This window comes from Poecile atricapillus, chromosome 7 (assembly GCF_030490865.1).
Source record: "Poecile atricapillus isolate bPoeAtr1 chromosome 7, bPoeAtr1.hap1, whole genome shotgun sequence".
In the NCBI taxonomy this organism is placed as follows: Eukaryota; Metazoa; Chordata; class Aves; order Passeriformes; family Paridae; genus Poecile; species Poecile atricapillus.
In genome coordinates this window covers 3,105,264-3,359,353 of record NC_081255.1, presented here as the reverse complement: position 1 = coordinate 3,359,353, position 254,090 = coordinate 3,105,264, and the positions used below count along the sequence as shown (strand labels likewise).

Below are 254,090 nucleotides of genomic sequence, written 5' to 3'. Positions count from 1 at the left end.
TTGAAACAGAGCTCAGACCTCCTAAAGCCCGACACTGATCTCCAGCATGTTCCTGTTTAATTTCACCAGTGTTAGTACCGATGACCTGAGGAGCATTGCAGGCTTGGGGGCTGTCAGTACTTATGCCTCTTAAAATGAGGAATCATACAGAAGCAAGGAACATTATTTTCAGCTACAAAACCAAGACTGAGCTGTGTGGTCAAGGTGCCCTGATCTGATCACTTGCCAGGCTGTGCTTTTAGTTTACATATGTGATCCCGAAGTGATCTGGAATAAACAGACATCGATAACCTGACTCAAATGTACTGCACCTACAAACTGAAGTGTAGATTTCCCAGAGTCCTGTGGCTTCTCCTGTAAAACTGCAAAGAGCATTCTGAATGTTTAAGATTTTGCAAACTGCTCTTCCACGTCATAATTTTAATGTGTAGAAAGCAGAGTGTGCATTGAATCCCTCGTGGCCAGCTCAGTAGATGTGTGAGTACCTGCAGAGCAAATTGCCATTGAACAGGACCAACATACCAGCATATGCAAATGCATATCCAGCCAAAAGAAATACAACACCAAAGCCAAAAAATTACTCTGAAATAAAAGGTTTTTTGTATGATGATGTCCTGGTGCCACAGTCCATGCACTACCATCACTTCGGGTGGCTGTCACAAAGAAATGGCACTTATCTTTCCATTTCTTCACTAAAAAGAAAATGGCAGTGAGTAAATACAGTGGGAAGGAGCTCCTGTATTTGATCCTATTTTGTTTCTCTTGAATCACATGTTTCAGACTGGAGCCTTACAGAACACCTTATGGACAGACAAGCTCAGGACTTTCCATTCAAGGAAGAGCACAAGCCCTCTCAAAAATTATGTTCCTGAATCCTCTTGACCACTGACAAATGACAGAGAGAACCTCCATCAGGAAGGAGCAGCAGATGACCTCATATGGTTTAGCAAGCAGCAGAAAGCTACCATTTTTATTTATTGGATTTGCCATTAGTATTGCACAGAATTAGATTTTCTTCACAGATTATTTTTAGGGAGATACAATGCCCAGACTTTAGAACCATTGAATTGTTTAGATGGGAAACCATCTCTGAGATCACAGAGTCCAATCATGTCACAATGAAAGTTTACAGAAGGGGCAGTAATCAGACATTCTATTGATGACTGTCTGCCTTGGGAAAAGGATATTTCAAGGCCCCTAAAAATCTGCATTATATATGCAAACACTGATTATTTAATACTGGAAAAGTGAAAAAGCATATGTAACACTTAATTACATGTAAAATCTATTATACACTGTACAACCACTTATTTGAGACCAAGAGAGAGTCCAAATGCACAGGAAAACATGAAGAGCAACCCGACTCTGATTAATCTAAAATATGTTCTCTAAAGATTTCAAGGACAGAAGGAAGCCTGAAAATGAAGAAGAGCCTACAACTCAGTTTAGTAGAACTGCTGGTTTGCTCTTTTAGCAGATTTTAATCACAAAACTGATCTATGAATGATCATAGATCATTCCAATGAACCATACAGTCAACACTGTATTAAACATTTAGTTCTTTCCAAATTATGTTCACATGTAATAACTACATTCCTGCCATAATCAAGTCCTGTGCCTGCCCTTTTTTACCAAAGCAGAATTGTTCCTCTAATATATCTGAGCACACTGTCCCTCCCACCTGCAACAAGAGAGAAGCACAAATCTACTTGTGAATGCAACTTTACACTTCTTACAGTGAAATGTTATAAAAGAAAATACTTTGAGGTCTGGAAAACTCTCAGACTGCAGATCATTGACCACTTACGGCCCAACAAGAACTGGCTGACTGTCCACAGAGTAATAAGGCAGTGGCAGAGTGATGATTTTCCCTTGGTTTCAGCTGTTGCTACAGTTGGCATGAAGATGCCTGCATGGGAAGACAAAGCACAAGATCCGTAAAGCAGCTGGAAATAAAAACCAGCTTGTCTGACTGCCCCTGCTCAGGGCCTGACAGGAGGAGAGGAGGAAACCAGAATATATATTTCCATATCCGAATATGGAAAATATTTGGGAGAGCAAAGGAAAAGGATGAAGCAATGATGTGATGCAAGAATGATCACTGACAGCTTCTGTAGGAGAGAAAGAAATCACACAGCCTGAAAGGACAAAGCCATGTATCTGAGGTGTGCATGCAGCTCACTTTCACTGGGGAAGTATGTTCGCTGGGAGATGGGAAAAAACCTACACTGCTATCTTTTTTTTTTTTTTTTTTTTATTTTAAAAAAAATAAAAATACACTCCTTGCATTACAAAAGCCATAAGTTAAATCATGGTTTCAAGAAGGTCCTTTAAATGGCAGCACCAGCTCAAGCCATTTCCACTCCTTGGTGCTTGAGTAGGCCGGGAGCCAGAACTGGTTGTGTGTTGGTTATGCAAGACACTTCCTAGTAACCATGCCTTTGTAGTCAACATTTCTACAGTATTTCCTTTTTCTGCAAAGCAATGCTACCTCAAGGGCATTACCTAACCCATAACTGAAAAAGAAAATTCCATGAGACACTGTTCATTCCATAGGAAATACAAGAATCCATCATATAGAATAAAGCCTGTCCAAAGAGACACCCCTGCAATGGATGATGCCTTTGAAGTGAGTGCGTACAAAAGAAAATAAATACTGTTCCTGTTAAGACTCTCATTGATTGTTATTCATCTGGTTTCTTTAAACCATACTAAGTTCTTGCTTTCTGTTTACAGAACATGCTCTCAGTTCAATAACTAACAAGTGCCATTGCCTACAGTTCTGGAGATTGAAACGAAAAAACAAAATCATATGCAGGTGAACCACAAAAGCTAGATAATGCAGACACTACAGAAATCCAAACACAAATCAATTTTATACTGTGTTTTTTTGACAGCCCCCTCTGACATGTAGCTTGGCTGCAGAGAGCTCTTCACCATAGACACTACAGGAGATTCACCTAGGAGTGTTCCTTTACATCGTGCACACCAAAGTTCCAGCTTCCCACTCCATTATACAGTTTGTCATGAGCTGCTTTAGAGCTGCTTAATATTCAGTGCACTGCAATCTGCTGAAGGTCCTTTATGGCACAAAGCACCTCACAGGCACTTACATTTCCAACAGTATGGGCAATGCTCTGCACATGCTGTGAGCTGATGTAGAGGGGAGCAGAAGTAAACCAGGTCTTCCATCTGCCTCATCTGAGATTAATTAACTTGGTTAAACATATTCTTTAAATGACTGAGATGCACTATCATTACACATCAGCCAGTCAGAAAAGTTGTTAGCATCAAACATTGAATTTCAATTACAAACTAACTAATCAAAGCGAACAAAATGCTACATTACACACTGTATGTCTGCTTTTTTACTCTCTGCAACCTTGGCAAGCCTCACTCCTGTGCAAAACGGAAAACACTGCTCCCCCCTCACTCTGAAAGATGTGACAGTGCAGTTGCAGCTCAGTAAAGAGCCAGACACACAAGTCCATCATAATCTGTCTTCCTGGAAACCAGAACTAAACAAAAGCCTTCAAGTAATTTCAAATATTAACCAGCTTCATTGTAAACTGCCAGAGGAAATGCATCAGAGCTCCCATACATAAAACTAAATTAATGATTCATAAGGCTGCATAATTAACTATGCTAAGTCAAAAAATTATGTAGTTAAGGAAGCACATCCAACCATCCCTGGCCCTCTGATTTCATGTGTGATTGCAATTAGATAGTCATGCACTGTTTCACAGGCTGTGCTGTCAAAAGGGACATAATCTCTGATCTGGGGGGCATATCTCCTTCAGGATCAGCAAGTCCCTGGACTCCCATTGGGAAAGCCTTCAAAGCAATCCTGCATGTAAAACCAGGGGCACATTGCTGGGAAAGTGCACCCCTGCTATGTCGTGGGGAGTAACAGCAGCAGATTGTTACTGGATTGTTACTACTAGATAGAGTAGTAACAATCTGCCTACAGAGGAGTGCAAATAGGGCCTAAGAGTCTGGGCTTAGCCCTATCCCTACTCATCTGTATCTTATCCCTACTCACTCTCTGGGCTCCTTGGAAATGACCTGCAGAAGAAGAGACTTCAGGTCCTAGAACTCGACTTTCATTTTCATGGATCACAAAACATGCAGAAACCTTTTGTAAACCATAAGTGCTTTGAGAGGTTTTCTGTTCCAGTTCCATGGCCACTTGACCTTGCAGCTTCAGAGCAATATCCTTCTCTAATATTTTGTGCTGCAGAGCTCCTCAGTTGCTCACAGTAAATACTCTCTACTGCACATTTCAGCAGCTTTGAAGGAAGAAACAACATCCTGCAGTGATCATTGAGATCACTGATCATTGTTTTCTGAGATCATTGTTTTCTGAGGCTCACAACTCAGTCAAATCAAAGCTAAAACTAAGGTTCTTCATAGTTATGGCTATTTCAATGCCAAATTTTAGCCCACAGGCCTCAGCTACTCACACTGCAGAACTGCTCAAAAGAAGGCAGCAAAAATCTTTATGAAGGGGAAAAATAGTTTTCCACTCTCCTCATATTCACACATGGATGAAATGTTTTTGCTCAAACTTTCCAAAAAGTTCACCTTTGAGCAGAGGCCAAGGGCATTATTTGAACAATTTTAAAACTCTCTGCAAAGAATAAATACTTTAATCATATAAAAAGACACTGCTCAATTAAGAATTTGACTGTGGGTAACTCTCCTGACATCAATTCCATTGTCATGGGACCTGAATCAACCTCAGTGTTTATGCAGAAATAATAAAAATTATCCCTGCCTTCTCCAACAAAAAATTATGGAAGACTGAGAACAGAAGGCTAATACACCCAGCAATCATTTCATCTGTACAAGAACACAACAGTGCCATAACAGAACATACCAAAATGGCTAAGCCAAAATATTCATGTCAGATATGAAATAAATCAAATGGCTCTCATAATGTTACTCAAAAGATTGTCCCCACTGTGTTTCAGATCTTTTTCTGCACCTAAGTCAGGTTTAATAATTAAATTTGCCATTGCACCAACATATATTGGGTTGATTTAGCACAATGCTGATTTTCTCTCATTGCTCTCGTCTCCATACACAGGCTGATTCTCCATAAGACATTTCTTACTTTCAATACAAATTTATAATTTATATTATTGGCTAATTAATACTCAGTCCTCCCTCTCCTTCCCAAATTACTTGCCATGGTTCCTGTTCTTTTTGAGCAAGCTTCAGTTTCCAGAATAAGAAATTCAACTATTTGATCGAGTTCTCAAAACTTCCCTTCTGCCCTTTTTCATTTTGATTTGATTACAGATATACTGCACATATGCCTTTTATGGCCCTGTTACAGTATGTTTAAACAGGATAAATCTCGTTGACTATAAGGATCTTCATCTCCTAATTGTGGCACAGAGTCTTTTTCACTTTTCCTCTTAAAAGGGAAGTATTTCCTCCCCTAGAAGCCTGTATCACTCCAGTATCCTTTAATCCAAGCACTCCCCAGAATACTCTGGGCTTATTAATTATATTGGAATGCCTGTTATTTAGGATACTGGGAGTATTTCCCCTTCTGTCTGGGGAGTCCCTCTGCCTGTCCCTCTGAGCAGACCTTTGCCAGTGAGGTCAGTATTTATATCTAACTAGTTCAAAGCCCAAAGACCTTGTCCCTCCCACTCACTGGGTTGAAATCAGATGGCAGCATGTCTTATGTTTGACTCACTCCCTTCATGCACACACTTAGTTTCCACAACGTGTAAATTAAGAGTTTGAATTTAAATGCTGTTCCTACAAAAAGTCCTAGTGCTTGCATTTTCTTGACCTCTAAGATTAAAATAACAGGGATTAATTAATCATAAATCCTTGTATTCTTATAGTTTATGTTATTTGCTTTTTTAATCTAAATGATCCATATTAAATTTAAGAACTACATTCCCCCCCCTTTTATTGTGGGACATGTTTCAGGATACTCAGAAGTTCCTATACCCTGATTTAAGGACCCTGCTGAATGCCTGTCATTTCAGAGAGATCTTCTGGATGCTGGAGATGGTTGCATGTCATGGTGAGAGTGGCTTCGACAATCCTTAAAGCTCTAGAGTCCCCTGACATCAGGGCAACTGAGGCACAAAATAAAAAGTGCAGGTCCAATGGAATGCCCGAGAACATAAGAACTTTAATAAGGAAAATAAAGTAGGGATGAGACCGATAAACCACACACGTATAGGGACAGGCTCCAAAGACCAGAAATCAAGGGTAAGTAACAATTTATAATGTTGGGAGTGGAACAGTCCAGGAAGATAACCTTATAGGGGAAACAGGTAACCAATAGGGGAACAGAACTTGGAATAATCAACATAATTTAATATAATAACACTAGGAGATGATGGGCAGGTCTTTCAAGCTTGCCTCAACCTAACAAATGTTTCCCAGAGCTTGAAGCTAACACCTAGGGGTTCAGGGATGAAATCTTTCTGGCCCTGGGTCCCAGCAGGCCTGGCTCCCACAGTTGCATACCATGGACTATTTTCTCAGACAGATCTTAAACAAAGCCATGAAGGTTTTTTACTAACCCAAAGTTTTTCCCAGCAGTCAGGCAACAGTAAGTCAGAATTGTTATAATGTTTTCTCCTCTTCATTGGGCTGAAACGGAAATAGTTGAAGGGAAGGGGAGCAGCAATTCATCTTATCTGTAGCTATCTTGATCTTTTTAATGCTACATTCATTCTATCTGACTTCACCAAATCCTACAAAGATTTTATAGCTCTTCTATAGACCCCAGGAGGCCCTATTAAATCAGACTCCTATTAAATCAGAAAGGTTCTCCGCAGATTGCTTTTGAGCAGGGAGGAGCCACAAACAAGAGAATTGTAAACAAATATGTAACAGATAACTCTAGAAATGGATATAGTGGTCCCTCTGCAACCACACAAAGTTTTTTTGTAACACGTACTCCTCAAACAATTAAAATTTCGCAATTTTGGGCTTTACTAACTACTGCAGCCTTGAGCACAGAAATCTCTAAATCAGAAATTTTATCTTTTGAGTGCAGTGCAATAAAATCCAGCTTTGTGGAGACTGAGGTTTGGGGGTTTGGAGTTACCTTTTTCTTTGATTGTTTTTACTTCCTCCATCTCTAAAATATCCTACAGTTACATACATGGGTCTGTACAACAGTGACTTGCCTTCTTCAATTTCCATGAATCTTCTTCAGGAGAGATTTATTCTTTCATAAGAATTTATGTTCTTTCATAATCTTAAACCTCTCCAGCAAGTTCCACCCTTGGATAATAAATTCTGTAACTGTTTGAAAACAAGACAAAGGCAGTTTTGAAGTGCAGACCGCAACACATTTACTTCTAATGTTCATGATGTTCTCTCTCTGGTGAAACACAATTGAGTAAAGTCACAACACAGATAAGGAAGAGGCTCAGTCATGTCCATAAGATGCCATGCTAGCCACACACACAGTGGCACTCTGGTTTAATGAATGAGTGCTAAACATGTTTCTGGAAGTGGCCTATTTTGCTTAGGGAGGCAAAAATGCCTTTATCAGCATAAGTCAACTCCCATTTTTTTCCCTTTCTGCTGCTGTGACTCTTGTCTTCTATCTACTGCAGACTCCAAGCTTTCCAAAGCTCACATTCCTACCCACCAGATCAGTAAAAACGCAACATTAAGACTTTCTTTTTCATTCACTTATTTAATACTCACTTTTAAGACCCCTCAAAACTCAGTCTCACTTTTTGACTCTCCTTATTTTATTTTTAAAAGCTTTTCATGTCTACTGATGCTTCTCACAGATCAATGCCTACCAGAAGCTCCCCAAGGATAAAGGCTTTGTCTTTTATATACTATCACTATACCCTTCATAATGTATTTCAAAACTATACACCCAGCTTTGAGATCCACCTTTATTCTGATACCAGAAATGCATCTGTAGTTCACAACAAGCAATATTTCCTTTACCAACAGAGGCTTAAAAAATACACAGCCCTTTTTGAGGCATATCACTAGTGATCTCAAAGTACTTGCTTTTGTTGGTATTTACCCTCATCCTTTGCCCTACATTCTTCCCCTTGTTTATTCTGCTTCTGTGCTGCCTTTTGATTTTCATGCCGTGCTCTGAGACAGACTCCTGCCCACTTGCAGATGTTCCAGGACAGGGCATAAACCCTTGTTATGACCTTTAGGCGCTGTTACAGTGCAAGGACAGATTTTACGATGGATCCCTCAAATCCAACATCCAATACTCCTGCCACCGGTGCCATGGGGATGTAGAATAATAGAGCACAACTCACTTGAACAAATGATCAACACGTATTAAAAATGCTGTGAATTTTTGGGAGCAGCACACTCCAGATAAAAAGAAATCCATCTTGTTACCTGGCAGCTACAAGTGTCATCCACCACTTCCTTGAAGTGCTGCTGGTGACTTCAGCAGATTCACTTGCTAGGGAAAGGTGACAGGATTAGACCCACAGGCTGTAAACACTTCCCTCTGGGATCACTTGGCTTTCTTATTATTGGCACATTGTGATCAGGCAGCAAAGACATTAATTTAAGGATACTCGTTTCTATTTCCAGCTCTATTACATCTATTTTTGTTTGAACTTATTTAAAGACAACATAATCAACCCAGGAACAAAAGGCAGGAAGGAGATGGAAGCCCACAATGCTCTAGACAATGGCAGGAAACAACCTGTGTTTTGACAGTTCCCCCAGTTCTCTTCCAGATGATCTTTACCAAAGAATTAGACAAAGTCCAAAAATCAAAATAAAACCCAAAACCCTGTGAAGAGGAAATCCTCTTGTATAGGTGGTAACAGAGTGGAAAATTTTAGAGAAAATTCAGGTCTAGCATCTAGCCTACTGACAACTTACTTAGCAAACTCAAACCTTATCCATTGTATTGGGATTACATACTTGTATTTCTAAGGTTTTACAGAAAGACTTCCTCAACAAAACCCAAGACCTTCAAAACTGGCAGAAGTTGAACACTTAATGAAAAATTGTAACAAAAGCTGGCACAGAAACCACTGTTTTATTCTGTGGAGATCACCTGGAAACACAGAAATAAACAGGATGGAAGACCCTCTTTTCAGGGGCATATTATAAACAGCAAATTAATTGTGCAATATGGTACTATGCTCAGGGAGATGAGCTGGATTGGAAATTGAAACCTAGAGTAGATAATTATAAAATATACATTAAAAACCATTAAGCCACACACCAAAAAGTCAAAGGAATATTAAATTCTTTCACTTTGGATTATAAGATGAACACTGAGAGATCCATGGAGGAACATTTCTGGTAAAGTTATTCAGTACTTGTCCATAACTGAATTGTCAGAACATATATATATATATGCAGTAGATAGGCAATTTTTCAGTCCTGGTGTACCCACATCTGCCTTCTGCATTACAGCAATTTTGCAACATCCTCAAAAAAATTAGCTTAAACATACAACCTTTCATCCACTAATCAGTTCTGACCTGAAGCCACCTTGCTAGAGAGGCCTATTCAAGGAAAGACTTTGGTAAAAGTGCCAGCAAGAACACAAGAAAGAGTCAAATATTACAAAATAATACAAAAGTACAAATAAAGTGGTCACCAGTGCACTGAGGAATGGAATAAACCACCCAATGCATTCCCCATCCAGCACCAGGCAGCATCAGGTCCCAGTATGTTTCAGTTATTACAGATTTATCCTGGATTAAACCTGCAACAGAAAGTGAAATGGCTCCATATTTTCCTCTTCCCCCAAATACACGTCAATCATTCTTAATGGATTGTTTTCTAAACCTTTCCTTTGCAAAGAAAAAAGAAATCAAAGAAGCCACAAACTTACTATCTTTCTTTTAAGAAAAAATTGAGAATTTAAGCTCCAGCCACGAAAGCAGCCAGCCGTGCATTCATCACCACAATGTGGCATGATGTGTCACTTGAGAATTTGGCACCCACTTAAGAAAAGGAATTCTGCTTATTTTTGTCCCACTGGTTAGTCCAAATCCAAGTGCAAAGTTGCATAACCCCTCCAATTCTGCTGGAGAAATAAGTCGGAACCAAAATCTATGGAAGAGAGGAGGAATAAAGAAAAAAATAATCCCAGCCCTCTTTTTGGGATAAGATGTTATAAATTAAGAAGCAAGAGTTCTGTTCTTACACTCCTTGGCAGGCTTCTTGCTCTTCCAAGTGGACTCTAGACTTCATATATTTCTTTCCCTCTCTCCCTTTCTGCCCCAACCCTTGATGACAGTATTTGGCAGGAATTTCTAATTAAAAAACAAAAACCAGACTGCCTCTGTGCTACCCCAGCAAACCTCTCTGGGGAAATTATGTTCTTTGATCAGCAATTCCTGTTCAGCTCAGAATGCCAGCATGAGGAAAGCAGCTGGCAGCCTCAGAACAAACCTTACAAAAAGAGAGGCTGAAACCAACAGAGAATCACTGACAAAGAAGTGCACAAGGTCTCTGGTAAGATGTTATTTCCAGTGCTCTCACAACAACACAGGACTCAGTAACAACTTGAGCCACCAGAGGCCTGGAAAAGCCAGTGGATGGTTGTGGATAATTCTGTGACTGCAATCCCAACAACTGCCATGCAGACACCTAAAGATATTGTCCAGTTTAATCTTAACACCAAGAGATTTACTCAAATTCCTTTCCACAAGCAATTCTAATAATGCAGCTATCACCAGATCTCCCAAGACTTCAAGATTATTTTGACGGACATTAATTTTTTTTCCTGAGAAACATAATATCTGTTTACAAGTGCATAGAAAGCCAAAGTTTAAGGATTACGGTCATTAAATCCTCCTAATCTCAATCAGACTGCTCCTCGAGCTTTAATTTGAAAATCCATGTATTACTTTCAATTTCCTTATGATTAAATACCAAAATCTGAGATCATAGCTGAGTTCTGGAAAAGACCCAAGAGTTAAATCTCCAGGGAAGTCAGGCAATTGGGATCAGACAGAGATATATATTTGGGTTTTTATGACAGTGATACTGGATAACACTCCAGCCTTGCATTTTCCCCTCTTTTTCAGCTTTACTCATTTTTTCCTTTTAAGAAAAGGTGATCTTTTTACTTGCCTCTCATCACTAATCAGATCTAGATAACACTAACTAACCCCTACAACAGCCCAGCTACTGAAGGTTTAGTGACAGGGGGAAGGATGAGAGAAGAGAACAGTGTTGTCCCTCCAAGGCAATTCACCTCCAATTTGAAGGTCTGGCCTTTTCCTGAGGCTGTCACCACAACACTCTCATCAATTGTATCTCCATAATAGTATGGGTCCCCTTCCTCCTCTCACACCTCCTTTTATTTAATCACCATGGATTTCCTTCCCTGTAACATTGCTTCCAGCTCTCAGCCTACTCAGTGTACAAATGGCAGATTCCTCTGGTTCAGTCTGTGGTTGAGGGATGAGGAAAGCAGTTCCTCCAACAGTATTTAGACAAGAAAGATGGAAAAAATATTCCAAAGGAATATTCAACTCATTAAATATTGATTAAAATAAAAATACCTTAATGGAATGCCCTGCATATAACATAGAGGGCATTAATGAACTTGTACCTTCATGTTTAATCAAAAGTCTGAAAAAAATATATGTACCACATCTATGTTATGATTAGTTCCAGGAGCAGCCCTCTTATCACACTATATTAGGAACAGTGAAGCAATACGACACTGACTCCCTTGGCTGCATTGTCTAAGAGAGCAAAGTTTATTACTCTTAATCTTCTTTTATACATGTTTGAGAAGGTCCGAGACCAACTCTCATTGGTCATTAAAGCAACACATCCACTATCATTGGTTAAGTGGAACACCACCCCTTGACTGAACAACACCTGCAGATTGTTGTCCTTTACCAAGGACTGTTTGGATTCTTTTGGATTCTTTCTCATGCTTTCTCAGGCCAGACTGAGAAGCCTGTGTGACTTAGTTTCACACAGGCTCTGTTTCCTGCTTACTTTTTGCATTTAGCATCCATAACCTCTCCCAGAACAATTCTATGGCTGCAAATCCTCTGCCTGTGCTAACCTGCCCTCTCTAATCTTTGTTGGTCTCTGTGCTCATGCAAGAACAGAATACACCACCCAGATCAAACACAGATATTAAATAGATACGCTGAAAAAAGAGAGTCCACAGCAAAACTTAATTACTCTCCAAGGGAGGGAGACACCAGGGACTGTGGAATCCCTTCTTAGGATATTATTGTGCTTATTGTGCTGCAGGAAAAGTATCTTATCTAGATCACTGTTTTGTCTTTTCCTGCTCAATTATTTGACAAATTGTTTTACAGTCTCCTTTGATGTATGTATTCAGGCCAGCAACAGTGCAGAGTGGGGAGAAGGGCATCTTCAAAAATTCTTAATGAAGACCAGAAGGGAATTGTCCCAGTTTATCATGTTTTCATTGTAAATAAAGGTGCTATTACAGCTGAGAGAGGAACTACACAGTCATAGCTCAAGAAGGCCATTATGGCTCTCAAATAATGGATTATGAACATATTTTTGGTTTAATCCCCCATCTTTCAACCATAAACCAGAGCAGTAAACCCTGAACCTCAGTACTCCCAGCCCATGCTGGAACTACATGATCTTAAAGGTCTAATGGAAAACAGCTCAGACTATTCAGAGTCCTCATGGAGGTATAGCTAACTTTGTTTATTTCTATCTTTTGCACACTTTTATAGGGTCCTACAGGGTTCACAGGGTTTAACAAGCTACTGTTGGTTTATACATATTGCTTTACATTCTTTTCCATGCACACAATGCCATTGTTTTTCTTGATTCTCTCTGTTCCAGGAGAGTTTCAAGGACACTGTCCTTAGAATTGTTGCCTGGATTGAAAGCTGGGTTGTGCAGACAGGCTTTTACTAAAATATCAAGTCCTTGTTCTGCTAAAATATTCTCTACAATTCCACTATTTGTTCTAGACTTCTACAGATACAGGATAACATACAGCTTAAAACAACTATTCCTATTAATACCATAAGCAAAATTTGTCCCCTTTCTAGCACAAGAGACTTCAACCATCCAGCAATGCCCCAGTTGGCTAACCAACCTCCAATGGGGTCACTATCTTCTTTCAGGGCATGTAACCCATTCTGTAGCTGTTTTAGTTGTTTGTGGATTGAAACTGCATGGTCAGTAAGGTTTAAACAGCACATACCTTTAAACTCCTCACAACCATGTCCTTGTGCCAAGAGCAAGAAATCAACTGCAGCTCCATTTTGTAATACGGCACAATGTACACTACTTATGTCAGCTGAAAGTTCACTTAACATGGTTGATGTCAAATTTAGTTCTTTCCTGGTCCAACAAGCTAGCCTTTTAAGAGTTGATAAGCCTTTAGCAGCAGCTGCTCCTGGGGTAAAAAAGGAGGCCAGCCATAGTATACCATGACCCCAAAAGTCTGGATCTTTAACATCATCACATTGTAATTCATTCAGGCTTCACTTTGACTGTTTGATGTTTTTTACTTTACCAGCTATATTCAGCAATTGGTGTAAATTTGGATGGAACAAAGTAAGTTTTCCAAAGTAACAGGGTCCTTCATGTGGGCTAGCAGGAATCCCATTCCATGCTCTGTCTCCACAGATTAAAAATACTGCATTAGGTAATCACCTTGGTAATTGTCCTGTGAGATTACACTGTGAATAAAAGGCTTTACTTTTGGTGATAGTGATTAGATGAACTATAGAGTTAACTGTAGCCCAGTGTTGCATCACTTTGTTGGCGTGGCTTGTCGTCGGGGCCCAAACATTATCCATCCACCTGAGGTATTGGTGGAGCCTAACAAGTCCAATTCTTCTGGGGACTCTATGGTAACATTGAGAACTTCAATAATTTTGGCTTGCCAACAGGCTTCAAGTTGTCTTGACATGAAGCCAGCAGTGCGATTACACTCTTGTAATACTGCCAATTGCTTGAGTTTCAATTGTGGAGTTTCATTACTAATTAAACCTTTAAATGCTTGAGGATCCCATTCAGGGACTCCTATGAGACAGGTGCGAAAAGGATCTCCAGGTGTGGCTAGGCTTAAACACATTGATTTTTGGCCAGTTAAATGTGCCAGAGTGACCCATATGTTCTGTCACTTTTGGATGTTAGTTAACAGACAGTTGGTCAGGACTATATACAACACAATTACTATGAGTAGTTTGTTCCACACAAATGACACCATACTTTCAGAATCACAGCTAATCAGGCTTTTGTAACTTGCTGAATAATTTTCTTTAAGGTTAATATAATTCAAGTTTAAATGGACTTTCGAATGTGCTCACCTTAACTCTTGAAGGGGGGATAATTAAACCTTATAATAATATCTTCTCTAAAATTATCAATAGTTTGCAAATTACAATTACCACACAAGCTAAAACTTTTTGTCTTAAACTATTCTCTAACTACTGTTAACACATGTGCTCTGGTATTCATGCAATCTAAGCATGAAAGCAATTTGTCTAAAGGGTAAAAATACAGTTACAGTTTTGCTTTTATATACAGTCAGATGGAGTCTCTATACTCTTTTAGATCTTCTACAAAATTCTTCTCACAAACAGACTATGATTTAATCTGATTCAGTCTTGGAACATTTGCTGCTCATGCAACACCAGTTGGCAGTCAATCAGTGACTGACTGAGGGCATCGATGTTCGGATTGTTCTTCACATCCTTCGTGTCTGGTTTGGTCCATTGGCTAGGCACCCACAGCAGTCCAGTATCTGTGGAAACACAACTGTATCCTCACCTGTTAAACAGCAATGGGTTTGGTCCCTCCCAGATACCTGGTTTTGGATTTTTATAATACAATTTTATTTCTGGGGTAGCTTGCATTTTTATCTGACTATTATGAATTACCACAGGGGGCTGCTCTAAATCTCCAACTAAACTGAGGAAATTTAGAGTAAATAGCACTTGTTGCAATTGAATGACAGGGTCTGATTGTTCTGGTGTTTTTTGTTTACTTAAATACTCTTTTAAGGTTCTATGGGCTCTTTCTACAATGGCTTGTCCAGTTGACACATGTAGAATTCTAGTTACGTGTTTAACTCTCCATTTTTGCAAGAACCAAGATACCCATGTTCCTACATATGCAGGCCCATTGTCTGTTTTCAGCTCTTTTGGCACTCCCATCACACCAAAGCAAGCTATTAAATGTTGGATTACATGTATGCTTCGCTCTCCCACTTGTACAGTGGCCCAAATCATTTTTGAAAAGGTATCTACTGTAACATGTACATATTTGAGGCAACCAAATTCGGGCTCATGTGTTACATCCATTTGCCAGATCTCACAGGCTTGAAGACCTCTAGGGCTAACACCTAAGCCTAGACTTGTTCCATATTGACTACATTGTGGACAGGATTTTACAATGCCTTGTGCATCTATTGAGCTGATATCAAATTGTCTCTTTAAGGCTTTTGTGGCTTGGTGAAAGAGAGCGTGACTCTCTCTTGCAGCTGCAAAAGAGTCTCTTGGTGCTGCAACAGCAGGACTGACAAGCTTATCAGCTCTTGCATTGCCTTCTCTGAGACCTAACTCAGTTTGATCACTGCAGATGTGAATGATGCAATAAGATTTTTCTCGATCTCCAATAGCTCTCTTAATTTGCAAGAATAGTTGACACAGTCGCTTATTATTCGGTGGCTTGATGAGAGCATCTTTGATACGTTGGACCACACCTACCACATATAATGAGTCTGATACAATGTTCAGCTTTCTGTCTTGCCAACGAGACAATGCCCATGAGACAGCTGTAAGTTCCAACATCTGCAGTGAGTCATGTGCATCTCCATCTATGGTATTGCTTTTCCAACTCGAACCTTCTCGCCAGGTACAGGCTGTTTTCTTCTGTCGATTTCCTGCATCAGTATATACTGTAAGGCCTTCCACTGGTTGTTGCACTATTTTGGGCTGTTGCAACCACTGTTGCTTTAAGATGATTTGTAAACGTGCTAAGTTCTGGCTGTCTGTCAGGCTATTAACATCTGAAGTGAATAACCAATCCAATGCAGTACTTGCAGTTTCAGACTTAATGCCATGTTCAGTAACTGTCTTTTTGGCTTGCTGCAGGATTTTCCAGTTGTGCTGTTCGTATCGTGGATTTTGTTGGTTATATTAAATGGGGCAAGCTATTGCTCCTGCTGCTTGCCATTCCCCTTCAAGGATTGCATCTCAAATGATGCCTGTCCATCTTTGCCTTGATTTTTGTTTCTTGATCTCTTCTTCTAGGGTAGTAGGGTTAGAGATTGAATAAGATTGTGGTGTTAACAGTGTCTCTAAAGGTGGAGCAGATGGTTCAGGACATATCATATCCTGTAGCTGCTGAACAGATTGTGCTTGCTGTCTCAGCGTTTGCTGTGGAGCTACTTTCTCTTGATGACGCTGAGCTCCACTTGTACTTAATGACTGCTCAATATGTGCTTGCAGCTGTTGCACAAGTTTTTCTATTTGTTGTTGCCACTCTAATACATCTTTTTTCGATGCATCGTTACAATTTATTGGTTCTTCTCCTGCCGGTGGTTGCCCGTATTCTGAGTGCATTGACATGTCATCGTCTGGGGGGAGACGGATGTCTTGCGGCTTTCCCCAGTGAACAGTAGATGGCAGCGAATGATAGATTTTTTCCTTGCTATCTGGGGTTCTTATTTCGGCTGACATTTGGGGCTCCGCCTGGCTGGGGCTGACGCCGTCTCCTTACGGAGACATTTCTACATCCACATTCAGTGGGGTAATTTCCGGGCTGGGCTCTGCTGGTGTGGACCTACCCGGGCCGGTACTTTCCTGAGTTTTTAAAAGTTCTGAGACCGAGCTACATTGCTTTCCTGTGAGTTCCTTTACCAGCCGAACATGACCAGCTCCAAAGAAAGCATCCAGACGGCTGATGGACGTGGCAGGAGGTAACTGCGACACGTCCTTCTTGGACCGAGCCATGGCTTGCAAGGCAGCGGCAGTGACCGTGGACTCCACTTTCATGTCTCTTAAGGTATTTATTACAACTCCCCAGATTGGACTGAATGATAGAGTGTCTTTGCTTTTCCCCGTAATGGGTTTTTCTTACAGCTGGTCTCCTATATCTTTCTATTCTTCCACTGCAAAAAGCAGTGGCGGCACCTGCAAGTGCACGTTTTCTCTAGCCCATACAACAAGTTTTCAAGGTCCTTATCCTTGACTGCTTCCCCTCATTTAATGATAATGCTTTGAAGCAGTTTTCGTGCTGCCGCAAATTCAATTTCCATGCTAGCAGCCCTGGATGGGGAAAGGGTCGCGACTCCTTCTCCCTGAGTGCCGAAGCGTACCTGCCTTCGGTCTTCTTCCCAGGCTCCTCCGTCCCCGGCTTTCCCCACCTTAGGTCCGCTTCCACATCTCTCCACTGTGTGAACCTGCCAGCCCAGCTCTGATCCACTTCCACATCTATCCGCCATGTGAACCTGCCAACCCAGCTCTGATCCACTTCCACATCTATCCGCCATGTGAACCTGCCAGCCCAGCTCTGATCCGCTTCCACATCTATCCACCATGTGAACCTGCCAGCCCAGCTCCGATCTGCTTCCACATCTATCCACCGTGTGAACCTGCCAGCCCAGCTCTGATCCACTTCCACATCTATCCACCATGCGAATCCGCTCTGCTGGCCCCGGTCTGCTTCCACGTCTGTCCGCTATGCGGACCTGCCGAGCTGGTACCATTTGCCCGCAAAGGGGTCCCTGTTTAGAGCGCCAGGTAATGGAAAACCACTCAGACTATTCACTGAGTCCTCATGGAGGTATAGTGAACGTCATTTATTTCTATCTTTTGCACACTTTTATAGGGTCCTACAGGGTTTGCGGGGCTTAACAAGCTACTGTTGGTTAATACATATTGTTTTACATTCTTTTCCATGCACACAATGCCATTGTTTTTCTTGATTCTCTCTGTCCCAGGAGAGTTTCAAGGACACTGTCCTTAGAATTGTCACCTGGATTGAAAGCTGGGTTGTGCAGACAGGCTTTTACTAAAATATCATGTCCTTGTTCTGCTAAAATATCCTCTACAAAGCTCCCTTCCAACCCAAACCATTCTGAGACTCTCTGATTACCTCCAGCAATTACTTTGTTTCCCTTAAGCCAATTTTCAGCAGAAAAATGCCAGCAGTCCCCAAGCTACAACGTGGTTACAGCTGGATTGCAGCTTCCCGAGCTGAGGCAACTTTGGTGGAACATGTGACATTTCCTAAATTCCTTCTCTATCAAGGTGGTCTGTCGCTCTATTAAGAACGGCGAGAAGAATGACACAGACTCTCTTGTGGAGTTGAACTGGAGAAGTTTCTCTCGGTTTATTACCTCAGGTCTTTTTTATAGACCGATACGTGAAAAGTACAGAAAAGAAAACTCTTATTGGCTAGTAAACTAACACATCACCATCATTGGTCAGTGGGGTTCACCACCCCTCGACCTTCTCTTGCAAGAAAACAAGGAACAGACAAACAGAACCTGCAAGGCTGTTTTCTATCTCTGAGGATTGTTTTAATTCCTCCTTATGAATTCCCAGGCCACTTTCCCAGGCAAGACAGAAAGCCATGTGGCCTGCAATTTCCACAGGCACCATGCTCCCTGCTTCACAGTTAGCATCGACTGCGGTCCTGCAGGTAGGGCTGATACAGAAATAAAGTTTCCCACCAGCTGTCTTCTTCTTAATAAGGGGGGTGGTGGTATGTGGAGGCTCCGGAGCCAAGGGCAGTAATGGTGTGGAAGGAGGCCTCTAATGCATGAAGTTAAAGCATAAATGGAAGGTTTTCCCCCATATAAGAAGAGAAGAAAAAAATATTTTTCCATAGTTCTTTGCACCGCCATTTCACTATACCCCAGTTATATGTATCCAGTTGGCCTGTTGGCCATCCCCCACCCTTTTTACCTTCTCTAGAAAGTTCTCCCTTCCCTGTTTCCCCATTGGCCCCAGTTTGCTGCAATCCTCCGCCCCTGTTATTCCATTGGTTCTCCCTCTCCCTGACCCCTCCTATGCACCACTTTACCCTGTTTCTACTGGACCCCAACCTGCAGATCCACCCCCTCAAACCCATATATAACCCCGGACCCTCCCTTGTTCCCCGTCTTTGTTTCTGGACCCCTTCAGTGTGTGGCTGTAATAAACTGAAATGCCATACAAAAACCCTTCCCAACTCTCTGCCGTTGATCATCTATCCGTGGTGTGCTTGTGTGTGTGTGAGTGTGATTGCAGCCTGCCCAGATGCTTTCCTCCTTGGAGTCACTTTTGGGAAGGTAGCATCACCTTACCATTGCACCCGACGCTACAGTGGTGGGTGTAATATATGTATATATGTATGTGTGTGTGTGTCTATTTTTTTTTTCCAGGGCTGCTGTTTTCTATTAAGAGGAACCTCACAAAGCTGTGCCATTTCCTAATTAATAATAGGATAATTATTATCTACACAGGCCTAGTGTTACTTAAAAAATAGTGCTATATTTTAGAGCAGAATTCACTTTGTGATTCAATAACATTATTAGCATACAAAAGGTCATGTAGAGTGGGACAAGTGAAATATAGAATGTTGTTGTCCAGAAAACAGTGGTTCTTTCATAGAATCATGAAATGGGTTGGAATGGACTGTCGCTAATGGATACGAAGTAGAGAGCAAGGGTCCTTAGCACACACAGCAGCCGAGGTTTATTTCAGGAGGCAAAAGCCTTTATTTTAGGGTTTTCAACCCTTTTTATAAAGTGTTCCAATATGGGTTAACCTGATTGGTACAAGGAACAACACCTCCCTTATCCCATTGGTGGGACAAGAGAAAAACACTCCCACAATATCTGAGAATTATTATTAATTATTTTGAGAAACCAAAACCTTATTTACACAACAGTCCTTGAGAGAGAAAAAGTTTCGCAAAGACTTTCCCTTGGGAACACAAATCAGCCCCTGAGAGCCTGAAACTCAGGTTCAGAAAATCATGTCCACATCTCACCCTTTTTTTCTAGAAAAAAAAGAAAAGAAAAATTAGAAAGATGCTCAGTGCCTGCTCATAGAGGGACCATTTGAGTGATCACTCTCGTCTTCTGCATCCGTGTCATCACTCAAAGGTTCCTCCACTTGATGACCTTCTTTCTGGTCATGGCCTGTGGTTTGCCTGTTGGCTCGGTTCTGCCTTTGCGATTTCAGGTCAGGATGGAGACACTTTGTAGGTACCCACTTCACTCCAGTGTCTGTGGATACACATGCATACCCACAGCCTGAAGTGGTAAGTTCAAACAGGCCTTCCCACTGCTTGGTGGTTAAGTTTTGCACCTGAACCTTTGCTCAGGGCTGATGTGTTTTGCCTGAAGCCTGGAAAGAAAGGTGATGGTTCAAGATGACAGGGTTATTTGAATTCTGCGGCACTGTAAGGTGATTTACTGTGTACAAAGCTTTTACCACTTTGCGGGGTTTCACCCTGTATTCCCCTTTTTTGCTTTTGAAGAACCTGCTTCAGAGTAGCATAAGCACGTTCAACAATGGCTTGAGCAGTTGGAGAATGCAGAATGCCGAATTTGTGTGAAACACTCCACAACTGCATAAACTGCTGCACTTTCTGTGAGGCGTATGCTGGGGCATTATCAGTCTTCACAGTAGACAGTATCCCTAACACGGCAAAAGCCTGACTCCAATGGGCAATGACATTGTGAGTTTTTTCCCCAGTGTGAGCAGCAGCCCACATTGCAGAGGAGAAAGTGTCAATAGACACATGCACGTACTTGAGCCTACCAAATTCAGCAATTTGGGTAACATCCATTTGCCAAATTTCCAAGACCTTGAGACCTCTAGGGTTTACGCCCACCGGTAAAGGCGGATCAGATGTGTGACAGTCATCACAGGAATTGACAATGTCATGAGCCTCAGTTGGAGTCAACTGAAACTGCTTTTGCAATGTTTGTGCATTTTGATGAAAGAATTCACGTGATGCTTTGGCTTGTGCTAATACATCAGGCTGAGGTGCCACCCATGCGGGGTTAGCCCACTTGTCAGCCCTGGCATTACTTTCTGCTATGAAACTCAGCAGATTGGTATAGCTTGTATCTTGCTCTTGAACTGAATTTTGAAGGGCAACTACATTTTCTTCCAGGAGGGAAGAAACTGAGTTTCCTGGATGGGTTTGTCCCCCTGCCCCTGTAAAGGAGGCATGGAGCACTGTGCGCCCTTTGTCGCAGTGGCCCCCGTCAAAAATCCATCCTGATCTGAATCCCCCAAACCGCCAGTATGTCCTGCCCCCAGAGGTTAGCAATAGCCATGGTAACATAAACCCGAACCATAGCTGACTGTCCCTCTGAATTTATGATCAGCACAGGCTGCTGGCTGATGAAACATTTGGCCATTCCACCGAACCCTCTGACAGGTGACTCTACAGGATCCAGAGGACACTGCAGAGGCCACGCAGAGAAGGCCAGGATGGTGACGTTGGCACGTGTGTCAATCAGGCCTTGCAGGTGGATCTCTGGTGGGGTGGCACCAGGGAAGCACAGGGTACAGCACATCTCAGGCCGTTTGTCAGTCAGGGTTGCAGTCCAGTGCACCTGAGGTGGTCCAGTCAATCCAAAGCAACTGTCCCCTAGACACCGGTTTGCAGCCCTGGAAAATGAAGACTTGAAAGGCACAAGTTGAGCAATGCGCATTTTCTCGGGAATGGTGAGGGGAGGATTTGGAGTGGACACCACAGCACAAATCTGCCACATATAATCTGCATCAGTAAGTCTCAGATGCACAATGATACCCTGGAGGGTGGCACCTGACCTTCCCATTAGGAGAGCACTCTTATCCTCCCGCAGGGGTCCAAAGGCATCCAAAGGAACTCTGTGCACTTTGCAAGAGTTCAAGACTACTGCTGCTGCTGTGCAGACATCAAGTCCGGCTGAGCCACGGGTGCTGGCCACAAGCCAGCTGAGCAGACCTGCATCAGCTTTGGGACCTGGGGAAAAGCTTATGTCTGAGCACGTTCCCCCGAAGCACTCAGCTTTGTGTTTCCCTGATCTGGCAAAGGCTGGCCCTTAGCATCAAACCTTGCTGTGCAAGCCTCTGCATAGTAGTTTGGCTTTCCACACCAACCACACAGAAATGAGGGAGTTTTCCCTTTCTGCTTCTGTTTCCCCTGCTTTTTGGTGGCTTGTGCTGTCACTTGTTTCTGCTGCTTACCCTTTGGCCTTTTTGATGACGCTGGTAAGGCAGCAGCCACGGCAGCCATTCTATAATCTGTACTGCCTATATTAGCACAAGCCTGAACCGTCTCTGGTAAGGATGGATCACCTGGGAGGGCCTCTATCACCCTCCTGCAGTCATCATTGGCATTGCTTCTTGCAAGCTGTTTGACCAGTAGCTTTCTCAAGTCAGGATCGTCCACCTGCTTCTCCAAGGATGCAGAGAGTTTTTCAACAAACTGTATAAAAGGTTCCTTAGCCCCTTGGACTATAGTAACGAACCTCTGTTTTGGAGCTGATAACTCTATGGTTTTAATTGGAGCAGCAATGTCTGTCTTCTGGCACTGATCCAGCATCTGTGGGTAGAAGGTAACCTGGAAATCAGGGTCAAAAATATTTCCAACCCCTGTCAACAGATGACTTCCATCCCATACCTGGGGTCGTGGTTGGACAATTGACTATTACGTCCAGCTACTTTTGTGGCCAGCTGACTCCAACTGCTTCAAAGACTTCGACAGGCTGGACAGGCTGAAGTAACACCTGAGCAAGGTACCAAATGTCATATGGTACCAGTGGCTCAGAGTTAATAACGCAGATCATCTGCATTACCTCCTGAGAACCTAGACCATGCTTTGTCACCGTGTCTCTAATGTCCATCACATTCGAATGTGATAACCTGATGCATGTTAGGCTGCCCCGTGTGAGGATTTCCCTTAACCACAGGAAAAGCCTGAAGACCTCCTTGTGAGGTCACAGCATCTCTTTGATCCTGCCCCTTAAACGTCGCAGGAGCAGAGACAGGCATCTGGCTGGAGTTTGCCTCTCCTGTACCAGATTGTCTTTCTTCCCAGAATCTGAGAACTCATGCAAATTATCTCCAGTTCCCCTAAAACGCTCAAGGAGACCCCAATCTCCCATTTGCAAAGCTTTTTCTTTGACCTCGTCCCAAAAACGTCTTGGATCTTTGGGACGCACTGTCACCTGTCACGGTGGGAGTGTGCAATGAGCACGGGAATGGGGACCCTCTCGGTGTCCTCCACTACGAGCAGACACTCGCCCCGAAGTGCCAGCATCACTGCGAGCCCCTGTTGTAAACAAGGGAGGCTCAGATGCCGCTGCTCCGACACCAGCAGCAGCCGGGGGAGTGCCCCCCGCAGCACCAGCTGCTGGATCCGGGGCAGCCCCGCCAGGGTCTGTAGCAGACCCAGCCAATCTGTCCAAGCTCTGCTCGCAGGAGGGAGGGAGCGGAGCCAACAGAGAACTGCCCCCACCCCCGCCCGGCGCTGTAGACACCAGCGCCGGAGAGCAGACGAGCTCAAAAGAGCCCCAGGACCGTCCATGCGGGCAGCACCACTCCCGCCCACCGTGGCCGCTGCAGGCCTGGGCTGGGTGCGGGGCACGGAGAAGCCTGGTTCCGAGAAAGGACCCGCGGCGGCCGCTGTGGCAGCGCCGCCTGCTCCCCCCACGGCGGGGCGGGCGCGGGGTCCATGGTGCTGCCCCAGCTCCCCTGCCCTCCATGGCAGCGGCAGTGCTGGTGCCTCTGCCCGCGCTGGGAGCGGAGCCGATCCTGCCGGCCCCGGCGGCCGTGGCCAGGCCGGCACCGCCGCTCCTGCCCGGGCCGCGCTGCTGGCCCGCTCTGCGTGACGGGGCCGTGCGGAGAGCAGCGGCGAGCCCGCTCGCATGGGACGGAGCGGGGTCGCCCCATCCCCTACAGGAGCTACATCTATTACCTGCCCAGTGGCGCCGGGCGCTGCCTGAGCAGTCGTGGTGGGACTGCCCTCCGGCCGCGCCTGGGGAGCGGAGGAGATCCCACCATTCCCAATGCCCGCGGTGTTTGGCTGCAGGAACGGAATCAGTGCAGTGACACCACAATTCATGCACACCATGGAGAGGGGTCTCAGCGGTCCTGCCGCTGCTGCCGGCGGAACAGGAGCTGCTGGTGTCCCCTCCACCACAGGGAATGCACGGGGGATGGTTTGTTCCCCTCCACCACAGGGAATGCACGGGGGATGGTTTGTTCCCCTCCACCACAGGGAATGCACGGGGGATGGTTTGTTCCCCTCCATCCCACGGTTTCCCGAGCCCCGGGCAGGGCAACCCAGCTGAGCAGGGGAGGAATGGCTTTCAAGAGTCGAACCTCCCCCTTCCCCCTCCTGCCGGTCATCCGTCCCGTGTGACACAGACAGAGGGCTTCTCACACCCCCAAGTTAGACTCGCAAAGGGGTGGGGTCGGGGAAAAAAATTCCCTCTAGGCTGTCCTGATCCGAGTCCAACGCCATCTCCCATGAGTCACACTCTAGTGGAGCGGCTTCTGGATCAGAACAGTCTCCTCCTTCAGAGCCGGACTCCGAGACCTCCCTTGATGAGGCTCCAGAGCTTGCGGTCTCTACTATAGTCGTGAATTTCTTCCATGGGAGAAGCAATTCCGCATCCTCCCCTTCGCCGGATAACACCAGTTGATACGGACAACACCAGTCACCTAAGGTCTGCCAACAACTTTTCAACAGCGCATCAGCAGCGGTTGGAAAAAAATCCATGTTCTTTCCCCCATAAATATAAAGCATTAATATCTGCTTCAGAAATGTCCAGTTCATTTTTCCAGAGAATATCTGTCCATAAGTCCAGGACGATCTCATCCTCTGGAGCTAAGACAGTGATTGGCATGCTTTCAGCTCACTGGGAAAAATTCTCCAGCAGCAAGAAAGAATGGCAGACAAAAACCCGCAGTCTGGACTGAAAAAAATCTCTTTTTTTCCTAGGGTGTCGGGGGAGAGAAGGTATTACCTCTCTCGCTGTTACTATACTCACGATGGGTGCCAGATGTCGCAAATGGACACAAAGTAGAGAGTGAGGGTCCCTAGCGCACACAGCAGCCGAGGTTTATTTCAGGAGGCAAAAGCCTTTATTTTGGGCTTTTCAACCCTTTTTATAAAGTGTTCTGATACAGGTTAACCTGATTGGTACAAGGAACAGCACCTCCCTTATCCCATTGATGGGACAAGAGAAAAACACTCTCAGAATATCTTTGTCATTATTTTGAGAAACCAAAACCTTATTTACACAACAGTCCTCGAGAGAGAAAAAGTTTCCCAAAAGACTTTCCCTTGGGAACACAAATCAGTCCGAGAGCCTGAAACTCTTTCAGGTTCAGAAAATCATGTCCACAAGGGGCATTAATGATCATCTCATTCTACCCATGTCCCCTATTCCAGGTTTCTCCAAGCCCCATCCAACCTGGCTTTGGACAATTCCAGGGATGGAAGTGATGTAGGAATGGGATATAATCACTTAGACTCACTTGTAAAGGGGAACGTGTGCAGCAGAGAAATACCTGAAAAGCATTGGCCTGGTTTTTGGTACATAAGCAGCAAGTTAAAATTATAACTCCAAAACATCCAAATATAATAAACTGTCTGAAGAAAAACATTCATTAAATCAAGCACACAGCAAGTACAACATACATACAGAAAAAAAAAAAAATAAAATCTTGCATTCACCTGTGCAGTCTGACTCCATTCAGAGGCAAAGCTGCCAGAAGCAGCTTAAATCCAAATTCCATATTGATGTAAATAAGGATCACACCTGCAGCAGCCATGGAATAGGGGCTGCCAGATCCTCAGCTCCTGGTCAGAACTTGCCCAACACAAGTGATGTATAACTCAGGTGGGTCTGGGAGTCTCCAAATGCCTGAAAATGAGATAGACAAAATATAGAGCTGCCCTACACATATTACAGGAGTTAGAGTGATTTCCCCTCCTCTCTACTGGATACATCACTGTATTCAACCATGACATAAAAGAAAAAAGTTTGCTTTCCTTCCTCTTAAAAAGGCAAATAGCAATACCCTGAAATCATATGGCTTCCAGGCAGCTTCCCAAGCACGCTGTTTTCATCAACTAAAGTAATGCCCAACAATTGCAATTGAAAGCAGATTTTCCTACACTGTAAAAAATTTATTTTATTAGAAAATATCAGGTATTAGATAATTTTATTTAGCCAACACTCATCCCTGCATAGTGAAAGAAAATGGGGTATCCAGATAGAGAAATGTGAGTTGTTTAGATGCCCAGGCTCACAGCATCCCCAGCAGCTCTGGGTGTTTCCAAACAACATCAGACTCTGCCTTCTCTTTTTCCTTGACATACAGCCAGCATTTTCCAGTTTGATGGGAATCACCAGGGAGCTTCTCTGGAAGGAGGAGATGGTAGGTGTAATTACTGCACTGGTAATCAGGATTTTCCTGGTTTACTCTGTGAACAGAGTCACAACTCCAGTGGGTTTTCTGCCAGCGTGGAAACCTCTAGCCTCATTCCTAGAGAAGGGCCCAAAAGGAGACAGGTGAAAATGAGACCAGATTTGGACTGAACATTTAGTGCAATATTCCACAAGGCTCACAGGAAAAGAGATGATGCAGAATATTTTATATATATGTGTGGTGTGTGTGTGTGTGTGACATACATATGTTATGTATGTTATATTATGCAATACAGATATGCAATATAGGAAAGGTCACTTCTCCTTCCATCTCTGAATTTTCATTTTCTTCCTCTATATTTTTGATCTGCAAACACAGACTCTTGGCAAGTTCTCTGGCTCTTTCTTAGGGAAAGAGGAAATCTGTCCAACTGTTTGACAGACAAAGCATCCTGATAACACTTTGTAATTAGTATGTAAGAATTTCTCCACCTATAATCTCTGGTGTGACCATACTCAATAGAACGGGTTTGTTTTTCTTTTAAATAATCAAAATCCTGGGTTATTTCTGTAATTCTTCCTTATGATTTTTGCTGTCCTAATTTAATTTAACCTGGTTACTGTGTCTATGGCATGTAAATGTCCTTATTTGTCATTCCCCTTACAAACTGCTTTCTGGTCTGTGGGTTTCAAGTCTATTCTTAATAGACAGAAAAGGGAAAAATACTTACTTTTAGGCATAGAGAAAGGGAAACAATCAAGATAATGAAGCCTGGGAAAATCTCTGGAAGTGAGGTGATAATTCCAATCACTTTGAGGCTAAACAAGCCACATGAGGCAGATTTGGTGGAATGATTTTGTGAAGGTCTGACTTTCACAGGAGTTCAAGCAGGAAACATTCCCAGCTCAGGACCTAAAACCTGGCTAATCTTTATGGCCCCTTGGCAGAGTGCAGAGCCCCAGGGCTCCCCTGCTCTGGAGCCAGCAGCAGCACTCCTGTAGCACGAGATGTCCCATATCATCTTGTGTTCAATGAGCTGGAGACCAGGCAGTGTGGAGGCAGGTTACACCACCACAGCACGGGTTCAAATCATCTGGATATGGTCATGAGCAGCTGTGGACAGATCTTGCTTCTTCCCTCATATCCTTTGTTTCTTATTTTTAAAACCTTAGGGCTGCACAGGAATGTCAAGTCTCCAGCTCATTATGGGACCATATGACTACCCTGGACTTTGAACTCAGATAAACTCCCTACTGAATGAAAACGTGTAAAATGCTTCCAGCAAAGACTATTTTGCACCAGACTGTACTAAGAAGTGCAACAGAATTTCAACACTTACATTTCAGAGGCACAGAAGAGAAGAACCATCCTTGTCCAGAGTGCAGCATTTTGGGGGAGGCTCCAGAGTGCCTCCCCCATACAACAGCAACAATCATATCAACCTATGGAAGCATGCTGGTTGTGGTTTAGTTTGGGGAATAAAACATCCTGATTCCATATAATGATGCATGAGCTTCTGTCTAACCAATGCACACAGTTTTGCTTCCAAAAGCAAATTTTCAGAAGTCCCAAAATCACATATTTAAATCAGTAAAATCGGGTCCAAGCTGACAATGTTGGGATAGATCAGAATTTCTGCATGCTTTTTAGCCTGGAGAGATACGAGAGTTTATCTAATATTTGGATAAAGAAAAAGAAAATCCCAGCCCTGATCATTAGGATATTTTTCCCTAGGAGCAGAATATATGGCTTGGACCCTGGCTCACCTCCTGTTTCCTTGTGGTTTTCACTGGATAAAGCATTCCTCTCCACTTCCTCCTGTGAACATTTGTACCCTGTTGTGGGGCACTAATCAGTATCTCCTGCCCTCTGCCCCAGAGAGGCATTTTAGCAAAAAGTGAATTAATTTCTAAAAGTCATAATTAGATCTTATAAGATAGAGATAGAGAGATAGAGATATAGAGATATAGAGATAGAGAGAGATAGAGATAGAGAGATAGAGATTGATAGAGACAGAGATGATAGAGATAAACATGGATCTGTTAACCCTTGTTTTGCCTTCCTAGGGATCCATGAGACACTATCTCCTGTATCAGAATGGTGGCTCATGAAGAGGGACAGCACTGGCAAAGGAGCCAAAGGGTGATGCTGCACATCCAGAAATGCACTTTGGTTGTGGGAAAACTCTTCCAATTAATCCATCCAACGGGGTGGTTTGGGATTTGACTTCCATCCTTGTAAGGGAGATTACGAAGTTGATTACGGAGATTGAAAATTTGAAGGGTTTTGATCAGGGCAAAGCTCCAACCAAAGAGAGAGGCAAGTTTCAGAGGGAGATGTAAAATTTTCAGTGCCTCTGGTGGAAAGCCTCTAGAGGCACTTAAACGGAGTTCGAGAAGCAATCTGCTCCATCCAGCAGAAAACGATGCACATCCCTGAGGTGAGACATTGCCATCATGTGGCCATTCCAACTCTGCAGGAACACCAGCAGGGACAGGAGGAATCGGAACGTTATCCCAGATTTTCAGCTTTTTCAATTGTCTTCAGCACTGAGAGCCTACACGAGAACTGGTGAGGGGGTGACATCCTCTCCTGACAACCCTCTCCAACCAAAAACACTCGTTTCCCCAGACCTGCCCTCCTTTATGCCAGGGAGAAGAAGCATTTTCTGTTTCCCAAGGCACAGCACTCAATGCCAGGGTGACATTGCACTGCACAGAATACAGCACAACTGGCCATCCAAAATGAACAGAAACACCAGAAATGCCAAATGGAACATTCCTGATGTCAGGAAGCCAGTCTTCAGGAGTAATCTGAATGAGAATAGCACAATGGCCAGGACCGGGAAGGAAATAGAGCAAATATATATGTGAACATATATGAGGACAATATACAAAAGTTAGTATAGAGTCAGGAGTGGAAAGCAAAGCAAATTAACCAAATGATGAATTTAAGGAAAAAAAAATATACTGACAGAGCGCAAAACATGGTGGAATGCAGAAGTGAGCTGTGATAAAATATGCAGATGGCAATGTTTTACAGTGGAGCAGCAACAGAATTAAACACAATCCAGGAAATATGAGGGGAAATGAGAGCAGCAACGACAAATAATTTCATGCTTGAGCCAAAAGCTGTTCATCCACACAAAATTTATGTTTGCCCTCCTCTGGCACCATGGTAAAAAGCATGATTTGGCTTACTCGCAGAATGGCCCACCACTTCCTGGAATTACAGCCTCAGGGAGGGGGACACAAACTTCCTAAGAAAGGGAAAACCTTGATGCAGAAATACAACAGGAGTTTTCTGTCCAGCTGGCACACCAGGCAGATAAACACACAAATAATTTGTAAAGAAACTCTGTTGGATGTTCCTTAGAACACCCAGATTTCAGCTATAACAATATTGTAGCAAAACTTCACTAATAAAAAAGGGCAATGGTATCACTTGAGAAATGAAACAAAATATTGACAGGCACAGACCAGCAGCTCAGCTCCCACAGTTGCCTGGCCCTGCAAAGGCAAATTCTGTTTGTGTTCCTGTTTCCCAGCAACTGGCACCTGGAAACACCTAAAAGAACCTGCCTGCTGCCACCATCTCAACTGGGGCCAAACCCCTGCACTGGGAAAGATTCTTCTGCACTGAAGTGCCCAAACCAGGGAGGAACCTTCTTCTGCACTACAGAATTTGCAAAGAAAAATTGCAAGAGCCTGTCACCCTGAAAACTCAGCTTCTGAGCTTGCTGATATAGTTTTCTAAGACTTTCCCAGGACAGTAACTGAAAACATAGAGATAGGTATACATTCCTGTTACACATCTTGTGATGGACAACTCCCATGGCCAGTGGAGTGGGAAAGTGTTATCCTGACCATCCAATCCCTGGCCATGGTCAGAAACCTATAAATCCTGGGAGGAAAAATAAACTTTCTCTTTCCTTTCACCACACCTCAAGCTGTGTCCGTGTGATCTATTCAGCGCCAGTGTCAACAAGAGCTCTAAAGTGGTAACTTAAAAAGCCGCTTAAGGAAATCAGATAAATATTTGCTATTACCCTGAGCTGGATCTGCTGACATGGTAATTACACCTTTTTAAGTTCTTTTTTTGATGGTGTTTGCATGGTTTTTTGACAGATTGAATCACTGATCACCTGTAACAATCCTGGAAAGTGTGGCTGTTTCTATTGTGCAGTTTCTCCTCTCTAGGGTAAAAGAGAAATTTTTACTCATTTTTTTTGGCAAAAAGGCTGATTTGTGAATAATGCCCCCAGGCCCCAAGAGTTTTGTTCTCTTTGTCTTCAACCAATTTTCCATATGCTGCTGCAAGTTTCAGTAGCTTTTTGAAGAGACTGTTCACTATTATTTATGTAGTGCAAAACAAAATGGAAGTTTGAATTAAAATATTACTTCTCTTTTTCATTTAGGACTGTCAGCTCTATAACACCTAAACTGGGAATTTTTAAAATACAATATGAGTACAGGAGAGAAGAGTTTTCCAAGAATTACTAACACACCAGGGCACTGTGGTAAAGACCTGCAGAGGGCAGAGGCAGACCCATGTGTGTGCCTACCACATACGGATGGGGGAAGAAGCCAGAGTCCCATATAAGTAATTCCACAGGGTCTTTGGCTTCCCACACAGACCCCCAGTGACTCTCCAAAACCTCTTCTATGAGCTGAGGATCTTCTTGAGCAGAGTCCTTCAAAAAGGCCACATCACAAACTGCAGTACCCAAGGCAAGCACCCTGAGGCTGTGCTGTTCAAGGCGCGTGCTTACCTGGGTGAAGCCACAGCCACCTGTGCCAGCACCAGCTGCATCACCTTCTACTCCAGTTTCTCACCCTGCAACGAGTGTTAACTCTGCTGCATGAGGAAAATGTTCAGCTTCCTGCTGAGGCACCTCACATCTACTTCTCTTAGCCCTATCTCTGCAGGGACAGTCCACCTGGGACCCTGAGGAACCTCTGCACCCTGTGGCCCTGGGTGATCCTGCAGAAGCTTCCAGAAGGGGCATGGCCATACATGCTCTGCCACTTTTTTTTGTGTGGCATCATAGGGGCAACCCCTCGTCACCCAGCTTGCCAGCAGGTACACAAAACTGACATCAAATTAACCTAACAGGAATTAAAACATACTTTAGAACGACCTTTCCCCAGAGAATGTAAGGGAACTCAGCTGGACAGAAGAATTTAAAGGCTTTTTCCTCTCTCAGACCAGCCTCCCAAGAGCCTTTTCAAGCCATGGAAGGCAGTCTCCTTCCTCTGATGTCTTCAAGCCAAGGAGGGCTATTCCCAGGTGCATTTCTGCCCTTTGAGAGGGAACAGCTGTATCCCAGACTCAGAAGTATAAGGCATTTAAAAGTGCCAAAGGACTAATTCAGTAGAAGTCCTCATTCTGAAGAATGAGGCACACACCTGTGCTGAGGATGGCACAGATCCATCTGGTTTTTGGTGTGAAACTGAGATCACAGATGACAAAAAAACCCCAATAAAGTCCCCTCCTGCGAAATTTAACCAATGGAATAACTGGGGGGCTCAAATAATGGATTATGAACATATTTTTGTTTTATTTCTCTACCTTAAAAGCCAGAGTAGTAAACCCTGAACCTGAGTACTCCCTGCCCACAGCAGGCAGTTGGAACTACATGACGTCTAAGGTCCCTTACAATCCAAACCGTTCTGAGACTCTCTGACAGTCTATTTACCTCCTGCAATTACTTTGTTGCCCTTAAGCCGATTTCCAGCAGAAAAATGCCAGCAGTCCCCAACCCACAACATGGTTACAGCTGGATTGCAGCTTCCCGAGCTGAGGCAACCTTGGTGGAACATGTGACATTTCCTAAATTCCTCATCTATCAAGAAGGTGTGTGGTCCTGCAGGTAGGACTGATGCAGGAATAAATTTTCCCACCAGCTGTTTTCTTCTTAACAAGGGCAGCGGTGGTGGTGTGTTTATATATGGTGTTTACATATTTATATAGATGTGTGTGTGTCTGGTTTGGTTTTTTTCCTGGGGCTGCTGTTTTCTATTAAAAGGAACCTCACAAAGCTGTGCCATTTCCTAATTAATAATAGGATAATTATTATCTACACAGGCCAAGTGTAACTTAAAGAAAAACCAAAAAGATCAGGCTGTGGCTATTTTTTAACTCTCAAGGTCACTAGGTGCTGTTGGAGTAGGGGCTCCCTGTGCGGCCTCGCAGGACACACTGTCTGACCAGGGCACTTCACTTCGATCCCACACAGGGTCCTGCCCAGCCTGGTGCTGTCCTGGGGAAGGACAGAGGGACCCAGACGAGCTCTGGAAAGTGGCTCATGGGAATCTCATGAAATTTAACAAGATTAAGTCCTGGTGCTGCACCTGGGTTGGGACAACCCCTGGGGTCAATCCTGGCTGAGGGTGAGCAGATGGAGCAGCCCTGGGTGAAGGACTTGAGGGTGCTGGTGGATGAGAGCTGGACCTGCCCCATGCCAGAAGCCCTCATGCCCTGGGCTGAGACCCCAGCTTGGGCAGCAGGGAAGGGAGGATTCTGCCCCTCTGCTCCTGTGCTCAAGTGACACCTGTTAAAAATGACTTTTAAATTTAGACAACTAAGTCAAATTAATTGATAGTATATTTTAATAAATTGGATAAATTTGATACAAAAAAAGTAAATAGCAATATAAAAAGGAATATAATTTAGTAAAATAATACAATTTAGTAAAAAAGGTACAATTTAGTAAATATATTCAGATATATATCTCTATATATGTGAATATAGTTTGCTAATGGTTAAGGATGGTTAAGGCATAAGCAAAACTGACTGGGGTACGGGGGGGGGCTTTTCACCTCACTTCATGTACAAAACAAAGTACTTTAAGCTAAACTTGTATACAGTATGTTTATACATATTTGTTAATTTTTTTGTAAGTTTTTTTTATTTCTGATTTTTCTGACTTTATGTTATTTTTTTTATGGCACATGCTTCATGTGTTGTTAGGGGGCTTTTAGGCTTCTTTTGGTGGTCTTTTGGCAAAGGCTTTTCTTTTTCTTTGTTGTCCCTTGGATCACCTCATAGGTTTGCGCATGCGTACTAAGCGTTGTGTTATGTTAGTCCATTAATTAGTCTTATATTTATTGATTTTTAGGCTCAATGCCTAAAGTCGTTCTAATTTTGTCTATCTCAAGGCCATTTTGGTCTTGAGACACCACTTATCTTTTAAACCACATTCTGTACTTTAATTTTGACGTGTAACATCTGTAAAGGGGTACATCTGCTTTGTAACACTGATTCTTGCTAGTTTATAATAATAACTTTAATAACAGTTATAATTTAGTTAGCACCAATCAATTCCATTTATTACACACCCCACCTGCAGAGCTGCCCCAGCCCTGGGGCCCAGCACGGGAAGGATGTGGAGCTGCGGGAGAGTCCAGAGGAGGCATCAGGATGATCAGAGGGATGGAGCAGCTCTGCTGGGAGGAAAGGCTGTGAGAACTGGGATTGTGCAGCCTAGAGAAGCTTTGGGGTGACCTCATTGTGGCCTTACAGTAGCTGAAGGAGCTGACGGGAATCACGAGGACATACTATTCACAAGGGCCTGGAATGACAGGACGAGCAGGAATGGCTTCAAAGGCAGTCAGAGCATGGTGACAGTAACACCAAGACTGTGACTTCAATTCCGGTATCAGCCATTTACTCAAGAATTGGATTCGATGATGCTTGTGCATCGTTTCCAACTCAGAATATCCTGTAAATCTGTGAAACTTCAAATTGAAAGAGAGTAGGTTTAGGTTGGGTATTGGGAAGAAGTTGTTCCCTGTTTGTGAGGGCCTGGCACACATTTCCCAGAGAAGCTGTGGATGCCCCACCCCTGAAGTGTCCAAGGCCGTGGGGGATGGGACTTGGAGCAACCTGGGACAGTGGAAGATGTCGCTGCCCGGGGCAGGGCTGTGGTGAGATGGGCTCTAGGGTCCCTTCCAGCTCAAGCCGTTCCAGTGTTCACTGACAGCGCTCCCGCTGCGCCGGCGCCGCTCGGGGCGTGGCTGGGCCCGGGCCGGCGGCGGCTGCGCGGGGCGGGCGCGGCCATGGCGAAGCACACGGTGTCCTCGGCGCGGTTCCGCCGGGTGGACGTGGACGAGTACGACGAGAACAAGTTCGTGGATGAGGAGGACGGGGGCGACGGGCAAGCGGGGCCCGATGAGGGCGAGGTGGACTCGTGCCTGCGGCAATATCCTGAAGGGAGCGTAGGGGGCGGAGCGGGCGCGGCCGCTGCCGGGGCGGCCTTTGAGGGGAACAGCCGCGAGCGGGCACGGCGGTGGGCGGGAAACGCTGGAAGTGGACAGGGCTGGCGGTGGGAAGGGGCTGAAGGAGAACGGGCTGGCGGGCCAAGGGAAGACTCTGAAGGCGGAAGAGGCTGGCAGGAGAAAGAGGCTGAAGGGGGAGGGGGCTGGCAGAGGGAAGAGGAAGAGGCTGAAGGGAGAAGGGGCTGGTAGCAGGAAGGCGGCCCAGCTTCCTCCCCTGTCCGCAGCAGCCGCAGAACCCCAGGGCTGCGCTCAGGGAGGTGTCCAGAGGAACGTAGACAGGGGGTGTCCTGTGCCCAAAGAGTTCCCCTTGGCCGCTAGCAGGGCTGCCTCGCCCAGCTGGCCCCTGGTCACTCTTCCCAAGGGCTGCTACTGGGCTGCTGTCTCGGTGGCTGCTAGGGCTCGATGTGCCAAGCTGAGACCTGTTCTCAAAGGCTACAGATTGCAGAAGTGATGGAGAATGGTTTCTTTTACTTGGACCCTGATTCAAGGAAAGGGTTAGGAAGTATTCAACAGTCCCAGAACTATACAGCTGCTTGTTGATGCTGCTCGTGCCTCAAATGACCTGAAAATTGCTGTCTTAGACTGTAATATCTTCTTAGCTGGTGAGGGAATCCTTGCATCGGGGTGTTTTCAGTCATGCACAAGTATTGACTGTCCTGGTATGTGATGTCCATATACTTGCTATCTGGTCCTTAACCATCTGGCACAGGGAACATGATGGCTGCACTCCAGGCAGCTTTGAAGAACCCTCCCATCAACACAAAGAACCAGGCAGTGAAGGTAGAATAGTGACTGCTTGCTCATGGATTACTCCCCAAAAATCCTTTCCTGTCTCTGTTACCTCTGTGCCACTAGTTGTACCTTGAGGAGGCGAGAAGCAGAATTTAGGGTATTCCCTCATATTGAAACATCTGTGACCACAAGTGTTTTAATCTTGTTCAAAATACTATAGCTCAAGTACCAGGTACTTTACTTTGGTGCTAGATCAGGTGTGGTTCTCCTACCAGTGCTGGTTGTGTTTTGTGTGCCCAGGTGTCACCAGGTGCCTGGTGACAGACCAGACCAGATGTGGCAGCTCACAGATGTAATCATGTGCACAGGGAACCAGGGTTGCAGTTGTCACCTCTGAGTAATGAAAGCACCAACAGTGAGCCTACAAAAAAGGAAGAATTGTTTTTTATAATATCCAATCAAAAGAAAGCTGTTGAAACTCAGGAAGTGTGAGCCTTCCCCCTGTGACAGAGTGTGGGAGTCTGCTGGGTATGTGCATTTCTGAATATCTCCAGGATGAATCCTGAATAGCTTATGATTGCAGTAGTGGGAGGAACAGGCTGATTAGATATGGGCACTGCCTAGCTGGTGAGTGCCTGCAGTCACTTCTCCCTGCCCAAGGAGAGGCCCAGGGGCATGGTTCCCTGCTGCATGGTTCCTGGCAGAGCTGTTCCCGCAGCCACAGCCCTTTCCTGAAGGGTTTTACAGAGCTCTGAGAATCAGCTATTACAAATAGGGCTGTATAGCTTTGTCCTCACATTAATGACTTGTTTCCATTAGCCCTCTATTGAAGGATTTAAGAATACTTTCAGTGGTGGAATTGTAAAGGGCAGAATGACTGAACATTAATACCTGCCTTAATTTTTTGTTGTCTTTGGAACTTAAATAATTTTACTTACAGTCATATGAGAAGTCTTGCTAAGCCAAGTGATTATGGGATATTAAATTGGGCAGGAAAACTGACATCCATAGTGTCTGTAGGGGGAAGCTGCCTGAAGTGTTTGTGTGATGGAATTATTCAAAAGTCCAGGAACCCTGAGACATTCTCTCATCCTGCCTCAGTTAGTGATGGATGAAAAGGAAGAGCTGCTTCTTGCTGATTACATGGCTAATTGCTGCTGTAAGCATGCCACACACATTCCCAGGCCTGAAATGACATCCAGATCAATGGTTATTAATGCTCAATATTAATGGCCAGTCTGCCTCCAGTGTGCCTGGGACAGCAGCTGACTGCTTGGAGAACACATGGCTTCCAGCAGTTAACTCTTCTAGGCTACCAGTGGCATTTCTTTTGATTATAATGGTTGTGTCACATTAAACACTACAGAGGTATGGAAAAGGCTCTGGTGGGAAGGGGGGCCAGACAAGCACTTGATTGTTATAATTACTTTGGAACTTGGTGGCTCTTGAGCTTCCATATGAGCATTTACTATTTAACCATAGTTAAGGGATGGAGAATTGCAAACACTAACAGAGATAACTAAAAACTTTAGAAACACTAAAGCTGGGCAAATATGTTAAACTCTTTTACATTGTTTATCCTTGGGAGAACATGTCTGTTATATTTTACTATGACAAGCTCTTCACACACAGTCCTCTTCAGAGCTGTTAAAGAGAAAAATGCTCTAATTCAGTTTTTTTGAGAGAGGAGCAGTGCTTGACTGCACCTCACATGAGGATGGCTGTGTCTGTGCCTGCCTGTTGACAGGACCGTGCTGAGAGCATCGTGCTGAAGGTGCTTATCTCCTTCAAAGCCAATGACATTGAGAAGGCAGTGCAGTCGCTGGACAAGAATGGGGTGGACCTGCTCATGAAGTACATCTACAAGGGCTTTGAGAGCCCCTCCGACAACAGCAGTGCTGTGCTGCTGCAGTGGCATGAGAAGGTGCGTGCGTGGGGACAGCTCCTGCCAGAGTTCCCAGGCCCTGAGCCTGGCAAGAACCCCCTGCCTGTCTGCTGAGACTCAAGTACCAGATTCAGGCTGTGACAAGGGTATGGCCCTGGAGGTCATAGCAGAGGTCAAGCTGCCTACTGCTGCTTCCTACTGAGGGTAAACACTCAACAGTTAAAATTTGGGTTTCTCTTAGACTGAGGCAAATGGTTTTATCCAGTGATTCAAGTAGACTGAAGGAGAATTTCCTTCCTGGAGGGAAGCAAAATTTGCAGCTTGGTTATGCAGGGAAATGAAAGCCTAATTAACGTTAAATAGGTTTCTTGTAATTGAGTATGATTATCGTACCCTGGCTGCTGGTGTTTAGTGGAGGGCAGGCATATACTCATGTGCAATATAAATGTGATCCAGGTAATTTCATAGACTCCCAGAATGGTTTGAGTTGGAAGGGACCTTAAAGCTTCTCTCATTCCTCCCCTGCCATGGGCAGGGACACCCTTTAATATCCCAGCTTGCTCCAAGCCCCATCCAACCTGGCCTTGGACAGGGACAGGGCAGCCAGAGCTTCTCTGGCAAACCTGTGCCAGGGGCACCCCACCTTCACAGGGAAGGATTTCCTCCTGATACCTAACCCTACTCCCTATCAGTTTGAAGTCCCTCCCCCTTATCCTGTCACTCCAGGCCATGTCCAAAGTCCATCTCTATGGTTCTTGTCAGCCTGTTCAGCTCCTAGAAGGGAGCTCCAGGCTGTAGCTACCCTGGCCTGGTGTTCATTGCCGTGTTTCCCTTCGCAGGCGCTGGCTGCTGGAGGAGTTGGGTCCATTGTGCGTGTTCTGACTGCGAGGAAGACAGTGTAACTCCAGCAGGGAGCTGCTGGTACAACCCCGATCCCCCTCCCAGCAAGGCCGCCCCTGGGTAGCCCTGTCCCCCAGCTTTGCCTTTGCCCTGTTGCTTCTGTCTTACCCCACCAATTATGCACATTGTGATCTCTTCTGTGGTTAAATTCTGGAAAATTATGAAGGTGGAATTTTACTTCTAACAGGAATATTTGGTACCTACCATCCTTTCAGTGATATATTCAGTGATGTAAACAATTCAGTGTTTAGGGTGATTTGCATTTGTGTGTAATCGTGGCAGATTTGGACCTGACTCTGAGCAAATGCTGAGGGACACAGGGCAATGTCTTAATTTTTTGCTAGCCAAGCATTGTTTTGAGTTAAAATCTTGATATTTGAGAAGTGGGGCAGCTATTATTAACACAGGTAACTGGACCATGTTGCCTTTGGTCAACCTCTGACCCTACAGGGTGAGTAGGAGAGAAAAAAAGCTCTTTTTCAATCCCAGTTATCATTCCAGAGAGCCAAGTATTTTCCTTAACCTGCCCAGGTTCCTTGCCATCAGTTTGATGCTGGGTCCACAGTGGGAAGGTCACAGTGAGATGGAGTTGTCCATCATGCAGTTTGGAAAGTAGAATTTAAAAGGTCAATGGTCTATTTACATTGGAGCCCAGCCTAGTGAACTCTTCTTATTTTGGGGAGCAAAGATCCTGAGGAGAAGAAGAAAAAGCAGCTTTTACACAGCAAATCATCTTTCAGCAACTGGAAAGTGATTTGTTTTTGTCAAGCACAACTAAATGGCTGCTTGAGGTAGTCTGAGAGAGATATTCTGGTATCAACACCATCCTTTCAGAGCCTCCCCTATTTTGTTTTCTGGTTGTGTAGGGTCTGTAAGGATAACCAGACAGCTCACATTCCTGTTGCATTGTGCCTCATCATGTTAGCTAGTGGGCCAGTCAAGTTCCCAAATAAAGAAGAGTATTTTAAAGAATTAGGAAAGCCCAGGACATCCCAGACCACAGATCACCATAGAAGGTTTAAGGCCAGGATTTAAATTACATGTGTTTTAATTTCACTATTTTACTACAACTCAGTTGTGTAAAACTGTTAGGGACCTTGAGAAATCTTTGCTGTTTTTTGATATCTGCTTTGTTTTTGTAATAATAATAAAGACCAGACAATAAACCATCACTGAATATTTACTCAGTGTCTGACATATGGAGACAGCAACCAGCATGGTTACCCCTAAACCATTCAGTGCCTCCCTAATTCTCTTCCTAGGATGCTTCTGCTTGCTCACTTGCTCTGCCTCCAGAAGAATGCAGGCACAACCACGGGGGGCACTGAGATCACCAAGTGGGAGACCCAGGCTTGCTACAGAAGCTATAGAAAGTGTCCATGTTTTGCCCATAGATCTGTACAGAAATTCTCTTGGTTGTGCAGTGAGGGTTCTGTCCTTACAGCTCTGCCAGGGACTGTGTTTGGTTTCTTTGGTTCTTTCCTCTTGCCTAGATTTGGGTTAAGACATCAATGAACCTAATTTTAAAAAAATAAGCTGTAATCCCAGAGAAGTGAAAAGTATTTTCCAAAGAAGTTGATGCCAAAGCAGATCAGCTGCTTCTAGATGGCATTTGTTGTCTTTTAAGCAAGGCAGACACCCTGGTTCAAGAGCAGCACGGCAGCCACACCCAGGCCACTCAGTCCTTTTGCACACAAGCATCAATGTGATGGATGGCAAAATGGCATTTATTGCTGGAGAATTTGACATTTTATAACCTAGGTCCACTGTGTTACTCCCATCTGCTTTCATCACAGCTAGGTGCTATTGGCTAATTGCAGGGGTCATTACCATACTAAAGAGGAGGGGGGGGTTACTATCTTTCCGTTACATCCCGATATCTTCCGAGCTGCCAGGCCCTGCTTCTACAGGCATTAGATAAATTAAGTGAATAAAAAGAGTGGTCTTAAGGTTCTGTAGATCCTTTGGGTGAGGCTGTGATGGATTTAGGAACATTTACAAAACATGTACATCTGTGTTTCTGTTCAGGGATGTGCTAAAACATGCATTGATGTGGGGATAGGATTTGCCAGGGCAGCCCTGCTGATAATGAGTGACAGGAAGGGAAAAAGTAAATCTAGTTTTAAAAAACAGTCTCCTCCAAATCCTGCCTTTCTTGTTTTGGTGGATGGTATGGATACCATGACAGGGCTTCAGATTCCTGTTAGGTGAAGGAAGCCTTCTATGGAGAGCCTCATGCAGGTAAGAGTGGGAAGGGTGACAGGGTTTGCAGAGCTCTGCTGCCTTCAGCTTTAGCCAGAGCGCATGGCAATGGAACCTTCTTAGTCACATCCTGCTTTTGTGCTAGCCAAGAGTCACTGCTGTCCTCATGTCCACCTCAGTGTCTGCCACTGTTTGGGAGAAGAGCCAAAGCCCCCAGGTCCTGTGCAGAGAGCTCCGACCTGCCTTTATGGGAATGAGCTGGACATGCTCCTCCACTTCTGCCCAATAAAACTCCTCACGAAAAGGGCTTCCCTTGTGTGTAATGGGGAGTTCTTTGTGCCTGAGTCAGTCTGTTTTTGACTCTTCATAAATTATAAACTTGTACACATTGTTGCTATACAAAGTCAAAATATGCACTGCACCCTATCTGGATTTTGGACATTTCTCTATTTCTGACCCACCTATTGGTAAGTTGGGTTTGCTGGATTTCATGAGTCTTCCACAGGAAATGTCACCATCTGTTACTTCCTGTTGGGTGTTACCATAGAAGAAACAAGTTTACCTACTGAGTCAGCTTGGGACAGAGAAAGGGGAACAAGAGACTCACTCTTGCTAAAAGGGCTGTGTTTACCACAGCTCGGAAATCTCACTGTTAAATTACAAATATCCAGGCAGAAGGACAGCTGCTGTGAGCATTCCAATGGGAATGGTCTCATTCCTTTCCAGCTCTCCTTGTACCAGTTTTGGGATAAACCTGACCAAGCAGTGCATCAATTCAGATGATTAAATGAACAGAAAATTACGCCTCCAATAAGGAGAGCCCTTTGCTGCTCCATAGGGTTTCTCATCCCTCACAGGAATCAGAAAAGGCATCTAGAGGGGTGTTTTTACCTTTTTACCTTAGCATCACTTCAGCTGGTTGCATCTCCTGCTTTCCTGGAGATCAGTCTTCCATGCTTCCATGAGAAGCCCAGAGGAACCAGCGGGGCTGCTGAGGGCACACATACAGCTGGAGAACCAGAGAGCCCTAGACTCAGAGTTCTGTTTGGTCCTACCTTGGATTAAAACCCCAGTCTTTGCTGACCAGGGGCTCAGGTTTCTCCATCAGCAGTACTCTGAACACCTCCCCAGCCTCCCTCCCACTGCTGGAGTTACCTAATTTGCTGGGGAAGTTTTGGTAAAGGCACAAGGGCTGAGTCTTGCTGACATACTTTAAGCTCTTACAAAAAACACACATCACATTGCTGGTAAATGGGGCAGAGGCAAAGTACTTCCAAAAAGGCTTAAAAACCATGTGTGGAGCAGGCAGCTTCAAACCTGTGAGTCAGCAGCAGGTCAGAATCCTGCTGTTGCCATGTGCCCCATACTCATCTTGGCCCTGGGTTCCCAGCAGTGCTCCAGAGCCTGTTATGCTTCATTTGCCCTAAAACACCCTGGACAGAAGTGATGCTGGGCTGAGCCCTGGGTATATGGTGGAGCATGGCCACTATCCCAGCAACCTCATCCATGGGCAGCTCCATGTGCCCTTAGAGAAACTCCACACTGGGACAACACGGTGGGGTCAGGAAGGACCAAGGGTTTCCCAGGCAGTACCTTGGGCTCTACTGCACCTCCTCACTTAGGCAGACAGGGGAGCCTGAGCCCAACTGTGCCTACCAGGAATTGTTTGCAGGGCACCAAGGGCTCAGCCCAGCACTCATCCTGGGCTTTTGCAACCTGAAATTTGACTTGATGAACCACCCAGCTGACAAAATCCTTGGCTTTTAATGTAAAAACTGGAAGATCAAAACCTGAGTAGGCGAAGAGTGGCTGCCTGAGAGGAGCAAGGATGAATCCCATGGAAACCTGCTGCGTCAGAGGCAGTCTCTGCTCCACTTCCCCATGCAGGGCTGATGATGCGAGTGAGGCCACTTCCTGCCAGGTTTGTGACAGGGGCGGGGGCAAGGCAGAAGTACAGGCAGAAGGGAGCCAGAGAGGCCGAGCTGCGCCACAAGGAAAGACAGGGAGAGGGGTGAGACCCACGACACGGGGATCCCACTTCCCACTCCCACCACGCCATGTCCCTGGTGGAGACGATCCGGCTGTGGCAAGAGGGGGTGTGTGCGGCAGACAGGAAGGAGTGGAGTGCTGCCCTGGATGCCTTCATGGCCGTCCAGAACCCCCCTGCCAAAATCTGCTTTAACATCGGCTGCATCCAGCTGGTCTTGGGAAAGCTGGCGGAGGCGGAGGAGGTAAGGGTATAGGCCCTAGGGCCACTCATCCTCTCACCTCTGGGACTTGCCCAGATACTTGAACATGGTAGGGAAGGAAGGAATTGAAAGGATCATGGTCTAAGGGATGGATTCAGGGCCTTTTAAAGTTGTGAGGAAGGTGGGACAGCCTAGGCTGCCAAACCTATTCTGTCAGTGAATCAGGTGAGGCAGCAGCAGTGATACACGGCTCATTGTTAACTCTCTCTGCGAGGTGACCATGCTGGCAGATGGCTCCAGCTCAAAAAAAACCAGGAGCCTGGTACAGGCTCTCCCCAATGCAATGCCCAGTGCTGCAGGGAGACACAGCCCACAGAGCCCAGCTCAGACCACTCGGCTGAGGCAGGACAGGTGCAACTGCTCTACACCCTGTTTTTTTTAAGGTGACCCCTTTTTTTACTCCCCTTTTGCCCCACTTGTACCTCTGCAGGTGTTCACCCGGAGCATCAGCTGTGACAAGCACCTGGCAGTGGCTTATTTCCAGCGGGGGACTGTGTTTTACCGGAGGCAAAAGTGAGTGGAAGGGTTTAAAGTTTCATTTTTGCTACTTACAGAGATGCCAGCCTTCATCTGAGGTGGCCCCAGGCAGGTTGGTGCCCCAGAGCCCAGACTGAAACCCCTCGAGATCAAACAGACTTCTACTCTTCAGCACTGCAGTCCTGGGACTAACATGAGCCTCAGAACCTCTCTCCTCCCCTGGGGTGTCTGAACCACTGCAAGAATAGAGGGGAGACCCAACTGAACTCACCAAGTGCAAGTACAGGCTTAGAGCCAGGCAGGTTGCCACAAGCTAGTGACATCTTCATCCTCTGCTCCGCAGCCACAGAAAGGCCATTGAGGATTTCAAGGAGGCGCTGGCCCAGCTGCGAGGCAACCAACTCATTGACTACAAGATCCTGGGGCTGCGCTACCAGCTCTTTGCCTGCGAGGTGAGACACGCCTGGCCACTTGTTCTGATGCCAAAGGTCTGTTCCCTAGCATGAGAAATCTAAAGAGGAGACAGCCAGCTCCTCTGTACCTTGCAAAAACTAAGCAAGTGGGTGCAGTGCCACTGCCCCACTGTCCTTTCCTTTCCTGCCATCTTGGCAGCAGTCCAGCTGCTCCAAGAGCTCTTTCCTTTGCTCCCATCCCTCCAGCAGATTCTCTGCAACATCGCACTGGTGTATGCCACAATGGAGAACTGGGAGAAGGCTGAGGAGCACCTGACCCTGGCCATAAGCATGAAAAGCGAGCCCCAGCACAACAAGATAGACAGGGCAATGGAAGCTGTCCTGGTATGGAGGAGAAGGTCTCAGCCCCACAGAGAGGGAGGGAAATCCCACTGGCAACACATCCACCTTTTAGCAGGATTAAAATGCAATAGATATTGTAGTGGGAGACACAAGTCCATGGGAAGAGCTTTGGGTCACTGGGGAGGCAGGGATGGGAAGACAGGATTCAATGGACTATACCATGGACAGCTGGGATTGGGCTGTCATGGTGGTGATCTGGCTTTATGGAGCAACCCCAAGCCCAGAGCAGAAGGGACATTCTTCGGTCCCTGCTCTCACCTCCAAAGTCTCCATGACTTCTCTGTGCTACAGAAGCAGAAGCTGTATGAGCTGGTGGCTATTCCTGCAGGGAAGCTGTTCAGGCCAAATGAGAAGCAAGTGGCTCAGTTAGAGAAGAAGGACTACCTGGGAAAGGCAATGGTAAGAAAAATCTATGCTATTTATTCAGGCCAAGCCTGTGGGCTGAGAAGAGCTTTGACTGCCTTCTCATCACCCCTCTGAGCTGCTGTCTGCTGCCTGGTAGGCAGCCAGAGACAGGGAGCTGGTCTCTGCCTCAGGGAGAGGGGAAGACATGAAGAGAGGGATGGCACACAGGGATTTCATGGGAAACAGGGAGTCTGCAAGAATACCAGAGCTAAAAGCATGTTCCTGCTGAGCATGGCCTATTTCTAGTTGGTCTCCTTAGTGAGATATGAGGAATAGTCAGCTGGAAAGATACCACTGGAGCTTCAACTCAAGCCAAGGAATTTTCAGGGGTGGGGGAAAGGAGCTATTTAACATTTGACACCCACAACCAACCTCCAGTTCTTCCACTGCTCTGAAAAGGGCTTTTCAGCTCAGATAAGCAAGCAAGCTTTTCTCCTGTGAGTGCAAAATCCAGTCACTGGGATACCATCCCTGGACTCAGATTCTGGGAAGCAGCACTCGTCCAGAAAAGGAACCAGGCACTGGGGAATCAGACAGTTGATAGCCAAAGCAGCTCCTTGAGTGCCAGACACATGCACAAAAACATGTATCAACTTTCTAAATTATATTTAAGGTTACCTGTAGGAGGTATGACATGACAGGTATTGAGCTGGACACTTTGGCTCCCTTCAACATTTCTCATTAAAACAGACAGGGAAACTTTTAAGGCTATAATGCCTCAAACCACAGAAACAGCCAGGCTAAGAGCAGAAAACTTACCACAGCTGAGCAGGAAGCTTTGGTGCCAGAGGCAGTCAGCCTATAGTCCAAGATGCTTAGACTAAAATCATAGCCCCTCCTGAGCTTAAAGCATCCCAAGGAGCTTGGCTTGGCCAACAGCAAAGGAGGAGGGTGGCCATCAGAGGTCTGAGAGAGGTCTACAGGCACCAAGTCACTATTTGTCCTTGGCTCTAGGTGGTGGCATCTGTAGTGGACAAGGACAATTTTTCAGGATTTGCTCCTCTACAGCCACAGGTAAGATTCTGTCAGGTAATGCTCAGTGCAAGATGACATGGGGTGACTGTCATCCACAGTGGGGAGCAAATAGCACCCTTACCTGAACTCTGTGCCACCGCTGTGGGGAGGAGGTGGGCGCTGCTTCCACAGATCAGCTGCTCCTCCAGCATCAAGAAGCTCATCCCAAACCCACCCAGAGCTGTGGCTGAGGTTAAGCTGATTCCCTGCACGGGGAAGTAATGGGCAGGGTGATGGCTCGCTACAGGGAGCTGTCTCTGACCCCCCCCAGAGAATTCGGTCTGCCTCACTTTGCACCCTCCTGCTCATTCCAGAACTACTTTGCATTTCCCATGCCATTTTCCAGATGTAGTGGCATCTTCCCATTCCTAAATGTGAAAAGAGATTTTCTAGATTTTTGGGAGGATATGGGGAAGCACAGCACAGCACCAATTGCACAAGATAAATTATAACCTTCTCAATGCAGACAGGTGTTGGCAATCTTAATCCTCTGTGAACTGAAATTAAAATCAGGAGTGAAAAGAGGATTGTGCCTCTGAAAACTGTATGTTGAAGAATGTGGAAACTGTTCCTTAGAAGCAGCAAGGACAGTGATAGCCCTCATGGCACTTAAAGCACATGCATTTGGATGAAGGAACAGTGTTGGGGTGAGGGCAGGCAGGGTAAAAGGCTGCAGAGCATTTCTGCAAAGCAAATAAAATCCTTTGGATTACTGGTATTTTCCTTTTTGTCTTCCTGTTGGCAGACCTCTGGTCCTCCACCCAGGCCCAAGACCCCAGAAATCCTCAGGTAAGTTGGATGAAAGGTGGATAACCCACACAAACACAACCCCATCCTGCAGTCTCACAGCTAGAGCATCCAGCTGGCACCCAGAACGCGGGGGAATGGGGAATGCAGGAATACAGAGGCAGAGGTCTGGATTCTCCCTACAATATAAAACAATAGCATCACCAACATTCCTGACCTATCCACTGCTCCCACACTCAGGGCCCTCAGAGGGCAGCCACACCGTGTCATGTACGAGTTCATTCCTGAGACCGCTGAGGAACTGCAGGTCCTGCCAGGAAACATTGTCTTTGTCCTGAAGAAAGAGAAGGACAATTGGGCTACAGTGATGTTCAATGGAAAGGTATACCAGGAGTGTGCTGGACAGGAGGGTCCATGGTTGAGGTTCTGTAGACGCAGAGGCTTGCTAACAGTAATTAAGTTTCTGACTGAAGTCTCTAATGTCCACCCTGGCTTAGGCCGCATGGTTAGTGAAATCCACCCAACCTGCAGAAACTAAAATTCAAGCCTCAGGAACCCTTCTGGATGCAGGGGAGGGTGAGGACACATCCAGTTGTGTCCTCCAGCAATGGGCTGCCTTCTTGCCAAGCAATCACTACTCATCTCTCCTCCCCCTGTAGAAAGGGATTGTCCCCTGCAACTTCCTCGAGCCTGTGGAGCTCCAGAATAAGCTGCATATCCAGGTGAGTAAACCCAGGAGGAAATAGTGTCCTGGGGAGAGCAGATCTCCACATATTTATCCAACACCTGCCTCCCACTAAAAACCATATATGTGACTCCCTCCCGCCCATTATGCTGGGATTGGTTCTTCTGGCTCATTGTCACCTTATTATGAGCTCAGAGATCTGCAAAATCCGTGTTGGTGGCATCCTAGTGGTGGTTGGCAATGCTGGGGATATAACGGATAGGAAAGTCACCCATCTGCGGTTCAAGATCCCAAACAGACTTAGGGAAAATAGCAGGTTGCACAAGGCAGCAGCACCACAGCCCCTCAGTAAGGGTGGGACTGACACTATTTTCTTCCCATGGCACAGGAAGAAACCCCTGTGGAAGCTGAAATCTCTGAGTCACCCACTTCCACTGTGCTGGAGAAGCCACGACGGCTGGCACCAGGTCAGTGTGGGGAGCTGAAGGGATGGGGAGTACAAGGTGACATCACCCACAGCAGATGGACATGCCGTGTCCTCACCCTTCAAGACCAGGGCTAGGGTTCATGTCCATCTCATTCCTAGCCTCATTTCTAGTCAAGAACTGGGAGACATTAGAGCAGGAGGCAGAGACAGCAACTGCAGTTCTGAGGATGGAGTAAAATAGTGTCTGTGGGGTCCCTGAGGAAAGCAAGTCCCTCTGTGCTCTTAATTAGCACAGTGACTAATGAGAAAAAGGGCCTGAAGATAGGAATGGGGCAAGAACCAGCCTGGAGTAAAGGATTCCTTACAGGCTTCTCATTCAAGCAGGACATCCATGATAGTTTCAGTGCTGCTGTGAGCTAAGTTAGGCTTGAAGGAGCTGTATGAAGGGGATTCCTGGCTGGTGTGACTCAGGGTCCCACATCCCAAGCTCATGTCCCCAGTAGAGCAGCCTCATAGGAGTCCATGGGTAGATTTGACACAGAAGAAGGCTGTGGCTCATGGAATTAAGGACAAACACCTCATGGACACAACAATCCCAGTGATCATCTTTATAGCACCAAAAGCCATCTCAGATCTATTAGGGGGACCATGTTCAACAGTGTAGCTCAGGCTCTTCCTGGAATGAGCACAGCTGTGTTCAAGCACTGCCAAAATGTAAATCGGAACCTCATGAATAGGCTTCCACAAAGCTGCATGAAATCACCCTGCCTGGAGGCCTGAGTTTAGCTTTACAGCCCCACTGAAGGACAGATATTGCCTTTGGTTTTCAGGGTGGACCTAGGGAGATCAGAAGAGAAAAGACACTAAACCCAGCAGCTACATGTTCATCTTTCTTGAATCCACCTATGAAAGACATCTCACCCCTCATGCTCCCATCCCTGAAAGAGGGAAGGCACAGAGCCAAAACCTCTGTTCAGTACTGAAGAACCCCTGTGGCAGATGCTGTATCCATTCAAGGGACCACTGCTGGCTCCAGGGTTGGTTGGTGTTGCTGGAGATCACGATGGGCTGCAGGTCTGAATGTGTGTTTAGACAATATTTATCCCATCTCACCTCCTGACCCACCTTTTTCCTCCTCCCCAGACTATGTTCCTGCAACTGTGGCGCAGCTAAAAGACACAGCAAAGGTAATGTCCTGAGAGCGCAGACTCCAATGTCCTGCTGGTCATACAAATCTGCATTTACCAGACTTAGGGCTGCTTTTTGGGAGTTCTACAGGCCCCAGGTGAACCCAGGGCTGTGACCAGAGCCATTGCATGATTCTAATTTTAGTCAACCTGAGGCACTTGAGAAGGGATAAATAGGAGAGAGCTTGACTGGAATACATATTCTCCTGGGTAGGGTCAACATATCAGAAAGTAGCATTGGGAAAGGAGATGGGAAAATAGGGCAATTCCAGCTCAAAAAAAAACCCAAAAAAACAACGAAGAATGAGGAGCTTGGAGGGTGGACACAGCTCTAATTTGATCACCCCAAAGCCACAATTTGGTACCAAGTCCCTAATCTATTACTGAGCTCTCTCCTGGGACAAGCCTAGGGCTGCCAAGCAGCCAATGTCCAAGCACAGCTTGGTAGGCACAATCTAACTCAGGCAACCAGTCCCTGCGCTTGCCAAGCTACACAAGGTGACATCTCATTTCCTGCCTGCAGGCGGCTGAACCAACTGTCTCCAGCCCCCATGTCCTCAAGGTGCATTACAAATTCACAGTTGCCCTGAGAGTCGATCGAGTCCTCTCCTACAGGGAGCTCCTGGAGCTGGTTTGCAAGAAGCTAGACCTGCAGCCTGAGCACATGGAGCTGAGGTGAGGCACTGCCAGTCCCAGTGAGCCAGGGCTGTGTTCCAGGGCTCCTCACCTGCATCCCCTGTACACCAGGTACAAGCCTGTGGAGGGCCAGGAGCTGGTGACTCTGAGTGCAGAGAATGTGAAGGCAGCCTGGAGCCAGAGCAAGGACAACTGCCTGACAGTCTGGTGCAATAGCACAGAGGTCAGTGACAGCTACAGGGAGTAGCTACCTTGTCATGCCTCCTGCCTTTGTTTTCCTTGCCACAAGCATGGGTTTGTGGCTTTCAACAGAAGTCAGTGACCTCATGAAAGGCAGAGGAGCAAAGAGTGAGTGGAGAGGAGAAGCAGAGCTCATCTCTCTTACCCTGGTACAGAGAAAGGAAACCAAGTGGTCATGTCCTCACCAGCTCGTTTCCTGCCTAGGGAGAGGGGTTTGTACCAGACAGCAAACCAGAGGAGTCACTGCAGGAGGCAACATCGGGGGAGACAGGAACAACCCATGTTGTAGCTCAGTACAGTTATGAAGCCACCCAACCTGAAGACCTGGAATTTCAGGCAGGAGACACAATCCTTGTTTTATCCAAAGGTAACTGTGCTCCTCCTGGGACAGGGGAGGGGAGGGTGATGTGGCAGCAGCAGAGCTCCTCCAGCTCTGCCTTGGGATTCCCATCCACATATCCCTTTTACACACACTTCTTCCAACATATTTTCGTCATTCCCATTTCCACCACAAACCTCCCAAACATCTAAGACAGGAGTTACACTTGGGCTGTGTTTAACTTATTGATAACAGTGGATTCTTTCAAGGAGAAAGATGGCCTCATTTTAGCTGCCATCCCCACAATGGGAGCACAGGCTCTCACTCTCATTCCTTCCACCTGGAACCTTTTTTCATCTACTTTTCTTGTTAAGGGTACAATCTTGCATTATTTGGTCAATATTAGTCCTTAGCGTTTCTATGGGAATTGAGGCTTAAATACAGACTAAATCTGTATTTAGAAGATCAATGAAGAATTACATATACAGGGCATGTTCCCCATCTCACTTGAGCCTCTGAGTGAAATCAAGACATCACAAATAAGTTTTAAAGGCAAAAAACCCTTATATTTTGTTGTATGTAGTTATGCCACTAATACGTGGTGGCTGGCAGGCTTTGGCAGCAGCACACAATCAGTCCCCCATCTAACCTTTGACAGGTTAGATTTTACACAATGCGATACTGATGACCCCCTCCACCCCAAAATCCTACCTTCCCCTTCATTGCTGAGCTAAGTATTTCCCAGTACCAAGCTGGTTCTTGCCTAATTTGGTTCCACCAGAGCAAAATTGCCAGAGCTCATAGGCTTTATTTAACCCAGGGTAGCAGAGGTTTTGGGGGGTTGTTTTAGGGTTTGTATGTGAACATGGGAAACAGCTGACAAAATACTTCAGATGTATCCTGAAGAGGACAGACGAAGGTCTCAGATAATTTCCTCACTCTCCACACTCACTTTGTTTCCACTCAAGGCAGTTTCCAAGCACCCTGGTCTCTATTTTGATCCAATTTCTAACCCAAATTTGGTGTTATTTCTTGTTACCTTACCACTTTGCTCTCTTTCTCATTCCTCCCTTTCCTCCACATTCCACTCCCTCCTGGGTGTAGCACAGCACTAAGTTTTATCAGCAGAAACATCATAAAATGGCGATCTCAGGCCTGTCTGCAGCACATTATGCTCCTGTGCATTCCTAGGATCATAAGACCTGTGTCAATTTTACGTTCCAGTAAATGAAGACTGGTTTGAAGGCAAATGCAAGGGGAGAACTGGCATCTTCCCATCTGCATTTGTTCAACAGCTCAACACTGGACACCCAGAGAAGTGATTTCAGAAGAGCTTGAAGTTGTGAAGAGAAACTACAAATTCAACTGTTGCCATTATGTAGTCTGCATATTAAACCATGCATCTGAAAATGGACTTTAAATGTTATTGCTACTTGTATTAAAAGCTTTGTTTTTTCTCTTACCTTTTGTGTTGTTCTTTTAAACAGGAACTTGTTAAGAAGTTGTTAACTTCTGTTAGGAATACATTCATTCCTAAATCCTGTGCTTGCCAAGGGACTTGTCATGTTCCCCCCACTCCTTAAAAAAGCTTTTTTACAGACATGCCAGAAGCTGGGAACAACCACAAGAGGGTGGTGCAACCTGCATTTACAGCACAGCCTGCAGATCCCAAAGGGGAAGTGAGTTCAGGAAGCCACCGACCAGAACACATTTGCTTCCTTAAAATATTAGTGCCGACCCCAAGATTTTAGAAGACACCACATAGCCTCACCCTGCTCCAACCCACAATTCAAATTCACAGGGACTTTAAAACTCCCACCAATAAAAACAGACACTTCCTTCAGCACTGGGACCCCTGCTTCAAAGCTATTCCTGATCAGTCAGAAGATACAGTAACTTTGAAAGACACAGCCTGGAATCCCAGAGCTTTACTCTAAAGATGCTAAGGGACGGCATCCCCACTCTGGATTCTATCACACAAGTCCAGAAAACCCCACTGCCCCATTAGCCTAAATATCACATTTATTTTTAAATAAACTTACTCTGGAGACAATAAACACCTATAAAATTTCAAAACCAGAACATCTCTGGAGTTTCCTATGATATACCTGAAAGCATAGAAACAGTAAACACCCTGGTAGGCAGGCAAGTTAGTGCCAGAAGGATCTGTGCCCTCCATTTGCACACTGCACACACTGTACCAGGATGAGTCTGCCAGTAGGGAGGAGCTTTGCAAGCTGCTCCCATCCTACATATTTAGTTCAGTATGTAAAACACACTACACAGGCAGCACAAAACCACAACCAAACTATCTGTACCAAGCCCAAGCCAGAATTGCTGTGATTTATTTATAATCAAGAGTCTTTATATTATATATGAAAGGTCTCTTTCAAATTAAAAAAAAAAAAAAAAAAAAAAAAAAAAAAATCAACTTCAAACATTCTTCTGGCTTCTACAGAAAAGTAATGTATTTTTAAAGGCCTGAAGCCAAGTCACACAGGAAATAAATGCTATACACAGACCTGGATGGAGAGAACATGGTTTAATTAAAGGCAAAGCTGATTTCGGCAGCTGCAGTTCTTGCACAGACAGACAGAAAACACAAAAAGCTTACAACACAAACCAGTTTCTGTTGGGAGCCCCTTCCCTTGCTCTTCCAGGTGCTGGAGGGCAGGCAGGGTCAGATGCATTCCCAAGGCCGGGTGCTTTTGCACAAGTGGAACGGTGCAGCTGGGACCTGGCACAGCTGGGAGTGAGATGGTGCTCCTGGTTAGCTCGTCTGGGGTGCAAGAGTCAGTGATGATGCAAACACGGGAATGTCACAGCTGCCTGGGTGCACAGCTTGGACACACACTGGAAGGGCTGGAAGGGACACACAGGGTGGGCTAGATTACCACCAAGTGGGAACTTCACTTTTTGGACTTGTTAAAGGAAATACAGCTTTGAAATGCAACACAGAACAGTGATGTTGCTAAGGTGGAGCTTGTAGGGAGCTTCTTGTACCCCTGAGGGCATTGTGCCTCCTCCACCTTCCCTTTTTGCATTCTCTGGGGCTGCCCAGACTCCAATGTCACTTCAGCTCCTGCATGTGCTTTGTTCTGCAGCTGAATTCTAGCCCAGAGATCCTGAATCATCACAAAAACCCCTACTGCTAAAAACAGCAAATGGACATTGAATCTGTTTCTGTAACTTCCCTGGGAAATCTAACAAAAACACTGTCCTTTTCTTTAACAAAACTTCCAGTCTTCCTTCCCCCTAATAAATAGCAAATAAAACGTCTTTTTCCTTTTCCCTTCTGCACCTTTTCATCTATGAACAGTACTGTGCTGTTTCTGTGTGTCCATGGGTGCCTTGGATTTGTTTCTGGCACTGAAAGCCTGGGGCTGCAGCTGGGACAGGTTTCTGCAGAGCTAACCTGTGCCTCACAGGGCGTGCGGATGCCCCATGCTATCTGGGCTGTCAGATTCACCCAGCCCTGCTGGACCCCTGATTATTTTCTGCCATGGTAATGAAACTATAAGCGTTCAGTGAAGATGGGAGGATGGAAAGAGAAAAAACAACACCAAAACAAACAAACAAACAAAAAACAACACAGAAAAAACAAACAAAAATCCAAACAAACAAACAAACAAAAAAAAACCCCACAACAACAAAAACAAAAAAAAAAACCCCAAAAAACCAAAAACAAAACAAAACACTGAAAGCTTTCTACCTACCTATTAAAATGAGTCAGGCTGTGAATGCACAGACTAGCCTGCCCTTTGTGAGGCTAGCCACTATGCTACAGTAAAATGTACAGGAATCACACATTAATTTAAAACCCCATAGCAGTTAACTCGCTTTTCAGCAGAGTGCTGCAATGCCCCATGTCACCCCTTATAGCTCAAACACCTACTGAGAGAAGGGCATTTCATGCTGGAGTCTCAAACCCACTCAAAGCCTCTGGGTGAAGCAATGCCAAGTGCCAGACTCTTTCATGAAACTCCTTGCTAGTCCAGGACACAGAGCCCCACCTCGTCACCAGCCACTGTGACCGGAGCAGCAACTGGGGCTTTCATTGCTACACACTGACTATGAAGCACATGTGTGTACAGAATTCAGTGTGATCTTACTACTGAGATAGTAATAAAGATGTTTAGGAGTAATTTCAACTACATTCTCAGTCAGCAAAGCAATCATTAATGGATTCCTATTGTATCTCCCCAAAGAGAGAAAAAGGATTGAGAAGTTCTCATTGGCTTCTCCCATCTGCCCTTTGCTCTCAGCTTTTACTTCCCATGTGGCTGGGGACATGCACAATGGAGAAGGTGAGAGGCGGTGATATTGGGTTACTGAGTGAGCCAAACAGCAGTTCCTCTCTCCCTCCGAAGGGCCCGGGGGATGGGAGAATTCCTGATGTTGTTTGCTTGCACTGCAGATGTTTTGTGCACACTCAGTGGGTTGGTGGAGCACTTACGCCCTCCTGACAGCAAGGAACAGAAGAGAGGGCTGCCACCTGCACAGGACTGTGTGTGCCAGTCCCACAGACCCAACATGCCATGGTTTATGGAGCCGTCGTTGTAAAGGTTGTCTCCTCTGCCTCAATGCGGCTGATTCATGGCGCCTTGTCCACGCTGCTGCTTCTGCTTCTGCTGCATCAACAGCTGCTCCAGGGCCGAGGGGCCAGGGTGCATCATGGAACTGGACCAGATGGACTAAAAACAAACAGTCAACACTAGTACCTCCTTGCATTACATAGCCCCTCTGCCAGATGGGAAAGCAGACACCATGTTCTATATTATCCCTCTTTATCAGTCATACCTGGCTTATCAAAAACTTAACCAGGCTTCAGAGAAGACCTTCTAAAAAGAGGCTTTTTAGAGAGAGGCTTTTTTTCCTTCTAAAAAGAACTTTATCCTCCCCCAGAACCCTCATCAAAAATTCATCCCACATTAACTATTACTAATTTTAGACTAGTCTAAATGTTAGAAAAAAGCTAATGTTAGAATTTCTTTCAATTCTGCCAGCCTGGGCTTGTTCTACAAAATCTCAAATGGACATCTTCCTGCATTGCTGATACCTCCCACAATGCCTGTGTAAGTGAATTTCCAGGAAAAACTTTGGGCATTGGGCAGTGAACTCTGATGCTTCCAACAGGCTAATGCCCATCACTTGATTGTCCAGCCTGCAGACCTGTCCCTGAGCACAGCCCCAACCAAACCCACCTTCAGGCTCTCCATAAGCACAGCTGAGGAGTCCTCCATGGTGGGAGGGCCTTGGACTGCCCAGGTACCACTGGGAGCACTGGACTGGTGCCAGCTGCTCTCCGAAGAGGATGACGTTGTTGGGAGATAGTCCAGACCAAACCCTCCCATTGCTAAAATGGCAGAAAGGCAAGTTGAAAGTGACATGGCAAAAACAGTGCAAAACAAACATCATCAGATGATGGTGTCTGACAGCTCCGTGCTAACCTGGAACCCAGCACTTGCCTGGCTTATCCGTTTTCCAGCGGTCTGTGACTCTCCGGTCTCTGTTATCTGGAGTCCCAATGGGTCCGAAGTTGGAGAAAGGAACAGAATTGTGGTTATGCGTTGGAGGGGAGCTTGGCAAGCTGCTGGGGTTGGAGGAGTGAGGAGACTGGCTGGCTGGTGTTGAATGATCTAGAGATTACAAGGGAAGAGGAAAAATGGTCAGCAGAGACAGCAGGAGCGTCCCAGTTTTGCATTTCTTAGCGCTGCTACAAATTCTGCTATCACCCAGTTTGCTATAATGCTGAAAGTCAGTTTTTATTCCCTCCATTACATAAGTGTAATGCAAATTCCTAAATTCTGAGTGAAAAATTTACAAGAACAGAATAACTGTGTTTAATGCTTACCAGAAAAACAAAACCCAGGAAACTTCATGAGGACTGACTAGGCAAAGCCAGTTTCCCCAATGTCTCTTGAAGAACTTGTCTCAAACTAAAAGAGTAACTATCCCCAAGCTTGACAAACCAATAGAAAAATTAGATTAGACCTTGAGGAGTTTGCAAGTTTACAACTTCAACTCCCAAGTCTGAGAATGTTCTACACTTATATGAGTCTTAAAAATTCAGACCAGAACCCAATAGTGAGCAAAAGAGGAGAGGGAGCATGAAGCAGGCAGAAGGGAACAAATGAAGAGGTGAAGGGAGAGGGAGTTGAAGCCATGTGAGCCAAAAAATCCTGCTAGAATAAAAGCACTTTGCAACTCCCTCCATTTCACCCACAACAGCTTTTCCTGGTTGGTTGCTAAAGTCCCACCAAACATCTCATCCAGTGCATGTGTTATTTAAAACCCACTAATTTCTTAGATTCAACTAATTCCTCTCACACTCTTCTGGATTTTTAGTGAGAATAAAATTATGACATAATAGTTATGGTTTATGCCTTTAATACAATTACTAACAAAGAAGCTGGTTTGTTTTATGTGCTTCTTAACAGTACAAAACGAATGCAACAAAACCCACTATTGTTGCATTTTCCTCCACTCTTCCCTCAGACAGTTTCTTCTTCAAATATCTGCATTATGAAATCTAGTTCCTCCTGCTTTTTCCAAAAAAAGCAACACAAAGTATATGGATATCTGAGTTAAAGCACTAGTTCCAAATGGCTGTCAGGAAACAGAGTTAAAGAGATTTCAGGATTTATCACCTTCTACAGCATTTATCCTGCTCAGTTACTTAAACTAAAATCTCACTTTTGACACTATATTAATTACACAATCCCCTTGTATTTCTGAAGACACAAAGTAAAACAGTAACCTTCAGAGACCTTGTCAAGGAAGTTTGGGGTTTTTTTTTAATTTCCAGTTACCCATAACTTGCAATTGGTTTAGAACTAACTCAAATCCTCTTAAATTGCTAGACGCAAGAAATGCCGTACCGGGATTACCTGAGCTGGCTGGAAGGGATGGAGACCATGGAGTCCCTTCGAAGAGAGAATACAGTGAAGTCTCCTGATGCGCAGCTGAAGGGGTGACTTCTGTTTTTGTGCTGGTATTCATATTTTTTCCATATACCTCATTAAACATGCTGTTGTTCGGATATCTTTCCTGAAAAAAAGCAAAAAATGTAAGAGCTTATGTGTTATACTTATTTCAAACACTGAGACTGTACAAAAAATATGAAAAAATTATAGTTCAAAATATTTCCTAATTTCTTTTTCACTTCCCAGCCCCATCTTCTTTGACCATTTAATATTAAATCCATCACAGTCTGAATCAGGACAGATTTCTCCTGGCTGGATTGCAAAGTCTTCACAAAATCTTCAGATTCCCAGTACTCAGAAAAGTTGTATCAAGACCCTGCTCAATTCTCTGGAAGAGAACAGATAATTAATTGCTCTGGAAATAAAAACCTACACACTACAGCACCCTGAGATGCACCTATTCAGTCAATTTCATGACTTCACTGTGAGCAAAGGGTTCATGAACTCCGCAAGATTCAAGAGTACATCTGCAGAGATATAGTTAAGATGAATTTGGGAAGAAAACCGATAAAGGCAAAGATTAAGCTTGATACAGAGTGAAATCACATATCCATGTTGATTTCTTTCAGGTTTCCCACAAGCTGAAGCAGCAAAAGGTGTTGGACTCTGGTTGTCACTCACCTGATTTAGAGAAAAGCCACTGAGGGACAGGAAAGATGATGACTGAGACATCAATTCTGATGGTTTTTCCAGCAGGGACTTCTTCAGAAACCAAAAAGGGGAAAAGCGCAGTTAGTGTAGGGACCAGGGGGAAAGTGTGTAATCAGAAACTGCCAAAGTGCTTTTGGTCACATTTACAATGTGTTTCGAATTTGCTCCAGCACCTTGGAGGACTGGGGAGGCGAGCTAACAAGTGCAAAAAAATCAGTAGTTTTCCTACTACCTGTAATTAATAATATATCAATCAACAAACATGACAGCTGAGAGACTCAGACAAACTCCAGTGCTAGAACAGGTTTTCAAATGCAAAGTCTAATACTCTGATACATCTAAAGGGGAGACTCCTGCCAAAAATACCTTATGGTTGTGTAAAACCTTGTACAAGTGAGAAAGCTTTGTACAAGTGAGACAGGATCCCTCCCAGTGACATGAGGACTCCTTCAGACAAGATTAGACTCTTGTATGTGGCTATGGACAGAGTATTTTTTCAGTTCTGTGAACATCTCTGCTGTAGGGACATACTTAGTAAGAGCAGCTAAGTACTTTTTAAATTAAGTGTAGTAGCCCAAGTGTCATTTAGCACTCCCTCATTTCCATTACAAATTACTTGTAGAGAAGAAGGAAAAAACCCAACCCAAATGTCTAAAAGAAAGGTTCCAAAACTCCTCCTGACTTTTTATTTCCATGTAAAGATATTATGGACCATGACCTTTTTTCCATCATCATGCCACCTCCTTCTCACACAGTTGTTATTTCCAGCATATTTCTTGTCTTTCTGTTTGATTCTTACTATGATTAAGGAGTGAAAAACAGTGTCTCTGAAAAGAGCCTATTCAGAGAAGAAATAGCTAAGTTATCACTGACAGAAACAAACAAAAAAAAAAATTACCAAGCTTGGCTGGTAGATGATGAACATCACCAAATCCAGGATCTGGATCACCAAGCCACGGAATTAGTAAAACCACAAGTAAAAACGCGTGTGAACCAAAATAAAAGTTGTAGTCTTGTTACAAATAAACCCCCTCTTGCACTGTCACCAGCTTAGCATGTCAGATGTTTTTAAATTTATTATTCAAACCACAAAAATTAGAACTAGCATCCCTCTGTCTTTAACACAGCCACAGTACCTGGAATAAGTTTACAGGATGAAAATAAAAATAAGACAAACAGCCTAATTTTCTTAGCAAGTGGTCCCTAGCTTGTTAAATTTTTCAAAGTGACAGCTCATTACTTTGAAAGCACATTTTTAAAGACAGACAAAATTCCCACTCTGAATATCCACACAGCTTGCACAGCAAAGGATTTCCTTCATTTGTCAGCAGACACAACAGTAGGAGCTTCAAAGGAAGCTGCTAAAGCCGCAGCTATTAGTTTCTTAGCAAAGTTATCTAATGAGACAGAAATGAGTGTCTGTTTTCCAACTGGCTCCTTGGGATGGCAGGTAAAATAATTGAGGAAGATATGGAACCAGAGATTTTGAGTAGTCACAAATAATTCTTTGTAACAGCTACTTATCTGAATAAGTATGATTTAATGAACATAGCAGAAAGGCATGCTGCACTTTCAGAGGTGATTAAATAATTGAACGGCTCTGAGACCTCCCCCAAGCTAGTGAACTAGGAAGGTTTTAATACAAAAAAATGTAGGAAAAGAAATCCCTCTGTGAAAAATGACTGCGTTTCTATAAAGAGAGTTATTGTGTATTTATCCAGTTAATTTCTTCCAAATCCATCTTTCTCCTTTTGCAATCTTTTCTGCATTGAATAGGTCAGCATCCCCCTGCCTCTATGGAATTTTTATAAGCAGATTATAATCATAGAATCGTATCACAGAAGTGCAGGCTTAGGTTGGAAGGGACCTTAAAACTCATCTCATTCCACCCCACTGCCCAGGGATACCTTCCACTATCCCAGGTTGCTCCAAGCCCCATCCAACCTAGCATTGGACATTTCCAGGGATGGTGCAACCACAGCTTCTCCCCATCCTCACAGGGAAGAACTTCTTCCTAGTATCTCATCGAAACCTATTCTCTGTCAGTTTGAAGCCATTCCCCCTTATCTTGTCACTACACCCTTGTTATGATGGCTCTCCACAGCCCCATCAGTGCCCTCCCTGCCCTTTATTACTAAATCCATCCAGCTGCGGAAGAGCAAGTGCAGTTAATGATGTATCATGATGTAGTCCTGTGGACTGTACTTACAAAAACCCCAGTTATTCTGATTTCTGAACAAATTAGCAGGATCCAGCCGAAAAGCTGTAGTTTTCACCCTAGCTCTAAGGTGAGGCAGGGAAGTGGACAGGAGGGATGGGGGAGAGAAAGGAATTTCATATTTCTTATAATTTCACAGAAGAAAGAGATGCCAGTTAAGAGCGAGAAGCAGCAGTATTACATCAAATACATACAAAGAGGCTTCGTCCAGGAAGAGAGGCGAGAGGCCCCAGCAGAGCTGGGTAAAGATCAGGAGGATTAGAGAAAATCAGCTCTTCCTCCTCCTCCAAGGCAGCCAGACTCTTTAACAGGTCCGGAGGAAGCAGAGGGGAGCTCTTGGGGTCCTAGTGACAGAAATGAGCACAGTGAGACAACAGAAGGCAGAAAGAACACCCAGCGCAGGAGAGAGAACAGCAAGAGGAGGGCAGAAGGCAGCATGCAGAGGGCGAGGTGAGAATGGTGCTGAGGCACAGACTGAGAGAACTTGGAGCAGAAACAACCAGTAGCCACGCGGCCAAATGCACATGGGGAGAGGATCACGCACCAAAGTGACAGCAGGGAGCTTTAATTAGCAGAGCATATGCTTCCCTTTGCTTCCATGCTACATACTAAACCTATTACCATGTGCAAGGACAACAAACAAAATCTTATAATCATTCTTCTACAGCTGACCTGTGAGTAATTTAGGTTTCAAGTAGAATTATGTTACATCTTGTTATTTTCTCTGCTTGTCAAGTTTAAATCCCATGAAATTTCTTTCCACTGGTGACAGCTGCTGACCAGCACACAGCTAACCAGCCCCCTGGGCCAGTAAAATCTGCTCAGTGCTGGTCACTGGACATATTTACTTTTTTGAAGGATGCTTAAAGCACAAGCATCACAGGCATAGCTTCTCTCTGTAGCACAATGTGCTGGCACCTTGGCAAGCTTTCCTTTTTAGGAATAAGAACAAGGCTTTGACCCTCTCTCCATCTAAAAAACACAACCTGACATCAGGGTAGGAGCAGACTCCTGTACACTGTCTGGCTTTTCTCTCGGAAGGATGAGCCAAGTGCTATCAGCTGACCTTCTCCATGTCCTGAGTGCATTTACAGAGGCACACCCAACCAGGTTTAAAAGGCCTTTGTTTAAGCCTTCTTATAAACATCACCAAAAGCACTCACAGACTCCAGGGCTGTTAATAAGTAACAGATTGGTGGGTTTATAAACAGCAACATGAAGCACAAGTACATAAACAGAAGTAAAGTATTCTATTACTGCAACTGGGAGCTAAGGAAACCATTTAGCTCTTTTAGTGTGGTGGTGTTTTCAGGAAGAACAAACAAAAAATCCAAGACAAGACCGCTGCTACCATCCTTTATTGCTCAACCTACTGCAGTCTCCGCCATTCAATTGACTATAGCAGTGTTCGGAGTTCACCTAAAGTGTAATAATCCAACTGCAATTATTTGGGTGGCTTTTATGGTTTTCATCAGTTGCCAGACAAGAATCTTCCCCAAAACTATCAGCTGCCATGTTTCTCCACCTGGCAGACACAGCGCAGAGATGGATGTCACATCCACACTGAACAAGACTTACATCTACTTGAAACCAAATCTTCAAGAGAGTGATCCTATACACAGCCTACTAAAATGGAGAATTCATTACTTTGTGCTGGAACCCCAGGTACTGATGCTCAGGTCTCTTCTAAAGTTCACATTGACCTATTTGGGACCACAGGGCATTCCTGAAACAGGGAAATGCCAAGAGTTGTCAGGAATACCAGAGCCTTAGTTTTCCCCACTTGTAGTGTGGATCTTACCTCAAAGGTCATCCTGGAGACAGCATCCTGCTCAGAGCAGAAGACTCCCTGCCGCTTCCCCCTGCGGTCCATATTCGACTGTTGGGTCATCACCCTGTTGTCAGTCATGCCATAGGAAGAGTCCCAGTAATATTCTGGCACCTTGACTTCTGAGGGGTTCTGGTTATATGGCTCCATTGGGAAAGGCTTCATTTTTTTCTCCAGAGGTTGCTGTTGCATCACAGGAGGCTGTAAAGACTGTTCAAAGAGTTTGAGAGGGTCCTGGGCCTGCAGGTAATAGGGCTGCTTTACAGACATGATCTTCCCCAGGGAGCCTTGGACTTGAGGGGGGTTCCAGAGCTGCTTCGATGAGTCTGTCTGTGGATACTGAGGCAGAGACACAGGATTTCAGCAGCAGAGAGGAACAATTCATGTTACCTGAATGCCCAACTCCATCCAAGCTGTCAGCCTAGCTCATTTGTGACAGCAAATCAGAATGTTTGTGGAATGTCTGTGTTATTCATCAAAAGCAATTTCCATAGGCATCTAATGCTTTCTAGTCAAGCTTTAAACTAACAGCCAAGTATAATCCTTACTCTATCTAGTACCTTTTAACCCAAAAGTCTAAAAACTAAACCTTTAGTAAGGTACTGAGCCAGCATTTTGCTGCCCAGAACATAAGCAGGGTCTCACCATTCGGTCCAGATTTGCCAGAAGGGAGATTTTCTCCAGCACAATGTGAGCAAAGGAACTAAGAGCTGTAAGGGAACTAACACTGCAACCAGTTAGCCAAAAGGAGAGTGCAGATGGAGGTTCACACTCAGTCCTCATCACACAAGAAAACTAGAAAGGTCTGAGACAGACATACCACGTCCATACCTTGTCTATATCAGAAACACACAGCAAACAGATGACAGAAAAGACATTCCATTCCAGTACATACCTTCCTTTCAGCTACAGCATCATATGTTCACACCCACCAAACTTCAGCTCATTTTCAAATTTGCCCAGAAGTTCACAATCAAAAAATTCTTTAATGACAATTTTGAAAGGTAATCCAGGAAGACAAATCTTGAATGTTGCCACTTATTTTTTAAATAAAGCCCAGCATGTAGCACAGGGCAAGTTTACCTGCTGGAATCCAGAGTGGTGTGGTGGGCTCTTCCCCAGGCCCTGGACAGCTTTCGTGGGGGACTGTTGCTGCTGAGCCAGAGCTTGGACCTGTAACTGGCTTGCGGACTGTGCTGCTGCCTGAGCTGGTAAAGATGAGAGGGGTTGCTGGGAAGGAGGTGGTGTTTGCTGAGGTCCCTGGGTCATTGGCCCTGGTCCAGAGGGCCGTTGCTGGCTGTAAGGAATGTGGGACTGTTTCCCACCTTGCACCTGGTTTCCTGTAGGTGAGTGAGCTGTGGGCTGGAGGAAGGTTCCTGGGACAGAAACACCACTCGGGAAGGTGTACCCCGTGCTCATGGAGAAAGCCACAGGAGGGGGGACAACATAGGCTGGAGGAGGAAATCCTGGAAAAGATGAAAAATACACCTTTAATCACAACTTGGCAGAGCATACAAGTCCCTCAGAAAGCTTTTAGTGGGGGTTTCTCTTCCTATGCTGTTCATTTAAGAAAGGAAGCACGAGTCTACACACATGCACTACAATGTCATTTCTCACCTTGGCATGTGCATGGCTGTGATCACACAAGGATTCCAAGTTTGTTTTGGAGTTTTCTTGTAATATTTCAGGCACTGATAACAGTCAACCATGGCAGTATCTAAGGGTCATATGCTTCCACATCCCAGTGTTCCCTGCCCCCCAGCCTCCATGCTTTTTTTGACCCCCCACTAACTTTTTCTTTCATTGCTCTTGGGTTTTTTATGCTTTACCCCCAAAGATTCCTCCCCTTCAAATAAATTTTCAGGGACTAAACTTCTGTAGGAACAAACAGAAGCAATCAAGACAGTAAGTGCACTACCTCCTCTCAGAAGATCACCAGTCCCTGGATCAATTTAGAGAGAAATAGAGGATAACCAAATGAATCCTCATATCTGTAAGATCAATTCCTTCCCAGCAGTTTACACTGAAAAGCCAGGTTTGGAAGGCAAGCTTTAATTCTATGTCTCACAGGACAGATTTTATGCCGACTTTGGGACAGGGAACATGCCCATCTGTCTTATAGTGGAGCTCCATGTAACTGGTGCAGGGAAGATACAGTTTCCAGTTATTCCACAAGCAAACCGGGATAGCAAGGCATGACAGGCAGACACCACAGAAAAATGGGACATGCAGTGCAGCAACAGCAGCAAGCAGGACCACACAAATTACAGCTTCAAATTGAAGCAAGAGCACCACTACATAAAAAGAGTGTTTTAAAGCAAGCAGTGTGATTGATCTTTTGCAATGGATGTTCAAACTAACTACAGGAAGAGCCTAGTATGAAGTTCCTTGATCTCACACCCACTAAACTAGAAGGCAGGTGGCAGATTTCATGACAAACCTTGACTTCAAAGCATAAGGAATCTTACTTATCTCATTTCAGTTCTGCTATGCCCCTTTTTACTATTTGATAAGATATTCAACAGGAAAATCCATGTACATTAACAGAGCCCCTACTTCCAGAGGCTGTACCAACCACGATTGCAGGATTTTCTTCAGTCAACAATAGCTGACAGTTCAAAAGAATGATGCAAATTACCTGGCCGGCTAGGAAGGGGAGGGAAGGCTCCTGGGTGATGAATAGGGATGAACTGGGAACTGCTGGCCTGACTTGGAGTCTGAGTTACAGGTGTTTTCCTGGCTTCAGATACTGGAGTCTTCCTCATCTCTGTCTGGGATTTCACCTGACGCAAAAGAAAGTATGAGGAAATTAGAACATTTTTCCTAAATTTCCACATCAACCGTATCATGTCTCAAGCCAAAAACTAAACTCTCAGATTGTCTAAGCGATTATTTTCTTTTCCCTAAGTAACTGAGAGAAGTTTGGAACACAGAGTCCTCCTCACTGACCTCAGGCAGATTACCCGGCATGTCCTCAGGCACTTCTCGCCTCACAAAAGCACTCAAGGATATTTACTCAGAAGATGCAAGGGGCTCCTCCTCTAGCATGAGAGTGAGAAGCAGACATAGTATCTCACACCATCCAAGGAACTTACCATGACGCTGCTCACCTGCAGTGTTTAAAAACAGAAAGTGCAGATGCTACTATGCTTCTCCTAGGGCACTGCTTCAACCGAAGTCATGCTACTTACCTGCAGCACCTTAAAAAACAAACACTGGCACATTCTTCCTAGGGAGTTCTCTCAGCCTAATCCATACGGTGATGCATATGCACAAGCTCCTCCACACTATGGAATTCTTTTGACCCAGAGCATACAAGACAAACAGCAGAAGTGCTTCACCTCATTCAGTTTACTGTGTAACTGCGGGGCGTTCTGTTAAAAGAGCTGCACCAGTTAAAGGCAGAGAGAAGAATGTAATGTAATGTTTACCTTATTCTGAGTCTCCCGCAGTCTGGGTCTTCCTGGGGAGGAAGACAGAGGGGAAGACTACTTTCCCTTTCTGTTCAGCTCAGCAGAACTGCCTGGAATGCAAGATGGAGCAGGCAGGAAAAAGACAGCAAGCAAGGAACCCGGGCAATACAGAAAGGGCCCAGGAGCAAACCTGACACCAAGCCTCAAATGTGAGTGAAAGAAGGGGTTGTGTCAGGGATCAAATTAAAAAAAAAATCCAAACCAAACAATAACAATAATCCCCACACCACAACTGTGTGAGGTTATTTAGACATTTAGTGCTGCTGAGTTGAAAGGAGATACAGGGCAGTTGTTTTCTGCCAAATTACAGTAGTAAAGGGATATATGCATTCAAATACTTTCCTAAGTTCTTTTTCAAATTGAATTTCCACATTTAGAAATTATGGGAGTTCTTTCTGCATTTGTAAAATTGGGAGGTTTGGGTGGATTTTTCATTTCCCAATAGAAAGTCTGGACGGAACTCTACCTCAAGGTTCTGGCTGATGCTAGACACTACGAACAATGCAGGCCCTTGCTCATGCTGCATCTCTTCACCCTCCATCACATTCAGCATATTTAAACTTACATTGTGCTGTCCCTTTTCCTTCCACAATAAGCCAAATATTTTTATAACCCCTATCAAGCACAATGCATTCTTTTATGGAAATGCTGGAGAATTCAAAGACACATTTACTGCCATGGCCTTTTAAAATGCGAGCTCTATCCATCAAAAACTCAAGTATGCTAGAACATATTTCCAGAGGATGGCTTTCAAAAGTCCCCATTGCATGATTTACAGTTACCTTTATAAAAACCTGAATCACTAAAATAGATTAATCAAGACAAATTTAAGTTCCTTCCTTGCTTCTATTTGTTATCACCTCAGAAGTGTCAATGCTACCCAATATTGACCCTCACGATAGTCCTAAATGCCCCTACAGAGTGCTTGAGGCTTGAGAGAGGCACCATTTTATCACAGGGACCTCTTAAGAGTGTGCTACATTTTGAGTTAGTCTGCATTCAACTTCCTTGGGTCCAAACATTATCCTCCCTAGAGAGCAGAGATTCAACCCAGATCACATCCTGCCTGAGCATGCAAGTTTCCCAAGTAAATACAAAGCAGGACTGATCACTTCTCTACTATATTCTTCACATTTTTGCCAAGTAGGAATTGCAGCATTTAAGCTTTTGAAGGCAATGAACTATGTAGGATATAAAGCGTGAAACTGCCAGGAGTGCCAAAGCAGAACGCACACAGCCCACCAACTGGTATGAAACCTACACTGGTTTCTCAGTGTAGGGGGAAGCAAGCCCTCCCTTTATTCTGGAGCAGGTCTGGATAAGCAAGTCCACCCAAATTATGCAAAATAAAAGGTGTTTCACTGGATTTGTTGCCATAAATACAGCTGATGGCATTAAAAAGCCAACATTAGTTTCTATTCAAGAAGAGACAAACAATAACAAACAACATCACAGCAGATTCTGCTACAGCTGAGTAAATCAAGCAAATTTCTGATAAATAAGCTATTATCCCTATCCAGAAAGCTACACATAGTCCTCAGATCTGGTTGGTTTTTATCCACCTGAAGTCCTCATTTTGCAAGAAAGGGGCACAAAGATCAAAACTGGGAGTTACACTCAGACCTGCAATGACATTCCAGATGCATTTGACAAATAAATTAGAAACTTGCTATTCTAACTCACCTACACTGGTTTTCAGATACCAGAATAGTGTTCCACAAAAATGATTGCCCCCTGGTTTCTGTAGCCTTTACAGAAACTCTTTGTACCCCAAGGTATGGTTCCCCTGCAAAACCAACTGAATAATATGCTGCCAGTTCAGACATTTAATTTCATAACCATGATGTTTAACAGCAAATCATCAGAAGGAAAACAGGGAGAATAATCCAAGGCTCCTAAACAACACAAGCTGAAAAAACTGAAAGAGATGGTTTGTCAAGCCTGGGGACAATATCCCAATTGCACAGGCCTTTGGAACAGCTGCAAAGAGGAAGAGGTACTCTGCAGACCTGCCCTGGGCAGCAGTAATGGGCTTACAAAGAGGCAAGGGACATAAAGTGCATTAGGAAATAATTTCCATTTGCAAGAACAGTGAAGAACTAACACAGTTTCTCTAGGGACATAACAGAAATCTCCACCACTATCATTGAATGGTTCCAGTCATCATCAGGGAATGACTGAGAGATACAGCCAAATTGTCCAGGTACAGATCAGATCAGTCCTGAAACATTCCACCATCATTTACTATGACTCAGTGGAAGGCAGACTAGCAAATTCAGTGTTTACTTGATATATTTCATTTGTAATGCTCAAAGAAATAGATAAAAAAAAAAGCATGCCCTTAAAAAATACAACTGGTAAAAGAGCAGCTAATGTGAAAACAAACCATTCTGGCCAAGTGCCTGAGCACAGATTGATGATTTAAGAGCATAGTGGCTTTCCTTACTTCAACAGAGACAGCTGATTATCCCCAGACTACAGAGGATCTCACTCCCCATATATACAATTTGGTGCTTTTGTGACACGTTCAGTTTGTTGAATGTGCACCAGTCAACTGAAGTGAAAATGCAGAGTACCCAGTTCCTTCACAACAGTCCCCAGAATGGCAAGAGCATGACTACAACCTAGCCACATGAACTGCACTGGTGGCCTAAATAATTTGTGGAATGGGTAGAAATGTGTTATTAAAGACATACAGCACCTCTCATTACACTCTTTCCCCCCCGCTCTCTTTTTGAGATAGCATCAAGGAAAAGCAAAGAGATCCCAAGATCACCATCACCTGGTCTTTGAGATATAAATATTTTATATTATTGAGCGTTAGCTGCATGGTCCAAAGCAAGACCTCAGCTCTACCATACTCTGCAAAAGCAGTGACTGCCCTGACACAACATGACACTGCCTCAGGAACAGTATCCCTCTCAGCTAAAGGCTTACCTGAACTGCCACATTCTGCTTTCCTGCTTCCTGCATCTTATCCAGGCCACATTTCTTGGTCTCATTCTTTCTTTTATTGTTATCCTTCTTCCCATCATTCTTATTTGCTACTATTCCTTTGCTAAAGTCCCGTCTCTCCCTCGCCATGTCCTTTGGGGGGTAGATCCGCCCTTGTTCTCTGTTCATCTCCCGGGGCTTGATATTCTCTTTGAAGGTGACCATTGGTTTTTCTCCTGCATCACAGCTGTTGCTCAGGCTTCTGCCAGAGGACAGCACTGATTTAAGTCCAGGGCTCCCATCAGCACACAGCGGCTCTGTCATGGATGTCTCCTGTAAGGCGAGACTCTCTTTGGCTTCACTAGGGTCCTCTAGTAAGAGCTCTGGGATTTCGGTCACAAACAAGAGCTTTCCTACCTCATTTTCACATTGAATCAACCTGAAAAAGACAGGAAGGAATTAAAAAGCAAGTACATCATAAACTACATTACTTATCGTAATCAGTCTGTGAAGGAATAGCATGCTGACCAACAGAACATATTATTAGTGCTGTCAGCATCTTCTGCTCACATTACAGCTAATTGCTGTGTTGACATTACAGCTAACTGCTGTGTTGAACAGAGAGAAAAATAACATTCCACCCTGGCACCTGTGTCACCTCAGCTTCCAGTAGCATGGGAAACACAAAGTACTTGCAATTACCTTGGCTGGTTATCAGCAATCCATTTGCCTGTGAAGATCAGGCGCTGCTGACGTATCCGACGTTGCTGCCCTTCTTTATCCCCTGTAATTGCCTGGTGGCCTTTGGAAAAATCCAAGTTCCTAGTATTGACACAGAAGAGGGAATATTAATTACACAATTACCCTCTGCAATATCTTATTTTTCTAGAAATATAATGTGTCAGCATTGCTCTGTTAAAAGCTGTGAACTTTTACCAGATATTATTCAAAACATGGCTGTTAAGAGATGTCCAATTCACATATGTAATTCTCATCTGGTAAGATTCATCTACATTAAAGAGGTTCAGCAGGGACATGAGCAGTATTATAACCTCAAGAATTTCTTAGGACTACACTGTCCATTGCTGTTGTTTTGAAGAGACCAATATCAATCCATACAGCAGTAAACATACATAAATAAGATATTGTAGGGAACAGGCCAATGTCTGTAGAAGCTGTGACATCAGCAAGAATGCAGGATCCTTAAACTGTAACCCACCTGAATGAGGGCCTCAGAGCCAGGAATCCTTGCAACTCAAATTCTTCTGGAAGGGGAGTTGCTGACAAAGAGACAGTAAACAGCGTAAGGAAAGTATGAAAGCATTGAGCATGGGCATCACAGCAGATACCACAGCACGGTCTCTATACATACTAAAGCCTTCTATTAACCGGTCCACCCCGCAATCTGAGGAATTCAGGAATGATAAAGCAGAGCAGTCTGCTCAGAACAAGAAAAATCATTTGCAAAGTATTCACATGAACTAGTACAAGACAACTTGGTTCCTTATTTGCTCTTCAACTGTAACTTCTCACATAAGCAGGATAAATATTGGTTTTCCCAGTTCTCTACAGCACATTTTACAAGCATCCTTACCATTATTACTGGATAGATCTTCTTCATGAGGTTGGAAACTATTTAGAAGAGAGATCAGCCAGGGCCATATGCTAAAAATTAGAAAATAGGACAACCCTAAGTGAAAACTGCAAAACATGGGATGCGTTTGCTTTACCAAAAAAACACTGAATGCTGTTACCACCACAGTTTACATTAATCCTCTGATTCCCAAGAAAAGTTTCTCACAGTGTCAGTGAAGAGACCACTTTCTTGAAAGAATTACTATGCCTAAAAAGCCAACCTAAAGTTCCCAAGGAAGCCAGCCCACAGCACAGTACTCATTATCCAGCAGGCCAGAGAGCTTGCTATGAATTTAACCAGATAAACCTAGAGCATGAGCAAGTTCTGTGAGCACCTGGCTGAAATTCATGCTTTCCAGTCCAAAGCTGATGGCTTTCAAGGCACAGTCAATGAATCAGTTTGGGCAGCAAAAACGACACAGTTGTGCAGAAGTACTTCTGCTCCATGAACAAGAACACTGTATTGTAGTGCTGGAGCATTTACCACCAAGGGAAGAGACTCTAAGTAAGAGCTGCACTGAGAAAGATCATTAAACTAGAGGGGAACTTGCAGTCCCCTGCCTTGCCCTCACAATACCAGTAACAAGCAATGACTGGAAACTCTTCCCAAAGGCCTTGGAGCAAGCAATTTTAAAATCACACTGATCACTGCATAGGTGGTTAACATTTAACTCCTACCACCAGGCTGCTTGCTCCTGTTTGCTAAAAGTTCCCACCCAAAAGTCCAAAAATCCTTCTGCTTTACTGATGGGCACCATGGAAACAACAGAAAACTACTTGAGATGCCCACTGTGCTCCGTGTAGGAGAAATTAATGTGTCCTCCTCAGCAAGGCTTTCAGCATCATCCAGCACATAGCCTGGAGAATGCACTGTGCCCCCAACAGCACTGTACACCCTCAGATGCTTTCCCATATGGCTGCAGGCACAGACAGCATGATCTTCATGATTATTCTCCACATTACACTGAGCAACATTTCCTTCCCATGACTGACAAGGAGCAAAAGAAGGAAAAATACCCCAGAGGTTTCCAATGAGGCAAGTAAAGCCAATATGTTGTCCAGAAAATGGCCTCCTTCAGAGAATTACAGAATGGTTTGGCCTGGAAGGGACCTCCCACCCTGTGCCATGGGCAGGGACACCTTCCACTACCCCAAGGTTGCTCCAAGCTCCATCCAGCCTGGCTTTGTACACTTCTAGGTATGGGCCAGCCACAGCTTCTCTGGGCAAGCCGGGCCAGGGCCTAACTGCCCTCGCAGCGAAGGATTTCTTTCCAACCAATCTAAATCTGCACTCTTTCAGCTTAAAGCCATTTACTCAATGAATTACTATGTGCATGTCCACTCTGCAGGGACTACTTGATATCAAGTAGGTATCTTGCCTATTAAAATACAGGCATAAGTCTTCCTTCAGGATGTGCGAATGGCAATTGTTATCACCATCTCAAAACCATATCTGAACTCTTTTCCTTAATCTTGCCTTTAGGAATTCTGTGGTTTAAGCTCTCAAAACTCCACGGGGTTTTTTGTTTCTTATTTAACAAACCAAAGTTACAGGCACCCCTGTTCCCCATGCATCACACTGCTTTCCTTGGAGTACCCATCTTAGGAACAATACTCATCCAGATGCATCAGTAACGGTCACTCTGATCCTAAGAAATCACCTTACAGAAACACTTTATTGAATAAAAGTAATTCAAGAAAAGTTAACAGACTATTAAAAAAAAACTGTGAGTTTTGAGCAATTTAAGCCTTAATTTATGAGATTAGTGGCAAAAGTGAAAAATCAGAGCAACAGTCCAGAACAGTAATGCTTGCACTGACATTTAAAGAGCCCCTCTACTAAACTGAATTTAATTCCTAGGTGACTACATTCCAGCATTGCCCAAGTGATGGTTTAGGGCAGGAAATTAAGGCAAGTATTCTCCTGCCACTTCCCCCAGTAATCTGAGAAATCATTATACTAGGAACACTCAGTAGTTATGCTCAAACGGGACATTATAAAATAGATCCCCCTGATTGTAAAAAACTTACAGCAAACCTATTGACAATTAAAAGAATCAATCTGCTCATGTAACCAACAAGTCTCATGTTTTGCTTCATGAACTTTTTGGCACATAAACCTTCTATCCTTTTGGTATCCATAATGATGAGTTGTATGATCACTTTTGCCACAATTTGTGGATCAACAGTAATTAGGACGGTCATTCAAGAAAATGTAACAAGAGAAAGATTAACACTCACTACCGTCTTTCATCAACCACTGCCTCCTGGAAAACACTGGGCCTAAGTTTCAGCCAGTCCATCGAAACCTTCACAGCTGGAAGAGGATATGAAGCCCCAGAGTCCTGGTAGTCATTTTGTAAAGGACACTTGCACAGAACTCCAAGAAATGACACTACAAACAGAATAAGAGGAAAAAACAAAAGAAAAAAACTCCATGATGTGGGAATGATGCTTCAATTTTGACCGAATAACCTAATCAAATATATCCACCCCATAAACCCCTATTCTAAGAGCTAGTTTTTTAGAACAAGGCAGCCCAGCTACCTCATCTTAATCAATCCACCAATAGATCACAACACAGGGTTTTAATAGTTTTTTACTATGCAGCAGAATCTTGATGTTTATATCCCTTCAACTGTCATGGCAAGTAATTTTGGTAAGTTTAAAAAATCAGGTGAGACAAGCCCAGTGCAAAAATATTCACTCACTTATTTATTAGAAATTATCAACTCAACTACCTACCTGCACTTTATTCACTTCAACCAGCACGCACACAAATGTACTGGAGCTCTGCAGGTAGGCACCCAGCCCAGACCCCTTAGGGCACAGAAGCTAGAAAGCACAGAAGCTAGAAAGACTAACCATACCAGTGTGACCATGGTGCCTTCAGAATCAACGCCAGGCTGGAATTTGGAGAAATCCAGCTATTTAGAAATTTAGGTGTTGACAAACAAGGCCAAGCTGACAACAGGCTCAGTCAGGTTAAGCAAATCAGCATTATGTGGCTAGAGTCTAAAATGCTCTGGACTCTCACTTATCTCCTGGTTGATATTACCAAAGGCAAAGAAGTAGCTGAGGTCCTGCTGACTCAACTTCAACTTCAGTCCTGTTGAATCAGAACCAGTTACATTCAAAGCAACTCCCAACTGTATGCAGCCAACTGGGGAGCAGCCCCTCAAGAGGGGTACTACTCACCGCCAAGCTGGATCCAGTTTTGTACCCAAGTTAAAATGTTCTTTCAGAACCAGGAAAATGATGCAGAATTCTGTAAAGCTTCAAACAGAGTAAGGCTGGACACAGAAATCCAGTATTAGTCAGCACTGCTGACATAAATGATCCTGCGTGACCATCATCTCTCACAACTTTCTCCCTAATGTCTATTCTCAGCACTTACCTCACAGAGCCATTAAGCTACATCATGACAGGAAATTACTAATGGATTCCACATTGAAATCAAGAGAACTACAAAAATCAATTAGCTCCCACACTTACTGAAGAGAGACAGGAGCTGTGTCCAGCAGAGCTGCTCATCCTGGCTGTAGCTATGTTGCTCTGTTTCGTTGCTGAAGTCTCGCAGGTGGTGGAGTTGGAACAGGTTGATCACAGTAATATGGACTAACTGCTGAGAGTTGAAGGCCTTCTGGAACAACAACTTCTGCAGCAAAGACACAGGGTGTATGTATTTTTAGATGGCAAAGCACATGCTTGAAAGGATTGGCAGTTGCTCCTTCACTGCTTGACTGATGTTTCTGCCCTTAGGCAACATTCATTCTGGATTTCATTTTTATATGCTGGTCATCCCTCCCAGCACGGCACTGGGCTTCCCAGGAGGACCCCACTGTTAAGCACAAGGTTTTTGCTTGTACACCAGTACAGACACACAAGAAATCAACATCCCCTTTGCATATGGTTCCCTTCCAGAGCAAATGCAACTTTGAATGTGCACTGACAGCTGCAAAGGACTGTAGATCCACTGGGTTTGTCTGCCTTTCAAAGAACCAGCATGAAGGTGACATTTTTAAAAAACACCCCAGGAAAATTTAACTACTGCATGGTTATGCATTAAAGACTAATTCCGTACCTGACTTCATGGGTCACAGAATGCCTGCTAAATGAGCAAGAGCTATTTACAAATGCCTTTCAGTAACTATGCCAGAAAAGACACCTTTCTCAGGACAGGAAAAGAGACTTCAAGGCTTTTTTTGGGGAAAAAAGGAGCTATCCTAAATTTCAGCCAATGTATCTCCAGACACAACAATCAGGGAATCAGGTGGATTAACTAGTGTAAGCATCAAGAAAAGGTTTAAGCTCCATGTTCACCCTTGGCTCTCTCTTTTAGGGCATGAACCACTGTACAGCTGACAACTCACACAGGCAGAGCTGCCAGCAGAACCACCCAGGGCCTGACTGATTGCTCCCAGCCCTCCAACTGCCCTCCTTAGCTCAAATGAGTCACAAAGTTAGACTGATTCACTACCATACAGCCAACTTCATATCCACATTCAGCTTACTAAAGCCAGAAAAGTTGCTCTCTGATAAATTAGGCTTTATGTTGCATAATATAAACAACAACAAAAAAAGTAACCTGAACAACAAAAGCAGGGTTCAATTAGCTGTTTTAACTCTCTAGATCAGTCCAGAAAATGAAGACTCTTCCACATGTCAGAACAATGCTCATAATTATTGATTATAAGCACTGTGGAAAAAGCAGTACTTGTTCAATAGCCAGAATCACATATGGAAAGAGAGATACAATTAGTTCATTTTGAAACAACAAATTGCCAGGGTGGGAGCAGCTCACATTGAAAGTTAATTCATAGCAAGTTCTGTGGTTTTTGAAATTTATTTTAAAGACAGTGTGAACCCAGCTGTAGCAGCACAATTTAAGACAAAGAAGTGTAAAAGCACACTGTAAAGAACATTTGTGATTTTTTATATTGTCAGACCACAGCCTTTCCTAATTTTGAAAAGCATCCACTGCTCCACTGAACATACCCATCCTCCCTGCTTCTTTCCACAAGTTAGGAAGCTGAAGCAGAGCAGTTTCCAAAAGGCACTTACCAGTCAACATTATGTCCTCTCTGAAACTGTACTACTTTGCATAAATACCTTACTTTTAACATCCTTTTGTTTTGATCTTTGCTGCATTGTCCAACATAAATGAGCTAGATATAAAATCAATGGGACTCCTGTATTTTCCATGGAACACATGTTCTGCCTAGTTCTACTCTGCACAGATTAAGGTTGTATGGGACACTTTTCAAGGTCAAACTGTTAACAGGAGAGGCAAGTTTTCTGAAGCAGATTAAAAGCTGCTTTAATAACCACAGGGAGTGAATGAAAGCATCCAAAAAATTAAGCTCTCAGAATTCCTCAGGCCACCAAGCCCAGACTTCACAGATGAATCAAGTCCTTTTCACAGGTATTCAAGAATCATCTAGGTTAAAGAGCAGAGAATCAACAGTGGCCACTGATTTCCCCTGTATCTCCACCAACAATAGACCATGTGTCAAATAGGAAAAATCCCTAATCTTGGCAGAAGTTACCAGAACTATCCAATGTCAGCTGCAATGCAAACCTTCCCCAACTGGCTACTTGAGCTTCCTGCATTTTATCATGTGAAAGAACGATTACTGGGCTGTAATTGCAGAACTCAGCTGTTAAAAATATTGTCAATATACTAATTAATATGTTGTTAGAACTAACCTTGAACTGTTCTTCCAGCTTTTCTCGAAGAGGGCTCAGCTTCTCCAAGCTCTTACTCAGGTACACATGGCCATGAAATTTAATAAAGGCCTTGATGAAGTCAGACACACTCCATTGAGTCTTCACCTCATCACGACTGCATTTAGAATAGAAACACCTCATTCAGTCTTTGGAATTACACACACCTGCACATAACACTACAGAATTACTCCAAAATGAGGGAGGGGAAAAAAGCTACTTTTTGTGTCGGCACATGAAGCAAAGCTACCTTTTGTGTTGGCATAATGTGCTTATTTCCTGCATTCACTAATCACAATCAGAAGCATCATAAATTCTTTGTTCCATACACTTGTGAGGATGCTCAGACTAGACAAGGGTCGAGGGATTCCTGTTTCCACTGCTAAATATGAATAACTTCCAGCAAGGCAGGTACTTTTAGAAGAAATATCTTTCAGCTTATCTGAGTGGCAATAATTTACTCTTAGTCTCACCTTTCCAGTGCTTTAGAAAGTGCTTTTTGTAGGTTAGTGGAGGCAGCTGGGAAAGGAAACTTCACAGCGATGCTTCTGCAGTAGTAGAAAATTGTGGTCAAGTGGTCTCCTTTGGAGGAAGCTAGGATAGCCAATTGATTATAAGGCTGACCTAAGAGAGAAAAAGACAAGTTATCCAACAAGTTGTCCTGGTGGAAAACATGCTAGATTTCAGAGTATGTGTTGTCACTCGGAAAGGGAGCATGAAGTCATCAGTTCTTCAACAGACAAGGCTCAGATCCATCTGCTGATCCTTTCACTCCAGCCTTGGATCTGGTACCACTTCAGTGAAAAAGCTTCTAAATTTGTGGTGCATCAGCTATTTGGGGTTTTTTTGTGTGTGTTTTTTTGGTTTTGTTTTTCTGGTTTTTTGTTTGTTTTGTTTGGGGTTTGTGTGGTTTTTCGTTTTGGGGGGTCTCTGATTTTGTTTGCTTGTTTGTTTCAGAGGGTTGAGTTTTCATTTTGTTCGGTTAGAGTGCTACTGGTTAAAAAACTGAATTACTGGTTTGAATAGCCCAGCTCAAAAGTGACTTATCCTTCTATTACCATCCCTACATTTTGGGCCACTGTAAGACAGTAGCTAAAAAGCTAGATCCCTGAACTAAAGAACTCATTAACTCCTATCAGCAACTTGAAAAATCCCATTTTAGCTACTAAACTTTATAAATTGGGATGGGAATAAACAATAAAGATAAAAACCAATGCTGGTGTAAAACAAGTTTTCATTAATTGTACTTTATAATGTATGAATGTAACAGAGTACAGCAGTAGCGAAGCCTTGGAGTAAAGCTGTGTGTTACTCTCCTTGTTTCTAAATCTGCACAAAAAGGAAGCAACACAGATCAAGCAAATAATCATTACCTAAATGATTTACTGACATGTAAGGCTTTATTGTATGGCTGTGTGGAGAATATGGGAAGGGATATTTTTATATAAAAGCCTAGGTTTTCAACTGCCACAGAAGAAAACAATACCCCAAATCTTCCTTTGGAATTATGAACTGAAAAGGTATCCCAGACTCACCATTAGAAGGGACAAGCTGAGCTGCATGTCTATAGTAAGACTCTGCCTGGCTGGTCTGATTCCTATAGCGAGCTAAGAAAACAGCAAAAAAACCCAAGTTGAGGACCAAAATTCCAATCCCCTGCAGTTACTTTCAAGAAATTTTTCAAAATTTCAAAAAGTTTCAAAAAAACTTACCTGAAGAGCATTTCACTAGTATTTCAGGAACAAGCATGAGAAGAATGTGCAATTACACCAAACAGCACCAAGATTTGACACATTCAATTCTGAGGTACCTGTTTTGCCTCAGACCTAAGACTGTCTTACGGACACAGTGCCAAGAACACCACACACAGAGAGCTAAAAAAGTATTTTTCATCCTTTTTTGCACAATCACCAACTAGATCTATTTTTAGGCTGTTCTCTGTGAAAAGAGAACTTTCTACGACACAAAGTTTTACTTAAATCAAAAAAGAAAGAAACCTGTTGAACTTAATGTAAAAAAGAAACCCCATTTATGAAAGACTGGATTTCTAACTGGTGCCCTTGTACAAAAGATGTTAGTGTTCTGGAATGGAGAAGTGTGCTAGCGTGCTGCAACAAGCTTTTGTAGTAGCTCAGCATTTCCCTGTGCCTACCAGCTAGAACATGATGAGAATGCTAGGAGACAGACTCTAGCAGATTATTAGAAAGCCAGTGATTAACTGTCTCCATGTACTAATGTGTAACACACACTAGATAAGTCTGAACAGAGTTTCTTTCCCTGCAGCAACCACCATAAGCACAATAAGCTACTAAAGAAGTAGTACTAGTAGTAAAGTAGTAGTAAAGTGTAGCACACTTGCTCCAGAAGTTGCCACGGTAGCAGATCTCTAGAAGCTGAACACAGACAGAACTTTATGTCCCAGCCCTTTCCTTCCAATACTTACCGATATCTCCCAGGTGGACAAGGCAGTGCTGGCAGATGTAGGAGCAGGAGCTGGACTGCGGCTTTACAATGGCGCTGGTGTGCGTCTGTTTATTGCTAATGATCCCCAGCTGGGAAGATTTCACACGGCACGGCAGGTCTACATTAAAAACTGTGCACAATTCCTGTAATAACTGCAAGCATGGGGCTGGGTCAGCAGCGGTTCAAGACAGGCATTGGAAAGACATAAAAGCAAGTCACAAAACTAACAGCACCACTTGGAGGTGTAGTCACCACAGATGAGCTAAATATATTTGAGGTGAAAACCCTCAAGTTACTGAAAGTGAGATTTTAAAATACATTCTCCATATGGAATTCATGGAGTTCCATTGTGTCCACTGTTCATCTGCCCTGTAAAGAAAAGCTCTGTATCCCAGACCAGTAAACAACTCAATCCTCACAATACTTAAATCACTAAAATTTATCAGTGGAGATTGAGTATGGGAGGTCTACAGATATTGTTGGGTTTTATGATTTTGCTTTGTCTTTTTGCTTTAGTATTTCAGTAAGACAGTCAAGAGGAACACAGTGGGTTTTATACCTTGATGAAGCAACACTGTTCTCTAAAAATAATAGAAAGGAACATCCCTCACCCTCCAAGGCAGTGTGTTCCAACATAAAAAACTGCACTATCCCAACTTAAACTTCAGAAAGAAGCTGGAACTTCTTTTCACAAACCATGCAAGTTTGTGAGCAACGCAAGGCAATACTAACAGTTCAGTGGCTGAGGTGTCAGTAAATATTTGTGCTAATCCAACACTGAGACTCTTTCAAGAACAAGGCATCAGCTACTTGATCAAATATTTCAAAAGCTGATTGAAAGAAAACTTCAACTCTGCCATTCTAATAAGCACTTTTGAAGTTTTTCCTAATGGACTCCAGCAAATACTCAGCAAAGTAATGGCAACCAGAGAGCAAAGAGTATTGGACTGAGTTCTAGGTTAAAAAGTGCAGTTAAGAAGTAACAGACTTTCTCCCAGCTGGGAACATGCTCAGTCTCCAAATAAAACAGATCTACAGGAGGGTTGCATTTCCAGATAAAGGCATGGAGAAAGCCCATGGCTGACAGAGACACACACTCTGTCAACAAGACGTGATGCAATGCTTTTGCTTGCTGTAGAAAGAGATTTGTGTCACACCTCTCTCCCCTTTGGGTCTGTCTTTATACAGTAAGCAAAAATCCCCAAAAGAGAATCTCACAGATGAAAGCTGGATAAAAGAGAGCAACTTGACACCTTCAAAGACACCAATTAAGAAAATTCACACTCTTGTTCAAAGATGTCACTTGTGAAGGCCTCACAGCTGGAGAATATGTACCTTGGCTGAGCCAAAGCTTTAGACTAAAAATGTGATTAACATCACAGCAAACAGAAAGATGACCCAGTCTGTAGTGTCAAACTCAGAAAGAAGTAAAATTCCCTGATCCGCTGCCAGAAAGAACAAGGCTTCTGCAAGACAAACAGTGTAGATGGCAGAATACCTGTGGAAACCATGACAGCCTGTCAAACTGTCTGCTTCCAACAAGCACCTTTCCAAAAAAAAAAGAAAAAAATGCAGAAGGGAAAAAATTGGGTAGCCAAAAGGGTACCCTAGGGTTGGCATTGCAGATGTCTGGAATCCAGCTAGGAAATTATACAGTATGAATACCTACTGTGAGTGCTATTAGCTGAGGACAGTGTAAATTAGCCATGATGAAGTTTACTCTAAACACAGAGAGGATTCAGCAACCACAATGCTGTTGAAGCAGACACCAAATGAGGGGAAAAAAGGGAAGAAAGGCAAGTTATCTTTAAGTCCATTATGATTCAATGACTCTTATTCCCCTTAATTTAAAGCTGAAATCTAATGAAATCTAATGTAGGAAAGAGTGTAGGCAAAAATATGTCAGTAAGAAATAAGTATATGAATAGGAGTAACACTCCTTCGGCAATTAACTGAAAACCTTGCAAAAGATTCTTTGCCCAAGAGCACTCAACAATATAGTTTTGCTCTAGGGGAAGAAAAGTTCCAAGAAGTGAACTAATTGTTGTCAAAAATAAAGACTTACATCTCAATGTTCATCATCAGTTTTAGGAGTCACAAGGAAGGGGCAAAGAACAAAACATTAGGTCATCACACACATCCTGTGCATCTGTGTTTTCTGCACATATTTCTGTTCCTGAATAACTTAATCCAAGAACAAACTGACTATCCTTGCTTATCCCTCACTTTACAGTGAATGAAAAGGAATGAAGGCAATGGCCCACAAACACATACATAAGAATGAGAAGCCAAATGGGAATTTTTAGAGAAATGACAGAAAAAGAACTAAGAGTACAATGCAATCATCAGTTAACTCATCTACTGAGCTTGAGGTGTTTTGTGTCATCATTTCTGCAATTTAATTACAATTAAAAGACAAAATTCCTCACCACAGGTCACTGCAGAGATAGAGTAAGTGGTTTTAAGAGGGACTGGAGAGCCAGTGAAGGCTAGACCTAATAGAGGATTCACACAGGTGGTAATTCAAGAAGGCAACAGATGCACATCGAGAAGGCAAGAGACAGACAGTGCAAAGAAGTACCATTCTACCCTTTCCTGCTGCTTCATGTTTGCTCTGAGAAGTCACAGTAGAGTATAGTAAGAAATGGACCCTTTGACCTTACCCAAAAGAGTGGGGTTTAGGCTTTAAAGCATATTCTATTATAACAAAACCTAAATTGCACCAAAACAACTACCAGATGAACAGAAATTTCAGCTCAAGATAAATCAAAAGAAAGCCCTTCATCAGCTCTACAGATATCTCCTACTGAGAACAACACAGTTAGCAAGGTGCACTGCTCAATCCAATACAGCAGCAAGCTAAGGGCATGGAACAGATTTTCCCCCCCTAAAACTGATCCTCCATCCATCCTCTACTTTGTGCAACTCACCTGTGTGTAGAAGCCACTAGCTGCCTCTAAAAACAGAGAAAGGTTCGCCTGAACTTCGCTCCGATTCGGATTTGCTCTGTTTTTCGCCTGACCCTGGAGTGTTGTGATCTGATTTTTAAAGGCATGATTCCAACTGAAAATAAAAGAAGCATTTATCTTTTTACTTTGGAAGTATCTTGTGCAGATGGCATAAGCAACAGGAAAGAACTAATTATATAGCATCAGACATGAAGAATATTCAAATTCAGACAACATTCAGATGAGAACAAAGGTAAAATATGGAATAACCACTTTTCCTCACCTCTCATATCCAGGGAAACAGATCCTGAAATATATATATATATATATATATATATATATATAGCTAACATATACCTGTATATATGTATATGGCTAACACATCATTAATATTGCTTGCAATTGTTCTAAGCAGCATAGAAGTACCTCCCTAAAACAAGATGTGGGGTACAGAAATGAGGGTTAAAAGTCATTCTGTAACTGGAAGTGTGGAGAGAACTCAGCCAGCCTACTCCTTTGGCTTCCCTCAACACTCAAAGAACCACATGCTTCTGTTAACTAAACTTATTACAACCCATGTCCACACCTCAAATAACAGGGAATAGATTCAGGGCATACAGAAAACCCAGCTGAATTTCCCAATTCGTAAGGTGCCATAAGCAACCTATTAAGTTCTCTCCTGATTATTTTTCCCTCTGCCCAGCTCTATCTCACCAGGCTTAAAACACAGCTCTTCAGCAGCTACTCAGCTCCTGTTAGACCTTGTTGCGGTGAGTATTCAGTTGCTAGCAAAATTAGAAGTTTGTGTGTTTGCTTTTCACCTTCGGGGCTCGGGCCGCCCGCGGGCCCAGCCTTCCGCCCTCGCCCCCCTCCCGCCAGGGCTGTGCTTGCCGTCCCCGCCCCGGCCCCGCGCCGCTGTGTCCCCTCCGCGCCGCCACGGGACACCCGCTCCTTTGTCGCGCCGTGTTCGGCTCTGTTTTTCCTTCGGGAAATACCCGAGCCGGTGCCACCGCCGTTCCCCGCCGTGCATTTCCGCTGTGTCCCAGGCAAAGCGGCTCAGGTAACTCTGTCTCGCCCCCCTTCCCCCCCCCCCCCCCCCCCCCCCGCAGCTCCAGCCCGTCCTTGTCCCGCCGTTGGAAATCCCCTAATTTCCCAGTTTATTAGAAAATTCCCATGTCTGTTACCGCTTATCTTAACCTGTCTGTACCTGATTTGTAAAAAGTTTGTATGCCCACGGGCTCTATTTCCTAACTTGTCCTCCTGACTTCCAACTCCCCGAGGCGTTAACCCTTTAAAAGGAGACAGTCAGACCCCTGAGCTTTGTCTTCCGACTTTACCCTTGCAGAATAAATCTGTGAATTGCAAAACGGAAGAAAGTCCTCCTCTGCTTCTTTGCCCGATCCATGGACGCGTGTTCAAAGTGGAGCTGTGAGCTCTAATCCAGGTCAGGACTCAAACAGCAGCCCAGCCAAGGACCCCTCCTTGGCACCGAGCCGGAGAGAAAACAAAAACCATCTGAGCTAGCCGGGCTCCCTGGTTCGTGTCAAGACCTTGCTTACAGCTCCAGGTGATTGCACCAGGCAAATTTCCTAATTTCTGGAAAATGCAGCCCTTCTGCCCTTCCCTGGCAGCAGAGCAGACTGGTGCTCCTTAGCTCCTCCGCCCCCATCTGGTTCTCTAAAACCCATTCTTGCATGACATGGCTGCTTCTGAACTGCCAGAGGTAAAACACTAACCTACTGAATGCTCTTCATCAGCTCTGCAATGCATTCTCATGTTTCACCCACTGCATAGCTCTCATTTTAAAGGAAATAAAACTATCATTCCATAGGATACAACTACTTTTCTGGAAGTCTCAAGGTTCCCTGCTCCCCAGCCCAGACTACATACATACACACAAATTCAATGAGGTACTTACAGGTCCTGCTCCACTTTTTTATCTAAAGCATATTCCAAATCAGTCACTAGCATTTTTTGATATAAGTCCTGTAGAGCCTGTCTGGATGTCCAGACTTCTGCTGGACCCAGCTTTGAATCTGCGCAACAAGAAAGAAAAAACACAAAACAAATACAACAAAAATTTATGGAGTTAATCTGATTTTTCACTCATTCACAAAATGAAAGAATAGAGCTCAGTGTAAGATACACACCACCAAATATCTGCTTTTGTCAGTTTCCTCAGAATAGTGAAATACAAGAACTACAGAGAGGCTGAGGACTGAGTGCTCACTGATTAACTGATGACTCTTCTACAACACCAGAACTAGATGTGAACAAAGTTTGCAGATGGCAAGTTAAAAAACAAAACAGGTAAGAGGTATGTGATTCTCCGTAAGCTGCAGAATTTCTTGCCACTGGATGAATTTACTAAAATTTCCAGTGTAGCCTGAAAATAATTAGCAGACAATAAATCCATGGAGGGATGCTAAATAGGACAGTACATGGACCCACACTTGATATTTAGAGAATACTGTGGGCAAATACTGCTGCATGCTTGCCATTTTCTATCTCTTCAGTAGTCATCTGCTCCCCATCCCAGAGGGTGAGTGCAAACACTGCTCCCTGCTATTGAGTCCAATTTCCTCTGCCTTCTACAACCACCTGAGCTGGGGCTGCAGGAACACAAGGGATGGGCCTCACCCCAGAGAAACCATCCTGACGCTGATGGTGGAGCCATTCCTGTTGGATTAGGTGAATCCAGGTGGTTTTAATATTCCTATGGGGACTACACCAGCCTACTACTTTCACTATACCAAGGTGACAAGCACAGTTGAGCAAAGGTTCATGAGGGAAGCAGGGCTGATTCATTAATAGAAACCATTTCCATTTCCCATTAATATATACAGCTTAAATCCCAGCTCACAGCATTTCTAGGGCTGCACTTTATGTTGTGCTTATTATGAACTTATTACATTCACAACACATAATAATGTTCAGATCAGCATTTCCTCACCCAGGTTCATTAAAACCACCCATATCATGGCTAATCCCAAGTGCAGAATTCCTGTGCCAGTCTGGGCAGGAGTCACAGAGAGAAGCATAGACAGGACCTTCATCGCCAAATGTTTATAACATCCAAAGTCAACTTCAAAAATATGTATTAGGTAGAGACAAAAGGGGCACAGTTGTTAAAATACTATTTATTTATTTATATACAGAGGACAAGCCTTTAACATAAGGTCACACACTTTCCAGAAAATTCTTAGGAATGATAAGCAAAAGGAACACAAAAGGAAAACAAAAACAGGAATCAAATATTAATAAGCTAGATCAACTGTATAATAAAGGCAATTACCTGTCATGTCAGCCTTCAGGACTTCTGCCTGCCTGTAAGAAAGTAATAAGACAATAAATTAGAAACAGATCAAAATAACTGAATTATGCCAAAACACTTTCATGAGATGGTGAATCTGCTTACAACTCACCCCGTGCAGAATTTGAGCTACTGTTGTTCAACAGCATGACTACTTTTATTTCATCCCATAAGAGTAGTCAACTGTTCACTTTTCCCTGCTTATGCCTCTTTCTGAACAAACTAAAAATGCTTACATTATGGTTTATATTTTAAGCTTTATGTGGCAGCAGTGTCCTGCCAACATTAGTGATAATTACCTGGGAACTTGCTATCAACTCTTAAGTTGTCACACATGAAATGCAGGAGCCAAGAGAGTCAGAGCAACATGAACTCTCATCAGTGTCTGTCAGCGCCTTAGTACAGCCCTCCTGTCCCTATGCTGGACAAGTTTTCTTAGAGAGAAGGGATAAAACTATGGCCTCCCCAATAACCTCTCTTCCTTGAACTGCATCCCTAAAGCAATGCTTTGATCAGGTTTTCAAGTAAAAAAAAAACACAGTACACACAGAAAGAATGGCAACTATAGGTGACTATCTGCAACTCCTGCACTGAGCATCCTCTGCAAATCCCCACTACTCGTGGAGGTTGGCAAATAGCTTCCCAAAAAGAGAAACACTGGGACAGGCCTCAATAAATAAACATTCCTGACTGAATGGTCAGTGTCTGGCTGGAGCAGGCAATGGAGGTGCTACATTTAAGCACTGTGTCAGCAGTACATAAAGCTTCAAGGAGCAGCACTACTGGCCTGTCTGATGCACACAATTAACCTAGGGCTGGCAGAGCAGACATGAGGCTGCCTGGTTTGGCTGGGACATGTCCCTCTGCTCTTGCTGCATTCAAGTCATGATGTAGATTTGGAGAGTGCAAGCTTTCCACACTGGACATGGAATCCTCCCAGCATATGAAATGCTCCCTTCACTTACCTCAGGAAAAAAACCCAAAAAACCCACCAAAAACCACAGATGGAAGACACATTGTGCATAACATGAAGGTCAGATGCCAGCTTGGAAAAGAATGGAGAGCCAGAAGAAAGCACCACCTAATCCCTATAGGGGATGCAGAAACCAGCATTTACTTTCTCTTGCCAATGTGAAATTGTGGTGACTGTAAATAGTTTTTCAGTTTGTTCTGGGATCTACCTACTGGCCACAAATTATAGGGAAGGTTTTGAGGTCCACATGAGAATTAAGAAGGTATCAGAATAGGATATACATTACTAGGAAGATGTAAATTGGTAGGTCCCTACACAGAATTTCTGTTTATTAAATGCAAGCATTAGCTAAAACAGCTCACCATAGCCACCTCCACCCAAGAAGCAATGGGATGCCCCAAGAGCTTTAATTGTCAAGAACAAAAGTCAAAGACAAGAACATCTTAACTGGTATCAGAAGTGAATCTGTATGTTCCTCACCTGATCCAAATTTAATGCCTTTAAGACAACTTTGTTCAGTTTATTTATTTCAAGAAGGTGTTAATATGTTTTTTTAACTCCTAAGAGCAGGGAACACTGGAAGAAGAGATAACAGAGACAAGAAATGCAAATTTTAGCTACTGTGTCAGGAGAAAGCTGAAAGCCCAAGAAACATTTCTTCCTCATCCACACAGAGGTAACAAAACGCATCTAAGTGAAGGCACCTAAGTGACGGCTCTGTGGCTGCAGCCAGCAGGATGGGAATGAACAGATCCTGCTCCCACAGAGCCAAGAAGGGACAGGAATCTCCTCTGTGTGCTGTGCCTCAGCAGCCCCTGCGCTGCTGAAGCACAAATCCAATTGGGCACAGAGCTGAGCCAGATCTGTGGCACTGGGACTTGGCAGCCAGCGATGCCACTGCTCCCAAGGAAAAGCTGACTTGCTCAGGTGCTGGAATATTGCTTTTTGAAACAGCCAGCCAAGTTCCTACAGTCTGGCTCATGCTTCAAACATCTTCCAGTGCTGTGAAGGTCTCCTCTGAGCTGAGAACACAATCTGTGCTGCCAAAGCCATGAATGCTGAGAGGCTCAGCCCCAGCAGGATATGCAGGACTGTGCCCACAAACAAGAGCCCAGAATTCTCTTACAGGCACAAAGGCTCTGCCCTTTAAAAGCCAAGAACTGCTCCTCTGGAAACTACTTGTGCAGAACTACCTTCCACCAAGTATAATCCTTAAAAGGGGAAATATAAACGTGGGGTTTTTTTTCCCCCAAAAGTTTGTCCTCACTGTTGCCTAGAGAATTCAGATGAAGAAAGTCTCAGCCTCTGTATCAGTGCAAGTGCCAAGAGACTTTTCATAAATGCACAGACCCAATCATATGACTAGACCAGAGCTTCTACCGAAAAGACTTATTTAAAAACACTTTTTTTTGGAAGACAAGACTCATGGGCTCACAGAACAAGAGACTTTAGCACCAGTCGCTTCACAGCCATAACACACACTGTCTTGTATAATTTACAAAATTGCAATAAACAATACTGAAGGGATTGTCTCTGTAATTTTTAATTATATGTATAGAAATTATTTCAGTACTTCCTAGAGGTCAAAGGAATTAGGAAAGTCGATCTAACATTAATATGCTGCTTTTCATTTCCACCTAGAAACAATTTATTTCAAATAGCTGCATTCTAAGCCAGGATAATAGGGGGCAAAACTGGGTACAAAACTTGTTCTGCATCAGTGGCAAAATATTAGGGGAGAGAGAGGGCGAGAGAGAGAGGGCGAGAGAGAGAGGGCGAGAGAGAGAGGGCGAGAGAGAGAGGGCGAGAGAGAGAGGGCGAGAGAGAGAGGGCGAGAGAGAGAGGGCGAGAGAGAGAGGGCGAGAGAGAGAGGGCGAGAGAGAGAGGGCGAGAGAGAGAGGGCGAGAGAGAGAGGGCGAGAGAGAGAGGGCGAGAGAGAGAGGGCGAGAGAGAGAGGGCGAGAGAGAGAGAGAGAGAGGTGCACTGCCCATTCCTTAAACAAACTTCACAATGGGCCTTTGCTGGTGCTCAAGGACTCCTAGCGGACACCAACTGCAGTTCACTGGTAACGACTGAGGAGTTTCTCAGTGCCAATGGTTCCTTTTATCATCCAACATTGTTAAGAAATTTTTCTGGCCATATCTTTTATTGCATCACCTCATACTGAATTTACAATAGAATTACTCATTCTATGGCAAAGAAGGTTGCCTGCTAGAAAAGCTGGTTGGGCTTCTTTACACATTGTATCATTTCAAGAATATTCTCAAGTACCTCCTTGCCCAGTTGGACTCAGCAGTTCAGTCAAGCTTCCTTAAGTTCTTTTTGGTCCAAAACCAAATAAGGACAAACCATAGTTCAAAAAATTATATATATATCAAGTATTTCCATATACCACCTTGATATATCATAATAGCTACTCTTTATCATTTCCTAACCAAATAAGTAGATTCAGCTCTGTGCTTTTGTCCAACTTTAAACTGAAATACAACAGGCTCCCGTCCAATTCAGTAAAAACATTTTATAAATAAAGGAATGTTCATTTTATTAATAAAATTGAAAAGCTTTAAAACTTTAAAATACAGTAGTCAGAACCATTTCTCCATGTTTTAAAGGTATAGGATAAATAAAAATTTAAGTCCTCACAGGAGACAAAAGAAACTTTCTTAAGAACCTGACAGTATATAAAGTTCTGTTTTGCTGGAACTCAGTGGCTACATTTAATCTGGAATGAACCACTGGACTTGGCAAAGGAAGACAAGAAAGACACATTTCATTTTTCCTCTTCCAAGTTTTTACCATTCTTGGTCAATTAAGTTTTCCCAAAGCAGAGTAAGAAAACAAGCTGTTTCCCTTAACCTGGTAAGCACTACAGTAAGAAAATCCCACACATATTGGGATGTTTCTCCTGTATATATACTTTGAAGAGTTTACCCCATCACATTGAAAGATACATCAAAAGATCATGCAGTTGCACCTACTCTTTAACATTAGAGCAAGTTTGCTTAATTTGGTGTTAAAATCGTATCAGAAAAGATCATACAACCTCTTTGGCTAACTATTCTATTCAAGTTTTCCCCTTGTTGCCATCTGGCTTCCAACTCTCTTTGCATATCACTGAACAAATGGATCTATTTTACAACTGTCCGCAAAAGAACTAATTTCTGTTCCAACATCTTCTTGAGTTCTGCTATAATTCAAAGCACTCAAATCACGAATTTTCAGTTCCGCATACACCACCTTGCATCTCTAATAGGACCATATCCATTCCACAGAAGCAGGGGTCTGCTAACAAGACATTGTTCCCCCTTCATTATCAAGCACAGACAAGCCAATAAAATTAAGCCAAACTTCTCAAAGCAGAAGTTTTGTGTTACCCAGCTAACATCCTCTGTTTCTGGAAGTCAAGCTTCACACCACACCTCTCTTTATTTTCACAGTCAGGATGTGCCAGGCATGATCTGCTGTGGCATGACAAGTTCTACAAAATACGTGGAAAACCCCAGACCTCACAAAACCAACACAGAACACAGCTGTTCCTGAAGGGGAATTCCATCCAGTTTTCCCCTAAGCATCAGTAACCCTATCGGCTCCCTCATGAAATCTCAGCAACACAATCCTCCGATAAGGAATTGAGGATTCACATGACTAAAATGGGAAATGAATCCAGGCAGCTGGGCTTATAAAAGCCATCAGATTCCAATCACATGTTCCGTGATTCTAAAAACTAAGAAACATTAAATATCCAGGAGTTTTCACTCCAAGCAAAAAATCATGCTACTGCATTTCTATTTCCTGGAGGTGTGTGCAAAAACTGTACCACAATAAAAAGCACCTGCAGCCTAATGTGCCTTAGCAGGAGGTGACTGATCCCAAGGCTCACCAAGGGCACTGCAGTAAGTTTTCATTCTTCTGAAAGGGAACAGAAAAATACTGAGAATACATAGAATAAATGCGGGAAATCTTTCATTTTGGGTTGAAAAAGATTTTTCTATACTAGCGTACTAAAAGACAAACACATTTAAATCAATAATTTCATAATTTCAGTATTTGGCAAAGCTCACACCCAGAAGGAACTTGAAATCAACAATCTGTAACTAGCATTTTAGATTTTCCTCAAAGTAACAGTTATCTTCAACAAAAGTTTATAATAGGTTTAATACTCAATGGGGTTTTTTTTTCTTTATTTTTCTGTAAGCATACTTGTGCTGATTCAGGGCAGGTGGAAGCAGTAGGAAGCACTAACAGCATGGACACTGAATATTGCACACCATATTTAGGGGAGATTGGTTGGTCGGAAGCCTCCAACCACTGTACCCAAGACATTATTCACATCTGGAGTTTAGCACTTCAGATGTGAGGAAAACTTGCTGATACAAGTGGTTGACAGTTTTTTGGAAAATAAGTACTTTAGCTTCAATTCCTAAGAGTTACCACTAACACTTGCTAAAACTGAAAGCTTTCTTTATCGTTTTTAGAGGCTTTCTGGCTACTAATCCTTTACAGCTGGTACACTTTGCTAAAGGTTGGATTCTGAAACATAACTCTGATTTCCCTGAACTGTTTTGTAGACAGTAACTGTATCTCTGTGACCTGTCAAAAGGGAATATTTTTACAGCAATCTTAGGATTGTGCATAAACCTAGATGGTTATGCCTGAATAACAGTAGTATCAAACTTGTGGGCAAACGTCATCTTTGATTTTGATTCCACCCATTCATTCAACATGACCTGAATACAACAGGCTCCAGACAACAGCTCCTGTTAACAGCCTCACACACCTTTTCCTGAAAGGGCAAATGGATGGAATCAGGATTTTACAAGGGTATATAGCATCCAACAAAGGTTTTACTTATTAATTTGTGTACAGGCTCTACCTGTTCGTGCATTGGACGTGTACTGTTAAACAGCTTTGAAGTTTTACCTCTATAGAACAAGTTCATAGTGTTCCAAACTTTCAAATGTTGCTATCTAATTTAAATGACTATAGTTTGCATAAAGTTCTGGAATCGCTTGCTTTGGCAGCTGGCAGGTTTGGGTGATGTCAGCTCTTACTGAAGGTAGCAAGAGATCTTCAGGCTGTGGGTCATGGAATTAAATGTTCCATGTGCCTTGGAAGAACACTGCTAGCACACCAATGAAAAAGAAATAAAAGAAATAGCCAATGAAAAACACCTTTAACAGAACCATCTTACTGTCAGTTTTATGTGCTTAGTAGTTTACATCTTATTGTTCCTCTTACAGGCAGCTGAAGTCAGGGGACAGCTAATTTCCTTGACCTGCAGTTTAATCAGATTATAGCTGTAGATCAAAGCCACAGAAACAAGTATTTCATCACCAGTAAAAAAAACCCCAAAACTACATTTCTGCAAGCAGATATTAAAGCAAAGCACCACCTGAATACAAACCTCCTCCACAGGGAATCCTGCTTTATTCCTTTTTTGTTCTCACCATAGCTGAGAAGGATGTTGAGAGATGGGGACACAGAACAGTTTTTCTTAATCTCATCTTCCCTCCTTCTCTACTAGAAGCAAGTCATAATAGTCATCCTCAAAAGACAACCACCAAAAGCAACTCTTTCCCAGTTTGATCAGAGCTGACAATCCTCCTCCTTGGATAAGGGTAGAAGTACCCTTGCAGTCAGCTTCATTCAAACTCATTTTCTTTGCCCAGTTTCAGGGAAGTCAGCTTCTTTGTCCCCAGATTTTAAAATTATGTGCCCCAAAGGTAAAAACACTCCTAAGGGAAGTTAATGTGTTCTTAATCTCTGATTTAATCTACAGAGAGGGAAATACAAACCTCCTACACTGCTCGGGCTTCTGACATTCCACTGCCTCCACTGGACACTCCCCTCTCCTTCTCCTTACAACCTGGAGTCAGAATGTGAGCTAAATGCCTCAGAATTAGGGTCCAGCCACTCAGGATCAGCAATATGCCTGGATCTGTTCCATAGAACTCCAAAATTTAAGCCTGAAAACTATATACCAAACAACCTGTATTTTCCAATTCAAGCAAGAATAGCTGGCAATAAATATACAGTGTTAGGACTAGCTCAGGAAAGCTCAGCTGTATTTCCACAGCAATTTTTTTAAAAATACTGACTATGCTGTTCTTTAACTCATCATATTGGCCTACTAGTTATGTGGAATTTTACTACAGCCATCAAGGATAAAAATAACCTCTGAATGGATGCTGCCCAACAAGGAAAAGCACAAAAACTCCAGTCACCTTTACCTTTTTTACCTTCCAGGACATGACAGTATAGCTCCATAGGTAACCTGACACTATTTTCAGTATAGAAAAATTCTCGTTTAGTAACAATAAGAATTTATTAGCTATAAAAAAATGCATGCTCAGAAAATAATAAACAGATACTTAATATGTGTGGCGATTCAAGACACTGCTATATTTTTGAAGGAATACTTTCAAAAGAAAATTTCTAATAGCAAACAGTAAAAAAGTAATACTTTTTTGGAATACCATTATGGAACATCCATACAGTACCGCATTTACTGCACTGGCTGACTATATGTCAGCTTTGCAGCTGACCTGGGAACAAGTGAAAGGCAAAACATTTAAGATCAAATATATAATCCATCTGTATATCCCCTCCAATCTTTACACCATCCCTTGGACAAGCAGATTTTTGAAAACTAAGGCAATCTTAAAGATACAAGTGCACAAAAACTTCAAGACTGCTCTCTAATCCTCTCAGCCATTGACAGCCCCTCTCCCTTAAAGGAAGATTGACACCAAACGAAGCTCTGCTCTCTCACTACCCACAATAAGGAGCTATGGGGAAGCACACAGAAGGATTACCAATTCTTAGGACTACAGCCCTAAGAGGAATGTGAGAGGTTTACAGCTGAACTTGCCATGGTAATTCCCACAAGGTTTTGAGACTGAGCAAGGAGAAGCAACAGAGTTATTTTCTGAACAACAACAAAAGCCCCCTGAACTATGCCCTTGTAATAAATGGATAGTGTGATGTTGGCTCTCACAAATATTTAATGTACAAGGTTAAAATAAGTTCTGTTAAGATCACATGTTTTTTTTTATATAAATTTTGTGATGCTGGAAGTTGATCTCTGACAATTGGGAAAGTCAAAGCAGGAAGGACTGCACAGACTCCAAGAGGTGGGACAAAGGAGGAGCTGGGTCAGAAGAGTGCCATGTGCACATGTGGGAAGGGTTGTCTCGCCGGGGTTGGCACCTATAAGGATTGTTACACGTGTGGGTGGTGTGCCTCTGGCTGCAGCTAAGCACCTAGCACTGTCCCTCTTTTCTTATTCAATCCCATTTTGTGGTTCAATAAACCTTATAAAATTTTAAGAAGTGAGGTGCTATTTCTCACACCCTTTTTTTCTCTTTCAAACTCACCCTGATGAAAGCATACACTATCAGGTGTCAGTGGTGATAAATGTATAGTAACAGCAGCAGTAATTTGTATTTTACAGTTCTTGACTTGGTAAAACGTTCACTTTTTAAGTGAAAGGGGGGCTGGAAACTGCAGGCAACGGATGTTAGGACAAGTGAACGTTACTTTACTTCTTTTAACAGCTTTTCCACAATGAAAACCATTTCAAGAATTATGGAAAATGCAGACATCTGAGCACTGAAATCAGTTTCAGATGGGTATCATCAAATCAGCTTCAGAAAGTTCTGCTCTTCAAGTCAGCCCTGCAGAAGCCTAATGAGGTCACGCAGCAGATACCAGCCCTCCCTGGACACTGCATGGGATATCCCAGACAAGCATAGAGAATCCATTTCAAAGGAAGGAAGTCACAATCAGTTCAGTGCCACACTTGCAATGCAGACAAAATGTGCCCTCTCACCTGCCTGCAGAGCTGGAGAACAGTGACACACATTTCCCTCTGGGAAGGCCACTACACTTTGCATCGAGAGGGCAACAACTGCAGCATCTAAATTCTGACTTTCAGTTTTACAAGTTTCCTGCTGCCTCCAACCTCTACTAACAGCATAGGATATAAAACTCATAACTCTTGCTCATTTTTGGTGTTCCCTAGAGAACCCCTTCCTCTCAATTCCTGCCTCAAATTACCCCCTGCACAGTGGCAAATGCTGACCTTTATGCTCAGTAAGGCTGGAATGACTCCACCACAGAGGAAATGATCATTTAAGAGGAGTCAGTTACTGGGAATTTGAGATACTGTCCTCATTGCTAAGCAACAGATGGATAAAGAGCAAATTCATTAGACAGTACCATCAGAGGTGACAGAAATAAAGCACAAGTAATCCCTCATACTGTGTTTATAGCAAGCTAGCTATGACAGATACAGTGGAGTTCAGTGTTTTCAACATGTGCTCTCCAAATCCTAATACAAAGATCTGTGCCCAGACAGTCAAGCCTTAAAGCAAAATTATTGATATTTAAATATTGTGGTCATTCAGTAATTGTAAAATGTTTTTTGACAATCCCATTCATTTTATGAACTCCCAATCATATGAATGTCACACAAAACACACATATATGCACAAACATGACATGCCCAAAAGTTTTAAACAGCTTTTCATTATTAAGAGGTTTGAAAGGACATCACATGGTACAGACAAGCCTTGACAAAAACACTCAAATTACATGTGGGTATGATCCTAATTTCAAGCTGCATCTTAGAAATTATTTTCAAGTCTTCATCTTGAAATTACATGCAAACCATGCTCTGAAAGCACAGCGACAGCAGAAGGCTGAACACCAGTGAGGGAGAATTAGATCCTCCATTTACAATAATTAAATGGGTATTCAGTACATCACTGTCAATCATTTACAGGAGTCTCATTAGCTGCTCCCCATTCTCTATCAGAAATACACAGGCAATACTGTTCTGAGATAAACTTACTTTCCCACTAGAGAATACTTTAATATTTTCTGGCTTAGCAACACACAACTCTCCCGCAATCCTCTGCTGTTGGTTCTCCCTCTGTTCAGGACAGGTTCATCCAGAAGGGCTGTTGACTACAATACCCAAGTCCATCACCAAAACACATGGTACTCCTGGAATATGGGAAGTGACTCTGTTCTGTGTTCAGCTGAAGGAGAAACCTATGACCAATCCAACCAGCTCAGATCTAGCAAATGTTACTAGCACAGAAGAAGGGAAGCAGACGGATACACTACTACAAGAACTGTCCTCTCCAGGAAAGGTGCAGCTTGAAGTCCTGAGGCCCATCAAACACCAACAGGTCTCGAGGAAATCCAGCCAGAGATGCAGAAGAGATGCATCTCCTTGGCCCAAGTCCAGCTGACCTATGCAGCTCTGCTCCAGCAGGCCCAAACTGCCTCCAGACAGATCTGCCACCATTGCCGCACTGAGCACTCCAAGGTACTCCCAGTTAACCAGTAACCTCTCCCATTTTGAAGACTATGCATTGGTTAGGAGCAAGCATCTGAGTAAATTTATAACTCTCAAGATTAAATCTACTTGTGAGGCCTAAATATTTTTATTTTATAAAAAACCAGTTTGATTTCAAATTTAAATCTCAATACCTAAAGACAGTCCTTTCTAGTTCTGTGTCAGAAAAGTCAACATGACATTTAGCTGACTACAAATCAGTATCTGCTTCATGAATCATATACGGAAAAATGTGGTGGTTTAGCAGACCTTTACTAAACATAAACTGTAGAAAAGAATAATGTGAATGCAGTTTTCCAGACTGCAGTCTCCCTTTCTGTAGTCAGACCAGACCTCACTACCTGCTGCAAAGGCTGAGGAAAAGGCTCTGTATCAATGGAAGACCAATCGTGAGCCTAGAAAGGAACTCAAAAGGTTATGTAGCCTTTTCACGCTACATTTTGATACATTTTATACCCAAAGCAGCATCCTGGACACCCTGACAAACCATTCCCACACTGCATTACGTCTTGCCTTCAGGAATTGCTGTAAACCTTGGGTTCACCCACCCCAGCTCCCTCCTCCCACCAAATCCTGCAGCAAAAATCAACAGCCTTGCTCAACCCATTGCTACTTTTTGAAGGTGGGGAAGGGTAGTGACTGTCCTCACTCAGAGAAGACATTTTCTGAATCTTTGAGGTATGTTAAACAAGAATGCCATCAAAAGCTTTGACATGTGACTACACAGTTACCAGTTATTAACATTTGTGTGTTTCTCAGGCTGCACAAGCCAATGCACCCCCTACATTCCACTCTGCAAACAACTATAGGCTGGATTTCATAGTCCTTTGTTTCATGTAGTATACCAGTATGTCCAAAAGAAGTTTGAAAATAGAATAATTTTGGCACTATGCTTCAGCATTTGACAATAAAGCAGAGAAACCAGGTGAATCATGCTACTTTACTACAAAATCTGAAATCTGTATGTTCAACAGCATTTCCTACTACACACAAAAAAATTCCTGCACCTGAGTCCTTAAAGGCTCAAAGATCTTCATGTCTTTTGGATCTGTCCTTCCTGAAGACAAAATATTCTTGACCCACATCACCGAATGCTCCAGCATAGCTGCTCTCAAAGAATTATTTCAGGAATTAACAAAATCAGTTATGCAGGACAGAAGATACATTTTTGTAACCATCTTTAATCAAAGAGTACAGAATTTTAACTGATCTTGAATGAGTATCCCAAATTCGTACCATGTAAAGTAATGTTACAGGCAGACACACCACTTTTTTTAGTTCTGACTTCTGACTGGCCACCTATGATGGAAGCAACCAAAATAGTCTGTAGTTGCACAAGCAGCATCAGCAAGCAGTTGACATCTTCATTAGAAACACACTGGAAATATTTTTCTGGGTACTTTCAAGCATTAGATTATTTCAGTCTTTGGTATCAAAACCAGAAAATGAGTACTTCAGCTGAAATCAGAGCAAGATACAATCCCCTACAGATGTCTTTGCCCCAAGCTTCGTATCTCCTACCATTTACCTCAAAACAAAATAAATCTCTAAATTAAATAGTCACGGTATGTTCAAGCTGGGTGGAAAACATGCCAGACATTCATGCCCTGGCAAAATCTAGCTGACATGCTCATAAATTAAGGCCTGCTGTAATAATTCAAATGCATGTCAACAATGCATATTAAGGATTTTATCACTTCTTTCCTAGTTAAAGATTTCACATATATGTTCAACATTACATCTATCAATGGTATTAAGACAAACTGAAACACCTTCTACATTTTTACTGCAAGTTTACTCTGCATATTTTAATAATTTAATTTGCAATCATTAAATAATTTAATTACAATCATTAATCAGAATATAGAAATCTAACCTTTTTCTTAAAATTGAAATAATATTGCCTTTATTTCACTAGTAACTGAAGCAGCATGTTTGAGCTCTAAGAGCTGCTACAATTTTCATGTCTTTATATACTTTTGTTGGTTCTGGGTCTTTCTTTAATACTTATAAATGTGGCTTAAATCCTTTGAACACTATTCTTACCAACAGATTGGCTTTTTCCTGAGAATATCTGGCTGGATAAAGTCTCTGTGCTCAGAAGTTTGGTCATGGCATTGTCATCAACAAGTATTTACACTACTTCAAGACAGTCAACTTCAACAGCCAGAAGTCTTGTCCTATCCTTCCTTCTCCATAGGTATAGAGGATTAGCATTTCCATTTTCAGTTATTGTTAGGCTAGTTTGGAAAATCTGCCTGAAAGAGCCCTCATAACAGCTCAAGTATACCATGAATTAAGAGCAGGAATGTCCAAAGGCCCTGCCAAAACCAGTACTGTCTGGAGAAAGAACCAAAGCTATTCGAAGGCTGTTTGGATTAAAAAAATATTATCACACAGTCACAGCTGTTAGACACATAGCAATATCCACGTTCTTTCCTCATATCATGAGGAGACCAACAAAGGACATGGCAAATCAAATACCAGGAAAATTTCACTGCAACAGACAGTAGCACAATTTACAGGACTATCATAAAAGAAAGGAAGAAAATGGTCTTCCCAACAGATTTATCAAAAATACATTCATTCTTCAAGTGTAGGGAAGTTAAGATGTGGTAAATAACATAGCACAGACGACAGGGGGGTCCAGGGGGCTCAAAACACGCAGGCCCCAAACAAACTGCCCCTTGCTGTAGCCTGACCAAATAGGAACAACTCTCAAAGCTTCATTAAATCAAGGCATCATGAAACACCAAAGTCTGAAATAAAAATGCTTAATGCCCAAAAGGTCTGTTTTTTTATTTTCCAAACAAAAAAGTAGTTTCCTTTAAGTAGGTCAAGAAATGTTCCCCTAATTATTTTGGCAGAATCAGTCTCAAGACTTTAAAGGTTCCACACTCAGAATAAATTTCTCATTTTCTAACAGCTAGAGAGTAGCTCTCAGATAATTTCGCTGTACAACAAGCAAAGCCCACAGACTCAAAATAGACAATGTTTCAGAGGAGAAAAGGGGAAGAAATAAAATAAAAATCATCTTTACCCATACCACCATTAGATGAAGCAGAAAACTGTTCAATCAAGCTGAGCACTAGAGGACAATTTCATCACCAAAAACAGTGAAATTAAAATATAAGAAATAGACTGCTGATGTATTCAGGACATCGTAAGTACTTTCACAAACATTATCCTTCTTTTCCCTGAAGATGGAAGAGAATATTAACTCCAGCAGGACTCCTAAGTACCTCAAGGGTATCTCTGATTTGAGTTTCATCAGTGAAATTCAGTCTGTCACCTACAGCTCTGTAACAGTCTCAAGAGATTCAAAGACTCATCAGCCTTCTGGTTCTTGATGATAATCCCTTGAGTGTAGAAGCCAGTGTGAATAATCCAAGAGAAGTCCGACTGGAATACAGAAAGAAGAGAAAGCAAGCCTAATGTCACTCAAAAAAGTTTATTCCACCCCAGCTCACAGGACTACATTGATCTGAACCTGCTAATTTAACTCAGAGGAATTTAAATACTCAGCTTCAGAACACTGTTTAAGCCATTCCCCCCTCATTTGGTTATCTGGGAAGTCCCCAAGTTTGCAATCAAAAGTTTGTCTTAAGTTCAAATGGGAAGAGCAGTAGCAGGCAGACAAGTCTAGAAACATGGCCCAAAAGCAGGACTAGGAGGAGGGCTGCACAAGTGGCAGGTGGTGATGATTCCAGTACAGCTGCAACGCTTCCAGCAATACCTTGTCCAATGCAACAACTCGAGTGGCTCAGCAGGCACAAATAAACCAAGCCACCAGCCCTCCACCCTGTATGGAATCATGAGAAATGATGGCCCAGAGTCCTCATGCCACTTCACAACAAACAATCTGTTATTCCTCTATGCTGTCCACAGCAGAAAGATGGAGAAATAAGATACCATATCCCTCCCTGAGCACAGGAAAACCTATGTTTTCCAGAACACCACTGAAATTTATGACCTCCCTCATAATACATTAAAAAGTACAGAATCAAAGTATGCATCTCTGCTAGTGATTTTAAGGAAAAAAAATCTGTGGGTTTGTTCCCCTCCTGCCTGACAGCAGCTGTGCAGTTTTTCCAGTAAGATGAGGACAATCCTCAGGTTCAAAGTAATGAAAGCAATAACTAATGTCCTCCCACATATATTCCTTGCAAATTATAGCTGCATTCTTTAACTGCTCTTCTACCAGCCTGCTGCTATGAGTGAATCTCTGCTGCTGTTGTGAAGATCTAACAGCAGTGATGAAGAACCCTTAAACCTCTACAATCTCCAGCAGATCCTCATCCAACGAAATCAGATCCTACAGCAAATTATCCTCTCTTCCCTCCCCAGCCACCACGTACTTGAACTGCAATTACTCCTCTTCATTCCTACACTCATTTCTGCTGGCTGAGTAGGGCAAGGAAGATGCCAAGGCATTTATCCATCAAGTCACTGTCTTCTCCCATCAACCCAACCTTTCTTTCTCCTCCAATAGGAAGCACCAAGACATCTGAGAATGCCCACAACAGCAGGGCAGCTTCAGTTTCCATATAGATTGATTTAAGCACAGCTTTAAGTTGCTTAATCTAAAAGTTTGTGATACAATTCTGTGCCCAGATCAGCTTATTTACAGGCCAAAATCACCTCACTGAACCAAACTATGGTTACTTGTTACAATTTCTTAGGATAGAAGAAACAGATTTCAGAAGTAGCCAGAATAACACAGTATACTTCACACTAATACTTAAATAAAACAGCTAATTCACCAAGAAAATGTACCTTCTTACCATGCACTGAAATGAAGAAACAGGAAAAAAAACCCTCCAACACCCTATACTCTGGGATGGGGGCAGGCTTCTCAAAATGCTTTGGTGCACTCCCTCATTAAAATTTCAGACAAGTATCACCTGGTTTTACTGCCGCAATAGAACTTTCTCCTTTCCAATAAAGATCAAGCTACATAGGAATATGCAGGTTAGAACAAGAACTAATTGCTACAGGAATCATCCCTGCCATAATAAATAAATAAATACATACATACAGCCGTAATTTTACTTACACTAACCTGCACTTCTAGGTCACTGGAACACTGTTGTACAAGTAACCTCATAGCACAGCACAAAGAAAGTGCAGTAACAGCACTCAAAATAAGCTGTGTTCTGCAGCAAGAGGAGATTCTCAGTCCAGACTGTAAAGAGGGGTATGGTTTGTTGACAGTGATACCAGGTACATTCTATAAGAATTATATTCTATTTATAGCTACAGCCACATTCTAGGAAACAGGACACTATTTACTAGGGTTCTGGGTCAGTGAGCGCCTTAATGATAACGACCTCTATCACTCCAAGCAGCAGTCCCACCCTGCTTTTAGCCATTAGTGCCTCAATCCTGCTGCACACAGCTTTACCATTTCATCAGCACATCTGTATTAACAATGAATGGGATCAGGAAACCAACTCGGACCAAACCCCACAGATAAAAAACATAACTAAAGCAGTTTCAACCTAGTGAGGTTCCCCAGTTCAGCTTACTTTAGAATTGGCCATAAATGTATGCTATCACATCAGGGTTGAGGGTGAGGGACAGGGAGAAACTTCTGTTCAAGTTTAAAAACCACCCTAAGTCCGTATGGTCAAGCTTTTGCCAAATGCTAAGCAAGTCACGTTCTCTGGTTACTGCAGCCCTCTTCTCTGGGACATATTCACCATCCTGCCAGTCCCTCCAGCAGGAAAATATGCCCAGCATCTGCTAACCTGCACAGGCACTCCCATCTCTGCTGTTACCTCCCTACGGAGGAGCATGCTCAAAGCCCAGCACAGAAACAAAGTGCTGCTTTACCCCAGTTGGGCTCTGTCTGCTTCTCTCTCACCAGTGCACTCATTTGGATCACCCAAACATGATCACCTAACCAGATAACTTTCACTAAGTTATAATGGCAGCAACCAACTTCAGCACACTTGAACAAGCCTTGTTTCCTTGGGAATCTAGGTTTGAAAAACCAAAAAGTATCACAGGTTTGACAGTGACTTTAGCACAAGTTGTCCCGGGGTGACAGGAGGATGCGCAGTAATTTGGAAGCCCATGATAGGAAAACAGGAATAAGAAATTGCTGCCCAGACACCTGAGGAGTACGGTATGCGTCTTGGGGCTCTCAGCAAGATGTCTGTCCGTCAGCAGAAAGCTCAGTGGGGAATTGCTCGATACATTTTTTACTGTGATTCTTTTTACTTCATAGGTCACCACAAAAAGCTTGTTGATCCTAAGTAAATAGTAGCCATCATCAATCTTTGCCTTTTTAAAAATCATTACTCTTACCCTCAAAGAAGAATAAGAAGTGTTGCTCATATTAAATATTGGCAGAAATTCTAGTTATCAAATGGTGGAAACATCTTGTATGGAGGAAAAAAAAAAAAAAGACAAAACTAGAAGGGAGACTCTATGTTCCCCCAAAGAAAATATCAGGTGATGTTTTGAGGTGTCTCTCCTGGAAGGCCAAAGCAGGCCCCACTACGTCTCCCGTTTAAAATTCAAGAGTAAACACCATATGAAAGTAGCATTAAGCATATCAGAAAACAAAAAGCTGGACAGAGTACTTTTCAAGACCGACTTGGTCCTGTTCAGATACCAAGACAAATCAAGAAAGCTGTGAAACAACTGGAGCAAGGCCTCCAGAGAAGTCAGAGCTGAAGCACTTGCATTTAGGACTGGAAAAGAGGCTGTGAGAGACAGGCTAGGTCAGCCTGAGGTAAGGAAGGCTCCAGGGCACTCACTGCTGCCACATGCTTCCAGGGAAGGGATTGAGAAGATGGATCCAGGTTCTCCATGTGGTGGGAGGACAAGAGACAACAGGCATTAAGTTAAAACAGGAAAGGTTCCAATGGGATGTACAGAAAATCTTTTCCAGCACGAAGACATTCAAACTGCCCCAAAAGGCTGAGATGTCTCCATCCCTGGAGGTTTTCAAGCCCTGGGCACTTGGTCTGACCCCAGAGTTGTCCCTGCTGTGAGCAGGACGCTGGACAGGAGACTCCTGAGGCCTCTCCTCCAGCCTTGTGATCTTGCCAACTCCAGGAAGCCCACTGCAGGGACACAGGCTTCTCTATTAAGAGGTTACATTCACAAACTTTTTCCTTCATATACTCTCAAGATAATTAAGTAACTAACTTAGTCTTGCTGAGACTCATTCAAACAGTATTCTGGTTGCTGTCTTGCCAGCACAGACAAGCATCATCTCTCCATCATCCTGACTAGGAATCAGTACCAGAACATGCTCACACAGAGACTGCAATTACCTCTGCTCTACCCTCCTCCTTTTAACAGTGAAGAAACACTGCAACAGATACGTCACGGGCCGGCAGACAGCAAAGGAGCAACAATGAAGAGACACAGCAGAGGCAGAAGTTAATGGAGCTACTGATGAGTCTTTGAAAAGACACCCACAATTTGAATTATTAAAGCAGCCAAACCTTTAATAAAGTTGGTTATAGCCTCATCATAAGGCTACAGAAAACTACCTACTGGTTCATCAGCACTGGAATTTCCAAGCAGTGTTCAAGCCCTGTAATTCAAGCACTTTTTATTCTACATTTGTGCTTGTGCTAAGAGCCAGCTTACCAGAGAATGTCACATTTAACTGGTAACTGAGCTCACATGTTTTTGAAATGCAATTGAGACAGGCATATGTCAAACTGCTAAACTTCTGAATCCTAGTTAACTCCATTTTGAACACATGTAAGATTGGCATTGAAGATAATTTCTCTAAAGTGAACAAATATGGACTAAAGCTCAACACTGGCTTATAAAATGGATGTGCTCTGAAGTTTCTGTGCTATTGTGTCAGAAATCCTATCAGTGATAGTTTGCTTTAAAGTAACTTCTTTTATATCTAGCAGGATACACAAAATGCCTACTTTCAAGGAGACAAGTGCCCTGTGAGATTAATTTGATTTATGGGGAGTACTTGTAGATTCCCCAAGTAGCACAAATAGCATGGATACAAATTTTCAGACAGATGCAATGAACAGATTCACCTGAACAGGGAGACTTAACAGTGCCCATTTCTTAAAATATCATTTAGGATCTTATCTCTCAAAAGAACCCCCTGAAAGGTCTACTCACCTTACCAGATGCAGTGCAAATTTTTGAGAAGTGACTCAAACAATGATTCCAGAGAGAAATGTAGGAAACTAGATGGGAAAGAATACACTCCAATACTCTTGACAGGTGACTTTGAAAAGGATAAGACTGGGAAAGCAAAAATCCCCAAAATCTATTGCAACATAGAAAGATGACTTAAAAACAGACTCTCTTGCAACTTTTCAAAGACTCAGTACATGAAGCCTGACCTTATTTGCTCTTCCTGGAAGACTTCTGTAGGAGGCTCATGTGTTCCTCAGTTCTCACAGGTTGATTAAAGGGGCACAGTTCTTCAAGGACAGCATTTTAAAATAGCTTATTCACACACATACAGAAAGCAAGAACCTAGAAGTGGAAGAGTTAAAGAAGTCCAGCTAAAAGTCCCTTCTTCCCTGCTCACCTTTTCAGTAGCTCAATTCTTGCAGAGTCATTATTTCACTAGATATTCAACCATTACATGTTCACCTTAGAAATCTGTCTCACTTCTGTCTAAAATTCAAATATACAGAAAAATGATTTCTTGCAGAAATTTTCTATCCATCCTTAGTGTTAAGACAATGAAGAACAGGAGAGACTAATTGCCTCATGTCTTCATTTGGTACAATGTTTTATGAAGCTGCCCTCTCACCTTGTTACACTTTGGTCTATTCCTTCTTCATTTTAGTCGGATTGAACCTGTCCTGCCACAGTAAAAAGGAGGACTTTGGTCTATTCCTTCTTCATTTTAGTCGGATTGAACCTGTCCTGCCACAGTAAAAAGGAGGATGCCCTATTACTTAAGACAGAGGACTAACAGAACTGGCTCTGAGAGTCTAAGGCTTTATTCCCAGTTCCCTTTATGAGCTTGGGCTGCAGTAACTTGCACCTGCATTTCTGCCCTATGCAAATCGAACAGTTCAAATGTATGTTCTGTGGCTGTAAAAAGCATTTCACAGCTTTTCAAGCAAATCTCTCCCAACCATACCTTCTACACAGAGAACAAACCTAAACGGTCTTTAGAGGCAGAAAGAAGATGATGGACTACAGAGAGCTTAAAAAGTTTAGGAGGACTGTCCTGCTGTTTTAGGACAAGAAGATTCTTGGTGACAGAGACACTGCCTGTTACACAGGCACGCTTCAGTCCTGTTGCTTTAGCACAATATAAACAAAGCAGTCAGGAAAATGCAAGAACAGCCCAGGATGAGCTGAAGTGTGGGAGGAACAAAGAGAGGAGAAACAGGTGATTCTTGCCCACAGATTGCAGGCAGGATTTCCAGCTTGGCGCAGCAAAATGCTAATGAAGAGCCTGGTGGTGCAGGAGGGTTACAGGAGCAGGGACATGTGTGACTTCAATGGTACAGTGTCCCACAATCCAAAGCAGTCAAAGGACATGTGCAGTCACAAAAAGGAACAGGGAGCCAGAGGTTACAACATTATTAAGACGCATCCTAGAATAGAAAAGCAAGTCTTTTACTGGTAGAAGATTGCTAATAAAAAAGCATTTAAGCATCTGTCATAATATAAGAGGAAAGAAAGAATGAAGTTTTATGATAGCATAGGTCTACTCACCTGGAAGAGAAAAAGGCTCATAAACTCACTATTAGATAAAACGATTACTTTTTTTTTTCTTTTTTGAAGATATAAACTTGAGGTAGGATCTGGGATAATACGAGGAAGCAGAAATAAATGACAAGACAAGGAAGAAGGGAAGAATTTGGAGAAACAGCAAGGAGAGACCAATGAAGTGTTTCAGAACTTTGTATAGAAAGTGCTTTCAAAATGTAAAATCCTCAATGAATTCACTCCTTCTAAATCCTTCCCAAGCCCTGAACTCCTCAGAAGGAATGTGCATGCCCTTTTTGCATACCTACTTCTTTTCCATGAGGTGTTCTCAAAGAGTCAGGGGTGACACAACACAATCAACCAGAACGTTTAGTACTTTACAGCTACTGAAAAGCCATTTGTAGACGCTGTTTTCCAAAACCACTAGAGAACAAGCATTTGGGTATAAGTTCACCCCAAAGCCTATCAAAGTTCTGCTCGTATCAATGTGAGCTATCTCCTGCTCTCGACTTGAGGGACGCGGGAATGGTTCTGTCTCAAAGCACAGCCCTGGCAGCCTCACTGCCCTCCCAACCCCTCAGCTGACCGTCACCAGCACCGACGGCCTGTGTCAGCCGTGACTGAGGACTTCCAGCTGATGGCGAGGGCTGAGACACGAGTCCTGCTACTCCCGTTCTCCCAGAGCACCTCCCGGGGCTGCGAGCACTGGTCCCGCTCCACAGCCGGCCTCAAACTTCGCGGTCGCTCCGCAGCGGCGGGTTACCCTTCCACTTCCTTGGGAAGCAATAGAGAATTCCGGCAGGGAAGACGGTGGACTCTCCTACCATCCCCGCAGCTCCAAGGTACCGGCGTGACCTTGCTGGGGAGCCCTGAGCCATGCGGCAGCCAAGCCCACCCGCCCGCAGGGCTCGGGAGCGCGGAGGCTGGGTCCCCCACACCGCCCCGGGCAGGGCCCGCTCACCGCCCAGCAGCCCTCATTGCCGCTGCGAGGCCTTAGGGCTCGAAGTCCGCCCGCTCCCCGCCGTCCCCGGACCGTCCGGCCGCGGCCTCGCCTGCTCGCCGCGCTACGGAGATACTCACCGGAGATACTGCGCGCACAGCAGGCTCATCCTCCGCCGCTCGCCTGCCGTCCCGCCGCGGCTCTCACAGCCCGGGCCGGCCCGCCGCCCCCGCGCCACCGCCGCCGCCACCTCCCGCCGCCGCCGCCATCTTCCCGTGCAAGGCCCGCGGGGAGGAAGGGGCGGGGTGTCTCCGCTCTGCGCACAGGTCGGGCAGGACAGTCCGCGCCCCGCCGGTCCGGCCTCTTGGTGGCCCAGGCAGCCCCGGCTTCGCTGCTCCGGCACCGGCAGCGTCTGCTCGCCGCTCTCCCGCCCCGCTGAGGTGCCGAGGCCCTCCCGCCGCGCCGGCTGCGCTTCCGGGCCGGACCCCGCCCCCGCCGGCACTTCCGGCGGCGCCACCGGCAAACCCTTCCCCCGCCCACTGCTACGGCAACCGAGGGGGCGGTGGAGCGTCCCCATGGTAACCCCGCCGCATCCCCGGACCTGCATCCGCGTCCTGACCCGCGCGAACCCGCGCAGCGACAGCAGTCTTTATCACATTTCCCCTCTCGGCCCCCTCGGAGGGGCGGCTTGCCGAGAGGCCCATGGCGCTGGCGGGAGCCCCAGTCACAGAAACACAGAACAGGGCAGGTTGGAAGGGACTACAGTGGGTCACCAGGTCCCACCTCCCTGCTCAAGCAGGGTCATCCCAGAGCACATGGCACAGGATTGTGTCCAGGCAGGTCTGGGGTATCCCCGGTGAGAAAGACTCCACACCCTCTCTCATCTCTGTTCCAGTGCTCGGTCATTGCACAGGAAAGAAGTTCATCACGTTCAGATGGAAATTCCTGGGCATCCATTCTGCCCATGGTCTCTTGTTGGGCATTGCTGGGCCCCGGGGAGCAGAGCCTGGTCCCTGTTCTGAACCCTCACTGCAAACAGGGACAGAGAGGGATGAGGGCCCCTCTCAGCTGTGTCTCCTCTCGAGGCTAAACAGCTGCAGATCCCTCAACTTTTCCTTGTGAGAGAGCTGCTTCATGCCCTTCCTCATCTGCACAGCATCCACTAGACCTGCTCCAGGAGCTCCAAGTCTCTCTTGTCCTGAGGAGCCCAGACCTGGACACAGCACTCTAGATACACCTCACTGGGGCTGAGCAGAGGGGCAGGAACACCTCTCTAACCACCAGGAATGCTCTTCCTGATGCACTCCAGGATTGTTTGCCTTCTTGGCCAATAAGGGCACACTGCTGGCTCAGGCCCTCAGTGCAAGCGTGGTAGTGGCCTTGCAATTTTGTGACAAGAAAAGTTTCAGCAGAAAAAGTGCATGTAGGCTTCGACTTCCCACACAGAATCATAGAACTGTCAGCCTTGGAAGAGGCCTTTAAGGTCATCAAGTCAGTCATGAACACTGTTGCTAAAGCACACACCAAATGAGGGGGGGGAAAGTAAGGAAACTTGTTTTTATTAAGGCCATTATCACTAACTGATTCTTATTCTTCATAATTTACAAGCTGAAGTTAACATTGCAAAGAGAATGGGAGCAAAAATACGTTGGTAAGGAATAAAGGCATGAATGGGAATCACACTCATTTTGCAATTATAGAATAGAAGCATGAAGGTTAGAAGAGACTTTTAGGATCAAGTCCAACCGTCAACCCAGCACTGCCATGTTAACCCCTACACCACTAAACACATCACCCAGTGCCACATCCAGATGCCTCTTGAACACCTCCAGAGATGGTGTCTCAATCACCTCCTTAGGCAAGAGAAGAAAATAAGAGGGAGTCACAAACCAGACCTCAGACAGAGGAAAATTTGGGATCAGATGAGCACAAGGTGGGTGCCTAATACATGTTGTCATTTGAGTCTGTAAGTGACCTGAGGACAAAATGAAAGATCATGTTTCAAAAATAAATCCCCTGCATTTTTTCAGGTTGAAAAAAGGAATGTGTTTAAGGAAATAATTTTCAGGGCCCCAAGTGTTCAAATGGGAGCCTTGCAAGGCTGCAGAATGGTTTTCCTGGTTTCAGTGCAACCAGGGCTGGGAAGCAAGCCATGGGCAAACCTCCCATGGAATCCTGTGCAGCCCCTCAGGCAGGTGCTGTAGCAGGGCCTGGGACTCAGCTCCATCCTTCCAGCCTCTCAGCTGAAGAGCAGAAGCAAACTGGTTCAGCACTGGGAAAACTGGGGCTACTCCTGCCTGCCTGGAGTCTGTCCTGTGCTAAACCAGGCTGAGTTTGTACTCTGGGATTTTATGTCCTGGGTCAATGTACAAATGCAGCTCTTAGAAAATGCATCTCTCAGGGCACATTGTCCAGGACTCTCCCCAGACCATTCACACTGTCTGTGTGATTTGGAGCTTTATCCTTCTGCTCCTGATCCAGCATGCTCAGGGCATCTTGTACCTGATTGTGGCCTTCCAGTACCTGAAGGGGCCAACAGGAAAGATGGAGAGGGGTCCTGGACAAGGGCCTGGAGTGACAGGGGGGATGGCTTCAAACTGCTAGAGCTCACCTCATTCCAACCCCCCTGCCATGGGCAGTGACACCTTCCACTATTCCATTTTGCTCCAAGTCCCATCCAGCATGGCCTGGAACACTTCTGGGGATGGGGAAGCCACAACCTCTGTGGGAAACCTGCACCAGTGTCACACCACCCTCACAGGAAAGAATTTCTTCCCCATAGCCCATCTAACATCTGTCAGCATGAATAAAGGCATTCCCCCTTGCCCTGTTGCTCCAGACCCCTGTCCAAAGTCCCTCTCCATCTTTCCAGTCAGTTCCCTTCAGCTACTGGGAGGTCACAATTAGGTCACCCCAAAACCTTCTCTTCTCCAGGTGAAGAATTCCAATTCCTGTATCTGTTCTTGATGAGCACAGTTCTCATCCAGGAGACCACAAAGCTGCCTCCCTGGAGGCATCACACTCATGCTGCGTCAGGCACAAAGAAAGAGTGGAAGCATTAACTCAGTGGCTGTCTTGTTTAGTCTTGTCTGAGTCCAACCACTTCAGAGCCGCCTCAAAAGACCAGAGAGGTTCCCATGGGGCAGAACTGACTCCTGAGTCTTGGGCAGTAGGGAACAGGCAGCCCTGGATATTTTCAAGAGAATCTGTTGGTTGAGACAATCTGGTCATTGCCAGTGCTATTGAACTTGCTTAATGCCAGTATAAGTTGCCAAGCAGAGCCACACCTAAGGGCAGCTGCATGAGGAAACCTGTGGTCCATCAGGACAACCTGTCCAGTCGCAAAGTCTCCCTTCACCTTTTCTCACTATTCTTTAATATCTTCCAGACAAAGAAGCAAAGAATGTCACAATATTTGCAGACTTTTCCTTGTTTTTAAAGCTTTTTCTTCTGGATTCTGGGGTCTTTTGCTTCCCTCTGAGTTTCTGCACTGTTGAAATAGATCTGTCCACTGGAACAGTGTGTACATGAGTTTCTCTCCCACACCTTCTCTTCTTGACTCTCAGAAGGCTCTTTCACAATTTCAGATTTGTTGTCAGATTGTCCCACATAACATTTTTGAGGGCTTGACATTGCTGCTGATTGCTCTGCTCTATTTCTTACGAAATTCTAATTCAAACCTTTTGTTGCACACAGCAAGGGGATAATTTCCTTCTATTTAAGGGGGATCCAGAAGTCAATCTCCCCTTAGTTTTGTTCCAAGAGATTTGTGATAAAAGAAAGAGATTTCTCATAGAGGTCAACTTGTATTATCGTCTTTGTTATCTACGGGTCAATAACTATAGCTTATAATTTTATTAATATCACAGCATGGGAAAGAATTTGGTCCTGTGGTAGGTTTTAGCGCTAGCTAAAATCACCAGGGTACTTAATCATTTCTTGCTGTGAGATACGGATTATGATAAGGGCAAAACAGGCTCAAAACTTAAAAGGAATAAAGAAACTTTATTAACAGGACTACCAGAATAAGAAACCAGAATAAAACCACCAGAAACCTTTCCTCCCTCTACCCAACTTTTTCCTTTCCCAACTGACAACTAGAGACAAAACCTGGGATGTTAAAACAGTACCAACTATACAACAGTCTTTTCATCAGTCCTTGTAGGGAGATGAGTTTTCTCTTGCCATGCCATGGAGACTTCTCCACAAGAAACAGTTTCCTCTTGGCTTTTCATTTCTATGAATAGCGGCCACCTGGGCAAAAATTCTGCCATTATGACATTTCCTCCCATTTTCACAGCACTCCTAGAGGTGTGTCCATGGGCTATGAAGTCATGGGGTATTATTTTAAGGATGAGTTATTCAAAGGCAAAGGTTCTCTCCATCTGTCTCTGTCATCACGTCTGGGAACAGAGGTTTTCTTCTTCTCTCCCTGGGGGCAAAGGGTCTTCATCACTCTCATCTCTCTGTCTCTCTCTGTTCAAGCATCTCATGGGATCACAGCTACTCCAATATCTGCTTGGCTTCATCAATGGATGCCTCTGCTCAGATCTACAGCTTGAACACTTCATCCCACCAATACTCTTTCATTAATTAAAGGAGATTCATTGGTCATCTCCATAGCCCTATCAAAAGAATATTTCAGCCTCATCCAGCATCTCCTTATCCCTCTTTCATCTGAGGTTTGACTCTTTCTTTTACTGACCTCGATGTTTTTATGTTGTCTCTCTACGTGTCACTCCGTCCTTTTTTTCCCTGGAGAGAGGGACATGGTCTGCAGGTCCCATCTGTGTAGTGAAAGGGTTAAATATTCCCGGGCCTGTGGATGCTCACGCGGTCTCTGCCAGGGCCTGTTTACGATGGAGGATTTTCGGTGGCTGCACTGGGGAAGGACAGCCAGGATCTCAGCAAGCAGCCTAACACTCAAAGGCAGCACGGTCGATCGCTTCCCCTCCCCCTGCCCGGCAGTTCCCGGTGAAACTCAGCCGCAGCAGAATTTCAGCTGAGCCAGGGACCGGCCTGGCCCGGCGGTGCCACTGCCAAGGGCTCGGGGAGCTCCCCGGGATGGGCTCGCCCCCATGGGAAGGGGCCCTGGCAGAACAGCACCAGAACAGGACCCGGCAGACTTCCCGGGAGGGGCCAGCACCGCAGCAGGCCGCGCGGGCCAGGCGGGCAGACGGCCCACAGTTAACTGTTCAAGGCCAGAAGCTAAGAAACAGAAGTTCCCGGGCTTGTGGTTTTTAAAAGGTGGTATTCACAGAGGTGGGCCTAATTTTCAATGATGCAAAATGCTGACAGTTCTCGGAACTGGCCAGCCATTGGCCTGTCTCAGACCCAGAGGAAGCTCCCAGCAGCTCCCAGAGAAATCACTTCCGTGAGTGTTTCCCACTTCTTTCCCTAAATGCCAAACCACCACCGGTCCTCAGAGAAGGAGGGTAGACCACAGACACTGTGAACCCATTGCAAAAACCCAGCCCTCAGCCACAATGCAGCAAAAATGCCCAGGAGTGAAGCTGCTCTGCTCTCCAGAGGGAAAGCCTTGTAATTCCAAAAGTGAATAAATTTAACGTTTTCAACTGCCTCTGTCACAGTACCAGCTCAGCATTTCACAGATCTTGGATGTGTTTATCCTCAAAACACGCTCTAAGAGGTAAGCAAAGACCACCCCCACTTAACAGATAGGGGAACAGAAGAGATTTTGTCAAGGTCATTTAAAACAACAATGGAGAGGTGGGCCGTGTGGATCCTGCTTCCATCTTCCTTCATTAACATCAACATCTTTAATTGTCCTGTGAGACTCACTGAGTCCAAAGTCTGTCCTTTGTGTGCAGATATTATGAACCTGTTTTCATGCACAGATGTGGCACTGGACAGGCCTCTGTCTCTGTGCCAAACTTCGGCTTTTATATCTTTGAGACATCACATTCTTTTGCTGCTTGGGATGAAAACCTGTGATCAAGGAAAGATGAGTGAACAACTCAACACCTGAATGATGAAACATCAAATTCTCTGCAGGTTTGGCGATTATTTTAATCTAAATGTTGTGATGTGGGAAATTAGCCCTCAACAGCATTTGAAGGAAGAAACAAAGAATGAAGATACCTAAACAATCCTAATTTTGTCCTCTATTCTTCCTGATCAGTAATTATGTTATCATAATTAAAGTGTATTTGTTGTCATCCCAGATTATCCTACTTAGATTTTGAATTGTTTGTGACAAAAGCCTCATCTTACCCTAATAATAGCCTCCTTCCCCCAAATATAGCCTGTATGCAAAACTTCAGGAATTTCAACTGAGTAGGGTTTTGTTAAGCCTTCATTATTCCCTTGCAAATATCACCCAGAAGAAAAAATTATAAAATAGGCCTCATTTCTTAGAGAAATTTCTCCCAATCCTTGTAATTTGTAAAGTAATGGATTTCCTTTTAATTTTTTGAGATTAAGTGCTGTGCATTCTGGGCAGAAGTGTCCTTTCACACTAACTAAAAGCTAACTCACTTTTGGAAGGGAGAGAGCAAGCAGCCATTCCTGGGGATCCATGCTGCGTGCCTCAGCTTCACTCCCCATCCAAGGAGCCCAGCTACAATCCTGCCAGTGCAAATCAAATCAAGCTGTAACCTCAGAAACAGAGACTTTAAATAGGCTGCCAGGCTAATTGCATCTGTGGCCAGTGTTCAGCTGGTCTTACTGAATGTGGGCAAGAGAGAAATTGGTTCCCAGACTGACCTTCCCCAGGAGATTGCCTCAAATGTCAGTCCAGTGCCCCAGGAACACTGCACAGCACTTGGGGTCAGTTCAGAGACCACAACCAGGGTGTTAAGTCCTCAACCTCGATAGATATCCAGCTTTATCTCATGGCACCCTTTGGTATCTTCTCCCAGTGCATGATGAACCAAGCTCTGAGAAGAGCTCCCCAGGCTACTCATAGATTTTCAAACCTCAGTTATAAGTCATATCTTTCACTGAAGGCTTTTCAGTCTTCCTTGTTTGAATGTCTCCTCCTACAACGGGTCATTCAAAATGGAAGATTTCTCCCTTTGAGCCAGGCTGTCCCACCCAATGTGGCCTCAGACCTGGTTGCCATGGGTTTGGCAGCTCCCTCCATCTCAACTGGGCTCCCACCATAGCTGCTGCTGCCGAGTGCTTCCATTTATTGTCCTATGCCATTCCATGAGCATGTGGTTCAGCTTGGCCTGTCTAGCCTGCCCCAATCTGCCAGTTCAGTCTGGCTTCCTTATATTTGCAAATCCTTCCCCTCCCATGGGCTAGGTTTGCAAGCCTGAGCTTTGGCAAGATAAATTCAGATTGTATCTCAAAAACTGGTGTAAATTTAAAACCTGCTTTTGTGGGAGCCAGGGGTTTTATTCCAACTGGGCCACCAAGTGATCAACTCCCTTATTCAAGATCTTTTGCTTGTTAATTCTCGAGGAAAGGCCTCTTTTTTTTTTTTTTTTCTTTTTTTTTTTCTTTTTTTTTTTTTTTTTTTCTTTTAAAGTGCATTGTTGCATTAAAAAAATTTCTTAGAGTCATAGGGCTGGCATATGTGGAGCAGAACTGAATCTGCTTCTTAGCCCTTGTCAGAAAAGGCTCCAAAATGTGCCAGGATGGATTCACAAATGGTTTAAGCCCTTTTAATTGTCCTTTCCTCTGATAAATTTGGGTTCTTTTGAAGAGTTTGCAGACTGTCAGCTTAAAAGCCTAAAGCTGGAAGATTTCTCTTCCTCCTCCCGAGCCCAAGATGAGGGACAAGGTGAGAGGCAGTGCTGGGAGAACTAAGGGTCCCCATCCCTCACCCCAGAGAACACAGCCATGATCTTCCTGCCTTCTTGCTGCATGGTCCCCTGCTCTCAGGGCCTGTCTGTGAAGATGGTGTAGAGCTGGACAAATCCATGTGCAGAAATACCCTTGGTGTGAGCCACAGGCCATGTTTAAGGTGTGCTTGACAGGTCTCAAGTCCCACTGGCAACGATTTTGCAGTGCTGATATGAGCTGCCTGTGTAGGCAGATCCCTGTGTTTCTCCATGCTGCTTTCTTCCTCAGAGAATAAACCACAGCTAATCATCCTTCTGTTCTCTCTGTGCCCTGCTGTACCAGCTCTGCAGGTGGCAGATGGCTGCTTGCCACCATGGGCTGGGTTGGACCTCAAATCTGCTGGGGGTCTTGGGGTGCTCTAGTGCTGCACAACAATCACAGGGAGGGCTGGCAGAGAGCATCTGGATCCTGCAGCTGGGGCTGTTGGCTGAACCCACATATTCAGGAAAAGCAGCAAGTAAAAGAAAATACATGCTGGGTTGGAAAACACTGAGGGGAAAAAAGGTGAAATAACCACTGCACAGCCTTGCAGGCATCACTCTTGCACCAAAACCTGCTGCCGCTCCCCAGCCAGCAGCGTTGCTAAGTGACAGATGATTTACCACATCACTCACCATCCAGCAGGCAGCAGGAAAGCCAGGGGAGAGCTACAGACAGGGCTGCCCAGATCTTATCCTCACGATGACCTGGCAGTTCTGGCCAGACCTTGACCCCACCATGGCCAGACAGTGCATAACCTATATCTGGACAAGTGATCTTGATATTTCACTGGTGTTTAAGGTGAAACCCTGGTATGAAACAAAGCAGGCAGAGCATCATCTGGATGGCAGAAGCTGTCAGGACCAGCGGGATGTGTTTGGTATCACCAGGCAGTGGGAGAACTAGGCCAAAGGCAGTTTCATTCATTTGTGCCCTCTGCAGCAGCAGCACTTAATGCTCCTACAGCTGCAGGTTGTATAAGCTGCAGAAGGGTAAACTGCCAAGATGCTTCTTCTCCTAAGGTTGTGAGTCTCTCCTTATCAGGGTAAGCTTGGAGGAGCAGCACAGGAAAAAGCCCAACACAACCCCAAAATCTAATCCCACTGAATCATCATATGTCCATACAGAGCCAGTCAGAAGATAGAGCAGGGAACAAGGGACAGAGCACACCACCTGTCTCAGCATCTCTCCCTCAACACCAGCTTAGTCCAAATTAAAAATCAGGATAGAAATATAACCCTGGAGGTTACCACACCCCTAGCCAGTGAGACAGACCACCCCTTGCTATCAGTGTTTCTCCTGAGAGTGCAGCCAGGGCCTCCACAACAAGCATTTAAGGGTTCCCTGAACAAACATATTCAGCATCGTCTTGGGTTCATTCCCTAGTGATCTTGCTCCTTCATATCACTCAGGCTGATGAATATCCCAGCACCTGGCTGAGCTGTGAGGGAAAAGGTTTTCAAGCAAAGGACTGTGAATAATTAATCTTAGCAGGACAAGGAGAAACATGGCACACTGCTAGGGTAGGGCTAAAAACCTCTGCATAAGAAGGCAGAAATGAGTGTCTAGGGAGTATCCTCTTAAGGACAGAGGAGGAAGACAGATGAAGGTAGCAAGGGAGACCTGTTGGTGGCAAATAACTCCCTGCTGAGAGGAAAGTCTGTGTGTGGGAGCCAGAGATAAGGCCAGGACAGCCATTGGGAAGGGGCTGAAGGGATCTGCATGCAGCTCCTCTTCAGTGGCTGTAAGCAGAGAGGGCTCTGCTGGCCCTTGTTCAGGTCAAGGAGCATCTTTAGTGGAGAACAGCAATGCTGCAGTCCTAAAAATGAGAAATTTAGAAAATTAGACAGTTGGGTAGTCTGGTAGTCTGCAAGTTTACCTTGCAGTAAAGGCTGGTTTTTGGTAAATGCATAGCATCTATCTGATGTTGGTCTCTTTCAGGCAATGTGTGTGTTGGGTGAAGCTGAAGTTATTTTCCCCATAGAACCCCAGGTGCTGCAGCAATATTGTGCTGGCACTGGAGGAGCTGGGATACCTATGCAGGTCCTAGGCTGGGACCACCTGAGCAGCACAGGGGAAACACACATAGCTGCCCATGAGCACTGAGTTGTGCAGATTACAAAATTGGTTAGGCTGGAAAAGACCTCTGAGGTCATCAAGTCCAATCTATGACTGATTACCACCTTGCCGACTACATCGTGGCATAAAGTGTCACATCTAGTCTTTCCTTAAACACCTCCAGGGACGGTGACTCCACTGCCTCTCTGGACAGCCCATTCCAATGTCTAATCACCCTTTCTGTGAAGAAATTTCTCCTGAAGTCTCTCCTAAGACTATGTCTCCTTGTCCTTTTGCTGTTTGCCTGGGAGAAAATACTGTGCCCCCACCTGGTTACAGCCTCCTTTCAGAGAGTTATAGGGCATAATAAGGTTATTCTTCAGCCTCCTCATGTGCAGATTAAACCTCCTGTTACATCTTCTCAGTGCTGGAGATGCCAGTGTGTCTCTGCTGCACCTCTATGAGTATGAGTGTACATAGAGCAGATGCGGCTGTGTGCCCATCTGTGTGTGTGCATGGGCACATCTGTGCCAGGGCGTGTGCCCCTCTCCATGACGCGGGGATGGATGTGTACCCGTGGGTGTGCACATGAATGTACACACACACGCGTGTGTAGGACTCCACGGAGGCCGCGCCCCGGGCCGTGCTGGAGAGGGGCGGCCCCGGCCCGGCTCCCGCAGCCGCGGCGCCACCCCCGCTCCCGCCCGGCCCCGCTCCATCCCTCCGCCCTCCTCTCTCCCGCAGCCGCACCGAGCCACAGACCGCGGTGGGGCCGGGCAGGGCCGCACCATGACCGAGACCACCAAGACCCACGTTATCCTGCTGGCCTGCGGCAGCTTCAACCCCATCACCAAGGGGCACATCCAGATGTTCGGTCAGTGTCCGCGGCAGAGGGGCGGGCCGGGGGAGAGGGGGGGAGCCCTGGGAGGGCTCCTGGGGCTGCACCCCGGGGTGGGGACGTTCGGGGAGTGTTTAGGGGCGCCGCTCCGCTATCGGGGACCGCGGCGGGGCCGGACGCTGTCCCCGGCGAGTGGTGCTGAAGGCGCCGCGGGCGGAGACCGCCCGGGCCTCCCGAACCTGTTCCCCATCCCTGGCAGCTGTCCCCAGTCCTTTAGGGCTGTCCCCCTCGGATGGCTGGGTTCCCCGCTCTGCACTCACGTTCTCGTGCTCCCGCCCCCGCAGTCTCCGGGGTTGGTCCTGGCGCTGTTTGTCCGCTGGTATTCGTCCTCGGTCTGCGAGACTGCAGCCGCTGCAGCACTTCCATTTCCTCTAGCCAGGGAGGAGATAGAGCCAAGCAGCCACAGACAGGTACAAAAGTCAACAAAAATACAGACACTTAATGGAGATATTGGAGTAGTCAACCATTAGATTGATACTAGGTCGAAGGAATGGGAAACGTTTGTGTGAGATGATGCATATTACCAAACATCCCTGTGATACGGATGCTGGGGATGCTAAAATCACTTCTACAGCCTGCTTAGGCAAGACAAGAGGGAGGGAAGGAGGGAGAGAGAAAGGGAAGTCTCCATCAAAGGCAGTCTGACATGCCATAAATACTGTTTGGGTAAAGCTCAAAATGCCTGGAAAATCCCTATGCAAACAGTGTCTCACTTGGCTGGGGAGGAGTCCTGTGAGGGTGAAATGTCCACTGCAGACCACCTTGGAGTGCAGAGACAGGATTCATTCTTTATGTCTGATAGGAGATTTAAGGCTGGGAAGCAGATACTGAAGGTTTTGTGCTACCAGTGGAGAACCATTCCTGGGGTTTCTAAAAGCTGTATATAAGTTTCTAAATACATAAACTATATAAAATAATTGAAATCAGCTTGGGGTATTTCTGCATCAGACCTTGTTTTTGTAGAACATAATGAATTGCACATCAGGTTAGAAAATTACAGTTTTCTAGATGCAAAGGATCACATTGTTATTCCATTTCATAAATGCCAACAAAATGTAGGCCTGGATATCAATATGCTGGAAATAAAAAAAAATAAAAAAAATCCTATTCCCTAAGTAAAAAGATCTTGCCAACAAGGATCAAGATGAACTATTTAAAAATAAAAACAATTCTTAAATTAAATTACAGAGACTTTATTGATGGAAGCAACCACTGATGAAAAATATTTCTGTAATTCACATTTAGTCTGATTTTGATTAAGTAACAGTAAAGATATCCATGCAGCCCATATTCAGTGGACTAACAACAAGTAACAAAATATATTTTAGAAAATAAGGATCACTGAGCTATTAGTATGCAGTGTGTGTTCTTATAGACTCTCAATAAGATTTTCTTTTTGCTCAGTATTCTTCAGTATCTTTATCAAAGATGTGAAAAGATGTGAGAGAAAATCCCTGACAGTAAAAAGTGGCCATGACCCCAAAGTGAGCAGAACAGCAATTCCTGCTGGTAATGAGTCAGTTGTGCTGCCTGGCTTGGGTTGTTTGATAAAAAGGTCTTGTTCAAAAGCAAAGTCAAACGCAAAGTCATATGTCCAGAGAGGAAGAACACATGTCAAATATAAACAAAAGGCAAATGTCTTCTGCCAAACAGCAGTGGTATCAAGGACTGTGGGGGGATTGTGCACAACCCACTGAATGCAAACTCTGTGTGGTCCTGTAAATAAAGCAGCAAATGTGATCCTTGTAGATATGAGCTGGGGAATATCAAGCAGAAGAAGAAAGGATGTATTATTTTCATGTACACCACTAGCAAACCCCTTCTCTGAGGAACAGTGACAAGAATTACATTAGTTTTGGAAGCCAGGCTTTGTGGTAGGAGACTAAGGAGGCTCAGTTTAGATCCATCCTTAAATATGTTAAGGGGCATCTTGTTCTGCCTGGGGAAGGGATATGTGATATGTGATGAAAGTGGGAAACTTTATTCAGCAGAGTAAGTACTGGTGAGATGCCAAGAGTGGATCCTGGACCACTTCAAACTACAAATCTGTTGTGTAGGTGTGAGTGAAGGTAATCAAGTAATATGAGAAAGTACCTGGGTGCCTGATGGATTCTCTGTGATATGAAGGCTGTAAATGAACACTAAGACATCTTTCAGGAAGACAGGTTTTAGCTCAAATAGGGTGGCTTGGTGTGGAAATTTTCTATGCATGCATCCTAGAGCTCCTGGAATATATAAAACTTGAGATACCTGATAGGAACAAATGAGACTTCCATGAGGAAAGGACACAGAATTTAGCTTCTAAATTCCTCATCATTTTTGTTTGAGGAACACTTCTCCCCAAGTCTAAAAGTGTAACCCTGTGAAGCCATAGGAATCTCAACCAAAATCTGTGTTACTCTTCTAGCTTTGCACTGTAGAGTCCAAAAAAACAGTAATCTATCCTGTAATTGATGCATTTCAAACAACTGAATTTGGGAAAAAAATATTGTCTTTATTCAGAAAAATATTTGGGCTTTGAGAAGCTAATATGAGGATTTTCTGCTTAACATAGAGAGACACAATTTATCTCTTTAACATACAGCACTAAGTCAAAAGGAAGTACAATATTTGCTCGCATATGTCATTGTAAACACACCATTGTATGTCAACCATCATTTTTCTTAGTGTAGATTTTGCCATGTTTTATTCAAACCAAAACCCAACTTTTTCGCATAGAATTTTTGCCTGAATAGGAGACTGGTTAATTATGTGGAAGTCTCTTCTAGTGGGGGAAAGATTCCCATTGAGTTATTCTTTCCATCAGTCATATGAATTTAAGACTCATCACTATCATTGGGATTCCAGAAAGCTGGGATTTTTCTTACAACCCCAAATCTGCAACTGCATTCCACCACTGAACTTTGTGAGTAGCTGAACTTACTTCAATAGAGCTCCCCGCTTTGTCTGCCAGTTATAATTCTGGATCACTAGGGCTCCCCAAACGAGGCTGAATCATGTCTGTGTATACAAAATGAATATCATACATATAAATTAATACTTTGCCTAAGATTTATAGCATATAACAAAAAAGTAGGTGAGACACAGTCATGTACAGCCATCCCTACCAAGGGGTTGAGGCAAACACCCACATAGTCCTGAAAACACTCCGAGTTATTTGTGGTATCAGCTGTACTTTGAGAGGTGTTCTGAATCACAAATTTCAGTTGTGAAATTTCAGTTTCACAATTCTCAAGCTTTATGTGGCTATGAGAAAAAGTTTGGGATGTTACTGTGGTAGGGTGAAAAGATGGAAGGACAGAGAGGGCAAAGGTTGTTCCCAAAGCTTGACAAAAACATTGGCGGCCTTTAACCCAAAATGAAACTCTATCTATTAGCCTAAGGAGGTATTGAGAAGATAAAGCAGATCCCAAGCAAAAAGTCTTAATAATTGAAGAAAAATAAGATTCAGAACAAAGTTCTGCATTAAAGCTACATGAAACCCCTACCAGTGTTCGATGCAGGCAGTCCACCTGCTCACCTTGGCCAACACACACCAAACCCCAATACTGATGTACAAAACACTCGCTTATGGTGAGAGACTTCTCCAGGGTCAAGCTGTTCAGGTATAAGCAGTTTATTATATGGGTAAAGAGAGGGAGAGACCCGTGTCCACCACCAGCCTCGGCGAACACGTGGTCGTGGCGGGGGAGAGTGGAATGGGGAGAGCAGAGAGGGGGGAGAAGAGAGGTTAAAGAGGAGGGAGGGAGGAATCAAGAGCAAGAGAGGCTTAGGAGTGGGGGGGAACAAGAGAGTGGGGACAGAGAGGGGGGTGTAGGGGGAGAGAGTAGGGGAGTGAGGGGGAAACATCATAGTAAGAGTAAGAGTAAGAGTAAGAGTAAGAGTAAGAGTAAGAGTAAGAGAGTGAAGTTCCTGTTACGATTCAATATATGTCTTTCTATAGTGAATATTCTAATTCCCAGTAACCAATCACTATGAGATACATCCACTAAAGAATTTACATATAGCCTATAGGAATTACTACATTACCATACAGTGTTACATTTCAAACTCTAAAAGCTTTACAAATTCCTCTCTTGCTGCTTGACCTTTGGATTCTCTATCAGCAGAAGGACATTGTTTCATCAACAGGGATTCTCCTTTAGCTGGCTAGGCTATTGTTCTTTGGATATTTATTAACTAGCACTCAGTATCCCATGACTCAAAGATCTATTTTGATTCTAGGCTTCATATTTTCAGAATCTTTTGCTAAACAATCATATTCATAAGGTTTCCCTGTTTCGTCCTCCCCAACACCCCAAGCAGTTCACTTTCATTTCTTGCCACCAATCAGTGGAGCACTGATCATGGGCCACTGCTTAACCATCCTGCCCTGCAGCCAGCTCAGGAGGGGAACCTCTGAGACCTCCCCGCGCTCGCTTTGGATCTCAGGACAAAGCACTGGGACACGCTGAGTGGCACAGACACCCAGCAGTGGGATCTACTGTCTAAAGTGTATCTTCTCCATCTTGGCTTCCTTACAGTTTGCCTCCTCCTTCCTTCCCATGCAAGCAATGCCATCCGCAGGACAAAAGCCAAGGCACCAATGTCAAAAGCAAAACCTAATCCATGCAGCTCTGCTAACACCCCAAAGCCCATGCTGGCACTCCCCCAGACAACAAGCTTGTGCTTGCTTTGACAATTAAATCACTTCCCTATATGGCCCCAGCTTTGGAAGCCCTAATACAACTGTGTCCAGAGCTTGAAAATCAAAAGGCAGCTCTGTAGAGCAAGGTAGAAAGCAAATATTTTAAATCAAAAAAATATAGTTTGTTTTGAAGATGGTCTTGGGTAAAATTCTGGGACTAAAGGCATCACCAGATGCACCAGATGAACCAGGTCAGAGGCTCCAAGTTCTCTGTCATGGTATTTCAGGGTTGGAGACAGAGCCAACAAATAGCTGGATTGGAAGGAAGGTGCTGAGAGTAGTTTCTTTGTAGGTTCTGCAGTGGAAAGGGCTTTTACTGTCCTGTGGATATGTGAGAATTGGAGGATTGTTCCGATGATTACTTCAAACTGAAATGAGGATTTTGGTGGGGTGAAATGTTATCTGGTTGATCAGTGTATTGTATTTTGATATTGATTTTTTTCTCTCTATTTTCTTTCATTCGATTGTCTTCAAATGTAGAAGAAAAGGCCCCTCTGGAATTGCCCACACCCCCTATTTTTGCATTTTACACTTTTATTTTTCTTGCCTTTTAAGGTTCTCAAATTATTCATAATCCATTATTTTCATGTGCAAACTTCTAGCTTCCTTCACAAAGCCTTGCTCATCAACCACAGTTTTATTTCTGCCCAGGTCTAAGAACAGCTTCATCTCCAGGGATTGGATGACCCTTCAGTTCCCCTTTCCACCTCTGCTTATAAGCCTGCAGAAAGCAGAGCTTCACTGGGGCCTCCCTGCTCTTGCAAAGGAAGATTTTAGCCTTCCTTCCTCCCTTCTGGATGCACAGTGCCCACAGGTCCAGAAATGTGGAGTCTGGGGTTCATAGGGATGTTCAGAGCTGGTCTCAGAGGCAGTAGGTTGAGTAACCCCCTCCCAAAAATGGGACATTAATCTGACTCAGTCACAGGTACTTGGCTTTTTTTACAACTATTTTTTGGGTACTATGAAGGCAAACAGATTATTCTAATCAAATCTGTATCATCTGCTTCTATTCAGACTGCCTCATCTCCTGTATGTAGATTTATGGGGTGATGAGTTGCTCCAGGTCAGCTTCTTTGGGAGAATAAGATTTGTGAGATGTCGTTTAGATGTGGCCCTCTCATAGGAAGTTCTGATTCCTCAGATATTATAAACCTGTTTGACTGTGGAATTTCCCCACTTACCTCATTTCAAACAGTGCCCAGGACCTGAACTTGTCACTGCCTGTAAATAGCCTGAATCCTGAAAGTCAGCAAATCTCCACTATCCTTCCCATTTTGTCTAATTAAATTTTCCTTAGGTCCTGTGTTGAAGAGAGTCAATATCCCAACCAACAGCTGGGTAAAAACCATTTCTGGTGGAAAACAATGAAAGGGGACTGCTATCAAACATAAAACCCTCTTGCTTGATTCTTAGGAAAACTTGAGCAATTAAAAATCTCAGCAGGCTGCTTTTTCATTAACCTCTGCAATACTCGTAGAGGAGCAGCAGTGAAGGCTGCTGGATCCCATAGCAAGGGATTTGAGATGAAAGGATGGAGTTGACTAAGTAAAGAGGGATGAAAAGGCAGGAGCTGAGGCAGGAGCTGAGGCTTTTGTTAATGGTGTATTGTTTTAATATCCTGAAGTTCAAGAATCACTTTTTCTTATTTTATTGAGATGACTGAACTGCAGAGCAGTTTAATGAGAGCATCACTGCCTGGGACAGAGCTGGGAGAAATGCTTGAGTAGCAGGACAGCCCTTTCCCCTTTGCTTAAATAGGAATACACTGGCAAATGTCCAGAAGCAAAATTCCTTCCCCCTCCATCTAACAAAAGCTTGTCAGGAGCTTGAGAGAGACTTTGCTCTGCTGTGTGCAACAGCAGTAAGAAATGCAGGCCCCCGTGAGGCTGCCTCCTGGTTCCATTTCATCCTCAGCTGAAATCTGAATGCATAATTAGCTGGAGGGATCGATTGAAGGAGTGGGTGGTGTAATGGGGCTCTCAGAGGACTTGTTGGACAGGGAGAGGATGGCTGAGCTCCGGCCTGGCTCTGTACAGCATTGGAGCTCAGCAGCACCATCAGAGCATAGTGGGAATGACTTGACCGGGACAGAGCCAGGACAGATATTGCTTAAAACACCCGAGGTGATGAATTGGACACAGGGAGCTGCAGCATCCCTGCTCATCCCTCTGTAACACAGCAGAGGAACTTCCACTGACATCCAAGCTGCTGAAATCACAGCAAACAGCTGAAAGGTTTTCTTGGTACAAGGGGTCTAGGAAGGTAAGTTGTGCCTAGCACCAAGTGCCCCTGGCTCGGTGTGGCAGCGACACCTGCCAGCCCAGCCCTGGTGCCATGCTGGCTGGGTCACCAACACACCTCCACGCCCAGCACTTGCCCCAAACACACTGAAACTGCAGATACTTGGGTGGTGTGCTGGGAAGACAAAGCAGCACTGGCAGGACTGCAGCACCCATGGCTCTTCTGGGGACTGTTATATATTAGTTGATGTCACTGCACCCCATACAGACTCGTTTTTCACAGCCTTTTCATCAGCTTCCTGCATCTTAAGCATCTTCTCTTCATGACCCAGAGTGAGGAGGAGTTTTCCTGAACACAAAACCGAGACTAAAGTACATCAATAACTATTCAGGAATTCTTTTAAAACATTTATAAGCTCTTAAATATTTGACAGTATTTATTACGGTCTCTGAGACATCACATTGGCTCTATGATAATGCCACCTCCCAAAGTGTGCCACGTACCTTCTTTTACTTCCACTGACTATAAACAAACCTGTCAGTGAGAAATCCAGTCCTACAACCTTATTCAAGAAAGAAACAGAGGCTCTGCTTCTATTTAAAAAACATTTGCACTCACTGTGATGCTCTCACCTCCTGCACTGTCTTCTCTAATGCTCTTTAGTGTCAACTTGTACAATGCCAAGGGTATCAATTAGCTGCATGCTGAACACCTGCAGCCCACACTTCTCACGTAACCTTGGGCAGCTCATTTAATTGTTTGAGTGGTGCAGTGGGGGAGCCACATCCTTTTGCTGCCAGGCTGCTGTGGGTTGGGTACCACAGTGATGGGGGCCAAGGGTAGAAGTGGGTCATGACTATGCTGATCTTTGTGCATCTGAGCAGCAACAGGCCCAAAATGGGTATCCTCACCTCTGCACACTTTGGTTTCCAAAATCCCTTCTGGCAGCGAGGTTGGGGGTCTGCAAGAGGTCCTTTGAGCCAAGGAATCCACCTGTGTTGAAGTGTAACACAAGTACCTCCAACCTCAACCCTAACCTCAACCTATACCTGGGACCAGGGAGCCAAAAGCATCTCTGGGAAGACCCAAAAACCTCTAAAGACTGAAAAATCAGCATAAGATAGAGACAAAGCCAGGGCGCCTCTGGATTTTGACATGAACATGCCCTCTCTGGTATTAATAAGCCCTCAATCCAAGCACTTCCATGATGCCATCAGTTCCCAGCCAAGCAAGGATAGATTTTTGGGATGCCCTGTGTGGAGAAAGTCAATAGTGCCCATCACAACCCTGAAAATAAACCAGGGCCAAGGCACAAGCTCTCATTCCACTGAAACACAGTTGTTGTTAGAAAAGGCAACCTGGCTCAGAAACACTCTTTTTGTTCTCCCTTTTAAGTATCAACTGGTTTTCTTCAGTAAGCCTGAGCCACTGGATGTATCTTGGTTATAGTAGCAGAAATTTGCTAAATCAGTATTTGGGAAAAGAGAAGCCTAGGTTCTTTGGAAATATGCATTTTCAAAAGCTGCTGTAGGGCTTGCCTCAGGAGAAGATTAACTGAGATAAGTCTGTTTCAGGGCTGAAATAGTGAGCACAGGCAGAGAAGGTCCCCATGGGGTGGGTGGAGAACCCATCTCTGAGCCAGGCAAGGAAGAACTTGCACAGCCCCTGCTACACAACAGTTTCTATTTTCACTGAAAATCCAACAGCCCCAAACTGATTTTAAGGACTTCCCTGAGGAGATGACTTCCCTGAGGAGATGACTTTTCTCTGTGGTTCATTGGCAAGGGAAAGCAGAAAATCCACTTTTCCCAGGACAAGCTGGGTTGGGGATGCTTAAACACATAACTATGCTTCTGGTGCCTTTGCTTTGTGCACAGACATGGTTCATGTTTCTTTTTGTGGAAAATGGGGTCTTGAGAATGGGTCTGCAAAGAGGGAGGTTTTTGCTGATACACAGCTGCAGTAAGGGGAATGTGACATCCCTCTGGTGTCACCTTGAGACTGAAATCTTACCATGGTTCTGTCAACCCATGCCCTCACCAGCATGCCCTGAACCTTTCTGCCTCTCTGTAGGTGGGATGTTTTCTGCCTGCACAGTCCTGGTTCAGCCAACACAGATCCCAGACAAGGTCAGCGTCTACTTTGCCAGCAAAGGCAAGCCACAGGTCACACACAGGGGTCAGCTCCATGTGAAGGCAGCCAAAGACTAGCAAAGAGCTGCTGAGCAAAGGCTCCTCATTTTTGCTAAGTGGGGAATTGAGAACCATAAATCCTCTGCTCCTGGTAGGATTGCAATCTTGCCGCGTGTCAGCCCAAAGGAGCAGCACAACACATGCCAGGACGCAAAAAGCACTGCTTTTGATGCACTACTGTCCTAGTTTAGGGCAGAACGGACAGACACCACAGTCCAGGAGCAGGATGTGGGGGAGCGATGTTTTCTTTCAACACAAATTTCACGCTTCTTCTTCCCCACTCTTTGCTCTCAGAGCCAGTCTTAAAGGTGCAGAACTTAATATATAACATAAACAAGGCTACTGGGGATACCAGTATCATAAAGTCACCCCAGGACAACTACACAGCTTGGAAATAAAAACAAACAGGGTGCTTCTACAGGGAAATTAGGGCACTGGAAAACAAATGGGGAAATCTGTTCGAGTTTTATTTCCCCTTCATTTTTTTTTTTTTAAAGGCAATGTGTGACACCATTTGCTGACTGAGATGGGGACTGGGACCTCTCCAGGGATGTACATTAAGGTGCCTGTCCTATTTTGGATGTTCTATCCATATTTTGATGAAATAATGAAACCATGGCAGAATAGTGAAAATATTGTCTTTTTCTGCTACCCTTTTGCTGTGTGACTCTGTCCATGGGCCCAGGATAACAAAAATCACTTCAAATTGGAGCAGTTTGGACTATATGGAATACCCTCTTATTTGTTTACCAAACATTTTTGCTCTGGATATTTAGACTCTCATCAAAGTTGATATACAGCCACAAAATGCCAGATATGTGCCAGATTCACACCACAAATTGATGTTGCTTTACTGTGAGTGGCATGTTACATCACCTTACACCACCTGGAGAGCCACTAGCCTCAAAAATCCCAGAGGAGAGACAGATTTCAGCCAAAGTAGCTCTGACTGTTTTCTCCCAGCTCAGTAACAGAGATGTTAACTGCCCTAGTTTGTGCTTAAATAGATCCTGACATTCAGAGGGGCATTTTACACTGAGCACTGGCAAATCCACATTTTGTCACATTTCTCCCTAAAAACAAGGAAAATACTACACTGGAAGAGAAAAACTCTCCCCCCTCAACCATGATACACATGGACAACTCTTGCTGATTTGTGGGGTGACAGTTAATGCACTAGACAGGGAAAGGTACATGACCTTTCATTTTCCACTTCAATATCACACATACAGAAAATCATCTTACCTAGAGATGCTGAATCCTTCTCCAAGGGCTTCTAAGCAAGTTGTTTCAGTGTTGTTCTGCAGAAGAGAGCTCAAAAAACGTTCTTTAGGTGAAGGCCTCTTCTTCATCCATTTTCAGAATCACAAAATTATTTGGAAGAGACAGTAAAGATTGTCTTGTTACAACTCCCTGCCGTGGGCAGAGATATCATTGCCTAGAGCAGGTTGCTCCAAGGCCCTTCCAACTACCTTATAAGAGTTTTTTTACCTCATTAGATGCTTTCCCTTACCTCTTTAGCCCAAAGACCTCTATGATACCCAGGTAGTAGCCCTGGGTGTTGAAAACCTTGTGGAGGCATTTAACATGTCCACCCACTCAGCTGCCCACACCTCAGGTGAGATCCAGCATGGTGTTGAGAATGTTTCTACTTTCCCTGCAATACCACAGTAGAGGTGTCCAAACATTAAGTTATATTGCTTCTCTGTAGAAGTGGAGAGAGTGGCAGCACTGTACTAATCACCCGTCTGACAGAAAAGTAGGTTCAGTCCCTGCCTGGAGGAGCTGGTGGCACTTCAGCTCAAGAAGCAGCTCCCTGTACTTCTCATGTTGCTCACCAGCAAGAGGCATTGCATGCTCCCTCCCACTCCATTGTAGCAGGATTAGCAGCTGCAGGAGGGAAAAGCATCTTGGCCTGGGTTGTTTTGCCATGCTTTTCCTCAGATGCTCCTCATCTCAGTTTTGGAAAACAGGTGTCTGCTAGGGAGGGCAGGAGCCTCCCTTGGAATGAAAATTTTGAAATCAAGGGGCTCTAAGGCAGAGATCTGGGGATAGGAATTACAGTTCTTTACTAGTATGTATAATGAGGCACTCAAACAACAATAACCACAGCATTAACAACAAAACAGAGCCAGGGCCCCTGTGACAGTCCTCTCGGCCAAGACTGGAAAGGATGGAGGAGAGGCTTTGTTTCACAAAGCCCTCGGGCAGTCAGTCCCGGTGCTCCTGCAGGGCTCTGAGGAACACTCAGCTGGAACAGCAGGAATGAGCTGAGATCCTGGGCTGGTGGATGAGGTGGATCAGCAGCTCCACAGCGGTGGCCGGCACTGCCACGTCCCGGCAGGACAGGGGGTGTGAGACGCACCAACAAGAAGGAGAAGAAGAAGAAGCAGCTCTGTCTCGGTGATGGTGAATTCCCTTCTCTCCGCAGCAACAGGTCCCAGTAAAGTGTGCCTCTCTGAAGCTGAAGAACCCAGCAAAACTGTCCCCACCCTCCCATTTTCTTGCCCCCCTTCCCCCATGGGCCCAGCCGGACTCTTTGTGTTTCTCGAGCACCCACCAAGTACCAGCAGTCAGGTTTTCCCCGCAACCAATGGGTAAAAATTCCACAGGTGAGTCAGAACTAAAAGGACACCTAACCTCCAACACTCCTTTTCAAGGTCTAGGACTTGGGAGCTCTTCCTCCTGGACTCCTGTGTAACTTCCCAGACCCATGCAATACTTCACTCCTAATAAAAGAGGGAAAAATAGGATGTCTTCATTTTCAGTTTCAATTTCAATTATATCAAATAGGTTGTCCTCTACAGCTTCATGGAAGAAATCCAGATTCCCTGGGACCAGCCAGGTACCCTGCCTAGGCCCCATCTAGCTGGGGCTCCAGGAAGTGTTCTGCTATTTTTAGGTCAGCTTACTGTGACTCAGTCTCCTACTTCTATTATTCTTAGTTAGTTTGTTTTAAATGCCTAGTTTCATCTTTCTGCTTGAAGCCAGGTGTGGTCAACAGATGGTAGCAGCATGAATATCGTTAGTCATCCCTTGTGTGGCTTTGAGTTGGACACTAGTGGGGACCTGAGTGGGCTGGCAGGGTCAGGTCCTGCAGAAACACCTCTCAGGGTGGCTTCCACAGCCTCCACTTCCACCACAAATCTTGAGGCACTTGCTGGCCAGCGCTTTTTCTGCATTTATGAAAAGTGGATGAAACTAATATGCAGAAACACCTGAAGCCCTTCCAATATTTGTTATTTCCACTGTTCCTGGGTACAGCTATGGACTAATGGGGTGGGGGAAATTGTAACAGGGCAATTACCTGAGAGATTAAAATCTTAATGGGATTTTTCTACCAACCAAAAGTCTCCTGGGAATCTGACTGAAATTGTCTAAGAGGCACTGATCATGAGGTAGGACAGGCTATTTGAGTCACTGGGATCTCCCCAGGCTTGCCTTGGGAAGGGTCAATCCCATGGTAAAGAATTAGTCTCCTGCTTCTTCTCAAAGAAGAGACTTCTCTTGAAGAGCAGCCAGGGCTTGCTCTAGTAGAAATGTCTCTTCTGGGAGCCCAGGGAGAGGAGATGCCAATAGTTCCCCCACCTCTAACCAAGATCTGACTGTGGGTGAAGATACTGGTTGGGACCCAGAACAAGGCTCTGGGGTAATGCCGTGGTTTTAAAGCAGTAACTAAAAAAATTACTAGAAAACTTACTTATTTCTTGCTCTGAGATATGGATTAGAACAAGAGCAAAACAGGCTTAAAACTTAAAAAGAATAAAGAAAGTTTATTAACAAAACTACAAGAATAAGAACACCAGAATAAACTTCCAGAAAACTCCTTTATCCCCCACTACCCAACCATTTCCTTGTTCACATGACAACATAGAGACAAAAAAGTTTGGAACTTTGGTGTTTAAAACAGTTCCAATTCCTGCTAGAGTCTTTCCATCAGCCTTTGTAGAGAAACAGAAGTCTTCTTCTGCTAATCTATGGAGTTTTCACAAGAAAACTATTTCTGTTATAGCTTTCTATTTTTCTGATGCCAGCTGCCCAGAAATCCTGTCATCAGATTTTTCTCCTCCCATTTCACATCACTCTGAGATGTGTATGGGTCAATGAGTCTAGGGATGTCATTTTTAAGGATGAGTTATTCAAAGGCAAAAGTTCTCTTCATCTGTCTCTGTGAGCTTCTCTGGAAACAGAAATTTTCTCTTTGCCTCTCAAGGCTTCAACTATTTGCCTCTCAATCTTCAACTATTACTTCTCCCCTCTCTGTTCCAGCACCTCACTCTATCACAATTACTCCACCTTTTGCTCCAAATCCACACTTTGAACACTCTATTCCTCCCTATATACTCTGTCATGAATTAAAGGAGTTTTTTCAGGATGCTATTGTCCATCTCCATAGCTTTAACAGAAAAATATTTCAGCTTAATTAAAGCATCTCCTTATTCTCTACCTCTTCTGAAGCTTAATTCTTTTCTTTACTGTCTCTAATAGTTTATAAAGTCTCTTTACATGTTGATTACTCTCTTTTTCTTTCTCTGGAAAAAAGGATTAATCTACAAGTTTCATCTGGGTAATGAAAAGGTTAAAATCTTGCCCAGGCTTTGTAGATGGTTCTGTGATCTCTGCCGGAGCAGCAGCTGGAGTTGTCTGTGATGGAAGATTCTTCATGGCTGCTCTGGAGAGTGTGGTCACTGTCTCAGCCCACCACAGGTCAAGAGCTTTTTCTTTCTTTACTCGGCAGTCTCTGGTGAATTCAGTCACGGCAAAAACTGCAGCTGAGCCAGGGACAGGCCTGGCCCGGCCAGAGCTCGGGGAGAAGCCCCGCAGGCCCCATCTCCCGGCCGGGAGCCGCGGCAGGCCCAGCCCAGCCCCTGCCCGGGCCGCATGGCCTGGACCATCAGGGGACGGGAATCCAGCTAAAGCTCAGTTACCTTTCACAGGCAGGAAACAAAGAGACAAAGAAATTCCCAGGCTTAGGTCTTAAGGTGGTGTTCACAGGTTGATCTCACTTTTCAATGGTTAAAACCGCTGTCAATTCTTAGAAATGGCCAGCTGTTGGCTAGGAGAAAAACTCCCATCAGCCGCCAGCAGTTTTAACTTCCTTAGGTGTTTCTTTTCATTTTCTTAAATGCCAATCTATCACAGGTAAGCAGGAGAGCTGGGCTCTGGGAGAAGGACACCTGCGATGAATACATCCCTGATTTGGCATTCAGAGGACTTTCAAAAAATATCTCTATATCTCTATATCTCTATCTATATCCATATCCATATACATCATTCAATTAGACTGAGAGTAACTGCTGGGTCCTTGCCCACACTGAGCTCTGGACCATTTAGGTCCTGCAAGTGCTGCTAGCTTAAGAATAAAGCAAAGTGTGCTGGCAAATCTAGGTCACTCTGTCCTGCAGAAGAAGGGATTTTAGACAGTGGGAAAGTGCCTCCCCTGCCCTTGGCACCTAATTGGCCATGTCCCACCTCCTGTCCAAGGATGTCAGAGGCCAAATTGCTCAAAATAAAAATGAGACCCTTGGGAAATGGTTTTGCCTTCTCCATCACCTGTGGCTGTGCAACTTCTCTGTCACAACTCTCAGGGATGTGCAATGAAGGCTGTGCAAAGCTTTCTTGCCTCCCTACTACCTTGTGTATGTTTTTGGAGAGCTGGCACAGTGTGAGCAGTCCCCAGTGGGGAGAAGGGCATAAATCAGAGGTGGTCTGTGGCTTTATTCTGTAAGAAAAAAATAAAATAGAAAAAAAGGAAGTCTTAAGGGTGCCAGTGAACCAGGTACAAAGGCAAAGAAAATACAATTTGTAATTACACCTTGAAAAATTGAACATGAGGAATATCAAAGATTTCATTAACGCAAATTTAGGTGATGGAGCAGTGCCAGAGGAGCCCAAACATTGTGACTAAATATACTCAGTGAGAACCTCCAAAAAGAAACATCTCTTAAATAAGGACTGATTCCTTATTGGGGAAGTGAGATGCTATTTTTTCATTCAAACTGGACAAAACCATCACTTTTCAGTTTTGTAGCCCTGGAGCATATCCTCTGATTGGTCTTTCTGTACCATCATCTCTTAGGAAAGCAGCAGAGATGAAAATACTTAAAGTGCATTTGCATGGCAGGCAAGCAAAGCTGGGTTAGGAAAGTGAGAGTGTGGGACCAGTGCTTGGGGTGGGTCCAAGTGTCACCCCTGTCCCTTCCCTCCCCAACACAGCAAGGCTTTTGTCATCCAGAAACTTCTTTTGTACAGGTTGAGCCCCCACCCAGCTCCCTCAGCCACTCCTGGTGCTCCAGACCCTTTCCCAGCTCTGTTCCCTTCTCTGGACACGCTACAGCAGCTCAGTGTCTCTCTCATGCCATCCTGAAGCCATGTCCCTTGTCCCAAATCCTCTGCCACCATCCCAGCAGTAAGGGCAGGTGCTCCTGTCACTGTGCCAGCCCTACCAGTGACACAGCTCCTCTCCCAACAGGATTTGATGTGTTATTTAAGAAAATGCAATGATTTTAAAGGCCTTTGTTTTGAAGTGGATAGGTGTGAAGGACTGGCTTAGCTGATGGTTGTACGAACAAGCGAGACTGCAGAGTTTCCTGACTGGCACAACCCTACAGGCAAACAATGTGCTCTTCACCAAAACCAAGTGAGAACAGACTAGTTTGGGATGTGAAAGGGTGCTCTGCAAGTCGTGGGCAAGACGGAACCAGGAGGCAGGTCTTCCCATTCCCTATGCCATACTGCTGCTTCTTAGCCTACATTTACTCAAATACTTCCCTTGCAAGGATCTACTTGTCAATAAATGTGCTATTTTTTCCATGTATATTTAAATTAAATGTGGTGTTTCTGAGGTAGACAACAAGCTCTTGGAAATGCAGATCCCAACTTAGAAAGCAGCCTCATTTTTACAGATTTTTCTAAAGATTGTACAGGTTAAAACCCGAATAAGCAGTTTTGATGGCAATACAGAACAGCAGCACCCTTCTCCTGACAACAGCAGAGCCTTCCCTGAGTGCTGCAAGGCCATCAGCAACCCCTCAGTTCCATGCCATAAGCAGTGACATCTTCCACTAGAGAAGATTACTCCAAGCCTCAGCCTACCTGGCCTTAGACATTTCCAAGGATGAGGTATCCAAAACTCTGAGCATCCTGTGCCAGTGCCTGTTTTCTGCAGAGGAAATGTTTTATTAAGGCAGGAGGTAGTGGTGGATATTTGGTGTGATCTCTTGGAAGCTGGAGCTGAGATGACATGCCAGCAGCATGGGTCACATTGCTTGAAGGTGTGGAGATGGTGCCAGGTTGTTTAAATACAGACCTTGAGATACTGGTAGCCAGGAAAAACCTTTGGCTTTTGCCACCAAGAACTCAAGGCAAATTAATACCATCAGTCATTCTTGAGAGCTTGAAGCAGAGCTTACATGCAAAGAGTTCATGTCCTCTGAAAGATGAACTTTATAAGGGGGCCATATGTGAAGATAGACAGATCAGTATTTTTAATCTTCTTTTGACAAGGAAAATCAAGTCAGGGAAAATTAAGAAACAATGAAAGGATGTGTTCATTTAAAATGCAATGTCATCGTTTTTGTTAAGGAATTTCCTTTTTATTTTAATTCTCATTTTAAATTGCATTATGACATAGAGGTAAACAGTGATCCATCCATCTTCACTTCTCCCTGCCTGTGCAAAAAAGCCAAACCCAAGCATGCTGTGTTTTGCTGCATGTGCTCTTATGGGATTTTGAGGGCAGGAAGGATAATTTTGGTGCATCCAATTCAGGCAATCAAATTTTATTCCCTGCACCAATCAAATTATTTAAGCCCACTTTTCCCTCTCTGGAGGCTTGTGTGTCCAAGGCAGAAGAGCTGGGAAGGCAGCCAGAGTGAGGATTTCAGGTGAGTCTGAGGAAGAAGCTGTATTGAGGCTGGCAAATTTCCCACAAGCTGTCACAGAGACCTGAGGCTGCTCAATGCCCTTGGGGGGGAAAAAAGGTCCATGGCAATTATATTTCCTTAATTTATTTTAACTGACAGTAATGGATAATATTCCCTAGAAGAAATTTCAAAATTTGGAGAAAAGAAAAATTTTGCCCAAGTGACTTAGAATCCTGGAATGGTTTGGGTTGAAAGGGACCTTAAGGCTCATCCTGTTCCAGCTCCTGCCACGGGAAGGGAAATGTTCCACTAACCCAGGTTGCTTCAAGCCCCATCTAACCTGGCCTTGTACACTTCCAGGGATGTGGCAACCACTGCCCCACTGGGAACACTTGCCCTTCAGGAAGGACCTCTCACCATTCCCCAGGGCAGTGCTGGACACTGAGTTCAGTGTCTGAAGGATGTGATGCAGTGACATCTTGGGATGCCTGATGGATCCTGAAATCACCACCTAAGTTTCAGAAATGCTCCTTTTATTTACAAATCAAAAATATTTTACAGATCCTTCAGTTGAAGAAAAAATTATCTTTCTAAAGGCTCGTCAATCTTATCTGCCTCTTTGCTTTTACCTTCCCTATCTTCTTTTCCTTTGCTACTGTCTCAATAGCTGGCCTCCTCAATATGTAGGAGACAAGGTGGGTTGGGCAATTTGTCACCAGCATTTTTATCCTCAAATACCACCTTTAGGAAATACCTGCCCGAAACTGAACATCTCTTAGCATAGTTGGGACATGGGTGGCACATGGTGTTGACACAGGCCAGGGAGGGGTGTAATAGCTGTGCAGCTGTGGAGGGACTGGTTGGCCCATGGCTGGTTTCTGCCATGGTGTTGCAGGGCTCAGTAGGTCCTGCTAAATTCCCCTTCACCCTTTTCCTTGTCCTCTCCCTCCAGAACGAGCCCGGGATTACCTGCACAAGACTGGACGCTTCATTGTCATTGGTGGCATTGTCTCGCCTGTGCACGACTCCTATGGGAAAACGGTGGGTCATCCCCATTTCCTCTTTCTGCCTCCTGTGTGAGATGGCATCTCTGAAATTAGGGCTGAACACTGGGCAGCACTGCCTGACCTATGGTTCCTTCACAGCCCTCTTCTGCCTGGGGCAGCTCCTGACCTTGGGAAAGTCTTGGAGAGATGGGAGAAGATAAAACCTCTTGCTCTTCACATAAACACTGCAGTGAGACCCTAAACTGAGCCAAAGTACTAGACAGCAAAGAGAAACATTCCCACCCAAAACAGTGGCCAAACAGTGGTGGTGATACCTTAAGTGAGGGTTGGTGGGGGGTTAAATTATTTCAAAGCCAACTGAGTTTTTTTGGAGGATATTGAAATTATGCAAATAAGTGACCTTTAGAGGCACTTGTCAAATTAGATGTGGTGAGCTCACTTATCTCCTGAAAGCTGGAGGAATTTCATCAAGAAACCACCCGCTCAGATTGTCCCCGTTGGAACACAGGTCTGGGAGTGGTAGTGCTGAGCAAATCTCTCCACCCAAGAACGTAGCCAGAGTTGAGCCCAACAGAGCCTCCTCCCCTCCAGCAAACAGGAGCTTAAATAAACTTCTGTGGGCTGGAAGGAATCCTTCTGGCCTGTCTCACATGAGTGAACCTGATGTTCTTCCTCAGAAAGGTTTGCAAGCCCAGGCTGACCAGAGCACAAGGCTTCATAACTGTTCTTCCTTTACCTTCTCATGCAGGGGCTAGTTTCTAGCCGGCACCGCTTGACCATGTGCCAGCTGGCTGTGCAGTCCTCCGACTGGATCAGGTGGGTGGCAGAGCTGGCACCTGCCATGGTACCAGCAGCCCCTGCCCTTTCTCTGTATCATGGGGGCAAAGTCCTGCATGCAGAGTAGAGATGCCACCAGCTGGTAGAGCTCCGGGATGAATTTTCTTCCAGCCCAAGCTTGACTAAAAGTAAGAGACCTTCCCCTCCCAGTCTGGCAGAGAACAGACAAGGAGGCTTACACTACCCCTCAAGGGAGCCCTCAAGATCTGGGAAGTCATTTGAGCCCCTCACGAAGCCTGTGGTGTCTGGGTGATACCCAAAGTCACTTAGCTCACTCCAGCCTTGTGCTGTGGCACCTTCCCTGTCCACACATGTAGCACCAGCCTGCAGACTTTCACCTTCCCAGCACTGCCGTGTAGCGTATGGTGGTTGAAGTGACCAGAAGCATCTTGGGCTGCCCTCAGAAAGAGGGTTATGACACACATAGTCACATCCAAGCCAAACAAAAGCTGGTTACTTGGGTGCCAAGCATGGAAAGATGCCCAGACACACATTCAGGTCTCCAGAGCTGATCGCTGTGTAGAGGAGCTGGAGGGAGGACGTGGTCCATGCTAGGGCTGAGGCATCAGTGATGGCTGCTCATGGCACTGCTGGCCAACCAAGTGGGGAGAAGGTAGCATGGGCAGGAGGTCGAGGCAGTGGCCATGAGCGACACTGTTGCTTTGTTGTTCTTCTGGCAGGGTTGATCCCTGGGAGTGCTACCAGGACACCTGGCAGACCACCTGCAGTGTGCTGGAGCACCACCGTGACCTGATGAAGGTGAGGCATCCCCTATGCCATGGGTGCACCAGGGTGAGGGCATGGGGAGAATGCAGGGGTGGGAGTGCACCCAATCAAAATACAACAGAGATTGACAGTGAGAAAACTTAGAGGAACACAGTGAAATCCTGACCTTGTCACAGCTGCTTTGAGGTCTGGGTCCTGGTGGTGGAAAGAAATGGAGCCCTCCAGCTGGAGCCAGCAGCCATCCTGGACCCAGGAACACCAGGAGGGCAGCAGGGCTTAAGGCAAAGTCAAAGCAAGGGTGGGCATAAACCACGTAATTACACCCCCCTTCCTCCTCCCAGAGGGAGGGAGGAGTGGATGGGCCTCCCAGTTCACCAGCTGAGCCAGAACTACTGTATGAACCTGACAGAGAGATTTTACAGGAAAATTCAGCATCTGGGAAGTCCCCAGGGAACACAACCCCAGGAGGAAAAGTTAGAGGCAGGCCTGAAAGCCAAGGAGGAAGGTGATTGCCCTTGGGTGACCTACACAGGTAGCAGAGCTGCTGGTACACTCAGATATAGGAAGAAAATTAAAGATAGGAAATGGATGAAAGAGCATTTTACAAGCTCATGGACAGCCCAGACAGGAGGCACAGGAGTAACATTAGCCAGCAGGATGTTCAGTGCATCCTGGAACTGTGGTGTTGAAGCCAGGGAGTTGTTGGTGATGCCTTCCTTCTTGTGCAGGGAGGGTGGAGGAGAAGAGGACATGTTTGCTCCTTGCTAGCCCACACAAAAAAGGTGATACCACCTTAAACACGAGTCATTTTCCACAGGGTACTGAAAGCCCCAGGCCCATTTGGTGAGGTCAGATGGGACTGGGGACCCTGAAGTGAGCTGGGATGTACCTGTCATGAAAGAAGACCTTGAACCAGGGGTGCAGAGGCTTGTTAGAGGGTCAGAAAGGTTTTGTGAGGGTGCTGGGGTGAAGACACTGTTCCAACTACATCCTTCCCTGATTACAGAGAGTGACTGGCTGCATCCTCTCCAATGTCAACACACCCTCCATCACCCCTGTGATTGGCCAGCCCCAGAATGAGTCCTCACAAAGCATCTACCAGAACAACAACATCTCCAGCAAGCCCACTGCAGGTAGGTGGCTGTGCTGTAGGGAAGAGAGGGATGACTACTTACCCACTACCTCTCAGCCAGGGCTGCCAAATATTAGAATATTAGAATAAGGTGATCCATCCATCCCCTTATTTTTGGACAGTCTTGGTGCACCAGGTCTAGGATGGGGCAGGGGTGTGGTGCAAGAGTCAGCATCCAGCACAGCAAGGGCAGAAGCCAAGAACAGCTTAAGATGGCTATGAAATCTCCCTGGACTTCAGCTCGATGATGTCTAGGCAGTGAGACCAGCAAAAGGAAAGGCTACCTGGTACCAAGGGATGAACTGGCAGAAGAGATGATGTAGTGGGATTCCCTATAAGACAGAGGGATGTGAACCATAAAGGTATTAGCTGAAACGAGGGAACATTACTTAAATCCCATTAAAATGGATATCTCGTGATTTTCTTCATGATTTTAGCTGTATAGCTGGTCCCTTCAAGACACAGGCGAGCGCTCTTGGGAGTTAAGACCGTAAGAAGAGGTGTTGGGAAATGCACAAGAGCATTTTGCAGAACCAGGGTGGCTGAAGCACTTGGATGGGTTAATTGCACAACCTCTCTCTCCCATTAATTTTCATTCTTCCCCTTTAGCAAAAATCTTGGGGAAAGTGGGAGAAAGCCTGAGCCGGATTTGCTGTGTTCGCCCACCCATGGAGAGCTTCACCTTTGTGGGTATGTAGAGGAAAGGTCCAGCATCACCTCTAGAGATCTGCTCCCCACCCTTCCTCCCTCTTCGAGGCTGAGCATCAGCACCTCTCTTTTGCTGCCCTTTCTCAGATGAAAATGCCAACTTGGGGACAGTGATGAGATATGAGGAGATTGGTGAGTACACAGCCCCTATCCACATTGCTCCCATTCCTTTGGGCCAGCACTGCATGACTTGGGAGCATCTGCATGACATCTCTGGCTGATACAGGATCATCTCAACTTGGTGCCAGCTACTGGGGCTCAGAAATGCAACAGAAACACCTCTAACTGGGCTGAGCCTAATCCTGTTGACAGACAACTGCCTGAAATAAGGGACCATGCAATGGGGACACAGCTCCCAGCACTGACACAGACCTGCCATGGTATCCTGTCCTGAGAGTCCCCTCAGGTGCCATCAAAATTGGCCTCCCATGGTGGTATCACCCCATCCCCGCATTCCCTGCAGAGCCTCACACAGCAGGAGAGATTTTGGCTGCATTACCAGCCATAGTGCTCCTTGCTCTAAAGACTTTTAAGGGTTTTAGCCCCACCAGACATCACCCAGAGCTCTGCATGGGGAGCTTGCTGGTGGTTTTGAGACTCTTTTCATGTAAAGCCTGACACTACAGTCATCTTAGCACTAACACCATGCAGAGCCTAAAGGTTTTGGCCACCTGGGAATGCCAAACAGGGAGGCATTTTCCCATGCAGCCACTTCTCACTCCTCTGGGAGTTTTATTGCTTTTGTCTGGCAGTTGTGCAAATAATCTTTATGGGCCTGTCAGAGCAGAAGACTCCTTCCCACAGCACAGTTTTCTTGCTGAGCTGCAAAGCCAACCCTCAAAGTTGGGGGAGGGAGGTGGTCCCTGCTCAGCCCCTTGTGCTCCCACCTCTGAGCTTTTCTCCTCTCTTTTCCAGAGCTTCGTATCTTGCTGCTTTGTGGCAGCGACCTGCTGGAGTCCTTCTGCATCCCTGGCCTCTGGAATGAGGCAGATGTGAGTCACCAGTGTCAGGCACCCCTCCGTGCTCCTCCTTCTCTGCTTCCCACAGCCAGTGTTCCTGGGAGTCACTAGGTCCCAGGGATGACAGGAGCTGTGCCCACCATCTCCACTGCGTCCTCCATCCCAGTCCTGACTGTCGTCTCCCCTACGCATTTCCACAGGGCTTCTACAGTCCCAAGCCCTGTAGCCTGTTTACTGTTCATGCAGAGGATGGCATCTGGGGTGGCAGGGTAGGCCCATCCTAAGGCATTTCCAAAGGCCTTGCTCCACTCCTTGTCCCTTGGAAGGAGCCAGTATCAACTAGATGCCAGCTCCAGCAGAGTGAGGTATGCAAGTAGGAAATAAGGTATTTATAGGAGTGGTCCAGATGTTAGGAATTAAACATATTATAGCCAAATCAACATCTTTCACCGTTGGCCCTTGATGGAAGAAGTCATATTTTCATGGGAAAACACCAGGTTTGGAGAGGGGCTGGGCTACTGACCCACCAGCTGCTCCTGGCAGTTGGAGCCATGCTGGCTATGAGGCCTCCCCTGGTTCCTCACTGAAATCAGTCAGTCAACACAAATCTCCCTCCTTGAACTTCTTAGCCTTCAAAAGTCAGTTACCATATCTTCAATCCTTAACTTTGAAGGCATCAAAGGTATCTCCTTTAAAGGGCTGGAAAAACTGAACTGAGCCAAGCCCTGGAGCCCAGCACAAAGGATGCAGAAATGACATCAAAGTACAGGCAGAAGATGCGTTCTGCAGCAGCACCTCCTCATGGGCTCCTACTGCCCGAATTTGGTGACACAAAGCTCTTTTGGGTGAATCTGATTTGTCTCACCTGAGAATGGTGTGAGCACTATGACTGGTCTCCATGCTTTAGCAAATTTAGCCAAACCACCTTGGAAGGACAATCCTCCCAGACCTCTGTCAGGACTAATACATTCATCCTGCTCATGAACCCTTCCAGCGAGGCAGAGGTCACATTCACCTTGGGCAACCTCTTCTACCACAAGTTCTTCTCAACAGCATCTAATAGGATTTAACCCCGTGCCTTTTATTTGATCTACTGCCAACCACTTGCCTGCCTAATTCCATGTTTCTGCCAAAGGCTGTTGACATAGCCTCAAAATCACTTGCCATCTCCCTCCAGACCATGGTCCAGCTTTCATGGGGCAGGGTGGGGCTGGCAGACAGTGGCAGGTTTTGCATGGGGTGGCTATAAAGCTCTCCACACTTTGTTTTGCTCCCAGATGGAGGTGATTGTTGGGGAGTTTGGGATCGTGGTGGTGCCCCGGGATGGAGCAGACCCTGAGCAAATCATGAACCACTCCTCCATACTGCGCAAGTACAAAGTGAGTGGGTGGATGCACCTGTGGCATGCAAAGGCTTCGAGAGGACTCACAGTTTTTCTTCTCCCAGGGGGGCACTTTTGTCATGGGACACAATGTGTCTCGGGGTCAGGCGCTCTCAGCTGACGGGTGGGATGAGCAATGGGTCACCACACAGCAGAGTGGGGAGGCTGGAGGGAAAGATATCTGCTTTCAGGCCATCCCTTCACACCTGTATTCCTATTTCCCTTGCAGAACAACATCCTGGTGGTGAAGGACGACTCAAATCACCCCATGTCAGTTGTCAGCTCCACCAAAAGCAGGTGGGTGAAGCAGGGCTACTCCCACTACAGAGTGGGGAGCAGGGTGCCCCCAGCCAGTCTCTCCATTTGCAGGGGCACCTAACCCACCCAAATGGGCTCTGACAGCTTTCTCTCTCTCCATGCCCTCAGACTGGCCCTGCAGCACGGGGACGGACATGTCGTGGATTACCTCTGCCAGCCTGTCATTGACTACATCCTCAAGAGCCAGCTCTACATCAATGCCTCTGGCTAAGTGCCCGAGATCTTGCAGCGAGACAGCCCTCATGTCCTGCCTGCCTACAGCTCTCCATCACTCTTTTCTCTCTCTCAGTCCTTGTCTCCATCTCTCTCCCCATCCCATGGCCTCCTGCCCATGTCTGCCTCTCACCCCCAGCACCAATGCTCTGTTGTGCAGCCATGTCCAGGGAACGGTTTGGTCTCTTTTTCTGGGGTACTGCCCTGCCCTGTATGCATGGGTAGGGAGGAAGGGCTGGTCAGGGAGTGACATGCTCCGTGTGCTCCAGCATGTCCCTGGGAAATGGTCCCCTTAGTCCATCTTCCCAGCATGCTCAGAGCAGGGGCTGCCTGTTCTGCATCATCTTACACAACTTCAGCTCAATAAATCTGGGTGGATTTTTTTTATTAAGTAGCTTTAGTGTGAGCCCTTTGGGCCTCTCAATACAGTGACCAACCAAACCCTGGTTGGCAGCAGGCAGTTGCAACACAACCAGCTCGGTGCCCAACAGCAGGGGAACCTCCTCAGGCCAGCCATGAGAAAACCCAGCTAACAAAATCCTCCTGTCCCTGAAAAGTCATGGAGAGGGCGTTTATGAAGGGGAGAAGAGACCTTGGTAAGCACTGCTGCCAAAGCATTATGGGGAGAATGTCATGTCTCAACTTCCCTTAGCTGCAAGAACTGAAGCCACTCCCTAGGCATGTGAAGTTGGTGTGATGTTCTACTCTTACCCAGTGTCAGAGGCATCCCACACCACCTAGAAAGGGATCTGCCATTTATGGGGACAAGAAATTGGATAGAAGAAGCAGGTGGTGAGCCAAAGCCTCTGGTGAGAGTTTGCCCCAAACCTGGACGTGTCCATGTCCATCCTCTACCTTCCAGGTCTCCATTTCTGCTCCATCCATCTTCTCCCACCACTCCCACTCTCTTCCTCTCCTTGAAGAGTTCATTAAATGCATGATAACCTCCCCCTCCCAAACCAGCCATGGCTACTTTGCACATTTCTTGGGACAAGCCAGACTCCTGCTCCTGCCTGTAATGCCCCCCGATGCCAGGGATGAACCCTAGTGGAGATGCTTACAGTAAAAGCAGGACAGGTAATGTGGTGTGGAGCAGTTATTGAAGTCTTGTGGAGAGGAGGGTTGCTGGAACAGGGCCTTGTCCTGCTGATCACCCCTAGGGCACAAGAACCCTGAACAGCTGATGGGGAAGGTCACAGCCATGAGGAAGGTTTAGCCCTCACCTTCTCTCCTTTCCTCCCTGTAACCTGGTATCACTTTGGGTAGAGTCCTTCTGCCTGTGGCTGAGAGTCCTCCACGGCCTTTCAAGGGAATATGTGACATTTATTTTGTCCCTTAAAAGCCTACAAAGGGTCACAAGTAGCTCTCAGGCAAGCTCCAAAGGTGGTACTTTGTGCTAAATTTGGTGACCTGCTGGGTGCTGCTGGCATCCCTGGAACAGCAAGCTGCTTTGGACAAACAAGGACAGCCACAGGGTCCTTGCAGCAGACAGGATTTTAAGAACACTAGTTCAAGGAGCAGAAGCACAGCCCTTCCCAGAAGGACAGAAGTGATGCAACTGACCCACACGCCAGAAGAGGTCTTTCCTTGTCAGGGATTTCCCTCTGCATGGAGAGATTTGTTTGGGAACTGTTCTACATTTGGCAGTGTCACCCCATTTGGCAGCGTCAGCTCTGGTATCTCCAGGCAGTTGAGTATGTATCCCATTGGATGAGAAGATAAGGATATGGCAAAACAGAGAAGGTGGTGAGTGTGTGTGGGGACTCTGCTCCACGGAGGCCTTCAGCCAGTCTGAGCTAGTCACCACCACCACCCCACTGAGCTCCCTTAATGGTGACACCTCATCCTGAGACACCCAGTGTATGTCAGCCACTCGCTGGACTCCTCTCTGCCTGCTGTTCTCACGTGTTCTGTTTGTCAGTTTCCCTTCCCTCTCTACCCCAACACACAAGTTATCCCAGACAGCAGCCCCCGCTCCTCGTCAGTTGTGCCCTGTGGTTCTTAGCTCCAAGCCAGAGAAACAGCAATGGGGGCAACCAGCCTCCAAAACAGAGGGACTGAACCTCCTGGGGAGCAACATCTCTGAAGTGGTAGCAAAGACAGTGGGCTTTCCCCAAGGAAAGAAAAGGGAGGGCGGAAGGGGCAGAAGGGAGGGCGGATGGGGAGGGAGGGGAGGGAGGGGAGGGAGGGGAGGGAGGAAGGGAGGAAGGGAGGAAGGGAGGAAGGGAGGAAGGGAGGAAGGGAGGAAGGGAGGAAGGGAGGAAGGGAGGAAGGGAGGAAGGGAGGAAGGGAGGAAGGGAGGAAGGGAGGAAGGGAGGAAGGGAGGAAGGGAGGAAGGGAGGAAGGGAGGAAGGGAGGAAGGAAGGAAGGAAGGAAGGAAGGAAGGAAGGAAGGAAGGAAGGAAGGAAGGAAGGAAGGAAGGAAGGAAGGAAGGAAGGAAGGAAGGAAGGAAGGAAGGAAGGAAGGAAAAAGGAAAAAGGAAAAAGGAAAAAGGAAAAAGGAAAAAGGAAAAAGGAAAAAGGAAAAAGGAAAAAGGAAAAAGGAAAAAGGAAAAAGGAAAAAGGAAAAAGGAAAAAGTGTCATGTCCAAGAGGCACCTCTGGTGCTCCCTCACTCCCTCTGGTACGCAGAAGGGGATGTGGGAATGCCATGGCCTCCTGATCCACGTGGTTGGGATGGCAAAGCTTAGCTGTGGTGGGGACGATGAGTTTGTTCTGTCCTACTGCTCTTACCTTTGTGTATCCGCTCAGTAAAACTCACAGCATGGGGGGGAGGGATGGGGGTTTGTAATGGGGCCTTCAGCTCTGGGACTGGTTTGGAAAAATGTCTCTGGGTGAGCATGGGGAGAAAATAATCATCTGTGATGATCCATGTGACTGCTGGGGAGGTGAGGATGGGGGTTTCCAGGGTGCAGGGGAAGTGTGGGAAGAAGCTTGTGGGTTTTGGTCTTTGAACCTCCACTTTTTAACAGTCAATTTGCTGAAAGTGAAATGAACTTCAAATGTTTTTGGGGGAAAGAAAATAAATAAAGGGGGAGGGAAAGGGGTTGCCCTTTCCAGCTTTCCCAAGGGAAGTTGCCATGCCACCAATTTCACCTTTGTCAAAAGTTTTGGAGTATTTTTTTTTTTTCTGTTGCTATATGAAAAAGTGGTCATTGACAAAAAAAAAAACTTTATCAGCAAAAGGTTTAAATTATGTAATAAACAAAACAAAACAGAGATGTTACTGGTGTGATTTTAAAACAGCCCTAAGACCGAGTTAGAACAAGAGAGCAAATGCCTGCACTGCTGGGATAACCCATGGCCAAATAACCCCAAATGAGGAAGCCTGAAAAAATAAAGCAGTAGGCAAGATCTAGCCAAACGTATTGATCATTTATTGACCTCCTACCTTTCAAAAAATCCAACTCATGTTAAAACAGGTCCCTAATAGCTGTCCTTATGCTGTACAACAGGAGAAAGGACACATGCCAGGGGCTAAAATACATCTCACTTAAATAAAAGTGTAAAGCAGGCATAATAGTATATCATGAAGCAAAAGCACTTTATCTACTTTATCAGATACTGCTTTATCAGAGACTTGAGAGATAAGGAGTGAGTGAATCCCCACTGTCCTTCTCCATCTGGGATCTCCTCTTTCACCACCATGCAAGGCAGAGGCTTCAGCAGAGCTTCCAGCATCTGGTGGCACTTACCTCCCCTGAAACATTTTTCCCCTGCATGGCATCTGAAGAAAGGTGGGAGCAGTGTTAGAATGCAGCTGGACCCACATGAAAGCTGCAGTGAAGGGTGAAGGGAGCACTGTGGTCTTTGGCTCATCCAAGCTCTGTTGAGATGAGCAGTGGGAAACCCCTGTGGAGAGCTACCTTAGTAGTGATGGTGGCTCCTGAGAAACATACAGAACTGTAAGGGAGGGAGGGAGGACAGGCAGCACCAAACCAGAGGTGGAGACATATTCAAGACATCTTCAATATTTTTGAACTAATGAAACCAGATTACAGGCACTGCAGCAGGATGGGATGGGGTTCTCAGGTTCTCAGGTACAAGAACCACAGCATGCCAGCACCACTCCCAGCAAGGGGAAGACTGCCAGCCTGGGAAGAGACAACCACATGAATCATCACCAGTGCCACAACTCAGAACTCATCTCCCCCAGCAGCCTCTCATGCTGCTTGCTCCCTGTCTTCTGAGCTGCTGAAGGCGAGGAAACTCCATGGAGAACAGGAGGAGGAGCTGGTGGTGGCAGTGTCAAAAGTATGGACAGAGACCCTAGTCCTTCTGTGTGTGCCATACCAGGACAGGGTATCCACAGGTGGTGGAGAACCTCTCAGTTATGAGCTTCAGGGTCTAAACTATGCAAACTCACGAAGCTGACATCTAACCCTGTGTCTCTGAGATATATTGTAGGAATGGGCTGTTCTTCAGACAGTAGCACCTTCACAAACCAGGAGTTTCCTTCCTCCCATGAGCAAGGGACGGAGAACTTTGAAAAATTAGGGACTTTCCAGGGGCATCAGGGCATTGTGAACTTCATCTGCCACACTGATCCTGAGGGTAAGGATCAGTTTGACACAACCAAACACAGACAGTTCTGCCAGATTTAGGGAAGCCCTCCTGCCTTCAGCATGGCAGGTGCTGCAGCCTTTCCAGAACTGGTTCATGGTAATTCAATGGCTTTTGTGTTATAACAGCCTGGAGGAAGATTATTCTGGATATCCTCCAGGTTCTTAATATCAGGCAGAATGTCATCAATGCTGCTCTCCAGCATGCGCACCCGGTCCTTCTGCAGTGCAGTTGTCTGCTCCAGCTCTGACATCTCCACCTTCAGCTGCTTGCTTCTGTTTTTGGCTTTCCTGAAGTTTGCCTCAAGCTGCCTCAGGCCATCCTCATCCATAGCGCCAGGCTGGTCTTTTGCACAGAAAGAAAACAAGGAATAGGAAAGCATGCATGAAGGATGAGGACTAGATCTTTCTAGATACTTCTTCTCTACCCTGCTGCCCAGCCTGTTCACAGGCAGCACATAATTAAGCTTCCCACTAAACTCCCAGAAGCCCTGACTAGACCCCAGTGGGGATCTGTCTCCATCCAAGTGGATGCAAATGCAAGTGGCATTGCAAAACCTACTCATGAGATGCAGCAGCTCTTCCAGGGCACTCAGTGTCTGCTGCACAGCTGCCCCTGCCTGGCCAGCCTTGTCATGGACCCTCTGAGTTTCCTGAGCTGTCTGAAGGAAGAAAGGCAGCATCTGTAAGGTGAAATCAAGCCTGGAAGTCAACAGGGAAGGAGGCAAGGAAAGGGAGATGGGGACCTACTTTCTCTATTACAGCAGCATCTGCCTCAACCTCCAAGAGTTTCCTCTCAAATGCATCATCTGCTTCCTTGGCCTCATGTCGCAGGGTGGCCACTGCCTTCTCCAGGGCGAGGACGCCGTCAGCCGTCTTGTTGGCTTCCCCCTTCAGCTGGGCAATCTCCTAGGTGTTGCATATAGGAAAAGGCATTTTCAGTCAGGCAGAGCACAGCCAAAATCATTCTGGGTGCACTGGAATAGGGAACTGGTAGAAAGAAGGGACCCAAAAGTATCACAAGCTGTCCTCATGTTCTCCCACCAATTGCTCCAGAGAGTTGTTTCTACGTCCATGGCTCAATCCCTCCTTCACACATCAGCAATCCCTGGGGAATTACAACACACATCTGGGAGGTGAACCCACAAAACCCCACAGAGTCTGCCAGTGACTCTGGCTGTAGGAGTGAAAAAATCCCTTTGGTTACTGAAAGGTGGCTACAGTGAGACGCCACAGAGATCCTCATGGAAGTAATGTGTCTGTAGAGATCATCTACAGCCAAACTGGTATCTGCAGGACCCACTGTAGAGAAACTTCAGCTCAAAAATCAATCCATCAGGTCCACCATGAGGTTGCTAACCATCTTGTCTTCTTCCATGTTTTTTCCCTTCCAAATCCTTTTCTGACAACAATAGCACTAGAGTCTGTCCTCACCTCTTGGATCCCCATGATGATTTCCTTCACTTCTCCTACCACACTGCTGCCTGCCTTTGACTCAGAAGCAGCTCTATCCACAATCCCTTTGGCTTGGTCTGTCTTCTCCCTGGCAGTGGTCACCATGCTGCTGATAATGGGAAGCCTCCTCATGTCATCTTTGGCTTCCCTCCTCTTGTCATCTGCTTGCAGGTTGAACTCTGGAAGAAATGCATGTGGAAATGAAGCTATACTACCTTTGTGAGTTCCCACATGGAAATGAAAAGGAAGGGTTTCTAGGACGCTACCCTTGAGGCTCTTGAGGATCTGCTCCACCTCATAGAAGGTGGCATTGCCAGCACTCATGGCTTGCAGGGCTGTGCTCCTGGCAAGGGTGGCTCGGGACAGCAGCTGTGTCAGCTTCTGCAATATACCAAGGGACAAAAAGAGTAGGTGAAGGACACGGTATGGGAGCATCACGTGGTCCCAGAGCAGTCTGGGAAGAGCTGGGCTGGAAGAGACCCAACAGTCTGTTCCCAAATTCTTGCTCTTGCCCCTTAATCAAGACTCCCATAGGCTGATCTGCCATCAGAAGCTTGTGCCGGTGCTCCTCAAGAGGCTTCAGCTATATCCTGAGCCATCTTAGCTCTAATCTTTTCAGGATCAGGTCTTCAACCTGCCATACATGGAGAAGATGTGCAGGTGAGACCCTGCACCAGCAGCTCCCTGCACACACTGAGGTCTGAAGACCAGCCCCAAGGAAGGGGCACCAGGCAGGCAGAGCTGCCTTTGACAGCTGGGCAAGGACAGTGGTGAGACCAAAGGCATCCCCCCAAGGCTGCAGCTCCTGCTGGGGATGACCCCTTGCCAGCCAACCTCTTACCATTTTCTTGCCCTCTTGCCCTTGTAGCAGCTGTTTGGCCTCCTCCTCCCAGTGCCCCATGTGGTTCTGCAGGCCCCGGTACTCGGCCAAGGAGGTGTCCACCAGGCCCAGCAGGGTACTTGTGTCCTTCTTCAGCCTTGAGGCTTCCTCCTGAAACAGAGACACAGTGGGGGCCCCAGAATCTCCCCAGTGCCCACCAGGAACCAACCAGAAGCAAAAGGGGAAAAAGGGTAGGAAGATGCCTATCTAGCGGCTCTCCAGCGGGGATGGAGCCCTGGGAAGGGCTGAACTGGTGGTAGGATAAACAGGGAGGACATCAGGAAGAGTGAAAGGGGATCTCCTGGACTGACAGGCACAAAGCCCTCACCTTAAGGGACCCGATGTCCATCTCTGTCAGGCGGGACAGGGAGCTGAGGAGCACTAGGCTGACCTGATAAGCTGTGTCTGCCTTGAAGGCCATTCCATCAGCATCAGCCTTCAGGCCTCCAGCCAGCGACTTGAGCTCCTTGTACCTGTACAGATGTGAGACTGGAGAGCCTGGTACCAGCCAAGCTGCCAGCCTTTCACCCCAGTTGACTTGTTCGCATTCTCCAAGGCCCCATGCAGATTTATCACACATAAAAAGACAATTGCAAACATTCCCTGTATCCCAGTCCCTCCAATGAGCAAGGCATCTGCTGGCTCTGTACTCCCAAAAACCTTACAGTCCAAAATCAGGGGTTGTTTCACTCAGCTGAACCCTCACAGGGGCTCCATGGTGGCTCTGCTAATTCCTGCCCTACCACTGTATGTTTTTTCCTGCACATCCCTGTTCAACTTTCTAACTTCCTGCAGGGCTGCTGTTAACATTCCACCCATGGTGTGCAAGCCCACCATGGTGGGCTCTGGAGAGGCCAAGTCTAACCAAAGGAACCACCATGGGCTTAAATTCACCCTCGGACTAAACCCAGCCCAGATTTTCAACCACATGTGGAAATCATCCCCAGAAGCCTGTTCACACATGCGGTGTTAAACCCCTTCGCCCATCCACAGGCAGGACCCCAGGAGCATTGAGGGCTGTGATGTGGGAAGCAAATGCTCCACAGAGCTGCCAACCCTCCATCTCCACTGCTAAGACATGCCAGTGAATTTCCTGCCTCCAACTGCACATTACTGCAGCTCAGATGGAGAGAGAGGGAAAGGGGCCTGGATTCTTGCCCATCCCTCTCCTCCCTCCCATCTCCACACCTGACACTCAGTCCAAGGCAGCCTGAACTCACCTCCTTTGCAGCCCTGGCAGGGAGCCCAAGGTGGCCTCTCCACCAGCGGCTGCGCGCAGCAGCTCCAGTGCCTGCCGTGCATCTTCCCGTGCCGCCTTTGCAGCTTGGTCAATGGCATTGGCTGCTTGTGTGTGGCTGCAGAGCACAGAGGAGGCTTGTCAGAAATGGCTCCCACCCAAGTTTTCTCCACCAACTTCCTTTACTCATCATTCACTGATGCTGGATCACACCCCCTTGGGAAACACAGCATGTCTGCGAAGGGGACCCATATATTGCTTCTTCCTCTTGCACCTCCCAAGGACAGAGGAGCATTGGGGAGGGCAGAAGCTCTATGTTCCAACTGGACATCCAAGGGCAAAGCTCTGATCCCAAAGATGCTTCTAAATTACATATTATTACATCCTCAAAGACAACTGAGGACAACTTTATAGGGCAGCAAAGACAGCCCAAGAGCTGCATCTTCCCCTGCTCCAGTGCTGGCAGATGTCAACCAGAACCCTCCAAAAAGGATCTTCTGGGCACCTAGCAGGATCTCAGTCCTCCTCTCCTCTCTTTTGGCTAACAGTGGCAGCACCTCACCTGTTGGCCAGTCTCAGAGCCTCCTGTGCCAGCAGCAAGAACTGATTCAAACCCCCAGGAAAGCTTGAAACAGGAACGGTCTGAGGAAGGAGGAAGGAAGAGAGGTGTGAGTGCTCTTCCCTGCTCTCCATCCAGTTTGGCAGTGAAAGAGGCAACTACAGGATATCAAACCTCCACAACCCCCAAAGGCTCCTACCAGCTCGTCTCAAGGTCCTGACTCCAAAGAAAGGACACCCAGAACACCTACATTCATTCACAAAGCAACATCTGTAATTCTTTAAATCCTTGCTTTCTCTGTTGATTTTTTTTGCAGCCCTGAGCTGGACTAGGAGCATGTCACATGGGATGCTCTTACCACCCAAAGGAGAGTAGCACCACTGCGTTCCAGGTCCAGCCTGGCTCTCTCCAGCAGCTGACGGGTCTCCTGCACCTGCCTCTCATACAGGTTCCCCAAAGACCTCAGTGTCCCCACGGCTGCCTTGATCTCATCCAAGTGACTCTGGGAGCTGGACCCTTGCCCCTTCATCCGGGCCACACGTCCTTCCAGAGACCTGCCAGAGGCTGGCGAGAAGGGAAGAGAAAGGCTGAAGAGAAACTCGTTGCTATGCAAAAAGGCCCAGGCAGCATAACCCTCTCTGATACAGCCCACTTGGCCACATCCAAGGGCAGTGGGCAGGTGGTACCTTGCAGGCTCAGGGTTTCCCTAAGGATGGTCTGCAGCATCTCCTCAGCCACCAGCATCCTCCCCTCCAGCTCTTGACTCTCGGTCCCACTGCCAGCTTGCACCTCTGACAAAAGCAGCTCCAGCTCCACCAGCTGCTGCAGATACAGCTCCACCTGCAACCACAGACCAGGCCATCAGCCAGCAGGGGTGGGAATCAGGACCACAGTCAGGACCAAGAGCAGAGACCAAAATGAAGGCTCATTTTAAGATGTGGCACAAAGGATCAGCTAAATCAGGTACAAAGCTAAGGTTTGAATTCACATTTCACTTGCATCAGGAGTAGATGCTTGAGGAAGACAGGAGAAGACACTGAGGGTGAGCAAATCACTGCAGTTCTTGCTGCTTAGTGGCCCTGGGGCTGGCACAGATGCTCACCTGCACTTTCACCTGGCCATAGCAAGCTGGGCACTCACTCTCTTCACAGCGGGGACCCTCAAAGCCAGGTTTGCAGATGCAGCTCCCGTCACTCCTGCACTTCATGGGCTCAGCACCAACTGAGTCACAGGCACAGGCTGCAGGTCACAGTGATACAGATTCAGGGGGGGCCTGGCCCCACCTCAAGCCACAGTACATCTCTCCCTGCTTTCCTCCTACCATTTAGCCCTGTGCTTTGGTTCCTGCTCACCATTCCCACTGTTCAGCATCCTCTTTCCCATGAAACCACTCCATAGTCAGTCATCAGTTTTCTTACTCATCCCCAGCTCAGACAGCACCTGGATCTCACCTCTGCATTTGTGAGCAGGGTCAGGGGCTAGGGGGTTCCCAAAGAAGCCATCCTTGCAGCGGTTGCAGTAGAAGCCAGTGGTGTTGTAGATGCACTTGAGGCACTCGCCGGTCCGGCGGTCGCAGTTGCCCACGGCATTGGGCTCCACATTGCCATTGCACTGGCACAGCTGGCAGGGCTGGGAAGCTGCTGGATCTCCAAAATAGCCATCGGCACAGTACTCACAATTGGCACCTGGGAAAGGAGAGACAAGCAGAAGTTAATGCTTGTGCCCGGGAGGCAGAGGCTGCTTGTGCCCCACAGAAATGGGGGTGTTCAGCCCCATCAGGGTTGGCACAACAGCTGGTCTGCTGTCATCACCACCACGGCCAATGGCCCACACACGCTCTCGAAAGCTGGGTGCCACAAATGACCTTCTAAAAGTTGTTTCCTATTTGTTTCTTTCCTTGTTCTTTGTTCCCCTCCCTCTCCTACCCATCCTTTCTCCATCCATGTTATATTTAGATGAGAACTTTTCCCAGAGCATGACAAGGTGTGTTTACCCAACCCTTGGTGCTCAAACACCCCACTGCAGGCAAGAGTGGCAGGGTCACAGGTAAGCTGGGCTGAGACTATGGTGCTGATCTACCCAGCTCCAAGTATGCCTGTAGAAAAAGGCAGAGCACAAACAAGAAGGGCATTACCAGCAGCTCCAGGAGGGCAGTCGTCACAGACAACCTCCTCGCTGCCCGGCCTCACAGAGCAGCCCTGGCCGAGCCTGCAGGGGCAGGTCCTGCAGCTGAATGGCTGCTGGGCATCTCGGTAGGAGCCAAAGGGGCAGCTGACACCATTGCCCACATTTTCATCTCCTGAGTAGCATTCACCTGGAGGAGCAAGGAAAGGGCTTAGGGCATTTACTCACATTCCTGGTGGGACATCCTCCACCACTCCAGCCACAGCAACACGAGCACCCATTGTCCAGCAACTTCTACAAGATTTCTTCAGGTCCTCATCATACCCATATCATGCACCACATAAAATCATGAAATGGTTAGCATTGGAAGGACTTCTTCAACTAAACCAGGTTGCTCAAGCTCTGTCCAACCTGAGGCATTGCCATGCTTAACTTTCAAATAAGAAGTCAGAACTGAAGAAATATTGCTATCTGGGTAGCAGATGTTTTTTCTCTCCAACATGCATCCAATTTGTTCCAAAGAGTTCCTACAGTGCTTCTAGGCTCTGGGTAGTTTTGTCTTGGATGGTCCCCACATTTCAAACCCAAGACACAGAATCATGATCACAGACAGAATCACAGATGAGACACAGAATCACAGAATCATTAATCCAACCTGTAGCAGATCCCCACCTTTAAAACCAGCCCGGAGCACAAAGTGACACGTCCACTCCTTCCCTGGACACCTCCAGGGATGATGACTCCACCACCTCCCTGGGCAGTCCCTTACGATATCTAATGACCCCTTCCGTGAAGAAATTTCTGTGAAGTCAGTGCTCTCGACTCCCCACAGCTGTATTCTCAGGAGACAGGCAGCTTCCCTGAATTCCCATACAGCCTACAAGCAGGGTGTCACGGTCGCTTCTCTTACCAGTGTCAGGATCACAAATTCCTCCCCCCTGGCAATTGCAGGGCACGCAGATGCTGAAGGGCCCCTGGCTGGGGGCGTTTCTGCGGTAGCCGGGGGCGCAGCTCTCGCAGAACTGGCCCCGGTACGGCGCCGGGCACTGGCAGCGCTCCACCCACGGCGCGGGGGCGCCGGGCACGGGCCGTGCCGACACCAGGGTGACATTATCGATGTAGCCGCTGCCTGCAGGGAAGGACAGCCGGTCACCTGCGGGGAGCAGCAGCTCCGCCTGAACCACTCCCACAGCCGGGACCTGCACAGGTCGCACATTCTATTGCAATGCCCATGGGCAGCCAAAGCAGTTACTATCCTGCTCAGTCTCTTTGCTATTTAATTTTGCCCCTTGGAGCACTTACTATTTTTATATTTTAATAAATTTTAGCAAAGGTGTATCCATCCAGAGACTTGTTGTCTCCGACAACTAGGAGTAGCCGACCTTGCAAGCTCTCTCTGCACTTACTGTATTCCCCAAAGGTTGCTCGGATCCAGAGGGCTGTCAGATTTCCCAGCAGCCTGCGAAATTCAAAGTGATTCAGTCTTGGGCTCCAATTGCTGCTTGGGTGCTCGTCCAGCCTGCCATGGGAGAGGGGGGAAGTGGAACTGATTTCAAAAAAATGAGATGCCTCCTCCAAAAAACACAACAGCCCTTACCCATCTCCCTCCTGGGAGCTCAAGCCTTTGGGCAATGACTTCCATGCATGCAACTGATCCGGAGCTGAGAACCCAACCCAACCTCAAGCCACATTTTCTGCTGCCCCTCTCACAAAGGAACCTTCTTATCCAGGACAGAAGCACCTGAGATGCATCTAGCCCAAACCAGGCAGCCATTTGCCACCTCCAAGGGACCATAGCTGAACACAGGACCTCTTAAACCACAACCATTCTTGCTCCCCCTGCCCCCAGCTTACCTGAATGTGTACATCTGGCTGATGCCACAGGGCAGGACCTTTCCCTGAGGCAGGAAGGGGGCACTGACTCTCAGGCCATGTCCTTCTAGGACCACATCATGTGGAGATGACTGGTGTCCCCCTCGGTCCAGGCGGTAATCAAAGGAGAGCATCTGGCCATAGCTCAGCTGCTGGTTCCCAAGGAATTTTGCTGCAAAGGGAAAACAAAAGGCTTAAAATCTTTCTCTCTTCCTAAAGGGTCAGTTCATGGGATCAGACCAAGCAAAGGGTTCACTTTGCCAGCCACTGATCCTACACCTACCAGGTGCCACAAAGTATATTGGCTCTGATCTCCTTGCTGCTATGAAGGCATCCTGGTGGCGTGGGGACCACTGGAGCTGGGCTGGGGAGCCACTTTCATGAACACCTCGCCAGCCCTCAGTACCTGGAGCACAAACAACAAGGAGCAGTCAGCATGGACAGGGAAGGTGTTTCTAGGATTCCAGTAACCATGTGGTTCCTCCAGCCCACTGAAGAGAAGGGATGGTAAACATGCCCAGGAGCCATGGGGATGTCCTGATTTGGCTTCACCTTGCTGGAAGGTAGAGGTGATGTTGTGGACACTGTGGTTGTCTGCACTGATACAAGTGACTGAGTGCCCATAGCAGAAGCAGGGGGAGCATCCTGCAGGATTTCTGGCATCCAGGTTATAGAAGTGTCGCTTGCACCTGGGAAAATGCAAGAAGGTGACAACGTTCAAGTAGTTTTCTCCTTTTACCGGCCCACACAACCATCCCTCTGATGCAATACAGCCCATCAGGGGGTTCAAGGTCATCACTGGGCTGAAATAGCAAGATGGGTGTGTGCAATGTCTTCAACCTGACCGAGGGCAGGGCTAGATTGAATACTGGGAAGAAACTGTTTTGAGAGGGTGGTGAGGGACTGGCCCAGGTTGCCCAGAGAAGCTGTAGCTGCCACATCCCTGGAAGTGTCCAAGGCCAAGTTAGATGGGGCTTGGACCAATCTGGGGTAGTGGAACGTGTCCCTGCCTGTGGTGAAATCAGAAAGTACCTTGGACTTGACTAGCATAAGAGATCTATAGTCAGAATGCCTTGGCAGGAACAAACAGAGCTTTGAAGATTGCTAGAAGATTGAATCAAGCCTGGCGACAGGGAGAAGATCAAATCAATGTTGAAATATGCATGTATGCTACTATGTTTGTATGATGTTTAACCCAATCATTGTAGTAAAAAATTACTAGCTTTCCTAGAATGCTATATAAGCTTACGTAGCCCACAGTAAATTCGGATTCTGGTCACTGAGTTAGTTGTGCCCGTCTCTTCATCGCTGATACATGCCCATGGCAGGGAGTGGAATGAGATGAGCTCTAACATCCTTTCCAACCCAAACCATCCTAAGACTTGATGAACTTCCAAGAAACCAACTGCAGAAAGAAGAAGGCTGTGCCAAGCTGTGTCCAGCATATCCTCCTGATACTCACCTCTGGCACCGCTCTCCAGTGGTGCTCTCCTTGCAGACACAGAGGCCAGATTGACAGGCTCCCATGCTGCCTGCTGGGTCACACTCACACTGCAGACTCCTGCAAAGGGACAGCAGAAACCTCTACCTGGATTTCCAGCTTGGCCTGGGAGCTCAGTGCTTCCCACTTCTATGCAAGACAGCGGATAACCTCCCAGCTACCATTACCATGCAAGAACTGGGGAAATAAACTGCATAGCCACCTTTTTCCAAAATCTGCAGCAGTGTGGGTGCCACATTGAGCCAGTGCCCATTGCTACTGCTCCAGGGCATCCGAGAGCATCAGACTCACAAGTGCAAAGTGAAGCTCCACTGAGCTTAATAAACCCTGGATGAATTTTATAGACCTTGGCTGAGCTCCACCAAGCAGCATCCCAGGATGGCGTAGGCAGGAGGCCAGGCCCAGCAGCAGGACTGCAGGCAGCCGTCTTTTGCTAACACCCTTTGCCTGCCAGCAGCCTCAAAGGAGCAATGGCAGAATGAGGTAAGGAAGAAGAAGACACACCTGAGAAAGTCAGATCAGAAACTTTTCTAAGGGTGTTTAAACAGGGCTTCATGAAGTGGTTGATTTTTGCATGTGCATCTCCTTGTGAGTGGCACCAACATGAGGCAGCCCCCACAAATGGGCAGGTTTTGTTTTACATGTTGCTTTTTGGGCATTATCTGCATAATGAAACCATCATCTCAGAGAGTGGCTAAGTTCAGACTTTGATGGTGTTGCAGGACAGAAAGCCCTGCAAGTTAGCATGGAGGTCCAACCTCCAACCACTCAAGCCCACTCTTGCCAGCATGGTTGGCTTAAGGTTGTCCATGAGATACCATGAAACCAACTCTGCCTTTGCAGGGGGTGTTTTCAGCCAGCATAGGCCCCAGGAAAGCTTTGGAGGCTGGCCCTCCTGTTGGCCACTGATGGTAGCCAGCACTCACTGCCCGCTCCTCCAGCACCCTGCCTCAGACAGGGACTCGAAGCCCAGCTGGCACCGGTCACATTTGTCCCCCATCACTCCAGGTTTGCAGCTGCACCGGCCATCGCTGTCGCACTGTGGGCTGAGGGAACCTGCAGAAAGACAGGAGGGAGAGGTTGGGATGGGTACATTCCAACCCAAATAATTCTGTGAGTTAGTGCTTATTTCAGAGGCGGGTCTTAAAACCTGTGGTCTGGTATGTAGGGGCTCAGAGTGTGACCTGCCCAGGTGCTCAGCAGGTGCCTTAAGCCTCCTTGCCCCACACAGCAGCTGTGGACGTACCCCAGGTGTGGCAGAGGCAGGGCAGGCAGCATTGCTCCCCCCGCCGTCGGAAGAAGCCATCCTTGCAGCGCTCGCAGTGGGTACCCTCTGTGTTGCCCAGGCAGCCGAGGCAGCGGTACCCGTTCCCTGTCTCTCTCAGGAGCTGCCAGTCAAAGATGCACTGCCTGGACATCCCATTGCAGTCACAATCTGGGGAGAGGAGAGCAGAGAGACATCTCAGATGATGCCTAGAGATGAAGGCACCAGCAGCAATCCTACCCTGAGGGGCAAGGAACAGGGTGCAGGTGGTGCAAACCTGTCGCTAAATGACACAAAATGATTCACACTACTACCCTCAGTGTTAGAACAAAAACTTGTGACTTTATTCTCTGACTCCAGTATTTATAGATTCTCAATGATGATCAGGGATTGGATAATTAAGTTACCACCTTCCCAATCACACAGGTCATGTGAAACGTCCATAAAAGACATTTCTTAGAAGGAATGTGTAAACAACTTATGTTTACAGGACTTTCATGGGAACTATGAAAACATTATCAGAAGGCTTAATTTTCAGGGTGACACAAACCTCCCCTTCCTGCTCTGCCAACAGTGAGCTGCTTCCCCACATCTCTGTGTTTGTCCCCATGTCTGTGTCCATCAGCCACCCCAGTGCCACTGGTGCCCACACCGTGCTCTGCATCCCCACACTGGGGAGGAATGCCCCATTTCACTGCTGAGGAGGGACAAACCCAAGCCAAGCAGCCACAATCCACACAACAGCATTGCCAGGGCTGTTCTCCATTCTTTCACAAGTTTTGCAACACAACCAGGACATTGAGTAAGTAGAGATAGTTTAAAAAAAACCCTGGTCTTGTCCTGAGAAAAGCATAGGTAATCTTACTGAAGACTTTGGGGAAAAGGGAAAATTTCCTGAGGTTATCCTTTGTTTCACCCAGCCAGGAATAAGTTGAGTAGCAAAAGCTCAACCAGGTCCCTCCACCCAGGTCTGCAGTGCAGGGTGATGAGGAGTGGTCTGTGATTCAAGGAGTTTGGCAGAAGTGTGCCAGCCAAGAGAAAGATTAACAAAAAAGGTTTGGGTAGGATTGGACAGGTCACCTCACCCCACCCTCCCTCATTGTGAAGAAAAGCTGCAGCTGCCCACACTGCTGCATGAGGGATGGCAGGAAGAACAGGCATGAGATTCTGCATTCCTCTGTACCCAAGACAGATGATCCCTCTGGACATCAGACTCAGGCATCTCACCAGATGTGCCCACTCCAACACTCCACTGCTTTGTCTGGCTGCTCTCTTGAAGCCACCTCTCACCTACTTGGCAATCCCTCAGTGGCCACTACTGGAGCATTTAATCCTGAGGACCTTTACTCCAGACAGGCTCCTCAGGATCACTGAGGAGTGCAGGCACAGCTGATAGAATGGTTGGCAAAGACAGGCAGGAGAAAGAAACATCCCAAGGGAAAAAGCCAGGTTCTCAGGCACAGAGCCTGCTGAGGAATTGCTCCAAAACACCCTGATGCTGTCATGGGAGCCTCAACCTCCCTCTAGGTAGCTCTGCTCTCTGCTGGCCTCCTGGGGACAGGAAAGGCCATGCCCAGCTACCCAACCCCTGCCCAGATCATATCTGAGAGCACAGGAGGTGCAGGAAGCCCAAAAATTGGCAGAAACCTGTTGCATGGATGCAGACAGTGCCTTGTATATTATACACACTGAGCCTTCTCCTTCCCAGCTCTCTTCTGGCACAGCTCAGCCCCAGAGTACAACGTCCCTGTCCTCTGCATATGTGATTCCTGAGACCAAGCAAAACCTCCTGCTCTCAGTGCTCACACCTGGGCACCGCCCTCTCACACACCCATCGGCAACCACATTCCAGAGGGAGTCACTCAGTAGAGCCTCTGCCAAGAGGAGAGATGACCTCATGCACCAGCAAACAGGGAGAGAGATTTTTCCAACTTTGGCAGGCACAGCCTTGCATTTTGGCTGCCAGGAGACCAAGACCAAGCTCAGGATATCTGCCACCCTAGCCTGCTGGGAGGGGACCTGTGGGCACAGAATTCCTGCCTCTAGGGTCTGGGAAAGCAACTCCAGCCTCAGAGAGAATCACTAGTGACCAAAGGGCATGGACAACACAAAGGACCAATGGAGAGCAGCAGCGTGAGACTTTCTTCAAGTACTTGTGGTCACCTTCACAGTAGAAAGATTTCACTTGGATTGATCCCATTCCCCATCCCTCTACACTCCAGCTAGATCTCGAGTTGGAAGGGACCCATAAGGATCTTTGAGTTGAACTCCACCCATGCGTCACCCTGCATCTAAGCAATCCAGAGGATTTACTGTGTTGCTAAATTACAGGCATAAGCACCATTCCCTCAGGGAATGAAAACCCTTTTTTGAGTGTTGCTCTACTGCTGCAGCATCTTAGGAAACAGCTCTCCAGCCCTGGAACAAATTCCTGTCTCGCTGATTCAAAGCCATTTAAGATGTTGTGGCAGGTTGGAGCTACCACTGCACTGGTGTGTCTGCTCCTACTCATCTCCCAGAAAACCAGGAGCTCAGGCAAGCTAATCCTTACCAAGAGCAAGGCACTGGAATTGATAATGAGGTGGAACAGGAAGGAGCTCATGGAGGATGAGGAACAACTGAAGACAGGATCACTTCTGTATCCAGGTGCCCTGAGGCTCTGCTCTGAGATCATCCATGGAAAAGAGCAGGTTCCATTGAGGAGAAGCTTTGCAGCTGGGTTTCTTCAGCGCTACATCAGGATGCAGGAGATCCGTGGCATGCATCCAGCAAGATATCATTCCCCCAGCTCCCACCCGCAGAATAAAGCATGAAAAATGCTTGATGGCTGTGCTGAGATGAATTCTCACATCAGAAGGGCTTGGAGGAGAAGGCAGGCAGCTTCTTAAACTGTCTCCTTAAATTCACAAAACCAGACAATGAGGGTGGCCCTGGGTCTGTGAGGATCTGACAGCTCTGTACACATATAAGCTCTGTACACATAAGCCAATCTGCAAAGATTCATCCTTCCATCAGAACAGAGCTTTGCATGCAATGAAGGCTCCATGTCAATACAAGCCATTTCTTGCTCTGAGCTTTTGGGACAGTGACCAACAAGGCTGTCCCATCTGCTGCTCCAAGGCTGGGTGTCCCCATTGCCCAGCTTCATAGTTTCTCATTGCAGGAAGACCTGCCTGGGGCTTCCAGGGCTCCATCAGCGGGCTAAGTTATCCACTCAAAGTCTGCTGCAGCATGAAAACACAGCTGTAATCAACCATCAGCTTTACATACACACAAAAATGGTTCAAGAGTCCCTGGGAAAGCAGTTTCTCACACACTGACAGGAAGGAGCAGAGGAAGAATCTATACCAGTATTTTAAAACTTGAATGGAATTAAGGCTGATGTAATAATTAACCCAAGTAGCATGTAAAGCAAAACAGATGTATTTTTTTTGCTTTTGAAAAAATACAAACAAAAATATTATTCAACACTTATTTCCCATTGCACCAAACTTAAAACTGATAAAATTCAACTTCAAGCCCAGAAAGCTTATTTCAGACCATCAGTACTGGAGACCAAAAAAAATTTAAATCACTCAGTATTTACAAAATACATGCAAAAACCTGATTTTGGCCAAACATACCCATCTCCAGACTATAGGCCAATGAAAGTGAAATTCGGATAACTGAATTACCACTGGGCTGAACATATTTAAATCTCCCTCCATGACAGTCTCCACTATGTGAGATTTGCATGTGAAGAGGATCCTGCTGGATTTTTAAAGCTGGGGACCGCAGAAGATTCCTGTCTCCCATACGATATGGCAGGGCTGGGCACCTTGTGAGCCCCACAGACGTGCACAAAATCCAAACAACGCCATGGTATTACAGCAAACTGGATCCTGGATGCTTCCAGGTCTTCTTCAGGCTCGGGGAAGGTTTTGGTTCCAGCAGTGATGGGCAGATCAGCCACTGCCTGGGTGACACTTGTCACCTGCATCCCACCATAAGAGCAAAGCTCTATAGCAATAGCAATAAGGCAATTAATTGCATATAAATAAGTTATTGAAAGGGGATACCAGTGACAAAACTAAGACCAACTGCTCACGGGATATTTAACCTCGGAGGAAAACTAAGAAGCACCTACAAATCCAGTATGAATCCCGAAGGCAGGAGGGGAAGAGTGCCCTAGCAGGATGCCGCGCACCCAAGCCACCTTCCAGTTACCGCCACTCTCCAGCACGGGGAGGAAGCTGCGAGCCAATCTGCCGGCGGGATCAGAGCAGGAGCAGCCGCCCCGCTCGAAGCCTCACCTTCTCCGCTGCGTGTGCTCAGGGCTGCGGGCAGCAGGAACGCGGCGAGACGGGCGACGGTCAGGAGCCAGCACTCGGCCATTTCTTGTGCCGGGGAGCACCAGGCACCCGTTCCGGTGGGGCTACACACCGGCTGCCTGGTGCCTTTTTTGTTGTGCGTTTTTTATCGGCTGCTCTACCTGAGTCACTCCCAACAGGAAGAGCGCGTGTGCCGTGGGCTGACTCACAGCAGGAGCCCAGCCCAGGGAGCGCAGACAGGCGCCTGCCCCATCGAGAGACAGGCACTGACGGGACAACAGCGTCCCAAGGACCTCCTGCATGCACCCTCTTAGGGAAATAAAATATAGCTGCAGCACCTGAAGACACCCCTCCTGCCCGTCCCGCTCGCCCAGCTCCATCCCGCCGGCCGCCGCTGCCTCCACAGGCAGGGCAGTGGTGCCGGCTGGGGAGAGCCGGGCTGTCCGGGCACGCCGGAGCCTTGCAGGAAGAAAATGAAACAGGGTGAGCTCACAGGAAGCCTGGGGAGGATGGATGGGGGCTGCCTGCTTGCAAGCCAGGTCCAGCCAGCCAACCTGCAAAAGCAGGCCTCACTTCAGGTGACTAGCAGGACTGGGGATGCAGAGACCCAAGGTCAGCTTGAATAAATGCCCAAAAAGCAGATTGATTGGGATTTACCAGATAATAATTAAGTTCAGGAAATCCCCAGACATAGAAATTAGGTGCAGGTGGAAATCATCATGTCTGCTTTTTCTCCTGAGATATAAAATGAGCTTAGATGGATCCTTGGCCTCACTTACTGTATTATTTTTATGCCAGAAGGACGAGGAGTGAAGATAGAGAGAAATGTTTGTCTGAGGTTGCTGACAGAGCCAGGCTTCACAGCCCCAGGTTCATTAACACTTTTTTCTCAAGGGTAGCTGACAAGCTACACAAGGCATGAAGGCCAGTTCCACCTTACTCCTTGCTTTTGCCTTGCAGGAGGACATGACCACTTCTAGAGGGAACAGAGAAATCTGGAGCAGGGGTTCTCCACATCCTGCACACTTCAGGACAAGAAGGACCCCAGCATATCCACCTGCCTTGTGGAAGCAGTCCATCAGAAAGGAACAGTGAAGGATGGGCCCTCATACTGTTTCACAGCAGCTTCCCTGAGACTCCTAATGTCACAAGTGATGGCAGGTGATCCAGGAGCACCTTTAAATAGAATAAAAACACCTAACAAGTTCATCCCCAGAGACACAAGTTGCCTTTTAGGTCCCCTTCTCCATTAGGGATTCAAACTCAATCCAAGGCATGAGATGCTAGTCACTTCAGGCCTGACAGACCAGAATGATTAACACTGAGCTCCTTTGAGCCTCTTACACTGCCCAACAGCCTCCAGACACTCCAGACACCTGGAGCTGAGTCACAGGGCTTTCCTCTGTGGTTCCTGGTGATCTCATAGGCACAGCCAGCCCAAACTCACCACATATCTGCACCTCCCTTTGCCAAATGTACCTGCCTCTGCTGATTGAGCCAACTCACTTCTATAAACAGGTTTCCTTTTAATTTCACTTGCTGTATCTTAACGCAGCTCACAACAAGGAACACAGTTTCCCAAATGCAACAGTGTAGTGGTGGGTTTTTGCATCTGAGATTGTTTTACCTGGTTTTCATTACTGTTTTTTTTAAGTGAGATAAAATTATTTATGGTGTTCCCACCAATTCAGCAGTTTTTAGGATCTACTCATACCTTTAAGGAGACACAATCCTTTCTGCTCTTAAGTACATCACTCATCCACAACACCTCTGCTGTGTCCTTCCCACCTGCTGACACTCCTCTGCTCAGGAAGGTTAGCTCCAGCAGCATGGTCCATTAACAGCAGTTCCCTTAGGTCTCACCCAGACCACATCCTTGGCTGACTTCCCTCTTGGAAAACCAACCCTCCCCATCAGGAAGCTTTTCCCTTATGTCTCCTCCATGTTATCTCTTTTTTCTCACTGTTGCCGCCCCACCTCTCATTCCACTTGTGCAAACAAGGCCATGACAGCTTGCTCCTCAGTCATCTCTGCTTATTGACTCAGATTACTCTCACCTTGTCATCTGCCACTATGCTTCAAGATGACCTTTGAAAAGCATATGCCATGAGACTACCAAAAATGTATTTCCTGAGGCCCTGATTTTCTAAACACATGCAATCTGGATGATTTGATCTGGAATCAGCAGCTGCCCACCACCCTCCACAGAGCAAATGTCCCACTGCAACCTGTTGCTATGGCAGCACCCTTGAGAAAAGATACTTGCACCAACATGATTAACAAAGATGTTTTACCTTTTAGAGTAAGCGGAAGTGTGAGCAAAGGGAGAAATAAAGAACCAGCTGTGCTCATCAGACACTGCAACGGAACAGTTTTATTTCACTGAAAAACCTCTGTCTTTTGTATCTGTTTCTGCAACACAAGTCCTTCTGAAGATGTTTTATGTTCATTCACAACAGAGCCAAAAAAAGCTGTTCCTGCAGGCAGACCTCAGTGGCTCACAAGTTCATCAGTCTTTGAGGATGTGGCTGTGGCAGAATTAACCACTCCAAAGCCAGTCTGAAACAACATAATAATCTAAATTTTGCTGAGGGTTGCTAGTGAAAAGTGATGGATGTGTAAAAACTCTGAAGTGACTGTTTTATTAATGTTAGCAAGGGAGAAAACCCATTTTGGTGACTTATGCCAAATGAACACCATGATGCGATGAGTCCTTGCAGCCCAGGTCAACCCTTGCAGCCCCAAGCCTCCTTCTGCAAGGGACCATCTATCTACCATGTCCTGCAGGAAGAAATCCTCTGGGATTTCCTCACAGTGTGGAAAATCAGTGGCCATGATGTGCTGGTTTCACGTGCAGCAATGGAGCCTGGACTTCAGACTCTCCTCTGACAGTTGGGTGCCCTGGGAAAAAGTCCTCATGACAGCCAGAGCCACCTGGAACAGAGATCAGGCAGCAGCTTTGCTGCAATGGGTAGAGACAGGCAGGGAGCAGGCAGGGATGATGCCGGTAGTGAGCAAGTAGGGCAGGGCAGGGCAGGGCAGCAGCAGTGGCGCAGCAAGGAGGTACTGTCATGTCTGGCCTTGCTTTGCCTGTGCACTGCCCGGACCAGCAAGGGGTGAGACAAACAGGAATGAAGGAAGAAGTCATTTCCATCCAACTGCATCCACTCTGTCACCATGCCAAGCCTCTGTGGGATTACTTTTACATGGCATTCCTGATGTTTCTGGGATGGGGGCACACTGAAGGTGTCAAGCCAGCAGCCAACTAGAAAAAATAACTAACCAGAATGTGGTCCAACATGTCATGGCTGCAGATGAGGAGTACAGGCCACTGCCAGCTCGAGGGGACAGCTGTATGACCTCCACTTCCTCAGATCCATGCAAACACAGTAGACAAGTCTCCTCCAAGCAGTTGTTCTGAGCACTTTTTAACTCATAACAGTATCTTGTCCTCCCCACAAGTGAGAGGGAACCCAGTTCAGGTCTGTCCAATCCCTCCCCATTGCCAGCTGCTTACCAGGCCCCTTGCCAGCCTCCTGTTTCTCCAGAGAGCACACGAGAGATGATGGAGTTTGAACCTGGGCAGTGAGAAGAAACACAGGGAACTGAAGGAGAATAAAGGCTACCAAGCATGGCTTGGTCACTGCTCAGCAAGGTGCCTGCCTCCTCACCCACCTTGATGTCAGGTACTGGCTACACTGAGTTGAGTATCTGAGGAAGGCATCTCTATTTGAGCACCCTGTAAACTATTATCAAGGTTCCTTGGAGCTGGGTCTGCTCCTTCCTGTAAGAGCTTTCTGAGTATCTACTTAGGTTACTCTTACCTCATCACCCTCCACTATATCCTCGAGAATTACCTCTGAAAACCACATGAAAACAAGTCTCATCCTCCTTCAAGATCATTGAGACATTTGCACAGTGCCCACAAAAAACTTCTAGAGATAAAAATCCAGAAGATAAAAAATAAAGGATACAGACTTGCTTCCTAATCTAAGCATTTCCCCTCAAAATGGTAAGAGGCTCCATGTCAACCTAAATCCCATGCAAGGTCAGAACTATCCCACCACCCAGTCAGCTCTGTGACTGCTCCCCACAATCCAGCTGAAACCTCAGCCAGATTTTACCAGCTGGGATTTGCTTCACACAAACATTGGCAAGGAACAAAAAGATGTATTTTAGAAAACAAATTAATTAGTGACAACTGAAGAATGAAAGGTTGAAAGTACACAAACTGACATGTAAAAATAAAAGGAATTTACCAGCTGAGATGGGATTAGCTCTGATGCAAGTTAATGAGACCTGTGCGTTTTCCTCTGCTGAGAAAAATAACAGAAATCCAGCTGGAGCTGTAAAACAAGTGTCAATGCAGAACAGCCTAGTTTCTTACCACTGCAATCTGTCCTTAAAAATTTGCTCAATTCAGGTCAGGCTCTGGGAGACAGGACCCAGCAACAACACAGAGCAGCCAGATTTGTGGCAGTTCCCAGTAATTTCAGCTTCTTTATTCAGGGTTTGTTTTTTTTTCTTTTCCCAGGAGCCCCATCCTTTTCTACCTGTTTAGTAAAAATGATTTTTCCCTTACAGTGCAAATAAACTCCCCCCCAGTTCCTCAGGGCTTTCCAGGAAGACAGTGCCACTCCAATAGCATCAGCACCTACAACATAGTATATTTTTAAGTCCTGGAAAACCAGCAGCTTAAAATCCATCACAGCCATGGCAGTGGAGCAGTGGACACAAAGAAAAACCATCATCCTTGTCATATGTATCCCACCACATGCATTTCTGAGTTTCTTCTCCCTTTTTCCCACACCAAACCAGGTTGTCTAAGGAGCAAGAGGTGAATCTTGCAACCAAGACACATCACCATCAATATCCTATCACCAAAAATAAAATAATACTCAACAGAATACCTAGGTATAAGGGGTTACAAATATTCAGACTTTATTATAAATAAGAAATACCGTTTTATACATAAAAACTGCAAGTGTTGCGTTTTATTCACCACCCCAGACAGCAAGACCACAGATCTGTGCTGGAGTGAAGGCACATACTGAGGAGGCCACAGTCAGGAATAAGGTGATGAAGAGATGTCATGCGTCATCCATGACACCCAGCACTCCACCAGCAGCTGTCACATCATCACATTATGTAAAGAAATAACTGGACTTATACAATGAATAATGGCTGTAATGAAGTACTGATTAACAGATTGCTTATAAAGATTTTCTTTTATTTAAAAATAAAATTCTGTTAAAAACGGCTTAAGAAAAAAAACCAAAAACCCACAAGAAAGCAGGAAACCTTAGGCCTGAGGTCAGCCAGGACATGCACACATCTTTGCATCTGTTCTTCTCACAGCCTCAGCAGAGGTGATGTGGTCACAGCTCTTCCCAGAGCACCCCAATGTCCCTGTGTGTGCAGGCACAGGGAGCCCTCCTCCAGAGGTGTTTCCAGGCAGGAGGGAAATTCCACAATCATTAAGGGAAGGGATTCAAGAGCCATGCAGACTTTGGGATACCAAATATCCTCTGTCTGCACTAAGCCTCCTGCTTTGCACAGTGATATCAAGATGCCCCCAAATGCAGCTCTCTGACCGCCTCAGCGCTGGTCTGGTCTCCCAACAGTACTACAGCTCCTCACAGCCCAGCTGCAAAACCACAGCCCCCGTTCAACTCCTGGCACAGCATCCCAGGGGACAAGTGACACAGAACTGGGTGCTGCAGGCATCATGGGGGGCAGGGCTGGCTTTGGAGACAGGGATGGAAAGCATCCACCTGACAGGCAAAGATGGGTGCTGGCGATACGATACAGGGAAGCAAGCAGGAGCCCAGGTAGAAGAAATCCCAAGTTTTAAGAGAATGATATAGAGAGAAGTGATACATGGTGCACATGCCCCAGTGGCTACAGGGGAAAGCACACAGAGGAGGCCAGGCTGTGCGACTCTGGAAATATGGCTGAGTATATTTACACACACATACACACACACGAGAGACTTCCTCACACTATAATCATGATAAAAAAAACAGAAACAAAAAAATCACATTCACACAAAAAACATAAATTTGAAATAATTAATAGCACCAGTGTGTGTCAGATAATAAGTTCTTCCCCGATACACAAACGTACAAAGTTGCATAGTGTTTAAAGATAGATATATATACTGGATCTCAGGGAAAGCGGGGAGGGATGCCAGGCTGGAGGCAAGGAAGAAGCTGCAGAGGATGCTCTTGTCTGGGAGCAAGGGGCTCCTTGCCACACCCACCCAGCACCAATGAGCACTGCCTGAGGAGGGAGCCTGCAGGGAAGCAATGTGAGTGGTGTAAAAGGCAGAGCTGGTGCCTGAGCCTGGCCTGAGGTCCCAGCACTGCAGCAGCTTTACAGTGACTGGGAGATCTGGAGGCAAAAAGAAAGGAGGGCACTAGGAAATTCCAGCTCTTCCTCCCAGCTTTGAAACAGGCAAACGCCAGAGCAATGGCAGGAGAGATAAAAATCCCACTGTCCTCCTCCAGGAAAAACATGGGAAGAAAAAAAAAAAAACCTTTCCATTTCCACTCATGTGCCCCCTTCCTTCCCCATCCAAAGACATTCAGCATGGAGGCCAGTGCAGCTGTTGGAGCTCTCTGGATGACAGCTCTCCTCTTCAGCAAGACTTGTCCTGCTTCAACAAACTCATCTGTCAGTCACATTTCAAGCCCAGAAAACCAGATCCTGTGGAAATTCAGTAGCAACAGATGGAAGTGCAGCTTGTGGCTTCCACACTCTGGCAGTCTGGACTACCCAGCAGGCAGCAGCTTTCAATCCAGATCCAAAACTTCTCCACAGAAGTGGGACTGGCGAAACCCATCACTCCACCAGTATCCCATCTTCCCAAAGAGCTCCAATCAGAGGCTGCCTTTTTCTCATAGCAATGCATCATCACAGAAAGCATTTCAGAAAGAGGCTTCAGATATTTTGTCAAAGACTACCAACACTGTTGGACTGGCCACTAAGTAATGATGAAAAAAATAAATTCACAGGGTTAGAAGTTGGGAAGAAGGATCTGAATTGAGTGCAGCTATACTGGCTATTACAGTAATACTTTGGTAGCCATCCCCTTCCTTCATAGGGGGCTTCAAAGAGCTCCAGGACTGAGGATTTTACAGTCAAAGGGAGAAAACAGGAGAGAAAGTTGTGTTAGTTTTGCCTTGCTGTATACAGCTCACATAGTTATTTCTGAACCACAGTATAAAGTCCAGAGCATCTCTCATCCTTGCACTAATCTAAGGGAAACTGTGTCTGAGGAAGGGGCAAAGGTAGAGAGCTCAGGAAAACAATCTATATAAAAAACCCCTTTGATGCCCAAAGATGGATATTTAATTAATTTGCTTCTCAAAAAAACCCAACCAACCAAAGAAACAAAAAACACCAACAAAAAACCCAAAATAAAACAAAAACAAAACAAACAAAAACCAGAAAAACCCCAAAACAAAACTAACAACAACAACAAAAAAAAACAAACCCCAAAACAAAAACCAAAACCCCAACCAAAACAAAAAAAAACCCCTTTCAACTTATCCTGATTTGAGAAGAAAACAGTGGCTGCGAGCAGCGAAGAGTTGGGGATTTGGAGACGGTAATGTGTGTTAAGGCACTCCATGGCCAAACATGGCTGAATCACCACTCACCACAGCGATTCCCCCCACCCCTAGCACGCCCTTAGGGTTTCTCAATGGACGGGGTGTTGAAACAGCCAGATGGCAAGGTTTTCCTGATGTCTTCCAGGTTGCTAATGTCCTTCAGGATGTCTTCAATGTCCCTGTTGTAGGCCTGTATCGCATCATCTTGCTTCTTGGCTTCTCTCTCAAGGAAAGACACTTTCTGGTCCAGGTCACTATCTTTCATCTGGTCTTTGGCACTGTTCAGGGTACCTTCAATTTCATTCAATTTGTTCAAGTCCACAGTCTCCAGTTGCCCTAAAATCCAGAAGCAAACAGTGAAGTGCATTAAAACCCCTTTGACATCCTGGGTGCTCGCATGGCTGAGCCCACAGCAGATCTCCATTGGGCCATCTCTGCATTAGAGACAGCATCTTAAACTGGACCAGCAATATGGGTAACATCTCTACTGCCTCAAGAAGTCTTCAGTTTTCAGAAAACCAACACAGAACATTGCCCAAGAAACTCTGAGGCTACTTAAGAAAGAAAAAAACCCAAAGTCCTTGCCAAAACTACACAAACCCCATTTCAAGAGATCAACAGATCCATCTGGTTCCTCAAACAATATTGGCCTGAAAGCCAGCGCACATCAGGAAAAACTCAAAGGCATAGAGCACATTAAAGACAGTACTACCTAGTTGATCCAGCAGGTCATTAATGACAGTGAGTAGGCTGTTCACGGAGTTCTTAGCTTTTCTTGCATTGTCTTCTGCCTCCTGGGCAGCCTGTGAGGCCTGTAGGATATAAAAAAATAAGTGAGAGCACAAAAAAGGTGTAGAGGTTACAGAACTGTTGCCTCTCTTCTGCACATAGTCACCACGTTGCTGCCTCCTCACTCCAGGATAACAATCCTGCACAAAGATCTTTATTACAGGGCTGGGAAGAAGACTGATAATCTTCAAGTGAATTGGTTTTCTGAATATTTCAGGATGAGGATCCCTGAAAACTGAGAAGGATTTTGCAGTAAAAGCCACAATGGAATCAATAGGGCTATACAGTCAGGTTTTAGTTAAAATAAAAGGAAAAGTAGCTCTCAAATTCCAGCAAGAAGCCTATGCTAATGCACTAGAACTTGTCTCCTTTTTAATCTCACTTAAAACTTGGAAGAATCGGAATACTAGCTGGACCCAGCACTGTCTTTGCAAGAGGAGAACAGGAGGAAAGCCTTCATTGCCAGGACAGCAAGGAGAATGCAGCTCCTACCCACTGCTGTCACCTGCCAGCAGCACTTACCTCGCCTGCCATCTTCATATCCTGCTCAGCACTGGCCTGCTTCCGCTTCAGCTCTTTTTCTGCATCCTGCAGCTGCTTCATCACGTCATCCACCTCCCTGGCCAGTCCTGTCACGTGAGCAAAGGTCTTGTCGGCTTCGGCTCTGGTAGCAGCAGCACTCTACAGCCAACAGATGGGAAAGGATGCACAAAGGTGGTGAAGGTGCAGAACTTCCTTCAGTCAAAACCTCTTTCTCATCAAAATGCACTGATTTCCTATCTTGCCACATTTTGCACTTGCAGTGAGGAATACAGCAGAGAGCACACAGGGCTCACCAGGAAATACTGTAACAGGAGTTCATGCAATCACACAGGAGGATCTCAGTGGGGGTGAGGTGCAGCAGACCCACCTTCTGAACGGAGCTGGCAATTTTCTCAGCATCATCTGCTCTGGCCTTGGCCTCGCGGGCATCAGCAGCAGCATTGCCCAGTGCCAGCTCTGCCTGGTGTGTCTTGTTGTTGGCCTCTGCAATGGTCTGGCTGATGGCAGGGATTTTCTTCAGCGCCTCCTCAGCTGCTGTCTTGTTATCATTCACCCGCCTGTCAAAGTCTGAGGGGGGCAAATCAGATCTTTATCACATGCTCCAGAAGAGCCTTGGGATGCTCCTTTGATCAAGCTACCCAAGGATTTGCTGCCCCGACATTGGAGGGATGAAGAGTAAACTGGGGTCAGCTCTCCTTATTGCACATCTTCTGATGCTAAATAAGGATGTTAAAAGGAAATTTCCAGTCCCTGAAAACATTTATATTTTTTCTTTAAAGTAAAACAAGCCAAAAGAACACACCCAACACCCAGGTAAGGACAATAGCAGGGCCTCTTTAACCAGAATATCATACTGCCAAGTGACTTGTCGCACTAGGACTGAAGGATTCACTCCAAGTGCATCCTCTTTACCTTTCAGATTGCTGAGAATGGTATTGGCCTCCTGTAGTGTGCCACTGCTCTTCCGAGCAGCTTCTTCAGCCAGGGCTTTTGCTGCATCTGCTCGAGCCAAGAGCTGGTCTGCAGTCTGAGGAGACATGACATGTATCAATGTATTCCCACTTTCTGAAGGACAATTGTGTAGGCGTTTGAAAAAGCACTGTTAACCTCAAACAACAGTGCCATCCAGAACAGCAGTGCCTCCTCTGGGACCAGATGAATGTAGGTACTTTGGGAATACTGTTCTGAATACAAAGTTGACATCACATCTGGCAGATATCTCCTATTCTCCCATACAGCCTCAAAGCCATTGTTTTTAACAGCCTTCTGCATCTCCTTTCTGGGGCCATTCTTCAGCATTCTTATAATCAATAAGTAACACTAAGACTGAGTAAGATGAAATCATTTACATCTGGTCAGTTACTTGTCTTCGCCGTATTTTTTTTCCCAGGGAACAAAAGCCTGAACAACACGGAACTGACCTGCTGCTCTGTCTTCCCTTTCTCCAAGAGGTTCTTTACTTCTAGCTCCTTTCCTTTCATATCTTCTCTCAAGTCCTCATAATCTTTTAGCTTCCTGGCAATTAGTTGATCCAGTTCTTCTGCTTCCTTATTGATCTTATTTGCTTCATTCTGCAGGTGGAAATCATACACACAGATTCCTGAATGCTAAAGAATTCCCGAACAGGTGGTGAAGTTTTCCGCTTCTACATTCAAGCCAAGATGTTTGGCAAACATTTCACTCAAGATTTTTGTCCTTCAGAAACTGGGGGAGGTGGGGTTTATGTAGGTGATTTTCTGCATTTAAATATCCTGCATGAGTGTCGGAATTGTGTAAAAGCTGAATTATGCCTAGATAGACAAAAAACCCACAGAGCGTTCTTATGCAGGGAATATTAGCAGAGCACAGGCAAGGTATGCCAGCAACCTAGCAATCTTCAGGAAATACTGCACATGATGGTGGTCACATGTACCTCTAGCCCTGTGGAATCCACAGTAGGCAGGCTGGTGAGATTAGCATATATCTCCAGGGCTCTGTTTCCAGCTTCCTCTGCCTCCACAAGCACCTTGTTGGCCTGTTTCTCTAGGTCTTGAGAAATATTCTTTGCTTGACTGTACCTGAAAAATCCCCAAGGATACAGTTATGTAACAATATTTTTTGTAGAACTGAACTTAGTAAAAGACTGGAGAGGCTAAGAAATTGAAAATCACCTCCCACAACATCCAAAGCATACAGAGGGTTGCCTTAGTTTTAAGCACTGCTCTAAAGTCAGAAAATAAAAGCAATTTTCTGTCACTGACTCACTTCTGGTTGAGCTCATCAATATCAACTGCAGTTTGGTTTTCTCCAGCCAGGGTCTTTATCAGCAGTTGATATGCTTCTGTGGAAGTATCATTTGCAGCCTTGGCTGTGTGAACAATCTCATCAGCTTCCTTTTTGTGCCTGGACAAGATGTCAGAAGAAAAACAATGCCATTGGATTTGTCAGCCAATAGTTTTTATCCTCAGTTCTTGATTATATTCTCTCTTACTTTTCCTTTTTTCCTTCCCCCAGATTTACATATGGGAGATCCTGAAATATTTGCAGTGGAAAATGGTTGCCATGTCTGTCATCCACATGAGTAATTTTTGCCCTCAGTGCTACAGCCATCATCCCTCAGTCTCTTAAGCAGCAAAGGGTGTGTGTTTCCTACCCAGCAAATGAAATTCTGCTTCCCCCTTGTAGGGAAGAGCAGGGCCCTAACATAGGCCATGAGCATTTCTTGCCACAGCCTACCTTTCTGCCAGCTTACGGGCCTCTTCTGCCAAGAGAGTCATGTTGTTGGGGTCCCCAATTTGCTCTGGAGATGTAATGGACTGGAAAAGAAAAAGAAAGGGAAAAAAAATCCTTAAAGCTCTTTTTGCAACTTTTATTTGTCTTTGCTTTAAGTATTTATTGTCATGATCTAAATGCTTAGAGATGTGTCTAACCTACTTCTCACTTTTCTTAAGCCCATGCCATGTCCACCATGGGTTATCCTTCGAAAAACAATGGTACTAATATTTATTTAGGACTTTTAATGTTGTTTTGGGCTAAGACGCAATCTGTGACTGACAGTAGTGAACTTCCTTCATTGATTTCCCATGGTCTTGATGCAAATTTGCTGTGCAAGGGAGAGAGCAAGTGGAGAAACACACCAGAGGCACAGAAGGAAAGGCCCTCACCCTCTCCCAGCTGTGTGGGATCTCAGCAGCACACTCACCACATTGACAGCTGCCATCTTGGCCTTCTCCAGCATATCAGAAGCCAAGCTGATCAGGTCCTCAGTGTCCTCCACCCGCACCCGCGCCTGCTCCGCCAGGTTCTCTGTGTCCTGCACCGTGCCCTGGATGTTCCTCAGCCTGTTGAGTTGACTCACTAAGCTGCTGTTGATGTCTCTGAGACGATCCATGAGGCCCTGATCTACGTCTGAAGCACATGACAGAAAAGAGAGGAAGCAAAATTAATTAGAGCAGGAAGAGAAGCTGGAGCAGCAGTTTACCACTGCAGGCAATGTGTTGGTAGGTTAATCCCCTACTGAAAGGGAACTAGGTAAAGCCATTTCACAAGTCACTTAGTTTGAGATCAAAGTCATAATCAGAACGTGCACCAAACAGGAGAAATGAAAAGCCATTTACTGCTAATAAGACAATCCTGCTGGGTGTTGGAACTGACCCTAATGGGAGACTCTGTGTTCAGAATCATGTTTTACCTCTCTTGTTGACTTAAAATGACAACAGAGCTGTTCCTCAATGGGTACAAAATGTCTGTTTTGTGAATTCTCTTTAGCTTATCCCCTAGAAAATCAGCAGAGATGGAGGAATAGTGCAGACATACATTTGTCCATACTCAGGGCAACAATGGCTACTCCAAAGAAAGACATAACGAGCTCCATACAGAACAGCTAGGAGCTGTGTGGAATAGCAAACCCACTCCAAACTCTCTCCAAACCAAAGGTTTGACAAAAGCTGGCAGGATAGAGCCTTGGTTCTCACATATGCAGGACTTGTAATGCACCCAAACTTCACCAAATTTTTGGACCATCAGGTAACTCCCCACAACAGCATTTTAATAATGGAGGCATCACAGCACAGGTATGTGCTTCAAACCAAGGCAGCTACTTTTGAAAAGCTGAGAGTATTACCAAGAATTAAAGTGCAAGCAGAAGCCCACAGAACTCCAAAATTAAGAGTGGTCAAATACCTTGACCTTGCAGCACATCTTAAGTATTGAACGTGAACATCTGACACATTTATAAAACATACTACCACAGAGAAACAAAAATTACTTCTATAGGTGTGCACAGATTTTTGCAAGGGTAGTTTTTGTTGCATTTACCTTGCCCTCTTAGTAAGAGAAGAACCTGGAGCTGGGGAAGGGTCTGGAGCATAAGTCTCATGATGAGCAGCCGAAGGAGCTGGGAGGGGTTGAGCCTGGAGAAAAGGAGGCTCAGGGGGAACCTTCTGGCTATCCACAACTCCCTTACAGGAGGGTGCACCCTGAGAGGTAGGGCTCTGCTCCTAAGGAACAGGGACAGGATGAGAGGAAACAGCTTCAAGCTGTGCCTGGGGAGGTTAGGGTTGGATAGCAGGAAAAATTTCTTCACTTCAAGGGCTGTCCAGCCCTGGTACAGCTGCCCAGAGGAATGGTGGAATCACCATCCCTGGAGGTGGATGTGGCTCTTGGGAACATGGGTTAGTGGTGGCCTTGGCAGTGCTGGGGGACAGGGAACAGTTGGACTTGATCTTAAGGGTCTTTCCAAATTAAATTATTCTACTATTCCAAGACAGAGAGACAGATCGAAAATTCCATCACAAAATCAAATCCATCCTCTCATCTTTCTCCAATCCCCATTCTGCTAGCCCCTTATGTGGGAGTATTATCTAGGCACAGATGCCAAGCAGGCAGTATAAATCTACCTCAGTTAAAGCTGAGAAAAGCATAAGCAATCATTCTCACTGGCAGGAATCTTCCAAAACAAATGCCAGCATTAGATACATGCTAACTTTTTCCCAGCTTCACACAAAAGGGACAAACTTTCCCAAAGTGGGTTGAAATCAATGAACCAACATCTTTTGCTGCAAAGTCAATAGTCTTCTTCAGGGTTGGTTCTCTTTTCCAAAACATGCATCATCTTATACATTTAAGAGACCCTAAGGACAAACTACTGTCACAGACATGACAAACATCATGCTCACAGACATCCCATGGTAGGGGTGACAACACAAGAATCAATTTGAAACAGAATGTAACAGGAAAAATAACTCTTCAGAATATTCTACACTTTCTGGTGGGATAATTCAGTTTGCCATCAGGATTTTGAAGCCTTCATTCTGATCACTGATATATCTGATATCCCAACAAGAACTACTTAATCCCAAGATGTCTGAGGAAATTTAAAGCATAATAAGTATACTGGAAAGTTTTCTCCTTCTTTAACAAATGAAATCCTCCTTTGCATTGAGAAAAGAGGGTAACACATAAAACACTTCCATCCACACAGAACTAGAGACAGATCTTTACTTCTGTGTGCAGCAAAGACTGCTGGTAGAATAGCATGAATAAAAGCACAGCCACTGTTGTTTTGAAAATAACATTCACTAACTCAGTGCTGCCTGAAATTGCTGTCAATCTTGGAGCACAGCACCGGTTTGAAATAAAACATGCTGTCTCCAAAGGGAACAGGAACATCAGGCAAAGAACTGATTTAGCTGGTCCATGCCTGATCAGGTCAACTCACCTTTGCTCTTTTGTGCTTCATGGAGTAACTCTGTAACTTCTCTTTCTGCCTGCTTCAACCTCTCTTCAAAGGCTTCATCAGTTACAGTTTCTTCTCTCGTACCCAGATTTGCTATAATATTTTCCAACTCCAGCAGTCTTTGACGCTGCTCTGCTACCTACATGAGAGGAACAGAGCACAGCTATGACTCAGCAAAGCACCTTGAGCCTCTCTGCTTTCAGCAACCACCAACAGCCATGGGCCAGCATGCTGCACAAGTGGACACATGCCACCATCTCCAGCAGTACCAACAGCAGTGTCTGTGGCGTTACCTTATCTTTCACTAATCTGTAACAGGCTGGACACTCCTGGCAGCCTGGCCACGAGCGGTTGTAGAAATAGTTCTCCTCACACTGGTTGCAGCGGCTACCCACGAAGCCTTCCTTGCACTCACAGTGACCGTTCTCCCGGCACTGCAGGGACTGCGAGCCCTCAGGATCACAGTCACAAGCTGCAGGGAAGTTAAACCTCAGTCAGACTGCAGTAGAGGCAGAAACACCAGAAAACTCATAGGATAAGAGGATATCCTTAATACCCTAAAACACCTGTATGAGCTATGGGGCAGAAACCCACAGCTGGACCTCATTCCTGACTGTAGTGCTTCTACTCACAAGAAGGATCCAACATTCACTCTGTGTGTTCAGTGTTATTATTACCTCTCCCACAAAGCATCATTCTACCCCACTGCACTATAAGCAACTGCAGTTACTTTTCCTGCTCTTTACAGGCAGGGATATCAATGAGGAAAGTTTGGATCATCCCTCTTTGCAATCATGTTTACAAGATCAGTTGCTCCTCAAGACAGAACCTGTATACTGAGGACACCTGCAGAGTAACTGTGAAGGAACACACTAGAAAACAGGGCTGTTGGAGGCTAAGATGCAGAGAATGTGTTTACACCAAGGATAAACAGGTATCTACTAAGTTGGATATCTAGTGAGTTGGATAAGAAAAAAGTAACAAAAGAAGGAGATAAGCTATAGCACAGAAATCAAATTTCATCATCCACAGTGTGGACATAAAAGTGCCAACTTCTGCTGTGATGAGGAGCAAGGTGACAAAATACCTTCCTAGAGGTAGAAGGAAAGCAAAGGCAAGGTTGGGTGTGTAACATCCTTCCAAAGTGCCTCGCTGTGGCCCCTGAGACTTACGTTTACAGCCTTCAGAGCCAAAGCCGAAGTGGTTTGCCTCACATCTATCACAATGCTGGCCGGTGACACCTGGCTGGCACTCGCACTGCCCTGTTTGGATGTCACACTGCCCACTGGTGGAGCCCAGCACGTGGCAGTTGCACCTGGGGGAGGCAGACACACATCAGATGTGACACAGAAAGGACATGTGGAGCAAAGTGCCCCTCTGAAGAGCACAGCTCAACATTTGCATTTGCCAAAAGCCATTTTTCTTGCTGCAGGCGAGGCACTGAGCTTCTGAACCATGCAAGGTCACTTGCTGCCTGCACTAAAGAAGAACCCAAGAACCTCTGCTACAATCACAAAGTCATGCAGCAGTTTTCTATTTAAAACCCTGATTTAAAGCTCTTTATAAAGAGCTATTTATAAGTCAGGCTTTTTGTACAGCCTTCGTAGCTGCTCCCTGACTACTGCTCCCCCCCACCCACAGCAGCAGAGGCATACCTGTTACTTGTGGCAAACATCACATTCCTGCACAACGTAAGCACAGACCCTCCAGGGTCTCTGCCCCAAGCCAAGACAAACCTCACCTCTCACAGCCACGTCCACTCTGGAGGTTGAAGAATCCAGGCTCACAGGCACTGCAGTCCCTCCCAGTGACATGAGACAAGCACTCACACTGCCCAGTCACTTGATTGCAAATCGTCTGCTGATTCACTGTGCCATAGGGATTGCAGTGACAAGCTGCAAAAATAAAAAGGTACGGAGAAATGTGCACAAAGTTAGAAATCCCTTGTGGTGTTGGTACTTACCCTAATGGGCCTGGATCCAAACCACATGGCCACCCAGCACCTGCATTGCACAATGCTTTTGCCTTGATAGCACTAAGTGCCCACAAACACAAGGATTTTAGCAAGCTCAAACCACCAAATCAGGATAAAGCCACACATTGCTGCTAATGGGCACAAGTGACAGCCTGACAGCAGCTCTTGGGGACAAAACCATTTTTAAATGCAAGAAGAAGCAAGTCTCACCTCTGCACTTGTCAGAGGGGTCAGGGGCCAGGGGGTTCCCGAAGAAGCCATCCTTGCAGCGGTCACAGTAAAAGCCAGCAGTGTTGTAGATGCACTTGAGGCACTCGCCGGTCTGGCGGTCACAGTTGCCCACAGCATTGGGGTCGATGTTGTTGTTGCACTGGCATAGGCGGCAGGGCCTCACGGCACCTTTTTGGCCCAGTGGGTCTCCGAAATAGGCATCATCACACAGCTCACACCTCTTGCCTGGGACACAATACAGACATGGGTGCTGCAGCAGAAAGCCCTTTGCTGCCATCTCACATGGATTCAGCAGTGCCTTCTGAAAAGTAAACTCTTCAGCTTCTTCCCTTTCATCCTTCTTTTGGGGCCAGATACAAATCCCTCCTCATCGCTAAATTCAAGTTGATTTTTCACTTTGCATTATGAACTTTGAATTATGAATTATTTTCATTCTTCCTTTCCCTCCTATCTCTTTAAGCCAAACCTATTTGCTGCAATTTGTTCTTAATTTAAGAATCTGAATGGGTAGAGTTCCATGGGGCATCACTGCACCAGGAAGCTCCTCTGCCAATGAGACCTGCCGAACCTCCACAGGCAGCCACTGAAGCATCTGATTCAGTAGCTCCCTACACTTATTGCAGATCTGACCTTGCCAGCCAGTTATGAGCTCCATTTCTTGGACAGTTCTTGCACAAACAAACCCCCTTTTTCCTCACACCCCAAAAAGGTGGCGTGAGCCAGGAGGAACTCCTCTGTAATCACATACCTACAAGAAAGATCAGCTGCTACACACACTTGAGCTGAAGGGAACCTGGGGCCTGGATTCTGCTTCAATTCACAATGCAGTGGCATTCACAGGAACCCCCATGAGCTGCTTATGTGCTTGGTCAGAGGCTTTCCTAAGCATTCAAGAATTTACAGGTATTCTTTACTTTGGATTCTGCCATGCCAAGCATAAAGTCAGCAGAGAAGCATGAAGGCTGCCAACCATCCTACAGCTTCTTTGCTGGTTGCAGGCAGAACAAAAGTTTCTGCTTAACAACTCAGCTACATGCTTGGACTTCACAGCTTATTGCTAAGAAAAAAAGATCTGCATCTGTTCACATATTTCTCCTTAAAATTGCTGAGCACTAGTTTGATCCTGTATTTTTTTGGGCAGTGTTCATGAGTCACTGCAGCCTTCCTGCTCTTCCTAGGAAGCATCCTGTAGTGCCTTACTCGCTGGCAAACTGCACCTTCTAATTTTATTTCAGTTTGACCTACCTTCCTGGCTCTTTTAAATCTATTTTCTGCTCAACACCATGCCATCATCAGAGCTCTAATGGAAGGCAGTATGGCTCTCCTATACAGCACAGAAATGGTCAGACTTTTTAGATCAAGCCTTTTGTTCTCAAGAAACAGGCATGAAAAATACGTGAAGCCCCAAGCCTCACACAGGACAAAAAATAGGGCTGAAGAAGGTAGGATTTGGACCAGAAGACACAGCAGCTTTCAGAGCTACTCGCTGTGGATCAGAGAACAAGAACTACCAGGAGACACATTTTCACAAGCATGTGGATGTAGAAAAAGATATTTTGTAGGAACACACCTGTAGTGCCAGCCTGACAGCTGGTGCACACAACCTCCTTGGTGCGGGGCACAACGGCACAGCTTGAGATGCCTGGGCACGGGCAGGGCTGGCAATCTGAGGCTGTGCCAGCTGTGGCATCGCCATAATACCCATCGCTGCACTTCTCACAGTGAGTCCCTGCTGTGTTATCCCTGCAATTGCACATGCCTGGAATAGAGAAGGACATGTCCAATTCACTGTCCAATCCAGAAAAGAAGAACCATCCTCTTGTTTCACCCCATTTGCTCAGCCCCCCTTACCCGTCTCGGGATCACATGTCTCGCTGTGCCCGTTGCATGTGCAAGGCACACAGGGGCTGTAGGGCCCGAGGCTTGGGGTCTCTCGCCGGTACCCAGAGGTGCAACGCTCACAGAACTGCCCCTCATATCCCACTGGACATGAGCAGCTCTCCACCCAGGCCACAGGCACACCGGGTCCGGGACGAGCACTTGTGATGGTGACATCATCCAGGTGACCGGCACCTAGAAAGCACCGAGGGGAAAACCCTTTGTAACCAAAAAGGCTATCATCACTGTTTCTCCAAACACAGCTGAATGGTGTGAGGGACAGACAGCTGGCCACTTGCAGTTGGTGAGTCAAGATGCAAAACCTCCAGGAAGGTTTAGAGAGATGAGAAAAGATGCACTAGAGCTCACCAAGGGAACATGCAGGGTAGGAAAGCTGAGAATGACAATATCAAGGAAAATCTGAGAACAGCAGGTGAGCAAGTACAGTCAATTAAAATGAAGTTATATTTTACATGTGTATGGTTTCCACTTCCAAATCAAATACCAAAATCAATTCCTGGCTTTCAAGACAGAACAGACCATGTCTCTATTTTAATACACTGCAAACCACACCTTGGGATAAACTCTTCAACTATTCCTCTCAAGCCATTCCCTCCTCTGGCATTTCAGCATTTTCCTCCTCTACTGCCAGCCTCTACCCTGGAGCAAAACAGAGCCCAGACACAACATAGCTGGCTTTTAATTTATACCACTGTGTTTACACCACTGCAGCAGCTCCAGTGCACTAAGCAGAACCTCAGCTCCTACATACTAGCAATGGCTACAGCACTCAGGGATGGTTTGCTCCACACTTATCTTCCATTTCACAACCACACATTCCTCATTATGGGCCATCCCTCTGAAAACATCTGCAGTTTTCCCACATTTCCCAAATGCAAATTCATCCTTTGCATCTTTCTGCAGAAATTCTTCATCGCATAGCACTACCTAAAGATATATTTTTGCTTCTAATTCATGCAATTTTTAAAAATCTTCATTATGAGGACCTTTCACTCAGGGTCTGCACAGACAGCACTTTAGACCTCGTCCTTCCCATTTGTCATGTCAAGGCAAGACCCAGAAAGAGGAGGGATGTAACCATTTCCAGTGTAGTGAAACTTAAAGCCAAGTGTTGTAAACTTCCTACATCCTACCATGTCCTTCAGTATTCTCTACTATGTATTTTTACCAATCAGAGGATAGTTGCTATAAAACAAAGTAAAATTCCCATGTCTAGAGCAAGGAATCAGCAGTTGATAAGTGTTCAGCTTTCAGACATTCAAAGACAACACTTTTCTTTCCCATATCCTCTTTGGGAGGCCTGGAAGAAGATGCTACACAGGAAAAAGCCAGGAAAAGGAAAGTCAGGTGAAAAGCCATTGGCACAAGCTTTGCCAAATAAGCTGCCACAGCCGTTTATGGCTGGACCCTACAATGAAGCAACCCAAGCACTAGACAAATGAGTTTCCCCCTCTTCTGCGACATTCTGCTCAGCTTACTTCTCTCACTGTATGTCCCACGGATCTTGATGGAAGTCAAGTTGTAGAGAAGCTTTTGGAATTCAAATGCCGTAAGAGCAGGCCTCCACGGGTAATCTGCAGCCTCATGGAGCCTGGGAAGAAGAAGAGCCAAGCACCATCAGCACATCTTTCAGCTGCTAACAGCTGCACCCTCTCAAAAGCTTCCTTGCAACAGCACTGTGCTATTGCAACATCACCCACATAAGTTTAAACCTAATGATCTCTGTTTCCTCAAGAGTTCAGAGGCCAAAGGCAGCTCAGGCTAGGTGACAGCTGTTCCCATCGTACCTGAAGGTGTAGGTCTGCACATTCTCACTGGGGTAGGAGTTGCCCTGGGCAATGAGAGGCACTGACACCCTCAGCCCAGCCCCTTCCAGCACCAGGTCCTCTGCAGAGAGGCGTGTGTCCCGCCTGTCCACATGGAAGGAGAAAGTCAGGTTTTGCCCGTAACTCAAAACCTGGTTGCCCAAGAACTTGCCTGAAAGGGGAAAAAATCCTTATGGTTAGGGGACAGGGATATGGTTAGGGATAGGCACAAGCAGAACAGAAAGCCATGCTTTTAAATGACCTACGGGGCGCAACGAAGTACATGGGAAAGTAGGTGTCTGAGATAACGGAGATATCCTGGGTCTCAGCACTCCATTGGAGAAAGACTTCCGAGCCATCACGCTGCTCAGCATGCCACTCATCCTCTCCTGAAGAATCAAACGGGGAAGAATTAACACCCTTGTAAGATGGAGATTTGCACACACCTCTTGTATCACGTTGTTCATATCTTAGTTAATCTGATGTGCATGGGCATTGACAGGCTGCAGAAAGCAGCTGTGCAGAATTTAGACAGTAAACACCATCTTTCTAATTTAAGCCCCTAACTCAAGTACTGACTTGAAACTTCTGAACTTTGAATGCTCTGACAACTACTTGTCCAAAACCTTCTTTTCTAAAGAGCTTAAGCAGAGATAGAAAAACCTGCAGTCCCCTACAACTTGTTAAGAGTTGCAACCTTTGTACGAACTGCTCTCCAGTAGAATTTTAATTAAAAATATGTTCTTCTCAGACTACACAGCATGAAAACATGCATACATGAAACCGACTGTATAAAAAAACCAGATTTTTCCTGGGCTTACAGACTCCTTGGAAACACAATTGTGTTTTATTCAGACGTGTGTAAATCCTGAATCTAAAGTGATTTTGATCCTCTCAGTCAGAAAGTCCTGATTTGGTTCTAGAACTGAGGAAATATACTCTGCTTTGTCAACATACCTCTCAGGCTAGGGAAGGTTTATATTTGCAATTCCCAATTGCACCTGCATGGTGTACAATAACTGTGTGCCCAAGGCCAGAGCTGTGAAATCATTCTTCCCCAACTGAACAAACAAGCTGCAGACATGGAAGCTCCAGGTAGCTTCAGCGCTTCCAAAAGAGGAATCCTAGACCTGCCTGCACAAGGTTTGTAGTCTTGCACAGAAAGGAAGGAGTTGGGTTTTTTAACTGCTTCTGACTCGAGACTACAGCCCAACCTGTGATACAGAAGAAAACTCAATTTTACCAAACTGGAAGCGGGATGTGATGTTATAGATACTGTAGCCCACAGCACTGGTGCAGACTGAAGAGTGTCCAAAACAGAAGCAGGGGGTACAGCCTCTTGGATTGGAGGAATCCAGATGGAAAAATCCAGGTTTGCATCTGAAGATGCAAAGGAAAGAGAATTAATTTCCCTGATGCTTAACCCCAGGTCCTCGCTCAAATATTTTTCATTCTTGGAACAAAGCCATGGGAAGAAAAACTCACCTCTCACAGTGGAATCCCTCCACACTGTCCTTGCACGCACATCGCCCTGTCTCAATGTTGCATTCCCCTGTGCTACCAGCAGCATTGCAAGAACATGGCCTGGGAGAGTCAGGAGAGAGATTAGTTCAGTAAGAGCCACATAGAGAAAACTTCTAAAGAAGCCTAGCTTTCCTTTTAGAGAGCTGCAATCCTCCTTACCTGCACCCAGCTTCAGAGAGGGAGTGGAACCCTGGCTGGCACCTGTCACACTTGTCCCCCATCACACCAGGTTTGCAGCTGCACTGGCCGTAGCTGTCGCACTGTGTGCTGAGGGAGCCTGTGGGGAGAACAGGGACAGGCACCTCAGCACACATATATGGCTCCATCAGCTATACAAACTTTACAAAATGGACAAGAAATAAGAAAGAAGAAAGTGGGAAGCACAGCCTCAAGCTGATTGGGTGAGTTTACCTAAAGACTGCCTTGAGTTCACAGGGATTTTAGATAGATAGATAAAAATATATCTATAAATATAATATTTATAAATATATATTACTAGATATAAACATCATATATATATTTATATACAAAATATAATTTTAACTTCAAATTGCCTTCTCCTGCTTCATCCTCATTTGCATGCCTCTAATTCCACATCTGTTTTACTCTGCAATATGTAATTTCCAAGATTTTATTCCCTGAATCCCTTGTGTTCCCCCTAATCAGCATCTCCTCTTTCCCTGACCTCTCCCTTTCACACTCCCAATTTCCTTCCCTGACTCCTAAGTTGCATTTAAAGACTAAACTGCCTCTTTTTGAAGCAAGGCTGCATGTACCACTATGAATCTTAGTAAACTCTTGAGCAAAACCCTCATTTTTGGAAGGACGCCTTCCTCAGTACTGCTCCATTCAAGTGGTGCTGCACAAGAAGCAGTGGCACGTTTCTTTAATCCATAGCGGACAAAATGCTTTCGCCCAAGCATCCATGTAGCTGCCAGCGCAGAGCTGCCAGCACTGTAAGAGTCAACTACCAGGACAAAAATATTTTAATATACAGAAATAGTTGTTTGTTTCCATTTCAATCCACATCAGAAGATTTTAGCAAAGGGAAGAGTGATGATTAGGCTGGATGGCACAAAACCTTTGTCATATACAGCTGAAGTTCAAATGCGCTTTGCAGTCCCTTTAATGAAATAATAAACAAACAAACAAACAAATAATCCTTTTGGATTATTTAGGAAAAAGGAGTACTTGACAAAAAAATACCAATCCAAACATATCCAGGAATGGTTTTGTTTGGATTGGTATTTCAGGGCATTCACGCCCTGGGTGTCAGTGTCTCACAGAATACAAGCTGATGGATAAGTTATAAAGGCCTCTGAAAACTGTCCTTTAAGACCTGAGAAGTCACCTCCCTGCATCTTTTCTACTGTCTCAGCTGACATCAACCTCATCCCTCTTAAAATAAGGTCTAACACAAAGACCCAGGAAAGCAGTCAGAAGAAGAAAGGGCCTTTATTGGTCAAAAATTTCACAACTGGATGACTTCTTGACAAAATTAGATAGGAGATGCACCCTGGAAGACCTCTCCCTGGTTGTTTTTAGGGCATGATGCAAGCAATGACTTATGCCAGCTACTCTTTTGAAACCTCACATCATATCTTACTATGTGTGTTACCCTTTTCCCTCCTTCCACTTTACTTGCTATGGGCTGGTGTAGTTATGGGATCCCTCCTTACAGGTTAAGTGTATGGGAATGGAGAACAAGACTCAGAGCACTGCTCAACTCGTGACTGAAGTGGATGTGCTAAGTCTAGTGGGCTGCAAGCCCTGGCAAGTCAAGGCAGAACCCTGAATGAGGAAGCAAAAGGTGTGCTTGGTATGCTTTGTTTAAGATAAATCATGCAGGACCGTACATGCCTGTGCAGGTCTGTGCAAGGCTAAGATTTAGCAATGTTACTAAGAAATATGATTGTTACTAATTTTAGCTATAGCTGAAAAAGTATAAATACTTTCGGAATCAATAAACGGCTTAATTGATGCAAATCATGGAGACCCTGTCTCATCAATTGCCAACATAAGTGGTTCCTTTCATGACAAAAGATTTATTTTCCTGCCAGAATTACCCCTGCCCCTGTTTTTGCAAAAGGAGTTTAACTACATATTTTGAGTTTACTTTTTTTAATTTCACCCCACCCCCTTTTGTGTTTAATGTTCCACTGGTTTGTATTTATAGTGCTTGGATACTCAGTAGGAGAAACTGATGCAGCAGCTAAAGTTTACTACAACTTCTCAGCATGAACCACTTCCAGAAATACCCACTCACATCATCTTGGCTATTAAGAATTTAAATGAGTTCTTTAGTACTGGGAGCATCCGGAAAAAAAAAAAAAATCTATTTCAGAATACATTTGGAGAAGTAAATGATGCAGAGGTGACCCATCTGCCCCTGCCACCCTAACCCCATTTAGATCCAAGCGTAACTTAAACCAAAATACAACCCAATACGTATTTCCTACATGTAGGAAACTCTTTTTATCCCGGAGTTTGCAATGAGCTGCATGGCCTAAAGAAGAAATGTGTTTGTGTATGGAAGTTTGCAAGCAGCTGTGTTTGCAGCACTGCTCACCGACTGGATTGCAGCTGCATGGCAGACAGGCCTCATCACTGGCCAGGCGGTAGAAGCTGTCCCGGCAGCGCTCACAGTGGGGTCCATCTGTGTTGCCGGCACAGGAGGTGCAGTGGCCGCCGTGGCCCGTGGCACGGTACAACTCGGGGTCAAAGTAGCACTCCTGGGACCGCCCGTTGCAGTCGCATGCTGCAAAGACAGGGCACTATCAGTGACCAGCCCATCCCAACAGCACAAAACTCACCCTGCACAGCTCAGCTGTAAAGGAGTTGGAGTTTTTAATCACTCCAAGACCTGAAACAAACTTGAGACCATTCTCATTAATGCCCAAAAGAAAACCAGCATTTTCTACCACACTTCTTTCGACATCAGGCTGCCACTTGCAGTCAAAATGTCCTCCCACACAGCATCACCGATCTCTGTCATCCAAACAAGCATGAAAAAGTAACATGAGGCTACTCCATGCTGTAATGAAAGCTTCTCTCCTGGACTGCAAATCCCAAGACAGTGGGACATCCCAATTTCACCAGCCCATTGAGGGAAGCAACAGACAGCTGTGACCTATCTAGACACACAGAAGTCAGACAGGAAGAAAACTTTTATGTCTGAAAAAGCTTCCGCATAAAGTAAACTACGAGGTGCTGCAGTCTGGGACAAAACACCAAGCAAATTTGTGTTCCATGACAGAGACCTGCATTTGCGGTCCAGAAATTAGATTAAATAATCAACAAGTAACTGTAAAAACCAATAACCCAAACACAAAAATCAGCTGATGCTAAATGAAGTGGTTTTGGAAGGGCAATTATACTCCAGCATAGTAAACAGATATTTTTTTTCCCATGGGTCTCATAAAGTACAAGCCTGTACATTTTTGCAGGACACCTCTTTCTTAAATGTGGTTCCTGTCCTTCTCCAGAAAGAAGATGCCCATTCCTAGGGCAGGACTCCCACAGAACAGGAGTGGAATGACCAACAGTCCCATGAACTGTGCTTAATGCTGACTAACTGTAACTGAGACAAGTTAAAACAAGACAGGGCCAGCTTGTGGCTGCCAGCAGAGGCAGGGGACCCTGTCCCAGACAAGCTGTCCGCAGGTGCAGCCACACATACGCAGGCACTCGTTGGCGCTCTCTGCGGTTGCCCTCCTCCATGGGCGGTTGTTGAAGAAAGGAAGGCACTTTTCACAGTCCACTCCAAAGGTGTTGTGCTTGCAGTTGCAGACCAGCTTCCCAAGCTCATTCTTCACACACTCACTTGCGTGCCCGTTGCATTTGCATCTGGTTCAGGAGACGTAAGGAACAAGTATTAAACTCCAGGGCTCCGGGTCACTCACAAAGCAATACCAAAAAACAGGGCCCAGATATCAAAATCTGAGATGAGAGAAATTTTTTTAGGTAGATGATTACAACAAAATCAAGACCAACACTGCTTTCATTCAGCCTGGAGAAGAGGGGGCACCATGGATATCTTATGGAGGCCTTCTAATATCTAAAAAGGGTTTACAAGATAGAAACTTTTTATCAGGGCCTGTAGTGATGGGACAAGGGACAGTAATTTCAAACACCTTCCAAATTTTAATTTGAAAGATGGTGGGGTTAGATTGGACATAAGGAATCAATGTTCAACAATGAGGGTGGTGGGACACTGGCACAGGTTGCCAAGAGAAGCTGTGTCTGCCCCATCCCCAGAAGTGTCCAAGGCCAGGCTGCACAGGGCTTGGATCAACCTGGGATAGTGGAATGTGTCCCTGCCCACAATGGGGGTTGAAAGATCTCTGAAGGTCCCTTCCAAACCAAACTATTCTATGAAACAAAGAGGTGCAGCCTGCTCTAGGTAGGCATTTAGAAAGAGAAGAAAGCTCCTTTGCAGTCTTCAGACTAATCTGAGTAGGAGAAGCAAAGATTTAGCTGGCTTTATGTTAGTAAATTTTCTGCAACTTCTCTCTTATGAGAGCTCAAAACATGGTATGTTCACTAAGTATGGGCTATTGTGGTATCAGTAGCAAATTAAATAGCACAAAGGTGACTAATACAGAAGCCCAGGGACCCCCAGACTGGTGGTGCAGCCAATACAAATCTCCATTTGGCCAAATCCCAGTCTCAGGACCGTCATATGCAAACAGTCCAAAACCCTGCAGTGGTCTCATCTCTGTTTATTAAAACATTTTATCATCAACTACTTAAGGTTTAAACATTCTACAATAGACTTTGGCAAAAGGAATGGACAACCACAACCATATCTGTGTTTCAGACCTCCAAAGGAGATAGCTTCTTCAATATATGTGAAGTAGAGACACTGAGATTTTCTACTTACTGTTATTCTAGAATACAGATACAGGCAGAGAAGAATTTAAAAACACATTAAAAACCACAGAAACCACAGAGCAGAAAAATATTCTTATTTTGTTTTTCATTTTAGTTCCTCTTTTTCCATTTACCCTCTCAAATCACTTAATATTTCATCTAATCAAGGAAAAAAAAATTATCTCTGCCAACTCTGAAGTTATAGCCACAAAAGCTTATACACAATATTTGCAAATTATGTAAAATTCATTCTAAAGCATTCTTGATTTAGGACAGTCAGTAAAGACCAGAGCCTATTGGTATCATGTGAATACAATCAGTATCTTTAAAGCAGTCCAGTAAAATTAACCAAAAACTTTAGTAAGCACAGAGTTTTATTGTCTACTCACCTACCACCCACAGCAAAATCAGAAATTGCATAGTAGTAAGACTTGAGAACTTTTGGGTCATTGAAAACTTCATCTCCAAATGTGTTCAGACGATTGAGGGTCACTCTAATATCTGTAGCCGTCACCCATTCCTAGAGCAGACAGAAATCCCATCAGATGAAACACCCTCTCTCTTGAGAGAGTACCAGTCATTAGCAGTTCTATTAACAAAGTCATTCAACAGCAGCTGGTTCCTTCCTCATTGTTTTCCCCTCTGCTCCTCCGAGCTCAAATGCTCCTGCCCCAGAAGCCTTATGCCACATCCTCTTGGTTCAAATGGGTTTTCCTGACCCTATCTCATCTCTGGACACCCTTTCCAAAGCCTCTTCACATCCTGATGGCTTTCAACCAGGAAGCACTGAGTAACCTCTCCAGCAAAAAGTGCAGGGCAGGCAATTATGTCAGCTTGGTAACTGTACGTGTCTGGCTGTGGTTTTCCCACAAAGCTATGCAGCACCAATGGGTAGCTTTAGGGTACATTTGTCTGCAGACATATTGCAACAGACTAAAAGATACAGACAGACAAATGACTGAGGCTGGGGAAGCTGAGGAAGACAGACAGATGTGACTTGCAACACAAGAATTTTTCATAATATTTGCATAGCATCTGTAACACACTATCCTGCCCTTGTGCAGCAGCAGCCAGCACACACAGCCTGTTGCCAAATTTCGTATCACCTTCTGCCAGCCACTGACATTGGCACTGCTTTGGTTTTATTATACCCTTTACAAAGATGTTTTCCTTCAAACACCATAAAAAAGAACACAAAGAAACATCCTGTATGTACAGCTGTGCAGCACCTGTGTCACTGCTCAGCCAGCAACACAGTGTTTATTTACTGAATTGCAAACACTGACATGAACACATGGAAATACCAATCACAAAATACACATTTAATTCAGTTCTGAAATGCAACACCAGGGGTTGACACATATTTTAGGAAACTGGCCATCAGATCTCTATTCCTTACATAGAGAGCTCATCAGAAAATTATACGCATTGCTAACTTGAAATCTCCTTGTTCGCCTTAACAATAAGACATGGTTTTCTGCAAGGGTTGGCTACACCAGTGAGGTGGCCAAACTGGTTCTTTCCCACTTCAGAAGTTCTTCATCCTTTCCCATTAATCTTATTTTTTCATTTCCTCAGTGAAGCAAACCCCACAACTTTAGCTCCTTGATGCAATATAAACTGGAGAAGTCACCAAGCAGAACACAAAAACCAGCAAACCCCCTTGCCAAGCCACTTGCAAGAGAAAAATACCAAAGATAAAATCAAACTTCTCTGCTTCAATACACATGTAAGAGAACAGGGTAGGGATTCCTGTAATGCTTTATGTATTTAGAAGAATCTTACATTTCTTACTTTTTTCTGCTTGAAATATACATGCAAATGCCTCAAATATTAACTGGACCAAGATTTTACCTCCCTCTGTCCTTGTATCTGAAACAACAGCAGAATGTCCACAGCCGATTTCTAAGCTGGAAGAGATTTACATTCATACTCTGAAGGCTTCTGTGATGCCTACTGACAAATCACCCATAATCACCAGGTTTGCTTTTTTTGTACCATAAACTTACTATCAATAGACTCAAGAATTCAATTCTTCCTTCAAAACCATCTCTGTGGATAGTACATTCCAACTTAGCTATGCAAGGGCCTTTCACTATGAGTAAGGGCTATAGTGCAGCCCAGCCGGCTCAAAGCCACCATCCACAGTGACTCAACAGGAAGACTCAACTCAGACCACCTGACCAACATAGTTCTGTTCACATACCTGCAGCACCGGGCTGTTGTCAAAGTTGTAGGCACTGGGACGCCCCTCCAGTGTTGAGAAGGCCACATTGCCTCCAGTAAGAGGGGAGATGTCACTGAACTCATCAGTGCAGAGTGCCTGCTGCTCGTCCTCCCCAGTGCGGATAAAGCCACGGTTGATTTTGTGGTAGGTGCTCTCACAGGATCCACTGTAGTACTGGTAGGGCACCCAAGGGCCATCCTCCTGTGTGCGCTTGTAGATGGCAAAACTCTCAGGCCGGCTGGTGTGGAACTTCAGGCGCACATACGTGATGTCAAACGCTTTTCCTGTGGGAACGAGACACATGTGAGAAAGATTGAAAATTGAGAAAGAAAGGAAAGAGCTGCACTGCATTTCTCTCTCTGGAGAAACATCTCCCAGCATTATCCCTAAGGATGAGCATGTCCAGCAACACCAGAAGTACCTCTTCCAGTCCAGTACTGTACCTCCAAGCAAAGACAAGGTGAAGGAACTGAAAGCAGAAGTTGAGAGCAGGCTGAATAGATAAATAAAGAGACCTACAAGCTTCTGTGCAACCAAACATATTTCAGAAGCTGCAATTCTCTTCTGCATACATCCCTAACAGATGACAGACTACATCAGACACGTGAACAGCTTGTGTATATTTAAGATCAGGCCCAAGCTGACATTTGATGATATTTCTCCTAAGTATATGTATGGGAGAAACAAGTCACGCTGTAGAGCCTGGTTTGTACCTCTGCTTCCTTCCCAAGTAGAAAATACCTCAATCTCTTTTTACAGCTCACAAAGTTTTTCCTCCGGCTCTAAACTTACCAGCTACAGCCCTCTTCTACTCATTCCCTGGGAGAAACAAAATGAGTTTGTGAATGAGAAACAAAATGAGGTTTAAGTTTTCCATATCATAGGACTAAAGTCACCAAGGCATTTTTCAGATCAGAGGGCAATAATTTACAAGCTACCCATGTTCTCCATCTCTTAGAAGGACAAAAAAAAATCTACCTCCTTGCCCTCTGTTCTCCTCCTAACCTGTCTGTGACAGGCAACACATCATCCTCCCTCATGAGTCCTCTCCAGTGACTTGAGCATCTACCCCCATGCATATAAACCAACAGCCCAGGGGAGTCATGTCCCTGAGAGAACCCATTAGGAGAAAAGGATACCACTCTTCAGCCACCTTCATCTGCTATTCATGCTGGCCAAGGGTTCCCAGGGGGAGGCATACAGCTGTGTACCAGCTGTTCTTGCACCACTTCAACAAGCCGACTGTGTACGATCAGGACACCCTGAAGCACGTACAGAGCTTGCTAAAACAATGTTGAGTTTGTTTTGAATAAAAAATTGGGTGTTTAGTTCCTGCCACGCTCTTTTATGCTCTCACCACTTTCAAGAAAAACATTGCTCTAAGCAGAATTTGCAGCCATCACTGGCTCTTTCTTTGATAAAAAAAAGCTACTAGAAGAGTTTCAGCTGATTGAGAAACAGGTTTTTTCAACCTGTAGAAGTCACACGGATTTTACCTCAACTTGTAAAATGAATGAACTGTACCATGTTAAACTTTAAGATGAGGCTTGTCATTTACTGAAGTGTTCACCTCCTATGAGCAGAGACAGCACCACGCACCAAGAAAAGAATGTCCTCAAACGACACCTGCACAACCTGACAGCCATGAATTAGGTCAAGAACCATGGTTCTGCCCTGCAGGCCTCCCAGTGATTAGGCTGGGGGCCAACCTGCATTAAGCACATCTCACCCGAAGCCTCTCTTGCACGAGGGAGGAACCAAAGTAGGAGAAGCACAGCAAGGGGTCCAGAAACCAACATACCTGAAAAAATCAAAATATACAGCACCTGAAAAATTATGCCCCCCAACGAGTTCGTTTGGCATAGCCTGTTTTTTGGTAGCAGGGGGGCCCACAGGGGTAGCTTCTGTGAGAAGCTGCTAGAAGCTTCCACCAGGTCCAACAGAGAGCCAATCTCTGACAGCTCTGGAGATAGACATGCTGCTGGCACAATTAGAGAGGTTGGTAACACCTCTCTGAGGACATATTTAAGAAGAAAATCAAAACAGGAAGTGCACAGTTTTTTTTTCCCAGGGCTGGTGAAGTGTGGTTGCTGGGGCCCATCCCCGGCACGGTGCGCGGCAATGCACCGCGGCCACCTCCATCTCAGCACGGCCCGCAGCGAGCCTTGCCTGCCTGGCCACCCCTAGCCAGCTGCACCGCAGGCAGAAGGGCAGGGCCGGTGGCTTCCCTTTCCCGGTGTCCCGCATGAAGAGAGGCATTAAATAGCGCCAGCACTGTAGCAGCTGCCACTGCCCATGTGGTGGCGGCAGGGCTGCTTGGCCAGCAGTGGAAGCGTGACAAGCAATTTCCCCAGCACGGAACCTAGACGAGATCAACTTCGCGGCACTTGTGGGAACTTGTTGACAACGGTACCCACAAGCAGCAGTTTTTCTTCTAGTCAGAGAAGGGGAGGAAATGAGGACATGTGAGGGAAAACAACATGGCGACGCCAAGGTCAGTGGAAAAGAAAGAGGGGGAGGAGGTGCTTCAAGTGCTGGAGCGGAGATTCCTCTGGAAGCCAGTAGTGAGGACTACGGTGAAATAAACTGTCCTCTTGTAAAGCATAAAGTCCACAGGGGATGCAGAGATCCACTCGCAGACTGTGGGAAAAGTGGAGGAGGTAGGTGTTAGAGAAAGATGTAGTCTACTGGGAGACCTGACTAGAGAAAGAGGGACCCTGCTTCCAGAGATAGAGAGAAAAATCCCTTGCTTCCAAACTAGAGCAGTTTATCCTTAAAAGACTGAACCCTGTGGACAAATGACCCATGCCACAATAGTTTTGGGAAGACTGTTTGTCCATGGGAGGGATCCCACAGCATAACAGAAAAAAGACTCCTCTCCCTGAGCGAACAGAAAAAAAATCTTGAATGACGAACTGACTAGAACCCCCATGCCCTGTCTTCCTGCACTGTCAGTGGGAAAGAGGGAGGGGCTGGGGGAAAACAGGTGTTTTAAAGGCTTGTTTTATTCCCATTATCCTCCTCTGACTCTGTTAATAATAAATTTACTTTATAACTTTAAAATTGAACCTGTGTTGCCCATAAAGTGTTTTCTTACAGTCCTTAACTTATGAGCTCTTTTTGTTAATATTTTTTTCCCCTCTCCTGTGCTCAACTGTAACAAAAGAAAGTAAGCAAACAACTTGAATGGATACCTGGTGTTTGGCCAGTGTCAAATTACAACACCCAAGAAGAGGAAAAGACCAATCTAGTGTTTAAACCACCCACCAAATAGTATTGTCAGTGCATGACACGCAGGACAGCTGGGACATTATACAGATACAAGCCCTCTGATACTTCCTACAAAATACCTTTTCCTATTTATATCATGTGTGCAGTTATAGATGACCTAAGCACAAGACTGGAAGCCCGACATTCACAATCATGGCTCTTGCTCGGTACCAGCTCACCGTTGGTTAGAGGTTGATTATTTAATGAGATTTTCTTACACACAGAAAACAAGTGAGAAGCAAGCACCACCATTAATGCCAAACTGTTTTTTTTTCTAAAGGATCAACACTCAGCACTAGCTTAGCTTAGGCATTCCCTCCCCTTCCTGCTCAGTACAAGAGATGAATCCCGTTTCCATGTATTTGGAGTGTTTTTCTCATGAATCACAATGAAGGTAAGAAGCAGGCATCCTGTGTACAAATCGGATCCTCCCAGCTTTCCTGTCTCTCTTACTACATGGGCTCTTCTCAAAGAGAGCTCCTTACTTGAGAGCAAAATATGCTTGAGGTAGGAACAACATGCACACGCAGGAACTCAAGACAAACATCTTTTTCAGGTCCATGTTAAACAAACCCAGGACACACATCACATCTTTTCCAGGTAAAAGGCAAGGGGCCAAGAAGCAAATATTTCCTCCTTCTTCTACAGGAATACCCCAGTGTGTTGACCTGCAATTTGGCAGCCTATCCCAGAACTTCACCGACAACTTGGATGGAGGGCAACTAAAAAACACAACTACTATCATAGTTTTATCACTAGTACAGGTGTCATCAGCTAAATGAGAAAATTTTCTTTGAGCTTATATGGTAAGATAAAGCAAAATCTAATGCTGAAATCCCTGGTGGGATTTCTTTGGGCGCCTTCAATGACAAGTGAGAACAGGAAAACATCAGGCAAGAGCAGCCATTTCCTAAGTCAAGAGGGGATAAAAAAGTAGCCAAAGACAACAATGAAGGTCACTTCATTAAAAACTACGTCAGCTGAATTGTCAGAAATACCCTGCTCTTTTGAATTGGGGTGGTTAGTTTTCTTCCACTAGTACTGCATTCCTCTGGTGTGAAGCAAAACCTCTGTGTTCAGGCTTCATCAAGATGGGCAGGAAATGCTTCAAAAGCAAAAAAAATCCTGGGAATGATGAGGGGGCTGAGCATGTTCTTTCACTCACACACACAGCTTTCAGCTCTAGATGAAAGGCTGGGTCACAGGCTGCTTGTCCCAGAAAATAACTACTTTTTTTGCTCTCCACTATAACTGAATTACGATCCATTTCCTGACAAGGTCTCCCACAACTCCTTGTAAAAGTCCCAGCTCAGCTAAAGGCACAGCACATGATAACTGCACTCTGAGCAGCACGAAAACATTTTCCCTGGGAATCCCTTCTGCTAAATGGCAAGGACCCTCCCTTTTTCATCTCCAGTTTTACAGGGCAGGCCAAACCCCTCCCAATTGAGCAACCCACGTGAAAAAGACATTTATGGCAGCTGGTAGCATAACTCTTTGAGCAGTGCAGTTAATGGCATTAAAAAGGAATGCAGTTAATGCACAGAGAGAGGCTATGCAGTGCCTTGCCAGTAAATACTGTTGGAACAATCGAGTTTACCCGAGACCAGCTGACACAGTGTGGAAATGTGTTTCCCCACTGTTCACACTGAACATAAATGCTGTGCTTAACAGCCTGGCAAGTTCTTTGAGGTTGCAGAGCCTTTTTCTAGCAAAGATAAGCAGCTCAGGTTGCTTTCAAGTCCTGCTGGGCTGAATAAACATACACAGCTATTTCGTTAAGAAATGGTGACAGCAACAATCACATGAAAGGCAATTTTAAACATTACATTTTGAAGACAAAAAGACACTGTTCTCCTGTTCCTAGAAGCCAGTACTGACTTGGAGCTCAGTTTGGCTTAGAACTGCCTGATAGTGTCAAGTGTCAGGTAGTATTTCCCTGTGTGTATTGAAAAGTGGCAGATCTATTTTGCAGGAGAAACTCCAGATGCTGGAATCAGTGACCATAAGCTTAGCACTTCATGAGTGCAACCTGACGTGTTTAAAGCATTTAGAGCTCAAAATCATGAGCCACACATTTTAAAACTGCATATTTTCTGAGGCATGGAGCTGTTCACCAGCAAGTGACAAGGTGACACGATAAGCAGCCCCCTCTGACAATTCAAGATGATGCAGAAAACCTTTAATCCTTTAAGCAAGCACACATACAAACCTTCAAGACAATACTGCAATTACAGATTGAAAGGGGTGAGCAAGTCCTGGGAGGACTGGAGAGAACAGCTGAAGAGAAAGGCAGCAGCAGAGAGAGGCAGCAGAAGTGGCACTGAAAATGTTCAGCATTGTTTGAATCAGGGGATACTGCCCCAAACAGCCTGCTCCCATTGCTGGGCTTGGCCAGTTGTCATCAGCAATTACAGCTCTCCTTCAGCTAGGAAATCACCAAATTCAGTATCCCAAGGTCCACCAGGAAATGTGCCGTGCTAAAACCCATATAAGCAAATGCCATTTAGATCTTCAGGAACTTTTCCCTTTTCCCTGAAGTTAGGAATTCAATTAGTTCTACACACAAAAGACCTCCTTGTATTCAGGCCCCTGAGAATGGATGGATAATTTACATCAGGAAAACTGTCCCACCAGCTGGCACGATGACTACAAGTGTTGAATTGTGAGCAGATGCCTGGGTGAGATAAACCCAAAAGACACTGGGCCTCCTTAATTATCAGTCCATTCGAACCCCATGCACATAGGATTGGCACATGGGAATAATCAGTGCTACCTCTCCTGCATACAGCCACTGAGTTTTGCTGAGGGAAAAAATAATCCACCTGAGAAGACTGCATTGGGCAAAGAACCAAACCTCTGCAGATTTGTTTTCCTCAAAATCCACTGGGCAGTAATGAAATGGTTAAACTTTACTGTTTCTCTTTTGGTATTTTGTAGTGACAGGACAGAGAGGAATCAAATACAACTGGAATTTAATTTTGTTTTTTTCTTCTGACCTGTTTCTTCATCATTCCCAGGAAGATATGCCAGCTTTTCCCAGTTACTAGACCGAAATGTGCTCCATGCCGTTCACCCTTATTCCTGCCTCAACTCTGTCCTTCAACCATCAGCTCTCCCAGCACCCAGCACAATGCTGGACCAGCTGTGAGCAAAACAGACTGGCTCCAATTCTTCCACATAGATCCCAAACCTCACACAAGCAGTGTGCTCCTTGCAGAGGACAGAAACCTGGATGTCAGAAGACAGAAGCCAGCAAATTCACAAGGTCTTCAAGATCAATCGCTGCCTCTTGGGCAAACCGACCACACCCAAGTTCTCACCGACGGCAGTATTTTGTTCAGCCTCTCATGCTAGAAACCCTCCTGGCTTACAGGGGCAGCAAATGAGAGGACAATATTTAAAGAGATTGAGTTATCCCATCTAATGGAATGGGATAAGACTTTTCAGCATGCAAATGGGCAACAAGAGCAGGACAAAGCTCTGGATATATAATATATAAATATAAATATTTATATATAAATATATAAATAAGGAGGGGAGGAGAGTGAGAAAAACCCCGATGAGATAAATGACAGATTTGTCTTTACAAACAAGCTGTGGGTCTGCTGATAAGATGAAACTATCACTGAGAGATAACAGAAACAATGGGATGGAGTCCACTGATTGAGTGAAAGAGACTGAGGAAACACCATAAATTCCACAAGAGTTAAGAGGGCGGTTGGTTATGCGCTGGGGTGGGTATCTCCGTACTAGGCATTCCGGGAAGCCTGGACCTCTCAAGTACCTCAGCCTATGGGGAAAGAGAGAAGGGACATACGGCCGGGAAATTAGGATAAAAAGGAGGCTGCGCCCTCCAAAAATTTGAGAGACCCCAGGGGAATGCCCCATGGCCTCTCCCTTTATTCGAGTAAAGTAAAAGGACTCCTCTGTCTCCTTTTTGGACATAAACCTCTGGTGTTTGTAGATTAATTTTCCTTACAATTTGAGGGCTCTTGTCTGGGATATTTCCGCCGTCCGGGCTGGTGGGCAGCGAGCAGAGTTGAAGGTGGGCCTCACCCGGTTTTGGTGATCAGCCCCTCTTGGTGGCAGGCGATCAACTGGGTTCCCAAGACTGTCCAGGAGACAGACAAGTGGCGGACCAAGGGGGTCTGTGAAGAGTCCACAGGGAAGGACCACTGAAAACCTCACCAGTGAGTAAAATGAGATCTTCAGGGAGCAAACCTGGGAGGGCACCCATGGAGGGTAGCACAGGTAAAATAAGGCATCTGTGGAGGGTTGCAAGGGTACAGTTGAGAAGAGGCCCCAGCAAAAGGGATGACGATCCCAAAATATCTCCAAATAATCCCTTGGAAGCATGTGGAGTTGGTTTACACATTCTCACAGAGGTAATTAAGGATATAGACACCCAAAGGGGGCAATAAGGGAAAATCAAGAAGGGGTCTTGACACTCCATTCCCAAAGGGGGCAGTAAAGTCAGTTGAGAAGGGGTCTCGAGAATCCACGCCCGGGGGGGCAATAAGGGGAGTCAAGAAGGAGTCTTGACAACAGGGGATTGTGTTGAAACATGTTGGAACAGAATTGGTTAAAGGGAAGGGTGGAGATCTATGGTTGAGGCAAAGGAGTGGCAGGACCAGGCATGGAAGTGTGGTACTGGGAGCACAGGCTGGGGGCCTGTGGGGCTGCTGGGACTCAGCGCCAGACAGTGCCTGACCCTGCCAGCCCCGGGCAGGGGTGGCTGTGGCCACTGGCCCTGTGAGGCTGCGGGACGCCCTGGCCACCTGTGGTGCTGCCAGCCGTGCCTGCCGGGAGCACTGAAGCGGGGAGGAGCTGTTTGGACAATGTGGCAGGACAGGGACTGGGTCTGGTATATGGTGCATGAAAAATAGAGTGAGCGCAAGGAGGAAAGGCGATGGCAGAATTTTTCCAGCCCAAGAGGGAAAAACTGCAGGGCCCAAAGGGTCCTCCAGGACAGAGAGGATGGGGCTGGCCACAAGGAAGTGGCAGAGGTGTTCTCTCCTCAGCACAGAAGACCTGACCCAAACAGTGGTTGGGAAAAATCTGCTGTGCTGTCTGCAGGGCAGAGGGTCACTGAAAACATTGAGACAATGTCTGCAAAAACAGCTAGACTCTCAAGAAAGTCCAGAAGATAATGGAAATGGATTGTTAGGGGTATCAAAGGCTCTCATTGTACCAGGAACCCACCAACCTGGAGCCTTTGTTAACTTTTAAAGTGGGTCTGGATCGAGAGGAGGTGTGTGTCCTAGTGAAAACAAGGACCTCTCGATCCAACTTAATTTTTATCCCTGAGGGGGAAAAATTGTCTAAAGAATTTTTTTGATTGTTCAAGGGAGTTGTGAAGATTATGGTTTCTTCTGTGGGCTCAGAAGATTGTATGCATATTTCTCTGAAAGAATTGTAGAAATTGTAGTAAACGAATTTGGGGATTTAATTCATTTGTTTACATGAAGTTTTGTGCAGAGCTGAAAGGCTCCAATTTGGAGGGGACTACACCCCTCTGCTTTTTGTATGCTTTGTTGTAAAGAGCCAGAATTGGCAACTTTCAGTTATGAAGCCAATTCTACCTTGTGAGGAACCAGTCTGTGGTTTGTTATGGAGAGCTAGAATTGGCAAGTTCTGATCCTAAGGAAAATTCTGCAGCTGCAACCTTGTAGGGATGGTATTGTCCTATGGAAGCCTAGGTATTGGTCATGCAGCTTCCTCTGTGGAGGCTATAAGAAAACTTTAAGGGAAAGTATTTTATTATCTTTCCTTAATAAAGGTTATAAATGTAAAAGGTTATAAAATGTTATAAATATTAAGGTTTCCTTAATAAAGGTTAATTTGTTAGTCACCTCCCTACGCCTAAGATGGACATGATGCAAAAAATTGGGATAGGGAGCAATTGGTTACTAAAAATTAAAAAAAGTGACGTGATTAGCTTTAGGCAGTGGCATTGCTTGCTGCTGAACTAGATCATGTTTATACAGAGTCACCTGTTTTGTTTGGGCAAGCTTTGCAGAAAATATTAGGAGAGTTTACTCCACCCTCAAGAGTTAAGTTGTTGCAGTATGTGGATGTTAAACAAAGTCATGCTAAAGGAATTTTAGTGCAAGAGCAGGGGGGAACACAAAGTCTGTTGCCTATCTTTCTAAACTGGGAAACCAGATAGCCAGAGCCCCATTGTCTGCAGAACTGTGAAGTCACAGCTTTGATGATGGCTGAAGCCAGAAAGCTGACAAAGGGGAGAGTATCTGGTTGTTAAAGTTTCACATCAGATTAAAGCTTTGTTAACTGAGAAAGCCTCTAAGTGGATGACCAGCGCTCAGTTATTACAGTTTGAGTCTTGTTTAATGGAACAGGAGGATTTAGAATTTAAAAGCGGGAAAGGTTTTAACCCAGCCTCCTGTTTGAATGGCCCTGAAGAGGGGAGCCAGGGTGAATTCCATGACTGCATTCAGGTAACAGATCTTCAGACTAAGGTGAGGGAAGATCTACGAGACATTCCATGGCCTGAGGGAGAAAATGTGTTTATTGATGAGTCTTCAAGGGTGATAGAAGGAAAGCAATTTACAAGATACTCCATCGTGAATGGAAAGCAATTAAAGGAAGGGGGAAGGTTACCGCCCACCTGGTCAGCTCAGACATCGGAGCTGTATGCTCTTGTAAGAGCCTGTGAATTATATGGAGACAAGACAGTAAATGTTTTTACTGATTCTAAATATGAATATGGGGTGATACATGCACTTGGAAAACTATGGAAAGAAAGAGGTTTATTAACCTGCAGAGGAAAGACGTTGGCTCATGAGAACTTAATCTCCCACCTTGGAGGTGGTGAATTTACCAAAAAAGGTAGCAATAATACACATCAAGGCGCACCAGGCAGGGTGCTCAAAAGAGGCAATAGGAAACAGACCGGCTGGTGAAGAAGCTTGAAAAGCTGCATAATTGTCAGAAATCTCTAAGATACTTCCCTTGCTCCCAGTAACTGCACCCTTGCCAGAGAGGTTATCTTTTCCACCAAAAGAACTCGAGATAGTTAAAAAGAGTGGGGCAGAGGAAAGAGGGGGTAATTGGTTTACAAGGGATAGTAAGCAGTGGATACCAAAAGCTCTATAGCCTTACAGTTGTTAAAAGAACTTCAAGAAGGAAGTCATTGGGGCTCCCGAAGGATAGCAGAAGCCTTCCTCAAAATGTATGCTGCTGTGGGTCCTTTTACTCTGGCAAAAACAGCTACTGAAAGTTGTTTGATTTGTGCTAAAAGCAATAACAAAGTTACAAAGAAACTTGCCAGGGGAGGGAAGCCTTGGGCTGTACGTCCATTCCAGAGATGCCAGGTAGATTTTACTGAAATGCCTCGAGTGGCAAGATTTAAATCTCTTTTGGTAATAGTATTTCAGTTAAAAGGGTGGCCAGAAGCATTTCCAGCTGTTTCAGCAACTGCAAGGTCAGTTATTAAAGAACAAATAATTCCAAGATATGGGATTGTGGAAGCAATAGACTCAGATGGGGGAACTCATTTTACAGGAAAAATTCTTAAAGGACTTATGACTGCTTTAGGGATACAATGGAACCTCCACACCCCCTGGCACCCCCAAAGGTCAGGCCGGGTTGAAATCATGAATGGGGAAATAAAACATCTTCTGAAGCTGGTGATAGAAGCTAAGATGCCGTGGGTGTGGCTCTTGCCACTAACTTTGGCAAGAATAAGGGCCAGACCCAGGGGGGATATTCAACTATCTCCCTTTGAATTGATGTTTGTAATTCCTTATCCTTATAATTCTCAGCCTGGGGCGGGGGTAGAGATAAGTGATGTATATTTAAAACAATATGTGGCCCGAATACTGTCTCTTCTGAAATCTCTTTGACAGGAAGCTCAGCTGGCACAGACCCTACCTTTGGACTTTGCTGTTCACAACATCCAAGCAGGAGACAGGGTCCCTAGTTAAAGAGTGGAAAGAAGCACTACTAGTGCTTCTAAGCACTAAGTGGCGTGGGCCTTTCCAGGTGTAGCTGACCACAGGAAAAGCCATCAAGACAGCTGAACAGGGGTGGACCCATCACACTCGGGTCAAGATCTCTGAGGCCCTGTCGTTCTAATTAGGAACGGCAGGAAGAACGACACGGACTCTCAAAGGAGTCAGAACAGGAGAGAATCTCTAGTTTATTGCTTCAGTCATGTTATATAGACTGGTTCGTCGAACGTACAGAAAGGAAACTCTTATTGGTTAGTAAAGTACTACATTACCATCATTGGTCAGTGGGGTTTACCACCCCCTGACCTTCTCCTGCAAGGAAAACACGGGAATCAGAAAACAGCACCTGCAGGCTGTTTTCTGTCTTTGAGGATTGTTTTGAATCCTCCCATGAATTTCCCAGGCTGGCTTCTCAGGCAGGGCTGGCAGGCTATGGGCCTACAGCCTGCTCCAAAGCTAGCCTCCATAAGGCCCCAGAGATTTGGACATCTCAGCTGGAGGAGAAGGATGGGAAGCTGTGACTGACACTCCACAGGAGTGGACTGGAGCAGTAGCCGTGCATCAACATCGTGGGAAGCCCCGAGTGCCTACCCATAGACTGCCTGCTGAAATAGCCTGTATGGGCATCCCTACTCTCAGATCTCCAGACACTAGGGGCCAGTCCATGCTGTCATTGCTTTCTTTATGCTAAGCTGTTTCTGTGCTTTCACTTGCCACAGGTGGTGTGGAAGACAATGCGAAAGTGAAAATTAGGTAAGGAAATTAGATTATTACACTATTAGAATGCTTCTCTTAATAATCTTACTTTTATATTGTCAGTTAAGTTGGGGCCAAAAGTGGGAAAATAATTTTTTAACCTTAGGAGAAGTAGCAAAAACCTTTAACCTTAACAATTGTTGGGTCTGCGGAGGGCCAGGGGGATCTGAAAACTGGCCATGGGTGGCCAGCCCAGTCGAGCCTAAATGGTGGGTTAGCACCCTGAGTGAAGTTCATAATGGAACAGGATTTTGGGACAGAGAAAGAAGTCCATGGCAGCTTCATTCTTCTGAAAGAGGCATATATTGTCTAAATAGAACAGGTAGCATGCATGTGGGAAAAAGTGTTTGTGAGTGGACTTTATCTTTGGGTTTAGATTGTTGAACCCCCAACTGCCCTCCTTATGACTGTTCCAGATATTGAGGCAGATGGAATCAAATGCATGTTAAGCTCACTAATGGTAGCTGAGCAAGGTGTTCCTTCCATAATTACCAAAAGATTTTGAAGGCTGTAAAACAGTGGAGAAAGCTAAGTTTTTTGGTTTTGGTTTTTTTTTTTTTTTTTACCTCTTATTTTTTAGCTGCCCCTGAGACAATTCCATAAGTAAGACACATGTTATCTGAGATGTAACTGCAAGTGGAAACCTCAGATGGGAGCTTGAAAATGCAAATACTATGATTCTTATGGCAAAGTAACTGTTGTTGGGGGATCACTAAGCCCTGAAAGCAAGCTGTATTTTGATGATGAGAATTGGAAAGGTCCCTTTGCCAATGGGATCTGGGCTTTAAAGGGGAATTACTGGATTTGTGGCCGATATGCTTACCGCAGACTACCCCCGAACTGGTCAGGGATATGTTATGTGGGGTATATTAGACCATTGTTCTTTCTGCTACCAAAAGTTCAGGGGAATCAGTTAGGAGTCAAAGTATATGCTGACCTAATTAGAGAAAAGCAGTCAATTGATGCATCCCTAGCTGGAGGAAGCAAAGATAAATGGCCACCTGAATGAATCATACAACACCATGGACCAGCTACCTGGAACCCAAATGAATTAATATCAGGTGCCAGAGAACCCATTTATAATTTAAATCAGATAATTTGGTTGCAACCTGTCTTTGAAATAATAATTAACCAGACAGCTACAGCTCTTGACCTTCTTGCTGACCAGTCTACTCAGATGAGAAATGCAATACTTCAATATTGGGTGATATTAGACTATTTACTAGCAGAAGAAGGAGGAATGTGTGACAAATTAAAACACTCAAACTGCTGTTTGCAAGTAGGTGACAATGGAAAGGTGGTGAAACAAATAACAAAAGGAATAAGAAAGTTAGTTCATGTACTGGTCCAAACATGGAAAGGATGGAAATGGGACATGTTTTCATGGTTACCTGGTGGACTATGAGTTAAACAAATGCTTTTTTTCCTCTTATGTGTTGTAGCAACTCTAATCTTTTCACCATGTATGATCCCTTGCTTAGTACAACTCATTCAACACGTTATCAAAGGGATGCAGGTAGTAGCCATTCCTAGTGATCCAGAGATGGCTACAAAAGGGCAGAAAGTGATGCCACTGCAAACAATTGCAAAGCCAAAAAAGACCAAAGAGCAAGAAATCAAGTCAATGATAACTAAAGTTTGTAAAGACAATTATTAAAAATTAAAAGGAGGGACTGAGAGGAATGACAGGTTTGTCTTTACAAACAAGCTGTGGGTCTGCTAATAAGATGAAACTATCACTGAGAGATAACAGAAACAATGGGATGGAGTCCACTGATTGAGTGAAAGCTGAAAGGGACACTGGGGAAACACCATAAATTCCACAAGAGTTAAGAATTAAGAGCGGGGGAGGGGGAGTTATACATTAGAGGGGAGATCTCAGGTATCAGGCATTCCAGGAAGTCTGTACCTTTCAAGTACCTCAGCCTATGGGGAAAGAGAGAAGGGACATACGGCCGGGAAATTAGGATAAAAAGGAGGCTGCGCCCTCCAAAAATTTGAGAGACCCCAGGGGAATGCCCCATGGCCTCTCCCTTTATTCGAGTAAAGTAAAAGGACTCCTCTGTCTCCTTTTTGGACATAAACCTCTGGTGTTTGTAGATTAATCTTCCTCACACTCATTATTTTGCAATAAAGTACTTTCATTAAACAACAACAGCCCAACACGTGCAAGACACATAAGTGTTATGTCACTTGCATCACATGAGCATGAAAAAGCCACACTTATGCCCAAAACCAAGAAATTTCTGTAGTTCTAGAGCAAATGTCCTTTTCAACTACATCCCAGCTTTTCTGAGAAAATTGTAGAGGAGCAGAAAGATGAGAGGACTGGTATTGCACAAGCAAATGGAATATCCAGCATCTGAAAAAGGAAAGTAAAGTATTTCCACTTTCTGAGGAATTCCACCAGGGAAATAACTCCACACAGAAGCACAGACAACAGTTTTCTCATGGCAAGCTGTTGCCTTCACAGGAACACAAACTAGTAATGATAAATCTTAGGTTTCTTGTCCTCACCTAAAGAGCCTCAAGATTTCTGTGCATGTATCATGAACAAGAAAGGCCTGAAGGATTTTAACAGTCTTTCCTTAAACCATGCCCCACTAAACCAAAGATTCTGGCATGTGGAGCTCCACCACATACAGGTGCTGAGGTTTTAGAAAAGCCTGACAAAGACACAAACATGGATTTTTTTTTTTTTTTTTTTTTTTTTTTTTTTTCTGGGAGCCTGTTCTAAGATGGGGACAGAGGAAGGAAATGTGTTTGGGACACTGGGGGAATGAGCACAAGCTGGAGCATGCTGGAATGAAGGCGAACTCCCACCACCCCATTAGATCATGCATTCTTCCAGCACTCACAAACAAAGGCACCATTGACTCCTGTGCGTGGGCGGCTCTGGACAGCAAAAGGTTGCCCAGTAAATTATTGCATGATAATTCAACATTGATAGGTCATCGAGGCTGCTTGTTTTAGTCATGTTTCCAAAAGGGGGAGGATTGTTTCCCCCTACCCTGGGCTGAAGGCAGCCTTGCAAAAAATGCATTTTTTCATTTGATCACTTTTAAGTCAGTGTAAAAGTCAAAAACCATATCCATTAATTCACTACAGCTTGATGCCTTACTTATACAGCTTTCATGCAAAGATGTTAAGTCCATTTCCCAAAACAGCCAGCTGTGTTTATTCACTGGGGACTGGGAAGATCCCATGTCCAGCACTAAAGTCTAGCTGCACAGGAAGCCTCAAAGTCCTTTTTCATCACAAATGATAAAAGCTCTTTTTAAAAAGGCCCTTTATGCTTGGCAAGCACAGAGATCACATATGATCAAGGATGCCAGGGGCCATTCTGGGGAGGGCTCCATCTCATTCACTCACATGAGGGCTCTCATCTCATCTGGACTGCAAAGCTACCTCCTGCGACCAGTATCAGCACCAAAACAAGTCAGATTGGTGTTACTGTGGGTTGGGATCCTTGCAAAGTTAATTTGCTTGTATCTAAGGTCCAGAAGCTCCTCCACAACTTACACACAATAGGTATGGGTGAAAACAGGTCACTCCCACAACACAGGAAAGGAACACAGGAAAGTGGGAGTTTACTCTCACTAAGGGAGTTTTACCCAAGAAGCAAAGGGAAAAAAAAGATCAGAAAAAATTTGTGTGTGTAGAAAAGACAAAATTTGTCTTTTGCCTTTTATTCTTGGCAGAAGAATGCAGAGTTATTACTTTGCTTTCATTGCTGACAATCCAATGACAACACCAACAGTGCATGCAGTAATAACAACCCCTGAAAACTGACAATTCCCACCCATTCCAAGTCACTGTGGGACCTTGGTGTCCAAGCAAGATGACATTTTCCTAAGAGCTTTTCTCATGTTGGAGAGACAACTACAATCCAATAAAATCTGAAGCAAGCAATCACCACCACCACAGCCCCACAAAGGTCAGAGCTGGAGCATCAGCACCAGCAGGCCAGAGATGTACCAAAAACCTTTCCATCGAATTGGACACTCTCCGTCCTTGATCCTTGGCAACAGGAAAAGCATCTCTCACGGATGTTTCTTGTGTAACACGATATCTCCACAGGAATCACAAGAAAGCAGCAAGTCTTATCCACTTTCAAGTAATTCTGATAGTCTTCAACTTAAAGAGCAAATCCCATTTCGATATTTCCCCTCAGAAATTTTAATTTGACAGTAGGAGTTTGCTGCATGACTGAGAGACAGAACTTCAAAGGAGGGGTGCAACAAGTAGCCCAAGAAAGAAGCTTTAGCAAAAAGAAATCAAAGCCCAAACAAAAAGAAGTTGGAGTTCAAGATGAAGTCAGAGTTGAAGTCATTGAAGTCAGCAAAAAGGGGTTGAAGTCGTTTACTGAAGTCATTGAAGTAATTTATTATTTTCAAAGTTCAGTTTATATACTGTTGAAGCCCCAAGCAGTGACAGCCCCAAACAAAAATTTCTCAACAGTTACAGAATCAGCCTATTGTTTGCATTATTTGGCAGCGTTACAAAACCGCATAGTTTCAAAAACCTTGATATCAACATATACTGTACTTTTTCCAGCTCTTCCCTTTACATCTGTTGTTTCCTATCCCATGGTTTGTACCTGACTAAGGCCAAGATATCTCGATCCACAAGTTCTGCTGTGCTCTCTGTTCTGTCTCGCACTTGTTCTCCCATAGAAGGTGCTGGAGAGAGTATTCCTGATGTTCAGTTCCAACTGTACCTTTTCAGAGGTGCAGATGGAAAAATGACAGAGAAGAAAGAGACTAAAAACTACTTTCAAATTCCAAAAATTTAAATAGCTAAAGAAAACTGAGGTCACAGCTTCTTTAAATATGGTATTTGGCCAATTGGCAAAAACATGATTTCCTGTAAAAAGAAAATAAGTCTATTGGACTGTAGTGCAGTACCTTGAAAGAAATGTAGTATCAGATAATATGGTGAGAGCTGTGAAACCATTTCTTTAAAGGACAACTAGATTTTACTGACTTCTGAGGGGAAAAAAAAAATAAAAAAAATTGTGAGTGTTGTTAGTGCAGGAATGTCAGCAGGTTTTCCTGAGGCCTGTTTTCCTTCTGTATGCCCTCCCAGGAGCTTCACCCTCCAGCAGCTCAATGTCCTCCTCCTGCTCTTTCAACCAGCATACCTAAAGTCAAAGCATATGTGATGCTTCAGTTTCAGAAGTTAAATAAATCCAGATGATCAGAGCCAAAGATGTCCTGACCAAAGGCAGCATGAAAATTATTCTAGATGGTTCCCATATATGTGTGGGTGAGATGCCCGCTGCTCCTGGCCCAGCACTCCTGAAGGTGGGCACACCAGCTCCTACTGGAGCACTGCTGCTCCACCCAATTCAATGACTCCATCATTTATGATAATCAGCCACTAATTTATATTAAATAACATTTTGAAGCCTTTTCCCCTGTCAAAAGGCAGCACTTTCCCCACTCACCTCTGATCCACATGTGCTCACAGCCTGCACCAGCTCTAATACCTGGCTTTGCTTCTATCTGAATTAGATATCAAAACCACACAGCTCATATTGTTGAGCTTAATTAAGAACAAATTAAGTGAAATGTCTATATACGAGTGCTCTAAGCAGCAGCAAGTTCAGCAGCTCTGGGAGTAACATGACCCTCCAGACTGACTCACACTCTGGCTGTACAGCCACGGAGAGGCCAGAAATGTTCCTCATACAGAACACTGAATTCTTTGGAATTTTGATGTTTTACTCTCCCTTCAGCCTTTCCACCTCCCACTCACCAGCCCCAGATTTTTTTCAGACAGAGGCCATAATTAACAGCACTGTTATTTGGGAATAATATTGTTGCTGTGAGCATCCATCACCTGGCCTGATGCAGACTCAACAGCTCTCTTTTCTAAAGTAATTAGGTTTTGCCCTCTTCAGTAAACATTTAAGAAAACTAGGAGCACATTTGAATTGTGCTGCTTAATGCAGCCAGTTTGCCTATCTCCTTCTTCTCCATCTTCCCCTCCTCCCAAGAGACTCCAGCAATGGATTTTAAGCAACAGTTGACGTGCCTTCATGCTAACTTTTAACACATTTTCAGTCAGTTACAGGCTTGTGCACAAGTACCATTATTTATGAAACACAAATTGCAGCAATATCTGTAGAGCCCATTTTCAACCACCCACACACAGAATCATTTTACTTTCTTAGCCTATTAAGCTGGGGAAGAAATTGGGATAAACAGACTTGACAAAACCATTTCTGGAGCGAGGCCATTTCCAAAACAAAGTTTGCCACTGAGTTATGTTTCAAATATGTTTTGGGAAGTCAGTAGCAAAGCTCTTCCAAATCTTTACTGAAGCAGAGATGGAACTGCACTCCAGTTCCCGATTCACACGTAACAGCCAGCATATGCCTTCAACTTTGCCTCTGGAGAATAATGGGTACACACTGCCAGTGCTTGTGGAAGTTGCAACAGTGTGTTAAACACGCAAGTGTGTGAGTTCATGTCCACCCACACATCCCATCTGGAGACACATGAAGGACAAAGTACTACTTAATGCAGTGACTATTTCTGAGAAAAGAGTTTAGCCAGAAAACACAAGTACTTGAGAAGGTAGCATGGCTTAGCATGAAGGGACAGAAGCAATTCTGTAAGATTATTTTGGAACATCATGAACAAAGAAAATAAAATTGGGTGCTTCCAGCTGACCCTTCAAAGATAATGCTAAGTCCAAACTTCTTGATATGTCCAGCTGCAAAATATGCAGCTCTTGATTTAATTGACAGATTACAACAGACCCAGATCTGCTCCACATCAGGCTCCAAAACACTTCAATGTATCCACACCAGACCTTGATTTGGGAAGCTACCTAGAGATCAAAATTCCTACTACAGGCTAAAGGCTGCCCATCCAGGAAGAGAGAAGACTGTGAAAAGAAAAAGAATGGGTACATGAACAGTATTTCCTTACTGTTTTGTATGAGGGAGGTTTCCAGACTGAGATATTACTTTGCTGCTTTGTAAAGGAAGGATTGAGAAGGTACCAACAGAGTGGCTGAAGTGCGACCAACCACCACCTGGGATACTGCTGAGACAGTATACTATCAAATGAGTTTCCTGGAAAAAGTGCTTTCCTACATCAACCCCAGCAGATACAAGAAAATTAAATATTAATGTATTTAAAATATGTTCCACAGGAGCTTCTAGTTTTCTGAGCTTATGTGGTGGTATCGAAACTTGAGCCATACAGTATGATAGGAAGTTAAATGTTAGCATCTGGTTCCCAGTGGCAGGAATATAATGGAATCCTGGGAATTCCAGATGTGCAATTAATTCACCTTGTTAGCAGCAGAGCAGTGAGGCAGCTGTGCTGCAAAGAACAGGCTGAGCATACTGGTGGGAGCTATGCAGAGAAACACATTTTCTCTGAACCATCCCCAATCGTTCAGAGCCTCTCAACAAACACCAAGGACCATCATGCACAGAGGAGGACAAACTGAATTCCCAAGCCCTGTGTTGAGAGGCACATGCCACAGCTCATTAAACCACACTGAGAGGAATGACAGGTTTGTCTTTACAAACAAGCTGTGGGTCTGCTAATAAGATGAAACTATCACTGAGAGATAACAGAAACAATGGGATGGAGTCCACTGATTGAGTGAAAGCTGAAAGGGACACTGGGGAAACACCATAAATTCCACAAGAGTTAAGAATTAAGGGGGTGGGGGGGTGGTGGTAGTGGTTTTACATTAGAGGGAAGATCTCAGGTATCAGGCATTCCGGGAAGCCTGGACCTCTCAAGTACCTCAGCCTATGGGGAAAGAGAGAAGGGACATACGGCCGGGAAATTAGGATAAAAAGGAGGCTGTGCCCTCCAAAAATTGAGAGATCCCAGGGGAATGCCCCATGGCCTCTCCCTTTATTCGAGTAAAGTAAAAGGACTCCTCTGTCTCCTTTTTGGACATAAACCTCTGGTGTTTGTAGATTAATTTTCCTTACAACACCAAACCCTCTGCAGTCCTGCACACATTCTTCAAGCAGAGCATCAAGCAGGGATTTCTTTAGATAACAGCATTGCCCAAAAGAGGGTCATTGTACAGAAAGTGAGTTTAACCATCTGCACCGAATGCCAAGTGATGAGATTTTCTTCAGGCACACTACACTACTGTGCAGCCTAAAGGAACACTACCATAGGAAAGATATTTTTCTCAGGAGAGAAAATAAAAAAAATAATTTTATTATTAGTACTGCTAAGTACATTCATTATAAAAATGCTGAATCCCTAGATTGAAAAAAAACTTTTTGAAGTTAGATGACAACTCTCATAACTCAGTTAGTAATGTAAAATACCATGCATTAAAGCTTCAGGTGATTTGTTGCCCATCAGTAGAAACCCACAAAATAGGGGTCAAGAAAATTCGTTTTCCCTCTCCTTTTAGGGTCCTTAGTTTGCATGCTGACACTTTTGATAGCTTTTTTTAGGGAAAGGGAGAGAGCCACTTAGGCCCATCTGTAAAGCCTCTGCCTTTGTAAAGTCTCAAACAATACAGTGCTCTCAAGGCTTTGTTTTCACTAAATTATTAAATATAGAAGGAGGCCTAGGAGCAGAGGAATTGATAACACAGGGCTTCCTATGTGTCAGCTTCTTGGTTGAGTTTTAGAAGGGAAGCCTTGCATCTTCTCAACTCCACAATAAGGATATCTTCAGAGTCACATCTGACTGAAGAAGTCAAAAGCTGTGAAAGATGAAGATACATGTTTGAATTCCAGTTTCCTCTCTGGCTGACTTTTTCCCTAACACTAAAAAGAACTGTCATTATTATGGAGAGCTTCTTCCATCTACCCATTCAAGCAGAAGAGCAAAGGGTTTAGAAACCATATAAGACATGACAGGGCACAGACCAAATTCTTAGGTGTTACTTCCATAGGGCAGTGCATTCCAGCAAGATGAACACAACTGCCTCCTGTTTGCAAAAAGTCAGCTAACAGCCATGCCTGCCTGACTCACTGCAAATAACTCCATAAGCCTCACAGGGGCACTGTCAGGAAAAAAGCATTAACACACAAAGTTATGCAGCAATATCAGATAGAACAGCTGTCCTCTGGATGAGTAAATGGACACTGATAACCTTCTTGGATGTCTCACTCATCCAAAGACTTGGAGAGCAGCTTTAGTGAACGGATTTGTTACTGGTTTCCAAAAAACAACGCTTCAAGTCAAACCCATGGACAAGTTGCGTGCTCAGATTTCCCACCACCAAGGTGTGATGACCATATACTTGCTGTAGATGATTTGTATTACTACCAACAAAAAAAGTAGTATTTACCCCAAGAAGACTTTTTATGGAATAAATATTCTATTTTCTTTTACAAGTCAGGAAAAAAAGTAATTTTAAAGCTCATTCAGCATTTTCACTACCAGCACACATTACCACCCATTACTTGCTGAATTTTCTTAACACAGACAAAAAGACTCAAGTACAGTCTAGTTTAATTTCAGGTTGCCCTATACAAGACAGTGCAAAGAAAAGCACTGCTGTTAAAAAAAAAAAAAAAAAAAAAAGCCATGGGCCCCTGATTAGATACGCTAGATTTCACACAAACAACAAGAAGAAAGCCTTATATCAATACCAGCAATGATCTAATCACGTCCAGATCACACTGGGATACTTTTACAATAAGTTATTTGAACTTTTATCACAATTATTTTTTGTCAATCTAAGGATAGCAGTAAAAAGTTAATTTTCAGTCTATTTAAACCTAGCAATTAACGTTTCTTTTAACAAGTGTATAAAGAAATCCAGATCTGCACTGCTGATTCCTGAAGGACAGTGATGATGGTGGAGATGAGGGACAAGAAACTGACAGTGCTGGTAATTTAGCAGGGGGCATTTTCCTGGAATAGCTGATTTTGCTGAGGATAACAACACAGCATTCCATATACTTCACAGTGCAGTATAACTCTGGTAAAATACTGCTAGACTAAGCAGAGCTTACTCTGGATAATGTGGGAAGAGACCTTCAGGGAGTTTTAGGATGCATTCATGCTTAGCCTCCTACCTTTCACTTCAGCTCCAAGAGTGGAATTTCCTTCCTCCTCTCAGTAATCTTTTATCTAGACCTCTAAGTACTGAAGGTAAGCAAATATGAGTGGGGGGAAAACTAAAAAGATAAAAACCCCTAAAATATGAAAGTCTGACAGAGTGCAGCTAAAAATTTGTACACAAAATATTTTTCATCCATGTCAAGGTCACTGATAAAGAAATATCACTATGCTGATCACACATTGCTTCATTTCCTCAGGTATTACTGAGCTGGTCACCTAACCAGGTCTCGTTACTTTTTATGCCAAGTCCTGTTGCAGAAAGACAAGGCAGTTGGGCAGACTGTCTTTTTAAGGACATTTCAATCTCCCAGAAACATTAAGTACACAAATTATTCACTGCCTCATTAACTAAGTGACTAGATAGTAACAGCTTGCAGATTTAAAACACATTGCCCAACATGACCATATCCTCCTCCAAACTTCCTGGTTGAAGAGTAATCTATGTTCCCCCAGCTGAGTCTCCCACAGCTCCTGAGAAAACACAGCCAGGCCGTTCCCAGTCTTTTCACGGACATACCAATAAGCTTTGGAAATAAGATGAACTTCAAAAGGTAAATCTGTGACCATGGAGATGCAGAGGAAAATCCTTGTGCTGTCTAGCTGCAGTCATACATTACAGTGCAATTTGGAAAACAACTGGGTTTTTGTAATCAACTCTTCTCAAGATTCAACTCCTTCCCTCCAAAACATACTGAGCTTTGAAGACACAGATGCTTCTACAACTGAAAGAGGTGGATTTGCTAAGCTAAGTTTCCCTAAATATTTCTATCTCTATAACAAACAAACATGGAGCTGTGCCAACTCTATTTGCATAGGACAGTCTCCACATAGTGTTTAAATAAGCATTAAACTAAAAAAAATATCAGTTAGTTTTGGTTATGAGATCTCTGAGCTTGTTCTCCAGGACCGGGTAGATGCTGAGTGCCAGCATGGAGGGGAAACTCACAGCTCCACCTTTTCTCTATTAAATACACTGCTATTAAATCCTTTTATAAGCAACTAATTCACCTGGTTGCCCCTTCTGAGTCTAACGATGAAGCGCTCCACCAGCTCTTTGGATAATCTCTCAAGCCTAATACCCACCACTAGTGGGTACACAGTACACTGACTTTAAAAGTGTATTCAAACAAAACATCATTCAGGAGTGGGACAAAAAAGTACCTTCAAACCTATGCTGTAGGAGTAAAACAGGCTCGTGGTGGATACTTCTCTAAGCCAGGCTGCTCTTGGGATAAGCAGTTTATTATTGAAGTAGAAGGTGGAAGAGATCCATTTACACTGCCAGCCGCAGCGTAAACACGCTCAAAGAGGGAGAGAGAGAGTAGAAAAAGGGGGCCAAGAGCATGAGAGCAGTAGGCAATTAAGGGGGTAGAGAGAGAGGGGAAAGAGGGGGGAAATTAAGAGAGAGAGGTTCTTGTTATAATACATTGTATCTTTTCCTATGGTGAATATTCTAATTCCCAGTAACCAACCAGTACATGACACACATTCTATAGAATTTATATATAGCCTATAAGAACTACTACATTACCATACAGTGTTACATTTTAAACTCTAAAAGTTACTCTTCAAATTCTTCTCTCCCTGCTTCGACCTTTGGATTCACTGTCAGCAGAAGGGTATTGTTCAATCAACAGGGATTTGTTGCACTATTGGGAATGGCGAGGCAGTATGACACGGACTCTCTTGTGAGTTGAACAGGAGAGCAAGGTTTATTACCTCAGATCTTTTATAGACCGATATGCAGAAGTACAGAAAGATAAAACTCTTATTGGTTAGTGAACTAACACATCACCATCATTGGTCAGTGGTGTACACCACCCATCAACCTTTTCTTGCAAGAAAACAAGAAACTGACAAACAACACCTGCAAGGCTGTCTTCCATCTCTGAGGATTGTTTTGATTCCTCTTTATTATCTCCCAGGCTGCTTTCTCAGGCGACTCTGAGAAAATTATGTGGCCTGCTTTTCCACAAGCACAATGCTCCCTGCTTGCTGCTTGCATTTAGCATCCATAGGGATTCTCCTTCAGCTGGCTAGGCTATTGTTCTTTGGTTATAAAGTAACTAACACTCAGTATCCTATATCTCAAAGCTAGTTTTCATTTCTATTTCGATTATAGGTTTCATATTTTCAGAATCTTTTGCTAAACAATCATATTTATAAGGTTTCCCTGTTTCATCTTGTCCAACACTATGTAAAAGGAAATAATAAAACAATGAAAGCTTTATAAAGAACTTGCAGGCAAAGAGCTGGTTTAATCTTTGGTCTGCTCAGACAAATCACTGCTCCTCAAGACAGTCACCATCCTCCCAAACGGAAAGTATTAAAAAATTAAGAAGAATTGAATACAATTCAGGTTTGCAGTGTGATTCAAAGGCAGAAGTTTAATGTCTTGCATCTAGCTCAGTGTCAAAGTCCAAGAAAGGCTGTGCTTCATGACCGGGGCTTCCAAATCTGCTCAGACACACCATAACTGCTCCTTTTTGATCACTCACAGTCTGGACAGCCCAATCCATCACAGACAGTACTAACATTTTTTGTTTTCCTCCTGTTTACCCCTTAAATTTGCAGCTGCAGTGGGAAGTCTCTCCTCCTCCTCCTCCTCCTCCTCCTCCTCCTCCTCCTCCTCCTCCCAGCAGCCCCACTGGGCCACAAATTGCAGAACAGCACACAGAGTAAATCCAGCATCTCCACTCCCATGTGTCAGCTTCAAATCCACAGCTCACCCCACCCCACTGAGCACAAGATTCAAAGCTTCCCAGCCAAGGGTCCCCAACCCATGCTGACAGCAGAGCCACCTTCCACAGGGCAACTGCCAAGTGCCATGATCAACAGATAAGTCACTTGTGCTTCAAATTTGGGGATTAAATGGAAGAGGTGTCACCATAAAGGACATGCCTCATCCTTCTTCTGCAAATGAGAAGCACTTGCTTCTTCCCTTTTCCTCTTGCTTCAGTTTGCAGGTCCTTACCAAACACACAGAGAGCTGAAGCCAATTCTGGCTATGGATCAGGGACAGGAAAACAGCCAGTGCTCTAGTCAGAGTGTGCTCCAGACTTGCACATTCCCCCTTAGGAGTGGCAGGACAGCCAAGAGAAATTTCTGCCCTTGACCTCATGGTCATCTCCTTTGAGGAGTTGTGTTTGTAGGGGGTAGTGGTAGCCACATTTTTACTCCCAGAAAACATCAGCAGAAGACTTCGTATTCATTCAAGCACTTTTATGTTTAACATTAGGGCATTATCCAGCAAATCAGAGCATCATATGGCTGGCTCAACAGTTGGAGCAGTGTTTTAAGATGTTTTGCTCCTTTCAGTGAGTTACCATCCACTCCATCCCAATTTCAGAAAAAGGCAGGAAGAAGTTTTGAGACTGTACAGGCACATACATTCTCTCAAAAAAAACCAGTCCAAAGACCTTTAACTGATATTCCATGTAAAGTCAGCAGAGTTTAAATGATCTACAGTGGTCCCTGGGGAATAAGGTCTTCCAAATGCTTACTAGAGCCCCATAACCTCAGGAGTGAGACTCCAGTGATACCCAGCATCACTGTGGTATTCCCAAAAACATCAAAGATGCCACTTCTTACGACAACTTCTCCATCTCAGGTCTTCCCATCGCTCTAATTTTCCCCCTCTTTTTTCAACTTCTTTAAATTTAATCCATGCTGTCAACCCCCTCACTTCCCCAAAAACCTTCCTAAACTCAATCATCAAATCCAAGCAGCAGAGAGCTTTTGAAAGTTATGGATTCCACACAAAGCTTGTGGAGCAGTCACGGTGGTATTGGTGTTAAGAGCCACTGGACATTCTCATTCTCACTTGGAATTTACTAAAATTAGAGCTGAGATACCATTAATCCCACTTGGCCTTGGAGCTACACCAAATAATGCCTGGCTGACTGTCTTCCCAGAGTTAATTCAGATTTCATCAATAGAAGTGAGTAACTCCAATGTTTCCTCTCCAGCATGCCATACAAAACATGTCCATGGGGTATTTTTATCTGCTGAGGTGCTATTGAACAATCTGATCTTTGCTTGAGCTTTTTGTGTTCCTCAGAAACCAAGTAACCAACTTCATTAGCAGTAACTTCAGTAGCTATATTATCTGAAAATATTGCCTCTTCACTTCTAAAGAGATTAAAAACCACAGATGCCAGCAGAGCATTTCTAACCTCAAATGAAAAAGTGACCGCACCAGTTTTCCCCTCCTCGCCACAAGCAAAACCTTGAGTGTAAAAGCTTTCCAAGCCTACCCCATGCTCTAGCAAGAGATCTCATAATTATTTTTTTTAATCCCAGAACACACCTTAGACAACTTCTTGGTTTTTTAATTTCACTGAAAAGGGGCAAGTTAAGTTTAGAAGCATCACTGCCCTATCCTGTACTCCCTATGCAACTTGGTCATGAGCCTCTTCCCTCTCTCTCCTAAAAAACCTACTGCTAACCAAAATACCCTCCTGGCTGCAGATAAGGATTAGGAAGGTACTTGGCTTTATTTTCTTTCATTTTAAAAATCCTTAAGATCACTGGAACAACTTTGAGGTGATACTACTGCTGTCCCAGAATGGATAACTGCACCCAAAACCTGCTAAACTCATTAGGAGAGTGACTGCCCTCCTTCACACCTTTCATTTACTGCTACAGTTACTGCAGCTGAAGTTCAAGTTCAGGGAACACCTAAAGAGAACATTTCTCATTTCTTACTGTGGCTTTGTAAACTCATCAGTTCAGTGTTTGCTCCTTGAAAGAATGCACAAAGCTCTGCAGAAAATATAAATTGACAAGAAAGTCTTCCAGTAGGAAAGCATCTAGTCCAAAGACCTCCAAAGCAAGCACATCCCACCAAGGAGCAATAAGCCATCCCTCAACCCTGCCTAGTACATGCTTTGTTCAATCCCTGAATGGCATGTTCCCAAGCAGTCAGCTACAGAAATAAGTGACCCAGCAGAGAGGTCACCAATTCAACTTCTCATTTTTCCTCTTTCCAGTCACTTAAGTGTTTTTTCTGAAGGCAGTATCTCCATGTTAAACAGATGTAAGCACCCAAACCAACCTAACCTGAAAAGTCATCTTAAAATTGATGCTTAACAAGCAGGGGCTCAGCAGTCTGTTTGTGATTACTATCTGGAAAATCATGATTGTCATGAACAAGAAATTGTACAAATCCGAAGAGGCACAACTACACAGGGAGATGCCCTTGACATCAACATCAGTGTGAGTTACTGTATCACTGCGTGAACAAACCTCAGGAAGAGGACTTGGATGTTTCCAGAATGAGACTGGACAAATCCCTGGGTAACCTGGCCTAAATTCAACATTGATCTTGCTCCAAGCAAAAGTCTGGATTAGAAGTTCAGAAGGGTCTGTGGTCCCCTCTAAACTCACCTCTTTTATGAACAGAAGCAAAAAAGGATTAAGGTCCAGGCTGCAGACAGATAAACTGAGAATATACATGACTGATCTCCAATGAGAATCAGTGGCACCCAAGTTAAAGTAGCCAGGAGACTTCGGAGAGCAACCACACTAAGTTAGCTGAGGGGGTCTTGGGGTTCACTGACTAAAAGCTACACCTAAGCTCCACATGGACACCCACTCCTGGGAGGGGATCCAGCCCAAGTAACACAGCCAGAGTATATTACAGCTGCAGGCCCAAATGTTTCACTGCCACGGCCTTCCATGCAGAGGACAAATGTTTGGGTACACACAGGGCTCCAAAACACCTTAGCAGTACACAGAGAGGTCTCCTCATTAGGGCTGTTGTCCTTCATAGGACAGAATGTTCAGGTCTGATTTTTACACTAATTATCCAAAATGAACAGGATTGCTGAGCACTGCAGATGGAAACAGATGCTCTAAGCTGGCTCCATGACCCTCAGCTCTCATCTCTACTCTACAAACCCAAACCTGTCCTTGCAGGAAGTCTGCATGAAGCAGATGGAAAGGCAGTGCCAGCTACCTTGGGTCTTGCAGGGAACATGCAGGGCAGTGTCTGGGGTGAATGGTCCTTCCTGCAAACTGCATCAAGCTTTCCATAGGTAAGTCACTAAGAAAGCAGAAACCCTTTTAAGGAAACCATGAATGCCAGAGAGAAAAAAAAAAAAAATAACCAGAAGTGTGATATGGAAGACAGTTGTATTTTCTAAAATAAGTATATTTTCAACAATTTTTCAAGTATTAAAGGATCAAAATTATTTTCCTCCACCTGCACAAAACAGGAGCAGAAAACCACTCTCCTCTGTACCAGTACCATAGGAGAGGCAGTACACAGGACCCTAATTCTGCCTGAAGTAGTTCAGTGAATCCACAACCAAGGACATTTTTAGTGACAAGATACATACCTACCAGCCATACATGACACTCGCTGTACCCTACCAGCAATGGCAAGGGAATTCAGCACTGAGTATATTTAAAGGCTTTATTAATAGAGCCGAGGGGAAAACACTTCTGTTTCATAGCAACCTCCAAGGTTTTGGAGTTTGTTTCTGTTCTTTTTCTGGCACAGAATGTCCCTGACATTTTTCAGGAACAAAACTGTAATGAATTACGACAGTTGTAGATCAGCATCTTGCTCCTTCCAGGGGCATCACCCCATGAGTAGGCTGGGTAGAGGTAGAAAATATTTCTCACTCCAGAAAAATAATTTGGCCTACTTGTTCACTTCAGATCAAGAACTTGAAACCTGTCTCTGCAATCCAGATTTGCACTTTAAAAAGTAAGTACATAAAAATGTTATCCTGCTACAGTGTCCGGACCAACTTTTCTTCCTAAGGCTTTTAAGTCAGAATCATTCCTGGTGATATACTGCTATTAAATAGGAATGCTTATTTTGGCAAAACTTCATTTCGCCGAGGGTGCTCTGCTGAAGAGGTTAGGAAGGAAGCATCTAGCTGAGAGCCTCCAGCTATCTCGGCTTGCTGACAAAACACTCAACTTCAGAGCTGCCTGCCACTCCCAGATCCCAAGAAATCACAACCTTCTCCTCACCCACACAGACCAAGTGGATCAGAGGGGAGAAAGGCCATTCTGATGGTCAGCTACTAGACAGCCCTAAAGGACATTCAATCTTGTCCATTTAATCATCTACTTCTCTATTGCTCATTTAACTTCCTTAGAGCAGGGTCAGGCAATGACGCTATGTGTCAATTTCCAATACATACATATAGAAGACTTTATAATTATGTAAATTAAATTTTTTAAACATTCTAATTCACTTCAAAGGCAGCAAGTGTCCAGCAGAAAAGCACAATAAGAATCAGCACCTGGCAACTTTTATCTCTGCAAAGCCTCCTTTCAAGGGGCTGTGCTGTCCCTAGAATACAAAGACAAATAGAAGGAACTGAATACTGGTTTGGGTTGCACTTTACTTCTAAGCAGCAGGACAAAAATTTGAAAGCCCAGCTGAGTAAACAGGAAAACTGCAGATCCCAGAAACAATAGGATTAGCCTGGTTCCTTTCCTAGGGTTTTACCCCTGATTGTTTCCCTGTGTTTTTGGAGAGAATTTTAATGCCTATGTGCTTAAAAAATCCTCAGGAAAAGCCTATTAGCTTCCAACAGTGTCCTGGAGTGTCCTGGGCAGCTAGGCTGGAAAACAGATCCTTGGAACATACCCTACAAGCACCTGAGGGCCATGATGAGCCTGGGAAGGGGTATTTGAGCTAACAGCAACAGCACTTTTGTCTCTATGGATAAAGTGAACCTAGTTTGGGGGTATTGAGTGCTTTCTTGTTCAGGTGTCCAACCTGGTGCTGGCAGCAGCCAAACAATGACACCTTCAGAAAGCCCAGGAATAAGCATATAAAGAACTTTTTGCAGCACACTTGAATTTCCAAGACTTTGGGCGCCAAGACAGAGATGGTAGTTTTCCACCCACCATCTACTTGTAGCATGGACCTGGCCTTGAGGTTTCAAGCTGATCCATTACCATTTCTACTCTTTCCACCAGAGCAGTATCCTTGAAAAGACCTCATGTTTGAGCATCCCTGGTCGCTTGTGCTTGGACCACATGTCACCTCCAACATACTCCAGACTGGAAGCTGTAGCCCAGCCAACCACTGGTCATTGAGCATCCTGCATGGCCTCTGCCAGAAGGGCAGATAATTTATAGACCCAGTGGGACACTATTCCAATGTGTTTAGCAATCCCTTTTTTCAGCAGCATTTAATTTTGGGAAAATCAACAGTAAACAAAAGAGGAAGGCATGAAGAGCAGCTCGGCTTTTCACTGCACTTTTGCAAGAGAAACCATGTCATTTGCCACAGCTGTTGAAGTCCAGGCACTTACAGCCAGGTGAAGACCACTGATCTCTGGGTCTGCCTTTCTTAGTTTTATTTCTTTTAATAAAAAATTGACTAGCTATAATACCATATAGGAAAAAAATAACAGTGTTATTTGTTGGTTTTTAAATGCAAAATAGTCATAAGCAAAAATCTGGAAAGAAACATGAAAAACCCCTGGATCTCTTTCACAGATTTTCATTGCTTTCTACACTTTTACCTCCCACACAGTTTTGCTTCTGTCACACACTAAAAGCAAAATTAATAATTATGTGGAGATTCCCAAGCTGGTACAAAGCCACAAGCAGGAAGCAGCTCTGAAATACAGGGGTTTGGCAAAACACAATGAGAAACCACAAAGAAGAAAAGAAGTCTTGGACATGAATGTCGCACTGTATTAGGAATGGTGAAAATGATGACACAGACTCTCTAGCTTTAGTTGCAAAAGAGAAGTGGTTTTTATTCTTCCAGATATTCTATTATAGACAGTTCCGAGAAGGTCCAAAAAGGTAAACCTTTCACTGGTCATCAAACCAACACATCACCATCATTAGACAATTAGAAACAACGCCCCTTGACTGTTTCTTGCAAGTAAACAACAAGGTGGCAAACAACACCTGCAAAGGTTGTTTTCTTTCTCTAAGGACTGTTTGGATTCCTCCTCATGATTTCCCAGGTCACAGTGAGAAAGTTATGTGCTTGACTTTCCCACTCAAGCTAGTGCCTGAAGCCTAAAAATCTCTTATTTGACCACTGGCAGTTCCCACAACTGAAAGGCAAGACAAACACTAAAACCAAGTGGCTGCAACAGCTCTTCCACTTCGAGTCTCATTGTCTTCCACAACTATGGAAAAGGTAGTGAAGAGAAATGCACTGGAAGCAAAAAAGGAAAATATTATAAAGGAATGGAATGAAGTACCTCTTTCCCCCCAACAGCTAAGGAGCTCAAGCTTGCTGTACCAACCTGACAACAAAGTTCCCAGGGAAAAAGCAGGCTGCCAGTTATATTCCCAAATTTAGCACAGAAATAATCATGACCTATGGCAGTGACTATTTCATAACTTACAACCACAAGGATAAATAGAAGCTTTAAAAAAAGGCTTACAAAAGCATGCTACATTTGAACTCCAAAAAAAGCCTCAGCATAACAGCATTTTCTCATTAAAAAAACCCTGTAATCCCCACTATTTTTTTAAAGGAAGTTGAATGCTCTTCAACTAAAAATCTCCAGATATATTAAAATAATTTTACAATTAACTTCTGAAGATGGAAACTACATGTATGCACTCATTCTGGACACATTTAGATGTGCTCCATGTGAAGTCAGGGACCAGTGCTTCCCACCAGCTCCAGCCTAAGCACTGCCACACACCAACCACAGACAGCCAACAAAGCAATAAACTTTAGCACTTTTGGAACAAAGGCATGACCAGTAAGCGATAGGAAGTAACCCAATTCTTTTTATCAAGGTTTTTCATATACACTTTTAAAGATCTCTTTATATTATTAAGACCATCTGAAGCACAAGTCACAAGCCTGCATGGAAAGGAGCATCCTCCTGATGACGTACTTATTATCTGATGATCATTCAGAGTCTGGGTAAGGAAGCACCATTAATTGCTCCTTATCAAAATACACACTTCCCTGCTAAGCTGGGAGCTAGAAGATTAGATTATCCTACTAAATCAGAGGGAACCATCATACAAGGAGGCAAAAAAGACATCTGTGCAGTGCAATGGAAGGCAGAAGGAAGCAATCACTACGTTGCCAAAACCTGAACTTCAGACCCCCTCCCCTCCCCCCCGCACCCCCCCCCCCTTATTCCTACCATTTTAGGAAGGCTAACAAAAAAGAAAACCAAAAAAGCGCAACCCCACAGCTTGTTACCTTCCCCTTATGTTTGGTTCATGTCCCAGTTTCGCACAGAACTGCAATTTCACACAAGTTACCGGTAACTTTCACAGGACAGTATCTGGCAAGTGCCCACGAAGGCCTGACATAAGCCTGTGTATCTTACTCACACCATCAGACACACTGAAATAAAAACAGTGTGGTCACTGTTAAGATTTCCACAATGACAAAATGCAGATATTAACAGCTGACAGATGTTGTAAAGAAAACAGCTTGAGATGGGAGAACCAGGAAATTGCTCTCCATCATTCCATGCACTGTTTACATCTGAAATCTTGTCTCTGCAACCACGATGGCGAGAGATACTTGTAGTTCAGGTTTGTGTCTGGGGACATAGCTTCACAGTTAAAAAATCCCACCAAATAAAGGTCCTGCCTGCCTTTACCTTCTCATCTGAAAGGCACAGCTTTGGTTTGGGGCAAGCTTGGCAAAGTTAGGGGTCCTGAAAATAAAGAATTCGGTTTTTACAGCAGTTACAACTACTGGGAAAAGGAAAATAGAAAAAAATTATTTTCTGTACAGTACAGATCATTACATTGTCATTTTTTTCTCTGTATCATCACTTGTGCCTTGTTCCCTTATGCATGCCTGCACAGCAATCGACAAGAAAAAAACCCCAACTCTTCAGAAATCCCAAGCTCAGTCAATTATTTAGAATAATCATACAACCTAGTGAATACTAGCACACTATTCACTCAATTTATCCAAGAGTCAGTCTCTTCTTAGCTCAGAAAAGCAGCTCTTTAGTATGGGTTCAAGAGGACATCAGCGAACACAACTCCTTCCAAAACTTGATGCTTCTTAAAATACAAGACATGCTTCAGCTTTCAGTGAGCCTGTCAACACAAACACAATAACCCTGCCTTGAGTGCTCTATTTTTAACATTTTCCATCCATGCAAAAGACAACTATTTAATAAATCTAAAGGAAGTATAACTAAATGAAAGACAGAGTTGAACAGAACTTTCTTCAGGGCCAGCCCAAATAATACGAGCACAAGCCACAGCTGTACGCAGCCCAAATGACATGCAGAGATTACAGAACTACAAACATATACTGGCCTCAAGGACAGGAAAGATGCCAAAAACTGATGCCTGGTCACCTGGGGGCACATGGCAGAGTTCAATCGGCTGCAAAGATCAGTGCGATATGCTGATGGATGCAGTGTCACCTGGTACGGCTGCCATTAAGAATAGGTGCTATAAAGGATAAAGCTGACCTTAAATGGCTCACTATGTATTGGACACATCTGGTCTCTTTAATTTTCCTAAGGATGTCTAGGATGACTGTAAATCAGAGTGCTTGCAGAGCTCTTTAACCCCCCTTGGCCTGTGTACATGTGTGCATGTTATCTTTAACTAACAAGCCCTTGCTTGCCTTGCTGGCAGGATTCAGCTTGTGCTGGAGCTGGAGACACCCTGCTGCAGAGCACTCACAAACTCACTGCCTTGAGAGGTAAGGATGCATTCAGCATCAAAAATAAAAATATACAGAGATTTTTCAGTCTCTCCCAGCAGGAAGGAAGGGCTCAGCACTCCCAAAAGCCCCAGCAAGACTCTGCAACTTACATCTTCCAGTGACTTCACACTGCTTTTGAAACTGAGCCCACTCTGGACAGCTTCCAAGCATTATCTAGGGAGGAGGGAGCTGACTCTTCACCACTGTTCCCCCAAATGTGAGTGAGAGACAAAGATGAAATTGCACTGCAATGCTGTGCCTGGCCTTGCAAAAGAACTTTCCCTGATCTGATGGAAGAGCATCTGTCCACATGCTCTGCCTCCAACCAGGAATAAACCAGAAATGTCCTTGGTGCACACCCTACACAAGCACCCCCACAACCTGAACATCCCATTGATCTCAGTATCTCTTCCCAGCACATCAGAGGCAACTCCAGGTCAGCAGATTGGCTGGATCTTTCCAGCAAGCGTGGACTGGGCAGGAACTGCTGCATACCCATGCAAAAATGCATTGCTCTGGGAATTTTCTTGCTCATCTTTAGCTCTGTGTGGGCAGGACACACACTAAAGGGAGACCTCAGTAAGAAAAGCCCTCAGGTATGCTAAACTTGTTTTCCATTCCTCCAGGCACCCAGAAGATTAAGCAAGTAGGTGAAAGTTGAATAAAAACCCCTCAATCCTCTCTTTGGGACCAATAAATACAGTTCATTTGCAAGATGAAAGAACAGGTTTTTTGGTCCTCAAAACCAGAAGGCATTACCATTTTTATAACTATAAACTGCAAAGATTTATCAGCATCCGTTGGTTGTCTCTGAAGAGCAGCTCTGTACAGGTGGCAGGTGACTTGCAAGAAAACCTCCTCCTAGGAGACACATATGCCAACTTTTGTTAAAAAGCTTCCTAAGAGATGAAAAGAAAGAAATGCTGATGCAACAGCAAGATTGGGTTAATTACTGTTTTAGTAATTAACCCAAATCACTTCAGCCTCCCTCTCTCCTTAACTCTTAGATATGCAATGAATATCAGAGGTGCAAAACTCCTTCATGGGTTTTATTTCATCCATCACCATGAGAACTTTGAACTCATGAACCGAAAAGCAAGTTATTATGGTGTTCTTAATTCTAAAATGAGTAAGCCAATAATTTTAATTGTATTGGAATGCACTATCTCCATCTTCAGCATCATTTATGGGAAATTTTAACTTTCACATTATTTTTTTAGTAGCTCTTTGTGATGAAAAGCTTTAAAAAGACAAGCAAGTAGACCATCTATCAAATGTTTCCTTAGTGTAGATCCGTTGCCCTTGAATCTGCTTCTAGGCTAGTCAAGCAAATGCATAAATATCACTTGGCCCACTTAGCGGGTTATTATTTTAAAAAAACATATCTCATTATTACTCCTTATGCAAAGTCAGCTAAAACAGGCTAGGACAGCTCAATCTCCAAATAAAGAGGTTTTACATAAAGTAAAACTCTATAAGAATTCAGTTTTTTAACTTAAATACAGGCATGAATATATTTTCTATGAAAACCCTCCCCCAGAAATGTCCTCTGCTGTCTCAACATTTTTATCCTGTTTTTTGTTTCACCTAATGAGTTGCTCCCATGTGCAAGACGAAAAAGTGGAAATTTCAAATTGCTTGTTTCCTTCCTTTTATAGTCTGAGTTTTGAAAGCTCATAGTAGCTTCTCATAATCCAAAGTCCATACTTTTGAGTTTGTCTTAGCATCAGAGAATCCCCAAATGGTTTGAGTTGGAAGGGACATCAAAGCTCGCTCCACCCCCTGCCATGGGCAGGCATACCTTGCACTAGACCACACTGCTCCACGCCTGGTCCAACCTGGCCTTGGACACTTCCAGGGATAGGGCAGACACAGCTTCTCTGGGTACCCTGTGCCAGGGCCTCTCCACCATCACAGGGAGGAATTTCTTCCTCAATTCTCATCATACAAGTTCTTCTAAAAAAGTTTTGGGATGTTTTCAAAATTGTCTGTGACTACTGTAAGTACGTCCCCTGTCCCCTGGCTGTGCATCCTGGTGCCTCTTTCCCACCAGCCAGCACTTACATGGCCCCAGGCACACCTCAGTATCACCAAGGCCACCAAAAGCTTATTTTTCTATCAAATTAACTGCTGGCACTTAAGCAGCCAAGATTCAACTGATTCAACCAGCCAAGGGCTGCATGGGTCCTTGCCCCCAGCTGCAATAAGTGGGCAGGGCTGAGAGACACCAGTATCCTCTGAGAGGCTGCAAAGCCACATCTTTATTCCTTGCTGCCCAGATTTCAAGCACTCCACCGAACCCCAGGACAGCTATTCTGCAAGGGCACTGCACAGTTCATGCACATGAAATGCTTCTGCCTTGCACTGTTATCACAGCAACTGAACACAAAGCATGACTGTCAGCATGAAAGCCTTGGGTAGAGGAAGAAGAGAGAGGGGAAGCAGCAGATGTGCAGGACAAAAATGGTTTGGTGATACAGTACAGAGTTACATGGCAAATCTTGGAGTAGCTCCTGACAGAAAACCCAAGCCTCCACCAGCTCATCCTTATGGCTTCATTCTGGAGAATTATAAAATGGTTTGGATTGGAAGAGATCTTTAAAGGCCACCCAGTCCAAGCCCCTGAAAAAAGCAGGGACATCTGCAACTAAAGCAGGTGGCTCAGAGTCCCATCCAGCCTGGCCTCGAATATTTCCATCCACTACCTCTCTGGGTAACCTGTTCCACTGTTTTACCACCCTCATTTCTTCCTTATATCTAGTCTGAATCAACCTTGCTTTAGTTTACAAACATCACCCCTTGTCCTATCACTACAGGCCCTCTTAAAAGGTCTGTCCCCACCTTTCTTATTAGTTCCCATTAAGTTCTGAAAGGAAGAAGTTTAATGATGATTTGATTGTTTTATCTTGGTAACATACTTCAAAAAAACCAATGATGTGTGTTCTTTAGGCACAGTAAATGAAGATGTTTCGGGAATTCCTTACCAATTATTTATTAATCCTTTTAAAATTACTTATTCAGATTGACCAGTAATCTTTCCCAATAAGGATATGAATCTCCCCCTTCAAAATCTTTAAACATGCCCTTCTAAAGGATGCAAAGAAAGCATACAGACCTAGGAGTTACACACTTTTAACTATTCAAGCTTATTTACACTTCAAAGCAAACCTCTGCTACTAGAACTTCATTAATTAACTATTACCTCTATGACAAAAAGCATATCATGTTCCACTCTGCAAACCATGGTCACTTGGCCTAAAGGCTTTTCTCTGCAAGTGTCTTAGGTTGCAATGCAAGATGTAACCAAAAATATGTATTCTATTACCATCCGGTAAAACCACGAGTGGCAGTGTTCTTTATCTCTTCCACAACCCATCCTCCTTCCAGGAGAATATCTTCTGTTAATGGGCCATTGGGTCTCACTGCATGACTGATAAAATATCATCACCCCATTGTGAGATGCTCCACCCAGGGGGAAGAGCCAAGCATTCCTACCTGGATATAATCAGACTTGGAACACCACAGTCAGCCTTCCTCTACTGGATTCCCAAAGGAAGACCGGACCCAACTACACCACCACTGGACCTTTGGAGGAAAATTACATCCTTCTACAGGATCATTGCTTCAACAGAACCACATCTGTCACTCCAGGAGGACTGCAGCCACCATTTAATCAGACTGCTACCAACACCCTGACCAACAAGATGTCAGGTGGAATTCTGACTCTGTCAGAGGTTTTCTTGTACTACTGTATTTTTATTTTAATTTTCCTAGTAAAGAACTGTTATTCCTATTCCCATATCTTTGCCTGAGAGCTCCCTGATTTCAAAATTATAATAATTCAGAGGGGGGAGGGTTTACAATTTTTTCCTTTTCAAAGGAGGCTCCTACCTTCCTTAACAGACACCTGTCTTTTCAAACCAAGACAGCAAGCAGTAGCAAGAAAATAAGGAAGTTGTTTCAGCATCTACCTCAGGAAGCAGAACATGCGGAAAGTCACCATGGATTTTTTTCCTTATTTGTTTTTGAGACTATTCTCATTTTACACCTGAGAAGAAGCCCTGTAGTACCACTGAAGCAACTGCCACTTCTTTCCCAAGAATAGCCAAACATCATGTAATTTGATGAGGAAAATACCACACCTTTAACAACCTCCATGCCTACTTTTCAGCCAAAACCTTTTGTAATCCATTACCGTTTCTGGAGAGTTACCTCTGCTGAAAGTCAGCTTTCAGACGTCAGCAGAAGAAAAGCAAAAGTTGATAGATTTCAACAGTATGCTTTAAAATAAGCTTCCCTTGAACACAGGTACCTGAACAAAGCAAGACCAGAGACTGCTACAGGAACACAAACTCGATTTCTCCATTCACATTTGTGTTTGTTTAAAACAGTCTGGGTTTTTTTTGGTGGTCAGGGGAAGTCACAGAGGCAGCTTCTGAGAGAGAAGCTGCTCAAAGCTTCTGCTATGTCTGTTGCACTGTATTAGGAATGGTGAAACAGAACACTGAATCTCTTAGCTGGGTTGCACAAGAGAGCAAGTTTTATCCTTCCTGATCTTCATTTATAGACAGGTCTGAGAATGTCCAAGAGGTAAAACTCTCATTGCTCATTAAACCACCACATCACCATTATTGGTCAAGTGGGAACACCACCCCTTGTCTGTTTCTTGCAAGTAAACAACAAGGATCTAAACACCACCTGCAAAGGTTGTTGTCTTTCTCCAAGGACTGTTTGGATTCTTCCTTATGCTTTCTCAGGCCAGAGTGAGAACCTTGTGTGACTTGGTTTCATGCAGGCTCTGTGCTCCCTGCCTGCTTTCAGCATCCATACTATGTCCTGAAGAACTATCTCTGAAGCTCTGACGACTGACATGTTGCTGGCCCAATTAGAGAAGTTGGTAATGCCTCTGTGATGACACATATTTAAGAAGGAAAGAAAACACGCAGAGGTTTTTTTCTTCTTTTTCTGAGAGGTGGGGACGTGGATGTTAACTCTGAAACAGAGAGCTGTAGAAGTTGCAGGAAGCCAGAGGTCACTCTACTAGGTACAGCTGGGGAGAACGACACAGACTCTCTTGGAGTCGATCAGGAGAATTTCTCTCAGTTTATTGCTTCAGGTCTTTTTTATAGACCGATATGTGGAAAGTACAGAAAGGAAACTCTTATTGGTTAGCAAACTACTACATCACCATCATTGGTCAGTGGGGCACACCACCCCCTGACTTTCTCTTGCAAAGAAAACAAGGGACAGAAAAACAACACCTGCAAGGCTGTTTTCTGTCTCTGAGGATTGTTTTGAATCCTCCCCATGAATTCTCAGGCCACGTTCTCAGGCAAGACTGAGAAGCTATGCGGCCTGCAACTTCTACAGCTCTTTGTTTCAGAGTTAGCATCCACAGTGGGGAGGCGCTGAGATTTGAGCACTCCTGGCACTGGGAGCGGCCATGTGGCTGGGGCCATACAGCTGGGACCACATGGCTGATGCCATCTCAGCACAGCTCACAGTGAACTTTGCCTGCTTAGCTGCTTTTAGCAAACCATGCTGCAAGAATGACAGAGGTGGTGGCAGCAACTTCTCCTTTTTACCACCCTGCATGAAGAGAGGCGCTGAACAGTACCAGTGCTGTGGCAGCCAGTGTGGTGGTGACCATGGCGAGCAATTCCCTGATAAGGAGCCCAGATGAGATTAACCTTTCAGCACTGCAAAACCCTGTAAGAACTTTTCAACTGGTAGAAATTAAGAACAAACTACCTTTTTTTCCCAAGTCAGAGAAAAGGAAAAGGTGAAGACGTGAGGAGAACAATGTGGCGACACTAAAGTCAGTGAAAGGAAAGAAGGGGAGGAGGTACTCCAAACAGCAGAGCTGAGATTCTTCTGCAAGCCATGGTGAGGACTATAATACAACAAACTACGTCCCTGTAATTCATGAAGTGCATGGAGGGATACAGAGAGCCACTTGGATCCCGTGAGAAAAGATGCTCACACTGGAGTGAGTGAATGCTAAAAAGCTCTAGAGACACCCAGAGTGAGAAAGGCCCTTACTTCCAGAGATAGAGGACCCTTGCTTCCAAACTAGAACAGCTCATCCTTAATAGACTACAATGCCACGTAGTTTGGGAAGACTATTTTGCCTGTGGGAGGGACTCATGTTACAGCAAGTCAGGTGGGACTGCTACTTGTGAAAATTAGAACCACGCTGGAGAAGTTCACAGAGAGCCATCTCCCATGGGAAGGACTCCACAGTATAGCAAAAGAGACTCCTCTCCCTAAGCAAACTGAAGAAAGATTTTTACAAGTGGTAAACTGACTAAAGATCCCATGTTTTGTTTCTCTGCACTGTCAGTGGAAAGGAAGGAGGGGCTGGAAGGGGGGAAAAAGGTGTTCTAAAGGTTTCTTTTATTTCTCATTACCCACTTTCAATTCTGTTAATAATAAATTTTCCTTATACTGTTTAAGTTTGAACCTGTTTTGCCCTTAAAATGTTTTGCCCTCTCATAATTCTTAACTCACTAAGCCCTTCGGGTTTTTTTTCCCCCTCCTCTGCTCAGCTATAGCAGAGGAAAATAGGTTAAGTGCCTGGCTTTTGGCCAGTGTCCAATCACAACAACATTTCAGACTCCTACCAGCAGATTTTTTAAGCAAGATTTTTTTAATGTCACTCCTCAGAGGGGTGTCACAGAAAACATTTTACCCTGCTATGCAAGTCACACACACAGAGCAGAGATGTGAAGCAAACTCTTCATGCTTTCACATCCTCCATGAGTCCAATGACAACACCAACTCATTTCCTGGAGGTTTCCTCCCACTGGTCTCTTGCGGTTTCCCCGAAGCCAAGAGCAGCTTTCTGCAGGGGGCCAGAGGAAACAGCAGGGTGCTGAGCACCAGGGATGCCTGCTCCAAGCAGCTGTGTATTTGTTTGCAGGAAGAACAAACATCAGTGGACTGCCAGCACTGCTATGTGTTTCAAAGACTCATGCAATTTAGCCAGGCACATTTCAAATTTTCTGGTACACAGCAGATTAACAACTCCAAATTCTATCCCTTTGGCTGAACCACCTCTCTTCCCACAACTGATCTTTGTATCCCAGCATTCCGTATCCCTCCCATCGACGGGATCATCCTTTCAAAACACTTCATTCCCTCCTACTGCTTTCAAGTCAACTTTAACTTTTTCTGGGTAATAGCAATAATGAAAATCAGGATTTGTAGAACAGAAAAGCTGGAGGACAGGGTCCCTCCCACCCACCAGAGCAGCAGGTTAATGTTGTAACATGCAGTTCACAGAAGAACATACCACAGCCCTGAAGTTACAAAAGAGACTGAATGGCTGATACGAAAAAGGTAATAAATTCAGACAATTAATGAGGAGACATATTCAGTACAAGGTTTCATAACAGGAAGAGCTGAGATTCCTACAAACATTTTTAACCTTTTCCACATAATAATAATAGTTAGTAACACTGTCCAGGCAGAGATCAGTGTCAGACAACAGCACTGTTCCAACTGCCTATCCAAATCCTCGATTAATTAACCATTAATTTGCTGAGTAACTACAACAAAACCAGAGCCAACTGCTTCAAGTGCACCAGAAAATGAGCCCAGCGCCCTCCCTGACACAAGAGTTTTTACGAGGGCTGTACCCAAAGTTCTCGGTCTCTGCTGGTGACTGTGGTGCTCATGAACTGCCAGTGCCACAGATGCACCTTAGCTGTTCCAAGCAATTTTCAACACCATGGGGCTATGAATTATGAGCAAAACATGACTTACCATCGATAAAAAAATGTTTTTGCTGTGATTTACTTAAACTTGCAGAAAATCAAAACACAGAAAGGCAACAAACCTGGTTTTGGGAATCTTGTGATATTCTTTCCCAGGGCTACCCTTGTTCTTTCAGAGTCACAGACAAATGCATTTTCCTAGAAAATTCTAAATGTATCACTAGATATCAAATTAAAGATCTTTGAAGAGTGCCTCTTGGATTTTTTTTTTTTAAATACGAAACTGTGTGCTCCATACTCAAAAACTGGTGGCAGTCTGCTAGGGAAGAGAGAACCAATGTGGGGTGCTAAAGAATGTCTCAAGTTCATGATTCACAGCCTTTCCAGCATCTCCCAAAAAAGTTGTGGCTTCTCCTGACACAGCTCCTACATCTTACAAGGAATGGAAGTATAGGAAAATAAGGCTACAAGGAAATATGTGGCAAAGAAAATACATCTTAAGTTGCGAACAGTAAAAAAGGCCCTTACTTCCTAAAAGTGCTACAAAGCTTTTGGAATCATCTCTGTATCACTAATTCCAAAATGATCTGTATTTTGTTCCATAAGGAAACAGAGTTTAGCTGCCCCAGGACTGGCCCTGCTCACCCCACTGCAACATGGGCCAGCCCTTGGGAGGGAAGGTGTGAGAAAGGGGCAACGCGCACACGGATGTGTGCAGTCACTCTGCTTGGAAAGCAGAAGGGCAGCGACTCGTGTAATGCCAGTAATTTGATCAGTAAACTCATGCCTGCAGAGCATGGATGGAGGGCACAGAAGAGCCATCCCAGTGCCCAGCAACCCTCCCAGCTCCACCTGCAACACCAGAAGAGCAAGGCAGAGACATGGAAGGCAAGTAGGGAAAAAAACTAGATTTCATTAAGACATTACATGATGATAGTGGGTCCTCACTTTATTTAGAGCTCCCATTTCACTCTGGCAGTGGCATCAGCTCTGCAGCAGCGGAGGGCTCTGCCCTATCCCTGTAGTCCCAAATCTCTTTACTCCAAGTTTTTAATATTTTCTTCACAATCCTGGTGGGAATCAACAGAGACAAACATTTGCTTTTATGACAAAAAAAAAAGTCTTCGATTAAGAAAACTTGGAGCTCCCCCCCCAGTCCCTAACACATGCAAGATGAGAAACTATGAAGTAATACTGAGCATTTAAAGATTTTGAACTTGCATAGTATTTCCCAGTCTAACCAAAATGAAACCACCAGCAGCTCATCTGTACACATGTATAAGGCGTTGAGTGTACGAGGGCAGCATCCAAAGCTGCTGCTGGGACAAGAACTGTGGGAGAACTCAGCTAAAAAACCTCATCCCAGGAAGGGGGTTACCTTCCCAAACTGCACAGCCAAGGGACATCTCAGTACCAGGAAAACAGGAGTGGGAAGGAGTAAAAGCCCAGGAAGACTGCAAGGAGCTTCAGGAAGGAGAATGGGACAAAGGGGACAGAAAACGCAAGTAAACAGGTAATCTGCAAGCTTCAAGCAACCACAGACTTCAGCAACAGCTTCTTAACAAGTTCATCAAGCAGATTCAGTGTTGAGAAATCCCTTGCCCTATGTAACTCCAGCGAGGATAGCAGGAGCTATGAGACCCAGGAAGGCAGACAGCAAAAGCAGAGAAACCAGCAGCTAGAAGGGAAGCATCAGCTGCTGTCACACAATAAAAGGAGATTGCTGGGCTAAGCCCAGCACCTTGACTGCCACAGCCAGGAGCAGGACAGAGGGAGACACACTGGATCCTCAAAAATAACCACATTTTTTTCAGAGGCTGAGAGGCAAGGGCAGCAGGCAGGGCAGTCCAACCAGGGCTACTCCCCAGGGGCCAGCCCTGCAAATTGCTGGGAAGAAAATCCCATTGCAACATCCCACCAGATGGGAGAATGCAAAGGACTGCAGATGAAAGTACTATAAATAATCATCATAATCAGAGCTGACCACACAGGTCCCAGGACAAGATTTTCTTTTCTCTCCGTCAGTCACACTTAAAACTGACATCAAGAAGCATTTGATGGTACTTTTTCCAGAAGGAAAAATTCCACTTTCATTCCACTAATTTCAATAAGAGATATGCCAAACACAAACCGAGCCTTTCACAGCACATGACTTATACTGTATTTACAAGGTTGTGGCTTGTAAGAAAGCATCAAGAAAACAGCCCCTTCATCTGTCTTGAAGAGGTTCAATGCAACCATTTCCTTAAAAAGACTCCATACCTTTTATTTCAAAGATAAGAAAAATTCACCTTCCTGAAACAAAGTATACAGGGAATGGAAAGAATGTATCTTTAAAAAGTTAAAAAACAACCTGTTGGGCAACCCTGACATTTTTCCCCCACCAATATAAACCAAACTGGCCCAAGTGCAACATGCTGCACAAGCAGTTGCTCACTCTGGTAGGAACAAGGTCTTTTCTGATGCCAAGCAGGTTGAGCTATAAAGCAGACTTTGAAAAAAAAACTTGTAAGAAAGCAGAGTGGTTAGAATTGGGCTGGTGCCAGGCCCAAACTCCACAGTGCTCCATCAGCCTTGGAGCACCCAAAGGAATGAGCATTTCAGGCAACTCACTGGGAAGCTAAGGACTACCATGTTCACCCAGCCACTGCCCACTTGAACAATCTCTGTTATCAAGCAGGTTTTAATATTTGGTAGGTTTAAGGGGTTTTGGGGTGTTTTTTTAAGAGATGATCTTTCCATTACAGAGGGCTAATTGTAATGGAAGGGTCAGGTCTGCCTGCTTCCTACTTCAGGCCAGGTGCCACTCCTGAAGCCATTTGTTAAATCCAAGCTCTGCACCTTGGCCTTCCCACAGGAGCATCTCAAGCTCCCAGGGATGAATAGCCATTTACCTTGTTCTCCTATAAAACACACGACTCACTACAAAGCCAAGTCAGACAAACAGTTCTCCAAGCACACCAAAGTCTGTAGCAGAATTCAGAAGTCTGCAGAAAGCTGAGCCAAGAACCCACAATCCCTGGGTCTTTTCAAGTTCTCAATTTTTGTGGCTCATGTTAATTTTAATAGTTTGTTGTTCATGGTTTTATGGTTTGTTCCTATGTTCACCCAGAGTTGGTTTGCCCCCAAGTTGTATCTTCCCCTGTGCTGCCAATCATTGTGACCCATCCCCTTATTCCAGTACCTTCCCTGCCACTGTAAACCTTGCCCCTTGTTCTGGACCCTTCCCTGTCAATCTCCTGTTAGCTCAGCCCCTTGCAGTACCTCCCCTTAGGAATTCCACCTATTCCTCAAGGCCCAATTGGGCCATGTGACCGTCCCTCTTCTCCTCCTTATCCCTATCAGATCCTGAATTCTAATCCCCTCCTCTCACTCCTCTCTCCTGGTTTCCCTATTGGTTAATTGTTTGTGCCCACCCCCTGAAACCTCCGTGTATTTAATCCCGTGCACAGAGGGGCGGGGGACTCTTCTGTCCCTGACCCCTTCAGCCTCAATAAGCCTTTCCCTGCTGGAACCTCATATAGAGAGCCTCCTCCTTATTCCTTCGCCCGATCCCTGATGCTGGTTAGCTATCCTGCACCATAGAGCAAGTGGCTCTAAAAGTTCTGCCTGTGGTATATCCCACACCAAGGCAATTCCCCACACCTGCCATGGCACCGGTGTCATAATTGGAGCTAGCCTGGGCTCTGGTGGACTGTGTCACTCAATATATCATCTCTACAAACACTTTAAAAGTCTTCCCTTCCCTCACAAAAACACCAAACCCCCAAGTAACTGTACAAATAAGGCCTCAAGCACCCTGGAAATGTACCTCCCATGTACAAGATGGTACTAGCTTACCTACCAAAGGAGGAAAAAAAAAGAAAAAAAAAGAAAAAAGGTCCAATAATAGTTTTTGGACAGTTTTTGGATAACGTTTCTAAAAGAGGAAATTTTGAAATTCTCCATTGTTTAACACACCTGTGTAATGTCAGAACTGCAGGCATGATTGCCACTGGAAACAACTCTTTAATGACTATCACACCAGAATATCTAAAGCAAGTAGAAGCATGGAAACAAAAAGTGCTTTGCCACCCAGTTTCAAACAGAATGATGAAGACCACTGAATAATATATCAGGGGGTTGGTGGAAATTTGGGTTTTTTTTGGTGAAAGATATATCAAATAGGGCTGGGCTGATAGAAAAAAAAGAAGGCTTTCTTTAAGTAAAATTACCTTGTTATTTCAGATGCTTTTACAGCTGAAGAGTTTTCACCATTTTCCAAGCTTCTACATGAGAGTAATTCCTAGAAGTTACTACGTTTTACCTCAAAAGTACCTAAAAGCCCACCAAGGCTACCAGCAGCTTGCACCTTCAGTCTGGCAAGCTACAAAAGGCAGCTTGTCCTCTCAGTACTCCTGGCAAGAGATTATCCTAATATTACAATGAGTTTCAAACGCAGCTAGTGATGTCCTCAACACAAGCAGCTACATTCATCCCTGACTTAAAGGCTGTAAAGCTTGATTTCTCACACACATGACTATGCTGTATCTGGGGGCAGGGGGGGAAAACATTTCCCTTTCTGTGTAGTGGGACAACTGAGACAGCAAGATTTGTGCAATTTCTTGGAAAACTATGAAACTTATGTTATTTTCTAATCAAAACACACTGTGGCAGCCACCAATAAGCAAGATTTCATGGCTAAGAGATGTGTAATAGCAGGCTGGAATGGTTCTTCACATCCGGGAGCTTACACGGGATGCAGCAGCCCAGGCTAAGCTTCCAAAGTTTATTACAGACCAGAGATGGTGACTTTAGATGTGGTGTTTAACATGTCAGACCCCATATCCCAGAGAACCCACAGGAAGAACGTGGAGCCAAATGGTAAAAATCACTCAGCATTGCCTCACCAGTGGCGGTGAGCATTGAATTAGGGCCCCAGGACACAAGCAGGAGGTCTTAGCCAGACAAAGGTGGTAAGCATAATGCTCACAGCCCTTCTGCTTATGGTGAACCAAAGATCCAAGTTTCCCATCCCATCCATCGACACTGGAAATTCTTTTCTCTAAGTGTTGTTTGCAGAGCAATCCATTTTTCATTTCCACAGGAAGCAGCAGCCTGAGATTTTCATTTGCAGACTCAGAGAGGTCGCAAGAGCCTCCCAAAACAACAGGCTACAAAAGAAAGTACCTAAATAAGCCAGAGGTTTTTCAGCGTGCTATCAGTTCTGAGCAGCTAACAGTTTCAAAGATTTAAACCTACAAAAGGAACTGTCTGAGTGTGTGAAAACCTGCAACTAATTCTACCAACTCAGAGCAAGCACACAAATAGCAGCTGGTTTTGCAGCAAAATACCACACAGTCCCAGCTCTCTCCACCCCGCAAAGTAAGTGCTCTATCACGTATAGTATTCCCAAAGGCATTATTGCAGCAGCATCAGCATCCTGAGACAGAGTAAGAGAAAAACTTGGGAATTTGAAGTGTACAGAAGTGATACCTTTATATAAATGCACTGAATAGCTGCTGGCCATTAAAAGCCCTGATCTCTTCAGTATTCATGTTGAAACCTGCAAAATGTAAATCAAGGATTTGCAAGACCAACCAAAATAGTGTCCCCCCGAGGGCTCCACAAATACCACGGCAAAGCCCAGGCTCCAAATGCACCCTGAACACCTTGGAGGTGGAAATGCCCTCCCAACACCTTAATTACCACTGAGTTTTTAAATTGCAGCTACACTAGGCAAAGCTTCACGTGCATACACGCTGCTTGCTTGCACTTTACTATGGTTTTACTATGGTGGTTCCCCTAAGGAAAGCAGCAAACCACAGGCTCATAAAGTTTTAATGGGGTAACTGGCAAACTGAGGGCATCGCTGAACTGAATAAAACAGAGCAACTGCATCCCAGTGGTATAACCTACCTACTTAAGTCACATTTTATAGCTCTTCCTTCTGAAAAGAAACCCACTGGTTTTCTGTACTAACTAAAAAAAAACCTCGTCTGCTAAAAACAACGAGCAAATCAAGCCAGGTCTGAGCACAAGAACTGGCAACTTGCCTGGGTTTCCTTGTAAATGCCTTCAAATGGCAGTCATGCCCCAAACCACCCTTTGCCAGCAAAGTATATATAACCAAGCATTGTCACTTTCCTCTGAGCCAAATAAAGGACTGAGTGGGTAAGTGAAGGAGACAGGCAATTAATTTCTTTGGGAACCAACAGTTGTCACAAGTTTTTCTTTATTTTATATATACAAGACATCATCCAGCTTGGTGACATGAGTTTCCAGGCTGGTCTATAGTAAGGACTTCAGGAGCCAACATGTTTGTAACCAAGGCAATCAGCAATTTCATCTTTCTCCTTGAAAGGCAGCCTACCAGAGAGCTGCTTCCAGCACCAAACACTGCCTCCTCTTCTGAAGCAATGAGAGAAGAGGCAGGAATTGATCTTTTCTGCCTTACAGACAGTCCAGAATTCATAGCTGAAGCCACCAGCATTATCAGTAAAGCACATCTGGACACCATCCCTGCTGAGATGCAGTGGACAGTCAACTGCTCCAGGAACACTAGACTGGACTGCTGCAAGCTCAAAGGTGGCTGATAAAAGCATGGCTGCTCTCAGTGGAGATGAAGTCACTCCACCATGGAACAGCCACCAGCATGCTGAGGAGGCTGCCTCTTTGTCCAAGGAACAAAACTCCGGGATCACAATAGCTGAAATCAAGCAGATCTGGCCAAAAAGTAAAAGTGGTGGGGAAAAATGAGAGGTGGCTCTAGCAGAGCTGGTTGGGAACACAAAGGCACATGTAGAAGTGAATTTTAAAAAGTGTAGAAGCAACAGAAAGCACAAAGAAATTAGAGCTGCAGAAGGAAACAGTGAGAATCTGCTCTGAAAAATGATACATCTGAAAAAATACAAACCTTTGCCCCAGCAAGAGCACCCAGCATCAAAAAAAACTCCATGTACCTCCATGCTATTATCTCTTTTCCCCTTCTTCCAGTGTTCAAGGGAGCATCTTCAACACATAGCTTTGTTTCTGTGTGTCAGGGGTCTAAACAGAAACACTGTGCTCAAGTGTAAGCACACAAAGCACTGGGGAGATCCCGGAACTATCCCAATGCTCCCAGGACAAGCAAACAACACAGACAGTAAAAATAACATGACACTGGGGCTTCAAAAAAGAAGCAGACAACACACTGTAAGGCCTTGGCTTCCATCTTCTATTTGAAAGCTGGCACCACTGCCTCTAAGTTCCTTTTTTTAGGAATACATGGGAACTTAGTGGGACAGCAGTAAGAAAAAAAAGACTGGCTCAAATCTAAATCAGTAATAAATTCTGAGGAAATGGAAAATGGGAAAGCCACGGGATACTTTTAAGAAAAGCAGAAGAAAGGACACAGAAATACTCTCCCTCTTCTCAGCCACTAACCTAATTATCCAGACACCACCCTGTGAACAGGCTCCCACTTCTCCTGATTTACAGCTGCGTATTCATGTCTCCAGGCCTCTTACTTACCCTTACTTAGGGGGAGTCTTAATACCCTCTCATACAAAGAGAAATAGCCTTTATAACTCCAGATGTTCCAGGTGCAGGGAGTGGTAATTACCCCCATTCCCCTGTCCCCAGGGAGCACCCTAACTTCTGGACACAAAAGTTATCTCCAAACACTCCTGGGATCTGAGCCTTTAACTCAGTAGTAGTGATCCATCCTGTATCCATTTTTCTGTATCAGGCTTTGTGATGGCTCCTAGTCCCAAAACTAAAGTTTTTTAAACTTGTTTTGAACTGCAAATTGTAAGGAGATTCAAAGAAATACACATTCACATGTTGGCAACAGACCTGCAATTCTTATTGACCTTTTGAAGGCCCCTCTGAAATGTTAATGCTGTTCTCCATGGACTGAACATCGTATGTTAATCAATACATCTCAAACTGCCAAAAAACTCAGCATAGCGTAGCATGTACATGAAACCTTAAGTCAATGCAGCTGGCAGGGGCAAAACAGCATTAATCATTCAGGACATCAATGCTTTCAGAAATTAAGGTAACTGCAGCATCAAATAAGGATATGGGTCTGAGCATGGGCTTAATCCTCAAAGACCAGGCAGAATTAGCTGCATGAAAGGGCTTTGCTGCCCAAAATGCCTTTATGTCCTACTGAGTACATAAATACTTGTCAAGCTCTTTGCATCTTTCTCTTAGTGATGTCAATAATTAAGTGTCCCATAGACCATAGTGCCTGCAGGCACACAGAACTCAAACACAGCACCCAGCAGCTCACTCAAACAGATGGTTTTAAGACATCACAAAAGTAGGAAAGAACAACTGCTGCAGAGCAGTTTGGGGCATTTCAGGCTAAAAAGGCATTGTCAGTACTCGACAGCTCTTCAACCTGCCACCAACTCAGCAACACAGAGAGTCAAACAGCACATGTGCAGAGAGCTTAATGCTCTGCTGTTGTCATCTTACAACAAATTTCACCACCACCGTGCCCACAACAAGCTTCTGATTCTTAAAATATTTATACTAAAAATATCCCACCCAACAACCTAACTAGGAAAAATCAGACCAAAAAACCCCTCAAATGTATCAAAGTTGGTCGGGCCGCTTCTGCTTTAAAGTTGTACTCTACTCAAAAAACATGGCAAAGCAAATTCACAGAGCTCCAAGAGCCTGCAAACAAACCCAGAATACAAGTGAAAGTGTTGCAATGCTACAGTATTTCAAAGACGCAGTTGTTTTCATCAAAGCCTAGGACACAGTGCACTGCTCCCAGTACTTTAGAAATAGACTGTTTTTCAAAGAACACCCATATACATATGGATGTGCAAAACCAAGGACAGCAGTAATACAGATGGGTCTATAAGTTTTGCCTTAATAACAAAATTACAATGACTGTTATTAAAAAAGAAGTTGAGATCTTTGCTTTCCAGGAGTCTTGAAAAAAAGAATTCCTAATGTACAAAGAAAAGAAGACAGAGAGGGACAATTACATATGCTTATTTGATATATTTATGCTGAAGCTCCAAACACAAGGAAACACTTTAGGGCAGAGAGGCACTCCAGGCTTCTGGGACACATGGATGTGTTCACCAGGTGACCCCTAGTACAGGACTCCGTGCCATCAACTACATCTCATCCGAGTACAAGCTCCCACAAGATCCAGCTTTCCAAGCCCTAATACCTTTTTTCCCCTGAATTACACTGTTATTGATACTAAACTTAATGCTCAACAGCTGCTCTTGATTAGAAGCTGTAAATGGCTGCAATGGGGCTTTCTTTAATATTTACTTGATTTAATGACATGAGGATATAAGTTGTGGTTTCAGCTTTCTCTAGGCTGGCTTGTCTTCCAATTCTTAATGATTACTCTTCCTCCATGTCATGACAACTTGAATAAATGAATGAACAGAAAAGAAAAGCTTGTCCACAAACCAAAGTGAAGGCTAAAACACCTTATCCCAAAGGAACCTCTGGAATTGACAACCAATCAGAAAAGTCACCTTCTTTTTCTGACTGGCTGTTACAGTTCAGCAGCAATTCTAGGTGTTGATCCACCTAGACCACCCAGCAATTAAAGGACAATGCTGACCCAGGAGTAAGAGGATACACAGCAGATGTGCCCTACCACACTGATTTCCCACAGTGCCAGCCACTTTTCACACCAACATCTTCCACCTGGATCTGACGCTTGTTGTCTGGAAAACTCCATGATCCAATCCTGAGCTTGGCTGCATTGGGTTACCAGTTGGACTTGACCTTAAAGGCCTTTTCACAGAATCATAGAATGGCTTGAGTTGGAAGGGACTTTAGGCTCATCTCATTCCACCCCCTGCCATGGGCAGGGACACCCTGCACTAGACCACATTGCTCCAAGACCTGTCCAACCTGGCTTTGGACACTTCCAGAGATGGGGCATCCACAGCTCCTCTAGGCAAATCTGTTCCAGTGCTTCACCACCCCCACAAGGAAGAATTTCTACTATTTTTCTAACCTAAATGGCTCTATGATCTCTGGTGCATGCGGTGGGACATGATCACTGCAACCTGCTCCACTTCCAGCTGCTTCTGGAAGTGCAGCCTCTCTTGCAAAGCAACAGCACCTCCAATACATACTGCAATGGAGCAAGCCCTGCAATATTCACTGGAGAACGCTGAAAATCAAGTTTACGAAGCACTGTCGAGCAGATGTGAGTAAAGCATCAGCTGAAGGGTGAAGAACTGGTGCAGGGCCAGACCCCTTGCTGAGGACATCCCAACACAACTGTGGGGTGCAGCCAGCATTGATTTAGACTTGGTGAACATGGCTGGGGACCTGCAGAGCAGGGATTCAATGATACCCCCTGAACACTGGACTGCCCAGGGCCTAGTTACTGGCACTCACCCAGGCAGGGTCCCAGCAGTGCCCAGTGTGCAGGCAGTCTGTCAGCCCAGAATCACAGAATGGGGTAGGTTGGAAGGGATCACAGTGGGTCATTGGGTCCCACCTCTCTGCTCAAGCAGGGTCATCCCAGAGGATGGCATAGGATTGTGTCCCAACAGGTCTGGAATATCTCCAAGTGAGAGAGACTCCACACCCTCTCTGGTCTCTGTTCCAGTGCTTGGTCATTGCACAGGATAGAAGTTGTTATGTTCAGGTGGAATTTCTTGGGCATCCATTTCTGCCCACTGTCTGTTGTCCCATTGTTAGGTCCCAGGGAGCAGTGTGCTGTGTCCAGCCTCTGAGCACTCCCTGCAAACAGGGACAGACAGGGGTCCTCTCAGCCATCTCCTGCCTAAGCTAAACACTCCCACCTTGTCAGAGAGATGCTCGAGTCCCTCCATCATCTCCACAGCCTCTGGTGGACCTGCTCCACATCTCTCTTTTCCTGAGGAGCCCGGGTCTGGACACAGCATTCCAGATGTACTTCACTAGGCCTGAGGACAAGGGCAGGATCAGCCCTGGAAGAGCTGACTATGTTGGTCCTAATGCACCCGAGGACACCACTGTGCTCAGGGCACGCTCCTGGCTCCCGGACAGCTCGTTGTTCCCCAGGATACCCAGCTCTTCTCCGCAGAGCTGCTCTCCAGCAGGTCATCCCCAGCCTGCGCTGGTGCCCAGGCTTACTCTTTCCCTGGTGCCCTCGCCCCCTCCCCATCCTTACCCAGGTGCAGGGTGAGGTTGACGGCGGTGGGGTGCTGCACGCCGGCCAGCATGGTGCGGCTCTGCCACCAGGTCGCGTCGGCCGGACTGTTGTAGTCAGTGAGGAACACGGCGCCATGGCTCAGGTGCGGCTGGGCGGCGTCGCAGAGGTGGCAGGACTGGGTGACGCCGGTGACCCCGGTCTGCACGCAGTACTCCTCGGCCGGCGCCCCGCACGTGTGCGTGGCCAGCACCGTAGCGTTGAACGCCGCGTTCACAAACTCCGGCATGCAGCGCTGCGCCCGCCCGCTCCGCTCCTCCGCGCACTCGTCCATGGCACCGCCACACCGCGCGGGCACCCACAGCCACAGTACCCACAGCCACAGCGCCCAGCGTTCACCGCCGTCCCCCATGACGGGGCTGCGAGAGCCAGCGGGGTCACGGAGGGGAGTCGTTCGCTCGCCGGGTGCCGCCGGTCCGCGCCGGCCACAGGCTGAGACGGGCGAGGCCCGGCGGGGCGGGGCGGGCGCGGAGCAGGCCGGGAGCGGAGTCCCGCAGCGGAGCAGGGCTGGAGCTGCCCCCGCCTCGCGGAATGTGCCGGCTTAAAGCGGCGATGGCGGCTGTGGCCCCGCTCGTAGCCGGTGGGGAGGTGTCTTGCCTTGGCAGCGCGAGAACCAACACGGGAGTGACCACGCCAAGGCGCCGGGCCTGTCAGCGCCTCCGTAGCGGCACAGCCCACAAAGCTGCAGCTTTTACACAATCACAGTCATTCAGGTTGGAAAAGACCTCCAGGATCATCGCGTGCAACCTTTCACCAATCTCTGCCTTGTCAACCAGACCAGAGCCCTGAATGCCACTTTTGGTCGTTCCTTGTACACTTCAGGGATGGGGAATCCAACTCCCTGGGCAGCCCCTTCCACTGTATAATTACCCTTTCAAAGAAGAAATTTTTCGTAATGTTTAATGTGAACCTCCCCTGCTCAGCTTAGAACTATGTTCTCTTGTCCTGTCACTTGTTTGCTGGGATAAGACGCTGACTCCCCTTGGCTGTCCCCTCCTGTCAGGCAGGGAGCTGTGCAGAGCCAGAAGGTCCCCCCTGAGCCTCCTTTTCTCCAGGCTGAGCCCCTTTCCCAGCTCCCTCTGCTGCTCCTGGGGCTCCAGATCCTTCTCCAGTTCCATTCCCTTCTTTGGACACACTCCAGCCCCTCAAAAGTAGACAGAGAACTCAAGGTACCTCAACAGTGCTGGGTATAGGGAAGGAATCACTTGCCTGGTTCTGCTGGTTCTATTTCTGATTCCAGGTGCCACTGGCTTTCTTGCCCACCTAGACACATACTGGCTCATGTTCAGCCAGCTATCGACCATCATCACCACCACCATCATCCTTTTTTAATTTTAATGCTTTTCATAGGGAAAAAAAGTTTCTCAAGAAACATGAGAAAATTGGTTGTGGGTTCCCAGTTAGGCTATGAAAAATCTGAATGGTTTGTGCCATCCAAGGACATGATCCTAAGCAGATCTGAGGGGACCTACCTCAGCTACTGTAATTTTTAATGAACTTTTGGTTGTTTCCCTACCGTAAGTTGGATCTCTCTGTTGCTTAGAGGCATCAGCTCTATCAGACTTGGCCATAGACTGCATTACAGCTTTTAGCTATCCTAAGAGCTCCCTGCAACTTCTCAGGTTGAGAAATCGTGTAAAGAGTGTGTAAAATCTAGAAAACCTGTAAAACCAAAATGTCTCTGCCCACGGCAGGAAGTTAGACTTGATGACCCTTAAAAGGTCCCTTTCAACCCAAGCCATTCTGTGAATCTATAAAACTGCTTTTACAGGAGAAAGTGCCTCCAGAAACCTTCTCAGTAAACAGGAAACTACTCCTTGAGAAAAAATTGACAGGGGAGTCAAGGAAAGGCTTTGTAAATTTGATTATATCCTGAGAAAGCCTGAATGCAGCCTATGTCTGAAAGAACTGGAAAAATACAGTCTGTTCTGGGAAAAAAAGCACATTGTTGTTTTAAAGTAAACATATGTATCCTACAGAAGTCTTTGCATTAAGAACCTGAGCTGGACTGTTCACAAGGTCTGCACAGCCCATACTGGTCAGCAAGCCTAGAAATTATCCTGCTGCTGGGAGATGTTGTTTTTACACGTGTGGTTGTTATTACACATCAATGTGGATTCCTCTTTTTGCCTCCCCACAGAGCGTTAAGCTGGCTGTGGTGAGAACATCCATGCTGAGGGCTCCCCTGGCACCCCCAGCACCAGCAGAAGGGATGCAGTGGAGTACAGAGTCACCACTGCCTCACTATTGTTCAGACTGGGATGACGTATCACCAGTGGAAAGTTGGATTTCCACTATTTCCTCCACTTCTCCTTTTCTGAAAACAAACTGTTGTGAAAGCAGTTCTGAGCTGATGCCATCAGGGCAGAAGCTCTGAAAACAACATTTTCAGATGAAGCACCTCAGGTTCAGCAACAGCCTGGCTCGTGCCTGCAGCTGAGAGTGGACACAGCAGGACAGGCAACAAGGAAGGCATGTGGAACAGCTTGATGTGAAGAAGGGAAGGATTAGGATAGATGTGAAGAAGGGAAGGATTAGGATAGATGTGAGAAGGGGCAGGGAGTCCAGGCAGGATCAAAGGGTGTTGCCACAAATCCCTATCAATGATGCAATGAGATCATCTGTCCATATGCAGAAGGTTCCCATAGATAATGGAAAAAATTCAGCTTCATGCAACATTCTTGGGTTTAAAGATAGTCAGTACATAAGCCAAAAAATTTACTTGAGTTTTTTAACTATTCAGTTTCCGACAATTTAAAGTACCTATATAGGACCATTCTCCGCAGTTTATTTAAAGTCCTCCCTGACATTTTCATGGTACTGACTCTAATAAATCCTGACAAAGAGATATTTGCTGATATTTACTATTTGCCATCAAAATCCAGCTTATACTCTTAATGCAATTTCACCTTAACACACCTAAGCACTCTGACAGATCGAGTGATGCAGTTATATTTCATTCAGTAAACCTACACTTATTTAACTGAAACCAGAATTAAATCTCATATCCCTGTGAAGACATGATTTGTGATTTCATCTTCCTTTTTTACCTACTGAAGTAATCTAAGCATTGCAACATATTCCCCTTAAACCCATTTTCTTCCCAACACAGAAAAAAAGCATCCTTGTATAAAATAACTGCACCTTAAAAGCACAGAACCTAGAATACTTCTGTAACTTGGCAATGCTTGCAGGGTGAATAATAATAAAAATACCTTGGTAAATACATTGTTACAGGTGGCAACACCCCTGATGCAGAGTGTGTAATCCTGTGTGGCAGGAGTGGCGTGGAAGGAAGGACGGGCTACTTGATGGGATGGACACCTACAGTTAACCAGCTATAAAATAAGAATATTTGTGGATAAGGTTCATGACTGTGATGGGCTCAGGCACACATATTGACTGTAAGTTAATTGTTACTGTAAGTTAGCTGTCAAAATGGGTATGTTCTTACTTCAGTTCTCTTTTGGCATACACAGATTGGGTTAAATGACTGAGAAAAGTGAGGAGAGACTAAGATCAAAGAGAAGAATTGCGAGAAAGGAAAAACAACATAAAAACCTGATAGGAAACAGCTTTTATAAAGGCAAGTCTTACAGGAAATTCTGTCTGTTTTCAGAAGGCCAAAACTTCCACGGCTGGCAGTCTCCCTCTTAGAATACACCTCTTTCAGAAAAAAAGAAAAAAATAAAGGAAAAAAAATGAGAGAAAGAAAAATAAGTGTTTTATGTCCTTTTGATAAAAAAAAAAATTGCAACATATTGTGTGTGCCCACAAGCAAGTTGAAATAATTAATTGGGAGCATTGTTAGCCTCTGTCCTACAGCAACTCAAAACAAGCGCTAGCACACCCTTGCACGAAGGTATTTGACCCATTTGGGGCTTAGGAGGTCCAGAATGTTTTTCACAAGAGTCACAGGACAGCGCTCATTTTAATTTTCAGTCTTTCCATACTGATTTAGCATCAGCATTTGTTCAAGGATTATATGCGTGCAATAGGAAAGGAAAATGCTAAGGAAAAACTCAGAAATTTCAGACTGTGATAGCAGACCTTGGTTGTTCCACATGTGTCAATTATTAAAACGGGTAAAAGTGACACCCATTGAGAAAAAAAAAACTCTGCTTATGCTAATAAAAGTAAATAGATAGTTTTAGGATCCCCAAATTAAAACTGATGTACACCTTAACATTTCATTACCAGTACATAGATGTCAGTTTACACTAAAAACTGAAGGACAGAAAAACCCTATGCTTGCCATCAGCCTCATAGAGTTATCAGCCAGCGGAGGAGCCACCCAAGCAAACTTAGGAAATGTCACTTGTCATAATCTGGCTGGTTGGGCAATATAAGAAGTTTCCAGCAGCTTCCTGCCTTGCTCTTTGTCATGCAGGGGGCTTCCCACTGGCCCCACCACTTTTCTCAGCAGACACAATCAAAACTACAGTAATCACAGCAGACATGCACCTCCCAGCCACCGAACAGCCAAAAAGACTTAAAAGAAAGTGAATCAGCAGATCCACCAAAAAGTTGGTGAGGATGAGTCAAAATTCAGAAAGGATGGGTGACAAAATTCTGTTGCTTTCACTGGCAGATGCAAAAAAACCCCCTCTGCAGTCTCCAGTAGTGCACTGGGGACTAACACAGCATGGGATCGATGTCACCATGTATGAGATACACAATTTTGTATTAAAATAGGGCTTAAAGCCAACCTGCTTAGGAAAAAATTCTTCCACAGTCAAGGACAGCTGTGAAAGGAATGTGAAATTGTTTGGTAAATGGCCTGAGGTATTAACAATCAGTAAAAATATGGAGTAAGTCAGACAACCATACTAGTTACTAAATATTCATATCTCATAGTGATTTTTATGGAAGCAGAAAGTAACTGTAATCTTATTAATAGAACTGAAAAACAGAGCTATTAGCCATGAAAGCAGAAGGTGTTTCACAAAATGGTTTATTTAGGTTTGATTTCATCACTCTTTTGCAGAATGTCCTAAATAAACTTGTACAGCTGTGGGTAGTTGCTGTAAAGGTGAATAAAAATACATCTTTGAATCTGTTCATGTGAAGTAAGCTGCTTCTTTACAAGTTTCTGAAAACCCTGGAGAAATGAAATATGTAAGTGGATTATTTAATCTCTTTTCTCAAGTGGGTCTGGGATGTAGCCTTCTTTTCTCTTCTTAATACTGGTAATGTTGGGAAAAAATGTGCTAAAACGACAATGAAATATGAAAAGCCTGTGCAGCTTTCCATCTTCCTATTGTGGATTCAAACACAGCCCATCCTTTTAACTTTTTTCATGTATATAAACTGCATTTGTAATATTTTATTCCTTGCAGATAAGATTTATATATTTTATCTTTATTCCCTGCTTTTATTCTGCCATGTGTGGAATTTAATCAAACACTTCTTGCAGTCTATGTTAGTGTGGCTGTAACATTAAGACCCAAACCAACCGAAACCAACCCAAACTATACTCCCATCCCCTCTCCAAGCTCTCCCCTCACCTGTCCCATACATTTCCCATGGAGAAAGAGATATGCATAGATAGGTGCATTCAGCCTTGAAACATCTAATGGATCTCTTGGAGAAGAGGTGTTCCTCAGCATTTCTTTTCCCTTCCCTTCTCACTCCCACTCTCAGAAAGTACACCAGCACTGCATGGAAGAAAGTGCACCAGGGGAATTGATCAGATTTATTTCTGTATGGTATTAAATTTATAGTATAGAGACACTAAATTCTCTACACCATCATCCTTGTACTACAGGGTCCACTGATGGATTCTCTGCCACCAAAAAATTCCATCAATTTTTAGGTTTCCAGCATGCCAATGAAGTTTGTTTTGTAAAGATCAGGACTCATTAACCCTAATCTATTTGGATAATGCCTGAATCCTGTTCTTTACCAACTTGCTTGGCTACACAAATCCTTTGAATGCATGAACTGGGCCTGTTCACATTACACCAAAACATTTCTCAGTGCAGCTATCTTCCAAGCCTGATAAAATGCATCCCAGAAAGCAGTGTGTGTATTGGAATTGGTCATGGGAATCTCACCGTGTAGGGTGCATGACCACAATGAAGTTGTTTAACAACTTCCTGGATTTCCAGCAGAATTCCCAAGGTAGTTTCAACAGAAAGCTGGCTAAAACAGAAAGCTGTTACTTTTGCCAAGTGACAACAAGAATTAAATTTTCATCCCAGTCAGTTCTTTATAATTTATGGTCACAGCCCATCTTTTCATGGTATCATCTGCCAATCAGTCTTGCCATGACTATAATTCATTAGCAGTGAGTTGTGATGTTCTATCATTTGTAAAACCCTTCGTTTCTTCATACATGATGGCTCCTGAGAACAACCTTGTGACTCCCTCATTAAAAGAGCTCACTTTTGTCAGTGATGTTTTTTAACTGATGTTTTTTAAGCCTAGTTTTCATGAACTTTCCTTTGCATTTCAAAAACAAAAGAAAAAATAAGTCCCTGAGAAACACCATGTTCTTTTAGATCTTTCTTTTTCCTGTAGAAAACAGGATGTGATACATCGTATACTTTACACTCTTAGCCTAAGGTCTCTCTTAGCCATTGGACTCATCCAACCTCACCTCAACCATGTAACAGAGGAGCCATTCAGAGAGATATTCAAGATCAGTCTGGACAGGGCTCTGAACCACTTGATCTAGTGGACAGTGTCCCTGCTCACTGCAGGAGAGTTGTACTAGATGACTGTTGTAGTTCGTTTATTTAATTTTGTTAAGAATATGTTAAAATTTGTTGGTATGTTCTTGTTTCCCCCTGTTGAGTGTAATGGTTTAGCCCCAGTTGTCTATTATATAAACCCCTCCCTGTTTTCCTGAATGTTCCCCATCAATCGCCTTTACCCTGCCCCATCTCCCCATCCATCACTGTAAACCCCACCTCTCCTTCCAGCTCCTTCCATGTACATCATCCCTTCCTCGATGTGTTATTGGTTATTATGTTATTTTCCCGCCTTCTTTGTATCCCCATTGGTCCCCAATATTGTAACCTCCTCCCCTTACTCCTCCCTCCGTGAGCTCCCATTGGACCCTGGACTGTGCCCACCCCTACAATAAAACCCAGTGCACAGAGGTGCTCTGGGCTCTCTCCTGTTCTGTTTTGTCTCAGTCTAAACCGTTGTGTCCATCCCTTCTCCCTAATAAACCTGTTCCTGGGAAGTACAATGGATTGAGCCTCCTCCGTCCTTTCATCACTACCCACAATGCCTGATTTGGCAGAGCCCAGCAGGATTCGGTGCTCTGAAGGTTCTGCAGTGGGATCACCTTTCCCCTGCAGTTCCCCACTCCTGGTGGCTGCCTGTGCCGGAGTGGCACCACAGAGCTAGCCCAGAGCTCCAGTGCGGCCAAAGAGCAGCGTCATTTGGCGCCCAACGTGAGGCCTGTGGCTGGAGACCTCACGGAGGAGTTGGACGGACACTACCCGTCAGTGGACTTTTGGGCGGCGACTACCCCGGTAGTAGCAGACCCACTTTTGTCTGGTGGCGCTCCCGGGGATCGAGGTGGCAACCCTCCATGCACAGAGGATCGCCTCGGGGTGCGGACATCCCTCACAGCACCCTGTCCGGACCTGGTGTGGTGAGTTCCCCAGAGGGGGAAATTGATAAGTGCTTCTTTTGGGTTCCGGACCGTTATCTTTTGTTCTTTGAGTTTTCCTTTGCTGTCGAGGGGTGGTGGGATTGCTGAGCCGAAGTGTTAAAAATGGGAGTGAGGTTGTTTGCTCAGCAAAGGGGTATTTATCTCCAAGTTGTGGGGATCCTTGAGGGGGGAGGGAAAAAGTTTTCTAAAGGGTAAGTTAAAAGATTAGTTTGATGGCTGTTCTTGCACTACCCTCGTGTCCCCAGAAAATATAAGTTCTGTTAATTTTTGGAATATTATGGGCAGTAAATTGACAGTTTTAACTAATCAAGGGGACAAGACTGCTTTTAAATTGATTCCACTTTTTGTTTTAATCAGGTCCACATTAATTGAAAAAGGGGGAGTGCAAGGGCAGCCAGGGCACTTTTCCCCAGTTTCCCCACCCCCATGTCCCTCTACCTCTGCCCCTAAGTTGGGGGAGATGTGTGGGGCATCCCGTGTTACACAGGGCACCAGCAATGGCTCTAGTGTCCCTGGCTCCCCACGTCTCCCTCAGCACCCCAGCCCTGGCAGCCCTGGCCAAGCTGCCAGAGCCCCTACCCATTCCCCTGCTTCCCCGGTTGTCAATCCAAAGTTTAATGCTTCCCAGGTTGTTAATCCCCAGTTAAATGAGGTTGAAAACCCCCAGTTAATATCCCAGAATCTTTGTTCCCTTGCGTCCCCCTGTTCTTCCCCTGACCCACAAAATGGCCCCCAGAGAGCACAAGATGGCGGGGACCACATGGTCGGACCCCTTCCTTGTGCTTCTCCTTCCCACAATCCTTTTCTTCCCCCATCAACCAACCCCTTCTTCCCTAACTCCTCCCCTTCTTCATACCCTGACCCCTCCCACTTCCCTTCGGGAAATTCCTCCTTCTCCAGGGCATGTCATCTCACCACCACACCCCCAAACCCCGCCTCTCCGTGCTGTTGCTCCTCCCTTAAGCCCTCCCACTTGGTCCTCTGAAAGCCCCGCCCCTTCTGGCTTCTGGTTCCCACGCCCCTCCTTCTGGTTCCCACGCCCCTCTTTCTGGTTCCCACGCTCTGGAAATGGGAAGTGACAGGCTTGGAAGCCAGAACCCAGAACTGGTTGATATTCCCTTCGTTGCACCAGTGAGTTTTCGTCGCAGGGGAGGGAGACACCGTGAATGGGAACCCTTTTCCTTCCAAACCAAGAGGGAATTGTGCAAAGCTCAGAAAGAGTTTGGGAGAAGGAGTGAGTGTTTTAAAGGGTTGTTGAAAGCTACCTTCTCTACAAACGAGATGGTCCCCTCTGACCTAAAACAATTGTTTTCCTGTCTCCTTTCCTCAGCTGAGTTCAAGCTGTGGAAACAGGTGTGGAAGAGGGCGTTGGAGACCATGCTTCCTGAGCTGTTGCACAATGAAGATACCGCGGTTGACGTGGATGAAAACCCCCTCACTTTAGATCACCTGTGTGGCGAAGGGAATTGGGCTAAACCTGAGGAGCAGGCCAGGGGTTTATCTCGGTCTGTTCTTGTTAAAATTGCGGAGGCCGCCAAGAAAGCTCTCAATTCAATGCCTGAGGAAGAGCCCCAGGCAAGTTTCCTGTCAATTAAACAATTCCCCAATGAACCCTTTGTTAAGTTTGTTGATAGGCTGCAAGCACAGGTGGAGAGACAGATAGAAAGAGCTGAGCTACAGGAGAACATGCTGTTGGAGGTAGTGAAAAATAATGCTAATGAAGTGTGCTGCCGAATCATCCTCAGTCTGCCTCTCCATCCACCTCCCACCTTGGAAATGATAAAAGAAGCATGTACCAAGAAAGCTCTAATGGTGGACTCAGCCAGACAGCACCAGCACCAGCGCCAAGGAGGACACCATCTGCAGCTGTGATGCAGCGTACACCACTAAGCCAGCTGCAGTGTTTTCGCTGTGGACAATTGGGACATTTGGCAAGGGAGTGTCTAGCTTCTAGCCCTTGCCATGGGAACACAGGAAGCAGCATGGGAGGAAGGGTTCCCCCACTCAATGACATCAGAGGGAATAAAGATCTAATAAACACAAAAAAAACCCTAGGAGCGCAGCGCGAACCTGTCCCGCGCGAAGCAACAAATGGGACAGGTCTCACGGGGGGGTGGGAAGCACAAAATAACAAGACATGGCCTATCAACCGGACACGACACCTAATTAATATTAAAGACATCTTCTTCCGGTCCCAGCACTGGAAGGTAGTTGCTGTGGACCCACTGGACGGGACTTTGATGGATTCAGGACCAGCCTGTAAGTACATTGCCACTGGGGACACTAAACACACACCCCCAGAGATTGAGATCTCTCTGATCACCTTTCCGGGAGGTCCGGAGAACCTCAGTCTCTTAGCGCACTGCACTCACCCACCCTTCTTTTTGGCAAAGGGCCAAATCATCGCCCAGCTCATACCTATCCCAGAAGAAATCCCAGTACGTGATCATGCACCAGGTGTCTACTGGGTGGAAGTTGTGGGTGAAAACAAACCTATGATCGACTGCAGCATCAAGCAGGGTGCGGAAACATTAAACATGAAGGGTCTGCTTGACATGGGAGCAGATGCGATGATCATCCCCGAAAGGAGGTGGCCGTCACATTGGGAGTTGCAACCCGTGGCTGGCAAGATTCAGGGTATAGGGGGCACACAATTGGCACGAGTCTCCAAGAGCGTGGTACAAATCGCGGGGCCAGATGGGCAATTGGCAAATTTATGCCCATTTGTTGCCGACTATCAGGTTCCCCTGTGGGGGAGAGATCTCATGTCCCAGTGGGGGATGAAAATAGAGATCCTGAAAACCCCTTGGGATTTTTAGAGGCGGCCATTGTGGAGCGCCCTTTCCAGAAATTAGATTGGACAACTGATGCAGCGGTCTGGATTGATCAGTGGCTGCTAAGAAAAGATAAATTAAAGGTGCTCAATGAACTCATGGAAGAGCAGCTAGATAAAGGAAACATAGTCGAAACCACCAGCCCTTGGAATTCCCCGGTCTTTGTAATCCGTAAGCCAGGGAAAGACAAGTGGCGGCTCCTTCACGACCTTCGTGAAATCAATAAAGTCATTGTAGACATGGGACCTCTCCAACCTGGGATGCCTACCCCAACCATGCTCCTACGAAATTGGAAATTGGCAATTATTGACATAAAAGATTGTTTCTTCCAAATTCCCCTGCACCCTGACGATGCCCCACGGTTTGCCTTCTCGGTGCCCACCCTTAACCGAGAAGCCCCAATGAGAAGATTCCACTGGCGAGTGTTGCCACAAGGCATGAAGAACTCGCCCACCATTTGCCAGTGGTATGTTTCCTCATTGCTGTCTCCCATCTGCGCCAAAGTAGGGGAGGCCGTCATCCACCATTCCATGATGGCCTCCCCTACATTACATTACACCAGGATGATGTCCTGGTGTGTGCCCCCCATGACAATCTACTGAAACGTGCGCTTGACCTGGTGGTTGAAGTTCTAACCTCCGCAGGATTTCAACTCCAGGAAGAGAAAATTCAAAGGATGCCACCCTGGGAAGTATCTGGGCCTACAGATCGCTGAGAGGACCATTGTTCCTCAAAAATTGGCCATTAACAGCGATCCAAAAAATCTGGCAGATCTCCACTCCCTGTGTGGGACTTTGAACTGGGTCAGACCTTGGCTGGGCCTCACTACTGAAGACCTAGCCCCCCTCTTCATATTATTGAAGGGGGAGAAGGAGCTGAGTTCTCCCAGGTCTCTGACTCCAGAGGAACGGAAAGCCCTGGAAAAGGTACAGGATGCACTAGTGGGGAGGCAGGTACATAGGTATGAGCTGGACCTGCCATTCAAATTTATTGTACTGGGAAATATGCCACACCTGTTTGGGCTTATTTATCAGTGGGACCAGGACTCAAGGGACCCACTCTTGATCATAGAGTGGGTTTTCCTAAGTCATCAGAGATCCAAAAGCATCACGAGGAGGCAGGAGTTGATGGCTCAGCTTATCAGGAAAGCTAGGGCAAGGCTTCGGGAGATGTCCGGGTGTGACTTTACATGCATACGGGTACCGGTCAGTCTGTCTCAGGACAGAGCATCCCCAGATAAACTGACCAAAGAGATGTTCAACCAATTGCTGCAGGAAAATGAGACTCTCCAAATTGCTTTGGATGGCTACAGTGGACAAGTTTCAGTCCACGCCCCTGCTCACAAATTGTTTAACTCAAAATTCAGTGTGGTTCCTAAAGAGATCAGGAGCAGAAAACCTCTCAAGGCAGTGACAGTTTTCACTGACACATCCAGAGCATCCCACAAGTCAGTAATGACTGGGATGGATCCTCAGACTCAGCAGTGGGAAACAGATGTTAAGTATGTGGAGGGATCTCCACAAGTTGCTGAGTTGGATGCTGTTGTCAGGGCCTTTGAGAGGTTCCCCGAACCATTTAATTTGGTGACTGATTTGGCCTATGTAGCAGGGGTAGTAGCAAGAGCAGAAAATGCAGCATTGAAGGAAGTCTCAAATCCTCAGCTTTTTGAGCTGCTTTTGAAACTAATATATGCCGTTTCTCATCAAAAGCAGCCTTTCTTTGTTATGCATGTACAATCACACATGGAGCTCCCTGGCCCGGTAGCCGAGGGGAATGACAGAGCAGATTCCCTCACTGCCCCTGTTAGAATGGCCAGCTTCCTGATGTGTTCCAACAAGCTAAAAGTCACCAAATGTTCCATCAGAATGTGCCTGGTTTGGTCCGTCAATTCCATCTAAAGCGAGATCAGGCCAGAGCTATTGTGGCCACATGCCCACAGTGCCAGTCATCAGCAATGTCATCCCTAGGCTTGGGAGTCAACCCCAGGGGTTTGGGTAGCTGTGAGGTGTGGCAAATGGATGTCACCCACATCCCAGAGTTTGGTAGGTTCAAGTATGTGCACCTCTCTATTGATACCTTTTCTGGTGCAGTCTATGCCTCTGCTCATGCAGGAGAGAAAGCTGACCATGTCTGCAAACATCTCATGCAGGCTTTCTCTGGGCTGGGGGTTCCCAGGGAAATAAAAACAGATAATGGTCCAGCATACGTCTCTAGGAGGCTGGAGGATTTCCTGCAGGAGTGGGGAGAGGAACATAAAAGAGGCATCCCCCATTCCCCCACAGGCCAAGCTACTGTTGAGCAAGCCCATCAATCGCTCAAAAAGGTCCTAGGCCATCAAAGTAGCCGTATGAGAAACTGCACACCTCAAC

General features: G+C 45.1%; 7 protein-coding genes and 1 long non-coding RNA gene across 17 annotated transcripts; 5 read left to right on the top strand and 3 right to left on the bottom strand.

Annotated features, from left to right (window-relative positions):
• The first annotated feature begins 16,691 nt into the window (after nucleotides 1-16,691).
• LOC131581166 (uncharacterized) lies at nucleotides 16,692-30,287 on the top strand. Its single transcript, XR_009278020.1, has 3 exons — nucleotides 16,692-16,983; nucleotides 17,319-17,720; nucleotides 27,527-30,287. It is a non-coding gene; the product is annotated as an uncharacterized LOC131581166 (long non-coding RNA).
• Nucleotides 30,288-30,822: 535 nt separating this feature from the next.
• Nucleotides 30,823-31,825, top strand: APOBEC4 (apolipoprotein B mRNA editing enzyme catalytic polypeptide like 4; the record flags this gene model as incomplete). Its single annotated transcript, XM_058843041.1, is given in 3 exon segments — nucleotides 30,823-31,246; nucleotides 31,249-31,425; nucleotides 31,428-31,825. Coding segments are annotated over 3 exon segments (897 nt in total), but the record flags the coding sequence as incomplete, so codon positions are not given.
• Nucleotides 31,826-34,244: 2,419 nt separating this feature from the next.
• Nucleotides 34,245-39,337, top strand: ARPC5 (actin related protein 2/3 complex subunit 5). Its single transcript, XM_058843344.1, has 4 exons — nucleotides 34,245-34,558; nucleotides 35,342-35,413; nucleotides 37,113-37,289; nucleotides 38,090-39,337. Exons 1-4 carry the CDS (start codon nucleotides 34,415-34,417, stop codon nucleotides 38,150-38,152), a joined length of 456 nt encoding a protein of 151 aa, XP_058699327.1. The 5' UTR covers nucleotides 34,245-34,414; the 3' UTR covers nucleotides 38,153-39,337.
• Nucleotides 39,338-39,466: 129 nt separating this feature from the next.
• Nucleotides 39,467-51,860, top strand: NCF2 (neutrophil cytosolic factor 2). Of its 3 annotated transcripts, none has more exons than XM_058843342.1 (15): nucleotides 39,467-42,583; nucleotides 43,032-43,114; nucleotides 43,422-43,530; nucleotides 43,741-43,875; nucleotides 44,185-44,292; nucleotides 45,253-45,312; nucleotides 46,058-46,101; nucleotides 46,300-46,441; nucleotides 46,719-46,781; nucleotides 47,133-47,211; nucleotides 48,315-48,358; nucleotides 48,882-49,033; nucleotides 49,106-49,217; nucleotides 49,439-49,601; nucleotides 50,778-51,860. In XM_058843342.1, the coding sequence occupies exons 1-15, from the start codon at nucleotides 42,410-42,412 to the stop codon at nucleotides 50,873-50,875; spliced, it is 1,566 nt and encodes a 521-aa protein (XP_058699325.1). In that variant the 5' UTR covers nucleotides 39,467-42,409; the 3' UTR covers nucleotides 50,876-51,860. The 3 variants fall into 3 exon arrangements, with proteins under 3 accessions (XP_058699325.1, XP_058699324.1, XP_058699326.1); XM_058843341.1 differs by having other exon boundaries at nucleotides 43,738-43,875; XM_058843343.1 differs by lacking the exon at nucleotides 43,741-43,875.
• A 216-nt stretch (nucleotides 51,861-52,076) lies between these two features.
• SMG7 (SMG7 nonsense mediated mRNA decay factor) lies at nucleotides 52,077-105,173 on the bottom strand. 7 transcript variants are annotated; one of them, XM_058843337.1, is made up of 24 exons: nucleotides 104,825-105,173; nucleotides 83,712-83,743; nucleotides 82,335-82,452; nucleotides 80,399-80,531; nucleotides 77,449-77,620; nucleotides 76,541-76,612; nucleotides 75,479-75,629; nucleotides 74,988-75,123; nucleotides 72,774-72,936; nucleotides 71,520-71,673; nucleotides 69,238-69,308; nucleotides 68,863-68,923; nucleotides 68,346-68,465; nucleotides 67,647-68,082; nucleotides 63,875-64,019; nucleotides 62,562-62,702; nucleotides 62,320-62,444; nucleotides 61,210-61,575; nucleotides 59,603-59,752; nucleotides 57,161-57,241; nucleotides 56,444-56,603; nucleotides 55,022-55,192; nucleotides 54,758-54,909; nucleotides 52,077-54,247 (listed from the first exon to the last, which is right to left on the bottom strand). In XM_058843337.1, the coding sequence occupies exons 1-24, from the start codon at nucleotides 104,851-104,853 to the stop codon at nucleotides 54,134-54,136; spliced, it is 3,453 nt and encodes a 1,150-aa protein (XP_058699320.1). In that variant the 5' UTR covers nucleotides 104,854-105,173; the 3' UTR covers nucleotides 52,077-54,133. The 7 variants fall into 7 exon arrangements, with proteins under 7 accessions (XP_058699320.1, XP_058699319.1, XP_058699316.1 ...); XM_058843336.1 differs by having other exon boundaries at nucleotides 62,320-62,702; nucleotides 67,647-67,976; nucleotides 68,061-68,082; XM_058843333.1 differs by having other exon boundaries at nucleotides 62,320-62,702.
• Nucleotides 105,174-110,224: 5,051 nt separating this feature from the next.
• Nucleotides 110,225-140,678, top strand: NMNAT2 (nicotinamide nucleotide adenylyltransferase 2). Its single transcript, XM_058842371.1, has 12 exons — nucleotides 110,225-110,334; nucleotides 115,278-115,407; nucleotides 133,369-133,457; nucleotides 134,172-134,239; nucleotides 134,941-135,019; nucleotides 135,993-136,119; nucleotides 136,728-136,808; nucleotides 136,914-136,958; nucleotides 137,742-137,818; nucleotides 139,063-139,164; nucleotides 139,396-139,463; nucleotides 139,593-140,678. Exons 2-12 carry the CDS (start codon nucleotides 115,323-115,325, stop codon nucleotides 139,693-139,695), a joined length of 924 nt encoding a protein of 307 aa, XP_058698354.1. The 5' UTR covers nucleotides 110,225-110,334; nucleotides 115,278-115,322; the 3' UTR covers nucleotides 139,696-140,678.
• Nucleotides 140,679-142,955: 2,277 nt separating this feature from the next.
• LAMC2 (laminin subunit gamma 2) lies at nucleotides 142,956-159,595 on the bottom strand. 2 transcript variants are annotated; one of them, XM_058842368.1, is made up of 23 exons: nucleotides 159,442-159,595; nucleotides 155,132-155,320; nucleotides 154,812-154,941; nucleotides 153,847-153,945; nucleotides 152,937-153,073; nucleotides 152,668-152,790; nucleotides 152,367-152,556; nucleotides 151,919-152,031; nucleotides 151,423-151,641; nucleotides 150,523-150,702; nucleotides 149,840-150,073; nucleotides 149,491-149,627; nucleotides 149,075-149,228; nucleotides 148,747-148,952; nucleotides 148,392-148,471; nucleotides 147,813-147,947; nucleotides 146,921-147,065; nucleotides 146,554-146,703; nucleotides 145,979-146,093; nucleotides 145,692-145,891; nucleotides 145,008-145,166; nucleotides 144,820-144,919; nucleotides 142,956-144,603 (listed from the first exon to the last, which is right to left on the bottom strand). In XM_058842368.1, the coding sequence occupies exons 1-23, from the start codon at nucleotides 159,521-159,523 to the stop codon at nucleotides 144,353-144,355; spliced, it is 3,528 nt and encodes a 1,175-aa protein (XP_058698351.1). In that variant the 5' UTR covers nucleotides 159,524-159,595; the 3' UTR covers nucleotides 142,956-144,352. The 2 variants fall into 2 exon arrangements, with proteins under 2 accessions (XP_058698351.1, XP_058698352.1); XM_058842369.1 differs by lacking the exon at nucleotides 151,423-151,641.
• A 4,781-nt stretch (nucleotides 159,596-164,376) lies between these two features.
• Nucleotides 164,377-241,789, bottom strand: LAMC1 (laminin subunit gamma 1). Its single transcript, XM_058842367.1, has 28 exons — nucleotides 241,219-241,789; nucleotides 188,636-188,940; nucleotides 186,819-186,949; nucleotides 185,237-185,403; nucleotides 184,127-184,315; nucleotides 181,717-181,834; nucleotides 181,519-181,617; nucleotides 181,277-181,413; nucleotides 180,300-180,422; nucleotides 180,016-180,205; nucleotides 179,707-179,819; nucleotides 178,181-178,402; nucleotides 177,900-178,088; nucleotides 176,309-176,554; nucleotides 175,865-176,018; nucleotides 175,296-175,438; nucleotides 174,417-174,595; nucleotides 174,106-174,262; nucleotides 171,589-171,794; nucleotides 171,123-171,202; nucleotides 170,652-170,789; nucleotides 170,320-170,464; nucleotides 169,829-169,978; nucleotides 169,320-169,434; nucleotides 168,775-168,974; nucleotides 168,387-168,545; nucleotides 167,788-167,887; nucleotides 164,377-167,411 (listed from the first exon to the last, which is right to left on the bottom strand). The coding sequence occupies exons 1-28, from the start codon at nucleotides 241,607-241,609 to the stop codon at nucleotides 167,155-167,157; spliced, it is 4,803 nt and encodes a 1,600-aa protein (XP_058698350.1). The 5' UTR covers nucleotides 241,610-241,789; the 3' UTR covers nucleotides 164,377-167,154.
• Nucleotides 241,790-254,090: the final 12,301 nt, after the last annotated feature.

Excerpts from the sequence above, each read along its gene's own strand:
- ARPC5 (XM_058843344.1), top strand. The coding sequence starts at position 34,415 with ATGGCGAAGCACACGGTGTCCTCGGCGCGGTTCCGCCGGGTGGACGTG. Across the intron at positions 35,414-37,112 it reads CAAAGAACCAGGCAGTGAAG|GACCGTGCTGAGAGCATCGT; the intron begins GTAGAATAGTGA and ends GCCTGTTGACAG. Across the intron at positions 37,290-38,089 it reads TGCTGCAGTGGCATGAGAAG|GCGCTGGCTGCTGGAGGAGT; the intron begins GTGCGTGCGTGG and ends TTCCCTTCGCAG.
- NCF2 (XM_058843341.1), top strand. The coding sequence starts at position 42,410 with ATGTCCCTGGTGGAGACGATCCGGCTGTGGCAAGAGGGGGTGTGTGCG. Across the intron at positions 46,102-46,299 it reads AAGACCCCAGAAATCCTCAG|GGCCCTCAGAGGGCAGCCAC; the intron begins GTAAGTTGGATG and ends TCCCACACTCAG. Across the intron at positions 47,212-48,314 it reads GCCACGACGGCTGGCACCAG|ACTATGTTCCTGCAACTGTG; the intron begins GTCAGTGTGGGG and ends CCTCCTCCCCAG.
- SMG7 (XM_058843333.1), bottom strand. The coding sequence starts at position 104,853 with ATGAGCCTGCTGTGCGCGCAGTATCTCCG. Across the intron at positions 72,937-74,987 it reads AGCTGGAAGAACAGTTCAAG|AAGTTGTTGTTCCAGAAGGC; the intron begins GTTAGTTCTAAC and ends TCTTTGCTGCAG. Across the intron at positions 68,466-68,862 it reads GCTCTGAGGCCCTCATTCAG|GAACTTGGATTTTTCCAAAG; the intron begins GTGGGTTACAGT and ends TGTCAATACTAG.
- NMNAT2 (XM_058842371.1), top strand. The coding sequence starts at position 115,323 with ATGACCGAGACCACCAAGACCCACGTTATCCTGCTGGCCTGCGGCAGC. Across the intron at positions 133,458-134,171 it reads ACGACTCCTATGGGAAAACG|GGGCTAGTTTCTAGCCGGCA; the intron begins GTGGGTCATCCC and ends CTTCTCATGCAG. Across the intron at positions 139,165-139,395 it reads CCATACTGCGCAAGTACAAA|AACAACATCCTGGTGGTGAA; the intron begins GTGAGTGGGTGG and ends TTTCCCTTGCAG.
- LAMC2 (XM_058842368.1), bottom strand. The coding sequence starts at position 159,523 with ATGGCCGAGTGCTGGCTCCTGACCGTCGCCCGTCTCGCCGCGTTCCTG. Across the intron at positions 153,946-154,811 it reads GGGTGCTGGAGGAGCGGGCA|GAGTCTGCAGTGTGAGTGTG; the intron begins GTGAGTGCTGGC and ends GTCCCTTTGCAG. Across the intron at positions 151,642-151,918 it reads AGCAACCTTTGGGGAATACA|GCAGCGGCTACATCGATAAT; the intron begins GTAAGTGCAGAG and ends CCTTCCCTGCAG.
- LAMC1 (XM_058842367.1), bottom strand. The coding sequence starts at position 241,609 with ATGGGGGACGGCGGTGAACGCTGGGCGCTGTGGCTGTGGGTACTGTGG. Across the intron at positions 181,835-184,126 it reads ATGCAGCTGCAATCCAGTCG|GCTCCCTCAGCACACAGTGC; the intron begins GTGAGCAGTGCT and ends TTCTCCCCACAG. Across the intron at positions 168,546-168,774 it reads TTGCCAGCTCCGTTCAGAAG|AGTGCTGCTGCTACCAGAGC; the intron begins GTGGGTCTGCTG and ends TGTTGGCTGTAG.